General features: G+C 43.5%; 3 protein-coding genes across 7 annotated transcripts; 1 reads left to right on the top strand and 2 right to left on the bottom strand.

Moving 5' to 3' along the window:
• The first annotated feature begins 73,785 nt into the window (after positions 1-73,785).
• BMAL1 (basic helix-loop-helix ARNT like 1) lies at positions 73,786-174,853 on the top strand. The gene is given in 21 exon segments (XM_055317675.1): positions 73,786-73,908; positions 105,368-105,440; positions 141,210-141,338; positions 143,988-144,120; positions 144,791-144,943; positions 147,262-147,300; positions 147,616-147,657; positions 149,000-149,157; positions 150,786-150,865; positions 155,301-155,393; positions 156,793-156,910; positions 158,628-158,777; positions 161,251-161,497; positions 162,851-162,957; positions 164,279-164,429; positions 165,282-165,328; positions 165,331-165,369; positions 166,845-166,953; positions 169,553-169,646; positions 173,352-173,457; positions 174,183-174,853. Coding segments are annotated over 17 exon segments (1,881 nt in total). The 5' UTR covers positions 73,786-73,908; positions 105,368-105,440; positions 141,210-141,338; positions 143,988-144,120; positions 144,791-144,803; the 3' UTR covers positions 174,344-174,853.
• A 751-nt stretch (positions 174,854-175,604) lies between these two features.
• BTBD10 (BTB domain containing 10) lies at positions 175,605-252,205 on the bottom strand. Of its 5 annotated transcripts, none has more exons than XM_055317671.1 (9): positions 251,959-252,204; positions 228,332-228,489; positions 198,159-198,355; positions 195,263-195,548; positions 192,220-192,322; positions 190,448-190,568; positions 182,051-182,248; positions 179,431-179,541; positions 175,605-176,718 (listed from the first exon to the last, which is right to left on the bottom strand). In XM_055317671.1, exons 2-9 carry the CDS (start codon positions 228,430-228,432, stop codon positions 176,408-176,410), a joined length of 1,428 nt encoding a protein of 475 aa, XP_055173646.1. In that variant the 5' UTR covers positions 228,433-228,489; positions 251,959-252,204; the 3' UTR covers positions 175,605-176,407. The 5 variants fall into 5 exon arrangements, with proteins under 5 accessions (XP_055173646.1, XP_055173644.1, XP_055173645.1 ...); XM_055317669.1 differs by lacking the exon at positions 251,959-252,204 and adding an exon at positions 251,590-251,749; XM_055317670.1 differs by lacking the exon at positions 251,959-252,204 and adding an exon at positions 235,872-235,937.
• A 14,253-nt stretch (positions 252,206-266,458) lies between these two features.
• On the bottom strand, positions 266,459-266,941 carry PTH (parathyroid hormone). The gene is made up of 2 exons (XM_055318092.1): positions 266,839-266,941; positions 266,459-266,720 (listed from the first exon to the last, which is right to left on the bottom strand). The coding sequence occupies exons 1-2, from the start codon at positions 266,922-266,924 to the stop codon at positions 266,459-266,461; spliced, it is 348 nt and encodes a 115-aa protein (XP_055174067.1). The 5' UTR covers positions 266,925-266,941.
• Between the last annotated feature and the right edge of the window lie 21,417 nt (positions 266,942-288,358).

The raw sequence follows: 288,358 nt of genomic DNA, 5'->3' as shown, positions 1-288,358 counted from the left end.
AACAAAAGAGACAAGAATATGCAATGGGAAAAAGACAATCTCTTCGACAAATGGTGCTGGGAAAATTGGACAGCTACTTGCAAAAGAATGAAACAGACCACTTTCTTACAACATACACAAAAATTAACTCAAAATGGATTAAAGAACCAAATGTGAGACCTGAAACTATAAAAATCCTGGAAGAGAGCACAGGCAGCAATTTCTCTGACATGGGCTACAGCAACATTTTTCTAGATATGAGTCCTCAGGCAAGGGAAATAAAAGCAAAAATAAACTATTGGGACTTCATTAAAATAAAAGGCTTCTGCACGGTAAAGGAAACAACCAACCAAACTAAAAGACAACCTACTGAATAGGAAAAGATATTTGCAAATGACATATCTGATAAATGGTTAGTATCCAAAATATATAAAAAACTTCTACAACTCAACAGCCAAAAAAACCCAAATAATCCAATGTAAAAATGGCCAGATGACATGAACAGACATTTCTCCAGAGAAGATATGCATATGGCCAACAGACACATGTGAAGATGCTCAACATCACTCATCACCAGGGAAATGCAAACCTACACTGAGATATAACCCCACATCTGTCATAATAGCTAAAATCAAAAACATAAGAAACAACAAGTGTTGGGGAGGATGTAGAAATCCTCTTGCACTGTTGGTGGGAATGTAAACTGGTGCAGCCACTGTGGAAACTATGGATTTTCCTTGAAAAGCTAAAAATAGAACTATAATCCAGTAATTGCACTACTGGTTATTTACCAAAAAAAAAAAAAAAAAAAAAAAACCACACACACACAAAAACACTAATTTGAAAAGATTATATGCACCCTTGTGTTTATTGCAGCATTATTTACAATAGGCAAAATATGAGAGCAACCTAAGTGTCCATCAATAGATGAATGGATAAAGAGAATGTGATATATCTATATATATAATATATATCATATATATATATCATATAAAATGATTATATCATATGATATATATTTTATACATTATATATCATATAACATGATATATAATATAAATTTATGATATAAATTTATTGATGATATAAATATATCTTATGATATATATCATATTATATATATTTTATATATCATATAAAATGATATATATAATATAATGCCTATGCCTCAGTGACAGATGTATTCATTACGTAAAATGTGGGGGGCTCTTTGCTGCTACTTCTGTCCAATTCAGACACTGCGGTTACGGCAGTGTCTTCCCGGATCCTGGAGTCTCTTCCCAGTCTCAGCTTGGCGTTAGAAGAACTCCAGGCTCTCCAACTCCTCCCATTTTCCTTCTGGCCTATCCAGGTAACTAATCGAGCATAAAATCTAGGGCGATGAGGTGAGCAGAGAGTGGAAATCCGTTCCAGACGTGTAAATTAGGCTTCTTGGACTAGAAATTCTACTCATGGGAATTTATCCTGAGATTAAGCAACAGAAGCAAAAAAGATGTTCATTGAAGCAGTAAGCATACTAACAAAATAATTAGAACCTGCCTAAATATTCAGCCGTGGGGGAAAAGGTTAGTAAATTATGATCAATTCACTCAACTAAAGATTAGGAAGTAATTAAACATGACAATTAGGACGTCTGTGGAGCAAAATGGAAATTATATGAACTCACCGTTTAAGTGCAAAAAGCAGACGATAAACTGTGTTTTCACAATAGTACAATAGCTAGTAATACACGAAATTACGTAGGCCTGTGGATAAGACAAGCAGGAACAAGAAAATCAAAACAACTTGATTTGTTGGGATGTTTAAAATACAGGGGTGTTTTTTTTTTTGTTTCATTTCTATAACTGGTCTTACATTTATAATGAGCTTTATGCATAAAATTAAATGAAGCTTTTTCCCCAAATGATATTAGTACTGGGTTGGATGAGGTGATTATGAAATCATAGTAGTTCACAGAGCATTCGTTTCCTAGTCGATATGTGCATGTTTAAAACATGTTTCAAACTGATAGAAAGCATGAGGCTCTATCTTTGGGAGGAGGGACCTGCGGTTTCTGTTTTTACTTCCTGGAAATAAAGCACAGTTTTAGGTCATCGGGGCAGAAGCAAGGCTCGAGGATCACACATTTGTCTCAACTACCTCCGCGAGCCCTCGGTAATGCAGGAAAAATACAAAGTCCTGAGTTCTCAGTCCAGCCAGTAAGACTTTTCTAGCTAGCCACTTTCCACTGCTCAGGGATCTAGAAATACTTTTCTGGATATTTTAAGCGAAAGGGATTCAGTCCAGAGAATTGGATGCTTGCTGAACAGCCCAAGGGGGCTGAAGGAACCAAAGTCTGGAAAGCCATGGCTAGCTCCGAGACTTCCTTCTGGGTCTCAGAAGCAGGAAATCACGGCAGGCAGAGGAAGCCAGCAGGGATCCAGCTGGCTGCAGCCCCGGGGTCAGGGGTCCCCAGAGGCCAGCCTGGGCCTCCCAAATGCCTCACATCTGCGAAAGCCACACGCCTGATCCTACTGCCAGGGGAACAACACAATGGCCTCCACCTACCTTCCACATTCCAGATCTTGCGCAAGTACCTCTGGTGAGTGGAGTCTGACACAGAACCCTGGCAAGGGATTCTGGAATATTCTAGAGCCTAGGCTTCCAGCCCTCACAGAACAAGGTAGAGTAGCTAAAATGGGGAGTGGCGGTCAGCAGCCAATAGACCATCTAGCATAGCCGTCCTGGCAGTAGGAAGTGTGGAGGCCGAGAAAAATTAAGGCCATTCCACCTCAAGTTTAGCATTAGCACAAGTACAGCCATCTTAGGCCCCTGGGAATAAGAGCTGAACTTTACAGGAAAAACTGCAGATTGTCCTTGGCAGGGAATCCCTTATCAGAAAGACAATAAATCTCAGAATGCCCTCGGCAGAGAATCCCATATCAGATCTTAAGAAACTCCCCCACCCTTTCCCCCATATTGGAATGGAAAAAATTCCTCCACCCCTTCTGAAGATCCCCTAGACCAGCCCATAAAAAACCCAGTTGTAACCCACTTCAGAGTCCAAGCTCCTGCTCCGCTGTGTCGGGTATACTTGGACCCAAGCTTGAGCTTGTAAATAAACCCTCGTGTACTTGCATTGGTGTTGGCTCCTTGGTGGTTTCTCAGATTCGCAATCTTGGACACAACAGGAAGAGGTCGCCTCCAACCTCTCCAACCCAAGAGAGTGGTTCAGAGAAAGCTTTCTTGACCTTCAGGGCCTTAAAATAAAAGCCCTTTGCTTAGATCTCAGACAGGAAATAGGGTATGCCTTCCCATCTCCCACCCCTCCTATTAGTGCGGGGCTAAACTTATGGTCAGAATTTCCACAGCTGGGATCCCTGGGTGGCTCAGTGGTTTGGCTCCTGCCTTTGGCCCAGGGCATGATCCTAGAGTCATAGGATCGGGTCCCGCATTGGGCTCCCTGCGTGGAGCCTGCTTCTCCCTCTGCGTGTGTCTCTGCCTCTCTGTGTGTGTCTCATGAATAAATGAATAAAATCTTTAAAAAAAAATTTCCACAACTGATGGGTCTTCCCATGCAGAAAAGAGTGGAAAAGCAAGGTTTGGTCTGACCCATGATCTCTCAGACAGTTGAGAAATGCCACCCACAATGACGCCACTCCTGGCTTTGTATGAACAAGTGGTTATTCACTGGAATCTGCACTTTTCTGAAATCAGAGATGGGGTGGGGTGGGGTGGGGGTGTGTGTGTATCTGGTTAGTGAGTGCAGAGCCTGGATTGTGCTCGGTGATGGTGGCCACCGCCCCAGATCGTGCTCGTGTTTGATTCCCTTCTTAGAAATGCTCAGACGTGGGGCACCTGGGTGGCTCAGTGGTTGAGTATCTATCTGCCATTTGGCTCAAGTAGGGATACTGGAGTCCTGGGATTGAGTCCCACATCAGGCTTCTCCCTCCGCCTGTATCTCTGCCTCTGTTCTAATACAAGAATAAATACATAAAATCTTAAAAAAAAAAATGAGGGATGCCTGGGTGGCTCAGCAGTTGAGCTTCTGCCTTTGGCTGAGGGCACGATCCCTGGTCTGGGACCGGGTCCCGCATTGGGCTCCTTGCGGGAGGCCTGCTTCTCCCTCTGCCTATGTCTCTGCCTTTCTCCCTGTGTCTTTCATGAATAAATAAATAAAATCTAAAAAAAAAAAAAAAAGTGCTCAGACGCTTTGTCCATAAAAGGGAAGCAATACCACGATTGCTCATATTCCTGAGAGCTGACTTATACAAGGAAAAGGGCTAAGTATTTCACACGTGTTTTTATCTCATTAATTTTGGAAACAAGCTTAAGATCAGCGCTACCGTTAGACCCATTTGGGAAAATGGACACTTTCACAATTGGCCCACAATCCTACAGCCAGCAGCAGGAGAGCCACTGTGGAATTTCACCAAACTCCTTCTAGTTTGTGCAACAGGACTTTGGGTTTTCTTTGCGCCTTCCCCCCATACGTTTGTCTGACAGGGGGCTTTCCAAAGCATGAGACAATGTTCACTAACACTATTCACTAATACATTCAGGAAAACATTCATAATAGGTTATTTAGCAGGAAGATGCATTCTGTACATAGTGAGGGGGCAGGAGAAGGGCAGTTCCTCGGTTTATCTTATTCTGGACTAGGAGCTCCAGGAAGGAGACAAGAACTGAGCGTCCATCCAGCCGAGGTGAAATATGAGGATGATTGTGATAAACTTCATGCCCTTGAATCCATCCAGACTCAACAGAATTCGAAAGCGATTCCTCATGGGCTGGAAATACAGGTGTTAGGACATGAAGTCTGCTCAGCACAGTCCTTGGTGTCCCAAAGCCTTCCACTGGCTACGCAGGCACCACGGCGAGGGTGTCTGTGGCCCCGCTGTATTCCTATACTCCTGTCCCCACTCTGCCCACATGCACATGCAGATGTACTTTCTCAGCCTTGATGGGTGACCCCTCGGGGTGTCACGACTCCAGCAGGTGACATTCACACTCCAGTCCCTGGGCATGGCATCCCCGTGAGTCACGTAGTCCACAGACTGGCCCTTGCCAGGTGGGTTCATGCGGTGAGGCATCCCGATGGCTAGCCAGACCAGCAGCCACACACGGGCATCTGTCCTTCTCTGTCTGGGACAGTTCACCGTGGATGTGCCCATAAGCCCCCTGGAACTACACCCACGGAGCAGACAGTGCCATTCTAAGGAAGAGCCCTGCACCAGCGAGGAGAACTCTGTAGAGGAGTAGCTGGCTGATTCGATGTCCCAGGAGAAATGATGAAAGGCAACTTGGTACTCTCCTCCTAACCAGAGGTTTGGAAGAACAGAAAATTGCAGCCTCATCCTCAGGTACAGCTGGGACCCCACAGAAACCACATGTGTGGATGGCCCACGTCTTTTCCTCCCAGGTCAGTGACAGGCCAGCAGTGGCATTTGCTCCGCCTCACCTGAAAACTTGAGGCCTTTCTCTCACCCAAGGTCTAGAAGCTAACACATGCACCACCACCACCCCCTGCCCCCGAGGGGAAACAGCTTCGGAAAGGCAATCAGTGCTCTTCACGATGGAGACACCTCCTGGCTGCCTGGGGGTGACATTCAGATTCCTCCTGGGGCAAAATCAGTTCATTTCTGTGCTTACACAGCAGAGGTTAGGACAAGGGGCTCAGGCCTGGAGCCATGAGCATACAAGAAGGGGAGTGGGCAGGGGGGCTCCTAGGAGGCGCTGAGTTGTGCAGCGCAGGGCCAAGCCTGACCACCGCAGAGGCATGGGGTGCAGACACTTGTCTCTTGCACCTCTGTCGCCAGCGCACCCTGCAGCAGCCTGTGCCCCAGTCTGAACACACCACGCTCTCTCCCGCTTCCCCTTCTTATTCTCCGACTAAGTGCCTTTGCCCCCCTGTCTGCTGGCTCAGCTGCTTCGAGGTCCGAGGTCCGGGAAGGCTTTCCTGACACTGCCCCAGCCCAGCCCAGCCCCCCCGGGGAGGCCTTCCTGCTCATGTCCCTCGACACCATCCACAGACCCCATCACAGCTATCACATTGCTGTAATTATTTTAAATGCCTGTCTCCCCTGCTAATCCTCGAGCTCCCTGGGGCAAGGGCCGCGTTCTATTCATCTTTCCACCCTTTGCATGGAGCCTGACATAATAGGCGTTCAAAAAGTCAAGTGAATGAATTCAAGAAAAAAAATTTCCTTGGATTCAGCTGAAAAGGCAATTGCAGTAATTTGAATTGTGCAATTTCCATTGTGCCGTCTTTGAAAAACAGTTTCACTTTTCCTCCTACTACAGATGACTCATTCCTGGGGCAGATAACGCGTTTCTGAGGCACAGAACTTCACTACATCAAATCTTTTGAAAACCTGTTTATGACTGTTCTTAAAGACAAGAACATGATGAGCTTTTGTACTCCTTCACCTCGGTGCTGAGTGATGGAATACTAGAGATGTTTTGGAACTCCTTTGACTACTGCAAAGAGGACCGGGTGGGTGGATAAGAAAAACCACAACACCCACATTAGCTACATAGACTGGGTGCTTCACAAGCCGTAACGAATGGTGGGCATTTGGCTAAGTGATTGGTGTCCCTCAGCTCATGCCATCTGCATATAGGACCTGATGGGGTGGGCACTGACTCCTTTCAGATGAGGAAACTGAGGTTCAGAAAATGTGGGTAACTCACAGGTTTTGAACTCAGGTCCGACGCCAGCATGGTGCTGCTTACCAGTGACGCCCCTAGTCCTCCTAGACTGAGCAGAGAAGGCACACACTGAACTTAGACGCTGATTCGTGACAACACGGCACTCCTGCCCAGGCATCTCTGGGCACATGTGGCTTCAAGTGGACAGAGGTGAAGACAGACATCTGCCCCCCACAAAACTCACATGATAACTGACCAGTCCCATCCAACTGCCCCTCTCCGGCCACCCATACTTGGGGCATAAAGACCCCTTTCTGCAAGGAGCCAAGATTCTAGCTCGCTGCTTAATTACAATGTACTGCTCCTTGTCCCAGCAGTACCATGGCAACAAGTAGCATTGGCACAAGAATCGAAAGGGAGAAGGGTTGCCTAGCAACAGAGTAGTAGAAAGTGCTTTTGGATTCTGGAGGCCTGAGTTCTAGTTCTGGTTCTGACTCTCCGGGGCTCTGGACGAGACCCCCAACTCCTCTGAGCTTCGGTTCCTCATCATCTATAAAATGGGGACAAAACCAGCAGCATTAGAAGGCAGGAGCGAGGGCCCTGTAAAAAGCAGATCGCTCCATGCCTGTAGGATTATTGTCAGGATCACTATTTTAGGGAGCAAAACATGCGCATGGATTAAACCAGACGGAAAAATTTGAAGGGCTCGCTAGCTTCCATGACTTCCTTCAGCTACTCTAAAAGGAGTATACACGGGTAGAGCCTTTTTAAAAGGTCATTAAGTAACAGCAGATAAAAATGTAAGTGTAGTTACCCTTTGGCTCAGCAACTTCCCCCGAGGAAATCCCTGCACATGTCCGTAAAGAGAGATGTACAAGGTGAAAAACTGCAAACCACCTCAAATGACCACTAAACGGGGATATGGTAGATCCACACAGTGGAACACTGTGCAGGAGATAAAGGAATGAGCTCTAGGTCTTGAATCACCAACCTGGAGAGATGTCTAAAATATGATGTTTAGAGACCTGAAAGTAGCCATAGACACACACGAGTATCCATCCACAAATATACACGTAAAACAGCATCTCAAAAAGGCCTTAAACGGGGCAGCCCAGGTGGCTCAGCAGTTTAGCGCCTGCCTTTCGCCCAGGGCGTGATCCTGAAGGCCTGGGATCGAGTCCTGCATTGGGCTCCCTGCATCCCTGCATGGAGCCTGCTTCTCCCTCTGCCTGTGTCTCTGCCTCTGTGTCTGTGTCTCTCATGAATAAATAAATAAAATCTTAAAAAAAAAAGGCCTAAAAGGATCTCTAACGAACTGCTAATAGGAGTTATCAACTACTAGCTGCTCCCAGAACAGGCTGGAGATGCCTCAGCCTCCCCAATTTTGCAATTTGCTAGTTGTTGTTGTTGTCGTTTTTTAAAGATTTATTTATTTGAGAAAGAACATGACAGCAGGAGGGGCAGAGGGAGAGAGAGAGAGATCTCGAGCAGACTCTGCGGAGCCCAGCATGGGGCTTCATCTCCAGACTGGGCCAAGCCGAAACCAAGAGTCGGGGCCTTAACTGCCGGCTCCAGCTAGGCGTCCCTGCCACCTGGTCTGCCTGAGAGGTCCTCTTTCCCACCTGGGAGCCCCGGCCTGCCCTCGAGCGCAGGTAAAGCTCATCTCCTCTCTAAAGGCCTCAGGATTCCACGGATTCCACGGGGCACGTACTGTCTCCCTATGGTTCCTATGGTCTCTACCCTGGCATTAAAATACCCTGGCATTTTAATTATTCGTCTGCGTGCCTGACACTCCCTCTAGACTGTGACTTCCTTGGGGAGAAAAATCACATCTCAAGCACCCCTGTTACTGCAGGGCCCGCTCAGCACCTAACAGCATAACAGCAGGCTCACTTGAACAATTAACCTAAAACATTGCCAGAGGAGCTCTGAGCCCGTTTCCCCAAGGCACCCTCCAAGCCATGCCTTGGTGTCCATCCACACCCCCGAAGGTTGTGCTGTGGGAGGAGAGGAGAAAGTCAGGCTCCGGGGGAGAACTGGGTAGGAATCGCCTGGAACAAAAATCCGGAGGCCCGGACATCGGCAGGCCCTACCCTAACCTGGACAGCAGGTGGCGCAAGGGACCAAGATTTCTTCGACCACCTCGGCAGGAAGCCTGACAGGTAAGGTTTTGGAGACTCGGGGAAGGTGGGAGCATGTATCCTGAGCCTCTCTCTTTTCGCTGCCCCACTGTGGCACCAGACTTGAAGGCAGACATCAGTGGTCGCCTCTAGGATTTCAGCTCCTAGATATCTGGCCTTCCCACCTGTGGGTTCCAGCTTCTTCAAGCCACCCTCACGATGGCAGCTTTTGTTCTCTGCAAACCCTGTTCTGGGCTGGGGGGTGGGGGGAGGGATGAGCAGCATTTCCATTTCCACCAGGGGTTGCGAATACTGGTAAAACCCTTTGGAAGGGCTATTGGCAGTGCCCGTGAAAAGGACAACACAGCCTGGAGGAGGCAAGGAATAACTCAAGAGTTACTTAAAATATTACTCTGCAATTATGCATGGGATATTTAACATTATCTGAAGTTCCTTTTCTGGAGGCAATTCTTTTCGTGGTAGATAAGCAAATAAACAAGTGACCGCTGAATATAGTAAATGTTCAATTAATATCTTAATTAGGATAAGGCAGTTATTTCGGTAAATTCGGTAGTTACCATTATAATTTCACGGAGTGGATTTATTTATGGCAAATATAGACGCGCTGCAAGTACGTAATAGCTAGATGGGTTAATTGAATCCCATACTGTTGCTGAGGAGGGTGGTTATTTTGTTATTGTGCAACGTACATTTATTCCGTCAACAGACATTTATTAATCACTTAGTGTTTATGCAAAAATCCTGGTGGAGTGACTACCACATGCTAGGCCCTGTGTCAGGTGCTAGCAATAAAATATGTAACAAAGTCTCTGCCCTTGTGGAACTTTCAATCTAGTAACTGGGAAACAAATAAATTCAAATGTGGCAAGTGGTTATAGCTGCTATTGTAAAAGAATAAGGCTATAAAAATAGTGATTAAAGCTGTTATTTTAACTGGGTGCTCATGTTCTATATTATGTGCTAGAGATTTAATGTTGATCAACATCAGACATGATTCCTTTCCCCCACAAAACTTTAATGTCAGGACAGAGCCACTACTCATATAATGACACACACGTAACTGTCTATTGTTACTAGTGCCAGGAAGAAGTACACACTTGATGTTATGAAACTTTATTAAAGGGAAATGTGGCCTTTTTGGAGGTCAGGGGAGATTTTCCCCCAGGAAGTGATGCTTGCGCTAATGTGTGAAGTGTAAGAAGTTAACTAAGCCAAGGGCATGGAGAATGTTTCAGGCAAAGGGAATTGCTGGGCAAAGGCCCAGGGGCAAAGGTGAACAAGGGAGAATAAGGAGGGGAAAGAAGGCTAGAGGGAAAGAATAAATGAGGTGAGGGGAAAGATGAAAGGAAACCTGCAGGCCACATTCATGATTTTGTCATTGTCCTAAAAAGATGGGAAGTCATCATGGATTTTAAGCAGAGGATGACATAAGGTGACTATTTCACAAAGATGTCTATAGGTGCTCTGTGAAGATGACTGGAGAGACACAGAATAAATATGGGATAGCCCAGACTCTACCCATAGGCCCGGCACATGGCAATGCTGACTTGAACTAAGGTGTTGAGTTGGAGATGAAGAGCAGTAGATGGATTTGAGAAATTTTGACAAGAGAACAGAAATAGTCCTTGGTGATAAATTGCAGATAGCGTGTGTAAGATAAGGAGATGCCAGGAATGAGTCTTAGGTTTCTGGCTTGTACAACTAGATGGATGGTGCTGCTGCTCTCTAAGCCAGAGAACACCAAAAGGACCAGGCGTGTCAGGGAGACAAGGTTTGTCTTGGAGCCTGTTGAGGTCTAGTTGCCTTGGAGACTTCCACATGGAAATGCCAAGTCAAGGGGAACCTGGGTGACTGAGTGGTTGAGCATCTGCCTTTGGCTCAGGTCATGATCCCAGGGTCCTGGGATCCAGTCCCGTATCAGGCTCCCCAAAGGGAACCTGCTTCACCCTCTGCCTCTGCCTCTCTCCCTCTAGTCAAGAGTTGGTTCTCTGGGCCATGAATTCAGAGAAGAGGCTGAGGGTGGAGATAGAAACGTCCATGTTCTCCACAGAGAGCTGAAGCTGTGGGTAAGGATGCAATCACCTAGGAAGAGATCGTAGAGAGAGAAGGAGGGAGGGACATAGCACTTGACAGTGAGAATGGGAAGGGTAGGTCTGTGGAAGATACAGGGTAATCAGGGAAGAACCGAGGAGAATAGTTTGTCTTTAAAGCCGAGGGAAGGGTGTTTCCAGAAGGAGTGAATAGTCAACAGTGTCAGTCACTGCTGAGAGGACAAGTAAGATGAGACTGGGTAGATGTCCCTTGGATTTGATGACATGGGGGTCACTGGAGACCTAAACTGGAGCTGCTTTGGTGGCATGCAGGGCCAGCATCCTGCTTGGAATGGCTGTGGGGAGGGAGGGGAATAAGGATAATAGAGACAGTAAGTAGAGACAACTCTTTAGAGGAGCTTAGTAGTGTTGAATGAGCCCCCCCCGCCCCACCCCCACCCCCGCCACGGATACTGAAGTCAACCAGGTTGAAAGCAGAGATGGGACAGTAAAGAAAGGTGATGAGGCAGGTGCCCACATCTTCAGTGGATGAAGGGGATGATGGCAGTTAGGATGCGGTGGCAACGTGGCAGGGAATCCCGGGAGCAGGGTTGCTCAACAGCATGGCCCTTGTTCCCACAGCATTTGGGAACAAGGACAGCAACAGCACCTTCCACCCCTAGGACTGGGTGTGGAGGATGAACAACCATGACTGGAGAGGGGTACGAGGTGTGTGGTGTCCTTGGGGCGAGTCAGCCTGCGTAATGAGGGAATGGGAGGGAGCACTGGGAGAAAGAGAGGGAGATGTCCTGTGGTTTGCTGGTGGTGGAACAAGCAATTCCAGAGGGCTCAGTCATAGGAGTTAGAGGGTCAGGGGCCAGGTCAAAGGCAAGGAGGTCCAGGACATGGTAGAAAGACTGGAAACATCAGCAAAAGGATGACCAGATTACTTATACTTGGGTTACTGACAGTAAAAGGGGAACATGGAGGATTCTGTATCAAACACCTTTTTGAGGAGAGTGGGCACAAGGTCTATGGACGGTAGAGGGGGTGGTCTCTTACCCCCCAAAACTCTAGGAGCATCAAGCTAGGTGGGCTAACAGCCACAGCATTGCGGGCCACACACCGTGGTCAGAAGATGGACCTACAAGATAAAGAGAGCGCTCAAACCACTGGAGGAAATCAACCTCACCTCAGAGCTTATCATCTCACAAGTCACAGCTCATGCGTCTCTTAGCTTGCCGTCCTGCCAGGATGGCCTTGACTTGTCGGGTACCTGTCCTGTCCAGTAGTTTGAGATCTTCATTTTTTCCCTTTTAACATTACATCGAGTATTTTCTACGTTGTTCCATCTTGATCACAGTTAACCTTCAATCTGGTGGAAATAATTGTTGCTCTCGCCTCCAGATATTTTTTAGCATGAATATATAAAGCACCCTGCCCCCACACACGCCTGTGGCCACACACATGCATAAATGATAAATTGCACACGCAGACACGCACCCCTACATGTGCCACAGATTCGCCACAGCCCACTAACGTACCTCGAGATCTGTTGACCCTTTCTCTTTGTTCTTCTTTCACACTTGGAACAATTATCACCAAAGCTACGTGCAACCCCACCCCTTTCTCGTCTGTTCTGGAAAGCATGCAAGTGAGCAAAAATGACATTGTTATAAGAATAACCTTGAACCCACTCCAATTTATAACAAAAGCAGTTCCTTCGACAACTTTGGTGCTTTTACTATAAATAGTGCAAATTACTCGCTACATGGTTCAGGCCCGAGTGCAACACGCCAGCGAATCCTGCCACGGTTGTGGAGGGCTGCAGGCCTACTGGAGAAGACAGACACTAATTCAGGGTGACAGGAGCAGGCTAGCACCCCACAATGGGCTATGGAGAGCGCATGTCTTCTTGTAGGAAGTCGTGTTTGAGCTAGCGCTGGAAGGAGGTTCCCACTCAGAGCAGGAGGGGAGGATTTTCCAGGTAGGAGGAATAACACCAACAACACCTTAGAGGCCTAAATACTTGCTGCCCAGTTAGGGACTGCGACAGATTCTGCAGCATCTTAAATCTGGTGCCTAGAAGGAAACTGTAGAGCCATAGAAGGTTTATTGAGATATAATTGACAAAAAAATGGATATATTAAAGTTGTACAATGTGATGCTTTGCTACACTTGGGAAATGATCGCCACAATCAAGCTGGTTAGTATACCCATCTCCTCACAGAGTTACCTTTTTCTCTCCCTGTGGTGAGACTGCTCAAAATTGACCCTCTTAGGAAATATATATGGGATATATTTTATTCCATATATATGGAAATATATATATATATATATTCAAGTATAATATATGGAATCTAATCGTGGTCACCATGGTGTACATTAGATCCCCAGGACCTGTTCACCTTGTAACTGAAAGTTCATACTCTCTAACCAACATCGCCCTGCACTGCTCCCACCTTCTTTCTTCCCCCGCTCCCACCAAACCCCTGGCGACCACCATTCTACTCCGTGACTTCCACTCTTTCAGGTTCCACCTATCAGTGAGATCACACAGGATTTATCTTTCTGTGTCTGGCTTAGTTCACTTAGCATAATGTCCTCCAGGTCCACCTGTGTTGCCACAAATGACGGAATTCTCTTCTTTCTTAGGGCCAAATGATAATCCATTCTGGGTACATACCACATGTCCTTTTTCCATTCATCCTTTGATGGACATCTGGGTTGTTTCCATCTCTTGGCTGTTGTGGCTCATGAGCATGAGAGTACAGATATGTCTTCAGGAGACTGATTTCATTTCCTTTGGATGTATACCCAGACTGAAATTGCTGGATCATACGGCAGTTTTTAAACAGAAGATGATGCTATGTGAGTCCACCTTGGATTAGAAAGCTCTAGTAGAAAGATTGTTGGGGCGAGAGCATAGAGTGGAGAAGCTGGGTGCTGGGGTAGGAGAGCTAGGTGGGGAGGGCGGGGCAGTAGGGGGTGAAGGAGTAGGGGGTCACCAGGAGCAAACCTGGTGACTATTCTCTGCACTCCGAGCGTTCAAAGGCAAGTGCTGATCATCGGCTTTCTGCAGGATTGCTGTATCATCCGGGCTGGTCAAGCGGGTGACCGCGCCCTGTCTGCCATTTGCAGCTGTGTCATCATATTACCAAAAATCACCCCATGCCTGGGAAACAGGGTCATGCAGTCAGTGAGGTTTCCTCGTGTTGAGAGGGACTTGGGGAGGAGTTATACATATATTTTTGGGAATAATAAACAAAAACAATGTGAGGAATAGAGATTCCCCCAAAGGAGCCTCCTGTTCTGCTGCTTCATAAAATCCCATGGACTCCAGTTTGGATCTGTGCTCTGCCCTTCACCAGCTTTGTGACTTTGAGCAAATTACAAAACTTGGTTGACCCTAGTTTCTTCTCCTAGAAAGTGGATAATAACTCCTACCTTAGAGGACTGTGGGGAAGATTGATGCGATAAGACGTGAGGAGGCTCCTGCCGTCGTGCCTCAGCAAGCCTCCAGCATATCACGTCCCTGCCCACCTCCTCACCCAGCGTGGGCCTGCAAGGGTTAAGCACACAGCCCAGTAGCCACAACCAGGCGCAGAAAAACTTTGGGGCTTGGAGGAAGAAGCCAGCGGGTGTACTTCTAGGCAGAAAGGGAAGTAGAATGAGATGCTACCCATTAAAGCTGCCAAATTCCACTGGAATTATGTGGAGGACAAAGGAGATTAATTCAGTAAAATCTCTGGAGTGCTTCAAAGAAACCCTGTGTGTACAGTGAGTCCCCCTTCCAGAGCAGGGGCGGGGATGGCTGTGGGTGTGACAAGGAGTTTCTTAACAATGCTCTGGATTCCAGGCACCGGAGCTGCTTCCCTGCCGGGCACCAAGGGAAAGGAAGCTTGGACCCAGCTGGCTTCCTGCTACACTTGGGCTGCAGCCTGCAACTCTGGGTGTGGGGAGGCTCCCCAGGGCTGTGGCCCCTCTGGATCGAGTGACAGCCCGTGGCTGACTCACGGCCCCCGCCAGGAGGCTGGCAGCTAGCTAGGATAGCTGGGAGCAGACCGGCCGGCGGCCCAAGGGTGAGCTCATTAACCACAGGAATCGTGAGCAATGCCGTGTCACCGAGGCCCCCCGTGTCTGTGGGGCAGAGAGGCACCATCCCTGCGACTGCACCTTGCTCTCCTTGAAGACCACTGGCTCCGGGGTGGGGGCCAACGACCACTTGTCCCTGTGTCCCTGGGTGGTCCTGACATCCTGCCCTTTTACCTTCCATAAAGTCAATTCGTAAAATGGCTAATGACAGATGATGTCATTTTTGTGCCATGTGAGAAGTTCACATGACTGTGTTCATAAAGCAAAACTCGGTGCTCCATCAGACGCTGTGACCCTATTTAGGGTTTGGAAAATATGGTTACTTCGGTATGCTGAACTGAGGTCTTCCTGTCTGTGGTAGAAAAATCCACCAAGCATGGCTTGATTATCCTAAGGAAAGCACCTCCAGCAGGCCTGCGTTCCCTGCAGAAATGCTTGTCCCTTCCTTTTCTCTTTCTTTTTTCTTTTTCTTTCTTTCTTTTCTTTTTTTTTTTTTTTTTTTGGAAGGCAGACTGCCACATGCAGGGCCTCACTTGGATGTGTCTGGAGTCTTGGAAGCTTGACCCTACGTTCTCCTACACATGAACCTAGAGAGCTTGTTTGGAGGCTCTAGCAGGGAGCGCAGCTACTCATATACCCTTGACGGAAGAACAAAGAACCGTCCTCTACCGAGGAAGGTCATCCTCTTCAACAGAGTGCACAGCTTCAGGAGGGACTCCCGTGGAGCAGTGAGGGAGGAAGGGGACGCCTGCCGAGCCAGATCAGCCAAATCAGAATCAACCATGGCAATCAATGGGGTGACAGATGTCGCAGCCAGATTGCCTTCACGTCCCCTTACTAAGGCAGACAGCAACAGAGAAACCCGGAACACACACTCACACAATGTCTATAAAGCCAAATACCATCCTTCGGCAAAGAAGAAACCTACTCAAGTTCTCAGGCATCTTGTTGGTCAATTCGGGTCATTGGGTAATAGAGGAGATTTTTGGTGTCCCTTACAAACAACCAAATACCAAGAAATATTTCCCAAAAAAAGGTACCTCTTGTGTGTGGGTGATTTTAAGGAACCCACACTCATCACAATTTGCTATTCCAAGGAAGTGTGTCAGGACTTTGGGAGTAAATCAATCACTGGCTGATACTTGGGCTCCAGGAAGCTCTTTCTACTTTCAAGGATTTCCCCATCGGCGTGTGCTGTTTTGAAGTTTCACCTTTGCAAAACTTCCTTTGATTTAGAGGTTTTTACTCTCAGACTCCTCTTTCAAAATATTTACATAATATAATCTTTGCATTACCATTGAACCAAGCTCATGAGATAACTGATTGCTACACCTTGTTGGATTTATTTTCCTCTATTTCCTTCATGCTTTTCTTTCCTTTTTCCTCCTTTTGTTTCTTCTTCCAATCCTCCTTCCCTTCTTCCCTCCTTCCTCTATTTCAGCCATTTATTCCATAAATATCTAAGGAGCACATACCATGTGCTGGAAGGGACTATGGAACCGTATCTAAGAGTCTGGAGATGGGTCCAGGCCCTTTGCTTTCTTCCTCTGTGACTTAGACATGGCTTGAAACCCAGTTTCTGGAGCGCCTGGCTGTGGCTCAGTCAGAAGAGCATGTAACTTTTGATCTTGGGGTTGTGAGTTTGGGCCTCCCCTTTGGATGCAGAGTTTACTTAAAAATAAAAATTAAAAAATCTTAAAAAACAAAAACAATGGGTGTGGAGATGCGGCAACCAGGTAATGGGCATTAAGGAGGGCACTTGTAATGAGCACTGGGTGTTATATGCAAATGATGAATCACTAAGCTCTACCTCTGAAACTAATAATACACCATATGTTAATTAAATTGAATTTAAACTTAAAAATTTAAAAATTAAAAACAAAAACCCAGTTTGATCATCAGCCAGATGGGAATAATAATGAGACCTACCTTATTGTTGAGGGATTATATGACCTATTGCATGTAAAATACTTTGCTCCATGCCTGGTTCTTCTCAAATGTCCCCCAAATGTTATCATTGTTATGAAAATAATACAGAGTGTAGGCAGCGTGGTTCAACCACTCAGACTTAAATCCTAGCTACCAGCAATATGACCCTGGGTGAGTAGCTTCTCTGTGCCTTAGTCTCCTCATCTCTAAAATGGGGCAAATAATAGATACCTACTTCATAGAGTTTGAAAAGACTGCTTGAGACAACATTTTAAGGCCCCTAAAACAGTGTACTCAAAATATAATAATATATAATATTAATTAATATTGTTGCCACTATTGGAGATTCCAGAAATAAAAAAAAATGAGAAATAAGAGAGACACTCTAACAGGAAAGCCCAGGCATATGAATGAATAGTGAGGACATAGTGGGATTGGTAAAAAAGCAGAAGTTCACACACAGCACAAGACTAAGGTTGAACTTATGGAGAAAAGGATAAAGAAATGTCACCAAAGAGGTGCCCAAACGAGAAGTTAATGGGACACCAGCCTCTTTAGAAGCCACTTCATTTACTTTCCTCATCTTCTCAAATTTATTCATCAGTCTCATCTCAAGTCCGAGTACCTCCAGATTGTTTTCCAAGTTGTCTGTAATCCGGCCCAACTCTATTTGTTTTTTTGTTTTGTTTTGTTTTGTTTTGTTTGCAGATCCTGATATGACAGCCCGCCCTCCAGTTGAGAACATATTGTCCCTTGATCTGACCTTCGACCCTGCAGTTCCCATTTCTAGAATGCCCTCCCTCCGTCTTCCATCCAACCATGTATAAACCCTACTTGACCTTCAAAACCCGGCAAAACTCTACTTGCTCTTTGAGAACCAAACATTCGTTGGTGTGCTCTTCTCTGCCTCCTTTGCACTTTTCAGAGCCCTGACTCTGGCCTTGCCCCATCCGTCCACTGTATTTTCAGCCAGACTTCTCATCTGCCTTCCAGAGCCGACTCTCTATTCATGGGATTCCCATTTCTGACACCTTCTACCCTGCTCCTGCTCCTCAATTCCAATCAACCCCCAAGTCCCGCTCATTCCTCCTCCACAATAACGTCACACCAGCTGCTTCTGTTCCTGCCCAACGGCCAGCCCTCCCTCCTCACACCCTTCCAGATGCTTCTACTGGCCTCTAAGCTGAGTGCCTGACTCCTGGCTCCTATTCCCTATCTCTCCCGCACACTGTTGCCTCCACAGAGACTCAGGGTTGGGGGGGCAGGAAAGGAGGAAAGACCTAAATTTCACTGTCTACTCTTCAGAATTTTTCAAAGTTTGCCTCATGAGCACAGATTATGTATTCAAAAAGAATGAAAGAAATTTAAAAATAAATGAATAAATTGAAATTAAACCTAGGTCCCTCATCCATTTTGTCCCAATAGATTTGGCAACTCTTGGGACTCTCCCCAGCCTAGGATCCAGAGTCTCCTGGCTCTGCCATATAATGTTTTCCTTCTTATAGGGCACAGACAAGGTGGCTTCCTTAGCCGTCTCAGGAAGGTCTATGTGCTCTCCCCAGAGAAGGGCTGCAGGTAGGCTTTGAAAGAAGAGAACCAGTAATGAGAGCAAATCCTCTGTTGGAAGTCCCTCTTTGTTTAGAAATTCTGTTGGCTTGACTTTTAAGTTTTCGAGAAATAGGAAGAAATGTTTTCATCCCTATCCAGATAAGGCAAGAGAGCTGTGTCATTATGAGTTTGTGATTTCCACTCTTTACCAAGGAAGCCCTGCCAGGGCCGGGGTCCAAGCTGAGGGCAGGAAGCGTGGGTAAGGCTGGATGGTAGCTGGCATGGATCCTCATAGGAAATAAAGAGAGAGACCCTTTGACCCATCTGCTCCTTGATCTTCACATTCCTGTTTCTTTGTAATCCAAAGGCTCCTGAGAGACAGCCACAGCTTTGCAGATCCTAAGCATATCGACTAAAGCAGTGACATAATTATAATAAAACCTGTATGGTATTAAGCTCACAGTGACCAAACAGTGAGCGGTGCATCCCCGTTCCCCGGCGGAGTGCTGAGAAGCTTAATGGCACCCACAGGCAGTCCCCTGGTGCTGGCATGGGTCATAAGGGACCCCCTTCTGCTCCTGAGGCCCAGCTCTTCCCAGACCCCACCTCCAGCCACAGCAGAGCCCCAGGCTCACCTCTAACCCTAGAGCAATGTTCAAAATCCTGAGTCACGCTCCTGCCAAACTCAAGCAAGAGACAAAGAGAGTTGGAGGATGGAGAAATTGGAAAGGACAGAAAGGTCAGAGGCTGGACGTGGGTCCAGGAAAAGATCAGAGGGTCCATAAGAGAGTAATCTGAGCTGCAACCAGCGGGAAAATGTTCCTCTAGCAAGTGCACTCCCCTCTGCCCCCGGTCCTTTGTCCTTTCTTCTGGTCATTTGCAGTCAGTGGTTTATCTCCAGTCTTCTCCCCAAGTCGCCATCTGACATTTGCCAGTCCGGTCCCAGGTCAGAGACTTCAGCCAGTTACAAGCAATTATTCCTGCATCGAGGGAAACTTTGATCCAATTAATGGGTCATTCAAAAGGGCCCCTTGGCTTCTAAGCAAGGTTTTCTTTTCCCATTGCTGAATGCTTAAAATAATTTTTTTAAAAAACAAGTCCAAGGAGCAGCTCCCGTGGAAATGTGACTGAGTCGCAGAGGGCAGAGGGAGGGATGCCCTCCGCCCCGAGACCTCAGTGCTCATCACATATCCGGGAACAGGGAGGTCAATAGGCAAGGAGCCAGGTTTCTTCAAGGTTTCTGCCCACATCTGCTTTCCTAAGGCAAAAAATTTCAAATTAGTGTTTGTTTTCTTTCTCAATCAAGGGCTTTGCGTTTTTAAGTGAAGTGCCTTCTTCCAAGAGGAATTTTATAATCCAATTCAAGGGGATTTCAGTTCATGAAAGAGGATTAGGAGCCATTGGGTAGATGACAAGTGCCAGCATATTTCCTATCAAGAGCCTCTTAAGATTTTTTTTTTCCCCAGTCTGGGAGCTCTGCTCTCTTTGCTCTAAGAAGCTCAAAGAGACACATTAGAGACTTAGGTAGTTTCCTCTCCAGAGTACCCTGTCCTCTTTGCCTCATATCATTTAGAAAGTCCATCCTGCCTTTTTACACTTAGAGGGAACATAAAAATGTCTGGAAAATGAAGACCAAAATTATAACCAATCTTTGAGCCCCGGGGCAGAGGTTGTAAAATGAACAAGATCTGAATTTAATCTGTTCAGATTGCTGTGCCTCCACTGGGCCAGATACCTCATCCCAGAAAAGGGCGAGACGAGAACGTTCTTTCCCCCCTAAACAGCAGCAGTGTATGAGGCCTGCTTCTCCGGCAGGAGCTAGGGGACAGGGTACAAAGAGATAGCAGAGGGACCCAGGCAGCTAGAGCCGGTTCTTGGGGAGCCTCCCGCCCCAGCCTGGCTCTCCCCAAGGGCTGGGGCTCCCGTGGCATTCTTCTGTGAGAGCTGTCAGTTGGAGGGGAAGGGGGACCCCACAGCCCTTTCCAACCTCCCTCTGACTCACAGGACAAAAGAGGGCTAATCGTTTTTCTCCTGGATGAGCATACGGGCATTTCAGAAAGCCGCCTTTTGAATGGGAGAATTGGAACTCAGAGCCGGGAACGTCTGGGTCGCGATTCTTTCTCCTACCACTTTGTGGCATTCGCTCCTCCAGGCTCTCCACCTTCCACCTGTAACAGGAAAGAGGAATAATACCAATTTAACTGGCCATCATTGGGATGAAAGGAAATATGGGACAGGATAGAGCCAGACTCAACACATGTCTGCTAAATTGGAATCATCAGTGATGTTCAATGGACAGATTCAGGAATAACAAACCCGATTTGCACCATTCAGAGCTGCCTTTTATTTCACTTTATTCTAATGGTTTCTAACTCCTTTGTTCTAGGATCCCATCAGGCTTTCTGTGTCAGCCCTTCACCCCCACCCCGGACAGGCTCTGAGCTTAGGATGCTCAGGATAAAGTGCTCCTCCCTCCCGGTTCCCCGCCTGGAGCTCAGCTGCAAGCAGAACCTCTGTCTTCTTGTGCAGAAATCTGAAGCAAGCCACTCCCTCTCTCTGCCTGCAGCTGAGGTGGGAAATGTCCCAATGTTACCAGTGGAATGATTACATTTTTACTCACATGTTTTCCTCCCTGGTGTATCTCCACCAACGCTTTCTGAAAAGAACATTTTGAAAAAATGTTTTTCTGCTGTAATTCCCTTGCCTCGTCTTTCCTTCTCCCCTTTCTCTGTTTTTTTTTTTTTTTTTTTTTTTTTTTTTTTGTTGGTTGGTTGGTTGGTTGGTTGGTCGGGTTGGGTTGGGTTATTACTATAGTACAATGATAGTCCCAGTTACTAGAAGGGGTGTGAATGGGACATGCTTCCTCATCACCAGGACAAATACTTGAAGGAAAGACTGTTTTTCCCTTGTTTATTCTGGCACATTTACTGAACTATGACTCTCTTCCCGTTACTCTGCTCTGGAAAGGAAGGTGAATATGGTGCGGCCAGCTCCAAGGAGCCCAAAGGTTAGGGCGGGGGCTCCCTACCCTGGATTCAGAGGTAGGGGATGGATTCACAGTGTCCCTGACCATCTGAAATTATTGACAGTATTGTTATATGCAGGCACGTGGTAAATTTTTCAGGGGGAGAATCCACAGCCCTTAGCAGATCCTCAAAGGTATCCAGAATTTAAGAGAAGTGGGGGCGTGGAGGGGCAGCTAAGGACTGCTGATCCAGAAGGAGGTAGTGAGTGACATGTTGAATGGATCGTTAAGATGCAGTTTTGCAATTTCTTGCAATCTCCTTCGACTGACTGATTCTCTCTCCCCCCACATTCAATCTGTCAGGAAATCCTACTGGCTCTACCTTGAAAACATGTCATAAATCCATCCTTCCCACCACCGCCACTGCTGCCACCCTGGCCCCCGCCACAAAGGCCACCTGCGGTATTGCCTCAGACCTCGTCCCTACGGTCTATTCTCAACACAGAGGCCAGCCTGATGCTTTTAAAGAACAAAGCAGATTATGTCACTCCTCTGCACAAAATGCATCAAGCACTTTCTCTGCCCATGCAGAATAATTCCAAAACCCTTATTCTGTTCCCGAAGAACCAATATGCTCTGCTCCTATCTCTGCCCCTTCTCTGACCTTGGCTCTGACATGTTCCTTTTCATTCACTCCTCGTCAGCCTCCTTCCTTCCTGCTACTCCTCCTATATCCCTCATAAATGCCACAGGGCATTTGCATACCGTGTCCTCTGCCTACAACACGCCTCCCCCGGATGTCAGCTTGGCTTACTCCTCCACTTCATTCAAATCTCTGCTCAAAGGTCGCTTGACCAAAAATGTCTTTCATGACCAACCTAGCTCACACAGCACCCTGCTTTGTCTCAACCTTTATTTTCTTTTTCCTCTGACATTAAATTTTATGTTTATTTATATATTGGGCGCACGCACGCGCACACCCACACACAGTCACACAGAAAAGGATTTGAGCTCCTTGACAGCAAAGACTTTGTCGGACTCATCACTCCATCCCAGCCCCTTGCACAGTGCCTGGTGTATAGAAGCTGCTCAATAAACATTTGCTGATTGAATAAATGAATGAATTGTGCCTAAGTGCGGAGACAGCAAAGTAAGGCATCATGGCTTTGTCTACAGGACACTACAGAAACACATGCGAGAAGAATCCACTAAATCTGATTTGGGAAGGTGAAGGAGAGAAACTTGCCAGGTAGGAAGAGCTTGCAGAGCCGTTGTTACACAATACCGGTAGGTTAAAGGATGAGGCCCTGGAGCTGCAGCTCTGGAGAAGGGCGTATCAGGCCAGGGACGTTGCATGGCTAAAACCTTGAGGGAGGGTGTGGCAAAGCATGATGTGTTGGGAACTTTAAGTTGCTCGGTGTGCCTGGAATATTTGCCTAAGGAGGAAGTCAGGGAGTGATAGGAAATGAGGTAGAGCGATGGACAGACACCAGATCATCCTGGGTCTAACATGTCTTGCTGAAGCCTCTAGGTTTTATCCTGGAAGTGGTAGGGAGCCAACAGAAGACTTTCGGCACTGTGGGAACAAGCTTAGAGAAATGGCTCTGTGGGCAAGAGAGCCTGAGCTCAGGGAGCCCAGCAAGGCAGCCAAGCGAGACACAAGGAGGCCGGAGCAAAGAAGTGACAGTGGGCATGGAAACAAGGAATCAGAGCTAAAGAAGCAAGACTCTGTGACCCACTGCATTTGAAAAGTGAGGGAAAGGAGGGTCCAGGTAACTGTGTAAAGCCTCAGGTAGCAAACATATGGCCCTCGTGTCACCAGCCCCACTCCCATACCTATTGCAAGATGGCTACCCGTTGTGCCCCTTCCTCCTGGGACATGGCTTGACTTCAGAATCCTCCTCAACACAATGGACCAAACAGCCATTGCAGTGTTTGGAGTTGATAGTCAACTTCAAGTGTCTGTCGTTCCTAATATAATGTTTCTGATCTGAGTGACTCTGTGGTGCTGTCGTGAATTGAAATAGAAAGAGTGGGGGAAGGAGAAGGTTTTGACAGGTAAGATTTCAGTTAGATTTGGCCAGGTGGCTATCATGGGGATGGGGTCTAGATGGAGACCCTCAGCCAGGTGGAAGGCAGTGCAGAGGAGAGCTAAGCAGCCCTGCACGCATGCCAAACTCCACTGCCCTGCATCTCCTTCCTTAGCTCTGTCATCCTCCAATCTGAGGACTGAGACCACACACCTGTCAACCTCTAACAGGCCTCCAGCCTCCAGCCCACAGGCCACTCTTCGGGCTCCTTCTCTCCTCTCTAGCTTCATCATGGTTCCTTACCACCTCCCGGTTTAGGTTCCAGCCCCTCTCCATCATGTTATTCTTTCCCCCCTGGAACATTCTGGAACATTCTTCCACTTTGCTCCATTCCTCTAGCTTGGTCGAGTTAGTATTTATTCATCTTTCAACTGCCAGATTAGATGTTGCTTCCTCTAGGAAGCCTTCCCTGACGCCCACCTATGGCACTCTTGACTTTCACATCTTAGCATCGCTACAACCTGTGGTGTTGTGGTTGCCTGGTGATCTCTGTCTCCTCCAAAAACCGCCAAGAGCCTGTAAGCCCAAAAAGGCAGGGGCCATGCATCTCATGCTTCTGGGTACAGAATAATCATCTCTCTATATCTGTGATTTCCTCCTCATGTTCCCAAGCAAGTGCTAAGCCCAACGTTGAAGACTAGTGTCACCTCTCCACATGCAGCTATAGGCATGTCCCCATCCTCCTGCCTCCCCACCGCACACCTTCTGTCCCTCATGTCTCAGCCTGAGTTAAGGTGGAAGAAGATGAGAGTGTGGAGTGGGAGAGGATCCCAAACAGCCTCTGAGTCACCAAACTTAAGACGGCTGACACTCAGAGCTCCCTCTCTACCTCCCAAGGGGAATGAGAGTGGAGAGTGGATTGGCAGATGTTAGGTCTCTCAGATTTTATTTCCATGAATTGAGTAAATCTTTCACTCATTGATAAAGCAAAATTCACAGGATACAAAGTATGAAGCAGAGTTTGGGTTCTGATTCATTCCTTGGGAAAGATTTGTTTCTTACACTAGCCTTTCCAGATCTGAAATAATGGCATCTTCCATTTTATTCTTTCCAGTCTCGAAGGGGGCTACTGAATGAATAAATAACCAAGAACACAGTTTCTGGACCCTGCAGAGAACACTTCTCTCTAATCTCTGCCAGGCGGAATTTCACTATGAAGGGCTTGTTTGGGGAAAAAAAGATACGGGGACCTAGGGATACCAGTACCTAGTGCATTTGGGTGCTTGTTACATTTTAGCAAAAAATAGCATGGAAGATGCTGTTTTGGGCTGGGGAGGATATTTGGGGAAGAATTGGGGGAAGTAGGAGGGTACAGAGACAATGACACAGAGGGCAAACAAAAAGGAACTGGGTGGAGACTTATGAGTCACTGATATTAATGGGGGCCCTGAGAATCTAACTGATACTCACCTTTTGTATGCATATCTTGGGCTGGACATTCATTCAACAAACATTACCTGAACACCCACATTGTGCTGTGGACTGTGTCCGGTGTTGACAAGAGGTGGCAGTGGCATCTGTGGCTGGAGAGGCTTACTGTACAGGGTGAGCACAATACGCATTGCGGGGCCTCTGCTTAAAGAGCACAGATGTTGCAGTTGGAGAGATACAGGTTCAAAGCAAGGCTCTGCTACTTCATGACTATGGGGTTTTGAGCCAGTTGGCAATCCCGGTTTCCTAGTTCGTAAAATGGCAATGGTAATATTTATCACAGCATGCTGCTGTGCAGCATAAACAAGGGGATAGCACATAGGAGGACTTCCACAAATGCTTGCTTCTATTATTCATTCATTTTTCATTTAATAAATATTTATTGAGGACTTTATAACTTCCTACTATTATTCTGGTCCATACTCTTGCTTGCTCTCAAAATTCCATCATCATTTGTCTCCATTATTTCAACATCTCCTTGAAGAACGGAAAGGACAGAAGAACATTGGCAATTTAGAATAAAGCATATACTGATTTGTCTCAGTAGGCATTCTATCTGCCAAATAGTTTGATTTTTTCCCCCAAAAGGAGAAAATCTATCTCTCATTAAATCATTGGGCAGGGTGCCTTTTTCTTCAACTGACAGCTGATGTTACTGGCAGTGGTTCTGTGTGAGTGGCTGGCAGGTGACCACCGAAGGCGGCCATGGCAGTGGTTAGCACAGCCCTGACATGATCGGCCAGGCCGACTTGGCAGGCACCACCTGCTTGGAACCCTCTACTGCTGGCAGAGGCCACCAGGCCAGGCGAGATCAAACGTCCAGACAAGACTCAGGTTTGTCCCATTGTCACCCAAGGCCCAAAGATCCACAACACCAATCTGGCTTCATTGAAAAAGGATGCTCAGATGCTCAGGGACAACCATACACATGCTTCAACTATGTACACACACACACACTCTTTCTCTCTCTCATGCACACACACATACATACACACGCACAGAGTCAAAGCCAACATGGTTTTTTTTCTAAGTACAGACACTCTGCAAAGAACCTAGAGTGGATCCTGGCTTTAAAGAAAAAAAAAAAGATGATATAAAAAACATTCTGATATAATTTACCATTGGAACACTTGAATATAGGTAAAATGTTAGATGATATTAAATACTTAAGGTTAACCTGCTTACGTGCGCAGAGGGTATTGTGGGAGATTGGCCTCGATGGGAAGTGTAGACTGAAATCCTCAGAGATAAAGTGTCATGGAATCTAGAAATTCATTTCAAGAAGTATAGCAAGATAGCTAGATGATAGTTAGATTACAGATATAGATAGATAGGCATTCAGGTAAACCAACAGACAATGCAAATATGACACAGTGTTTATAATTATCGAATCCAACTCCAAGGTTTATTGGTCTATTCTTTCAGCTTGTCTTTATATTTGAAGATTTTCATAATAAGAAATAGGGTTAAAAAGAATCATAAGGAATTAGCTGCAAAAATACTGAAAAGCTGGAGGTTTTTTTTTTAAGATTTTATTTATTCATGAGAGACACAGAGAGGGAGGCAGAGACACAGGCAGAGGGAGAAGCAGACTCCCTGTGGAGAACCTGGTGCGGAACTCGATCCCAGGGCCCTGGGGTCCTGCCCTGAGCCGAAGGCAGACGCTCAACGGCCGGGCCACCCAGGCGTTCCAAAAGCTGGAGTTTCTCATCATCTTGATTCATGTACAGGTTATTAGCATGAGTATGGATAAGAAGTGCATAGAGAAACATTTTAGGGAGGGTACTTTGCAGACAATAGGGGAAGTAGAAGAGCCACATAAAACAATATGATGACCATCTTTAAAGAACATTATCCTATTCAGCTTCACCTCTTACATAGTCTCACTTAGGCTTTACAAATGGCCCAGTGAATGAAGTAGGTATTATTATGCTCTAGTTTTTATAGATAAGGGAAAGTGAAGCCAGTTACCTAAAGTCATGTGAGATGTGACAGTGCCAGGACAAAGCCCAGGACTTCTACTTTTAAACCTTGTGGTCTTTTTCACGACATCGCATATCTTACGGTAGGCTCTCCCGAAGTGGACCTTGAGACAGGGATTCCAGTACAATGGGTGTATTTGGGAGGTTCTGGAGTAGTAGGGGAGCAGGACAGTGGCATAGCAAGCAGAAGGGTGGCCCACAGGGAGTGCATTTGAGCCAGTGACCACTGCAGGCAACTGGAACTTAATTCCACAGGAAAAAAAAAAATCCAGGAGACAATAGAAAACACATGCTTCATAAAGATCCCACCAAAGGGGGGGGTGGGAGTTGGGATATTTATGCCCCAGTTACCAAGAATCCTTGCTTGATAGCCTCTCCCAGGAGTGTTCATTCTCTGGCACTTCCAGCCTGATGCTATTCTGGAAAAAAAAAAAAAGCCCTCAGACATGGAGACACAGAGTGGTTGGCCCATGCACCCTGCCTCAGACAGATTGGAGGAATGTAAATCACAGGCTGACAATGTCTGCTACTCGATGCTTTCAGGGAGCCCAGCGTCGGCTGATGCCTTCTCTTTACCAGCAAAGCAAAAGAAGAGAGATCATCCTAGACTCCAACACAGTCCTTACCAGCCCCTGTTTAGGGCGAGGTAGGATTTGACAGCACCATTCATTCAGATGGAGCCACATTCGGGAATCACACCCTAAGAGCAACAGCAGCAAGCTCTTGGCCCAAGGGGCGTGGCCATGCCAACACACAACTTGTGTGTGTGTGTGTGTGTGTGTGTGTACAGCATTGCTGGCTTTGAAGTTACTCCCAGCCATAGAAGACTAAGAATAAACCACTCGGAGAGAGAAGTTCAGCAGCTGTTTACTGGAGTGTAAAAGCAAATGAATGGGGCTCATCATACATTCAGACACCACATCAAGCCCCTCATTATGCTCACTTAGTGTTTGAGGACAACCCAGAGATGGGTAACAGGCTGGAATGAATATGGGACCCCGTGGCATGAACCAGCATCCCGTTCGCATTCATTATTCACACTGTACGCAGTGCTCTGAGCAACCAGACACATCCAACTGAAAATCGCTTACAAATGGGAAAATACTGGGCAACCGGGGCTTATTTAAAATCTGTTTTTAAGATTTTGCAGCCATGATAGCTCCAGTTACAGAACTCAAATATTTCACCCACGGTTCTGCAACCAGGCTGCTGTCATTTTTCCACGTTTCCTTCCAGAGCGATAGAAGGCTCTCAGGGAACGAAAGCATAAAGACAATACATGTTACATGAAGGCCAGAGAGAGGCAGGTCACCCAAAGGACACCGGGTGTCCGCCGGCTCTGGGCAAGAACTGGTCAGTCTGGGAAGTGCAGACAAGGGACGGGGGCAATAGCAGGCCCCAGCCGTGCTGAGCAGCGCCCTTTGAGGAGACACAGAGCCTTGTCAATGGATTTTGAGTGTTTCCAGTTCTGCAGGCAAAACCATGCCTGGGCTGAAATCAGGCTATCTTAGCTGGATACTACTAGCTACATCATTTCTCTGGTTCTTTTCTTCTGGTTCCACGTTTACAAAACAACCTTACGACTGACTCCTCGTAGATCTGCCACGCAAAGATCATGCTTCAAACCCACTGACTTTGGCTATTTCTGATCTTCAAAGTAACAATCTCTCAAAAGAAACCAGGAAAGTCACTTTTTTTTTTGCTAGCAATTATATAGGACTCACTCTGTGCCCAGCATTGTTGTGTGATGAAGAAATTTACCTAGATCTGCTCATTTTAATCTTCATGATGACTCTAGGAAAGAGGTATTACCCATTTTGCAGTTGCGTAAGAGGGAGTGTAATTTGCCTGATGACACATGGCCAGTAAAGAGGCAGAGGCAGAGTGTGAGCCCGGACAGCCAAGCATCAGAGCCTATGTTCCTAACCCCCATGCTGTGTTTCCTCTCTCGTTAGATTTTACTCATTTGTTTTTAGTGATTAAATATACACAAAATTTACCATCTTAACCCTTTCCGGGGTCCAGCTCGGTGGCATTAAGTACATTCCCATTGTTGTGCGACCATCTCCCCCATCCATCCAGCTCCAGAGCTTTACCATCCTTCCAACTAACACTGTATCTGTTCAACAGTAACTCTGCATTCTGTCTCTGCTCAGCCCCTGGTATCCTCTGCTCTTCTTTGTATTTCTATGATTTTGCCTATTCTAAGTACTTCATGTGAGTGGAATACTACAACTTTTGTCATTTTGTGTCTGTTTTATTTCACTTAGCATGTTTTCAGGCTTCATCCATGCTGTAGCATGAATCAGAATTCCATTCCTTCTTAAGGCTGAACATTATTCCATCACATGTGTAGACCACATATTGTTTGTTCATTCACCTATCAGTGGACATTTGGGTTATTTCTCTCATTAGGGTTTTTTTTTTAAAAGATTTTATTTATTTATTCATGAGACACACACAGAGAGAGGCAGAGACACAGGCAGAGGGAGAAGCAGGCTCCATGCAGGGAGCCCAATGTGGGGCTCCATCCCGGGACTCTGGAATCACACGCTGAGCTGGAGGCAGATGCTCACCCGCTGAGCCACCCAGGCATCCCTCTCATTAGGGTTTAATGCTCCCTGTGATTTAGTCCTATATCATGGCTTCTGCTTCTGCTTTGGCTCCCTCTGCCCTCTGCCTCTGGGAAGAGAAAGCATCACAATGCTGGGACAGCTATCTTTGTTCCACACCATATTTATATTTCTCTTAGTAAATCAGTACCTTGGCACTCTAGTGCCTACTTTAGGCTCTTGTTAATTGAGGGTAAGGACAGATCTTCAGGGCCTGACACCCCTGAGCATTGACAAGACTGAGTCTCCAGGTCTTGAAACTGAAGAGCCACCAAGCCCACACTGAGACAAAAAGATATATGGTTCCAGGTGCAGGGGTTCTCCATGACAAACCGGTATGTGTATGCTTTTGTGGGTATCCTTTTGTTTATATCATAATCGTTTCCAAAAGTGTGACATATTCTTTACATATTTTAGCTACTGTTTATTCACTGCTTATCATGTGTCGTGTACCATTCCGGGGGCTTTTGAAAAATTTTTGGCCTAATCTTGACAACAAGCCTGCAATAATAAATATTAGTACCCCCATTTAATAGATAAGAGAGGTTAAATAATTTGCCTGAGATCACACAGCTAGTACCAGATGGCTATATGCTACTCTATCAGGTAGCTGTACTGTAATTTAGTTAACTGTTGACTATTTTCATTGAGTAAAAGTGTCTGTTACTTTAAGTAACTTGGTACTTAAAGTTGTCCCTTCATCTTTGTACACACGGCTTTTACTTTCTTTGGTGCCTTAAGAAGTATTTCTAGAAGTACTATTCCTAAATCAAACAGTATGAATATTTTTGTGGGTCTTGATTGCTGAAATATTTTCCAAAAGGCTAACAAAGATGGCCATTCCTTGATTTTATGCCAAGGATCCAGCGTTGGTGAAATTGCGGAGCAGGGAGGCAACATTTGGGACCTCTCCATCTCTGCTCTCTAGCTTTTGTTTTTTGTTTTGTTTGTTTTGTTTTGAATCCAACATCCTCAGTCTGACCTTACAATTCTCAATCCTATGGCACCAAGTCCTCCTTTCCTCTGGTAATGTCTTATATCCCCAAGCCATTCTTTCTCCCGCCCCCTTCTTCTCCCTAACACCCACCCACCCTCACCTCCAACAAACCTCCTGTTATAGAGAAAGGAGCCTGTGGAGGAATTCACACCAGGCAATTAAGGAGTGATGACAACACCCAGTGGTAATTAGTAATTTGTTTTTAAGATATAGTGCCTAGGGAATTTGTTTTAAGGAATAATGGGACAGGTGTTCAGGATGGTATGTATGAGGATGTTCCTGGAGGTGTTGTTGACAACAGCAGCTGGTTAGGCAGCCTAAACATCCAACAACACTGGATTATTAAATAAATTCCGATAAGCCTTACAATAGAATACCATAGAACTGCTAAAAATGATGATGTAGATGTGCACCATTGACTCGCAATGGTGGTATTACGTGAGAGGGGGCAAAGTACAAAACATTTAGTATAATCATAATTTGGTAAAGGAAGTAAACACATATATACATGTCGATACATGTAAGTATGTGTGTATAAATGTGGGTATTACATATGTGTTTATATGCATAATATCATATCTATTATCAACCACCTGAAAAAACCCTGGAAGGATAGACACCAAAATGTTTTCTTTAGGAAAGTGGGAGTGAGGATAATTTTTTTTCCCTAAGCCTATTTTCTAATTAAGATGTCTTATTTATGTCATCTTTAAAAAAAAAAAGGTTTTGGGGGAGTTTCTTGGAGTTGGCACTGCCTTGGAGAGGATGAGCACGTAAGGGCATATTTCAAGTGGTGTATGAGGGAGAGAGGGTGCGGAGTGGGAGGTCGTCACAGGGTGGGGGCTGGAGGCTTGGGACCCTCTAATGCACAGCATTCATTTTGGTGACTCCATCTGCCCCTCAGCCTGGCCTCTCCTTAGCACGAACTGATGGAAGAAATGGTTCGCACTAATTCGCCCCTCTCTGAATGGCTATAAAAAGCAAGTCGATTTAGGATTCCATGAATCTCTACCTACTCTAACATATGCTGAACATTTCTGTTGTGTGCTTTTGTTAAAAATGCTTTTTAAATGAGCTTGTGCCCATATGCCCCAGGAACCTAAAATGTGGCTAGGTAGGCTGGTACAAGTCATGTTTCTTTAACTCACTTCCGTGGGTTTCTAATGAGCTCAGTTAACTACAGCAGGGTTGTGCAGTCCCTCAACCACTGTGCAAACCAGGGAATGATGGTCTTCTTCTATCTCCCCCAGACCCTTCTCCCCTGCCCCTCCCCACTGGAGAAGGAAAGGAGGAATGGTGGAGAAGCCTTGCGATGCTAATCAATTTACTAAGCACTTTGTTTTAAATATGGTTTAGGCTTCTGTTTTTTTGCTTTGGTTTGTTTGTTATTGCATATTCCAGCACATGCCAGCCATTGGTGCTGAGGGCATTTAGCATAGTATTAAGAACATAGGCCCAAGCTTAGATGGAGCTGAGTTTGAATCCCAGTCTGTAACTCACCAGCAGGGTGATCTCGGACAATTTCCTGAATTTATTCTGTCCTGTTTCCTCATCTATAAAATGGGAATAATAAAACCTATCTCAGGGGCACCTGGGTGGCTCAGTCAGTTGAGCATCTGCCTTTGGCTCAGGTCATGATCCTGGAGTCTTGGGATGGAGCCCCACAGCAGGCTCCCTGCTCAGTGGAGGGTCTGTTTCTCCCTCTCCCTCTGCCCCTCTCCTGCTTGTGCTCTCTCTCTCTCAAATAAATAAATAAATAAATAAATAAATAAATAAATAAATAAGATCTTAAAATAAAACAAAAAACAAAACCTATCTCACAGGGTCATTGAATAAGATAATGCCTGAGAGACACCTCTCATAGCCCCAGGCATATATTAAAAGCCCAGTAAATATTACTGCTCTTGCTCTAGTTACTGACATATCAACAAAGTATTGCACCATAGTGAAATGAGGGTGTGGTGGAAGAAGGTGAGGTTTTGCAGGAAGACATGCCAGGGACACTTACTCCAGACATTAGGGAGTCGGGGAACGCTTGTCAGAAAAAGTGACATCGATGTTAGGATCTGAGAAATTGGTGGGAGAAGTCAGATGAAAGGAACGGTCATGGGGATGAGAAAGGGCAAAGGTCACAGAAGTAAAAATGTTCAGACAGCAGCAAGTACACGCTCCTGAGCTTACATTCGTTGACATCCACGTGACAACCCTATGAAGCAGACATTACTGTCATCTCCATTTTATTAGGGAGAACAGAGGCACGGAGAGGTTACTTCATTTTCCCCCTTATCACCCAGCTAGTAAGTGATGGAGCCATTCTGCCTTAATATGAAGACACCCTCCAGCACCTCTCCATAGTAAGTATATCCCTGCAGCATCTGTGGGTGGTGGCCCCCATTCACGAATCTCCTTCATTTAAGAAGCGTGGACTGGATGAGCCTCTGAGGACACAAAGATGATTACAACATGACCACTGTCCTTAGAGAGCCCACCACCCGGCGAAGGAGGAAAACATCTTGATAAACCCTAATGCCTGACAGACTCTGACAAGTAATAAGTAAAAACTAAGAACGTCCTCAAGGACTTCAAGGGTTAACCTACTTGAGGGAGAGGCATGATCTTTAAGAGCTAGAAAATGGGCCAGAAGGAGCAGTCCATGTAGAATGACTGGACCAAGGCAAGGGGTTGCGTACACACATGGCGTGGAGTCAACCTGGAGGGACAGTGTTCTGACTGAAGACTGGGAAGAGATGAATGGAGGGGAACAACATGCTAGAAAGGCAGTGTGGGGCCACATCACAGAGGGTCATGGATGCCAGACTAAGGAGGTGGAAACTTTCTCCTGAAGCCAATGGGAGCCATTAAAGGTTGTTGAAGGAGCAGGGGACCTGATTTGTTCTGGATGTTAGGAAGCCTACAAACAGAGGCTTGGGCTAATGAATGGAATGTGGAGGGCAGTAGAGAAGATATTCCCAAGGTATAGTGGTTAGGACTCTGGGATGGGATATGGAAGTGAGAGAGAATGAGCTAAGGTGACCCTAGGCCTCTCTACTTCCTCTGCCTTGCAGCATGGCGCCTCAACTCTATGTTCCAGGGGTAGATGCTCAATAGGCCTTTGGAAATTCTGCTCTGGGTGCCAGGCAAGGGGGTCAGGCTAAGGGTGAATAGGAAAATGCCAAGCAAACCACAGTCCTCTCCCTGCCACCCACCTAGTCCACCGTGCCCAGGGCCCGTCATCTCGGCTTCTTACGCTCATCACTGTGGAACCGAGAGCAGGTGGAAAGGGATTCATAATTACTAATTTTTGTACCAGGAGCATTATTCCCTTTGCACTCCAGGACACATGGCAGCTTCCCAATAAATACTTTTTAATGGTTTGGTTAATTGGGTTATTGGTTGGTGGAAGGGTCTAACAAATAATTTTAGTAAACGCCTATGAATTTTTGAGGTTCCAGAATATTAGCCCACTTAATATTCTTGCCTTAAAAACAAGTTTCCCTAATTATCAAGATAATGGCATGAGAACACCCAGCTACTACTCTGAATATTCCGGGGCCACTAGATAAATAGATTAAATGATTTGCCTAAGACCATAAAGTGAGATAAAAGATACACCTTGTCCTAAATCCAGGTTAGTGGGCTGCACCCCCACATACTATTCATCCTCTAAACTGCTTCTCTGTGATCTCAATTCCCACCGAGGGGAGAAAAGTCATTAACAATGAGCACCCCTTCCCTAGAAAGACTATGGAAACATCTTTGAAGCAGAAATTCTTCTAAAGCTAACTTCTTAGCTCACTCAGTGGTTCTTCCATTCCAATTTTGTTGAAGAGGCACCCAAACAAGTTTTAAAACTGCCCCTTCTTGATTAAATTGAACAGCAGCCATCAATTCAATTCTAGATGCAATGATTTTTGGAGCCGGAGAGAAGCATCTCTCTACCACCTTTCGGAGCGCGTATGTCATGTCTCACTAAAAAGCAAATTCAGAGTCGGTAAGTCTGGTTCGGAGCCTGAGACTCTGCATTTCTAACAAGCTCCCAGGTGGTGCGCAAGCTATACCAGACTCAGAGCGAATCACAGATTAATCCCACATTCTCCTTAAAGCTTTGTTGGGAACCACAGAGGCAGCTGGGTGTTGGGGGAAAGGACAAAAGCTTGAGACCAGGACAAATTCGGTTGCGAATCTCAATTTCTCCATTCACTAGCTTCTCCGAATCTCACTTTCTTCCCTTCTCTCTCTTTTTTTTAAAATTAAATTTGACAACACGCACAACGAACGTAGTACGGTGCCTGCCGCAGGAATTGTTGAATGAATGGTAGCTGACGATATTGCTCTTGAAAAAAAGATCATCAGGAGGATAAGTCATCATTCTCCCATTGATGCCACTATGGAATTTTGAGGAAAGGAGTATGTGTGGTCACAGTGCGCCCACTATTATTTTTTTGAGCACCTGCTCCCAACATTCTGGAACTCCTCTATCCTCCCCATCCTAACAACGCCTTGCCCCGTGGCCTGCTGCTCAACAGCCCACGTTATCTCGACTTGCTCTAAAGCAGCAGTGTGTGCTGTCAAAGCCCCAAGTCCCGGAGGAAAGCGACCTAAATACTGCAGAGGAGAGAACAGAAGCCTGGGAGGAACAGGCACAGCTTCATGTGCCATCTCTCTCCTCGGTCCTTCCCCAAAGGCCTGCCCTGGACACGTCCCATGCCACCGTGATCTGGGGAAGGACAGGAACCACCCCTCAGCCATGCTTGCACTTTTGCCTTGTTCCCTCACCCCCAAGTCATCCAACGAAGACAAAGCCAAGTCACAGAACTGATCTGTGTGGTGTGTCCACTAGAACATCAGCTCCCTGAAGGCAAGAATTTTTGCTTATTTTCCCCACCGCTGTCTCACCAGCGCCTGGCAAAATGCCACACAGTAGGTGCTCAGTAAATAGCTTTGAAATGCATGAGTGAGTCTGCAGAGGCAGCTGTGATAAATGCAGGAGCATGTGATTTGGAAGCAGGGTGGTTTGCACCCCACCCTCCCCACTCTCAGCTGGCAGGTCGTGAGCGGGTGCCACTTTGAGCACATAGCTCATCAGGTTGAGCCTCGGTTTCTTCCCCTGTAGACCAAGAATAATGCCTACCCATCCAAGTAAATATTGGATATAGAAGCGGCTGACGCGTGGCACATGATCCGATGCTGGAAGCTGAGTATCCAGCCCTCCTCTGTATCATTTGATATTACCATACTTTTAAATCACACAAACATTTAAAAATAGATGAGATGCAGGGATCTTTTGGAAGGTCTCCAAGTTAGAAAAATAGCCTTTGTTCACTGGAGATTGAAATTATGCCTATATATGTATAGACACCTAAGAATGCATATGAATCTGACACTGACAAATGCGGAGCATGTGGAAATGCCAACCACTCTGTAATAAATCTGCTCTGGAGGAGGAGAGCGACGTTGGCTGGAGATTTTTATCCATTTGAAAATGTTACCATTCACCCAGGGAAAGCCAGAGAACGGCAGGGAGACGGTTGGATCCAAGTGCCCTGGCATTTCATTGCCCGCTGACGCCATCAATGAATTTAGAGGCCAGAGAGATGGCCACGTTGATTCATACAGTGCTGAATTAAGAAAATGGCATATTACAAAGAGAGAGAGAGCTGTCAAAGCCAAGGTTTCGGATATTTTTCTTTTGTCACAGACTGTTCCAGAATAAAGGTTGAGTGTGGAAATACCAGTGGTGTGGAACTCTGGTTACAAAGAACCCAAGTGCCCACTTCATGATAATAGCTTAATATCCACTTAGTGCTTTTCATGTGCCAAGCATTGGGCTAAGCACTCTACTTGGAAAACCTTATTGAATCCCCATAAAATCCCTGTGAGATGAAAGACCCTCCACCTCACAGATGAGCTGACTGAGTTGTAGAGGGTGAAGTGACTGGCCCAGGTCACATAGGCAAGGAGAGGCAGAATGAGGGTCCCAGCCCAGGTCCATGTGATAGCAGAGCCCATCGTGACCTCATTGGAAGGCTGAGGGGTGGGGCTGGGCTGGGCAGGAGGAGGCTGGAAGCCTGGGCTTGAGTTGTGAGCTCTACAGAGTGAAGAGTTTCAGAATCAGAGGAGGGTGATATCTGCCACTCAGTAGCTCCATGGTTTGGGACATGTTGCCCGCTTAGCCTTCCTCATCTGAAACAGGAGGGTTTTCATCATCATCATAATAGTAACAACTAATTTTATATTCTGTGTCAAACACCGTTCAAGTATTTGACCCACAGTATTTCTTGAAGAGCTCACAACAATGGTTATAAAGGAGATCCTATTATTCCCATTTCTCAGAAACAAACTAATAATGACGAGGCACAGGGCTCAGCATACAGTAAGTGCTCAATAAATGATGGTGATTTCCAGGGTGCAGCCCTGCCTTCCTGCTCGCCTTGCACAAGCTCTCCTTCAACCAGGACCACACCTCCGTGCCCATCTGCACCCGTGACCTCCTCCCCTCCCTTCCTTCTATCTGTGCCTCTCCCTCTGTGGAACCCACCTGCCCCGGAAAGTCAGAGATAACATTTTTGCCAACACTCCCTCTAGTGGTGGTCTTATACCACCCCCTCCTCCCCCAACTCTATTTTATTTTCTAGAATTATCAAAATTTAATTCCTTAGCATTTACACTGTAGAGGAAAGATTCCACCAATTGAGGAGCAAAATATACATGCTGACTATAAGATAAGGCTGATCATAAGAATTGGTTTGCAAACACTGAAAGCATTCAAAGAAAGTTTCAGGGACTACTACAAATAACAGATAACACCAAGAGCTTGCAGTATGCCAGACACCTTTCTGAGTGTGACTTTTTAAAAATCACTACAATCAGTCTAGAAATAGACACAATGATTGTCCCTACTTTAGAAGTGTGGTGACTGAGACAGACAGTGTAAATGACTTGCTCAAGGTCATAGTGTCAGAAGCTGGTGGAGCTGACACTGGAATTCAGTGCTCTGACTTCAGAGCCTGGACTCCAGGCCTTTGTCCTCAAAGTACCACGACTCCAGCAAGGCAGATTGGTTGGGTTCCCAACCTGTTTACAACATGCTGCTAAAACGAGAGGTTGCACTTCATGATCTCTGAGAATCACAGATCTTTAGGGAAATGGGTTCTCTTATTTAACCCTCTACCTATAGGATTAAGCTTATGACCTCTGATTTTACAGTTTTGGAAACAAAGATGCAGTTCTCCAAGAAAGTAGAAGGCAGAGCCAGAATTGTTTTCTCTGACCCTAAACTCATGCCCTCTCGCCAGAAGAGGCTGCCTCTCCAAGTTCAGGATCACGGCCATCTGTGCTTCCAGTCATCCGTTATCCAACCCATCCATTTCTGGAATCTTTTTGAATTCGGGATGAATCTGGATTCCATCCTGGAATCATTTTTGTGATTCCAGTCATCCTTCTTCATCTAACTCACACATTTCTTTCCGGACTCTACTTCTGAGCTAGGCATGTTAATGAAAACTGAAATCAAAATTTCTATATTTTTCTGCAGTAGCTGCAGTTTTATTTACTGGTTTCGAACTCTAGGAATCCATAGAAAAATGGTATGGTTTTAGGTCAGCTTTCAGGATAGCTCATAGGTCAAAGAAAAGAATGAACTATTAAAAATGTATTATTAAATGTGAACAATGGTCCTAGCATCCCATTGTCCAAATAATGTATTATTCAAAGGTTTGTGAATGACCTTTTTTTTTAAAGTAACTGAGCTCTTTTTTGAACATTAACATAAACAAAAGAGGCCAGTAATCTCAAAATCTAAATTCTATGTCAAAAAAATACTGAGGTTTATCAAGAATAAACTCATATGATAACTAGTATGTGGAATTTATGAGGATATACGGTTTATAAAAAAATATTAAAAATATCCAAGTATTTGTATTTTTGTATGAAAGATTCCCTCCCTGCCTTTTTTCTGTTTAGGAAAGTTTCTTTCTAGAAATAAATGTTGAATGCCTATTTAAAGGAAAAGAAAATTTAACAAAGAAACCAACCTTAAATCCCAGCATGCTAACACAACTATTTTAATGTTTGCACGTTCTCTTTCATCTGTGGTCTGCATTTAGACACATTTTAAATATCTACTGACCTAATATTTTATATTCTTAGATTTTTTTGTACTTAACAAAGCATAAACATTTTATATATTTCTATGTATTTATACAATTCCAGAGGCTGATGGACTATACTTCTCTAAACCATCCTCCTCACTAATGAATATTTTCTATATTCTGCTATTCTGGATCTGTGCTATCCGATAGGTAGCCACTGGCCACATGTGACTATTAAGCACTTGAAATGTGTCTAGTCTGGGTTGAGGTGTATTTTGAAGATAAAATATGCACAAGGGGCGCCTGCATGGCTCAATCAGTTAAGCATCTGTCTTTGTCTCAGGTCATGATCCCGGGGTTCCAGGGTCCTGCTCAGCGGGGAGTCTACTTCTCCCTCTGCCCCTCACCCCGCTCCTGCTCTCTCTCTGTCTCAGATAAAGAAATAAAAGCTTTAAAATATGCACCAGATTTCTAAGAAAAAGCACTGTAAATGTTTATATTGATTATTGATGCTGACATTTTATTATTTGGAAATATTAAGTTCAAGAAAGTAAATTATTAAAATTAATCTCACATTTAAAACAATCTTTGAATATAGTTCCTAGAAAATCTTATATTTTGTTGTTTTTTAGAGAGCAAGAGAACATGCAAGTGGTGTGGGCGGGTGAGGGGGTGAGGAGAGGGGCAGCGGGAGAGGGAGGGAGAGAATCCCAAGCAGGCTCCATGGCCAGAGTGGTGACTGACCTGGAGCTCGATCTCACGACCCTGAGATCACGATCTGAGCTGAAATCAAGAGTTGGTTGGGATGCCTGGGTGGCTCAGTGGTTGAGCATCTGCCTTCGGCTCGGGTCGTGATCCCAAGCTCCTGGGATCGAGTCCTGTATCAGGCTCCCCACAGGAAGGCTGCTTCTCCCTCTGCCTATGTCTCTGTGTCCCTCATGTATAAATAAACAAAATCTTTTAAAAAAAAAAAGAGTTGGACACTCAACCGCCTGAGTCACCCAGGTGCCCCGTTTCCTAGAAAATTTTAAATATGCGGTTTGTATTACACTTACATAGGACAGGGCTGGGCTGGATAACAGTTCAATGAACAACTGCCTTCATAGAGATTTCTGCTTCTCTTGAATTATTTCCCCAGTCTGCATGTCTGTGCGTGAGCTTATTAAACAGAAGTTGACTTTGTTCTGAGTTGAGCAAGTTATTATGCCTCTGGGGGCCTCAATTTCCTCACCTATGAAATGGAAATAGCACTATCTCCGAAGGCAGTTTTCAGGATTAAATGAACTTCTATATGTTAAGTACTTAGTAAATATTAAGAACTATAAAACTGTTACATATTATTCTGATGATAAAGATTATTTTAAACCATAATTCTTTGATTACTACTCAGGACAAACGTTTACCAGGATACATGCTTAGTATTTGGTTTTTGTTCTATGAAAATTTTTTCTTTGTGTCCTTGGGTTACTGTTCTATTGAGATCTTGGTCTCTTTCCTTAAAAATTTGCATATTTCTTCATACATGCATATCGTATGCTTCAATATTTAATCACTTTAAGACTTCTCTTTTTCAGTTTGTTGTCTACCTTTTAATTTCATGTCATGGTTTTAAATAAGTTTCACATTCAATACAGCCCTTGATTTTTAAAAATTTAATTCCTCCTTTCCTTCAAGACTGGTAAAGTTATCCTTCAGCAAGTGATATACTTTATCACTTATATATCCTTTTTTGTCTGTTGGCCCTTTATATATTTTGAGGTTGGTTAATTTGTTTAGATGCAGTTGGGTTTTAGTAAGGTTTTAGACTTGGACATGGCAGAGGAAACTCTTCCATTTGGGGTACGTGGAGACACTAGGAGCCTTCCCAGGATGTTATGGTGACTTCACTTCACTTCTGTGTTCAAATGGATCTGCGCTGAGCCCTTGCTGTGTGGAAATGTGCCTGCAGGTAAAATCAGGCAGCGCCGGGTTCAAATCCTCACTACTTACTAGCTGTGTGTTTGGAGGCAAATCACTTAACCATCTGGGAGCCTCATTCTGCATTACTGGAGATTAAATGCATATGAAAATGCTTAGCACAGAGCGGCCAAAAATCAAATTCAACTTTTAAATTCTTTATTTTAATGCAATATTCAAGATTATCTCATTTTTTTAGTGAGTCAGAAAAGGGAGTGGTTCTATATTAAACTTTTCCTTGTTAATCACATTTGGCTAGATGTACCAGAAATTAGCTACCCCATAAAAGATGACTAGGATATGCCTGCTGTCTGTTTAGGAGGACAAAGTGGTGGCTTTCCTTCTGTTACACTCTTTATATTAGGCTTTTACTTGCAGTTGCTCCTTAAAACAAACCTATGAGGAAGACAGTTTACTCTTTCCTCTCCCCTCCCTCCCCTCCTATGTCTTCCCCTTGTTCTCCTATGTCTTTCCCTCCCTCCCCTCCTACGCCTTCCCCCTCCCTACTCTCCCTTCTTTTTCCCTCCCCTGCCTTCCCTTCCCATCCCTTTTCTTGGACAAGAAAACTGGTGCCCAGGAAGGTTTAGTAACTTGCCCAGTGTGGCATAGCAGCAGCGTCTCTGACAAAGCAAAAGCAGTGTCCTGGTCCCATGCATTTGCCAATGCAAGTTGCACCCTCTAGGTATGCAACTGATTGAACTGGATAATTTCTGGTCCCTTCCAAACCAATTAACATAGTTATTAAGATCTCAGGTTTTGGATTCCAAGAGACCTGGCAGGGTCCATATCCCAACTCTACTACTTACAAGCTGTGTGACCTTGCGCTGGCCAATTAACCTCTCTCAACCTCAATGTTCTCATCTGTGGCATGAAGCTCATAATTTCCCTGGACTTACCAGGTTTCAGGGGGGCTGAAGAGAAATGGTTCAAGTAAAGCATGTAGCATAGCATCTAGCGGGTAGTAAGTGCTCAAAGCTAGTCAACCAAAAAAGGACACACTGAACAATGTCTAGAAGCAGTTGGGTTTGGAGGTCTCAAATTGGAGTTAGGGCATCCAAATGCTTGATCTATGAACTAGTATATAATATCATGGAGGCTTCTGGAAGTTTTCCAGTGCTGTGTTTTGGGCCTTGTTGGCATTTCAGACACACAGAGACATCCATGCCAACTCTGCGGGCAGGTGCCATGTTCTTTACCTGTCCCCATTCAAAAGGGCATGGTTGGATATAACATGAGAGGTGACAGGAACTTCCCAGAGACATACAGTGTTTAGTGTTAGTTTATCTGGCGCGGGCACTCCTGAGGGGCGGCTGCAAGGCACTTTAACTTGACTCTATCCTACTGTTGAACTGCACATTCACCAATGGCAATCTGCTGATCCTTTCCCGCTGTGCCCAAGGCTGCTTTTGCCTCTTTTGCCTCAGTGTACCCAAACTGCCTTTCTCATGGAACTTCTCAAACTGTGTTGCCCTCATCTTTACAGATGTCCCTGGCCTCCTGGGGGCACCACTGCTCTCACCAACTACCTTGAGCTCAGACCCCACCTTCTAGAGTGGGGAAGAAAGGAAGCCAACTCCAGCAGCTAGGACCATGAGGACCTTGTGGGAAGGCTGAGGAAAGGGTTGTATCACACACCACACAAAGGTAGATCTGAAGCCCGGGCTTTGAAAACTCATTTGCCTTGCAAGTTCTTTGCCCGAGGAGCTCACAGTCTCACCTCTCTCTTCGCAGACCACCAGCTCCTTTTTGGTGTCCTCAACAAGCCCGCAAAAACTTGAGAACTGGTTAACAAGTATTTCAACCACCACATCTGTCCTTCCCCAAATCATACCTCCAGCATCAAAGCCCCATCCCTGAGCATCTCAGCAGACTCTACCCAACAGATCTTGAGCCTTTCTGCAGGCCAGCATGCAGATTCTGTTAAGGAAATCGTGTTCTCTCAGTGATGACTCTTGATCTTCATGCTACCTCAAGCTTGCTTTACTGTGAGCTCTCTACTAAAAGCTGACATTTACCCCATGCTCACTATGCCAGACACTGCTCGAAGTGCTAGACAAGGACTTTTTCATTTGTTCTCATGACAAAACTGGATGATAAAGTCCATCATTACCCCAGAGATGAAAACCCAAGGTGGATTTAAGTTAGGTCACTTGCCTAAGATTACACAGCGAGTGAGAGACCTGGTTTTCAAACCCAGAGGGTTGGCTCCAAGGCCTGCACTCTTCAGCAATATTCCATGAGGGCAAAGTCTGGATTGTTCTCAGGTCCCAATCCCCAGCCCCGGAGACAAGGAAGCTCCTCACTATGAAGTGGTGTTGACTGTTGGCCAAGAAGGCAGATTTAGTGGGTCTTAGTTCCCCTCTTCTATTTCGGAATACTTATTCCCTTCCATTTCATCACTTAATTTGACTGAAAAAAAAAATCACATATGCAGTTGTCTATCATTCACTGGGCACTGTGCGCCTCAGAGTCCATGCCCTGGTGTGTCAAGGTCACTGCGGGCAAGCAAAACACAGTATCCAGTCAGGTATAAATCAACACGGAAAACACACTGAGAGGCACTGGAATACAGAGGTGACCGTGCAGATGAGGGGGTGGTTGGCTCTCTGGAGAGAGAAGCAAGAAGCGGTCCCTGGGAGGAACGAGAACTAGGCTGGATTGTGAAGGAGATGAGGATACAAAAGAAAATTAAGTCTAAGGTAGAAAGCTACAGTGTTATGGAAACCCGAGTTGGGCTGCTCAGCGACTGAGAGCCAATACTTGACACACCATTGTTGGCTGGAAAGGAAGGTTGCTTTGTTCAGGAGGCCAGCTACCTGGGGAGAGGGCAAACTGATGTGCAAAGACCATCTCTGAGATTCCAGGTGAAGGATCAAGCAGGGTTTTTGAAGGGGAAATTCAGAGTAGGAGCTGACGCACAGATTGATGAAAGGGGCAGGGCAACTTATGACTAGTCATGAGGAAAGGCGGAGCATGCACATTTAGCAAATATCATGTAACATACATCCCGTGTGTTCGCTTTGGGGTAGAGACAACACCAGAAAGAGGCAAAATTCAGCCCATGACATCAGGAGGTTATCTCAGGACAAGGGGAAGGGGCTATGGGCTAGCTCGGAGAGCCCGCATAAACTGGATGGGGCCCCGGGCTCTTACCCCAGGTAAGGAATGCAGGGTCTCGCTTGTTCCTCTGCTGGAACCCTATCAGTTGACCCCAAGTCCAGGCTTTTACAGAGACAGCCAGTGAGTTCATTAGTGGGGTCTGAAAAGACATAATAACTGATTAGGAGGAAATAGTTCCCTGAAAAACAAGCTTTAGATGTTCTGCTGGTTTAACCCTGTGGGGTGTGGTTTCAACACCATCGGCCCCCAGTCCTGTCCTGATAATTATACATATTGAGTGAAACAGGGAGACTCACCAGAAGGTGGAACTCAGGAGGGGCCAGGAGCAGCCTTGATTCCTAGCTAACAGCCTGACACACTCCCACCCACCCATCCCCACCCGGCGCCACGGACTCAGAGACGTATCTAAGCAAAGAGGAGCTGGGGTCCTTCTTTCCTTCTGGAGACAGAGCAGTCCGAAGACACCATTGGAGAATGGATGGCTCTGCAGACCCACAGCTGGCTGACCCTTTGGGAGGCTCTTAGAATGGTCCATAAGAGGAAAAGACAATGGTCTGGATTCAGGAGGGGAAAGCGAGTGTTTGAGGGTGTCTTAGTGAGGTGTGGAAGTTTGGGCATCGCGGATTCCACTCTTTTTTTGTTTTGGTGACAGCATTCTTGTTTAACCTCATTGATAGAGATTTTCTTGGTTAAATCTCTCAACTCTCTTGACTTGAGCCAAGACTCTTGATTTGCCAAACTGAGGAACTCGCCTCACGCTCTGGGTATATTACCTCCAGTCCAACCAGAAGTAATGAAGACAGCGTGGCCCACAAGTTATTTCTTTTCATCTATCTTTCCCCGGTCTCTTTCTCAGAAAGACAGAGTTCAGGAGCTGTGATCTCAGATTCACAATTCTGTGCGGAGATCTTAGAAAATGAAACTTGAGAAAACAGGGCACAGTGTGGTCATTTTCCAGCAGGACTGTCTTCACTGGACCATGTTCTCTGACCAGTTAATTATCTTCCACAAAGGCCGGGGATGCATGCAACTGACCATTGGGAAGCATTGGCAACACATGGGCATTGGGAGGGGATGGCATTGCTGTTTCTTTAAATTCTGATCATATATGACCACATAGATGGGAGGATGGAAGTTGTATCCGCAGCACCTGTGCAGCCCACTTATTGGTTGCCACTCAATAAATATTTGCCAGATGAATGAACGAATAAATGACGGGACGAACAGAAGTGAGACAGCTTGTACATGGCCAAATAAAGTTGAGCTTGCTTGAATTGTGTCCTTTCAAACTGCTCTCACCACATTGGGGAAATTGAGGCAGCTAAGCCAGTCCATTATTGGGTCCTCTTAAAGAGAGATTCAGATACTGGAGCCACAGGCTATAGCCCCAGAATCCGGTACCTGATAATGAGGATGTAAAAACTGAAGCTCTTAAAACTCCACATTTACAGATTGATCCTAGCAAAATAATCCCTTTTCAGAGTCGAGTCTTCTCTGGGCTTTCAGTTTCCCCCTAGGACAATCCACTGGAGTTACCATTCTGAAATAGAGATCTTGGTTGAAACTCCACCCTGATGGAAACAACAGCCCCTCACCTCTCCAGAAAAGGGGGACTGACACCCATTGAGAGCCTGACCTCTGCTATGACTGTGCCAGGAGTTTGCACTTTGCCTTGTTTCAGCCTAACAACACCCCTGCGAGGTGGGCATCGTGTCCCCATCTCATAAACATGGCTGCTGGGACTCAGAGGTAAGGTAACCTGATCTCGGTCACACAGCCAGTAAGTAATGGAACTTGGATTCAAAACCAGGTTTGACACACTCCAAACCGCCGGGTTGTTTCTGCTCATACTGCACAGCCAGGAATCTTTTCCACTGCACCACGCTGCCCAGAAGTCTCTGTAGAGCTACAGGCCCTTGATGAGCTGATGCCAGCCCACATGTCTGGCCTCCTCTCCCTCGCTCCACGCCCTCTCTCCCTGAGCTCTCGCCACAACCAGCCCACAAAGCATTTCAGGAGTGGCTGGTTTCTCCCAGGCCATACAACTTTTGCAGGGCCCTTGGTTTCTCTTGTCTGTATACCTTCCCCCTTTGTCTACCTGGCAAGCTCCTATTCATCCTTCAAGATCCAGCTCAAATAGCCCCTGTCTGTGAAAGTTTCTCTGATCACTCTCTCCCAGGAGGCAGTTGGGGGTCCCCTGCCCAGGGCCCCCATTGCCCTGCATGCCCACGTCCATCACCCAAGCAATTCTCTCACCTCTTCCTGTCTGGCATCCCTTTGGCCAGGATTCCACGTTTAAGAATACACTGCAGGCAGATTCCGTGTGCTGCCAACCCTCCAATGGGGCAGATGCCACCCCCTCTCTGTGGAAAACGCACACAGCTTTCCACACAATGAAATCAGGCAATTGTTTTAAAATGCAATCCTTCCCGGGTGGAATTAACCGTCAGGTGAGCTGTGGTTCTATCTGCAGAGCAGAATGTGAGTGTGTGGTGGCTTTTCCGGTTTTGCACAAGACACTACATTCATCTTTTTTCTTTTTATTATGACTAAGAGGAATCTATGAAATGTATGGGCTATGGAACCTTGACATTAAATTAGCCTCAGACTGTCCCTGCTCCTCCCACTCCTGTTCTATGAATAGTAGGCTGTGCAGAGAGCAGGACAAACGGATCAAAAGTGACACCACCTTACCGGAGAGACTGGAGCTCAGCATTATGGAATACTGGCTGCGGGCTTGTGATCCGCACACAAACCACTGCATCATTCAGCTTCCGCGGATCTCGTTCTCTTGGACAGAGTACTGCGCTGCCATCTGCACACCTGAGTGAGCTGGTCATGCAGATCCAAACGACGATTACCATCATAATCACAAACAGCTCTTGTTAATTAGCTTTCTACTTTCCAGGGAATTTTCATACCATAGGCTTTGTCCTGCTACCCTCACCCCGAGCTTGTGAACATACAGCTTTGTGGTTAAAAACAAGTTCTGGAATTGGACAGGTGTGGGTTTAAATCCTGACTCTCCACTTCCTACCTGGGTGACCCTGGGCAAGTCACTTGGCCTCTCTAAGCCATATAAGCCTCATGTATGTAAAATGAGGGTACGAAACACGTATCTCCTTGAATTGCGAGAACGAGTAGAACAGAAGAGCGAGGGGCCATTTATCTATCATCTTACTATCCCTGTTAGGCAGGGATAGAAACTGCCCAGGGTTGGTTACACAGCGAGTAAGTGGTAAAGCTGGGAGCTCAGATCTGTGTCTTTCAGATATAGCTCTCTCCAATGCGGCGCTGCGATACTGCACAGTGGTTCAGGGCACAAGCCACAAGGATTCAAATTCTGGCTCTGCTACTCACTAAGATTTGTGATCTTAGGCAACTGACTTGCCCTCTTCTCTGTGTCTCAGTCTCCCCACTTGAAAACTGGCCGAGATGGGTTTGCTGGGACCATTGAATGCGTTGCCGTATGTACAGCTCTTACCTTAGTACCCGAAATGCAGTAAATGCTCTGTAAACATTTGCTAGGAGGTTGACTTTCTTAATCTTCCAAATGTTGGGTCTGGCTGACTCTGATGACAAAAGTCGAGGTGAGTGATGGGGGATGTTTGGACAGTTGCTCTGGACATTCTGCTTTTCTTGGATACCTATCAGGCCCCTAAATCTCCTCTGGGATACACATTCCCAGTTACTTCAACTGCTCCTAATGACACTGTTGTAAAAACCTCAACCCATGCTTTGCATGCTTCGTCCTCTAGAGCAGGGTTTCTCAAGCTTGGCACCATTGGCTTTTGGTCTGGGTAATTCTTTGTTGCAGAGAATGGGGGGCTGTCCGGTGAAGCGTAGGATGTTTAGCAGAATCCTGGATTCTACCCACTAGATGTCAGTAGCATCCCCTCCCAGTGTGACAATCAAAACACGTCTCCAGACATTGCCAAATGTCTGCTGAAGGTCAGAATCACCGCTGGTTGTGAATTGCTGGTCTAGCACGTGGCCCCCAGAACTGACAAAATTCTCAGGCTAGAGTCTGGGAGCCGGTTGTGCAGCCCTGACCATCTCTCTTTTTTTTTTTTTTAAGATTTTATTTATTTATTCATGAGAGATACAGGCAGAGGGAGAAGCAGGCTCCATGCAGAGAGCCCAATACGGGACTCGATCCCAGGTCTCCAGGATCACGCCCTGGGCTGAAGGCAGCGCTAAACCACTGCACCACCCGGGCTGCCCCCTGACCACCTTTTAAGGCAGCTACAGATGACTTCAGCTCCTTTGACAGTCAGGTGGCCCCATTCTCTCACTCAACTTACTGCTAAGACCCCTGAGTCTTTCTCAGGGGTGCCTCTGCCTGTGCAGATGGATTTTTGGCCTTGAGTACATCTCCTCCTCGTATTAGAGACATGTATTATGACCCAGCCTGTCTAAGATTCCCAGGGAACACTACAAAAACCGCCCTCCCCCTCTTCCCCTGACCCAGAAGCAGCCACCCTCGTCTGTTCTCCATCCTGACTTGTCTGCAAGGCCTGGTTTGAATGCCACAACCTTAGGACAATCCCCTCCTCCTTCATAAAAACCCTTTCTCCCGTTCTGTCTCCACCATGCCTCGTTTGCATCCTATGGGCTGTTTCTCCCAAAAGATGATCAGCTCTTTGAGAGCAAGGGCTTACTCAGTGAATAGTACTTTTCCATTCATCAGCTCAGTGCAAAATCTATCCCAATGAATGTTCTTTGAATGGAGTTATATCCTGGCCTGCTCATAAACCCTCAACATCTCCCGGTGTCCTAAGACATTAACATTCAACAATCCTCCTTGGCATTCAACACCTTCCACACATTAGTCTCCAACAAGACTCCAAGATACATCCTCCAATGTAGTCAACACACTCTGCTTCCATCCAGGAACGAGTCTGTCTGATAGCCCACAAATAGCTACTTCCCTAACCCGAACCACCTACCTCATCTTCAAATCCTCGTCATCTTCTCTGGCATAGCTCAGCTCATATTTAACTGCTTCAAATCCATTTTGGAATGAGGCAGGAGATAAAACACAAACCCTGTTCTCTTAGCAGAGACTTTCCAAAGTCAGAATGCTGGAGGGATTGGTACAGGCAAACCACATAGGCATGGGTTCAGATCCCACATCTGTAGATTTTGTAATGGTGTGACTTCCAGAAAATCACTTCGTCTTGCTATCTCAGTCTCCTCATCCATATGGGGGGTATCATCATATTAGTGGTTAGGTATATCAGTAGCATAGGGTAGTGGGGAGGAGTGAGATAATGCAGGAAAGTGTTCAGCCTAGAGAGCCCAGCATGGGGCAAACACCCCAGAAACATCAGCTGTTATCAGCCCTTTCCTGACCAATCTATCTTCTATAGATGTCCCCTCTGAATCCCTATAGCCCACAGAGTGTATTACCTGAGGTGTCCCTCCATTATATACAGTCTTATATTATTCATTTGGTTGAACTTAGGACTTGGTTTTCTCTCCCAATAGATAGCTTAAATACTCAGGAGCCAGCATTCATTCATTTGACGAATGCCTGGTGTGTCTCCCCATGTGCATTGGACTGGGCAGTGTGGATGGAAAGTGCACTTGGACCCTGACCCCTGGAAACTTATAATTTCTTGAGAAAGATAAGATGTGTATAATAAAGAGTTATAACCATGGAGAGAGTGATTAGTGTCATTGGAAAAGTTTAAAAGTCCAAAAGCAAGAAGAATCCCCTTTGCCTCAACCATCAGGCAGGATTCAGGAAGTCTGAGTCTTACAGAGATGGGGGATGGTGAGAGAATGCTTTATGGGAAGATGGAATGGGTTGGGCCAAAGCATGGAGGTGGGAAGGCAAGAGGCTTCTCTGGGGAACTGAGTAGTGCAATGTGACTTGACTGTGGGCTATGTGAAAGGCAGTAGTGGGAGATAAGGTGGGAAGGCAGGAGGGGCCTTGCATACAAGGCTAAAGAAGTTGCACTACATTTGTATGGGGTGGGGAGCAACGAAAGGCTTGAGCAAAGGAAGCACTTGCTCAGATTTGTGCAACTGGAAGATAAATCCAGAAGGATACAGGAAGATCATTAATGCGAACCCAGTAATAATTCAGGTATGAGAGGGAGGGGATTAATTTAGGCAGTAGCTGTGGGAATGGGAGAAGGGGATGGATGTGAGCAAAACCCTGTGAGTGTGGCGAGGACGTGGATTACTAGGTGATCTTCACCTTGGCCCCACAGTCTATCCTTCATCTAGCACCAGAGGGATCCTCTGATCTTTATGATCACGTCACTCTTCTGAACAAAACTCTCTGAAGGCTTCTCACCTCACTTAGAATTCAATTCCAATCCCCTTTTCATACCTTTCAGCAGCCTTCAGTCTGTAAGTGCTGCTTCTCTGGCTTCATCTCTTTACTTTCAACCTGTCACTTGATGCATTCCAGCTACTGACCTTTTTGCTGCATCTCAAGCATGCTCCCACCTCTGGGCCTTTGCATTTGCTCTTTCCTCTGCCCAAATCGGCCTCCTCAAAGAGACCTTCTCTGATGAAAATAAACAGTATTTCCACCCCATCACTTTCTATGTGCTTTACTTTTATTATTAGCACTCGTCATTTACTGGCATTATAATATCCATTGATGTGTTTACTGTTGGCCTTCTTCATAGAACGCAAGTTTCACCAGTGGTCCCTGGTGTATCCTCGGAATAAATAAATGAGTAAATAAGAGGAGGGGGCAGTCAAGGAGAAACACATGTATCCAATCTGGGAAAATGGGGCTCCAGGGGGAACTGCTATTGATCAAGATGGAAAATACATAAGAAGGAAGGATTCTGGAAAGGAAAAAGAGGCCAGCTTCAACATTTACGTACATGGAACCAGCAAGACACCCTAGGATTACCCTAGTAATAACCCTAGTAATAGGGTAATTAGTAATACCTAATTCCTAGTAATACCTCCCAGGAGGTAGCTGGGAAAGGAACTAGAATTCAGGAGGGCGTCAGGATTCAAGAATAAGCCATAGAGAGGTGATTACTTAGCCATAAGACTGAATGAGCCAAGAGAAAGGCAGAGCACCAAAGACCCACCTATGAGGGGGATCCAAGGTGGGGGAACAAGCAGGGGAAGGGAGGTTGTCATAGCTGCCCATTGCCCTTGGGAGTAAATCTCAAGGCCTCTCCATGCATCCATAAGACCCTGCATGACCCGGTTCTTTGTTCATGATTTTGACCTTGTCCTCTGCTTTGCTGCCTGCACTCCAGCTATACTGGCCTTCTTTTAATTTCTTGAATTTGCCAAGCTCCTTCTATCCTCAGAGTCTCTCCAGTTTTCCTTTCTTTTCCTGAAAGTTACTCCTCCAAACTCTCCACAGCTCATGCAGCTAACACTTTTTTCATCCTAAAGGATTCAGCTTAAAAATCCCTTCCTCAAGTTGTCTCTCCCTGGCTTCCCCTTCCCATGGCTCCTCCATGTTATTTGCTTTTTTTTTTTTAAGATTTTATTTATTTATTTATTCATGAGAGACACACAGAGAGAGGCAGAGACATAGGGAGAGGGAGAAGCAGGCTCCATGCAGGGAGCCCCATGTGGGACTCGATCCCAGGTCTCCAGGATCATGCCCTGGGCTGACAGGAGGCGCCAAACCGCTGAGTCACCCAGGGATCCCTGTTACTTGCTTTTGTAACACTCTATAAATGTGTAAATGCACACAGACATACACATGCATGCACACATGTGCACACCTGCACAACAGGTGGCTGATACAGAGAATATATATGACTGTCTCATGTCTGTCCTCCTAAACCACACACTTCAGGTGCCAGAGGTCCATGATGATAACTGTGTTGTTCACCACTGTGTCCCCAACACCAAGATCAGGTGTAATACATAGCAGATGCTCAATAAAAACATGTTAAATGAATGAGCTGAAAGAGTAGCAAAAGACAGAGGAGGAAAAGCAAAAACATAGAATGGAATGAGGTCAAGATGGTGTTTTCAAGCAGAAGCATGGCATTGGCACTGTCCAGTGCTGCAGCTGAGTGTGGCAGGCTGAGACCAGGGAAAGCCAAGAATCAAGGGCCTCGATTCTCATGACTTTAAGAATCCAATTTAAATATGGCAGTGAGGACAGCCCTGGTGGCTTAGTGGTTTAGCACTGCCGTTAGCCCAGGGCATGATCCTGGAGACCCGGGATCGAGTCCCATGTCAGGCTCCCTGCATGGAGCCTGCTTCTCCCTCTGCCTGTGTCTCTGCCTCTCTCTCTTGCTGTGTCTCTCATGAAATAAAATAAAATCTTTAAAAAAATATGTTGAACCTCTATAACAAACAAAGGTTTATATGCATACTATTTTATTTATTTTTGTTTATTTATTTATTTATGAGAGAAAGAGAGAGTGAGATCAGAGGGAGGGGGCAAGGGGAAAGGAATATGTTAAACAGACTCCCCACTGAGTGTGGGGCCTGATGGCCTAATGTGGAACTCGATCTCATGACCCATGAGATCATGATCTGAGCTGAAATCAAGAGTTGGAAGCTTACTCAGCTGAGCCACCCAGGCACCCTTATATGCATACTCTTTAAAAAAGTATTTAAAAGTCAAGTAGTCATCAAATTCATGGAGCCAAAAAAGAGAAGGATGGTTGCCCCGGGGCTGGGGTTTGGGGGAAAGGGAGAATTTCATTTTGTAAGATGAAAAGAGCCCTGGAGCTAGACAGTGGTGATGGTTACACAACAAAATACATGTACTTAAAGCCGCTGAGCTAGACACTTAAAACTGGTTAAGGTGACAAATTTTATGCTGTGTGTATTTTGCTATAATTATTTTAAAGCCCACTAGAAATGAGTAAAAAATGAAATCGAACACTCTAATAGGCAAATGAGCAATGGATATAAACAATAGTGTACAGGTGAACGATACAGGGGTGATTAAAGTCTATTTAACTTCAAGGGTTGAGGACAGGAAAAATTTGACCAATATGAAAGGTAAAGTACAGTGATGATGTCTATTCATGGCTGTGAGGATTCAGACATTCTCATGCACCATGCATGGGAGGGTAACCGGGCCCTGCTTCTGTAGCAGACAGTCAGGCTCTAGCTATCAAAACACAAAATGGGAGCCCATTTGATGCAACAACTCCACTCTTAGGAATATATTCTAGAGAAATAACTACTCAAATGTGTAAGGAGATTTATCTCAGGACTGCTTGGAACTTACAAAGATAGGAAACACCTAAACAGTTGTGAAGAAACTGATTTTTTAAATGATAGTACAAGCACACAGAGGCCAGCAACCAGCCGTTGAAAAATCAAGATGGCTCTCTCTCTCTTCTAAGGTGGAAAGAAAAATAAAACACAGTGAAAAATGTCACAACACGGTATTATACGATCTACTTTTTACTTCTTAGAAGTACACAATGGTCCCTTTTTAAATTATTTAAAAGAAAAGATCTAATGTATGCTTGTAAATGCAGAGAAAAGAACTCAGTGGTGCCAAAGGTCAACTGGAAACGAAGGGAGAATTTCACTTTTAACTTTACAGGCCTCTATGATGTTTGCTCAAGGTTTTCTAAAAGTGCCCTCAAGTTTCTGTAATAGAAAAGAAACCATTTGGGGAAATGTGGAAGTAAGTCCCAAGTGTTTGGGGCAACCCAGAAACAAGAGTCACTAACAGCCCAGGAAGGGTGTCAGGACGGAGGGAGGGGACACACGAAAAGATGTTGGGAAGGGAGCAGGAATGTGTTAAGTGGAGAAGGTGATGAGGGAGGTTGACTCCTGGGAAGCAAGGTGGGGAGAGCAGGGGTGGGGGTGGGGGTCCAGGAAGCTGAGAGGACAGGGATAGGCAGTGAGTCCAGGAAACCAACCAACTCCCTCTGGTCCAAGTGGAACACTGGCTTAGACTGCCCTCATTCACCCAGAAGTACTTACTGAACCCCTACTCTGTAGGGGTTGGGGAGACATTAATAAATGTTGGGGATACACTAATAAATAAAACCACATGAGTCCTCTTCCCTTCAGGTTTTTCAGCCTAACAGGAGAGGTAGACATAAAATCATCACTGTCATCGTCGTCATCATCATTGGCAGGGGCTTTGAGGAAAATACCAACAATGTAGAAAGGGGGAGCACGGGGACATGGATTCTAGGCCCCTCTGAGGCAGCTCTGTTTAAGTTGACACCTGAAGGATGAAGGGACTTACTTAGTGAAGGTGCTTAGGGGTGGAGGGCAAAGCCTTCCTAGGCAGAGAGAACAGCACGTACAAACATTTAGGAGAGAAAAAGCTTGTTTTGCAATGAAAGCCAAGTGAGTGAGACTTTGCCACGATACCACAATGCGTCAGCCTCCTTTGGGATCCCTTTAGGGCACCTAGGCCTGCCAGGGACCCCCGCGCCCTCCTATAAACACCTCATCAGCTTTCTGCATTAAGTGACATTTAAGAATTTTTATTATACGTGAAACTCTGTACCATCAGCCTCCTTCACAGACTGTTAGGAATTTCTATCTCTGTGGGCTGTGAATGTGTGTGACAGGGGGAGACAGAGAGAGGGATCTGGAGTATAATATAAGTTTGCCATCTGTCCCTATCTTAAACAATTAAACACAGAAATCAGTGCACCCTGAAGCCACTACCCTCAAAAACTGAATACCATCAGTCTCGGGGTGCAAGCAAATGTTACTGAAGGTCAAACTGAAATTGCAAAGAGCTGTAAGGAAGAAAAGCATGGAGCCTCCCCACTGCTGGGCACAGCCTCTTTGGAATCGCTGGCCATTCTCTAAAAGCAAAGGGTAAAACAACTGCCATGTAAACGTCGTCTTGACCTGATTAGACACTTGATTTTTCGAGAGCCAAAGATGGAGCAGACACAGTGCCTGTGCTCAGGAGACTCCCAGTCTAGTGGGGAGGACAGTCAGGTGGCCCAATCCCACACCAGCTAATACCCCTGACACACCACCATGGGAGCCCTCCTTTGAGCAGAGGGGGTGCTGGGAGGGTGTGCTGGGCCAGAAGTAGCCAGCAGGAGGATGGCATTCCAGGTGGAAGGAGCCGGGCTACTGAGGAAACCAGAGCTGGGGTGGGATCAGGAAATAACTAGTAGGCCAGTGAGAGAGGGCCAGAGAGGGACTGCCAAGGAAGCCGGGTTGGGCAGGGAGTCAGGGGGTGAAGGGCCATGAGTGGTTATGAACCGTTTCTCTTTGTAGCTGGGGGGTGGGGGGAAGGTTCTCCCAGAGGTTTCTAGGAAGAGGGAGGTGATCTGGGTAGTGCTTGGGAAGATCACTGACCACTTGTGGAAGACGGAGACATCCCACCCCCACACCCCACACCCCAGCCTGGCCTCTTGGTTTAACGAGGGATGAAGAAAAACACCTGTCAGGCCTCGCTCTTCCTCCTGCACACCCACCCTGCTGCTTTTTCTAGAGATGACAGGAGTCAGGCCAAGGGGCCAGGTCCTCAGGAGGCCGTACCACTCTGCTGCTGCTGCTTCGGGACCAATATAATGATGCCTGTGGGCCTTTCGCAGGCTCAGGCAGGGCCAAGACCTGGCTTCAGCCCCTCTCCTAAGGGAGCAGAGAGGAGGCTTAGTTTTTCTATTCCCTGGAGAGAATCCGGCTTGGTGCTGGGTGATTTCCTAGGCTGAGCTTTCTCGATTAATTTATATTTCGATTCGGGGAAGCCTCTGTTCATTTAGGAGCTCTTTTTCTGGCTGCAGATCAACAATGGCAAACATGGACACTGGGAACAGGCCCAGAGGCCCAAAATGATTAATATCCTGTGTTGTGAAATGTCAAAACCCATGGCCAGCCAAAGCTTTTGGAGAGCCAGGAGGTGCAGTGTGATAGCAATCAGCCCCTAGAGTCATTTGAGGGGAAGATCCTATAATTCCATACACTAAGTCCACGAAATTGAATAAAGGATCTGAAGGCAAATCTCCTGGTGGACGTTCACTTTCAGGGAAATGCTCTGAGCTGGTTCGCAGAGCTCCAGTTCTCCAGAGCTTCTCCGGGGCAGCTCAGCCATCCCGGGTTTGGTGTCCTCTAGACCCCATCACTTTTGGGGGCTTTGGCCAATTGTAGCCTTGCCGCTCCACACTGTCACATATCAATTGCTTTGTTTATCTTATTGTCGGCCTGTTTTGGAAACATTCTCCTAGACTCCTGTCTGACTCATAGGTTAAGGAGCATGAGTAATTCTTCTGGAACTCACTTGGAATAGGAGGGAACCCTTCCCATTTGATTTCCGGTCCTTAAAAAAAAAAAAAGACAAGATAATTCACACAGGATGCTAATTAGTTTTCCTATTCAACAGTTAGCATGGCCATGCTTGGAAAACTGCCTTCTGTGCAGTGGGGTTTAGAAATTTGAACACCTCCAGCTTTTACTCAGAATTCTAAAATGACACCAGAATATTATCCTGTTGTGATTGGTTTTCCTGCTGAATTGTAGTTTTTATTACAGAGGAAACTCAAATGATCTCTCTTAATGAGACGTGAACATTAGAAATGAACAACCAGATTTCCCCCTCTGAGTTTTTCTTGCTCGGTCGTGGGTGTAGGTAACCTCTCCGTGTCCTCTTCCTGCTGTTCTTGGCCTGTCCTTCTAAGCAGTGATAAAAACTGGCTAAAGTTCTTTCACCCTCGGTGGGTGTGGCTCCTTTTGGAACCAGAACAGTTTGGCGTCCACTTCCTGTAGCAGAGATGGTAAGAAAGTGGCTCCATATCGCTGTGTCTCTATGCCAGCTTCCCAGGAGGCTAGCCCCTTCATAGGACACGGTATTTGAGAGCTTTTCAGCACTGCCAATATGAAGCTTTTCGGCATTTCTGGGGCAAAACCACAGGGAAAGCTCAAAGTCACACCTTAGGGGTAGGATTAAGGGGAGCTTTAACTTCCTATACTTTGTATAGCTTTGTATGACTTGAATTTTCCACAGGGAGTATGGAAAACACTAAGGAGAAAACAATCAAAGCCTTCCCATGTTTACTCAAAAAAAGGTCTCTTTATTCTTTTTTGTCCTAACAGCTATGTCACTTTGGGCAAGTTAATTACCCTCTCTGTCCCTCCCTACCTGGGAATTGAAGGTAATTATACACCTTTTAGAGTACTGTGGAGCATCAAAACATATAATAGATGTAAGTACTCATATTGAGTGCACAAAGTGACCGTCGGTAGCTTTACTAATATTGTTGTTGTTGATGATGATGCTCACTACCAATGCCCGAGACCCTCTGTCTCTGAAACATAGCCATTGAATGGTATAGACTGTAACTCTCACCATTTTGATGGGAGGTAGAGCATCATTTCCTAGTTAGAAGGACGTGCTATCAGGAAGACACTGAAAGGTAAATATAAATCCACAGGCTTCCCTACTTCTCCAATCCTTTCTCCTGAGAGCATCTGGAAAGGTCACTGTCTACTCCATACTTCCTCTAAGTGTATGTTAGTCTGGGCCACCCCCTGGCCTCCACCTCCATGAATCTTCCTGAAGGCTTCGACAGCACTTTTGAGTGAGGTCGAATTCCTTACTTGTCCTCCTGGCTGCTCCTGTCCCCACCAGTTCATGGAGCTCTGGTCCCAACCGGCCTTGCATGAACAGCCACCTCACCCCATCCCCCCCTTGCTGCTCTTGGCTTAGATGTCACCTCCACAAGAGGCCTTTCCTGGCCACCCCCTTTGAACATTATCTACGTAGTGCCCTATTTATGTTACGGTACTTATCATAAGCTACAATTAGTTTACTTGCTTGCTTGTTGGCTTTCTCTCTCTCCTAGAATGTAGGCACCAGGAAGGTAAAGACAATGCCTGGTCTGCCACATAGCAAGTGCTCACTACCTACTTGTGGAAAGAGGAAGAGGAGAGAGAGAAGGAAGGGACAAAGGCAAGGAGGGAGAAAGAGATAGACTACAAAGGAAGGGAGAGTAAAGTACTCACCTAGGTTCAAAGCCTAGGTGGTGCCAATGACAGAAACAGCAATTGTTTGGGAGGAAGCCTAGAGTTAGAGCATAAATGGGTGAATTCAGTTCAAACACACTGTGTTTAAAGTGAACACGGGACACCCAAAGGCCACATCCAGCAGATAGATAGGCCTAGTAGTGGAGCACCAGGCCGGGCCGGGGCTGGAGAGTCATGAAAACGTCACTGAAGCTCTCCAAAAGGAAGACGTCTCTAAGGGATAAGGAAGAGCTGAATGGAACCAGCCCAGTCAAGGCTCAGCAGACTCACGTCTCCTTTCAGCACAGCAAGGTGGCTGCAAGGGCTCCTTCAGCCAGGAAAAGATGAGAGATGGTATGATGCCTCGGCCAGTGGAGGGGAGGAGGGTTCTGAAGATGATCTGACATGGTACAGAATGCCTAGGAACCCATCGCTAACAGCTTCAAGCCTCTGCTTGGCTCTGTATCCTGAACAAATGTGTTGAGGTGATGATAATGATGCCTGGCAGAGTGGTTCATGGAGTTTGTATTTCTCACTGGGGCTTCCTTGGCTGCTGGTGGTGGGCTATAGAGGGGCCATGGAGAGGTGAAAGAGTACTGGCCCTGGGTTTGTACTACCCCCACCAGCTCTGTGCCTCTGGGAACATTGCCTCTCTGAAACATTAGTTTCTAGTCTTTCAGGTGAGGACAACAGCTCCTTTATGAGGTTGCCGGAAGTTATTGGAAAGCCTCTGAAAAGCCCCCAGTGCTGAGCAAATGCTAATTCTTTCTTTCCACAAACATTTTATTGAACATCTACTATGTGTCCAATGCTGGCCTAAGTACTGGACATACAAGGGTGAATGAAAGAGATGCATCACACTTCCCAGCTCTTTAGGGAACTCAGCTCAACTGTTCTAAAATACAGAGAGGACAGTAAGTGTGCAGCTGTGGTTCCCAAGCTCCAGCATGTATCAGAATTACCTGGAGCGCTTGTTAAACCTGATTGCTGGGCCTACTTGCAGAGCCTCTGATTTGGTAAATCTGGAGTGGGGTCTAGGAATTTGCATTTTTATAGTTTTTATTTAAATTTTATTAACACACAGTATAATATAAGTTTCAGGTGTACAATATAATGATTCTTCACTTACATACAACACCTGGTGCTCATCGCAAGCGCCCTTTATAATCCCCACCACCCTCCCCTCTCATAACCATCAGTTTATTCCTTATACTCTTCCTTATACTTAAGAGTCTATTTCTTGGTTTTCCTCTCTCTCTCTCTCTTTTTTTTTTTTTTTTTTGTCCCTTTGCTCATTTTTGTTTCTTAGGAATTTGCATTTCTAACAAATTCCCAGGTGCTACGACTGGGCCAGGAGCCCCACTTTGAGAATAACTGGAATAAACTATTAAGGAGGAACGGGAATAAGGTATAAAGAAGCATGATGTCTGAAGAATCTGATACCTCTTATTTATACAATAAGTTGTTCTTCTTGATGAGGAAAAACTGAGAGGTATTCCAGTTAAGTGCACCAAGTCCAGAGATTTCACAGGGACAGAGAGGCCTGAAGGCATAGGAATGTCACTTCCCAAATTCTGTAGCCCAGCTGCCTTTGAGCCTAGTCTGTCTCTTCTCTGCCTGCAAATTTCTCTGTGTCCTTCAAGCCTCTCTTAAGATCAAAGCCATTTTCTGACAACTTTCCTCACTTCCGCCAGCAGATTTTGATGATCCCACTCTCATGGCACTTCATATATTTCTATTAAGATGACTCTCCCATTGCACTATGCCATTGTTTATTGCCCTTGACAGGATAGACATCATGACTTTCTTGATAGATGGGGCTGTGTCTTTATCTTGGAATATTGTCTTTATCTTGGAATCTAAACACTTAAATGTTTGTTGTGTGACTGGATAAATGAATATGTGCATTGAGAATTCAAATGTATATGGTACCAGAAAAGAATAATCACAATTGATAGTGTGTATAGATAATGAGAGCTGGGAGCAAGTAGTTTCTCATCTGACAAAGATGGGTGCAGATCTTTGTTCTACTGTTGGCCATGTAATCTTGGGTAAGTTACTTAATCATTCTGGGTCTCTGTTTCATCACTGGTAAAGTGACAAATACCGTAGCACATATGTGAGGACTAAATCAAATAAAAATAAAACAAAATAAAAAAAAAACAAAAAAAAATAATATGTGCCAAATGTTTAGCATGGTGTTTAGTGCCTAAACAATATTAAACAAAATAAAATTCAAGAGTTAATCAAATAAAGCAAAAAGAACTGAAAAATAAAAATGGATTGGGCTGGGAAAAGCTGTCAGTTAAAGCTATTTAATGTTTACTTAATATTTTTGTTTAATTACTAAGCAGCAAGATACTACATTGTCTATCACTTAATATATGTCAAATCAACTTCAACAATTATTTTTCCAATATTAAATTTTTTTCATTTGTGTTCTTCTCAAGTCAGGGAGACTGAAGATGAAGGAAAAGTCATTTGACTTTAGGATGTCATTTAAAGAAATGGGTCTGGGGATCCCTGGGTGGCGCAGTGGTTTGGCGCCTGCCTTTGGCTCAGGGTGCGATCCTGGAGACCCGGGATCGAATCCCATATCGGGCTCCCGGTGCATGGAGCCTGCTTCTCCCTCTGCCTATGTCTCTGCCTCTCTCTCTCTCTCTGTGACTATCATGAATAAATAAATTAAAAAAAATTAAAAAAAAATTAAAGAAATGGGTCTGTAGGAAGACAAGGAAGGATTTTGAATGAATGACAGGAGGCCACAAATATAGACCACTTCTTTTAAGAAGTGTGTCAACAGGGATCCCTGGGTGGCGCAGTGGTTTAGCGCCTGCCTTTGGCCCAGGGCATGATCCTGGAGACCCAGGATCAAATCCCATGTCGGGCTCCCAGTGCATGGAGCCTGCTTCTCCCTCTGCCTGTGTCTCTGCCTCTCTCTCTCTCTCTCTGTGACTATCATAAATAAATAAAAATTTAAAAAAAAAGGATTTTAAGAAGTGTGTCAACAATCATGAGGGAGAAAGAATAGCAATTTTTTGTTGAACAATGTATCTATAGAAAGGAAATGTTTCCGTTGACATCTCTGTGTGTATACACACATTACATATATGTGTGTGTCTCTCTGTGTATATATGTGTGTGTGTGTATGTGTGTGTGTGTATATATATATAGGAAATGGTTTTAACACAAAGTACCAAGCATTCTTAAATCTGAAGTTCCAACAATTTTTCCTTTACATTCCGTGAAATAAATGTTTAACTACACACATAGCTCATTTTAATGTTTCATCACAAGAACAGTCCCTCTACCAATGGATTTCCAAGCATCTTCTTTAACCAGTACTTCAAATGTTTCTATGTTAAGGTTTGTAGCTGTTTTAAAGGGTAGATCATTTTACCAATGAGAGGAAAGCCACTGTTCAGTAAATCAGCTTCTAATGACCTGGGCAGCAGAGAGCAAGCAGGACTTGCTTGTTGTTGGCTGAGCTGGTCTCAAAAACAGTAATGCACAGGAAGTGGATGACAGCAATTTCCAAAGCACAGCAAAAGCCTCATTAATGCTGAACATGGAAATCACACTTCAGCTCAAAATTTGCTGAAACAGAAATAAAAACATATACAAGGCCCTTTGGGTCTTCATGTGTACAAGAAATATCAGTGATGTGCTATTCTATGGGGTTCTATGATAATCAGGTTTGACTGCTTGTTTTTCAAGGAGCTTTTATCTTCAGATTCGATTCTTGAGGCAAGCTCGTCTAGTGCAGTCTCCCCAGTGTGTTCAAGTGTGCACCAAGGACTTTCCTGCAAACAAAAACTTGGAGAGGGAAGCTTAAAAAAAAAAAAAAAAGCTTTCTGCATTGCAGTTAATGGCTTCTTACTGCTTGCTTTGCAGAAGATAAGCACAGTTTAGAAGCATGGTTAGTAACTGATCAAGAAAAAAATCAAAACGTTATTTATGTGTTTTGTTTTTAATAGTCTTTGTTTTGTTTTAGAGAAAATGTATTTTGCTAGTTCAGCCTGGTAGGCCCTTGGCAGAGTAAGAAACCAAATGGAGGGCAGCCCAGGTGGCTCAGAGGTTTAGCGCCGCCTTCAGCCCAGGGCGAGATCCTGAAGACCCGGGATTGAGTCCATTCTTCCTGCATGGAGCCTGCTTCCCCCTCTGCCTGTGTCTCTGCCTCTCTCTCACTCTGTGTGTCTCTCATGAATAAATAAATAAAATCTTAAAAAAGAAACCAAATGGAATATTTGTTTACCTTTCCAAAAGACTGTGGTGCCTAACATTTTAGAATTGGGTCTTATTCTCCAATCTCAATTAATCCAGTCATTTTGAAGATGATCCTTTGGAAGTCTGAAAATATTTCTAATAGGGAAAAAAATTCTTTGTGGTGATTGAGTTTCACACCAGCCTGGACTGCATTATTTTGGTGATGGAAAGAACACAGACATTGGAGCCAAAGAGACCTGAAGCCTGGATTGAAATCTAGGTTAGCTGCTTACCACTTTTGCAATGTTGGGCAAATAACTTTATCTCTCCAAGCCTCAGTGGCCTCATCCATCAAATGGGGGCAATGCTTAGATGCTGGGGTTGCTGCTGTGAGGACAGCATGTAGATTGAGGTTGGAGACTGGAGCTGGATGCCTAGTTTTGAACTCTTGCTCAGCCATTTGCTTGATGAGAACCTTGGACAAGTTACTTAACCTTGCTATTATTCATCAATTTCCTCACCTATAAAATGAAGATGAAATAAAAACTTAACTCTAGAGTTGTTGTATCAGTTGTGTTGGCTTACGTCAATATATAGAGACTATATAAAACCCTGCAAAAGTGTTAGTTACTGTTTTTTTTAAAGATTATATTTATTTATTATATATAGAAAGGGATAGCACAGAGAGAAAAGTAGACTACCCACTGAGTAGGGAGTCTGATGTGGGGCTCAATCCCAAGACCCTGAGATCATGACTCGAGTCAGAGGCAAATGCTTAACCAACTGAGCCACCCAGGTGCCCCAGTTACTGTTATTATCAGGTATGCTTCCTGTTTATTCTTTTAAAAAATGTATAGATATATAGTAGAATTACTTTCCTAAGAAATTGATTTGGTTCATGGTAATTTACCACTATATGTGGAAAAGAAATTTCATTCCCCAGAAGAGGCAAATGAAGTAATAAGAGAAAAGGAGTATTGTGTCTGGCCAAAACCACAATTTCAGACACACCAATCACTTTGTTATAGAAGAATGTCAAGAGTTACCTATTCTTTACCAGAAGGAAAACAAGCAACAAGTCTCTGCAAACAGACATAGCAAGTATTGTTTTGAGAAAATGGAAGGGAGATCTCAGACATGCTTGGGCAAGATTATCATACCACTGCCTTTTAATTACAATTACCATACTAAAAATAGTTGCATTGTACTTCATTCATTCATCATTGTCAAGGAGCCCCATTTGTGAAATATGAAAATATTTAATGCTTTGCAATTGAACACAGCTGGATGCTTAAAACCTGGGTTGAAGTATTAAATAGATTGAGAGTCGTAATGTATTTTCCCCTGGTTACAATGAAATCGTTATCAGATAAATCATTAAGTCCTAGGATTAGGCAGGGGTAGGGGAGGAAAGGTGATTTTAACAGGGAGGTTGCCAACTCTTTTAGCTTCACCTACCTGGAAAGGTTAACTCTTAAACGTTGTAATGAGCCAGGAATCATGGCCAGTTCTCCAAGATGCCAATGTGGCACCCATGATAGGGAAAGAGAGTGGAGGCATAAATGTGGTATGGGTTCCATGAATAGAGCTAGTCACCTTCCTTTTCTAAAACTTGCTTCCCCTAGGAAGCATGAAGTCTCTGAGACCATGGCCCCTGGAAAAAAAATGTAACTTGTTCTCTTGGGCCCAGACTGGGACCCTTGGATAAGGCAATGACTTAGTGTGGGGTGTGGGATTGTGGTTTTATAGTTTGGAGGTCCTGTAGCTCTTTTAAAAGGTCCATTAGTTCCTACACAACCAGAAAGAGGGCTTTAGGGTAGAGAATATCTGCAGATAAAAATAAATCTAAGCACCACTAATATGCTATAAGTTATTTTCAATTTCATCTTGGAACTGGAAATTCAAAATGTGACTCTTGTTACCTCCCAATTAGTTTATTGAGACAAAAGGAGGCTCCAAGACCTAAGAGTAGGTCACATTTGATCTTTCAGGGATCCCAGCTCAACCAGGGCAAGTTATCTCAAACGCTGTACAATTTGGATAACTGGTGACTTTAAGGAGAGAAAACCAGAACAACATGAAATGATGCCAGAGAAAACATGAAGTGTTCTGCAACACTTGGCTTTCCTGGTTTCCTTTTAAAATAATTTTTATTATTATAAACAACTTTGCAGAAAGTTTGTCCCATAAACTCTTCGATAAAATTATTAACATATCTCTATGGACACTTGCAAATTGATCCATATGTATACATCTTACTTACAAAATTTTACTCTGTATGTGATGGGGGTCTTTTCATATAGCATTATTTATAACATCATTTTCTTTGACTTTTTCTATGTACTTATGTTGTAACTTTGTACTTAACATTTTAAAGGATGGCATGATATCTTAGCCTGGTGATAAAACTATGTATTTTTTCAAAGGCAAATCAACTTCTTACTCCTTCTTGCTGGACTCTGACAAAAAATAAAAGGACACAACACACACACACACACACACACAAACCATTCCCCTTATAACTTTCAGAAAAGTTTGTTATTGTTTCTTCCTTTTTAAAAAATATTTATTTATTCATTTTAGAGAGAGTGAGGAAGAAAGTGCAGGGGTGCAGAGGGAGACAGAGAGAGAAACAGAATCCCAAGCAGACTCCCGCCTGAGTGTGGAGCCCGACGTGGGGCTCAATCCCATGACCCTGAGATCATGACCTGTGCCAGAATCAAGCGTCCAATGTTCAACCAACTGAACCACCCAGGAACCCCATGTTCTTGTTTCTTTTTATACTCCGTGAAATACTTGATTTGGGTGTATTGTCACCTCGTGGTTAGGTGATAAATCAACAATTTTAGTAGTGACAACTGTATAAATGGCTAACACGTGGCAGGAACAGTGTAATTGATTAAAGGGAAAAAAATGAAAAAAAATGTGTTTGTTCATCTGTTCCTGCATTATCATGTAATGAGTTTTACTGAAGTCCATGGCCACTCAGAGACCACAATGGCCCAATAAGGCTACACTGTGGAATCTCACCCACTCATTTATTCATTCAATCATTCTGCCAATCATTCTATTACACATCAACGGTATGTTAGAGATTCTTCTAGGTGTGGAAGAGAGAGTAGCAAAAATGCCCCTTCACTCACACACCTCATCACAGAGAACATACCGTAATTAAGTACATAACAAAATGTCAGGTAGTGGTAAGTATTATCAACAAAAGGTCAAGAAGGTAAAGGGGTAGAGAAGGACAGGGATGGGGTAAAATGGGGCAGCTGCTAGTTTTTATGTATTTTTGTACTGATAGCTAGTTGGCACAAACTGTTACATTAGTTTCAGGTGTACAACAGAGTGATTGGACAAGTTTATACCTTACACGAGACTCACCACAAAGGTAGGTGCCATCTGTCACCGTACAGCGCTGTTACGATACCATTGGCTATGTTTCCAAGGCTCTGCCTTTCTTCCCTGTGGCTCCTCATGCCATGACTGGAAGAAAGCTTCTATTTCAGAAAGGGTAGTCTGGGAAGTGTTCTTTGAAGTGGAGTGGGAATTTGGAGAGAGTGATTCCTGTGTCTTCGCTTGCCTATGGAAGGACACATGCGTATGCATGGAACAGGTACTTTTATGTCTCTTCATTGGTGTCTATTCATTCCTCCAAACAAGATTCATTTTTGTGAAGGTGCCGCTACTCTGATAGCTATCAGAGAGATGAGTGAACCACAGAGACATGGCATCTGGCTCATACAGTCTTTGGGAAGACAAGAAATTATCACAAGTGTGATAGTGCTTTGAGAGAGGAAATACAGAGTGCTTTTTATGACTGGGAGGTCAGGGAAAGCTTCCCTGAGGAAGTGACCTTTAAGCAGAGAAGCAGGTGTGAGCCAGCTTAATATGGACAAAGGCATCGAGAGTGAGAGAGATTTACAAGCCCTGGGGTCACTGTACAACTTTGCTTTGCTGATGACTTTCAACTTTGCCACCTACCCAATCTCTGAAGGTCTGAGAAGAAATAGCATTTGATTATATTTCCTTGCCTCTCTCTGGCAGAAATACAAATGCACAAAGAGATTATTCAGCAATAGGGATATAAAGGAAAAGACACAGCACAAGGGAAAAAATAATAATACAATCAAAACTCAATGACCCTATTTGTACTCAAGATTTGGATATCTTTATTAACAGTAAGTTTTATTGCAAATCAATCCTTTTGATAGCTGGAGTGCCCTTTGAAACGCAGAATTGGGGTAATAAATTTCATAAAGACCACTTATCAAGCTACAGTCATTTCCAGTTTTGTTTTTAATTGGACCGCGTATAAATTTTCTTGTGTCTTTAACATGTGATTTATGACTTAGGGAGAAAGAAGCAGCACCAAGAGGAGAAAACACAAAAACCATCAAGAAAAAAATATGTTTTATTCCCTGTCAATACTGGGTCATTCTTTGAAACCCAGTATGACGTAGGGTAGGAAAGCTGTGGGACCACCTCATAAGCCTTTAGTCTACCCAGAACTGTTTGGAATGAAGAACAATTAGAAATGAGAGTATTTCATAATGGTGTAGGATTCCTCCATGCAATGGAATATACCATAGCCATTTGGACATTATGTTGTAGAAGGGTGACTGGTACAGGGGAATATTCACAGTAGGTCAATTTTAGAAAGCAGGATGACAAAAAAAAATTTCAGCGTGATAAAACTTCAATCACAATATAATTACAAAGAACACTGGGCGAAGAGAATATATCAATATTTTAATAGGAGTTATATCTGCTTAATGAGATTATAGATTATTTTCTTCTTCATGCTTTTTTCTTCATGTGTTTTCCAATGTTTTGTCACAAACATGTATTAGTTTTGTAATCTGAATTTAAAAAAAGCAATGGATGTTTTGTCTTTTTCTTTTAATTGCAAAGAGAAAGGAAGGATTTTAGCAGCAATCATTCTTATAATACACACACATCCTTGATAGATGGGAGTGAAGTAAAGGACCCAGAAACAGGCTTTGTTGCTTGGGTTAGTGCTGGGGGATTATTGGCTTTTATTTAAAACAACAGCAACAACCAAAAAATCAAAGAGAAGGCCAAGGAAATAAGACAACTTTACAAGGAGTAACGCTTTAAGGAGAGTAATTCTTGGGGTACCTGGATGTTTCAGTTGGGTAAGTGACCAAATCTTGATTTTTTGGCTCAGGTCATGATCTCAGGGTTGTGAGACAGAGTCTTGTGCGGGACTCCGCACTGGGTGTGGAATCTGCTTAAGACTCTCTCTCTCCCTCTCCCTCTGTCCCTGCACAGCCCCCGCCCCCTGCCTGCCAAGGAAGAGTATTTCTTCTACGAATGACAGGTTTAAATAACGCCCTTAGAAGCATTGCTTATATCTCATTACCCAACCTCTGACCTTTTAACTGGAATGTAGATGGTGCCTTCTTTAACAGTGTGTTATGGACCTCTTTGCTGGTGTCCCTTTCTCTTGTTCATGGCATTTGTGTGTACGCATTTGTGTAATCCACTTTCATTTTTGTGGTCTCTGGATTTTGTGTTATGCTTAGAAAGATCTTTCAAGTTTGTAAAAATTGTACCCATATTTTCTTCCAGTGTTTTTATAGATTTCACTCTTTACATTTAAATCCTAAACAGTGGTAGGGTAGAGTGCAAATGATGTGTTTCCATATGGTTAGCTAGTTTAAATAGCATTTATGGAAAACTCCACATTTTTTTTTCAATAATTTAAAAGTTACCTTTATATTATATTCAATTTTCACATCTTTTGGGTCTGTTTCTAGATGCTATTCTTTTTCATTCATCTCTTGATCTATTTCTTTTTTTTTTTAAGGTTTCATTTATTTATTTGAGAGAGCACATGAGTGCATAAGTTGGGGGAGGGGCAGCGGGAGAGAAAGAAGCAGACTCCCCACTGAGCAGGGAGCCAGACACCCTGAGATCTTGACCTGAGCTGACGGCTGCTGCTTAACCAACTGAGCCACCCAGGTGTCCCTCTTGATCTGTTTCTAAACCAATACCAGACTATTCTAATGATAATGGTAGTATTCTTTGATAATATGTTAGGTCAAATCCCTCAATCCATCTCATTTTCTTTTTCAAAAGCATATTATATATATATATATATATATATATATTTAGTTAATACGTTTCTTAAGTGACTTAGCACTTCACTTTGCTTTACTAACTTGAAGGGATACACACACACATACACACACATGCACACACACACATTCAAACATACACACATATATATACTAAAATAATAATATATATAATATGCATGTAAATATATTATCCAGAGATTGAATTTTAGTGCTGCTCATTCTAGCAAAGCAGGGCAAAAATTATGCCAGTTTTTTGAAGACAGCATCTATTAATTCTTCAGGGTTTCTGTTGAGAACTGATGTGGTCCCTGGTGTTTTAGCTCCCTCTAGCAAACACCCCTCAGCCAAGTGGAAAGGCCCCTTTGACAGTTGAGCACCAAGATCCCTGGAATCTTGGTCATGTCTGCAAGCAAGATCTAGCCTAAAGCCTGATTACACGGTCTAGGACACATTCCAAATGAGGTATTACTGCTCCCCCATTCTGGGCTGCTATGACCATCCCATTCAAAAAAGAGCCAAGGAAGCTCTTTTTCAAAAGGAGCTGAAAGAGTGATAAACACCAGTCAGCCCACTGAGGCCTGATTTTTAGAAGTTCCATTTTCGTTTGCCCAGATAGTCAACCTGGGTTTAAAAAAAAAAAAAAAAAAGGCACACAGACACATATAAGCAAAAACCACTTTTGGTTGGGTTAGCTGCTGAGATAGATATGATTCTTTTCCTAATTTCTCCTTGAGTAACAAAAGTCTTCAAAAAGTGATCTGTACTCTCTGGCACCATGTTGTCTTCACTCATTTCTGTCCATGATTTCCCTCATTTCCTAGGGTAGATCTTGTGGGTCAAGATGCAGTGTTAGCAAAACAGCTTTTCTTTCTTTCTTTCTTTCTTTCTTTCTTTCTTTCTTTCTTTCTTTCTTTCTTTCTTTCTTTCTTTTCTCCTTCTTTCTCTTTCTTCTTTCTTTCCTCTTTCTTCTTTCTTTCTTTCTTTCTTTCTTTCTTTCTTTCTTTTCTTTCCTTCTTCTTCTTTAAAAAGATTATTTATTTATTTAGTCATGAGAGACACAGAGAGGCAGAGACACAGGCAGAGGGAGAAGCAGGCTCCCTGGAGGGAGCCCGATGTGGGACTCAATCCCAGGACCCCCGGATCATGACCTGAGCCAGAGGCAGATGCTCAATCGCTGAGCCACCCAGGTGTCCCGTAAAATAGCTTTCTTACGGTCGACCTCTTAGGTGTTCTACCCAAAACCTTTGTGCCAGTCATAAGTTTCCTTGATCTTCTAAACTTGTCTGCTGAGACTTTCTTCTGAAGTCTTCCAAACCCAGCTGTTGACTCACTTCTTTTGCTCTTCTTACTCTATTCTCTCCTGTTTTGATTCTTCTTTCACTTCAGTAGGCACCTTTTGGGGAATCTTGCTCAGTCCATGCCCCCACTTTGAGAATGACCTGTCTGAGCCTCTCCTGTTCTCCCTTTCTCAGCCAGTCGTTGAAAGCATTCACGAAGGGCCATGTACAAATGGGGTGGAGGGTGAAGAGTTATAAGGAAAGAGAATTATAAAGTGCACAGACAGAGGGAAGACAAGTCCAGAGGATGCATGACCCTGGAGAAGGTAGGTGAAGAGAATGAAGGAGGAGATGGGAACTGCTTCATGCCAACGGCACCTCAGTTCTGGTCCTTTCTAAGGGCTAGCTGTGCTTCACACCATGAAATATTCTTATCTCCTCCCAATGAACCTCCCCCTCTGGGCTTGAGTTTGTTGAAGAGGCTTCCGTTTCTTGCATTGCCTAAATGTGCGGTGACACCCTTATCCCTAAGGCATAGTTCTGGGCATTCTTTTCTCTATAAGAAACCCAAGCAACTCACCACCTTTGAATTGATGACTCCTAAATCTGTGTCTCTAAAATACAAAGTTTCTTCCTTTTCCAAAGGAATTGTCTAAAGGAAGAGGTGATTTGCTGAAGCAGTTAAGAGTGTGGGCTCTGGGTTCGGATTGCCTAATTAGCCTGGGATCTCAGGACCTTTCTGTGCTTCAGTTTTCCCATCTGTAAAATAGGAATAAGAAAAGAATCTACCTTATAGGGGTTTGAGAGAATTGAAGAGTTGATGCATATAAAGCTCTTAGAATAGCATTGACACATTGTAAACCTGTAGTAAATATTGTTATTTTTTTTAAATTTCTTTGTTATTAATGTTATTTTTAGCAACACATTCCTACCTGGCTTTCTACAGAAAAACACATTCATCTTAGGACTTCTCAGCTTCCTTCCAAAGAGAACACAACTACCTAACTTCCTGGTCCTATTACCGGCTCCTCCATTCAATCTCCAGTCCTGAAATTTGACTTCATGTCTGTTTGACTTTGGGGTCTGGATTTATTCCATTAGACTAGCAGTTCCCAAATAGGACTGCCTCTCAGATACCAAAGATTTTGAATCAGAATCTTCCAAATTAGGACTTGAGAATCTGTATTAAAACAAAACAAAACAAAACAAAACAAAAAAGACCTCCTTGGTTAATTCTAAGGGATCTGACCATTGGATCAGAGTTTGGGGAACTACTGTGGATTATACTATTTTATCCTCACTGGTTTTATCTGTAAAGTGGGTGCAGTAAATACCTCTTTCATAAATTGCTAACCTAGTGTGTATTGAATCTTTCCTGTGTGCCAGGTACTATGCTAAGGGTTTTCTATCTATTGTCTCATTTAACTCTCACAGCAATCTTGTGAAGTAGATACTAGATTAACCCCATATTACAGATGAGGAAACTAGTGTTGCTTGATAAAAGTCATCCAGTTAGCCAAGTGTGAAGAGTAAGCATCAACTGCTGGACTTAATGAGGATAGTATATTAGATAATGTATATCTAAAGCACATGGTACACAGTAGGTGCTCAATAAATGTTCCCTATCCCCTTCCTTTTATCTATATAATTTTATTCGTGCCCACTGAATTTTAGATTCAGGACAATACTTTGACCTTAACAGTGCCCAGAAAATTAAAAGCCAGTATTCTGGTAGGTAGAAAATAAAAGGAAAGTGAGTCCCAGTGGAAGATGGAGGTTGCTTGGGATCTCCAACAGAAAACAAACAGATAAACACAACTATAGCTACTTATGGGAGAACAGGGTCACTTGAGGAGAAACAGTAGCTGGGCCACTGAGGGTAGGAAAAGTCAGGGTGATAAACTTTAAAAGAGGAGGACCAAGGTATGAAGGTAGAACCATATCATCTCAGAGAGGCAGAGCCCTAGAAGGACACCTGTTCCAGGCCCCGTCCCACCACATGGTCATCCAATTCTTATGTAGACACTTTCTGTACAGGAGATTCAACTTATCAAGGCAGAGGAGGTTCTAGTAGTTAGAAAACTCTTCATATTGTTTCATTCTAGAGGTTCTACTACAGGTCCCCCTTCCACCCTTTAGGGCCTGAAGAATGAGCCTAATTCTCTTCTTTCAGAGCCCTTCACATGTATGAAGACAGTTATCTTATACTTCCTGGGGCAAAAGTCTTCTGCTTCCTTTAATCTTTCCTCATATGACATATTCCCAGCCTCTTGACTTCCCGGTCTCTCTCCTTGTGCCTGTTTTTACTTTTCTTTTGCCAGACCTTAACTGGAGACAATATGTGTGTGATGACCAACACTGGGTGGTACTGTAACACCCAACTTGCTTTCACATGTCAGACTTTTATCGACGCAGCCTAAGACAAGCATCCATTTATCTGGGCAGCCATACTGAGGACTCAGATTGCATTGTCTGCCCCCTAAGACCCATTAGGTTTGCTCTTATAAGCATCTGTTTAGATACCTCTGCTTTTCTGCATTTAGTTTCCCAGGGTGGGACTCCCCCCTCCACATTTATCCCTGGGAGAGCTAGCTCATTGCTCCCAGATTGCATTTGGCTGATGCTATGCAACGACACCTCTTCCCTTCCTAGTTTTGTGTCATCTAGAAATGTGAGGCAAATCCTCTGGGTTTTCATTCGGAGCACCGATAAAAGTCCTGAAGCCTAGGCCCTGCAGACAGCCGTCTGTCATTCTTTTTTTTTTTTAATAATTTATTTTTTATTGGTGTTCAATTTGCCAACATATAGAATAACACCCAGTGCTCATCCCATCAAGTGCCCCCCTCAGTGCCCGTCACCCAGTCCGTCTGTCATTCTTGATGGGAACTGGTATGGTATGAAGGTTTTGAAGTCAAATAAACTTGGGTTTGAATTCTGGTTCTGCCACCTACTGTGTGATATTGGACTAGCTGGTTAACACTTTGAGCTTCAGTTTCCTCATCTGTAACGTGGGGTTGTGAGGGGCAAGGGAGAAGGTGCAGGGAAAGCATTTAGCACGTGGATTCATTAGTCAGCGTCTGTAGGTTATGGTTACTTAACCTACTTAACCACTCATTCATCCAATTAATATACTAGACCCGGGCTAGTATATATACTACAATCAACTATATACTAGAACCCGGGCCTGTATTTCTTCATCTTGTCCGCGAATATCTTGTTAAGTGCATTGCTAGAAATGCCACTTAGGTAGAGTGGTTTCCTTAGGAGATCAGGGCGGGGACGAAGTAAACAGCAACCAGATCCCAGCTGCATATAAATTTAGGAAAAATAGTGAGCTACCAGAGAAGTCGGGTGACCTTGACAACAGTCAATATACCGGCCGCAGGCACGTACTGGGCAACCACTCCGTGCCTGGCAGCGAGCTGGGGACAGCAAGGATCTTCACAACTGAAAGGCAGTGTCTGGTGTTCAAGGAAAGAGGCTACAATTCCAGCGTCAGAGGGGCTGCTCTGGGTCATGGAGCTGAGAGCAGTGGTTTGCCCCCACTGGTTCTTGCATCAAGCACTTGGTTGGGTGCCAGGCCCCTGCCCCCGCACCCCCCCCACCCCCGTCCATCCCATCCCCCGGGGCGCCCGAGGGGCGCGGGGGGAGTGAGAGGGAGGCGGAGGAGAACGTCGCGGTCCCGTGCGGGGGCTTAACATCTGGAGGGTGGAGACGCCCGGCCGGAGGCCCTCTGCTAAGTGCTTAGGTGCAGAACCACGGCTCGCGTCTTCTCAGCACCCGCGACGGTCCTTGCGACGAGACCGTTCATTTTGTTGGCAGCCGTTCCCTTCCGTCTGCTCCCGGGCCAGCCTTCGGCCGCAGGGTCGCGGGCGCGGGGGCCGGGTCCGCCGCGCGGCGGGTGGAGCAGCAGCTGCGGGGGGGCGCGGGGCCGGGGGGCGCCTCTGCAGACCCCGAGGCCGCTCTCCCCCTGGACGCTGGCAAGCCCGGCTGCTCGGGGCCCGGCGCTCCAGTTCCCAAGACTGGTTTCCTAGAGGGAGTCGGAGGGAGGCGAGCGAGGAGACGCTGCTGGGTTTTTTTCTTTCTTTCTTTTTTTTTGGTTGTTGTCAGGGTGCCCGAGGGCAGGAGAGGGAGGAGGAGGGGCAGAGCGCGCGGGCCAGGGCCCCGGGCGGAGAGGGGCAGCCCAGGCGCCCGCGAGGAGCGCAGCGTCCGCGCCCGCAGCGGCCGCCCGAGCCCGAGCCCGAGCCCGAGCCCGAGCCGGAGCCCGAGCCCTAAGGGGCAGGGACGCGGCCGGGGCGAGGAAATCCGGGGGAGGCGCGCCGATTGGTGCGCTGGTCGGGGCGTGCGCTCCTGGGCGCCCCGTGATTGGTGGCGGGAAAGCAGCAGGTAGCCCGGCCCCCCGCCGCCACGCCATTGGCCGGCGGGCTCTCCGGCTGCCACGCCATTGGCCGGCGGGCTGCCCGGCTGCCACGCCATTGGCCGGCGGGCCGCGCAGCCGCGCGCCGATTGGCCGGGGCCGGCCGCCGGGCCCGGCTGCCTTCGGGCGCCCGGATTGGCTGGCGGGGAGAGGCAGGTATCCGGGCTCCGCGGCTCCTCCATTGGTGGGCGGGGAAGGGGGGTTGGGCGCCGCGATTGGTGGGCGGGGGGCCGGGCCTGGGCCGGCGGGGAGCGGATTGGTCGGAAAGTAGGTTAGTGGTGCGACATTTAGGGAAGGCAGAAAGTAGGTCAGGGACGGAGGTGCCTGTTTACCCGCGCCGGACTCACCGCCGCCGCCGCCGCGGGATCCGAGTGGGGGCGCGGACGCGGGCGCTCCCGCGAGCCTCGGTGAGTGTCGGGCTGGCGGCGGCCAGCGGCGCGGCCCCGCGCTCCCCGTCGGGGGCCGTTAGCACCCGGGCAGGCGCGGCGCCCCCGCCACCGCCCCGGGGCGCAGCCCGGCCGCCGGGGCGCCCTGCCCGACGTGCCCGCTGCCGGCCTTAAAGGGCCCGTGCCCGCTCCCTGCCCCCACCCGGCCGCGGGGAGGCTGCGCCCCTTAAAGGCGCCGCGCGCGGCCGCCCCCATCCTCTCCCGCGGGGGCCGGCGCTGCAGGGTAGGGCGGGCAGAGGTGCCGCAGGCGCCCTTAAAGGGACCGGGAGAGTGTCCGCGGGAGCGCCCACCTCCCCTCCGCGGGCATCGCTACCTGCCGGGGCGGGAGGAAGCCGCCAGCTGCCTCTTAAAGGGGCAGCTCCGCCCTTGGGGAGCAAGGATCCGGCTCAGGGCGCGTCTCAGGATGTATCCCCGGGAGCTGGGGTGGGGGGGCGGGGGGGGACCCCGAGTGGACCGTTCTTGACGGCTGCACCCCCAAGGGCGCTGGGCAAGCAGCGCCTCTCCTGCCCTCCTTCCTCGCCACCTCCTGCGCTTCCCTTTCCAGAGCCTGCGGGGCTGGGAGGGGGCGGGAGGGCGTCTCCGTCGGGCTCCGGGAGCGCGAGTCCGCTCGCCCCTTCGGCCCTGTCCCGCCGCGGGGCCCGGGCGCTGCCCTCCCCCCCGCCCCCCCCCCCGGGAATCTGGGGCCCCGGCTGGGGCGACCTCAGCCCGCGAACTTTCGTCCGGCCCGCGCCGCCCGTGTCCCCGGCGGCCCCGGGAGCATCCTCCGTGGGGCTCTGAGCAGGTGCCCGACGGCTCGGGGATGTCCCGCCCGGCGTCCAGGCGTGGGCCCGCCGCCCGCCCGCGGAGCCCTGGAGCCCCGGAGCCCCGCGGAGGGCGCAGCCAGCCCGGCCCCAGCGCGGGGCTTGACAGATGTCAGCAAAGGAGGGTTCCCGCCCGCGGTGGCTGCGGTGTGCCTGTGCCGGGCGATGGAAGTGCAAGAGTAGGAATTGGTGCCGACCTGGGGGCCTGAGTCAGCGACCCCCGGAGGGGTCTCGGGAGCCGGCGGCGCGGGGCGCGGGCAGGTGTCGGAGGGCGGGCGCGGGGGGGGGGGGAAGGGGCGCCCTGGACATTGGTCCCCCGGCGGACGGGGGACCAGGCTGACACCCTCCCTCCACGTCCCTATCCCCCTCTCCCTCCTCTGCTCGGCCCCTGGCCCCTCCCCGGCCCAGGAGCCTTGCTAGTCTCTGCTCCCTGCTTACAGAGCTACTCCCCAGCATGGAGTTATTGGCCAAGTCTTCTCACCTAGCTTCCAGAAATAAGATTCGGTATTTGCGAGGAAGCATGTCTTGACTGTAGCTGTATTTCCAGGGTCTTCGTTTTTTTTTTTTTTTTTTTTTTTAAGAATCCACAAACGCTGCCCATTAGATGATGCATCTCGGTTCCCACAAGGCTTGCCTGTCCTTCTGACATCTGCTGCTGTTCCCCCACTTTAATCTATTTTTATGTGACAACTATTATTTTAATTCTTCTGGTCCCATTGATATCAGGATCTGTCAATTTGGGTTGGTGGAGTTTTTAATTAATGTACTGGTTGAATCATGAGCTTAAAATAATCATTGCTGCTCCTGAGCAGTTTAGAATAATCTCATGCTCTTCGTGCTTGCAAGTAAAAGGAAAAAAAAAAAAAAGTCACTGCTGTTAAATTACATTTCCATATCAATGAAACTCCAAAAATATTTTTTTCAAACATAAATATTGAATTTTTTGGTCCATGATCTGTTACTGAGTTCACTTTATTGGTAAGTTTTTCAAAACAGTTTGTTGAAGCTATTTGGAAGGCTTTGGAATTGCCTATATCATCTGAAGCTGGATCTGTGGAGGTATTTCGTTTTGATGGTTAGATGTAGCCAGTGAAGAAGAATAATTTAAACTGTAGTTAAATGTACGCCTTTTTCCAACCCCTCAAGTTTAAAAAGAAGGCGAGAGAAAGGAACAAGCGGTGGAAGAGCACTAGCCTGAGAGTCGGAACATGCTGGTTCTGGCCCAGATTTGGGTTTTCACGGCTGTGCCACTTGGGGCAAGTCACTGAACCCCTCTGGGTTCTGTTTGCCTCAGATGGAAAGTAAGGCAGTTGAAATAGGTGATCTCAAAGGTACCTCCTGCCCTAGAGTTCTCTACATCTCTTAATATTTAATACGTTTGAGTTCAGGTTGGTATTTACCTCCAGAATATCTGAGCTGAAGTCCTATTTTCACAGGAAACTTAAACAGAACAACAGATGGGGTTTTAAAGAATCCATTTCGAATGATTTATAAAATGATGACTACTCGGGAGTTTGTCTGCCTTCTGCAGAAGAGGTTTGCATACCACATGGAAGAAAAGGAAGTGGCCGTGTTTTCAGATCTATCCTTCCACGCCAACAATCTCTGTGCAATTTATGTATTCCACGATGAACGAGCACTGTGGAAAGACTTGGCTATGTTAACAAAACTGCATGAGAATATATAAAAACTAAATATTTAATATCTCTCTTTGGTGTAAGAGTCGCTTTCCTTCTGTGAGCTTTCTTCTGTTTGCGATCGCAACATCAGCTCTGAGGGTGGTTAGAGAAAGTCAGTATCAAAGAATTTCTGCCCCTTAGGATGTTACAGTTACAGGATGATTTTAGTTAGCATCACGGTAGATACTTGCAGGGAAGTAAAAAATCCTCTCTAGACCTTGAGGTTTAGTGAAGAGCCCAGAAACACAGGCACGCCACCCTCTGCAGTCTTTTCTTTCCTCATTGCCACTTTGCCACTTTGTCCCAACAAAAGTACCCCAAACACCCACCCTGGCTTTTCTCCTCTTTCTCTCTCAAAACAGGACCTGCTCTGACTTGAGCTGTCAGCATCTCTTCCTTCTTGCTCAAAATGTCCTGCCCCCCCCTCCCCCACCCCATGTCTCCTCCTCTCTTTCCAGTTCAGAAAAAGCAACTGGATCTCTCTCTTCTGTTTCTTTTTCTTGGACCTTCACTTTGGGCGGGAGCCTGGACTCTGGTGCCAGGACTTAGGACTTGGGTTCTGATTAGACAAGTGCTTGACCCCTCTGCGCACAGGCTCCTCCCCTGCGGTGTAGCAACAGTGCCTGTCTCATGGAGTCTGCGTGAGGATCAAGGGAGATGGTGCATGTAAAATGCTTGGCACACAGGAAGCCCTCCCTCAGCGCCTGCTGCCACGCCCTCCCACCGCTGCCAGGGTCCTGCCCCCTGAATATCCTCCATGCTGTTTGTCCTCAGCCTCCTCACCAACCCCAGAAAAGCATTCATCTCAATTTAGTAGAGGAAGGACAGAAGGGGGGTGGGGAACAGCCCTTCTGTGGGCCTGTGATGCAGCAGGCAGCTTTCACTTGTCTGTACATGGTACCCCTGAATCTGGATGTCTGTCTCCCCTCTCCCTGCCCGGCAGCCTCTTGCAGGGCTGTGAACGTTCACCTCTTCCACTGTCTCATTTGCTCTGTCCCTCACTCCCACCCTCTGGCTGCTCTCTCTACAACCCTTCTCTGTCGTTCTCACAGATCTCAAAAACTTTTAAGTCTTGAATTCCAGGGGGCCTGTCCTTAATCCAGAATGGTTGTTCTGGGTCCCTCTGCAGCTGCTCCCCTACCTTTCATTCCATCCTTCTTGAAATTCCCTCTTCCTTCAGCCTTTGGGTCATGATGCTTTCTTGGTCCTCTCCCTGCACACCCTTAAAGGTGGGTGTTTGCCCTGCCCACTGCTCTTCATACTGTTCCTCTCACCCAGGGTCCCATTTTCAGTCCCGATCTGTCTCCTGCTTCAGCTGCTAGCAGGTTCATTGTACACATTAATGGCCCCTGGAGCCAGCATTTGTGATCTTGGAGTCATAGGCTGCATGCTACTTGCAAGTGCTGTCTCATTTCATCCTTGTAACGCCCTGGTGCCTGTACCCCTTCACCCCCAAGCTGTCCCAAGAGGCAGTCTGTTTGAGTGGTGAAAAGTGCAGATTGCACATCCTAACTCTTCCTTACCAGCTTTATGATTTGTGGTCAAGTTCCTTGCTTGCTAGGTCTTGGTCTCCTCAGTGATAAGCCTGGGATCGCTGGAGTCCTTACCTCAAAGAGTTGTGGTGTAGATTAAGTGAGTTAAAACTATTTAAAAATACATGAAGCTATTCATGGCACACAACAAGCATTCAGTGAGTGTTAGCTCTTGGTACTTCTCCTTCTTGCCTCTGCATATCCAGCCTGCCTGGCTGTGTGCACATTACTATCCAGTCAAACTGAGGGGCTATCTGTTCCCTGGACCAGCCCTTGGCCCACTCCATGTTCCAACTCTCTCATGCCAAAATCTTATTCTCTAAGACCCAGCTCAAAGCTTGGTCCTCCAGGAGCTATTTCTTCATTGTGTTTGTTTTCCTCCTCACACCTGGCAGCAGTGTCCCCAAGGCCTGGATTTAGCTTGAATTGGTAGGCACTGCTGCATGTGTTGGGCTGTCTCAGGGACTAACTCCCCTCCTTGCTCAGGCTAAGCACTTTGGGGGGGGGGGGGATTCGTCTTGATTTCCCCAAGTCGCCTTCAGGATGTGCTTGTCCAATCTCAATTAATGATCCTTTGAGGAGGAGATGAGGGGATGGGGTGCATCAGGGACATGCGTTGGACATGGCCAGGAGTAGTTAGATCTACAGGGAAGAGAGATTTGAGTTTGGGACTTAATGTGGTCAGAGGGATGAGATTGGATCAGCTTTAGTCATCTTTGCTTTAGGGGAACGTCGAGTGCTGGCATATGATGAGAAATGATTTTTACGTTAGTACATGCTGTCCTTTCAAACAGCGTAAACTCATGTTCATCCAGCCTGGTTAAAGAAGGGGATGGAGGTCTGCTGGATATCCTATTCTGGGTAATACGCTACCCATTGGATTTTGTATGTATACCAAGTAAAACATTTCCATCTATTTAGATCTTCAACTACTGTTTGAAATATGTGACCTGGGCAAATTAGTTAGCTGCTTATTACCTCATTTGCAAAATAGAAATAATAGTACTGATAGTATTAGTGGCTAACATTTTATTGAACACTTTCTGTGCGCCAAAGATGTTAGTCACCTTGTTTCTTAACATATTTAACCTTCCTAACAACCCCATGAGGTAGGTACATGATTATCTTTTTTTTTTTTTTTTTACAAGTGTAGTGGTTTTGGAAACTGCCCGAGGTCACTTAGCTAGTGTGGGGCGGGGCAGGATTTATGGCCAGAGGACTCCAGAGTCTGTTGGGCACCATCCTTGGGACCTGCTGGGGGGAGCCACCAGATGAAATGGTGCGTGTGCAGTGAGTGGCTAGTCCTGTGCCGGGAGGCAGTGATGGGTAACCAATCTTTTTTTTTTTTTTTTAAGATTTTGTTTATTTATTCATGAGAGACACACACACATAGAGAGGCAGATACACAGGCAGAGGGAGAAGCAGGATTCCTGCAGGGAGCCTGATGTGGGACTCAATCCCAGGACCCTGGGGTCACGCCCTTAGCCGAAGGCAGATGCTCAACCACTGAGCCACCAAGGCGCCCCGATTGGTAACTAGTCTTACTGTTGACAGATGTGGTTGTGCACCTTGTCTCCTGCAGGACTGAAGTCCTCTGCAACAGGAGTCGATGGCGGTTTCGATCTCACCCCAGTAGCAGTTCTGAGGGCTTGTGAACATTCTTCTCACATCCCTTTGTGCACTTCTGTCTCTCTTGCGTCTTCAAGCCTGTCTGTGGCATTGCTCTGACATGAGCCTTGTGTGGCTCTGCCAGCCGCTCCCCTGGCAGCTCCGGGCGTGAGATGAACTTCAGAATGGAGCCCGGTACCCCTTGCCCCCCTGTAGCCATCTGCAGAGCTCCTCGCTGGGGAGGAGACCTTTTCAAGAGTCTCTCACCTCCCTCCTCCTCTCCCCAGCTTCTTAACCCAAAGACAGGCATCAACAGCCTTGGTGTATATATATATTTTTAATGCCAGTTGTTTCCCGAATAGATTTAGATAGTAAGGGAAACATTGTCTTGTGTCAAGAACCTGTTACATAAAAATGTGTTATATAATGTTCAAATATATACTGCACAGTGGAATTAGATACCACTTTTTTTTTCCCCCAAAGAATAGAAAGATAATAAACACAGGCTATACTGAATGTAATTAATCTCGGATTTGGAAGGCCTGGAAAGACATGCTCTGCCCTCAGAGCTGTTGTTTGGAACCTCTGTTATCCTCCTTGAGCGCTCCAAGTGTAGGATGTATGGGAAGTTGACCTGAATCTGCCATGGAATGCTATTGTGAAATACTGTGGAAATTGTCTTTTTTGGGGGGTGATAAATTCCTTGACATCTTGCTTCCGTTTTCCTCATATCCAAGTAGAGGGAAGAAGCTCTTTTTGCCCCTCATACTTGGCCAGTGAGGTCATTTCTAACCAGGTTTCTGTTCTACCCTCTGCTTCCTTCCATTCTTCCCATACAACATGGTCAACTTTGCCTTCCAAAAACAGCTCTGTTGCCTGCAGCCTGTGGTTGACACCCCTGTGTTCAGTGCTCCAGAGTCTCCAGAGTCTGACCCTGTTCCCCCTCGCCTGCCCTGCTCTTCCATCCCCACCCCCATTCCCAGAATAAGCCCGGAGCCAGAGGTTCAGTGCTGCTCATCTCTGCCCTCCCCTGCCTGGGCCACCCATGCCATGCTCCTTTCTGCTGTCTGTTTTGCTTACATAACCCTCCTTGACCTGAGGGGCATGTCCTCTTTGTCTTAGCCTGCCTCCGATGTCACTTCTTTGTGCAGCCTTCTCTGGTGCCATTTGCCCCCTTTACATACATACTCTGTCTTTTTCACTTTTGATTGCCAGCCATTCATTCAGAAGCAGTGGGACTTCATAATTAGCAAATTATCACATTGTATCTGATCAGGATGGCCGGTTCTCTCATTTTTTAATCGTTTCACAAATAAATATCTTGTCATCACTTCCCATTCTCCAACTCTCCTCATTTACTCCTTCAGTGTAGTGTACTGGATGCCTACTGTGTGCACAGGATTGTTATAGTCTCTGAAGATACAGCAGTGAACAAAACCGAGTCCCAGCAAGAGACAGATAGTAAACGTTGAACACATTCACTTCTGGTAGTGGATAGATGTGTGGAAAGCAACCACACAGAGTAAAGCAATAGTGATGATGAATGGTGGGGGAGAGGTTGCTTTAGGTGGGTCCCCTGGGGAGGCCTTTCTTAAGAGGTGATATTTAAGCTTAGCTGCAGGAAGACGGGGGGGGGGGGGTGTCCCAGGAAGTGGGAACAGCAAGTGCAAAGGCCCTGAGGCTGCAAGTAGCTTGTTTTTGAGGAAAGTAGAGGCCTGTGTAACTGTATTATGAGTTCCTTGTGTACAGATACTTTATCCTCCCTGTGACCTGGGCCCAGTGCCAGAAGGTCCCTGCAAATATTCGCATACAGAATTGGAGCATTTGCCCTTAGTTATGTATTATAGAAATAGCAGTTAACTACATTCTGCAACCGAAAGGCTTTTAATAAAACTTTAGATTTCACATAAATTAACAGCTTGAAGGGTTTTCTCATAAATACACACCTAGCATGTACCATCAACTATTGCTGTTTCAGTTGTGTTTAGTGCAGAGCTTCAGCCCTCAGAATTCTATTTTACATGCACAACCATCTTAAAAACAGGTCTGTTCCCAAAGTTCACTTGTCAGGCAGTTGAAACCTGGGATAACTTTTTCTATAGAAACAGATGGTTTAGTTCCGAGGCGAGCCCACAAACACCATTTCCTGCTGACTGTGGTTGAAGCCATCCTGTTTAGTACTAAAGTATCCTCAGCATGAATTAAGTAAGCCTTCTGCAGCTGGACCCCCTCATCTAGATGGCATTATAGGTCATTTACTATTAGCATCAATGGGGCTCATCTCCTACTATTTTTCCAGTCTGCCAAAAAGTTTTATGAAAGGAATTCTTGCCTTTGTTGCCTTTGAGATTTATAAATGAGCCCATGGCGTGCAGAAGGGAGAGAGACCTGCCATGGGAGCTGGGAAAGCCTGGGGCCCAGTCTTGGCCTCCGACTTGCTGAATAACTTTGAGTAAGCTGCCCTCACTGAGCTTTGATTTCTCAGGTCCTTCTTGGTTAGAAGAGCCTGTTGACACACCACAATGGGAAAACATCCATATATTTCACTCTTTGCACCTGCCCCCAAATGGCTGCCTCCAATTTCTTCTTGAAGAAGTAGATGTACGCTAATAATGAGGAGCTCAAGAAGCTCTGGTGTATGCTACTCAGCAGTTGCGCACTCTGCTGCACCCTCAGTTTGATCTGCTATCTTTCTTAATGAGTGGAAAGAAATTTTGTCCTAGAACTTTGGGTCCAGATAAGACTCCTGTGTTCTTGGCCAACTTATCTTCCATATAATTATGTAAACTGGTTTTTCTTTTTAACTCTTGGGGATAAAAATGGTGACTATGGTTTGTTACTTATGAATTATACTTCTAAGTGCCCTTAGGGAATGAAACGAATTTGCAGGAGAGAGCAGAGCTGAAAGAGTGTGGGATCAAAAACAATTTTAAATGTTAAATGCAAAGCTATTTTCAGTATCCTGCTGGAGGAAAAAAAAAAATTTTTTTTTTTAAGGCTTTCGATGATAGAAGAGGTTTCTGCTCCAAAGGAGAAAGGAGTCTCAGGTTTGGCAGTGGTGAAAACTAGCTAATGACCACCCCTCCCTTCCTCCTTTCCTCTCCCTGCCTTTGGCTTTGGTGTCATGAGCCACATTTGCCATTTGAGAACTTTGCTGTTTAAAGGACTCTGGGATGCAGGGTGTTAGGGAGGAGTTAGAGCTCACATGGCTCAGGGCACAGGGTGCTTTTCTGCAGATTTCCCCACCAGATTTGAGCAAAGGAAGCCTCCTCAGGATTTAAACAGCATTTTCAGCATGGCCTCTGGTCAGCTGTGAATGAGATGTTTGATTATTGTTTTTTTTTTTTTTCTTCTTCTTTTCTTTTTTCCTTATGTGAAGGCACAGCAAGGAGTTGGGGGAAGAAATTTCTGCTGCATGTCACTTTGGAGCTGGAAGGTGGGATCATACCTGGCCTCCCTCCTTAGATGCTATACTAGGAGCAGAGAATGGTGTCTGTTTTGTTCTCGGCTGTATGTAATTCCAGCAACTAAGACAGTGTCTGCACAGAGTAGTTACTTAATAAATACTTACTAAATGAATGAATTCAGCCTGGGGAAACCTCAACTTTCCTTCCCTCTTTAACCCTCATGAGCTTGGTCTTGCCAGCATACTTTGGAGTTTAGGTTACCACATCCTTTTGACATCTGTGTTCTTCTTTTCTTCAGGTTGGCCAGACATCAGTATCTTTATTGATGATTGGGACTTAACTGGCCACAGTTGTCCCAGCCTGGCTGATGTTCATCTTTATGTTATCTTTAATTGGCCTCAAAGTGCCACAAATCAATAGCTGAGCTGCATCAACTAAAAGAAAACTTACTGTGTATTTCTTTGGGCATAAGTACTACACATTTATTCAGTCAACACATCTCTGAAGGGCCAGATGCCAGGCACTCAGGCTAAACCAAGAAGGAGAGCAGAGTTGTTATAGGGGCGCCTGGCTGGCTTAGTCAGTGGAACATATGACTCTTGATCTCAGATTTGCAGTTTCACCATGTTGGGTGTAGACATTACTGAAAAAATAAAATCTTTAAAAAAAATTTAAAAAGAAAGAGTTGTAGCCAAGGAGCCTGCAGTTTCATCTGTTGATAGAAGATAATCCAAGGCCATGTATAAAGCCAATGAAGTGGGCTAGACTATATGTAAGTACTACAGGAGTTCAGAGACCAAAGAGATCTTTTTGTGAGTTCTCATGGAGAGGAGGAGGCCTCATGGAAATGATCAAGATTAATGCAAACCTTTCAGATTCACAGACAAGGGTGGATAGCACAGGTATTTCCAGGGAGTGTATGGGTGGGAACATAGCACAATTAAAAGCACAGAAGTACGAATGACCAACCTCTATTCAGGAACAGAGACTTGCCTAGAATGGAGGGTTCTCCAACAGTGGTGAGATATTAAGTTTGGAAGATCAGTCAATGCCTAAACATGAAGCACATCATTTCGGATGATAGTAATTACTAGTATATAGAGAGTTCTTATGATGTCCTTAGCATTTCACACGTATTATCTGATTTAATGCCTGTTAAACCCCATGAAATGGTACTATTATTAGCATCATTTTAGAGATGAGGAACTTGAAGCACATAGGGGTCCAGTGACCTCCCTAAGGTCAATTTAGCTAAGAAGCTGAGGATGTAAGCTTAAAAACCAGGCCATGGAAGCTCTTGACCATTGGACCCTGCTATCTCTCAGTGTCCTCCACATGCAGGATTTGGATTTGGTTGGGGTGTTAGAGTCATGAGCTGGAAGTGGACAAGGCTCTGTTTAGCCTACTCCTTCATTTTGTAGGTTGAGAAACCCTGTGAGGCTAAGTGGCAAGTCAAAGTTTACCTGGTGAGGTAGAGACTGGTAAGCAGTGGAGGGAGAACCACTAAAGTTGATTTTACTGTGGTTATGATTACGATTTCAGTGATGTGAAATAATTATCCCTAAAGCTATGTGTTTCAGTTGTATCAGAGCAAAGAGGGGACTAGCTGCAGTAGAGACCTGTTAGGAGGCTGCTGGCTGAATCCAGACAGAGAGTTAGAGGGAGCCGGAGCTGGGAATTGTCAATTATGTTAATTGACATGGCTGTTTTCCCTCACCCTTTAGATTTCTAGAGTGCAGTGAACATCTGCCTGTGTGTCTTTCAAGTATGTGGAATCTGCAGTGTACTGTGACCGAGATGCCTCGGTTAATGAATTCTCCAGAAGCAAAGCACCATTATGAATGTTTAAAAACAAATACCCACATTTTCTGGAAAGAGCACGAGATGAGGAACCAGATAACTTGCATTCTAGACTGCTTCTGCTACTTAAGCACCAGGTAGCCTAAGTCAAATGACATAAACGTCTCAAACTGTGGCTGGTTCCTTATCTGTGGAACAGTCGTAACAATTCTTGTCCAATCCCTTAGAGTGTGGGTCTGATGCTGGAATGAGATAAGGAAAGAAGAAGGGTTTTGAAAGCTATAAAGTTGCTCCCTGGTTAAAGGGAGCCCTGTTGAGGTTTTCAGAGTGAAGGGGTGCTTGTGTTGCAGGGATAGCCTGGAGGGCATCGAAGGAAGTTTCCCCTGCCTCTAGGGCATGTTTAGGGATGTGGCGCTGTCCACCAGATGGGTGCTGACGGGCCTCACTTTGCTGAGTAGGGCCATATTTTAAAGGTGATGCTATATTTCACTCTTAGAGATGGGAAACCACAGCCTGGGCATGGCTGGAAAGGTTAGGCAGAGATACTCAAGTTAATCTGTTCTCTGCACACACCTTTCAGGATAGTGATGGGCATCTGTGAACCTGAAAAACAAGTGTCAGGATCTAGCCAGCTGGCCAGTTGGGTATGCTGGGATGTTTCACCTCTTCTGGGGCATGAGGCAGAAATCCAGAAGGACCTCAATTAGCCTAGGGGCTAAAGGGTGAGCCAGCGTGCCATCCAGGTAATACCTACTTCTAAAGCCTGTAGCAAAGTTTTGATTGGAGATGTGCCAAATCTTAATTTTTGTTAGTTTTGCAAGGTTTGTTTATTATTATTATTATTAATACCTAACCTTTGAGCATTTGCCATCTGCCAAGAACTGTGCAAAGTGCTTCTGTGTCTTTACCCATTTAATACAGTAGCCCTGTAGGGTGGATACTGTTAGTATCACTTTCTCCTTAGGGAGACTGAGACCCAGAGATGCTTCAGATAACATACAGGGGACAGAAAAGCTGTGATTCAAACCCAGGACTCCAGAGCCTACACTCTCAACACTACCATCTTCTTTCTACCTTTTCCTGGCACCCCACATGCTCCCTACCCTGGTTTTGAGGTTTCTGACATCACAGTGGATCTTTAGAAGGCATTTTTGGTTGATAAATGACACGTCACAAAGTGACCTCAGCTCACTTTAGCTCTCTCTTCTTCATAGTCCATGGCTGACCTCGAGCAGCTCTCACCAGCTGCTGACAGCCCACGAGCAAATGGATGTTAACACTGAATGCAGCAGATTGACCAACTCTTGCTGCCTAATGCATGTGGGAATTTTAAGGCAAGAAGAAGACAGTGCAAGGGATTGTTCTGGGTCAGTTTTTCAAAAAGTGGCCACCTACCTTGTAGTCTGCTCAGTGTTCATCATGATGCTTGTCAAAATCTCCCCACAAAAGTCTTTGCAAATGTCATGATTCTGATAATACTGCTTACCTCTGTGTGTGTGATTTGCAAAGTAGTTTTTACATGTGTTCTCTTGTTAGTCTTCACCACGGCCCCATGAGGAGAGGTTTTTGTAAAGACTCATTTTTCAGGCTGTGACATATCTGGAGAGTTTAAGCTACTGCCCTGGATCCCAAAGCTAGTCATCAGTGGCACAGCCAGGACTTACACACTGCTTTCCTGACTTTAACTTTTACTCTGTTCCCAAGATTCTCTTAGCTTTCTCTATTAAAGATCTTGTTAGGGCAGCCCGGGTGGCTCAGTGGCTTAGCGCCACCTTCAGTCCCTGGTGTGGTCCTGGAGACCTGGGATCGAGTCCCATGTCGGGCTCCCTGCATGGAGCCTGCTTCTCCCTCTGCCTGTGTCTCTGCCTCTCTCTCTCTCATGAATAAATAAATAAAATTTTTAAAAAAGATCTTGTTAAATAACCTGATTTACTGTATTCAAAAATCAGCAGGAATTATTAAATTGAAGTATTTTGTGCTATATACTGTTAGTGAATCAGAATAAATAAAAGATCATGTAGTTGGTTGTTGTGTTGGGTTTAATTGATTTGCACCTGCTTTGTATGGCATAGAATACACATACATCTTTTGTGGTATATTTTTGGTCCAACAGCCCTTCTAGCTTTAAAAGCCCAAAGGCTTTAGAGCACCTGGCTGGCTCAGTTGCTTAAGCATCTGCCTTTGTTTCATGTCATGGTCTCAGAGTCTGGGGATCGAGCCCCAAGTCGGGCTCTCTACTCAGTGAGGAGTCTGCTTCTCCCTCCCTCTCCCTCTGCTCCCCCTGCCATTCATGCTGCACATGCGTGCTCACTCTCCTTCTCTCTCTCTCTCTCTCAAATAAATTAAATAAAAAAAAAGTCCAAAAGCTTTAAGAGATGATTAAACATGAAATTTATGTCATGTCTTTTAAAAGTTGACCATCAAGTTCTTGGTTAGGAACACAAGCTCCTGCTATCACATTGTTTCCATGGGGAAATTAGCCTTGGCTCACATCATTTTACCTCTTGGTGCCTTTTCCAGGAATGGAGTGAACTGCTGTAGGACAGAGGACTGGTTCTGCTTGTCACTTAGACCTCTCTCCCGTCTTGTTATTACAGACAGGGGGCTGATTTGCTTCTCTGGGCTCTCTCAGTTTTTCCTGTGGTCTGTACATAAATCATCTTTGAGGTCCTGGTAGTTTTATTTTTTAGAAGTTTTCCCCGAAATAAACCTGGATGGAACACTTTTTTTTTTTTTATAAGTGTTTTGAATCTCCTCTTTAAAGTATTTAATTGGCGGTGAGGGGCTTTACTTGGAGAATGTAGAACTGCTGTCGCTCAAACCTTTTTAGTTGGGACACTGCAAGTTCCTGTATTAAAGAGATCCACAGACACAATGGCTGAAACTAGTCCATAGTAGGTAGTGGTTCAGGCCTTCAGTCTTCATCATGTGGCTTCCACTTGGTGGTTGAAGGGGGAAGCTTCTATTTTTACCATCTCCTGGGGGAAAAGAAGTGGGGACACATGTAGTCATTTTAAGGACAAGACCTGGCAGTAGCACATTCTTTTACCCTAGGGGCTAGAACTTAGTTATATGGCTACACTAACTGCAAAGGAGGCTGAGAAATATCTTTAGGTGGGAGATCACAAGTCCAACAAAATCTATTTTTAAGAGTGGAGAGGAGATTGAACATTAGGAGAAGCTTCCAGTGTGTTGCATCATGGTACCAATGGGAAGGATTCAATAGAGTTTTGAAGGTCTCTTGAGAGCCAGGAAGATGCCTAAGTCTGGGGTCAGAATCTAGGCAGGGACACAGAAATCAGGGAATATACAGCTGTGTGGAAGCCAAGGTGACTCATGGCTCAGAAACTAGGCAGCCAGGTTAGAACCAAGGTGCCGGAGGGGCTATGAATAATCCCAAAGACTTCAGTTGCCTATTAGAGGAAATTCATTGGTGTGAGTGATACAGTAGAAAGAGCACTGAGCTAGGAGTCAGAAGACCTAGGTTTGAGTCCAACCCCTCTGCCTTATCACACGGGCCAAAATACGTTGAAGAATGTTTGCTTTATTGTCTGCAATATGGGAATAACGTTGATGGCCTTTCCTGTCTCCCAGGCTGTGAGAGTAATGGAAGGGAAGATGCTCTGGAACCTGCAGCTCCATGGAAACTGGCAGAATGTCTGTGTTGCTCCCCTTTGTCCCCAGCACCTGGTATAAGGGCTGGCATGGACATTCATCCTTGTTGAATGAAGTGTGAAATGTGAGAGATAAAAAAGAAAATGCATTGTGCACAGATCTTAATCCTGGATGGTCTTTTCTGCTAGGCAGAGCGGTTCTTCTGCTCTCTACTGGCCAAAGTGTTGGGCCTATATGAACACCTAGGTACTCCACTGGGACATGGGCAGACATCAGGGCAGCTCCCAACCAGGTAGCTCAGGACACACAGTACATCTTTGGCAAGGCCGTTTGCTTACTCCACTGAATAGGTGACATGATATAAAAAAACCCAAGCTAGGACTTCCAGTTGGATGTCATGGTCCATGATTGTGAGCTAATCATTTTTAAATGCTCTGGTCTACCTGCAGATTAGAAGACGAAGCCTTCCCAAGGCTTGCTTCAAAATAGTAAGATGTAGGTATAAAATTCCCTTGTTGATTTGAAAAAAAGTAATTATGTGGCTTGTTCAAAACCATAAATGTCTACTGAAAATACAGTAGAGGTAAGAGATAAGATAAACTTGTGATTTCTATCCTTTGGGAGTTTCTGTGCTGGCTGGAGTGATTTTTTTTTTTTCTCTTGCTGGAGAAATAGGGGCTCAGTGGATAATCAAAAAAATTTTTAACTTTGATTCATTTTGTTATTTAATTTGTTTATTCACTAAGGGTGACCTTCTTTCTGAGAACGCAGTGGAGTATTTTTAAATGGACTTTAGTGGAAAAAGGCAGGAACTGAACTTACATTCACAGTATGGTCCTGACTCTGTTAAAGGCTCGTGCATAGAAGGAGGGAAAAAAAAGACCAGAATGTTAGCAGTGGTTCTCATGTTGTTGAACTTGAGGTGATTTTTATTCTCATCTCCTTCTCTGTGGTTTTCTGTTTTTCAAAGGTGGGGATGCATTACTCTTATAATCACAAACGGCTAGTTGAAAATGAGTCTCATAAATTAATACTCCCCAGCCAAATCAAGAATTTTTCTCTTTGCCAGCCTGGCCTGGGCTATGCGCTCTCATGTTCGCTCAGAGCTCGCCAGGTTATTTTCTGACAAGTTAAGGAATTTGTTAGAAGGAGGATGTTTCCCTTGTGGAAATCAACACAGAAAGCAATTGTTTGGTCATATGTCAGGAAAGATGTCCTGAGGAGCTCTGCGCCTGGAGTGTGACCAGCCTGTATTACAATCACTTGTGGAAATGAACTTTGCAATGTTCCCCTTCACCCTGGGACTATTTCACTTCATCATATACTCCTGGGTTCCTTGGGGATCCCCGACTCCACCATCCTGGGACTGGATGACCATGTCCTTTGTTCTCTCAGGCCCTGCCTTTTCCAGTGTCCTCTCTGCATGCTCCCCTCTGTCTGTTTGTGACTGCAGATTTGGTCGTGGCTTCTTTCCACCACCATGTCTATAGCCTGAAGAAAACTAGTCGGTGTCCTCTTCCCTGTCACAGCTGTCCCTTTGCCCTGGTCTTTGCTTAGGTGAGGGGCCTGAGTGTGCTCCTGGGACAGAATGAAGAGGAGGGGTCAGGACTGTAGGGAAAGGGTGGGGATCCTGAGCTGGCTGCACAACCTTGGAGAAGTCCCTGGGCCATCCACCTGGCAGGGCACGCTCTGGCACAGCTCCTGCAGACGACTGCCTGGTGTTTGAAGCCGTGCGTTGATCTGCTGAAGTCCTGTGTTGTGGCAGTCACCGTTCTAGATGCTGTCAGGGGGCCTAGTGATGAGCAAGGCACACCTGCCCTCTGCTGTCATGGAGCTTTCATTCTCGTTCAGAAAGAAATGGTTCACCGGGAAATAAATGAAGCTCATCACAGATTGTAAGAACGACATTAGAGATGGTTACATGTGCCCTTTTGTAGTGGAGCGGGAGGGCCGGGGTTTGGGATGATTCCAAGGCCTGGCTCCTATGCTGGGGTGCTTTCTGGTGGGGAAGGGAGAGATCGGGGAGGTCTCTCAGTAAAGCTGAGCTGCTGCTTGCATTCAGCCTGCCTGGGCCCGGTCTGGGCCTGCAGACCCATGGAGGGAGCTAAAGCTGAGGCATGAGCTTGGGACTGGCCCTCTTGGTCACATCCTTCTTTCTTTCTTTCTTTCTTTCTTTCTTTCTTTCTTTCTTTCTTTCTTTCTTTCTTTCTTTCTTTCTTTTTTTTTTAAAGATTTTATTTATTTATTCTTAAGAGACACAAACACACACACACACACACACACACACACACACAGAGAGAGAGAGAGAGAGAGGGCAGAGACCCAGGCAGAGAGAGAAGCAGGCTCCATGCAGGGAGCCCGACGCAGGACTCGTTCCCGGGACCCCAGGATCTCGCCCTGGGCCGAAGGCAGTGCTAAACCACTGAGCCACCTGGGCTGCCCTCATCCTTCTTTTCTGAAGAGTGATGAGCCAATTCGCCCAGAGAAGACCCCATTTGTGCCTGTTGCAGCCATGTCCAAGGCCGACCTGGTGTTTTCTCCCTCGTTTATAACTTCTAATGAGGACCAGCCTCTCCTGGTGCTGGTCCTCCTGGACGCTGGAGCGTCCCTCCAGCAGGATATTGAACTGTTCCTTTTACGGCTCGGGTTTTCTGTTTTGTTGTTGTTGTTGTTTTAGTTTTAATGAGCTCCTCTCTGCTGCCCCCTCCTCAACCACCCCCAGACCTCTTCCTGGTGGCTCAGAGTCCAGCCTCGTAAGTAGTGAGGCCATTTTACTGGGCCATTGCCTTTTCTGAAACTCTTGGTCACCAACACCCCACAGGGCCTTTGGGCATCACTGTCTGCTTGGCCTTCGACTGCCCAGAAGAGCTGGACTTTGGGTAGTTGCGAGTGATTTTCCTGAGCTCCCTTGTTGAGTCTTCTTTTCCATTATACTTCTCTGTCAGATTGGCCATTTGGCCTGCTCCATCTTTCTGAAAAACCAGGACGAGCAGGACCCTCACTCCTATGGAGCCTCCGCACCCTTCCTCCTACAGACCTTTAGTGACTGTGTTTTCTGACCTCTCTCCTCCCATCATCCTAGTCAAAGAACAAAGCCTTTGAAGCTTGCCTCACACTGGCTTGATGCAGGATGCGTAACTTCCAGGCCTGGGACTCACTTGGCTTCCAGAGCTCCCCTCACTGCTCTCCCACCCATGAGCTGTGATGTTTAACCAGAGACGAAGTCATTCACGCTGTGATCGTTTAACATTCCTACCAGGGCTGACAGGAAGGCTCTTTGTTACTAAATTAATTGTCTCGGGTGGTGGTGGTGAGGGGAGCTTGTTACTATTCTCATCCTTTTGGTGTTGTCACCATTCTTTTAAAAATATATCTGCATATTCGCGCGCGTGCGTGTGTGCCTGTGTGTGTGTGTGTGTGTTTACGTAGTTCTACATTTAGCAAAGGGCTTTGGAATGAGGGTGGCCCTCACAGGGCCTGGATTTAGACCCTGGGAGTGGTCACGATCCTTTGAGCAATATATCCTTTTGTCCCAACTATCAACCAGCTGAACTTTGTAAAGTTTTCTTTCGACCTTCATTTCACCTTCATTTCGTAGTTTTCCCCAGTTCCTGGGGTAGCTTTGGGGTTCACTGTTTGCAGATCCAGAGAAGAATGCAGTCATTTGGATCCACCCTTTAAAGACACAGACTCAGTGAGGAGAGCCTTCCGTGACCTGCCTAACGCCTGTGGCTCTGAGGCCTCTGGCATCTCTTACACATCGTCCTCACCTAGAATGTCGTTGGGAGCCTTGAGGCCTCAGGGCCAGGGCCCCTGTTCAGAGTGTGCCTGTTACTGTCGTTACGGCCTGGGCCGTCTGATGCAGGCCTCCTTTACTTGGCCGTAGCGTGGTGGAGTGTGTCCAGTTTGCTTTGGAATAAGCAATTGCATTTAAAACCAGTTTAATCCAAAAGTTGCCTCTTAGGTGGTCTGAATGGCTACCCTTCTCTCCCCGTGCGTTTCAACCGGCTCGTACAGCGGCCTGGCTTCCTCTGCCTGGCCACTCCTGGCTGGCGGGCCCCCCTGCACCCCTCAGCATGGCTCTGCCTCCCTCTGCGAGGGAGGGCAACGGGAAGGCATGCTTCTCCCTGGCCTGAAGCAGGACCAGGCTGCACAAGGCTGCCAGGATGAGGGAGCCGGCTCTTCATTCAGCGTTAATCGAGGGTCTCCTGTGCGTCTGGTATGATGGGAAGCCACTGGAGCATTGAAAGCAAGAAAATAACACGTGATTTATGTGTTTTAAAGGCTCTCCTGGCTGCCTGGGGGCTGAAATGGGAAGGGTAAGCATGGGGCCGGGGGAAGGGTTCAGAGGCAGTTGTTCTGGTCCAGGCAGCCAGGCTGGCTTGGCATCTGCGTGAGCAGACAGGGCACAGACTACACGGGCTGCCCTTGCCATTTGCCCTCAGGCCCCGGATCCCCTGGACCACGAGCCTGCCCTTCATAAGCGTGCCAGGCCCTGCTGAGCTCCTGCTCCGTGGCTGGTGGTGTTCACACCACCTGGAAGGTTCTCTTCCCCGGCTTCCCAGTCCTGCTGGTTCTGCCACTGTTTCACTCAGTGAAACAAGGCAGTGACCTTGGCTAAGTCACCAGATCTCTCTTGAGCCTCAATTTCTTCATCTCTGAAAGAGTGATCGTAGGACCACCTCACGGGATTGGGAGGGAAACACAGTATGCACTCGAGTGTGATCCCTGCAGGCCTCTGCGTTCCTTGGTGTCCTGCTTCCGACCTTGCCTCACTCTGTACGCTCTCTGCCCAGTGACCCTGTGAGGAGGGGGTCCAACCAAGTCGTGCTCTGGCCCAGAGCCCTCTCGACAGTAGCTTCCTGTCTCAGTCAAAGCAAAAACCAAATCCTCAGCAAGGCTCCCCGGTGCTTCTCTGACCCGGTCGCCCACCCTAGGGCCTGGTGGGTAACCAAACAGGCTGAGTTGTGCGTGCGGGTGGCGCCCGTCCTGAGTTATGCAGTGCACAACTCATGTGGCCGGACGCACTGATCCCGCCTGGCCCTCTCTTATTCCACTCCAGCCACATCAGAGACCTTGCTGTTCTGCAAACACGCCAGGCCTGTTTTGGGCTCAGGCTGTTTCCTCCGCTGGCTCCCTCTGCCTTGAGAGTTCTTTCCCCAGATATCCGTGTGTTGTGATCGCTCACCTTCTTCAGGTCTTTTCTCAAATGTCACTCTGTTTAACGTTGTACCATTCAGCCCACTGCCTCCCAGATGTTTCCCTCTTTCCCCTTTGATTTACTTTTCCTCTTGACTCCTATCCTCTAACATAGTCTACATTTTACTTAATTGGTTTATTGTCTCTTTTCTCAATAGAAGGTAAGCTGTGAGAGCAGAGACTAGTGCTTATTTCATTCACGGCTATACCTCAGTGCCTTTAAACAGTGCCTGGAAGTAGCAGGGTCTCACTAAGGAATGAGTGAATGAGTTTGCACTAAGGCAAGTGAAGGCTGCGGTGTAGTGCTTACCACGTCGGAAGCACCCAGCGAGTGCTGGCTGCTAGTGTTTTCATGGTTGGTGTCGATATCCTTCAGGGACCAGCCCACCCCTGGGTTGAATTGCATCATGGCCACCGCTGCTACCTGCTGCCCTTCCCTCTGTGCCCTCTCTGTCTGTGGCATTTGTCCTGCTGCGTTAGTGGGACTTGTCTCTCTCTTTTCTCTGTATGAGCCCAAAGTCCTGTGGGGCAAAGATGGGCTTGTTCAGATTTGTATCCTACGAACCCTGCACCCATGGGGTGGTATGTAGTAGGCGCTCAGGAAGTGTCTACTGCCGGCAGCCATGACAGGTGGAAAGGACTCTGCAGTCCCTTTCTGGGGTCCTGGTTCCAGCATCACTGCCTCATGATTGCACCCTCCTCCCAAGGGGCATCGAGAGAGTCTAACAACCACTCAGTGATGAAATCTTTCATAGTGTGTTTAGAACAAATTTGGGGGAGCAGAGGGCCTCTTGTGCGTAGTCCTTTGACGATGTCTGGGTGACTTGCTAGTTCTACATGTGAGAGTCTGGCCTTTTGGCTGTTCTGGCCCTAGGGAGACAGTGTGATTCAGTTTACACTCACTCCTTCAATGGGGACAATGTGAGCAGTGTATTTGGAAGAGGCAAGGGAGAAGCAGAGAAAGCTTGAGCTGATCCTTAGGGAATTTGGGGTGGAGAGGAGAACATGGCTTCTGGAGGGGATATAAGGAACAGGAGAGTAGCTTCTGCCCAGTCCAGGGAGAAGGGTAGGTGCTTTGGGAGGCATGAGTAGGTAGGTGATTTGGGCCGTTTGAGGGAGGATCTTCAATGCCAGGGCAATGAGTTTGGCCTCTTGTATTTGGCAGGAAGAGTCCAGAGTAGGGATTCTGATGGGATAAGTATAAGAACCAAGGGGTTCAGGGGGAGGTGGGGAGGAGCTTTGGAGTCATTTGTCTTCTATCCAGAGATAGTTGCCTTGTGAGGCCCACAGGTGGCATACCAGTGCCAGAGGCCATGCTGTTAGCGATCAGCATTGGCACCCACAGGGCAGCAGAACTTCAGCTGATACAACAAAGTGCAGGGGCCTGAGAACTTAGAAGTATGGCTTCAGCATGGACAATGTGCAGGAGCAGGCTGTTTCTCCTTGATTGGGACTGCTAGTGTCCCGGGGTCACTGGGATTTTCCTGCCCTGCTCTGGTTGGACTCACTAAATTATAAGCCACTGTTTCTCTGGAATCAGCCAGATTTCTACACTTTGTGCCAGGCCAATCAGCCTGACTCATCAGTCAGTTTGTGTACTGGGGTGCTCTTCAGTAGAGCTGCAGACCCAGAGACCGGTAAATGCAGATTCCAGTGTGAGCACAGCTCATCACTCTCTGTGGGGCCTTTGTCAAGATGCTCATTGTCTTGGGGGTTTGCTTTCTTTATCTGCCAGGTTAGTACCACGCCAAATCCCTGGGTTACAGGCTCAAGTTTCTTAAATCCCTCCCGCCTTGGGTCAAGATTAACCCTAGAGGCCTGGGTGGGGCCGAACCTGCAGGCGGCAGTCCTGGTGGCCACACTGTGGAGAGGACCAAGCTTCCCGTCATCTAGGGGTTTGAAAATTTTTCTCTTACTCAGGGAATGATTCATTGTGCAAAACTCGGCAGGGTTCTCTTCCCATTCCTCTTGCCTGCTTTGGGATGGAATTCCTGAAATGACCTTGGCTTCATGGAGTCTTTTCCATTTCCCGTTCTGCTCTCCTAAACATGGTCCCTCCCCTGTGCCCAGGAGCCTCATTCTCAGATGGCTCCTACCTTTCTCTCTGGCCTTGTTGCATGAGATTTCCTCTTAGCTCTCTTCTACCTTCCTTTGCATCTGACTTCAATCTCTGGGCCCCATCTGCCCAGCTGGGGCAACCTTGATGGCGTGACCATATATGCCTGCATGTTTGCACTCCCTTTACTCTTTAAGATTGTATCCTCAGGCCGTTCCGTGCGGCTCCCTAGTTTTTATCATGCCCATTTAAGATGGCTGCATAATATTCTTTCAAGGCAGTGCCTTCAAGAAGCCTTGAGTTTGTTATGGGGCATTTAGATTGCTTTTAATTTTTGTTCTTTCAGCTAATGCTACATTAGCCATCTTTGTGTTTTCCAGAATCATTTTATTAGGTTGGCATTTATCTAGCTAATGGCAATGGCCCAAGATCAAACAGAGAATCAGGATTTCTTTTTTTCAAGAAAAATGTTGTGAGGATATATTTAAAACTTACTTTGAATGCTAGGAATGTTTTTGTTGTATTTTCCGTGAACGAAGAAGCGGGGTAACAGCAACGTGAAATGAGACATAAATGAATGGCTGCATATTTACAAGTAATAAATGACTTATTTGTTCCTAAGTGTGGAGGTGAGCCAGTACATTTTCTTTCTTTTTTTTTTTTTCAGTACATTTTCTTAAGGACTAATTTATCTGCTCAAATTGAGGAATTCTGTATCCCTATAGCTTTGATGCTTTGATTAAAACAGTAGAATAAAATAGACAGTGATCTCTTCTTAACAATGTTCGTAAGAAATGCCCTAAAACAAGAAAAAGTAAATGGGATTTTTGAAAAACAAAAAAAACGGGTCTCCTTAAGCCAGAATGAGCCTGTCAGGAAGTGCTCTTAGCAGTGGAAGCAGGTTGCAAACTTGCTGAAAGGGTTTGGCTTTTTGTTTGGCCGCAAGGAAACAACCAGAATGAAACCGACAAAGCAGCGTCACTGACTTGGTTCCCAGCGCTCTTTTTAGCCTGGAATCCGTGTGGCTTCGGGGTGGTGAGGAAGGCTTCCTGTGCCCCGCTGCTCTGTTGTTGCCGTTTCAGTCTCCGGTTGATGATTACGTGGACCGTTTCAACCTCATCCAGCAAATGTCAGCTGAGTCTTTGCAGTGCATAAGGTTGCCGGGAATAAAAATTGGGGAAGGGGGCACCTGGGTGACTCAGCTGTTGAGCATCTACCTTTGGCTCAGGGTGTGATCCCAGGACCCTGGGATGGAGTACTGCCCGCATCGGGTTCCCCGCAGGGAGCCTGCTTCTTCTCCCTCTGCCTGTGTCTCTGCCTCTCTGTGTGTCACTCATGAATAAATAAAAAATAAAATCTCCAAAAAAAAAAAAAAAAAGGAGGGAAGAGAAAACCCAAGGCACCCTGTTTCTGAGGAGCTCATGAACTGGGAGTGGGAAGGATAAGACATGTCTAAAACTGATGATCCTTCAAGGGTGACTAAGAAGAGGGTCCTGGGGTGGGCAGCCCCATCCTGTTAGCAAAGGGGAGAATTCCATGTCCTGGGGAGGGGAGGGGGGATGGGGGGTGGTCAGGAAGGGTGTTACGCAGCCCTTCAAGGACTGGCTGAGTTGGGGACTGGACATTCCCGGCAAAGCTAAAAGGCTGACAGAGGAGATGGAAGGACATGGGGATATGTTTGGGGTTTGGCTGAAGCTGTGGTGTTTTTGGGTGTTTCAGATGCCAGGCATGGTTCTAAGCACTTCCTATATATTAACTCATGTAATCTCTACAGTGGCCCAAGTGAGGTACTATCACTGCTTCTGTTTTACAGATGAAGAAATAGACATAAAGTAGTTTATTGGCTGCCCAAGATCGTACTGCTGGAGAGCCAAGATGAGGCCCAGTTGATTTGGCTCCAGAATCTCTGCTTCTAACCACAAAGCTGTCTTGCCTCTGATAGAGGGGAAGAACGGACATTAGAACCAGAGGCTTGGAGTGCCAGGGATTAGGGGTACACAGGTAGAAGAGGGGCCAGAGTGGAGATAGAGGGACTGCAGGGGTAGGGGATGGGGGAGTTTGCTGAGAATCAAGAGGGGCCACAGGAAGAAAGAGCCTCAAGGAAGGGGTTTGTCAACAAGGCCCAGCACTGCAGAGTTCCAGGAGGTGAGCTGTAAGAGCAGGTCTGAGCCACGGAGACAGCCGGGAGGGCCTCTGGAGAGGGCATCCATGCTGCAGACTGCGAGGTGCTATTCATTCCGGATGATTCTGTGTTTTGAAGATGGTGAAGAAGGCACAGGCATTAGGTGTCATTGTCTGTGTCCTCGCTCGTGTCAGTAGAAAGAGGTGAGCATGAGAGAGGGGCAGGTGAGAGCTGGCACAGCTAATCTGGCAAACTTAGGGGCTTTTCTGCAGCCTAATGATTTTTGAAAGCTGTTGGCAATGCTGAGGCCCAAGTGTGACTCCCTTATCTGAATGCTGTAGCAATCGCTGTTTTTCCTGGAAAATTGGGCCCGTGTGGGCCCTGTGTGTGGTTTATTTGAGTTCCATTTTTATAGCCTTATTACCTTGTCCCCATGATGCAAGAGGCCTCTCTTTTCTTGAGCTTTGCTGTGAAAATTGTTTCTTAAAAGGCACAAAGTGATCTCTCATCATTTGGGTGGTGTTCTTTCCATAGTAGCACTTTTCTGCAGACTCTGCACACACTTTTCATCACCCCTGACACCAGTTGTCATGTTTTTCTGATCGTTGGCAATTTACTGAGAACTTTTAGGCAGCTCTTAAATCTCACTACCTAGGTGTTTGTCACGATTTCTCCCAGAAGAGTTTGTGCACGTACATATCCTTTCAACTCCTACCAATGGCCTTGCCAGGGCCTGACACCCAGTCCTGTCCTCTGGCCTTGAGTTGATAACAACAGCAATTAGCATTTATGGAACTGAGCTGTTACCAGGCCCTGTACTAAGGGATTCTCAATTATTCCCAGTCTCTGCAAATAAAATATTATTACTTCTCCCATTTTACAGATGAAGAAAATGAGTATTAAAGAGATAGAGTAGCTTGCCCCGGGTCACACACCTAATAAATGGCAGAGTTGGGCCTCACCCAACCTTGGAGCCTCAGGTACTTCATTCATACATTCATTTATTCATTCATTCAGTAACAAGTGATTGTCTACAACATGGCAAGCACTGTTCTAGACTCAGGGGATACAGCAAAGGAAACAAACAAAGAAAAAAGTAAGAATATCCTGCCTTCAGCTCACATTTAAAATTGGAGAGATGGAGAAAGAAATAATAAATAAAATGTACATTATCCAATATGATAATAAAGACTATGGTGAAAAATAAAATGAAGAGGTTGGCTAAGATGCATTGGGAGAATTTTACAGTAGCAAAAGAAGGTCTCATTTGGAAGGAGACCAAACTGTTAGGTTAAGTAGCGATCAAAGCCCCAAATCTCAGTATATCAACCCAAGGAAATTTTGTTTTTTAGTTTACAATAAAATTTTATTTCTTAGGAAGATTCCAGTGTGGCTGCTCCTTCCTTGTGGTTATAGAGGGACCCACCCTCCTTATATCCTATGACTCTGCCTTCTTCAAGGTGCTCAGATTGCTTCCCATAAAGCTGAAGATGAGTGAGAGAGAGGGTCTTGGGGGCAGTCTGGAAGAAACCAGCATCTCACCCACCCGTTGACCAGAACTCAGTCCTGTGTTAGCTCCTAAGTGCAAGGGAAGCTGTTGGGAACTATAGCCTAGCTGTGTGCCCCCAAGAAAAAGGAAATGGGTTCTTGTGAACTTGTAGCAGACTGTCTGCCATAGTGAGTGAAGTAAAGAAGTGAGTCATGTGTCTAACTGGGGGAGGAGCATTAGGGAATGGGAACAGCAGGGTAAAAGGTGGCCACGGTGGCTGGAGTACGAGGAGGAGAGTGGCCGAGAGTCAGGGCAGGGAAGTCACGGGGGCCTGGCCATTGGCATCATTATCAGGACGTGGCTGCACTGGGGGTGACAAGGCAGCCCAGGAACATTGCAGAGTCTTGAAAGAGGACTGATGTGATTTGAGTTACATCTTGAAAAGATCACTCTGGCTAATGTGTTGAAAATTGACTGTGGGAAGGGCAGTTTGAGTCTGGTGGGATGGTCCAGATGAGTGGCTGGATTAGCCAGCACCCGAGTGGTGGTTGGGAAATGGTAAGAAGTGGCCGGATTTGAGATCTGTCCTGGACGTGGAGCAACAGGTCTGCTGTGGGCTTGGTTGAGGGTTGTGGGACAAAGAGAGGAGTCAGGCTTCTTCTGAGCTTTTGGCTTTTGCCTAATGACTGTTAATCTCACTCTCCCAGCCCCCCACCCCCCACCCCAGAGAGGTAAGAAGAGGGGAAAGGTTTTGGGAAAAGAATACCTGAATGTTCTCTGGGCCCTGACCCATCTCACAGTAGGCTTTCCTCCTGCTTAGTGCTTTCTTTAGCACAGCCAGGCAATTCACAGTCTCTCTCTCTCTCTCTTTTTCTAAGGTTTATTTATTTTCGAGAGAGAGTGTGTGTATACAGGCAGGGGGGAGGGACAGAAGGAGAGGAAGGGAGAGAATCTCCAGCAGAGTCCTCGCTGAACACAGAGCCCCATGTGGGGCTCCTCCATCCCATCACCCTGAGGTCACCACCTAAGCTGAATCCACGAGTTGGCCGCTTAACAGACTGAGCCCCCAGGTGCCCCAAATCACATTCTAACTGAGCTTTCAGACAGAGGGACGGCACTTGTGGTCCTCCCAGCACAGAACCTGGAGGAGACAACATAAGCAGTGGTCCCACGTCACCATTTGGAGTCTTTGGCCCAAGCCTTGGGGCCACTTTGGACTGATGTGGAAGGGCCTGATGTTCCCCCCGGGTGGCTGAGAGATGCCTATAGAAGCCACTTCCAATCCCTGCTGCCTGCAATGTAAGAGCATATGTGTGTTTGGGAGTGAGAATGGAAACAGCTTCTCTGGTCCTTCCTTGGCAATCATGACCTGCCAAGGCAGAAGCTAGAACTTTTTAATAGGCAGTGATCGCAGTGGGAGCATAAATGGGGAGAAAATCTATCTTAAACAGAGCAGAGTGTGAGTCATGGCAACAGATGTTGCATGCCTACTAGGTGCTGGACACCGGCTAGGGATTTTGTTTTCACTGGAGAGCAAAACAGTACTGTTCCTTATTTCTCTTTGTTGTCCTTTGTGCTGCCCAGGACCTCTAGTACCGTGCTGAATATGATTGGTCAGAGTGGACATCATTGTCTGTTTCTAGTCTAGGGGAGAAGGCAGCCTTCTACCTTCAAGTGGATTGTTCACTGTAGGGATTTTTGTAGATGCCATGTGCACTTTGCCGGTATGGGTGGAGGTGAAATAGGGCTTTCTCTGGTGTTTGGCGATAATAGAGGGCTTACTATCTAAAAGTTTTCTGTCTTGCTAGAGGGCACAAGCTTTTGTTCAGGCTTTTTTAAAGTGTGTGTGTGTACGTGCGCATGTGCACCTTTTATACTTCTAGGTTGCTGGCTTCTTCAATTCCAAGTCTGGGATAGATGAAGTAAAGAAAGGAAAAAGAAAGAAAATGCTGGGAACTCACCATGGTGTCATTCCTCAAGTCCTGAGGTCTGCCTTCTTCACTCTGCCCTTTCAGACATTTCTTATGTTTGCTTTATACATAGTGTCCAGGAGTCTTACTTGCACTCCATCTTCTTGGAAGTGGAAGTGGTTGGCAGCAGCTAGAGAGTATAGGTTGGGGCCAGTTTGTGGGGGCCCTTAAAATCCCAGGGATTTGATTCAGTAGGTGGTTGGGGGCCTTGATGGTGGTGTGGAGGAATGGGATGGGGGAAGTGGCAGAGACATGGGAGGCTGTTGTCCAGGCCCAGGTCATAGATAATCCAGTCCTGTGCTGTGATGGTAGACATGGTGTGGAGAGGAAGGAGAGTCCACATGGCAACAAGGAAGTGCAAGGAGACTAGGTTGAGTGTGAGGCTTCTAGCTTGGACAACCAGCTAAGATTGGGAAGGCCTTGAGGTGTCCAAGTGCAATAGAGCGGGCATATTCCAGGCATTTTAGAGCACTTCTGGAAGACTGGACTAATGGTGCTGCCCTTCAGGGAAGGCTCCATAGAGCTCAAAATCTGGCTGCTATGTAAAATCCAAGGAGAATGTATTCTGGGCAGAAGAAGCAGTGTGGGGAAAAGACACGGGTATGGGTAATGCCGTGATGGGCCTGTCAAGACCCCCACTAGTTGATGCATAAGTGGGTAGTTATTGGTTCCATAACTGGGCAGGATGCTGTAGGAGTTCAAAAAGAAGAGGTTCTGGAATGGGAGCTGGTGCCACTAGGGGTCCATCTAGCTGCCTGTCTTCTGTTTTTGTATGTTGGCATCAGTGTTTCCTCCTGCAGACAGACTACCTCCCGGGGCACCACTGCTGACAGCCCCAGTTTAGCAGTTGCGGTGACATGGCTACATCTGTTTATCAGTTCTAGAGAAAGTCTCTGACTTGCTTAGGTTGGGTGTTGTGGTTATCCTTGGGGCCAATCACTGTTGCCAGGGAGTGGAATGCTCTAATCTGGGCTGGATCATTTGCCCACCCTTATTGGGGGTATTCTTGGTCTTTTTAAGAAGGTGGAAGAAAAGTGTCTATGGAAGATAAGAAAAAAAAAAAGAATATTCATCATGGCCTACTATAATATGTTTTGAAGAATTTATAGTACAGCAATGTAGGAACTCTTTGGAGAATTTTAAGCAGGGGACTTGATCAAATTTAGGTTTTATTAAAATCATTTCAGACACTGTGTCTGGGGGTTGTGGTTGGAAATAAGTAAGTGATTAGAGGTGGAGAGACTAGTTAGGAGGTTGTCGCTGGAGCTCCAAGGAGAGCGGATGAGACCTGAACTAATTTTTTTTTTTTTTAAGATTTATCCATTTATTCATGTCACACACACACACACACACACAGAGAGAGAGAGAGAGAGAGAGAGAGAGAGAGAGAGGCAGAGACACAGGCAGAGGGAGAAGTAGGCTCCCTGCAGAGAGCCCAATGTGGGACTCGATCTCAGATCCTGGGATCATCCTTGAGCCGAAGGCAGATGCCCAACTGCTGAGCCATCCAGGCATCCCAGCTGAGCTAATTAAAAGCCTTAGTTGTTTCATTTTGGACCTCGCCTCCAGCCACAGCCCTGGTAAAGAGGATGAGTGGGATAAAGTCTAGAGACAATCAGGCAACCAGGGCTTGATGACCAGCTGGAGGATGCAGGAAGAAGAGGGACTTAAGGAGGATCACCCCCCACCCCAACACTGCCACCAAGGGGGTAATAACTATCTCCTGAAAGGCTAGATTTATCTTTGGAAACTAGTTATTAAGTGGTGGCAGACTTGACATATCTTATTTGCTTCTTGAGAAATGTGAGTGTTGTTGGTTTTTTGTGGTTTCTTAACTGGAAAAAAAAGCTGATTGATTATATTTTTCTTCCTTCAAAATGTTTCCTTTCTTTACGAACTCAGCTAATAGGAGCTGCAGCCAGGACTGCTAGTTGAGAGATGGATGGTAGGAGGACCTTGACCTGAAGAGCTCTCCTCCCCACAAGCCTGCCCCTGGGCCTGCAGGTCTACTTTAGAAACATTCATCCCTTTGGTATTGCCCTTGCTAGGAAGGCTTTTCAGGATTTTAAGCAAAGAAATTACCTGTTCTGACTTATGTTGTGACCAATTCCCTCCTGAACCAGGACTAGACCATGGATGGAGGGAGGAGTGACACGAGGAGCCAAAGCGGGCATACCTGTTAGGAGGCCATTGCAATTATCTATGTTGGCAATGGTGGAGGGAGTGAGAATTGGCCATATTTTGAAGCACAAACCAATGTTGCAAGGATTGGACTATGGAGTAAGAGAGACGAGATGAGAATGACTCTAAACTTTTGGGCCTGGGTGACTGGAAGAGCATTGTCTTAAGCTGAGATGAGGACGGCTTGGAGGAGCAGGCCTGGGAGAAGGCCAGGGCTCCTCACTGGACATGTTCAGTTTGACACATTGAACGTGACTTACGCAGAGCTCCTGTCTACTTGGCATCTTACTTGAAGCAGGCAGTTGGATATATTCTACTAGCCTTTGAATTGAGAGGAGAGTTCCAGGCTTGGAGAGAAATCTGAGCATCCTCAGCATACAAATGACATATGAATCCCAGACACTAGGTGAGACCACCGGCGTGGGAGGCAAGGGTGACTGAGGGTATACAGAGAAGAGATGAGAACAAGGCCTGAGCCCTGGGGCCCTCTGACATTAAGAGGTGGGGAGATAAGGAAGAACCAGCAAAGGGAAAGAAAAGCTAATGAAGTGGGTGGAAAACCAAGAGTGCTAACCTGGAAGCCAAGTGAAAAGAGTCCTCAAACAAGAGGGAATGGTGTATGAGTATCAAAGACTGTGAGACAAGGTCCGAGACTTGCTCATTGGATCTGGCAACATGGAGGACTGACCAATGGCAGGCTTTTAGACCCAAGCTTAACCTTTCAAATAAGTCAGTTTCCTCCACAGAAGAATACAGTTATGCAAAACAGATCATTTAAGATTGAAATAACTCAAGGAAGATGAAGACCGTGCAGTGGGAGTCTAGTAGAAGGGGGACAGCACTTCTGGCTTTTGTGGGGAAGGTTGAGGTCACATTCATTCATGTCTTCATTCATCATTTATGCATTCCACAAAAACTTACTGGGTTTCAGAGACTTGTGGCGGGGAAGGGAGAGAGTGGAGTTCATTGTTTCATGGGTATAGAGTTTCAGTTTCGTGGAAAAGAGTTCTGGAGATGAATGGTGGTGACGGTTACACAACAGCATGAATGTACGTAATACCACTGAGCTGTATACCTGAAAATGGTTACGATAATAAATTTTATGTCATGTGCATTTTACCATCAGAGGAGAAAAAAACTTGATGGCCCCATCATGAACTTGATCTGGGATACAATGTTGGAAATGGATGGCATTTCAATAGGAAATAAGAGAAGAAGGGGAAAAACACATCCAGCTGGAGGGAATGCAGAGAGGGAAGGGACCTGCTATTAGCTGTGTTTGTCTGGGTTGTGAGGTCAGTGGGGGAGGCCATGTGAGCTGAGGCTGTGGACTCGGACTGAGCCGGTTGGTGCAGGCCTGGCAGCCTGCTCACGGAGTTGGGCTTGCTTTTTAGATTCTGGGAGCCTCTGAAGGCTCTCTGCCCAGGGGAGTGCCATTCCAAAGGTGTGCATTTAGCAGATTAATCTCATTAATCCTTCCTGTTAAACCATTGCTTATTAAAAGCAGTGGGATTGAGGCATGTATTTGTCTAGGGAAAATTGTGGCCTAGCAGAATTTTCAACATGTGTTAAGGAACTAAGTTATTTTTCTACCCATTTTACCAATACTTCTTGAGGACTGCCTAAATACAGTGTTCTTGGAATAAGAAAAGGGGTAACTTTAATAGGTCTCTTCTCTTGAAAAGCCTATACTCTAGTGACCCCCCCCCATTCCTAAATAAGAAATTATGTTCCCATGTGTAACGTGTTACCATAAATGTCTCACCAGAGTTCCATGGGAACTGAGAGGAGGAGGTGCCTGGCTTGCCGGGATTTGAAAGATGAGCAGGATTTTCTAGGCAAAGTAATAGCAATGGGCATCCTGAGAGGATGGTAAATCAAAACTTACTGGGCGTTGTAAATGTAAAGACCATGTGTAAGTATTCTGTCTTAAGGCTAAACTCTTATTTCGTTGGCTTTTAGGTGGTGCTGGTTAGAGTACACACTTTCGGATCCAAAGTTAAGTTTTCAAATGTGGAATCCTAGGCCTTCACTGGTAAGTTTGTTTGATGCCTTCTTACCAAATTATGCTATTGAGGATCAGTATTTGGAATGAATGGCAAGGAAGTTATCGCTGGCACAGCTCTGTGGAGGTTACGAAGCCTAGACTCTAGAGAAGCCGTAGTATAGGTGGAAAGGACCCACGAGAGAAGTAAACTTCACTGTTTCTGTGAAAGATGCAGAGAGGGAGGCCAGAAGAGGGACATCCAGGGGCAGAGGGGATGGACACAGCTGGCCTCATGGAGGGCTGGGGCTTTGACTGTGTTTTGTAGGAAAAATCCAGAGAGGAGTGAAATAAGCTTCTTGGGCTTGAGAAGTTGGGTGTAAGATACAAAGAAAGTGGGCTCAGCAGCAGACGCACAGGAGCAAGAGCGTCATCCAGAGGAGTCATGGCAAGAACTTTGGCAGGATATGATTATTTTAGACCAGGGTCAGCAAACTTTTCCTGTAAAGGGTCAGGTGGTAAATATTTTTGGCTTCATAGGCCATGTGGTCTCTGTCACAGCTACTCAGCTCTGCTGTTGTAGCATGAAAGCAGCCACAGATAATCCATGAATGAATGGGTGTGGCTGGATCCCAGAAAAGCTTTATTTACAAGAACAGGTGGTAGATAGGATTTGGTCTGTAGGCTCCAGTTTGCAGACTCCTTCTCTAGACCCTGAATGTCAGGCTAAGGCACTTGGACTTTGTCCTGGAGGCAGTGGCAAGCCATTGAGGTTATTTTGGGCAAAGAAGTGAAATGGCAAAAATGATATGCTGAGACCTTTCATCTGATAGCTAGACAAGGAGGCATGTTCCAAGGAGCCCCAATGCACGTGTGACATTGTGTGGTTAACAGTGGTTAATATGGGAGCAAAGGACCAAGAGAAGAGACATTGCAAAGGGTAAACCATAAGATTTATAGTCTTTTTAGACTTTAAAGACAGGAGCCAAAGAAAATGAAAGTTTGATAGTTCTCAGTGGTACCATCAACAAATGTGGAGACTGGAGACAGAGAGGGGTTGATGCTTGATGCATCTGGTTTTACACTAAATTTGGGATGACCATGGGTCAACCACAAGAAATGTCCAGGAGACAATTGGAAATGCAGGGCTGAAGCCTGAACTGAGAAGGTTTGGTCCCAGAGATGCCAAAGGGAAGCCACAGGATGAAATAAGTTCTCCCCAGGATGAACAGAGAGCTGTGCCTTGGGGAGTGTGCATAGCTCTGGGTGGAAGATGAAGGGAAGAGAACCCAAGGTGGAGGAGGGGAGAGTCCCATGAAGGGAAGAGAAGGACAGCAGAGACTATGGATAAGGGACTTGAAGGAAGGCTGCTGAATTGGTGACCAGTTGGTCACAGGAACGTGATGCCACAAGAGGAGTATAAGGATGAGGGCCCCAGGCCGCACAGGGATGGACATAAATGAGGGATCAAGAATCAGAAACATTAGTGAAATGGACCACTCAGAGAAAGTTTGGGTGGTAAAAGAAGGGAGATACACATGCAGTTTGGACATTTGCATGTCACAGTTACCTTTTCTTTGGCTTTGAGGCAGGCACAGCATGCTGCGACCAGTTCTCATTTCCTTCTCCAGAGCCAAGCTTTGTTTGGGGGTTTGTGTGTACATTGGGCTTGTGATTGTGTTCTTATGTTCCTTTTAAGGTGTGGTGCTCCTGGCTCTGCCACAACTTGTACCACGGAATCCAGCCCATGTCTGGACTCTTGCCATAAGACAAGATGTGATTTGTTGGGGAAATGGTTGCATTTGCCTAAATTGAGGGAGAAAAGAAGGTAGAGAGCAAGAAACTGAAATGAGGCTTCTTACTGCTGAATCTTCCCACATATGGGACTTCGAGATAATTCCTCAGGTCATCCAACCAGATGTCAATTTGTGCTCTGAGTATTTTCAGTATACATTCTTCAGTCTGAATTCTGCGTTGTTTTTGGCTTGATTTGTGTGAATATAGCTGTTTGAGATCTGCTCATAAAAGCAACAGGTATAACTGGTTAGGGCCACCATTTATTGAACCCTCACTATGTACCAGGCACGGTGCTGGGTGCTCTGTAGGTGTCATTTTATGTCATCTCTGCAACAACCTCCAACACGGGGAATTAGTATTCCCACTTCAGCAGTGAGGAAATCCTATCATAAAGAGGTTGAGTAACCTGCCCAAGGTCATAAGTGATTGGAACCTAGATCTGACCCCTGATTGATACTGCACCCTGTTTTCTCTCACCTAAGTCTGGGATATCTCCTCCTACGCATGTAGAAGGACTAGAGACAGATTGAGCTGTACAGGTTAAATATTCAGAGCCTCTAGCGGGTGTTTCTACTTTTTATGAGTCTGTTGAAAGGGTGGAGGAAGCGTGGGATCTCTCTGGAAGAAACAAGACCAAACCTCAAATACTTTAACTGTTTTCCCCAGGTAAAATTTTCCATTAGTTGGAGAAGGTGACAATCTTGGGTTTGGAAAGGAAATAGCACTGGAAGTCATGACCATCAGATCCCAGTCCTAGCACAATGGCAATTATCGTCTACTTTTTGTTGAAATATTTGGTATTTCTCTCTGCTTACCTCCAACTTTAAGCTCCAAGAGCAGGGTCCTATCTTGTCTTGTTTACCACCAGTCCCTCGGCTTCTAGCATGGTCTTACCATGGAGGATGTACTCAGTAAATATTCGTTGTTTCTAATGAGCTAGAAAGGTTTGGACAAGGTGCTTCACCTCTGTGTGCCAGGTGCTACTCTTGACACTGTGACTGTGGAGCTGACACAGGACAAATTCGCTGTCCTCATGAGGAAATTTCAGTAGGGGAGACAATAAATATGTGAGATGTATAATGTAAGGTCAGGCAGGCATGATAATGCTCTGAAGAAAAATAAAGTGAGGGAGGGGGGTGGAGGGTGATGGGGCCTAGTTTAATCAGGGTCATGGGGAAAGCCCCACCAAGGAATGAAGCCAGATGAAAGGGGTTGTTGGGGGCGAAGTCATACTAATTCTCTTTGGGGGCTCTACACACGTCAGCTGCACTGTCTACGCTTCTTCATTCTTTTGCTGGGCCACGGTTGCTAACAGCTAACTAAAGGCTCCCAGCAGTGCGGACGTCCTCTCTGGGTCCCGTGTCTGTGGCCCGCAGAGTGCTCCCTTCCCCTCCCTGGTAGGTACGCGGTTTCTTTACCCGGCCTGCCTCTCCTGGTTCTCCTCCAGCCTCAGAGACCTCGCCTCCGCAGCCTGCTTTGCCACTTCTCTTTCCTTTGTCCTTACCCTGAATACGCCTTTCCTTGGTCCCTTCTCATCCCCGCAAGGACTGTGCTTGGGTGAGCCCCTGCACTGCCCGCCTCCTCCCGGCAGTCACCCAGGAACTGCAGAGCCGGCCTAGGACCTGCTCCCAGTTGCTTCTGTCTCCCCATGTCTCCTGCCTTGCCTGCCCCTGCAGTCTCCTGCACAAGGCGTCCCTGGCTCTGTCCTTTCCCTCACCTGTCACGTTCTGTCAGTCACAGCGTCCTACTGAAGAGGACATCTTCTGATTTGTCCACTCCCTTCTCTTCCTTCCCCGCTCCTTCCCTTAGGACTCATCATTTGGATTTCTTTCAACAGCCTCCTAATTGGTCTTCCTGTGTCCATTTTTGTCCTGCCTCATTCCACCCCCACACTCCTTATCAGCATGATGTTTATAACTCCCGCATCTGATCATGGCTTTCTTCTGTTTAAAACTCCCCAAGGGCTCCTCGTTACTTTTGGGATAAATCCTAAGCCCCTTTGGCAGGCCTGTGGTCTTTCATGATCGGGCCTTTGGCCACATTCCTTGTTTCACTCTTTCCCTAACCTGGATTTCTAACTTCAGCCCAGCCTCCTGACAGCCATCACTGCTGGGCCCTCCTGGGAATGACCCACCCCCTGGTTCCCATTTCAGTGGCTCAGGACAGGTTTCCACTCTTCTGAACACTTTCCTTCCCACCCTGCTCCTCTCTGTGACCTGGACGTGACCTTCCTCCCGCCTTCCAGACTACCCTGCATTTCTCTCTCCCAAAGCACTTATCAGCATAACTGTTGATTTACTACTTGTTATGCTCAGTAAACCACACTCCTTAAGGGTGGGGACTGCACATGTGCGCATGTGCGGGCACACACACAAATGCACACACACTGTCTCTGGATTCTCGGTGCCAGAACAGCACACCTGGCTCAGGAAGTGTTTGTTGAAGGAATAGGGATGGTCAAGTCTGTTTGTGCAGCCAAATAACAGATTTATAATGTGATCAAATGTATTTGGAATTGAAGGTTCATTGGCCATTGCATTCGGCAGGGCCACCCCTCCCCTCAGGTTTGAGCGCATGATGCATTTGCTGTGGGTTTGGGTTTGTGGCGACCTGTCGTGTCTCCTGGCATACTGAGGCCTCAGGAATGTTAACTGCCCTATAGTCTTTGCCCTGGACTTTAAAAAAAAAACAAAGCTCCTGTTGTTGATGGAATAGGAATAGCAATTCAAAATGAAAAAGAATCCATTGGGATGCCTGGGTGGCTCAGTGGTTGAGCGTCTGCCTTCAGCTCAGGGCGTGATCCTGGAGTCCCAGGATCAAGTCCCACATCGGGCTTCCTGCATGGAGCCTGCTTCTCCCCTGCCTGTGTCTCTGCCTCCCTCTCTCTCTGTGTATCTCTCATGAATAAATAAATGAAATCTTTAAAAAAAAAAAGAGTCTATCAAGGAATTCTCAGGAGTCAGGTCTACCCAGCTACATCCTGGGTGAGTCCCACACTTCCTACATTAGCCAAAATAATGATTCTTGCTAAGTGCTGACGGCTTTTCTCCCCCATTCTCCCCTAGCTGAGAATGCTCTTCTGGGTAGGGGATGAGGACAGCTAGTGGTCCTTTGTGGAGATGCCCAAGGGCTTCTTTACCTGCCTTGGAACCTCGAGTCCTGGGTGAACACTGTGAGGTGGCAGACAGGAAGGGGCTCTGACCCAAGAGGCCAGGGCGGTGTCTGTAGCCCCCACGGGAGCTGGCACCATGCACCTGGGCAGTCACCAGTATATGTGCTCATGTTTCCCTTTGGGGCCGTGAGCTCAATGCTTGTTGCACCTTCTCCATTTCCTAGTTCTGCTGCAGAGCTGGGAAACTGTCCTGAGAATGCAGTTTTTTCAGGGGGCCTCACAGTAATCTGGGAAGGCTTCCTAGAGGAAGGAGCCATTCTTAACCACAGAGGTGTCCTGTAGGCCAGCGTGCTCCAGGAGGCACCCAGAGCTGCTGTTCTCGCCTAGAAAGACTTAGGATGCTGCTCTCCCTTTCAGGAACGTTTCCAGAAGCTGTTCCTGCTGCATGGGTGTATTTGCCTTCTGGCTTGCCTCCTCTGTGCCCATTACCCCTGACTTGCCTCCTCCTGGGAGGTCTCCCCCAACCTCCCTGATAGAGACCTGGGTCCTACCATCACCATCACCATTAAGGCATAAAACGTGGGAATCCCTGGGTGGCTCAGAGGTTTAGCATCTGCCTTCAGCCCAGGGTGTGATCCTGGAGTCCTGGGATCAAGTACCACGTCAGGCTCCCTGCATGGAGCCTGCTTCTCCCTCTGCCTGTGTCTCCGCATCTCTCATGAATAAATAAATATATATATATTTTTTAAAAGGCATAAAATGTGCCTGGGCCCCCTGTCGGCATGTTTTGGCCTCTACCCTCCTCTGTTTCTGTGTCGGAGCCGCTGCTGCGCGGAGGAGGCACCTGGGCCTCCGCAGGGTCCCTTCCTCTCAGACCCTGAGGCCCAGTGCCTTGGTCCCTCTCTCCGGCTTGCAGCCCCCCTTGCCCTCGCAGGCAAGCGGACCCCTTTCCTCCCCCAGCGTGGAGCCAGCACCTTCCTCCGCTCCTCTGGGCCTGCACGCACTCTGAGCACGGCTATGCGCACCAAGGGCTGTCGTGACCTGTGTGCCTGCTGCCTTGGTCCTTGCGGAGCCCCTGGGGACCGGCCGCAGTGTGGCATCTATGGCAGGGCAGCACCTTGCAGAGTCAGGCTGAGGGACCCACAGAAGCAGGTGAGGGAGGACAGAAGCCGCTACCTTAGGAGCAGCTGCTCCACGGTGCACGTTTGCATGTGTGTGCTGGGCCGGCGAGCGTATGTGCGTAAAGGGGTGTGTGTGCTCTTGCTCCGTGTTTTTATTCGCGTAATTTATCCCGTGCACATTAGAGACCGTGTCTCCCTCTCTCAGGGGGTCTGATGTGGGGCCTTGCATAAGCAACATTTCATAGCCACTAGCTACATAACTATTTCCCCCGCTCCCAAGCTGCAGGCACCTCCCCTGCCACCCCCCGACCCCCCCTTGGTACCTCAGTGACCATTTCACAGGGCTGTTGTGACCATCAGCACCGCTTCCCAGACCCCATTCAGAAAGCAGTACCCTGCAAGCCCCATCTACACCCCAGCAGGCTGGGCTACCCAGCTTAGGTTAGGCTGGCAGCAGGGAGGCCAGTCCCCCAGGGGCACCTCACCGGGCCTCCGGGGCCCTCCGGGGCTGGCTGGCTGAGCTCCGAGTGACTCACCTTGGTTTTGAGTGGGAAAAATAAAAATTAAAAAAAAAATGGCTTCTGACCAAGTGGGGAAAGTGGGCATGGGGGAGGAGCAGCGGGAGGACGTTGGCCACACCTTAGCTAAATTTGCCAGCAGCAAACTGACTTGGGCTGAAAGCACAGACTCCACCTTGGAAGGGGACTGGCGTGCTGGCCCCAGGCCCTGGGGGCAGACCCAATTCTGAATGTCAGCTCTGTGCCTGCTAGTGGTATGACTCGGACCACCCACCCAAGTTCTGCAGGCCTCGGTTCCCTCACCTGTAAAATGGGGTGGTGAGGATGGTCACCCCCTCCATGAGGTTCTTGTGAGGGTGAAATGAAAATGTACTCAGCCCTGGCACGTGGAAGCCGCCACGGCTCTGTGCTCTGTTACTGTGGTTCCCTGCCTCCTGCCATCCTTCTGAAAATAAAATTGAACAAAAATTACCCATTAAGAAAATGTGGATGTATTTGGTTCTTTAAGAGTCTTGTCTTTAATAACAACCGTGAGAGGACTTGAGACAGGATACAAGGTCTACAGTGCAGTAAAGGCCCCGAGGAGTGAGATAGGATATAAGAAAGGCACTTTGTGGATTGCAGATTACATGCAGATACTGTTAGTAGCACAAATATATCTTATTGTTTGGGCTTTGGGGAAAAAAACGACTGAGCACAATTTTATGATACGTCTACATTCCGGGTTGTTTTTGGTTTTCGTTTCGGAGGGAGATGTGTTAGGCCTTTCCTGGAATCTTGCCCAGAGCCTGTGTGACCCACACTGGTGCTGCCGGGTGCCAAATGCCTGAGTAGCATCCGGCACTGAGGAGCATTTCTGTGCTTGCTGTTGTTATTTTAAATGTCTTATGATGAACGGTTAATACGTAGTAGTGGAGTAAGTTCTTGTCGATTCATTGATAGCAAATTGTGGAAATTCGCTCTGGATCATGGGAAATCCTCACTCTCGAGGGTTTTATGCCTGGTAGAGGCGAGTCAATTTCAACAATTTCTTCCCGTTTTGTTAGGGACCACTACCCTTGTTTGTCAAGTACGTAGGAATATATTCTTAGTATCAACTGCTTGACTCTCATCCCATATTATTTCCCTGCCTCCTGCCGTCCTCCTGAAAATAAAATTGAACAAAAATTACCCATTAAGAAAATGTAGATACTTTCAGGCAGAGGTTGAAAACTTGACTCACGGGCCACATCTGGCCTGCAGATGTATTTGGTTCAGCGCTCACAATATTCTAAAACTACAGTTAGTGGCTAGCATCTGAAAGGTGGTAGATGGTATCTAGAAATCTGGATTTCTGGCTCTGCATGAGAACCTGCAGGTCTGACAGCATTGGGTCCATCTTCCCTCATGGCAGTGCTGAAGAGTGGCGGTCCTGGGGGGACCTGTCCCTCCTGCCCAGCTGTTGCACCTTTACAGGGCCCACAGGTAACTGAGCGGGCAGTCTCTGCTAAATGAAACTGGCACCTCTCAGACACTGCATCAATTTAGAGTTCTCTTCATGAGCAACTTTGCCCATAGATGGGAAGGTCATTTCACCCCATAAGTTGACATTTTTATGAGAATCCAAGTGGCGATAGTGTTTCATTGAGGCTCTTTTGGATTTAGGAGAGTCACCTTCTCTCCTCCCCATGGAATTTCCTCATTAGCAGTTGTTAAGAACTCTTCAGCAAGGCTTACTAAGTCAACATAAAATGTTGGACAATGCAGGATATAAATTTTGATTGCCCCTATTTAAGCAAGGTTGAAGACGAGTGAACTTGAATTCAGCAAGTTATGATGTTGTAAATTTGAACAAGGCACTTAGTCCTTTTTATTAGCCATCTTGTTGAAATAGTTGTAATTTGGCAGATTTCTTTTGCAAATTGGAGAGGGTCTGAGATCTCAGTCCCGGAGATCATCCCCATCTGTGATCTCTTGGGCAAGCCCTGGACTGGTGGCCACATACGGAGACGGAGATGGGAGAGGAGGTGTCACATCCCGTGGTGGTCACTTTAAGAGATGCCTTGCAAATACTGAAATTTTAAAAATCATTATTTTGTGACTTTTCAGATCTAGTTTTTGCTTTTGGCATCATGAAAGAGTATATGCTTGTAACAAATTCAGACAACACTGAAGTGCATTCACTAAAGGAAGAAAGTCCTCATGACTTCCCCACCTCCAACCTTCTCCAAAGATAGGCACTTTTGAGACTTTGTTGGGTACAGTCCTGGACCTTTTAACTTGCTTGTGTACCTCCTCCCTCCTTTGCCCTTATCCCCAATATACTCATTTTTACTTTTGTTTTGTAAAAATGAAATTTCTCTATTCGTTCTGTCCTGTGACTTTCCTTTCAATGGCCAACTGTCAATAATTATGGTCGTCTTTTCAAGTTGATATGTACAGGTAAATGTACAAAAATAATATGACCGCTGTTTTCCATGGTATGGATACATTTCAAGTTTATTTAATCATTCCTGTACTGTTGGACACCCAGGTCTCAATCTTTTGCCATTGCAACCACTGCTGCTGTAGCCATTGTGCATGCTTATGAACTTTTACATGAGATTTTCTGTGGTATAGATAGCAAGAAGCGGGACTTATGGCTTAAATATTTTACACTTAAAATTTGAATCCATATTGCCTAATTGCCCTCCCAAAAGGCTGTACCAACTCATGCTCCTCCCAAGAGTATCCAATTATGGCTTTAATAATCTAGCTTTTTTTTGTCTAAACACATATAAGGAAAGTAAACTTTAAAAAGTCATACATATGACATCAAAATGACACATTTGTCTTAGTATATAGGTTTAATTAAATGACTGTTATATTTTGATTTTGGTGATGATTATCATCGTATGTGATGACAAAACTGTTTCTCAACTGTTGTAGCCAATTTAATTATTAAATACTTATTTAAAAGGGCCCCTGGGTGGCTCAATGAGTTAAGCATCTGTCTTTGGCTCAGGTGTCAGGGTCCTGGAATCGAGCCCCATATCTGGCTCCCTGCTCAGTGGGGAGTGAGTCTCTCTCTCCCTCTGCTCCTCCTCACTGCTCATTCTCTCTCTCTCTCTTTCTCTTGCAAATAAAATATCTTTAAAAAATAATAAAACTTAGTTAAGGATTGTAGTTGTGCCAGGTAGCCTTTGGAAGACTAACAGCCAAATCACAGCTTCCTTTTCCAGGACTCTATCAGGGCTGCTTGTATTTTTCCCTAGAGCCCTCAGTATAGAAGCTGGGTCTGCATTCAAATGAGCTGCAGCAGGTAGTGCCAAGCCTTAGGCCCAGGAGACTTGGGGAGGGGGAGGCAGCAGGTGAGGTAGTGAGGGACCTGAGGTCCCCAGCACCCCTCACCCCTTCTTTACATCTGAACACCTTTTTACATGGGCAGATTCTTCCCACATGTATTATCTCATAGCATCCCTCCCTATAACCTCTCTGGAAAGCAGGCATTCCCCTCTTCCCCTATTTATATCTCGGGACACTTAGGCCCAAAGAAGATCTGACGTATTGAGTGTTGCACAGCTGGTAAGGAAGGAACAGTGCCTTGGACACAGGTCTTCTGACTCCAAATGCAGTGGAGTCAGACCTCTGTGAGGCTGAGACATAGCTTTTTACCTACAGCACATCATGCAAGTTTCCTTTACTGAGCTGGAGGTAGAGAAAGGAAAAGGAAGTGACATTCCCAGACTTCCTGTGGTCACTTATGTCCACAGCCTTCTCCTAGGAGTGCTAATGCTGATAGTTGTGTTCTCGAAGGTTTCCCCAGCAATTGGGAAAGATCTGTGAATTCTCGACCAGGGGATTTAACTGTTCACATTGCAGTTGAGAACCACTGACCCAGAATGTGTATTCTTCCCCTTAGACAGGATGGGTCGGGGAGATGGTCGACTTACCACCTGCTAACTGCAGGTGAAATTTTGAATTCCGTCTTCTCTGGAGGCTTCTTCTCTGCCTCTCTGACCTGGTGTCTGGCTTTTGCTAACAGGTTACGATGTGTTGGCCAGAGCTCCTTAACTCTAACCTCACTGATGAGCCTGCAGGGAGATTCGATGACCAGACCACTCATCCTTCCAGGATGCCCTCAGCTTCATTAGACCCATGCAGGTGGGCTGGTCTAGTGAAAACAGGGGATCCAGGATCAAAACCTGGTCTCATCACTTTCACTAGTGGTATGAAACTTTGGCTGTTGACCTGACCTCCCTGAGCCTCAGCAATACATGAATTAAGATCTAAAAGGTGGCCCCTCAAATGTTCAGCACAGAATGCACACTTATAAATGTGAGTCCTGGTTCATTTTCTTGCTATAGAGAGAAGGGTCTCCTCCGGGGATGCTCCAGGCTGTTGGCTGCTGGCTGGGGATCCTGGGGTCAGAGGAAGGCCACCAAGGTGAATCATGCACAATGTGTCCTCTCAGGAGCTCCCTATTCAGTAGGGGAAGCCCAACAAGCAGAGACGATGTAACGTGTATGTTGCTAAGAATCAATTAATAGAGCAGAGATTAGTTAACCTGGAGTGAAGTAGAAGAAGTCCTCGAGCCAGTAGGGTATTGCAGATTGAATAGGAGCTGGATGGAGAAGATGAGGCTGTAGGTAATGAACAGCACACTCTATTCATTAGCAATCAAGTCACATTATTTTGTGACTATGTTAATTTCATTGACCCTTACCAACGCACTGATATATTCAGTTTCATCCTCTCTCTTTTCCTTTTTCCTCTCATTCTGCCATACTTTCTCCCCACCCTGCCTGAAGATATTCAGCCCCTCAGAATTTCTCAAAAAGAATTTCTCGGTGCCTTGGCAAACCCTCAGAGGATTGATGCTAGCTGCTTCACTCTGCTAAGTTTTTACAAGAGCTCTGGTGTAGCTACCTTTTTCCATCCTTTTTTTTTTCCTACAGTATGAGTAAGCTCTTTTGCTTTCTCAGCAATGAAAAGAGTATCAGCCATTTGATGCTTACTGCGTCACTTCTGTATACCAGGGGCATGTGTCATCCCAGTTAGTGGCCAGAACCAACTTTGTGAAAACAGGGACTCTTCTTTACCGATGAAGAAAAGGAGGCTTAGGGAGGTTAATATGCTGATTATTCCACTAGTCGGGGAGTCACGGTTCACCTCCGGGCCTCTTTCCTCGTGGCCTCCACTGCTTTGTTCAGTGTCTTACACACAGTAAGTGGGCAGCAAATGTTTGTCCAAAGGAATGAGAGAGCTGCCACACGGTGGTCTGTTCACGTCCCACAGCTGGTCATGTAACCCTACTGATGTGGGGACAGCGCTCCTCACTTAGCGTCTCACCTGTCCGTGAGGTCCCAGAATCACGCAGCGGGAATCACTGATACAAAACACGATTTCCCATCCCCCTCGCTGTTACCTCTAGGGCACCTGTAAGCAGAGAGATTAGACTGTTAAAACTCTGGCTCTGGCTCTGGCTCTGCGCTGCGAGACATGGGTGACAGGTGCCGCGCCCCCAGAGCCCGGCCCAGGAGTCGGGGGCTGGGATTCCAGCCTCCGTTCTGCTGGGGACTCCTCAGTGGCCATGGGCGCATCACAGCCCCTCTCCAGAGTTTCATTTCCTCGGCACGCTCTGGGGCTTAGGGGGTCCCTAAGGATCCCGGCAGCCCTGTGACCTGGTATGACAGGGGGAGGCTGGGGCATGTGCTGGAAGGAACGCAGGCATTGCTTTCGGGAAGACCTGAGTGTGGCTCCCAGCTCCTGTACAGCCGAGCTCTGTGACCTTGGGCGGATCACCCAATGTCTCTGATACCCATCTATTTCTGTAAAAGTAGGACCTGCTTCCAGGCTCACTCTCAGGAGTGCAGGAGGCCACGTAGACTAGGGCGGTTTCCTTCCTTCTGTCTCGGACTCCTCAGTGCTTTGGTTTGGGACTCGCTGGGTGTTTCTGCAGGGAGACCCGAGACACGTTTCTCAGGTATGGTGTTCAGTACACCGTGCGACATCCTGAGATACTCAGCTCTTAGATTTCTTTTTTTTTTTTTAAGATTTTTATTTATTTATTCATGAGAGACACAGAGAGAGGCAGAGACACAGGCATAGGGAGAAGCAGGCTCCACGCAGGGAGTCCAACGTGGGACTCGATCCCAGGACCCTGGGATCACGCCCTGAGCTGAAGGCAGACACTCAACCACTGAGCCACCCAGGTGCCCCAGCTCTTAGATTTCTTGAGGCTCTTTTGTATCGTTAAGAAACTCCTCGAAGGTGGATACCATTCTACCGCTAGCGCTGCAGGGGCAATACCTATTTCCCCCTTTACCCCTCACAGACAGCGGCTGCCGTGTGTGTCAGTTGGCACGCATGTCGTTTCTTTTGGGCCTCTTTACAGAGAGGGCATCTCTGTTCATTTAGCAAATGTTTGCCGTGCCCTGGCCTTATGGTAGGAGGTGGGGTGCAGGGAGGAATAGTCTTCTGGTCACTGCCCTCAAGATGCTCATGAGGAGGAAAGGTGCAAATAGAGGTGACAATAGAGGCTATTGGGGCATGTGACAGGGCACCGCAGGGGAAGGGAGGGCTGAGGGGCTCTCCCCTAGGCACTCAGGAGGGGCCTTTAAACAAGAGGTGCCTCTTGAGCAAGTCTCAAGAGACGAGTAGGAGCCTACACTGCAGAAGTGAGGAGAGAGCATTCTAGGCAGGAGGAGCCACAGAGCAGCAGCCAGAGCCTGGAGGAGGTGACGCCTGGGTGGCTGTCCGGAGGTGGAGGACCCAGTGGTCATTGGTACAATGAAGACCTTGGACCTTTCTCCTGAGCCCCAACCCACATACCCACTGCCCACTCAGCATCCCCACTCTGACGTTTAATGGGCATCCTAGACCTAAGATAACTAAATACAAGTCTTGATATTTTTCTCTTGAAAAGAAAAAAAGGAAAACATATAACCCTGCTCCTCCCCCCTCTTCCCCATCTTATGAGGCAGAACCATTTCCCTGGTTACGCAGGCCCAACATGTAGGCATCATCGTCTTGCTCCTTCCCTGGCGTCTCACGTCGTCTGCTTGCAGTTCATGACAGCTGTTCCCTCGGAGTGTATCTTGAAAGCCACCACATCTCCCTACCCTCGTCCAGATGTCCCCCCATCTCACAGCCGGTCTCCGTTTCTGCTCCGTCCCCACTGCTGTCAGTCTTCCACAGAAACAGGCAGAGTGACCTTTTAAAAGTAAATCAGATCGTGTCATTTCCCTGCCAAAAGTCTCCGATGGCTTCCCAGCATCCTTGGAATAGAATTTGAACTGCTTTCCATGGCCTGCCAGCCCCTCCTGCTTCTCTGGTCTCATCTCCTAGTACTCTTTGCTTTGCTCCCTCCATCCCAGCCACTGTATCTTTCTTGCTGTTCCTTTTTCTCGCCTCAGGGCCTTTGCACTTACTGTTCTCTACCTGAATCAGTCTTCCCCTACATCCCTGCCCGGCTGACCTTCATTCCATTCTGGTGTCTGTTCAAATAAGATGGGGCGCAAAGAGGAATAGACATCTAGTCACTGTGTGCAAGGACTCGAAATGCACTGTCCTCCTTACCCTATCACTCGGTCCTCTTACTTTGCTTTGTCTCCACTAGCACTCATCACTAGCTGACTTCATACGATCTATTTATTTGTCTTCTTTACTGCTTGGCTTACCCTACTAGAATGTAAATCCATGAGGACGGCTGCTTGCCTCACCTGTCTCATTCACCACTCTATCTCCAGGACCTAAAACAGAGCCTGGCACCCGGGAGGTGAATATCACACATTCGATTGGCGAGGAAAAGAATGAATGAATTAATGCAAGTTAAGACTTTGGCGTTTATTCCGTAGGCAGTGCAAATCTAGTAGACATCTTTCAGGAGGTGAGTGACGTGGTCAGCACTTTTATTTTAGAAAGCCAGCTGGTGGCAATGTGGGGGCTGGACTGTAGGAGGAGGCAGCAGAACTAGTTAGAAGCAGTTAAAATGGTCCAGGAAATTGATGCTGAGTCCTGTGTAGGGCCGCGGGCATGGCGGGGAGGGGACCGATGACAGGGTGTGTGTCTTTGGTTCCTATCGGGATAACTCGGTGGAGCACTTCCTCTATTAGAAATGCAGGGGCTAAGCGGCTCTGGGGGGGGGGGTTGGGGGGGGGCGGCAGGCTGGCAATCCTGCGTGACATTTTTTTTCCCCAGGCAAATGTCAGCTCTGGGATGCACATTCTCTGCAGTGCTGATGGCTCTCGGAGGAGTGACTCTGCAGAGTAGGAGTGCGGTCAGGGTGGTGGCATCAGTGAGGCTCATGCTTCCTCCTGCACACGGGCCCTTTTCTGCTCTTGCACACTACAGGCCACACTAGGTCTTTGGTTCTTTCTTGCAGTGGGTACATTTCCTCCTGTTTAACTTCCAAGGAGACTTGCTCTAACAAATTCTCTCCTTTTTTTAGAATGCCCCTCCTCTGCCTGTGTTCCGGATGGGGTTTACCAGTACCTTGGGGGTTCGGCGTCTCCCTTACCACAAACACACACAGGGACTCTTCTCCCTGGGGCAGCGGAGAGTCGGCTTGTCAGTGGGCATACATCCGTAGCCCAGGAATAGCCATGCTGTTTGGTACCGCCTCTTGAAAACTTTCTTTTGGAACTTGAATTATTCCTTCTTCCAGAAGTCCCCAATCCTCTCCAACTTTCAAAGGGGAGCCTTTCATCACTGAGCGAATACATGCCTGTCCGTCTTGCCGAGGTGTCCCCTCTTTGTTCCTAACTGAGATGATGCCATCCCAGGCTCTTAAGCCGTGGTCCAAAGTTCCTAATCCTGTTTGTCGAGCCCCGTGAAGTGAAATGCTGTACCATCTGTACAGCCAGATGCCCACCTCCCACCCTCCGTCTCTCTTCCAAAGGTCCAGATGCCATTCCATTCCATTACATTAATAGCTACACTATAGAGTTCCTGGGTGCCAGGTACTGTGCTAAACACTTCACATGCTTTCTGTCTCACCCTTCCCACCCTGCCAGGGTGAGTATTATTAACCTTTTTACAGATGAGGAAGCTGAGACTTGGCAGTGCAGTGGAGCTTAGGCGTGAAGAGCATGGGCTTAGAGTCTAACAGACTCAGATTTGAATCCCCACTAACTGTGGACCTTGGGCATGCTATGTAACCTTTTTAACCTTCGTTTCCCCACATCTAGAAAACACAGATAATCTAGAGAGGGGTCAGGGGCTCCTGGGTAGCTCAGTGGTTGAGCGTCTGCCTTTGGCTCAGGTCATGATCCTGGGGTCCCGGGATTGAGTCCCTCATCAGGCTCCTTGCAAGGAGGCTGCCTCTCCCTCTGCCTGTGCCTCTGCTTCTCTCTGTGTGTGACTCTCATGAATAAATAAATAAAATCTTCAAAAAAAAATCTAGTGACACAAAAATCATGTGTCACTGTGAAAAGTAGACGTGTTATTTCACAAGCATGTAAGCATTTGCCTGCTATATGCTAGGCTTTGTGCCATCAGAAGGTAATAGCTTATCGTAGATAATCTGTGTCTCATTGTCATGGTCGTCACCATTGTCGTCATCATCCCACCATGACCACCATCGTCATCATCCCTGTCTCAAGGCTACGTGACTAGTACGCGGATGGGGTCAGGAATGAATGTAGCCCTGCCTGGCTGCCAGGCCCTTGTCCTGTCTCCTGTCCCATGCTGTTGCTTCCAAGTTCATATTCCCTAAGACTTTGTGTCCATTGCTCTCTTGGTCTTTTCTGGTTGTGCCTGGGCCCTGGGCTCAAGCTAAAGCTCAGCCATTCCTCAGTCCCTTCCAGAAAATGACTTCATTTCAGTCACTCACTTGAGCAGTCCCAGTAGCTGGGCCGTTCAGGCAAGAGCTTAGACAATTTTCCCTGATTGTCCATGTCATCTTGTCTGCTCTGCAAGCCAGGGGGGCTTCCCATGTCATTGCTTATGTCATAGGATTGTCCCAAGAAAACAGGAGTGGCAGCAGAAGGGGCTTATGGGTGTCCCTACCTTAAGGGGTCACAGATCACTTTGTGACTCTGGTGACTCACGGAGCCTCTCTCCAAAAAATGTATATGACAGTTTCTCACAAGACCAACCTTATTCATGAGACATTTGCCCTGAAGCCCACTCAGGAATTCTAGCTGAGAAATTCAGATCCTGGGATCCCTGGGTGGCTCAGCAGTTTAGCGCCTGCCTTCGGCCCAGGGCCTGATCCTGGAGACCCGAGATTAAGTCCCACATCAGGCTCCCTGCATGGAACCTGCTTCTCCCTCTGCCTGTGTCTCTGCCTCTCTCTCTCTCTCTCTCTCTCTCTCTCTCTGTCATGAATAAATAAATAAAATCTTTAAAAAAAAAAAAAGAAATTCAGATCCAAAAGGTTATTAGCTCTTCTGTTGTCCTATCACCCCTCGTTCACAATCAGGAAGGGCTCTCTGTTTCTGTAGGATGCTTGTATTCACAGGCTGTTAGGCCATCCTGGTAGCATTTGGGAAAGCCTGTTTTATTGATACTACTTGCCCTTTTCATTTCTTTCCCGTTTTTGAGAAGTGTATCTACACACTAGAATTAGCTGGCCATTTTGACGAGACTGACCTGCTGGTTTGTACATCAATTCAAGCCGTACGTAGCCTGCATCGAGTAGACAGCCTGGGGAGGAGTTTTTGGCCCCAAATATCAGACTAACAGGAACTTTATTGTGATATACAGATTATAAAGGTGCATCTGCCTACCTTCAGCATGGTTCAGTGTTCGAAATTCAGGGAAATATAAATCTCTACTTTTCAATACGATTTTTGAAATTTCAGTCTTTCAAAGTATGCTTCCTTTCCTTTTTATGTTTTTATTCCAATTTTCAAGGCACGAGTATGGGGGAAGGCACATGCCAAGCACTCTACAATACAATCTTATAACTTGCTCGTAGGCCTCTGCTTGGAAACTTTGCAGCAAATTATGGAATAAGTGATAGGAGTCATGGGTGCCACTGCCAACAGCTCCCCCTCCCCAACCTGGCCTTCAGAGCTCCACAGAAAGACAGGAATGAACCTTCCATAATGGGGGCCCCAGGACCCTTCCTCCCACTCTGGTTGTGGGGTTGTGGTGCCGATGCCCTCTGCAGATAGAAGGGGGGCTGATGTTTGGGGACATAGGAACCAAATCTGTCATGTATTAGATCATTTGACGTAAAGCTCTTTCTGATACGTAGTTTTTCCGCTAAAGTTTTTCTCCTTTGCTTTTTCTAAATTATAAAAGCAACAGATGCTCACTTCAAAGCCAGGATTAGAACTTTTCACGCCTGGTTTGGAATTCCAGCTCCATGAACTCATTAGATGTGCAGCCCTGGGAAAAACATGCACCCTCTCTGAGCCTCGATTTTCTCATTGTTACAGAAGAGGTAATGATTTCACCTCATCAGATTGCTGTGAGCATCGAGGGTGCATAGGCTGCTCTTCCAGAGGCTAGGTGTGGATTCGTTTACTCAGTGAATATTGAGCACCTATGAGCCAGTGACCATTCTAGTTGCTCTGGAAATACTCAAGAACAAGACTCTCCTGATGCTCACGTTCTAATCTGAGGAGACACAAAGAAAGGAGACCATTTCAGACATTAAGAAATGAGAACCCACAGGTGGTGGGTGAGTCACAGTAAGGGCCATTTTATTTTATTAATATTATTTTTTTTTTTGAAGATTGATTTTAGAGGAGGAGAAAGGCAGAGGGAGAGAGAGAATCTCCAACAGACTCTCTGCTGAGCGTGCAGCCTGGTGTGGGGAGCTCCATCTCACAGCTCTGAGATCTGAGATCACAGCCTGAGCCAAAATCAAGAGTCAGGGATCCCTGGGTGGTGCAGCGGTTTAGCACCTGCCTTTGGTCCAGGGCGCGATCCTGGAGACCCGGGATCGAATCCCACGTCGGGCTCCCGGTGCATGGAGCCTGCTTCTCCCTCTGCCTGTGTCTCTGCCTCTCTCTCTCTCTCTGTGCGACTATCATAAATTAAAATAAAAAAAAATTAAAAAAAAAACAAAAAACAAAATCAAGAGTCAGACGCTTAACCGACTGAGCCCCACATGCTCACCCAGAGGAGCCCTCTCTGATGAGACTTCATGCTTTGTGACCCCACCCCCAAGTCCCAGGCTTTCCGGCATTGAACATCCTGCCCCTTTAAGGATAGGCCTCAGTTTTGAGTTTGGAAAATCTGACCACAGAGCACATACCCGTTCTCTTTGGGGTGGCATTTGTTCTCTAAGTGGCTCGGCATTCAGAGCGCGAGCTTCTGGGGCTGGAACTGTAGCACAGGGCCTTGTGCTCACCCAGTGGAGCTGACACTGAAGAAGGAGGGTGATTAGTTTCTAGCCGGAGCCCATTTTGCTCCAGTGCCGCTTTGAGCATTCCGGTTTCTAAGGAACTGGAAGTGATTTCTCTCTCAGTGAGACTGTGGCACACGGCAATCGCCTGATCCTCTGCACGCAGTGTTTTAAGGGCTGGCTGGGGCCACACGGCCGCCGCCGGGCAGTCTCCACTTGTGCGGTGGCATTTGAACCACCGTGCAGTCAGCCTGACACCCGATACCGGATACCGACCGCATCATCCCTGTCCCTGTCCCTCCCGGGGTGGAATAGTGATTCTTAAAGGACCATCTCAGTCTGCTCCATTGAACAAGAGGGGCCCGAACTGATTAGCGAGGAAAGCTGCTGAGCAGAAGGGCAGGCTGCCTGTGACTCACCTGTCATGTTCAGAGCTGACCTACTTTTATTTGACCTTGATTTGCTCGGTGCAGCTAAAGACACTGTTGTGAAGGCACTTCTGCCACCTGATTTAAGTCCAACATGTGACAGCCCAGATCTTCGATGCACACATGACCCGGGCAGAGAGACGGACAGACAGGTGGTTCGTTTTTCATCTACCTCTGAATTGTAATTCGATCACAAGGAAAGGGCTTAATTTCAAGAAAATGGAACAATTATTTCAGACTAGATATGGTGCCAAAGCAGCAGGCCTTCCTCCTTGCTGCCGGGCGGCTTAATCAGGAGATGGCCTAGATGGCCGCCTTTCAAGTGGGTCCTTGCAGTAGCTTGGCAACTGGCAGAGGGTCATAATTGGAAGAATTTGGCTCTGAGTGTCTGTGGGTGTTTACAGTGCACTATAGGGCAGGGCTTCTTTTATTTATAGAATATTGTGAGCAACAAGCAGCAGAAGGCTGAAAAGCCACTAAATCTCGATTTATTTTTAACAAATTCCATTTTTCCCCTCATCCCAGAAGGAGAACTGAGTTATTAAAAAACAGTAAAAAATACATCATCGCAGAGCATGCCATATCTAATTATGGGGTTGCCAGCGTCGGCCTGCAGCCACATTTTAAGGGCTTTGTAAATCAGCCATCCATTCAATCTGTGAACTTATATGACTCCTATTCTTCATTTAGATGTAGAGCGAAATTATTGGCAAGTGAGTGCTGATCAGAAAAAGTTCTACACTGTCTAAATTAGGAGATGGTATGTACAAATATAGAAGAGTGTGCTTATGTTCTCAAAGGGAGATAAAATCACTCCTCATTGTCCATTCTCCTTAGCTATACAAGCACACATCCCCTAGCACTCGGTATCCGCGTGAGGGAGTTCACTCCTCGCAATGGTGGATCTGGGCCACTCCTGCGGTATCTCGCTCAGTGATTATTACCCACATCATCACAAAAGGCACAAATCCAGTGCTTTTTTGGCCTGCGTTCTCGGAGCGTCTCCGAGCTGGACAAGACTTCAGGGATCCTCTAGCTCAAGTACATCCCTGTCCAGGTGGGGAGGCTGAGGCCCAGAGAGGGGAGTAGCTTTCCTAGGGCCCCGCAGCAAGTCATGGCACAGCGGGGCTGGGGCTGGGCTGGGGCTCCCTGCTTTTCCCTAACAGTGTCCTCTCTATGCCAGGCTCAGAGCCAGGGAACCAGACAGATCTGATTTCTATCCTGCAGGGCTCACAGTCTTAGACAGACATGAAGACAGTCCAGGGGCCACCATATGCTGAAGTAGACAGGGTTGTGTGAGTACAATAGCCGGCTAGACGAGTGGAGGGCATGGTGAGGCGGGATTTGGGAATCTGTATATTGGGACACTAAGGCAGAGGTAAAATCAGCTGCTCTCTGACCCACTTGGAAGAGTGTTAGGGATGCCATAGGGACCTTATGGTGTCCCTAACTCGTCCCTTTCTAAGGGAAGTAGGTGCAGCCGTTTGCTGAGTATCAAGGGAAGAGAATTAGGGTGGTGTGGTGGTGCCGGGAAAGGTAGGTATGACACTTTGGGAGGAGCCCTGAAAGTGGACCATTGAGGAGATTTCATGCAAATACCGCAGGGAGTGCAAGGCTGGGGCACAGGCCAGGGACAGGTGGTCCGGAGTGCTGCAGAAGGCTCTGCCCCGGGCTGGGATGGCAGGCGGGCCGCACGAGCACAGTTCTTCCCAGTCCTCGGGCTCCCAGGTACTGCTCCTGGTGGCTTCTTTCCGACCCTACCAAACCTTCTTTGTGCAGCACTCTGGGCGCCTAATATCCATGGACTCGAGCTGGCAGGTGAGCCGGAAACCTGTCCCTGTCTTGCCCTGGGCTACTGGCCCTGCTCAGTGTCTGGCTAGAGTGCACCCTGGGGGTTAGTTCTCTTTTTGTGGCTGGGAGGAGGCAGAGGGCATGAGAGAAACCTTTATGAGGAAGGATGGACTGTGGAAGCTTCTGGAAAAGTCACCTCTTGGCAGTGCTGGAGGCCAGTGGTTTTAGAGGATGTGAGTAGGCCAGGAGCGGGGGGGCGGGGGGGGTGCCCGGGGCCTAAATTAAGGCTGTAGTAGTCAGCCTGGAGAGGAGCGAGCAGGGAGGAGAGATGACAGGGAGGAAGCAGCAGTGGGGGTTAGCTGCAGACAGCCGGCCAACCAGGGGGTGGGGGACAGCGCCCTGCTGGGACAGGAGCCCACCAGGCAGAGGAGGCTCATGGCAGGGAGAGAGGAATGAGGGCCGTTCTGGGCAGACCAGGGGCTCGGGGGCCTGAGTTACTCAGGCTGGGGCCTGTGGAGGATCGAGTACCTTCTCTCTGAGAGGAGACTATCTTCCTGCTCAGTAAGTCCCTAACCACTCCAGACACGGATTCTCAGAAATATCTGCAGACATTTCCAGGAGGTGCAAAGAATTGAAGTCAGTACATAGGATGTCTCCGGTGTCATCTTCGTAAATTGTTTTTCCTTAATCTTTTGATGCCTCCAGCTGCTGACCTGCTTTTGAGTCCTCAGAGCTGGGAACATATGAATTAGCAGTAACAACCGTATGGGAAATACCTGGGAAATAGCTGATGAGCTTTAGTCTTAGCATCTTCAATTTTTTTCTTGGATTTCTGTCAGAGTTTTTATACAGTCTGATAATCTTTCCATGACAAAATGGTTTCTACTTTTAAAAATATATTTTGTTTAAGTTTTAGAGTTGACAAAGCTGATAATATTTCATGATGGAGGATACTTCCTGAATCAGTTTTCAACGAGCAGATCAGCCCCGTCCTCTCTCGTTCCCGGCTCCTGGCCATTCCCCTGTGTCCCAGCATCTCCTTCTGTGTGGGGTCTGCCCGGAGCACCAAGTACACCCAGGTCAGGGGGTTGTGTCGGTACAAGTTTCAGTGGGGAAGAACACTGAAACCTTGCCAGAGAGATGGCTGGGAAGCTGCCTGTGACCTGGACCAACAACCCCGCTCGTCTTCCTGCCCCCCAGACCTTGCTGATGACTTGTATCCTGTGCCCCAAATAACAGTGGCTTTGGTCATTGATGCGGTCTTTAAATTCTCTGAGAAAACATTGATAGCTTGTTGGCACAGCTCTGTCATCTTACTCTTTCTCGAAATTACTTTGCTAGGCACCCAGCAGGTGCTTGGGAAACGCTTTGAATTCCATGGAGCCATTGCTGGTCATAGCCACCACCACCACCACCCCTGCTGCTGTGCTGAGAATGAAGTGAAAGTCCTGAAGGTTGTGTGCATTGAGATAGTCCAAAGTCTTCTCCTCCTTCCTTCAGGCTGATTGGCCACACCCTGGCTATCAGCACTTGCTTGTTATCAGAGTGATAGAATGGTCCAGTGGGAAGGGCCATCAGAGATCATTTCCCCTGGTCATTCTCCTGTGCAGGAAAACCCCATGTGTACTGTCCGTGACAGGCAGGCAGGTCCCTAGCCCCCCAGGGACCCACGCACCAGGTGTCCTGCTCCCTGTTTGTGGATATGTCTGCCTGTCCAAAAATCCTTCTTTATTCCAATCCAGATCTGCCACTTGGCACCGTTTCCTCATTGACCTAGGTCAGCCCTTTGTAGCAACACAGAACAAAGGTCCGCGGGCACAGCTGGGTTCTACTTTTGAGGTTCGGACGTAGCGCTCATGGACCCCTTCCTCTCCCCTTGCCAACCCCTTATCTCCCTTGCTAGGGTTTGTGTCCTCTAGGGCCGTCCACCACTCTTGCTCAGATGTGACAGTCAATGTTAATTTCAGTGGTAGGGCAACGCGAGGGCACACTGTGTGCCAGGCACTGTTCTAAGCTCTTAGGTCGATGTCTTTATTACTGCCTACAGCCACTCTGTGAGGTGGGGACCGTCAGTATCCTCCTTTTGCTAATGGGGAAACCGAGGAACAGAGATTAGATCTTGTCCAGAGTCAGGCAAGTAAGTGGCAGAGCAGAGATGTGGATGCATTAGAGACTGGGGCTGGCCCTCCTTTGACTTATTTTGCAAAAAAATCATTTGACCAGAGCCCGAGGTGAACCCTTTTCTGCGAAACCTCCTCAGAGATTGCTTGCGCACACTGGACTGCGGGGCAGAGGCCTGTGCACTGTCATCAACAAATGGGTTCATCAAGCTCTGCTGGGCCCTGTGGGGTGCATTTAGATCAGGGTGACAAATATGGGCTGTGTGTATTTTCTTTTCCTGAATATGAAGTCTGATGCAACGGGTTCCTTGTTTAAAGGGCTTAGTCATGGTTTTGTGGCCAGAAAGCTGAAAGAGAAAGGTGCCTGAGGACTGCCAGATGGGACCACCTCTTCCAGTACCTGATCCAGTTGTCAGTCGTAACTGATGGGTTGGAGGGGCACGATGCCCACCTGCCCTCCACAGCTGGATGGTAAGGTGCCAAATACGCATTGGTTTGCAATGCATAAATCAGGAAGGGTTTTGCAAGGTGCAGGAGAGGGAGGGGGTCGCAGCCGGTCTGGCCTGGGTGGGAGAACTGGGCCCTGCCCCTTGCCAGCTGTGTAACTAGGTGCCGGTCACTTGCGGTCTTGGTTTCCTCTTCTGTAAGGTGGAAATAACACTGTCTTCTTAGAGGGATGATTTGGAGCTTAATTAAGCAGAGGCAGACATGTCGTGAAGCTGCAGTGACTGTTCTGGAGCGTTCCCCACACCTGACACCTCAAGGTTTGGTGATCAAGCCCTCGTTTACTGCCTGGCCTTTCCTGCCTTTGCCGTGTGAGCTCCAGCCCCTTGGCTGCCTGCCACCCTGTGGAGTGTGGGGCGGACGGCGGAGGCCTGGGCCTTCCGGGGCGGAGAAGTCCCTGCGGTCACGTTGGGTGTCCTGGCCTGACCCCTGGCAGGTCAGGCTGGCCTCTCCCGGGAGCATATGACTTCATCAAGAGTTGGCTTCCTGTGCTCAGGAACCCCAGGGCACCGGCCACACACCGGCTCAACCACAAGGGCCGAGAAGCTGGGGTTGAACCATCTTTCTTTTTGCTCATTGCTTCTCAGACAGCCTACACCCTAGGTACTATTTCCTAAAGATTTAAGTAGCAAAGTGAGGGGACCCCAAGGTATGGGCCCCAAGACCTGGAGGGAAAGCAGCTTGAACCAATAGAAAAAAGACTGGAGAGAATCAAATTCTGTTGTTACCAAAAATGGGGCCCTGAGCAAGGACCTAACCTCCTGAAATGTGGTGTCCATGTCTGAAAATTGGGGCTGGAACTAACCCCTGAGGCTAGGAGGATTAGATGAGATACGTGTGAGCCTGACAAAAGGCACCTGGCACCGTGTCTAGCAATGAATATATATGGATATTTGAATCCTCTCCTTTCTCCTTTCCTGTCTACCCCTTCTCCTTATCTAGTCCTGACTGCTGTCGCTTCCCTATATGGCTTTGGGTAGATATCTTAACCTCTTTACCCCTTTTCTTTGTAAAAAAAGAGAGTTGAACCAGCTGCCGGGACTGAATGGGTACGTGGCGCCCCCTATAGGACACCTTGGGAACGTGCAGGGCGATTTGGCTGTCCGGGTGCGGAGGCCGGGGCTGTGGAGGGGGAAGCAGATTTGCTAGGTGTAACCTATGGAGAACAAAGGAGTGTCTGACATCCTGCACAACCTCCTGACGTCCAGTGGGCATTCACGTAGCTGGAACTCTGTTTACAATGATCTGAGCCTGGAATCGGACTCCCACTTTAAACATAAACACACATAATTTTTGCATGTTTTTAATATATACTAAATTTTCCAGGAACACAGCTACCAAATATATGAGGTTTACGTGTTCGTTATAAATAGGCCCCGGCACCTCATTATATCTTTCACCATGTCTTCTGAGTAGCTGAACCCGATATTTGCATATTGACTCCATACGTAGTATCTTATTTTAACTAACCTTTCTTTCTCCTTTGTATTATAGTTAGGGTATCATGTTGCTTGCTTTTGAAATTATAAATGTTGGTAGGCTATATTATTTACAAATTTCAAGAGGGTGAAAAGAATGTTAAAAATATTTGTATTGAATCTTTGAAAGCATGAGAGAGGGAGCGTGCATGCATGTGTGTGTGTACTAGCTTATAAATTAGCTGGAGAAACCTTAGAATACATCTGAAATGACAAGAAATGGCTTCTTTGAACAAGTTGAAGGGAGACGCAGGCAAATGCAAGAGGATTGGTTAAATATATGTACATATATATACATATTTTTTAATTTTAGAAAGGACAGGTAACAACTAAAGGGAACCAGAGGTATGCAACAAAGGAATGAGGTCAGAATATACTACAAGGTTCCACTGAGCCTAGGATTTGCTTAATCACAGTAAATATAAAAGCCGAATATTCATCTAACCCAAGTAATTATGTAACTTTATTGGCTGAATGGTAGGGTAGGTTCTTACGTGTGTCTGTAATGACAGAGGTAATGGAAGAGAGGTACATTTTCCTCTTCCATGGTGAGAAGTGAATAGATCCTAGTTGAAACTGGAATATCGTTGAGTGGTACCATAAGCTGTTGTTCAGAAAAGTGGGGGCGCTTTCCGTAACTGGTTGCCTCTGGAAACAGGCAAGAGAATGGGCAGGAGAACCTGTGGACAGATATTTTTCCAATAGCTTTGTAGAACTTCATGAGTCTTTAAATAGGTCCTGGGGGGAAAAAAAGAGCTTCGTAAAAAAATAAAAATTAAATTAAAAAAATGGTTTCCTTTCCCTTAAAATGTCCTTTTACATAAGAATATGTAATAGAAGTCAGAATTTTTAATTGCATCCTTTGTTAGAGAAATAAGGTGTTTTGATGTTGCCCCCATCCGTCTTAGAAAATATGTATATCTTAAGGAGTCTGAAACATGGTTTTCGTCATCTTTCTTCATCTCTGCCATTTGTTTTTTTTTCCACCTCTCCCACCTGCACAAACATTTTTTTAAACATCCATGTGTAGATTTTTAGAGAAAGGAGAACCAGCCAGCAGCCTCCCTCCTCTTTACTGTGTTGTTTTACGGCCTCTGCATGAATTAATTGTGTGAATTTTGTGAATTACCTCTTCCTATTCTTTAGATAGTTTTCCACTGAGGTATTTGTCTTTTTATCTATTCATAGGAGGTTTTTCTCTTGTTTCATTTAACTAAGAAAGGATAATAGGCCTTCACCTGTCACAGAGCTTTCGGGTCAGACTGACCTGGGTTTGAATCCTGGCTTTCTCACTCATGAGCTAAGAATTTCAGGCAATTTACTTAACATCTCTGAAAATTAGTTACTTCTTTGGAAATAACATGAAACAACACTGACTGGCACAAAATCAAGGCCCAGCGTGTGGTTTCAGCTGCCATAGCTTTTGCATTGTTGCTTTTGTTGTGATCCTTGCACTGAATATTTTCTCCAAAACAGTACCTCAAGAACGAACTCATGCGCTTTCAGATCCTTGGACATGGAACGCTCCCTTGCTGTAACCAAAGCTCAGAGAAATGAAACTGAAATCACTGAAATAATTGTTTTATTCCTTGCGTAGGAATGAAAGAAAACAAGTTGATTCCGTTTTAGCTAAAAGAGGAACTTGCGGGGTCACTCCTGGGGTCAGGATACACACTCCGAGCAACGTCTGAGATCTGGAGCACTGGAGGAAGGCCTTGAGATTCATCGCAAGGTTAAATCGTCCTCCTCCACCAGTGCTCACCAGGACGGCATGCGGACGAGTGCATTTCAGAAAGGTTTCCAGTTGTTGCGAGTTGAAACAGAAGGGACCATCTGTTAAACACACCAGCCAGTCCCCCAGCACTCGGGTCGATTCACGCACGGCCTTGCTGTGTGTTTTGACGCCCTTGTGTTGTGGGAGGGAGTGGCGTGGGCACACACTGGCCCCGCCCGATTTCTCCTACTTGGGACAGAGCTTTCACTTTTCTCTTTCGAGTCCCCAAAGACACAAAGCACATGTGGGAGCCCAGCTCTTGAGTTGGACACGTTGGGGGTGGGTCCCTGTTCCGCCTCCTGGCTGTGCGATCTCAGACAAGTTGCTGTACTTCTCCGAGCCTCAGTGCCATCTTATACACGGTGTTGTTAATGATGCCGTTCCTGAAAGACCGTTATGAGAACCAAATCAGCCTCGTCCGGGCTAGCAGCATCCTCAGCAGGATTGATACCCAGGAACTGAGTCCCTGCGGGCAGCGGGGACACAGTGCACAGCCGTGCAGTCTGTGCCGAAACTTAGATGCCTTGTGTGCCTCTTGCTCAGCAGGTCCTGACCAACAGCCCTTGGCCTCTAGGTGGACACATGGGCATGCAGCCTGACAAGCGGAGCTCAGGTTGGGCTGCCACCCCCAGGTGTCCCCGTAGCTGGAGCCCTTTGTGCATGTTGCCCCTCATGCCAGAAGAAAATCAGAAGTCCAGTTAGCTGCTCCTCCAGAGATGCCAGGAACTGAGGGCGACTCCTCACCCCGCCTGGCCGCTCAGCCCCCAGCCCTCTTATGTGCTCCTGGTTTCCTGCACTCCCCGGCCAGGACCCAGCTGTGTGTCTTCCCCAGACTATTGTAGTCCTCTCCTCACTGGCCTCCCCACAGCACACTTGTGCATGCATGTGCACACTCACACACACTTGCACATGTGTGCACACACATGCTCATATGCATATATGTGCATGCACAGGCGCGCTCTGACACATACATGTGCAAGCTCACGTGCAGGTGTGCACACCCAACACGTGCATTTGTACACACACAGAGACCCCACTGCCCCACATGTGCCCACACACACAGGTCCTCCTCCTCACAATCTTTTCTCAACCCCACAGACAGACAACCCCAAGTGGGAGCCTGTCACCCCCTATTTCGCTCACAGTCAAAGCCAGGCCCCATGTGGTCCGTGCCCATCCTGGCCCAGGGCTGGTAGCCCTCAACTCCTTCCTCACCTTTGCGTGGGCCCTTCCTGGCCTAGGGTGCTCCTCCCTCCAACCCTCACCTCCCCAAACCTGACTGCCTCCACCCCCTGCCCCGATGCTGACGTCTCTCCCCAGCACTCACCATGTCCCAGCATCACTTACTTATTTGTCTCCTTTGCTTGCCGTCCTCGCCAGAATGTATACCAGATGAGGACAAGGATCTTTGTGTCTTCACCCATGGGCCTGTTGTGGAGAACGGTGCCTGGCACTTGGATGCCCTCAGCAAATATTTGTTGAAAGAGTGATGAATGATTGTGGACTCACACACTAACAGTGTCTTCATTATTACAACATTGTCCTCGATCGAAATTTGACTGCCACATGCAATTTGTGCTGGAAAGTTACTCAGACTCCCAACTCTCTCCCCATACCAATGACCTGGCGTGTATGGGTGCTCGGGAAATTGCTTTGCATGGGTTGCTTTAGGGCCTCGGGCCCCTGGTAGCCATCTGAGGCCTCTGTACCTGTCAGCAAAACCTTTTGCAGGTGGGCCACAGGGGGACATCGATCTCCTGTCCCCCGGCACTTCTGGGGTGTCGCTGTTTCACCCCAGGGCTCCCCCCAGGGGGTGGGCAGCCCAGCTCTGGGCACAGCTGTCAGCTCAGCTGTGGTGTCCGTCTCCGTAGGGAAATTAATCACTGTCCTGTGCTTTCTCGGTCTCACCTTCCCGGGCAGCTGCAAAGTCCTGTTCTCACACATGGACTTCAGTGCCTCAGAATCCTATTCCCAGCTCTCTGTAGGAGGAGCTATTTCTCTGTATTTCCGTTTCATTGAAGTGAAATGAAGGGGCTGGGCCCCTGAAATGCCACTCAGCTTGCCAGTTGTTAGGAGTCCTCAGCGCTTCCTGCTGCAGAATGCTGGCCTCTGGGTTGATCTCTGGCCCCCTTCCCCGCGCCACCCCAGGTCCCTCACTCTGGCCTTTCCCCAGCCCCCCTCAGTGACACCCTGGTGGTCCCCAGAGGCCCTCCCTGCCCCGGGCTGGGCCCCCTCGACGGTAACTTTCTCTGTGTCCACCAAGCCTGTGTACTCGGCTCTTACCATTTCTTCTTTTTTAAAAAAAAATTATTATTTTTTATTGGATTTTGATTTGCCAGCATATAGCATATCACCCAGTGCTCATCCTGTCAAGTGCCCCCCTCAGTGCCCGTCACCCAGTCACCCCCACCCCCCGCCCTCCTCCCCTTCCCTTACCCCTCGTTCGTTTCCCAGAGTTAGGAGTCTCTCATGTTCTGTCTCCCTTTCTGATATTTCCCACTCATTTTTCTCCTTTCCCCTTTATTCCCTTTCACTATTTTCTATATTCCCCAAATGAATGAGACCATATTAATGTTTGTCCTTCTCCGATTGACTTACTTCACTCAGCATAATACTCTCCAGTTCCATCCACGTTGAAGCAAATGGTGGGTATTTGTCATTTCTAATGGTTGAGTAATATTCCATTGTATACATAAACCACATCTTCTGTATCCATTCATCTTTCGATGGGCACCGAGGCTTCTTCCACAGTTTGGCTATTGTGGACATGGCTGCTATAAACATCGGGGTGCAGGTGTCCCGGCGTTTCACTGCATCTGTATCTTTGGGGTAAATCCCTAGCAGTGCCATTTCTGAGCTCCTCATTTCAAACTTTCCGTTCTGAGTGTGCCGCCTTTGACATCAAAGCTGACCTTTCCACAGCCTTCTACCCTCCTCCCACCAGCGTGAGGTCATCCATCTCAGTGAGCACAGTTAACCTGCGAGCATTCAGAGATGCAGCTCATTCGTCCTGTGAGGAGGCAGGCTCCTCCCCGGCAGGTGAGAGACAGCAGCTCCCAGGGGCCGGGGAGCTGGCCCAGGATGCACGCCTCGTCCGTGGCACCGCTGGGATTTGAACCCAGGCTGTCTGGGTCCAGATACCCTGCGCTGACCACTGCCCTGTCCTGCCGTTTCGTATGCCCATCATCCACACCTCCACCTGCCCCGTGCCAGGGGGAGAATCGCAGCTCTCCCCCAGCTCCTGCCTGTGGAGGGGCTGGGGACCCCACAGGCCTGGCCCACCAGCTCTGTCTTCTTCCCGTTTCCCCTCCACCTTGCCCCCATTCTCCAAGGAGGCAGCTCCCTTTTCTTCTCGGAGTCCCAGCCCTCCTGGGGCCCACCCCTGCTGCCCTGCCTTACCTCGCGTGTGCCTCCATCCACAGTCCCAACCTGAGACTCAAGGCGCCTTTGGGCCGCCCCATCTTTGACCGTGCTCTCCCTCACGCCAGCAGCCTGCATTTGACCATGAAATAACAGCAGTGCATGCTTTTGTCTCCTTTAGAACAAGATGCAGATGTTTTCCAGAACTTTCTTCAACTTCAGGCAGTAAGTTTTTTGGTGGCGAATGTTCTTCCCCTAAGTCTTTAGGGCCAGGCTCTCTTACTCTGTACCTTAAAAAATGAAGAAGAAAGGTTCTCCTTCCTATACTTCAATGATAGACTTGGCCAAGGTCTAAGCCCGTGTCTCTATTACATTCATTCAACAAACACCTGCTAAGCACTGTGCTGCGCTAGCTGCATGCTCGGTGCCGAGCCTCTCAACGACATCTCCGAACCCCTCTAACACCCTCCGCAGCCCCCCAGAGCCCGGAATTCCGTAGACTCTCCTCCATCGGTGGTATCGGAGATCTTTTCTACAAGAACGAGCCTGGTTTGCGTTCACGAAATGCTGAAGGATTTACAAATCCTGCCCCTGCGAGATCCTCTGAGCCGGCCCTCCAAACCCTGAGCTTCCAAACACAGCCTCCTTGCTCTGTGTTTGATTTCGGGGCTCCCAAGCCTCTAGAGCTACCAGTAGGACCGGGTCCCCAAGTACCACAAACAGGCTCTCGGGCCCCTGACAGCCACGGCAAGCGCTTCTCTCCCTGGCTCAGGACAGACTTCCGACCACCCCATGCACCGGGCAAGCACCTGCGGCATTCCTGGTTCTCTCTCCTCCCCTTACCCCCACCACACACACCAGCTGATCAATTATTTTCACCTCCTGTCCGCCCCTGTGCCTCACCTGTGCTTCACGGCCAAGAGAAGGGCCGCCTTCCTCAAGTCACTTGGCTGCCACCTGCTGGAAATTTGTCAGAATGGCCCTACAAACCTCGGCCGCCTGGCCGAAGCCGAGGCGCATCCTGGGCTTGTGCAACGTGCTGCACATGCAGCCGCAAGCGTGGCCCTGCCTGTCTCTTTACTTAGACCCTGTCTCTCCAGCTAGACTGAGGGAGTCTTGAACGTTAGGACTGCTCCTTCCTCCATGTGTCCCCAGTGCCCCAGAGGCTAGAGAGAGGCTTGCTGAATGATCCTGAGGCAGACACCTGCTACCTTGGTGCAGACATCAGGTCTCCCCAGGCGAACATTCTCTAAATGGCATCTGTTGCATACAGCAGGGCAGCCGAACTCCCCACAGGCTGTCAGAGTGACCGTGGGGGGTCCGGGGGGACTTGCAGCGAGACAGAGCCCTTCTAGCATCTGGCCTCGGACCACCAGCACCTGGACAGACCAGAGCGACCCCTCATCCATTCCCTCCGTAAGCCTGGAGCCGCCACCAGCAGCGGGCCACCTGCCATGGCTCTCAGGGCTGAGGCCTGCAGCACGTCTGTGCCCCCAGCGGCCCGCGAAGGCTGTGGGATGCAGCCATGGCCACGCAGGAGCCCTTCCTGGGGAGCTCGGGGCTTTGGGGGGAGCAGATCGGTAAGCAGCCAGCAGACAGGGCGATCAAGGATGCCGATTTCCCCTTCATGGACATGCACCATCAAAAGCCACCACCCCAGGGCCATCTGGGGCTTCGCAAGTTGGTCTGCACAGGACTCCGTCAGCTGTCCCAGCTGAGGGTAGGGACAGGAGGGGGGCAGGTAGGGGAGGGCTCCTCATCCCCCTCCTGCCTTCCTGGGGGGCTGGGGAGGGCCCGAGGCAGGACTGGCAGCGGTGTGGCAGGCAGAAGGGACCAGTGTGGAGCCAGACACGTCGGGTTCCCGTGCCCACTCGCTGTGTCATCTACGGCCACGCAGCTTTGCCTCCTCAGCACTTCCCTGGAAAACTGGGATAGTGATCACAGTAGGTTATTGTGAAGATAAACTGGGCCAGGGTGAACATATCCCCTTTCCCTCCGCCTCCGGGCCTCCATCTGCGCTTCCTCCGTCCAGCCGGTGGGGGTCAGCTTAGGGCGACGGATAGAGCCAGCGGCAGGAGCCAGGGGACCACCGTCCCGTCTGTCTGGGACTAAGGGGTTGTCTGGGGGTTCCCGTGCAGAAGTGGGAAGGTCCTAGGCGACGAGGGCCGGTCACCCTGCTGACACACACGCTCTCCACCTCCGCGCCTGCAGCAGGAAGGGTTGCTTCTTCCTCCCGCTGGTGCTGCTCATCCATCCGGGACCTTGGCGAAAGGAGCCTCCAGCCGGGAAATTGCCAGTCTTGGCACAAAGGAACTCACGGTAAAAGTTCTGTTCCAAAGTCGAGGCTGTCGCTCAGGCCCACAGGCATCGGTCCAAGGAAGTCATCAGGCCGGGCCAGCCCCGGGGGGCGTCCTGCAGACTTGTCCTTGCAGGGACACCACCAGTTTGAACCGGGGTGCAGGGAGGAGAGAAAGCAGAGAGAGACACCCGTCTGCGATCGGTGGTCTTCTATGTGGTCACCCTCCAGTAGATGACACGTGTGCGTTTCTCGTGGCTGCTCAGCCTCACCCCGCCCTGCTCAGAGGGGCAGCTGTGTGTGCTTTGGGTGACATCCGCAGCCTTCTCAGCTGCAGGGGCAGCCCGGGCTGGGACTTATCTCCTAGCCCCGCCACCGCGATCTTCTCTGTGAGCCCCTGAGATCCTTCTCCCTGAACTCCGAGGAGCGCAAGGGGACTATGGAGGCACCGAGGGTACCACCAAGTCCTCCCCGGGCACACTGCATGAGTCCCTTCGTGCTTTGCTTCCTCTGACATCCAGGGAGCCTCCCCCTCCTTTGGAAGCCTCCAGCTCCGAAGTGGGCACACCTGTGGCCCCCGATTCCAGGCCCACAGGCCAGGCTCTCCCAGGAGCATCTTCACTGTGTCACTCGGATGGCAGCACCAGGGCTGGCCCTGAGCTCCCCTTGGCAAGGACGACTCTCCCAGTTCCCTGTGGCCTCTTGGAGCCCCTCCCCGGGCTCAGTTCTCTTTGGGAAGTAGCTCAGAAAGAGAGGGGTTTTTGTTGTTTTTCTTTTGTTGTTTCATTGTCTTACGTCTAAGAACACCGTCTTGGAGAGAAAACAGTTTTCCAGAAATACTTGTCACCGCTGATTCAGCTCCCTTACTTTGTCCAAGCATTTAAGAAAGGCCTTCTGATTTTTATTAAAAAGATTTTACGGGGATTCCTGGGTGGCTCAGTGGTTTAGCGCCGCCTTCAGCCCAGGGCGTGATCCTGGAGGCCCGAGATCGAGTCCTGCGTTGGGGCTCCCTGCATGGAGCCTGCTTCTCCCTCTGCCTATGTCTCTACCTCCCTCTGTGTGTGTGTGTGTGTCTCTCATGAATAAATAAATAAAATCTTTAATTAAAAAATATTTTACTTATTTATTTGAGAGAGCATGAGTGAGGGGGAGGGGCAGAGGGAGAAGCAGGCTCCGCGCTGAGCAGGGAGCCCAGAGCCCGGCAAGGCCTTCTGATTTTTTTTTTTTTAAGAGTTTATTTATTCATGAAAGACACAGAGAGAGGCAGAGACACAGGCAGAGGGAGAAGCAGGCTCCACGCTGAGCAGGGAGCCCGATGTGGGACTTGATCCTGGGACCCCGGGAATCACATGCTGAGCTGAAGGCAGATGCCTAACCGCTGAGCCACCCAGGTGCCCCAAGGCCTTCTGATTTTTGTTTTGTAAGATAGAGTGCCAGGATTTATGTTAGCATTCATTATGTCTATAAAGTAAACTTGAGTATTGGGACAATTGGTCCAAATAATAAATTTTACATGGCGTCTGGCACTGAGAGCCTTCCTCTAAATTTTGGAGCCATGGGAGAGAGAGGGTGAGGGGTGTAGTGGGAGCACCCTAGTAGTGAAATCATGGGGCGGGGGCAGAGGGCCACAGGTGCCAAGAGAAGGCTCAGAGCGGCACGGGGAGAGCCGGAAGGCTTCTCTGAGGAGCTGCCACGTGGGGGCACTTGAAAGGAAAGCAGGAGTTCACCAGGTGCCCAGTGGGTAAAGGGAGCCACACCTGCAAACGGCGTGGGCATAGTTGAGGCCACGTGTGCTTGAGAACTTACGTTTCCCGGTGGCCCAGAGCCTTGGGGAGCAGATGGCGCGGCAGGGTGCAAGCGGGCCAGCCTACCGTGGAGGCTTGGTGTGTCCTGGCAGGGAGCTTCTGGAAGGCTCAGGGCAGAGAAGTAAAGCCCTTGGAGTGTTTAAGTGAGGGGGTGTCCTGTGTGTGACCAGAGCAGCCTGGATGGAGTCGGTGGCCAGGGGACAGAGGGCCGGTGGGGGAGGGGAGGAGAGGGCGCCCGCGTGGGCCCTGGATTGCCCGGGTGGGTGCCGGGTGGGTGCCGGAGAGGAGCGTGGGGCGAGTGTGGGGAGGCCGGCCGAGGCGGGGCTGCCGGTGAGCTCTCGGGCAGCTCGGCCCGGGGACCTGGGGGCCGGGCTCCCAGGCCGTGTCCACACTGGCTCCCGGAGGCAGACCGCAGGGGGAGGGCGTCGGGAGGACGTCCATTCGAAGGCCTCGCAGTGGGGAAGCCGCAGGCCCACCGAGGCCGCGGGAAGCAGCCGGCGGCCGGCGAAGCCCCGGGACCTTTGCTTCAGGGAGGGTGACGGCGGGCTGGCTGGCTGCCGTCTGGAGCGGAGCCGGGAGGTGACCCTGTCCTGCGCGGGCGGGGACGGGCCGCAGGCCGCGCGCGACTCGGAGCCTTCTCACCGCCCACCGTGCCCGCAGCTCGGGGTGCCCGGGGTGCCCAGAGCTTCCAGGCCCTTCTCTCCAAAGGCCTCACTTGCTCTCGGGTGCCGTGTGCGTGCGTGTGGCGGCTTAGGGTCCACTGTCCCGGGGCCCCGCGCCTCCGCCGGGTCACCTTGCCTGCTGTCCCCCACCCCGTCTCTCTCTGCCTCGTCCTCTCCTGTAGGCGAAGGCCAGAGGATCTGCCTCCCAGAGTTGTGTGCGGGCCCAAGGCTGTGAAGCAGTAGGGACCTGCAGTAGGGACGGTGCCTGACACCCAGCACTCCCTCAAGCGGGCGCTATTATTTTTATTGCCTGACCCAGGAGGAGAAATGAAAAGTCCAGTTGTCTTCTGTCCCTTAAGGCCGCATCCAAGGATCCACGTCTAGTCCTTTAAAAAGCAGTGTCTTGGGATCCCCGGGTGGCTCAGTGGTTGAGCATCTGCCTTCAGCCCAGGGTGTGGCCCTGGAGTCCCGGGATCGAGTCCCACGTCGGGCTCCCTGCATGGAGCCTGCTTCTCCCTCTGCCTGTGACTCTGCCTCTCTCTCTTTCTGTGTCTCTCATGAATGAATAAATAAAATCTTTTAAAATAAGTAAATTAAATAAAAAAGCAGCATCTTCCACAGAGAAGCCCTCCCGCGAGCTCCTCCACGTGTTGGCAGGTTAGCTGAGCGGGCGCCGGCGGTGAGAACGTGAGCCACCAGCCTGGCCGCCTCGAGCGGAGCCAGTGGGTTGTGTGGTGTATCTTCCCCCAAGTGACCTGTGTGGGTTTTCTTTCCTTGTGGGCCCCGCTGTAGGTTTCTGGAAGAAGTTGACTGCCTGAAAGGAAACTACAAAACATGAGACTCGCTTTGAGGTGACCAATAAGTCCCGTGGCCCCTTGCTCCGCCCAGGGTGAATCTGAGCTTTAAGAACTGTAACTTCAGGTAATAAAATCACACCCCCAAGTCCCCTCCCCCTGCCCTCCACACCTGATATCGTTGGCGGCTTCCATGGTAGTTCTTTCAGAAAGTGTGGTTTCTCCCAGCAGTCCTGAAGCTTGGGGTAGTCCACCTCCTGCAACTGTCTGGCTGCTCGAAAAGAGGGAGTGGGGGCTAGAGGTAGCACCCCCGTGTCTGCTGGCAGCCCAAAGGCTCACCGAGACCCCGAGGATTGGGCTCTGTACTCCTGATATCTGTGAAAACAGCTCCTAGCAGCACCTGTCAGGGCTTTCAATGTGATTACATGATTATAGAACGCTCCTCAAAGAATCCACTGGAATAACCTGGAAATTTCTGAAAATGAAAAGTCTGAAGAGGAAGCGGGTTTGTTCTACCTAATAGTGGAAATGTATTATGAGGCCACAATAACAAATAGTGTGGTACTGGATTGGAAGTGACTAGATCCAAGGACCAGAAGAGGAAGTCTACAAATAGACAATAAATCCATAAAGGTGGCATTTCAGATGATTGGTAAATGGTGTCGGTACAGTTACCTGTCCACTGAAGGGCAATAGGTAGGTACCTCCAACCGTAGGTAGTGTACCAGAAGTAATTTCCAGATGGATTAAGAGCTAAGCAAATCATAAAAATATTAGTAAAGAGGATATTTATAATTTAGGGTGCAAAAAGGCTTTGAAAAAACATGTCACTTCTAGTATCACCTATAAAAACTAAGCAAAGTTAAAAGGCAAAAAGGGGGTGGGTATTTATGACATCTGTGACAAACAAGGAATGAATATCCCAAATATACGAACTTACATATTCATTATATTCATTCAACACCTATTTGTTAGGTACTTACCATATGCTAGAAAGTGTTCTAGGCCACTAAGGTGCAAGTAGTGAACTGAACAAAATGCCCGCTCTTTGATGCTCCTAGTCTAATGGTCTAATGGAGAGGAAGCTAGTAAATAAAGAAGTAGATTATTGCTAGGGGCTATGGGAAAAAAATGAAGCCAGGTGGAGGTGGTTAGGGATGATTGGTCCTGGTGGGGTGTTGTAGTATAAGGATATTCAGAGAAGCTTCACTGCTGAAGTGACATTTGAGCAGAAATACAAAGGAGCAAGGAGAGAAGTGGGAGCTGATGGGATTTTCTAACAGGTTGGGTGCAGGTTGTAAAAGGAAGCAAGGAGTCAGGATGACTTCTAGGTGTGGGGCCCGAGCATTCAGATGTGAGCATCACCAAGGGGCTTAGCTCAGGGAGAACCAGGGGGTTTGGTTTGGACGTTTCAGTTGGAGGCCTCTTGGCCGTGTAAGTTTGGAATTCAAGAGCAGTCCAGGCTGGAGGGATAAATTTGGGGGTTCTCATAGCATAGATCATATCTGAAGCAGCAAAATTAGACCTCTTGGGGAGTGGGTATAGGCCGAGGAAGTCCAAGGACATCTGCAGGACCCTCATGTAGAGGTGAGGGAGGAGGAAGTACCCACAAAAGAGACCCGCAAGGAATGAGTGGCCACTGAAATAGAAGGGGACAATGAGGAGGTGGCCTCTCTGGAGCTGAGAGACAGCGAGGAGGGACAGATCAGCTCTAGCAGATGTCGGGATGGGGCAGGTATGGAGGTTGGAGAACCAGCTACCAGACCTAGCAATGACAATGACGAGCCCACTGGGGCACCTAACAGGGCTGTTCTATTGGAATGATGGGGACAAAAGCCCAATTTGTGTTGCTTTATAGCAAGGAAGAGGAAAAGAACTGGAAACAGAGAAATGGGGGTACTGGCTAGAAGGGAATAGAGTTCAGAAAAGCGTGTGTGTTTTCCCCAAGATGAGAGTTGTTGTCCATGTTTATCCAAACCAGAGTGACCCAGTAGGGTGGGGAAAGTGGATGGTGCAGGGTGTGTGGCAGGGAGAGAATCCTGGGGCAATGATCTGCCCTAGTGAGAGGGGGTGGGCCAGTGGATGCGCTCCCTTTTCTCCATGAAGTAGAAAGCAAAGTATCTGCTAGAGGGAGGATGGGGAGCTGTTGGAAGCTTGAGGAGAAAAGAGAGGGTATGACGTGCTTGGTGGCAGATGGGGGAATCCACGGAGCAGGGGAGCCAAGGAGCAGCGGGCAGCACTGGCATTGGAGGTGTGCGAGGCGGTGGATGGGAAGGGAGAGCAGCCGGTTCACCGTGTGCTTCTCTGCCACCAGGTTCCGGTGCCCAGGTGAACATGAGTTAGGAGGCCCATCCATACTGGAGAAAACGTGGTAGGAAAACAGGACATGAGTGGGCAGAAAGGAAACCAGACACATGTCTATAAACATAGGGACACCATCCGTAATCATTTAAAAATGCAAGTAAAAACCAATGGGGTTTTGTTTTTTCCTTCAGATTGACAGGAGCTCTTGCTGGGGATAGAAATTATTGGAGCTTTTCAGCAGCACAGTGTTCCAGAATGTACCAAGACATATTATGTGTGTTCCCTTTTGTCCTGCTTTTAGACATTTAGACGGAGAGATAATAGCTCAAGTGCCTGGAGTTAGAACACAAAGATGCTCCCTCTGGCTGTGGTTGTGAAAGTGAAAAGTTGGCGCACACCTAACCTGGTGCACTCGTCTGTGGGTGGAACAGATCGCGGGCAAATGAGCTCACAGCCCCCTCTTGCTTTGCAGATGAAGAAACTTGAGCCCGGGGAGAGGGAGTGACCGCCCCAGTCACCTGGTGTGGAGCTGGGACCCCCGTGTGGGTGGGCAGTGCACGGCCCCTCCCTCTTCGACTTGGTTTGGAGTTGGAGTCCCTTGCAAGGTACTCATCAGCCTCTTTTTTGGGCCGACTTACCCCACGCTTATAAAATGTGGGTTCTCAAAATGTTTTGCAAATTTGTCTGCACTATCTTTGTGTCGTCATGCAGGTTTTCCTTGCAGGGAATGCTGGGGGCAAAGGCTGGTCAGGGCAGTCAGGACAGACTTTGCCCGGCCCCGTGATAGACGGGGGACCATATCTTCCCCAGCTCCCAAGAGAGACTCATGGCCGGAGAAAGGATATTTTCTGCTTTCCAATGACTTTTACAAGAGTTGTAACAAAAACACAAAGATAACGAGTGAATCGTGTTTATTTTATTGATTGCAAGAAAATAAAATGAGAGCTGTCAGAGGATATCTGGTCCCCTCATGGGAGGAGCACTGGGCTCCAAGCCCGTAGAGCCTTGGGTTCTGGAATCGTTCTTGCATGCCCTAGCATGGGCACCCAGGAGAAGCCACCCAGTTGCTCTGAACTTTGTGTCTTCATCAGAGCTATGAGCAGCTCAACCTCCGTTCTCTATGCTAACTCCTAAAGCACATCCTGTTCTCGCCAGTCTGCGGTATCCCTACTCCTGCTGCTGGGTGGGAGCCGTGTTGGCGCAACAGCCCAGTACCCCGCTCTCCACCACGTTAGAAGGGCGCCTAGAAATCACCTCTGTGCCTCCTTGTGCCAGTTGCAGACCTCCAATGGCTGACCAGAGAATGGACATTTCTTCGACAATCAGTGACTTCATGTCCCCAGGCCCCACCGACCTCCTCTCCAGCCCCCTCGGCACCAGTGGCATGGATTGCAACCGGAAGCGGAAAGGCAGCTCCACCGACTACCAGTAAGGCCTTCTGGGCTCCTCTTCCTCTGCCTGAACTTGGTGCCCACTCCTGGCACACTGAAGGGCTGGCTCCTGTTCCTCCTGGAAGAAGGGGTCCTCTTTGTGGAAAGGGCTGGAAATGAAAGCTACAAGTCTAGGCGGCCATACAGTGGGGTCTATTGTTGTTGTTGTTTTTATCTTCCCACTGGATTGCAAGCAGGATGGAGCCTCCAGCACTGCTGAGGCACCCACATCCCCCCTCCTGTCCCCAAATTGTCCCACATGAGGGGAAAAGGAAGAGCCCTAAAGCCAAGGTCTACCTTTTACCGTTTCCTTTGTCCTCCTTGGCTCCCTTGAGCCAGCTGGCTTAGCCCAGTGCAAATTTATCCTGGGTGTAACCTCATGGTTGCAAAGAGAACTTTGCCTGAAGGCCTCTCTGAGGAAGACCTCGGTTGCTTAATTGTTTGTGGCAGGTGTGAGTGCAGGTCCTCTCCGAAAGCACCGTAGGAGCATTGACACCACCCTGAAACATTACTCCAATTACTATGTACCTGTTATATTAAATAGTATTTTTGTTTCTTTTTAGACTTGATGACTTTTCTTTTGAGTAAGTAAATTTTCCCACTTACAGTCCACTCTTGTATATCTGTACACACACCTGGGGGATAGGGCGCTGCGGAGAACCTTCTAAGGCACGTTTTGTTTTGTTGAGGCAACTGTGTGCAATCTTATCCCGACGTCCACTTGAGAGGTTTTCTTTTGTTTAATGAGGGAAAAATCTCCAAGGAGGTGTCTCCCCACAGCAGATGTCCTTTCTGCTGAAGTTCACAGGTCGAATTTGGGGAGCACAGTGACCGAAGGTCAGATGCCCACTAGGAGATGCTATGATTAATGTGTAAGTGACCCCAGATGATTGAGCAGGCGACTCCCAGGGGATGGAGAGTGGGTGTGAGGCCTGAGAGGGTTCTTCTGGACCAGTCCATCCCCCACAGGGAGGCCAGGAGGTTTTCCACAGACCTCTTCTCTTGAGCAAGTTCTCGTGGAGTCACCGGTGCACCGGTGCCTTCTAAGACCTCTGCGATCTAAACCTGTGGTCCCCTGTTGGTCCCCACCCAAGACCTCCAGGTTTCCCTCATGGACCCCTTGCAAATCTTCTGTGATTTGTGGAGACCATATTAAGCACCCTTAGCCCCCTTCCCGGTCATCTTAATGTGCTGAATGCATCTGATCTGTCAGGCAGAGCTCTCTTCACCTGAGATGATGATCCGGGCCTTGGTGAGCAGATACGAGCCAAGACAGAAGGGGAGGGAGAGCTTTCATTTTCCCCTGTGGCCTGAATGGTTTCTCTTCTGTGCTTTAGGACTAGCTGGAGAAGCTCTCTGCCTGTGAGGCAGCCAAGGGCTCCTGGTTGGGAACCACTGTCCCAGAATGCCCATGATGTGATTTAGTGCTCCTGAGAAAAGTGGCTTTTGCCCTTGAGGCTCCATTGCTTGAAGGGCCATGTCCCTCTGTTCTTCCCAGACAAAAAAGGAGAGGCTCAGGTGCTAGTCAGGGCCCTCCTGCTGATAAACTTAGGGGCTGGAGAAGGGTGTGGGCTGACCCCAGGGAGATTTGGAACCCCCATCTTGGAGGATTCTAGTCTGTTTTCTGTTGAACCATAAAGTGCCATGAAACTGGGACCTCTGGAATCTATAAAAGGGGGGTAGATCCCTGCCGTGACCCCAAGACGCTCTGCAGCCCGACAGGGTTCCATGCCCCTTGGCCCCACTTGTGCCCTGGATCCCAGCTCCTTAGGCCGAGGAGGTTCCCACCTGGCTGAGAACCAGAACACTGGGTATCAGTGCCTTTGAGAAGCTGCCTCAGGACTCCTCTCAGTGCTTCTCTGTGGGTACATTCGCCTCCCCACCCCCGCCCCCCACCAAATATGCACATGTATATTTGAGGCTTGGTATGTTCTGCAGATGAATAAACTCCATTTATCCAGAATGATGGGAAGAATGAGGTATTCTAGTTATTTGGATACTCTGATTAAGAATGTCCATAAATGCTGTGTATTCCCGATCTTCAGAATATGGCCTAAAATATTACCATGCAAGCTCTGTGGATGACCATACGTAGCTTTTGTTTGGTCATCCAGAAACCCGGTCCTAGTTTCATAGTAGGTGCAAGCTGTGTGTGTCTGACGATCCTGTGTCGATAATCAGTACCGTGGCCATTTGAACATTCTGACTATTTGGTTTCTGGATAAATGAGAGCCTTCCGTGTTGTAAGAAGCTGCTTCGTATGTCTTGATTCACAAAAACTCACGTTCTCTCTTGTTTTTTTTTTTTTTTTTTCAGAGAAAGCATGGACACAGACAAAGACGACCCTCATGGAAGGTACCATGAACCCAGTCGTGACCTTCATCCTGCTAGCGGTTTTCCTTGCATAATTACGTGTTCTGTTAGTTGGCGCAGATCTCACCCATGTCCTTGACTGGGGATAAGAGGGAGGCTGTGAGCCGGGGAGTTCAAGATGGTCACCCCTGGCCCCCGGCGTAGCTAACAGCAGGAGCCCTTGTGTGTTGAGAGAGAGGACAGGGATTAAGCTGGGAAATGAATGAAACTGGGAGGAAAAGAGAGCTGTATAACTTTGCCATTAGTCTCCTAGGGATCGTGTTTTATCTTTTCCTTTTTTTCTTTCTTCCCTTCCAGGTTAGACTACACAGAGCACCAAGGAAGGATCAAAAATGCAAGGTAAGGGCGGGCCTGTCTCTAAACCGTCCTGGCTCTGGGTGTTGAGAGCACGGCTGAGGTGGCTCTGTGTCTGGTCCCTGCTGGGCTGAGCATCCTTTCGGGGATGGGGAAGGTGTTGAGGGCCTTCGCTTGAGGTGGCCGCCTGCCCTTTGTCCCCTCCACACTGGGGTGGCCTTCACTCTTGGCTGTCTAAGCCCATTAAACCTGAAGGGGCCCTTGGAGTAGCAGGAAGTCCTTCACGGCTGAAGCTTTTCCCCAGCTGTCTTCAGCAGGTTGCTGCTTCCTGACTCGAGGGCCCCCAGAGGAGACCTGGCTCAGTGACTCCGTTCTTGGGCTGGGCCTCCCCTCTCAAAGTGGCCCTCCCTGCACTGCGAGGCCGGACATGGGGGCTCCTTTGAGTAGATTCTCTGACTCGGTCCTTCCTGCCTCCAGCCACACGTGCTGCCCCCATCCACGTGGGTCTTCCACGCTCCTGCCATTAGCTCTAGGGTCCTCTGAGGCTGTCATGCCATAGAATTTCACTGACCTGAGACTCCTGGCTTCCCCCTCCTGCACAGCCTAGCCTTGGTGGGGGGTCCTGCTTGGTGGCTCTGTTGCTATGGCAGCAAACTGCGTTTCCAAGGGTGATGTACCTCCATAGGGACAATCACAGTGGCAGGTACAAAGTAGTCGGGGAGAGTGCGTACCTGTGGAAGCACCCTCCTGCCTTGCTGCGTGGCCACGCCGGGGAGGGAAGAGTAGAACATTCTTCAGAGGAAGCTCATTTTTCAGAGGAAACTCTCGGGGACAGATGCAGCATCTGCTGTATCTTGGTGGGGTCACGGTTGGTCCAAAGATGGCAGCATTGGTTACCTAGTGACTCAGTCAGTGAGTCTCTGACAGGTGCACCGCGGGCTCCTCACAACCTCAGAGACCACTTCGGGATCACAGGATCCCCCCAGTGGCCATTCCAGAAGCTTCACTCTTTGCAGACCCCACCTCCCTTCTCTTTCCTTTCATGCTTACCTTAAAATGCAACCTCATAGAGGCTGAGAGGAAAAGAAATGAGAAATTAGCCATCCGGTTTGCTCTGAGCAGACAGTTTTGGTGGTTTTTTTTTGTTTTTGTTTTGTCCTATTTCTCCTTCATGCTAAGTATGAGGGAGGCCTACAAAACCCCAGTAGTGACCCCTGGCAGGGAGGCCACTATTTTGGTGACTAGTCAAAAAGTCTAGTTCAAAACCTGGTGCACGCTGTAAAGGTGGCCTGTCGGGGAAATGTCAAAACCAGTTACGGCTTATTTTTGTCGTTTCCCTGAGGCTCGGCCTCATTTTATAGAAATCGTTTTTCCCCTTGTTGTGCAGGGAAGCTCACAGTCAGATTGAGAAGAGGCGTCGGGATAAAATGAACAGTTTCATTGACGAGTTGGCTTCCCTGGTGCCCACGTGCAACGCCATGTCCAGGAAGTTAGATAAACTTACCGTGCTGAGGATGGCCGTTCAGCACATGAAGACGTTACGAGGTGAGACCTCGGACTTCATCTTCTTTGTGACCTTGTCCACACATGTTGCCTCCCTCGCCTCAGTTGTGCCTGAGTCCCCAGTACAGTGTGTGTCAGTTGACAAATGTGCAGCGTTGAGCAACAGGCCTAGTGCCACGTGGGGTGATCACTGAGCTTACATGGGGTCCGGTTGGGGTTTTGCAGCTGTTCCTCCCCCCGCCCAGGGGGTAGAGGCTGCGATGCGTGCCCGTGTCTGCACGTGCCTGTGATCCTCGGGCACCGTGTGTAGCTGAGGGGGGCCACACATCTTGCATGTAGGGGGGCCTGGGCCCCGGCCATCAGAAGGACGAGTGCACCTAGGGATGCTGGGGGGGTCCCTTCCTGTCTTTCAGAGGAAAATTCACCATGGCTCCTTTAAGGAGTGAGTCACTGGCTGATGGTTCTTGGTGCATTTTGCTGTCAGGGATGAACACTGATGGTATTTTCATGTTCCTGGAACATTCCCAAACCAGATAGAGTCTTCACGAGGGAGGCAGCGTCTTCCTTCCTCTCTGAGCGCGGGGCGGGCGAGCACGTGGGGCAGGAAGGTGGAAGTGGCGCTCCGGTGGGGCCTCGGACCCTCGGAGGGAACTGGAAAGTGGGTGCTCAGTCCGCTTCAGACCTCTGACCCGCGTGCTACAAGGATTGTGTCTTCGTGTTTCCACAAAGCCACCAGGAGGGCAGAGTCGCCGGTTTTGTCTGACTTGCGATCCCCCATTCAGACCTGTCTGCGTCGTGTCCACTAGAATTTCCTCTTAGTGAAGGTGATAGAGATTAGGTTACTACAAGCTAACTTTTTTATTAAGTTGGAAGGAAACGAGTGACACATCTCGAGTCATAAAAAGCAGGGATGTGGCTCAGCCTGTGCCTGGTTAGTTGATGTGAAAGTCCCAGGCACATCTGTCACCCTCCTTCCCCGTGTGCTGTGAATCATGGACCTTTTCTGTTTTATTTCTTCACTGTTCTGTTTTTGCGGATTCCAGGTCATTTGCTGCTGGCATTTTTCTCTTACTGTTCTCCGATGCGATGCCAGACTGACGCCTTTTAAGCATCTTGTCCCCTCTCAGCCCGAGGACCCAGAGCTGTAGTCACTTAAGTGATACATTTCTCTGGGTTGCCAAGCTCATTTGCCTCGCCCGATGAAGAAGCACTCCCACCAGATGCCTTCTACAATGTATTTATTTACTCAGGGCCCGGCAGCCTGGATGATTTCCCAGGAAGGCTCAGCGTGACGATTTGAGGGACTGCTGGTCAACCTATTTAATGTCAATCTTGGGGGGAGGGAATCCTCCCAGGACCCTCTGCCGCTTGGCTTCCGGAGCTGCCTTCTCTCTTTGAAGCAGATTTTTCCTTCTGTCTGTTACCTCTTGGCTCCCCTCCAGTGGCCAGAGCAAACTCGTTAGGTCCCCTGTGGACAACAGTGTTGTTTTTCCAATGGCTTCTGTCCGAAGCCCGATCTAGCCCTGTCTCTGTTAAGGAAAAAGAAAATAAGATTGAAGTTCCAGGTGGCAGGGGCCAGGCCGCATCTGGAAGGGTGGAGGCGGCGAAGTGGAATGAGACGTTACCTGAATAGAAAGTGGACCAACTCTTTCTCTCTTCTTCTCCCTAAGGTGCCACCAATCCATACACAGAAGCAAATTATAAGCCGACTTTCCTGTCAGATGATGAATTGAAACACCTCATTCTCAGGGTATGTCGCATTTACGAGCTTGTTTTGTACACACTTTTATGAATTTCTGGGTGAGGTACCAGCCTGTGGGAATTTGATGTCTAACCTTTGGACCTTCTGAGGCCCCTCGTCTTTTGGGTCTCCACCTCTGTCTGTCTGTCTGGACAGTCTTCACATTCTTTCCCTGAGGTCTTCCTCCTCCCCTTCCACGCTTGCTTAGACAAAAATGGAAGGCCCAGGCTACTGTGGTTTTTAAATAGAAGGAGGCAGGATTTTGTTAAAAATAGGTAGTGAAGAATCCCATTCCTGCATGAAGGCTTTAGAAAAGGATGGACATCGATAATTGAGCATTTGTCATCTTCTCACTTAACTGCTGGCGCAAAAACATCCACATCTACCCTTCCACCAAAACCCCATCAAAGCAACAAAGCTTCCAAAGACTCCTCTTGCCAAGGAGGAAAAGAAATGGGGGACGCAAGGCTCTCTCCCCTCCTGGCCGTAGCGCTCACTTCATCTTGCTCCTCTCTGCGGAGAGGCCATCGAGGTGGCGCCATGCAAACTTGGCTTCCGTGTGGGATTGGGTCTGCCTCTGGGTAGAGTGAGATCAACTTGGAAATCGAAGGGAAAGAAACAGGATTCAGAAACCTGTCCTCTTGCAAACTATAAAAAGAAAAACAGAAAAACCTAACTGAAGGGAACTATACCAGCCTCCTTCCCCCCACAGCCAGGGTGGACCTTGCTTGCTAAGCCCCTACAGTATCTGGGCACCTCTCTTTGAGCAGACATTTGCCAGGCCTTGGGACAGAGCCCACTCTGTTGTCACCCTGACTTTCAGCTCTGCCTGGCTTCCGGTCCTCTGTACGTCTGGCCTGTGTGCTCACTCCAGCATTCTCTACCCATCCCTGCCTGGCGTGTTATCTTAATTGCAAAGCTTTCAGCTGCAAGGAACAGATGACCTGATGAACAAATGGGGTTTTGTTTCCCAAATATAGCTGGTCCTGGGGTAAGCCATGAGGGGCTGGTGGCTCCGTGAGGGCGGCCAGAACCAGGCTCTTCCTGTCTTCGAGAACAGTCCTGCTGAGCTAGTGTACAGCTTGCTTCCTCAGTGTAGCCACGCTAGCCAGACACAAGGGGCAGCACAGTGTCTAGCCCAGCTGTCCCTCTTCTCAAGAAAAGCTGTGCCTTCCTGAAAGCCCGATTGTAGATGTCAGCTTCTCCAGAAGATGTTACCTGATGACCCCTAGCTTCAGGGCAAGGATTTAGATTTTTCCCACCATCATAGTAGAGGCAGGCGAGGGTCTCCCATCAGCATTTGCCACACACACTTTCCAGAGCCACAGCCATTTGCTAGATTTTCCTCCAGAAGTGGCTCTCACCACCTAGTACAGAGCTTCAGCTGTGGTCTGGTTGGCCTGGGATTGAATGGGCCTGGTGCCTTCCTTGCCACAGAAGTCATCCTATTAGTGCCACGTTTTGGGCCACTGTGATACCATCCCTCCCATTCCTGTACATGGATTATTGTTAGGTCAGGTTTTTTCCATCCTGTATAGGTGCACTTCGGTTTTTTGAACTTCTGTTTCTACCAAAGTCTGTCTATTGGGTGGCCCTATGTTCCAGGTGGTCATTAGTGATCCTTCGAAGCTGCTTGCGATGGGTAGATCCCACAGGCAGGCCTGGTGCGTCTTTCGTTTTTGAGACTTAGTTCTGTATGCACGGCCCTTGGAAAATCCAAGTCCACAATAAACACGGTGGGGGCGGGGGGGGGGGCGTCCCAGCAAGTTTGAGATGGTCCTTGGGCTACCTCCCCCAGGGCACAGTTACTCTGACGCAGCTCTGCACTGCCCCCTCCATCCTCCTTTCATAAGGCTGGCCCGGTCCTCAGGGGGGACCTGCTGCAGTTAAGCTACTAACTGTGTTGGCAGCAGCTCTGGAGAAACCACCAGGGCTGGCTTCATGGGCACGCACCCTATGCAGCCACACGGGGCCCAGCGCTTGTTTTAATGTTCTGCTCTTGCTGTCTGGAAGATCCTGATTTTTGAACCAGGGCCTCTGCATATCCATTCTGCACTGGGCCCCGCAATCCCGGGCAGGGCCTGATTGCCGTACTGCTGATTGGATGTCTTTAGGGAAAAAAAAATGAATGTGTGCGTATACACAAATGGGTTTGGTTTTGAACACCTATAAAGTGTACGAAGCCCGTGTTCTCTATAGGTTTCTCTCTGTATGTATCTTTATAGATCCACATGTAATATATAAAGATCTCCCTTTGCAACGGCAAATGCTTAATAACTTGCTCTCTACTTTTCTGAATTTCCTGTCACATGCCCACACTTGCCAGGGTATGGACCAAGGATTTTCATGCCGTTTAAGCTAAATACTTCATCTCAGTCTTGCCTTTCCTGTGCTTCTGCATCCTGCAGCATCAGTGGTGCTGGGTCTCCCCCGATGAAACATCTCTGACCCCTACCCCAACCCCGGCACCTGCCCGTGGCCATGAGGCACCATCTAATCCCTTACCATTCTGGGAGCCCACTTCCCAGAACTTTCCTGCACAGACGGCGGGGGCCGCTCAGGTGGTGTTGGAGGGGTGGGCAGCGGGAACTGGACTTGTACTTTTCCTCACCAGTGCAGGTCTGACTTCTCCACCAAGAGCTTTCAAATGGCTTCGGCAAGTGGCATGTCAGGGCCAGCCTGAGTGCTCCACCTCCCATGTTCGGAAAACTAGGCAGGCGCCCCCAGAGCTTCGGCCTGCCTCCCCCGCTAACCCTGTCCTCCCCCGCCAACCCTGTCCTCCCCCGCCGGTGAGCCCACGGCACCCCACCCATCTCCACTTGTGAGGCGGCCCCTAGGCCCTGGCTCCTTCACCTGGTGGCGTTTATCTGCCCGGGGGAAACAGAGTCAGGATGTTTGGAGCCTTCCCTGTAGGCTGACAGGAGCTCACTCTCTCGCCCTGGATGGGTTGCAACCCACTTTGTTCCCGTCAGGGGTTCAGCATTCCCTCCAGGATGTCGCAGGCACCTCTTCCGAGTCACCTACCTTTTGTGCTGCTTCCCTGCACCAACGAAAGCCTCAAGACACTTCTCGTGTTAGATGTGAGACCGTCTGCAAGGCGGTGCGCAAGTTATTAATACCCTATTTTTTGACAGAACGAGGCTTCCAGCAGATGGTGCTTGGAAAGTCTCTTCCTCTCCACTGTCCTCCCCTGCCCTGTGCCAGCTTAGGGGGCCAGCTTAGGGAGCGAGCGGCCCCAGCTCCCTTCTGGCTGAGGGGCCTGGCACCTTCTCAGCGGCAGTGGTTCCCCTCCTACTGCTTTCCTGTCTGCACAGGTGCCTGTGCCATTATTTTGCCTCTGGCACACGAATTCATTTCTTAGTTCTTTGAATTAAATTACATCCCCAGAGGCCCCTCTGTGGAAAAGGGAATTGGGTTTCTCTAGATTTTTCCAAAGAACAGACCGAGGACTGGTGAATAAAGCAAGATTAGAACTGTGTTTGCTGAGCCTGAAAGCAAGCACGTGACCGAGCGTGGAGCACCCTCCGCATCCCTGGGAGGCCCCCAGCTGGAGCCGAGCGGTTGTCCATCCTCAGAGCTCTGGGTGTAGGGTTCACGTGCACCTAGACCCCACGAGCTGCAGCCCTCAGACTCTGCAGCTTTGGTATTTATCCGTTTCAGTCTAACAAATAGCATCCTGTCTCCGTATCTGCCTTTCCTGGGACTTGAGATGTTTTACCTGCATTTAAAGTGAAGGAGAAGGAAAGAGAATGGAGGGGAAAGTTTCGCTTTGCTTTGCTTGCCTCACTTAGGATGTAAGCAGCCCAGCCCCGGATCCAGAAATGATCTTTGAGAGCAGTAGTTCTCCATCCTGTGTACATTAGAATCATTTGGGGTGGGGGTGAGAACGATACTCCTGACCCAGCCCCACCCCAGGCCATCAGCACGAAAACAGCAGCAGCACAGACACACAAGGCGCCGCTCCAGCTGTTGAGAACCATCGGAGGGAGCGCTCCGTAAGTGGCAGTGTTCAGGCTGAGGGCCAGGGTGGCCGGGATATCGGGAGGGGGTTTTGATGGAAGGGCTCCTTTCAATCTCAGGTTCTATGATTCTACATAGTTACAAGTAACAAAATAAAACAGGACTTCTCCAGACCTTGATACACTCCAAGGAAAATTCTTAAAATGAATTCAGTGTTGTAACTGAAATTGCTTCCGTGGGACCGTCCCCCGTATGACGACGACGACGATGATGATCCGTATGTCCATACCTGCCTTTGAGAGAATCTTCTTCTTCTCATGAGGCATTCCTTTTGAGCGTCCTGGGCTCAGGATGCTTGTGAAACTCAATGAGTACAGTTTTGTGCTTTGGATACTTAGCAGACAAATCCTTAGTTGCTATCAGAGTGATTACAAACCGTGTTTCCTAAAGTGCGGTAAATTGATTATCCATTTCTCCTGATTAGGCAGCAGATGGATTTTTGTTTGTCGTAGGATGTGACCGAGGGAAGATACTCTTCGTCTCAGAGTCTGTCTTCAAGATCCTCAACTACAGCCAGGTATTATTGCTTATGCTTCTGTTGGTGGTGGGCAGCCTCACGGCTGCCAGAAAGGTCACCCCACTTTTTAGAAGAATTATAATATACAAGCCACACATAAAAGGCTTATATTATAACTCCCCCCCACACACACACCCAATGCTTCTTCCAGAAAATTTGTAATTTCTTAACAGAGAAGTAAATTTAAATCTAGAAAAAAAATCTTTTTTTTTAAGTTTTATGTATTTTTTTAGAGAGAGAGAATGCATGGCAGGAAGGGGCAGAGGGAAAGAGAATCTTAAGCAGCCTGCACTCAGTGCCGAGCCCGATATGGGGCTCAGTCTCATGACCCTGGGATCATGACCTGAGCCAAAATCAAAAGTCGGACTCTTAACCGACTGAGCCACCCGGGTGCCCCTAGAAAGAAATCTTTTTAGTATGTGTTCTATGCTTCCCTCACTGGAAGGTTTGACTGTGATCTCATCAACAGCTTTATACTTTCTTATTGCCGCACAGTGAATATCCCACAGCTAGAGAGAGCGGAGGAGGCACGAGGCAAGGGGCTACCTGACCAGGAAAGGCAGATGATAACCAGAGAATGAAACAATGGGGATCCACCCATACTGTGTTTGTGATGACGTATCCCTTTTTCATTCTATTGAATCTCGGCTCCTTCTAAAAATAAAAAAAAATGAGTGTAATAATACCTTTTATGATTGTTCATAGGATGCAGTAAGATAAGCATGCCCACAAGCTTCTAGAGCAAAGTTTTTTAAGCAGAGACACTCTGTCCCTAGCATTCTTATTCACGTATCCACCCATCCATCCACCTATTCACTCATTCCTTCACCTGCTGGTGTTTGCATGGGAAGCTGGTAGGTAGGCAGCAGAATTGAAGAATCCAAAGGATAGTTGTGTGAACTAGAATGAATGTAAGTTGGATGTATCCAGAGTGTCTTGCTCTTCTTGGTCTTGGGGAAAAGTTACGAAGGCGTTTCTTTTTTTCCCTGCTGCCACACAAGGCCGTGGAGGCACACGGTGTGACACAACAACACGAGGGCCCAGTGGGGCTAGAGTCCCCGCCCACACCCTGTGTTCCTAGCAGAGCATTTGTGGCATCCAGAACAAATAACAGGGAACACGTACAGCTGAAAGACTCCTGCCTTCGAGGAGCATGAACTATTTATAGAAGTATAAATATACGCCCTTCCCCCTCCTGTGTCATGGACACCAAAGTCCCGATGCCTCACTGCCTGTCCTGTGTGTCCCTAGGCACAGCGATTGGACAGGTGTACGTGTTCACACTGGACATATTTGAAATTCCCATGCCTAGAAATACAAACTAAAAGGCAGAGCACCTGTTGGCTAAGTTGTATCCCACGTGCTGTTGACGTGTGGTTTTCACGCTTCCTCCCCACAGAACGATCTGATTGGTCAGAGTCTGTTTGACTACCTGCACCCTAAAGATATCGCCAAAGTGAAGGAGCAGCTCTCCTCCTCGGACACGGCGCCCCGGGAGCGGCTCATAGATGCAAAAAGTGAGTCCAGGAGCAGGCTGCGGCTGCTTCCTCGGGGCCCGTCCGCACGGCTGAGCGAGGACTGCAGCGTGTGCCGATGCGCTCAGCCCCCGGCCTCCCTCCTCTCTGCCCCTTAACTGGGTCACACGTGCTCTCCTGGGCTCAATGCAGTTATCCACCTACCTTCCTATTTGTTTTGCTTTACGTAATGTCCAAATCCACAGGGAGGAAAAACAGCTATTTTGATTCTTTCTGGGTTTTAGACTCCCCACCCCCCAGAATCTATAAATTCCCAGTTGTGTGCTCCTGAGTTTAAAGGGCTCACACCAGTTTGATTCCACCACCCCCCTCCGGAAAAATTCCCTCTATTTACTCGAGTTACACTCATGCACCTCCTAAGATAAAAGTAAGAAAACTTGAAATATAAATTGGAAGTTTCTTTGGCCAAAGTGGTTCCTCATTAGTTGGGGCCCCCTCCTGGCTTCACGTCCCCCACCCCCACCCTGCTTCCCTCACCCGTGCCCCCCCATCCCTCCTGCGTGAGGCCCTGTAGCTTTCCCCCATCAGTCCCGGGGGAGCCTGTGTGCTCCGGCAGTTAGGAGCATGGAGTCTGGAGTCTGGTTGCCAGGCTCACTTCCTGGCTCTACCATTTGTCAGCTGTGACCTTTGACCTTGAGCAAGTTACTTAACCTCTCTGTGCCTCCGTTTCCTTATCTACAAAATAGTAGCGGTTTCGTGGGGTGGTTGCGAGGATTAACTATATCGCTATACATAAAGCACGTGGGGCAGCTCCTGGCACACAGTGGGCACGGGGTCAGTGCCACGAGCTCACGGGCCAGTGTGGTCACGGCCCAAGTTTCCTGCTTGCACGTTCCCCCATGTCAGCCCCCAGAGGGAAATGTCCCCAGAGAGACCTCCTTTAAACCATCCTTTTCATTAAGGCACTCCTCTTCCGAAAACTTCAGCGTGGCCCCTGGTCCCTGTTGCCTTTTCTAGTCTGGCCCTGGCAATTTTTGGTAGTGACATGAAGAGAAAAAGGAGGTGAGGTTTGGTCCTTGCCTTTAAGGCTTGTGCCATACAGTCGAGGAGACCTGGGGCCAGCACCCCGCGTGATAGGTACCTCCATAGAAATAGTGCCAAGCAGAGAGAACAGAGGACTCGTTCTCATGTGGACACGAGGACAGGCATCCCCGAGGAGGTGACGGCTGGGGTGGGTCTGAAAGGAGGAGTCGGGGTGGGTGCACCAGGTGACAAAGAGAGGAACAGAGCCGGGGGCGGGGGGGGGAAGGATCTCGGGATGGAGACGCATCCCCGCTGTGTGCTAGGGCGAAAAGGATCGGGGAGGGGGCCGTGTGTATTCCAGGGAGGCTCACCCGGGAGGCCCTGTGGGAGGTAGGTTGGAGGGGTGACGTCCAGGAGCAGCCCCGGCGGTGGCCCCCCCTCTGGCTTCTCCCACGGTGGGCGCTCGTTATCCCCGGACAGTCTGCAGACCAGTAGCCAGTGTTCGCAGCAGGATCGCAGGCCCGCTCCTACCGGTAGCTGCTTTCTAGGAGATCTGGAAACCTTTCCAGATTGACAGCCCGCTCACCCGCGATGCGTCTTTCACGGCGTCAGTGAGGAGGAATGGTCAGTATGAGGCAGTGAGGCAGGAAAGAGGAGGCTTTCTTCAAGGTCACTCTCCCCCTCCTGACAGACAGTACTACTCTCAGTTTATCACATTCTGTGTATTGATTTGCAGCTGGACTTCCAGTTAAAACAGATAAAACCCCTGGGCCATCTCGATTATGTTCTGGAGCACGACGTTCTTTCTTCTGTAGGATGAAGTGTAACAGGCCTTCAGTAAAGGTGGAAGACAAGGACTTCCCCTCTACCTGTTCAAAGAAAAAAGGTAACCGTTTCACTTCTTCACGATCTTCTTGTAGGGCCACCGGGGCGGCCTGGGTCGCGAGCTCGCGGTCGTGGGGTCGAGCCGCGCATGGGGCTCTACGTCCAGGGTGGAGTCTGCTTCAGATCCCCTCTCCCTCCCACGCTGTCTCTTCTCTCTTGCTGTCAAGAAAATAAATAAAATCTTTAAAAATAAAATAAGAAAATCCTGATACAGGCGAGGCTGGCTTGGTGCACGGGAGCGCTCAGCACGGTATTGGCTCAGCGGTCCCCTGCAGGTCCCAGGACTGCAGTCCCGGGGGCCATTGTCCCCTACAGAGTAGGGCCGTTGGGGAGCAGGGGAGATTGGAAAGCCCCGACGGTTGTCACAGTGACAGAGACTCGTGGGAAAGCTTCCTCCATTTAAATTTTGTTTCCATGTGGTTGAGAAGGAACACCCTGAGCCACGATGCCAGCCGCTTCCGAGCATCCCACTCGCCTGCTGAAATTACTCTTGCCGCATCCACCAATGACTTCCATGTTGCTGAACACAATGGACACTTATTTTTCTTCCATCTTAAAGTATTTTTTTCCCCTAGGATTCCATGAAACCTCCTACTTCTCGTCTCCCCCATCCTCTGCCACTCTAGGCCTCCTCCCCACCTCCTTTTGCTGGCTCCTCATCTGTCCTGCACCACCTTTCTATCTACACGTGATCCGTAGGCCATGTCTTCTCCCTTGGTTTGCGGTGCCACTTCCATGCCGGTGGCTTCCAAGTTTCTATTTCTGGCCCAGGTTTTTCTTTTGAGCTGCAGATCCATAAGTCGGCTTCTTAAATCTATCTGCTCAGCCGTCTCAAGGGCACCTCAAACCTGATCTGTGCGGAAGTGACCACCGAGCTCCTCCCTGATGTAAATGGCACCACAGCACCTGGCTGCACATCCTGGGAGCTGGAGAGGTGCCCTCAGCCCGCTTCACTCCTCCCTCTTCCAGTCCGCTCAGGTGCAAAGTCCTGCCACCATGAACCCCCTACAGAAGTTATCCGACTGCGCTTATCCACCTCCCCGTTGACCGATCACTCAGACCCGGGCTACCCTCCGCTCTCACCACGGCCGGTGGAGTAGGCTCCTCACACTTGCCTTCTCTCCACACAGCAGCCAGAATGATCTTTTTAAAGCAAACCTGTCTATTGGTTCCCTACTTAAAACCCTATAGTGTTTCCCATTGCTCTTGGAGAAAAGTCAGGAGTCCTTAACGCGACCGCGACCGCCCCCACTCCACATGTTCAGCTGTGGCGACTTCCTTTCGATGCCTCCTCCCCCTTTCTGCCGTGGTCTCCAACTGGAACGCCTGCCCCCCACGCCTGTCCGTCGGCTCCCTTCAGCCAGCTGGCTGGCCTTCTCCTTTAGAGCCTGGCATCGGGGTCAGGCCACCCCGGGCCCTCCTGTAGCCCCTGCAGGTGCCCTTGCTAGCACTTTCTTGCAGTTGCACTGTGCACTCATTCATACGCTTGAGTCTGTGTGCTCCGTGCGGCACGTCCGATTGGTCTTCCGGTGACTACCCCGGACCTGATGCTCAGTGAGCGCCCCGTAAGGATGTGCTCGTTGTTGAACTCCACAGCTGTTCTGCACGGAATGTGTCCAGGTGAAATCCTTCTCCCTCTTCTCTAAGGCAGACTCCATGTCCTCTCTTCTCCGAGTCCCTGAGCAGCAGCAAACATTCAATCCAAGAAAGGTGGAGTCCCCTTCGTTTTCTTTCTTCATACCAAATGTTTTGATATTCCCGCCAGACCTCACGAGTTCTCAGGAACCTCCCGGCCTCCTCGTCCTCCCTGCGGGGCCAGAGCACATCCTCACCACCTCTTGCTGTGTCCTTGTCTTACTCTGTGTGCTCCTTGCTCTTCCGGTTTACCTATCGCTCTGCTCCTAGGGTATCCAAACCACCATTTCCTTTGCTGTTTCTCCACTTAAATACCTTCAGAAGCTCTCCATTTCTTGTCTGATAAACACGTATTTGTTAGCAAACAGTCTAAGACCCCAATAATCTGCCCCCAACTCACCGTTCCAGCTCCACCTCCAGCCCCTCCCTTTCCACTTCAACCACACCGAGCTCTCTATTGTTTCTTGTACGGGGATGGGACGTGCCTCTGTGCTTTGTACCTTCTCAACCTTCGTACATCCTAGTCCCTTAGCCAGTGCTCATCCTTCTTGATCACCTCCTACGTGGTTTTCCTGGGCGGCTCTCCTCTCCCCAGGTAGATTGAGTGACTCCTTCCTTGGTATATGCGATGGCCTTGGCATAACCGGTCGTGCTCCACACGTAGGCCCCAGGATGATAGCTGTCTGCTTCTAAATCTTCCTCTCTTGCCAGTTCTCCCTTCCAGAGAGTAGAGCTTTGTTCACTTTTTGACTCCCTTCCCACATCCCGGCCCACCACAGGCTGCCCATGCCTGCTTGCCCAGAGCCGTCCTGTCACTGACCATGGACTTTGCTTTCTAGCAGATCGAAAGAGCTTCTGCACCATCCACAGCACAGGGTACCTGAAGAGCTGGCCACCCACAAAGATGGGGCTGGACGAGGACAGCGAACCAGACAACGAGGGCTGTAACCTCAGCTGCCTTGTCACCATTGGACGCCTGCATTCTCACGTGGTCCCACAGCCGGTGAACGGGGACATCAGGGTGAAATCCATGGAATATGTGTCTCGGCATGCGATAGATGGGAAGTTTGTTTTTGTAGACCAGAGGTAAGAGTCTGCGAACTACCCTTGAACAATAATGGTACAAGATTTTCACCTCTGAGTAAAGCAGAGAAGGCTGGGCCATCAGCTGGCTTCCCTGAGGGTAAAGAGAGAAGGAAGCGATGGGGATCTCTGCTAAAAAATGAGACCCATCCGAATGTCATCATAAACAGAGATTTTTCTCTCTAATGCTCTTTGGCGTGTAGCGACAGTTAAGGAGACATCGTCACGGTCGGAGGTCCATGGCCAGGGGAGAAATGATAGGCCTGGGATGCTGTCTGAGGGCGGGTGGAAGGTTCAGGACCACAGCTGAGATCAGAATTCTGGACTGTGGGGCTTGGAAAGATGATCTAGTCCTGAGCTGTCTGGTACAGTGGACGTTGGCTATAGCAATCTCACACGGCTATTCAAGTTTTTTTTTTTAAGATTTTATTTATTTACTCATGAGAGATACAGAGAGAGAGAGAGAGAGAGAGAGGCAGAGACATAGGCAGAGGGAGAAGCAGGCTCCATGCAGGGAGCCCGACATGGGACTCGATCCCGGGTCTCCAGGATCAGGCCCTGGGCTGAAGGCGGTGCCAAACCGCTGAGCCACCCGGGCTGCCCGGCTATTCAAGTTTTAATTGAAACTACACTCAGAGGTGTCCGGCTCCCTAGGCACACTGCAGGTGCTCAGCTACATGAGGCTGAGGGCACAGGCCTAGCACATCGCCACTACAGAAAGCTCCATCAGCAACACTGACCTAGTCCAGTCTCACTCTTAATAGATGAGGAACTGGGGCCCCCCCGATGACTGGCCCCCTCCCATTCACAGCTGAGCGGTACTAGACCTGAGCCAAGAACCCAGATGTCCCAAGTTTGCCACTGCTCTCTGCTGTCTCCTTGAGAATATTCACCGGCTGATTATTTTTCTGGCTATTAGAAATAATCACTACATACTAGAAAAAGACACCACCATTTTCCAGGGCTCTTGTGTCCCCTGCCACTGGAGCTTCTGATGTTTGATCATCCTGATTAAAAAAAAAATGTAGTGAGATAGAGAAGGTTTGCCCTGGGGTTTGGAATTCTATCACATTTTTGGCTAATATGGTTACATTTTAAGCCTCCTTTGTTGGAAAACAGCCCCTTTGAAAGGCTTCTTTCCTTTCTTTTCCCTCTGCTTTTATAGTGTTGGTTAAGTTCAGTTGCACCAAAAAAAATATATAAATATATATATTTTATGAATATATATATATTCATATCCACCTAGTAAGCCCTCTGGAAGGCCATCCAGGGTGGACCTTGTTCTCATCAGCTCTGGCGGGGTTCATCCACTGAGCAGAAACCATCTCAATAACTTTTTTTTTTTTAATATTCTAGGGCAACAGCTATTTTGGCATATTTACCACAAGAACTTCTAGGCACATCATGTTATGAGTACTTTCACCAAGACGACATAGGACAACTTGCAGAATGTCACAGGCCAGGTAAGCTGGGCTGTACGAAAGGTTTTAAGGTCAGGGTGTCCCCCTGCTTCAAAACTAGTCCGCATAAACGTTCCAGAGAAATCTGGTTTACCAGACCCCCTGGTGACGTGGGGGTCAGCCAGCCCAGAGGTCTCGAAGCCAACATCTCTGAGGTGACGAGGCTGGTGTTCCCAGGCCCTGTTTATCCCCTCAAGGAGAACCCACCTCGGCCTGCCTAGCATTTTTCTGTACTTAGGACAGTGCAGTTTCTGGAAAGTCTCTCTTGTTCAGAGGATTTACAGGAACGCTGTAAAGATTTAGCTCAAACAAATCTGATTCTCTTTTCCATAAAAACCCGCAGTGCCTTCTGTATTTTCCCTTGACTTTTGGCACCGGCACAGACTAGCCTCCTGGGAGGGACCAGTACTGACCCCTTCCCTCTGTGTCCCGTTGGTTCACCTCAGACCTGCACTTCCAAAGAGGCCCCTTGTTGTACCTCCACTGCCACAGCCCTGACTCAGGCCCTTGTGCCCAACCCATAATTGTGATCGACTCCTAGCAGGCCTCCCTGCTCCCTTCTGCCCCCAGCCCCTTCCATGTTTCATACTTGTCCCATTTATGCCCCAACAGGTTGAGCTCGATAATGTCACATCCCTGCCTGAACCTATGGCCTTTAGACTCCAGGCCTTTGACCAGTGTTCAAGGCCCTCCTCAGCTTCACCCCCACCAGGCCCTGCCACTTGTGGGGCACTGCTGAGTCCTTCCCTCCCTCCCTCCGACACACTTGTAACCCTCCTTCCTCTGCGTAGCCGCTCCTCATTCCTGTCCTGAGGGCAGGGGTCATGCACCGCCCCCCTCCATCCCCAGTGCCTGCCTGGCACATGAAAGGCGCTTGTTCCATGTTCGTCATATAAAATAATGAGATGTGACTAGGTGAGTGACGTCCCGGGCTTCAGATGTCCTAAAAGTGCTGCCCTGCCCTCTGGCTTTGTGATGGGGAAGGAACAGGGGCCCTTTGGACGCTTGTGGCTCCCTTCACAGCGGGTCCCGGCCACGCGTCTGAATTGCAGTTGTTCCCTGGCGCCTGCAGTTCCTACGCTGAACAACAGCGGGAGATTCACGGATGAATCGAAAGGCTGCGAGTCAAGGCCTCAGAAGCAGCCCAGCCCGAGCGCCCGCCCCCGTGGCGCAGCGTGAGCAGCGCGGCAGGCCCGGGCGCCTCCGTCGCAGAGCACGAGCCCCTTGAAGGGTGGCGGCAGCGGGGCCCCGGCACACGTAGGGTTTGCTTAGTTCACTGCGTTGGTCTCAGGAAGCAAGATTCACGGTTTCTTTGCATTTTCAGTTTTACAGACGAGAGAAAAGATCACGACTAATTGCCAGAAGTTTAAAGTCAAAGATGGTTCTTTCATCACGCTCCGGAGTCGATGGTTCCGTCCCATGAACCCTTGGACCGAGGAAGCAGAGTACATCGTGTCAACCGACACTGCCGTCTTGTAAGTGTCTCCCCGCCCGGGAAGCTCTCTGGCGTCCAGGACGAAGGCCCGGCTCCTTACCCGGGAAGGCGGGCGCAGGCGGCAGCCAGTGGCGCACCCTCTAAGGCGACCCTGCCCAGATCCTGGGAGGCCTCGGGGTGGGCAGAGGCCAAAGGGGCCGGTAACCAAGAACACGCTTCGACGCGCACGCCGTGCAGGCCCCCGGCTCGGGGAATTGCCCCGGGAGCAGCAACCGTTCCTTCCCGATACGGCAGTAGCTTTTGGTGCCCGAAGGCCCTGCACGCTGGGCGCCTGGGTGCTGCCGTGCAGGGGCCGACAGCCCAGGGGCGCTCGCCCGGGTGCCGCCTCATACTGGCCTTGGCTCAGGGCCCCCGTGCCCGCCAGGCTGGCCGCCCGAGCGCTGGCAGCCCGAAGCCCGCCTCAGAGGCCGCCACCTGCCAGGCGAGCAGGGAAGGCCCCTCTTGGGCAAGGACTGCTCCCCGCATCTCCTTCCCCATGGTGTCCAGACCCCCACCTGTGGCCAGAGCGGAGTGAGGGGCCAGGGCTAGGTCCCTGCAGACTGGCAGGAGAGGAGGCCCCGTAGCGATGGCAGTGGGCGGCTGCAGTCACCTTCTCTGCCGGACTCTGTCCCCTACAAACCAGGAAGGCCCAGGCAGGCAATGAGGCCAAAGGCCGGGATGCTGTCCACCGTGTTCTCGAACAGCGAGGAGACCTGCTGAGCCACTCAGGCAGACACTTCACTTTCTGGCCTGTCCAGGTCCAGAGTGGACACTGGACACCTTGGCCAAGGTGAAAGGTGCACGGTTCTGAGCAGGCCTGACTCATGTTTCCTTATTGCTGGGATGTTCACAGAGCCAACGTCCTGGAAGGCGGGGACCCAACCTTCCCGCAGCTCACAGCGTCCCCCACAGCATGGACAGCATGCTGCCCTCTGGAGAAGGTAACTATGTACGGCAGGGGCATCGGGGCTTGCCCATGAGAAGCTGCTCGTGGCCAGTGTACCCCCGCCCCAACTATTTGGTGTCCCCAGCCCCCATATTTTATGGAAGGGAGGCTTCAAGGAGATGAGCCCTAACGACGTCCTCTCACTTTCTCTGTGGAGCCTGGAATACTGAGAGCTCGTTCCAAGGTTACTGGGACCTTGGAAGCCCTTGAAATAGGAAACTCGTTGCTCCTCTTGGGCTTTCCTCCGTGTTGCCCAGTGCTGGGATGTTGTGCTTTTTGGTACTGTCACTGGCTCCTGGGGGGAGGAGGGTGTCTGTCAGCGGGGCTCCCTCTGGGCTTGGCCCTGGCCTCTGCACCTGACGTACCCTTCCACGGCACCACCTCTGCTTGCATGGCTTCCTTCAGTCCCCTCCTCTCCACCACTGACTCTTACCTCTGATCTCTCTGTCTCTGGAGCCATAGGTCTGTCTCTCCAACTGCCTCCTGGACAGAGCCACCTGGAGTCTCAAAAGCACCTGAAATTTAGCCTCTCCAAACCGATTCTCTGCACTCCTTCATCTGGTTGGTTAAGCCAGAAACCTTGACTCTTCCTTCTTGCCTGTTCTGAGCACGAGATCCTGTCCCTTCTGCCCCTCTTAGACTTCTCCATCTCCCTCCCATCTGTCGCCCGGATTGTTGCAGAGAATTGTTTAATCGTAGTCTTACTCCCCCACCCAACCCCTTTCCTCCGCTGTAGTTCACGCTCCACGCAGTGGACTTCCCAGTAACCCTAAGTGCCTTTCTGTGCGAAGTGTTTGGCGGCACGCCTTATCTCTGGATCCTGTCTAAATCCATTAGTATGGCATCCAGGACCTTTCATCCAGGTACCTCCTCCAGTTTCATCTGTCACTCTTTCGTCGTCGTTCATGATGAAGTTCTTGGAGTAGTCTCCCAAGTTGTGTCCTCCCTCAGTGCTCTTGCGCATATTGGTTGCTGTGCATGGAACGCCTTGCCCTCCCTACCTCTCTGCCCAGCTAATTTCTACTCCTCTCTCAAGACTCAGCTCAGTGTTAAACTTGCCCGGGAAGCTGTACCTGGGCCTGGAGGAGTTGGGTGCCTTGTACTTACCTGTCAAACTTACCACACTTTGTTCCAGCCATTGTTCATCTCGTCTCCCTGTTAGACTGTGAGCTCCTTGGGGGCAGAGCTGCCGACTTACCTCTGGGACCCTGGCTTGCTGTACCGCGGTAGTCGGTAAATGGATGTTGAGCGCGTGAGGGGAACCAGAGCCCTTGCTTTGGCCTCTGATCCTGGACGCAAACTTGAGCCTTCTGCTGGAATGACTTTTCCTGACAAGCTGCAGCTCTGCTGTCCCTTAGGGCATAACCCTAAGGTTAAACTTCAAGTGGATCACAAGATGAACTGGTTTTAACTCACAATAGCATTTCTTCCTTGGTTCCCCTTTCCCACTCTCAGATTCCTTTGTTGTAGGTGGCCCAAAGAGGACCCACCCCACTGTTCCAGGGATTCCAGGGGGAACCAGGGCTGGGGCAGGCAAAATAGGTCGAATGATTGCTGAAGAAATCATGGAGATCCACAGGCAAGTAACACCTTCTGGTTGCTCCCTTAAACCAGTGGTTCTCAACCCAGGGCATTTTGCCCCCCCAAGAGATGTTTTGTAATACCTGGAGATATTTTTGGTTGTCATAACTGGGTAGGACGTTGCTGCTAAATACCCAGTGGATAGAGACCAGGGATGCTGCTTGCTAAACATCCTGTAGGACACAGGACAGCCTTCCTGCCATCTCCTTCTACCCGAAACAAAGAATTTTCCAGTCCCAAATGTCAATGGTGCCGAGATTGAGAAATCTGGCCTTAAAGAGTGAAACCCAAACAGGCCAGAGTTAAAGGGAATTCTTTGGGGACTCAATATTCTCATTACTTAATTATGACTCAAGGGGCTCATGAGGATGGATGAACACTGCAACATTACAGGACTGCGACATTACAGGAGTGGCGACAGTCCGTGATCTGGGCCTCAACACGACGTTAGCTGCTTCTAGTCAAAGCTGCCTGGCTTCGATAAGAGCCCACGCAGAATCTCTCTTGAGAGGGCTTCTTTTCCATATTTAAGTAGTTTACTGGAGTTTGAGTTCCGGGCTCCTACTTGGCTGTGCTTAAGAGATTCACTTAACTTCCTGGTCTCTGTTGAATTAAGCCATAGAAGGCAGGTAATAACGATCTCCCAAGAATTGCTTTAGGAGTATGAGAGGTCTCAGGAATGTTCCTAGGGTAGAAACTGACATACGGTGAGTGCTCAGAGATTAATTACATCTGAGTCTTTAAGAGTAGTGATTAAGAGGGAAGCAGTTATACATTCAACTGAATTTGGGGAATGGAGAGGGTGGTAACCAGGTCCTTAGGGGAATGCACACTTAATGGAACATAACAGGAAAAGGGATAAACTATTCCCTGCTGCCACTGGATTGATTCTCTCAGAATTGGTTCTCAGGAGAGCTGAAAGCCGTTTTTCTAGATGGCTCTTATCCCGGGGGGCAGGACAGCTCTGCTCCAGCGCTTGGGAATAATGGATATGATCCCTTGGGTCTACTTCAGGAAGATGTTGGGGCAGTGTGCAGTGAGAATCAGATTCTTACTGGCCACTACCTACATATTCTGTGCTTTGCCTGAAACCATCCAAGAACAGTGTAAAGCAGTCCTGGACCTCAAGGATCTTAAAATCTTTTGAGAAGTGTATTGTTTCTTTATGATAATAGTAAAAAGGAAGAGTGCATGAGCTGAAGCAAGGATGGGAGATTGCTAAGAATCCTAATAAATAATGCTGAGAAGTTTAGACTGGAAAAAAAAATTAAGACCCCATTCATTGTAGGATGCTGAGCAGATGTCCAGAATGTGCTAACAAGCATTATGGAAGCTGGACTGGAATAGAAGAGATGAAGGTGAACATGCTTAATAACCCAGGAATGAGGCCCATTCCTCAGTGATGAAAAATCAGTAATTTAAGGACAAGAAATCAAAGATGGAATAACAATGAAAAGGCAATCCCAAAATGGGGAACCCGGGGAAATAGTGGCTTCATAGACCTAAGTAGGGGAAGATGGGAGACATTCAGCAATTTTTCAGTAAGTGGTTCGTACCCATCTGTGTGCTAAGAGTACATGGCGTATAGCTGTAGTCTGCCGGTGAGGAGCTTCTGCTCTGGGACAGAGAAAGCTTATCCACTCCCAAGTCTACGGAACTAGGCAACACAGGCCAATGGCCGGAGGACTGCTGAGCCGTTGAGAGCAGGGTGCCTGGGTAACCCAGGAAGTTGCATTCATCTCTGTAGAAGCTAAGGGCCTGGTGGTGACACAGCTGCCACCATACTCCAGCTTCACTGCCAGGCCATGGCTTCTTTCCTGAGCTCCTTCAGCCTGATGAGCATGTGTGGGGGTTTACAGTTCTAAGACTTTCTCTGCTAATCTACTATAGTGAGAAACGTGCCAACTGAGAGGGCCTGGACCCATTTTTCATCGCCTTTAAAAGGCAGTAGGGACAGCTGCTCTACTACTACTACTACTATTACTGCTACTATTACTGCTATTACTACTTACTGTTCCTACTACTGCAAGGCTACTTTCCAGGTGTGGGTTAGCCACCCTGGCACCTTCTACTTCCTAAGAGTATTCACTAGCTAAAAAGTATTTGTAGGGAAAAGGAAAAATCACTTGCTGTGCCTTCTAGTTCATGGTATTAAAGATAGACGTTGAATTTCTAAAGTCCCGTCCAACTCTGAGATCTGGATTCTACAAGAAATGAAACTGCCCACTTACTTGAAACTCAGCAATCTGAAATCCAAACCCTAAACCAAGGGCTTTGTCAGTGAGATGCTGGACTCCGGGGTCTGCACTCTAGATCCGGTGCCTGTAGAATAAATACAGCTTCTCGCCTGTATTTGTAAATGTAATTTCACTGGAACAGAGCTACCCCCATCAGTTTCCATATGGTCTATGGCTGCTTTCAAGCTACAACGGCAGAACCGAGCAGTTGTGACCAAGACTGTACGGCCTACAGAGCCTAGGTAGTTCCTGTTTGGCCCTTCACAGACAAAGCTGGCCAATCCCCGTTCTAGTTCTTACCCTACCCCTCACACACCACTGAAGGAAAGAAATTTAACTAACTCCTCTTTTCTCTGACAGAATAAGAGGGTCATCACCTTCCAGTTGTGGCTCCAGCCCATTAAATATCACAAGTACACCTCCCCCTGATGCCTCTTCTCCAGGAGGCAAGAAGGTAAGGCTGATGACTCTTAGACTAAGGCCCTTCTTAATCCAGAGAGTCTCTTGCCCAAGTTCTGAAATGCTGGGGTCGGGAGTATATAATTACCACTGTGGTTGCTGAAACAAGTTGGACCCTCTTCCTTTTAAGTTAATGCATCTGTGTGAGTTTGGGTATAAAGCTTACTGGTGGAGCTGGAGAGGCTTGCCGACGTCCTTAGATGATTTATTCCATGTGAATGGAGGAAGGTAGAAAGGATGTTCTAAGGAATGGAGGGAACAATTCAAGAGCTCCCATGAAGGAAGGATTAGTGAGTACGTCACGTAAAAAACTGCCAAGAATTTTCTGCCAAGAATTTTCAAGGGAGAAAATATTAGTCTCTAGTGCAGGCACTGGAAGCCGTGATACTAGCAGGAGCACGCGGGTGCTTTGGAGGGCAAGCCACGCCTTCACAGCTGCAGAATGCATGGGGCTCTGCTGCCTGGGTTTCCCAGGACGTGTCAGCACTGGGTACAGGTACTGTGTCGGTCACCAGCCCTCATGAAGAGTTGGCTGGAAGATTATGCCGTCAGTAGGCTTAGAGGCCAGTCATGTGTTTTCATCTTTGCCAGAGAATTTACAAGTGTAGGGCCGTATTAGTTGTAAATCCTAAATCTGTAGTGCCTGATGTTTTTTGTTTTCTTTTTTTTTTTTTTTTGTAATGCCTGATGTTAATTTAGGTTAGGATGACCCAAGGGCCAGCATCTTTGGACATAGTCTTCTTTCCCTTAGCTCCCAAACCATAGAGAGAGAGAAAAAAATATTAGCAATTTATATAGACAGGACTCCTAGAACACAAATTATACCAAAAGCAGGACATGGGTTTTCAAAACTGCATTTCTCTGAGGCTCAGGTTACCAGGAGTTGCGGTGCTGCCAGGTAAGATGGGGCAAGGATGGCTGGTGAGTAGAGAGGGTAAGGTCAGCTTCTACTAGGGCAGCTCTATTTTTACATATGAATTTTCTGTAAAAATTTCTATTTGAAAATAAGTTTTGATTCCACCTCCCCTCCCCCACCAAAAGTTAGAAAGTCAATAAATTAATGTGTAAGAGTGGTCCATGAAAGACCTGGGCTTGAAGCCTGGCTTTGCCATGTGCTAGCTGTGTGACCCTGTAGAATTATTTAGCCCTAGTTGTTGTTTTATAAAAGGGCTACTAAAGGTTAGGACACTCAGCATCTTTGCACATTAAGTCCTGTTATGAGGTAATATATGTGAAAGTGCCTGGTCTTTGGTAAGGACTCAGAAGATAGCACTAAGAGATAAAGCCTAGGCTTGGTACATCCCCAGTCCCTGCTTGCAGGTTTTGCTCTTAGGTCTGTTCTCCTGTTTCATCCCTAGGTCCTTCTTCCATACTGGACCCACCATCTCCTTGGGGTGGTCTCCCCTTCTCTACTTCTCAGCTCTACTTTTAGGCACTTGACTTCCTTGTATTACCAAGAATCCCAAAACTACTCTGTTTTGAAAGGGTATCACTCCAGTAGAATGCTTAAATATTACTCCGAGAACTTCTCTATATATTTTCTAATCTTAGCCTCACAACTTTGTGACAAAATCTAAGCTCCCAAATATTAAATGCTGGGCTAATCATTTAAAAGTACAGTCCCAAACTTAAGGTCGGGTCTCTTGACTTTTGATTCTTTCCACACCAGCAATTTCAGAGCTCTAATGTACTCCACACACAAAGTCCCAAGTATTTTTGAGGCATTTATGAGAAATTTTTTTCTTTGGGCTTATAAAAATGGGTCTGAGAGAAGAAATTCTGAATATATTCTGAGTCCTCAGCAACAGGACTTGTAAAAGTAGCTTAAACAAGATGGGAGTTTGATAGCAGCCATGAGACTAAAGGTGGCCCCATGCTTCCAGCCCTTCCCAGTCACTTTCAAATTGGGCAGATCCAAAAATGAGCCATTTAGCTTGACAGTTATTTCATTCAGAGTCAAGCTAAAAAAGTGAGGCTCTAAGTGAACCTAGGTCCCAGGAGAGTCTGGACATCCAGGGGTACTACGGCAGGTTCAGCTAAAGCAGCAGTTCCCTGATGTTGAGAGGGGAAGATCCTTTCAGGGGTCTGCAAGGTCAAAAATCTTTTCATAATATAAAACTTTTTTTTTTTTTTCACTGCGTTGATACATGAACTGCTAGTGCAAAAGCAGTGTTGGGTAAAACTGCTGGTGCTTTTGCGAAAATCACGGCAGTGGCACCGAACTGTACTAGTAGTCACTGTATTCTTCAACACCATACGCTCACAATAAAAAAAAAAAAAACCCACAAATTTTCAAGCCAGTTTCACTTAATAATGTCCTTAATAAGCAATAAAAACATTCTATAAAATCCTTGAGTAAATCTTAACACTGTTAAAAAATGGAAGTATGAGTAAAGCGCTTACACTGCATACTGAAGTTCAATGGTTGTCTCAAGGAAAAGCACTTGCCAGGCTGTTAGGAGCTAAATGAACTGCTTTTGTCAAAGGACACCATTTTTATTATTGCAAACTGTGGTTATTCGGACTTGGGTATTTACCGTATATTTTCTTGAAAATGAATGAACTGGTGAGTTCAAGGAAGACAGCTTGACAGTATTTGTTGCCCATGAGAAAATTATAGCTTTCAAGCAAAAATTAGAATTTTTGGAAAACTTGGATTTGCTACTTTGAACTCAACAGCTTCCCAAAACTTAAAGGGTGTTTCTGATGATAGAGGTAATATTAACAATGGAGATGTTTTGAAATGTGTCAACAGTTAGATCTGCTTCACTCAGCCAATATTTTCCAAATGACAAATGCAAGATACTTCAAAATCATGCAAAGGTATACCAATGGATTTTTATATAGTAGAGTGCAGGGATTTCATTGATATGGTTTGATGCCACATTGCACTTAATCTTTAAGAAATTTCCACTTGTTGAGTTTTGATGTAATATCAAAGAATACCAAAGTTATTTGAAAAGGCTATTAAGATGAACCTTTCCCAACTACATATGTGACTTCCCTCATATACTTCAAACATCTAAACAGACTGAAGAAAATGAGAATCCAGTTAAATCCTATTAAGGCAGACATTGGATTTGGGGGGAAAAAAAGTAAAACAATGATACTTTTTTGCTCTTTTAGAAAAGCTATTTTTCATTAAAATGCTATTTATGTTAACATGTAGTCGGTTTATTAGATTTTAGAAATTTATTAGTTTTCAAATATAAAAAATACTGATATAGTGTATGTGAACAAAAGTTCTTTGGAGTTCTCAATTCTCAGTGTCAAGGTTTCCCTACCAAAAAGCTAGACTGCGGAAATAAATTTGTAATGCCACCTACTGGCAAGACCTGAAATCACTGCCTCTTCTGAAATCTAATCAGCTCACCGAGGTAACTGAGTCCTTGGCCTTAATCATGTGAATAATGTGATCCAAGGTAATCAAATGCTCTAGGGATTTCATTCGGCCTTTAAAGTTGTCTGTTTGGGCTGAGTCATAGAGAAAATAATTTGGGGAGATTGGGGAGAGGTTTTTTTTTTTTTTTTTTCCCCACTGTGACCATTCCTAACAATTTGTTTGAAATCATCCAATGGGAAACTGAGCACATCCCCCCCCCCACCTTTCTCTTTTCAACATGCTTCATTTTCTTGACGATCTCGAGCACAGTACTGAATGAAATTGTTGATGATATGAAAACTTCTCTTTTGTTTGTAGATTTTAAATGGAGGGACTCCAGACATTCCTTCCAGTGGCCTACTACCAGGGCAGGCTCAGGAAAATCCAGGTTATCCGTACTCTTCTGATAGTTCCTCTATTCTCGGTAAGTAGCATTACTACTCCTTTCCACTGCAATGAGCTTGCATGATATCTGGCCTAAGGTCAGTTTTAAGAACTGAATGAATAAAATAAGCTAGTGCTAGATAAATGATAAGCAAATTTTTAACCTTTAGTTTTTAACTCTTTAGTTCAAAGTTGAGTTTAATGGTCGAGTTCTGGTGAGGGGCTCCAAGATTTGTCCCTGGAACTCAAAGGAGCAGCTTAGACTCAGGCTTTTCCCTCCATGTGGGCCATCAGCTCTTCAGTGGGAGGGCTGATGAAGGAAGGTTCAGAAATAAAGCCTGGAAGGATGATCAGTAAGTGTTTCAGCAGGTATTAAAAGTGGTAAAGAGTTTGCTTCTCCCGTGTCACCCATCTTCTCTGTCATTCTGGATGGTTTGCTTTCTCTTCATCCCTACATTCCCATTTGTCTTTCCTTCTGCATCTCCCTCCCTAGAACTGGTTATGTCAAAATATTAAGATGAGGTCAACTCAAATACTTTCAATCTTTATTGCATTTTAAGCACTTGTTTCTAAAAAGTTGGTTCTTCTCTCTGAAACACACTAAAGGAAATATATTACGGCAATGCAGCCCCAAAGCAGTCTCTCCCGTCATTCCCACCGTACTGTTAAGTACAACATTCTTATTAAAAGTGTGCTTGGGAACTGCTTATGAAAGTTAAACATGCTTTGGTATTAGGACTGACCAGTCTTTTTCTCCTCCCACAGGTGAGAACCCTCACATAGGCATAGACATGATAGAAAACGACCAAGGCTCAAGTAGTCCCAGTAATGATGAAGCAGCAATGGCTGTCATTATGAGTCTCTTGGAAGCAGATGCTGGGCTGGGTGGTCCTGTTGACTTTAGCGACTTGCCATGGCCGCTGTAAACGCTACGTGTTGCTTTGGCAACAGCTACAGTATCAAAGTGCATTACTGGTGGAGTTTTACAGTCTGTGAAGCTTACTGGATAAGGAGAGAACAGCTTTTATGTACTGTCTTCATAAAAGCCATCTCAGAGCCATTGATACAAGTCAATCTTACTATGTGTAACTTCAGACAAAGTGGAACTAAGCCTGCTCCAGTGTTTCCTCATCATTGATTATTGGGCTAGCTGTGGATAGCTTGCATTAATTGTATATTTTGGATTCTGTTTGTGTTGAATTTTTTAATCATCGTGCACAGAAGCATCATTGGTAGCTTTTATATGCAAATGGTCCTTTCAGATGTATGGTGTTTTTACACTACAAAGAAGTCCCCCATGTGGATATTTCTTATACTAATTGTATCATAAAGCCGTTTATTCTTCCTTGTAAGAATCCTTTACTATAAATATGGGTTAAAGTATAATGTATTAGACAGTTAAATATTTTTAATAAATGTTTCCCTTGTTCTATAAATACTGTTCACATTTCAAATAGAAAAAAAATTCCTGTGTGCTACAGGGCTGGATCAATTTTCTACAGTGGCTGTTAAAGGACAAGCCATGCCAAGGACATTTACAGTGCCTTTCTGGCCTTCAGTAACAGTTCCAGGACTCACATAATTTCCCTGTTAATAGCTTAGCTGTACTGTTAGAATAGTTAATCTCCAAATTATTGCAATTTTATGTGAGTATGCTGATATTACTGCTTAAACACAAATTTCAAATCCTAGGACATTCATTTTAAGATTAATTGTAACAAATGGGCTTCTTGCCTACAACTCCCACTCTGCTCATGGTTGTATGGCTTCACACATTAAGTGAGCCCTGACCCAAAGCACCTAAGTATTTCTACTTCCTGCTTGAGTTGGACCACAGGGTATTTTTTTTTTTTAAAGCATCTGCACAAATAGTTTGCTAAGAACAGCATAGTATAATGAACAAAGCACTGAACCAGTGTAAGAAATTGACTCTGAAATTTAAGGTTACCCTATAACCATAGTAATGGCATTTCACTCTTCTTAGGTTTGACTAGAAAATGTTTTTTTCAGTCAACCTTTGCTGTGGATTTAGTAAGGCATCTAAGTGCTTCATTACACGTAAACTAAATCGGGAGTTCTGTGAGCTACCAGGTGGTTTCTAGTTTCACTGATACCAATAAGACAGGAAATCCATTAATTATGAGACTACGGACCTGGTCAAGGTGGTTATAAAGCTGATCAGAAACATTAGAACAATGGAATTTTATTGATGAAAAACTTGAGTTTACAATCATTTAGTAAATGAAGAGCAAACACTTCATTTTCCTATCCCATAACTCTTGAGAAAAAAAATTAGTAAATAAATATCTGAACAGATTAAGGGTAAGGCAGACTGGATAATAAACCACCTCTGATGTTCACACTTCCTGCATGTGACTCACTCTAAAAGGACAAAAACAGCACTGGAGAGAAATAAGATATGGGCATTAGATCTCCTCCTAATCAATCAAATAAGCCCAATGATAAATACTCCTTTTTTGCCCATCATGGGCAGCAAACTATACACATTTTACTGAAGGAATACTTTGATAGAAGCACTTATTTCAGTTATATTGTGCATCACAACTATAAAAATGGCTTGAACAGTTCCATTTAACCACCATTTATAAAGTGCACCTATATAATATCCTACATTTTACCTGGGGTGTGATGAATATCAATATAAGCTGAAAATACCCCAGCTGCCAATCTTTACCACTTCTGAAAATATCTAGATGTGTGAAAAAGGACTGTCCCCCATACAAAGAACCAATTTCACAAACCTACTGGTAAACAAATACATTTATATAACTGGAACCTCAGGATGCTAGAGTTGTACTCATTTTAAAAACCATTCAGCTACCTTTGGACTTTAAAAAAGCCTACACTGCAATATCCTAAACATGGTCATGTGCATCTCATGATGAAGAGAGCGGCCTTGCAGTGCAGAATGAGGAGAGTGCAGCGTCACCGTGACGAGTAGCATGCTATGGTTTCAAGGAACATCAGCATCACAGCATCGGATTCTGTGCATCAGGATTGAGGCCGTTGTTGCCAGAAGGGGGATGGATGGGGAGGATATCCAGCTCATCCACCTGCGGAGTTGGGTGCAGGACCACCAGCTGGTCCTGGGGAATGTCTGCGGCAGCTGCTGCAAGATTGGTGATAGATTTACTCTTCACACATTGAAAGTCTACATGCCGACTCTTTCCTTCTTCATTCTCCCAAGACATTCGAATAAAGGGTCTTTGGACATAGTTGTAAATCACTTCTGGGCAGCCTCCAGGCCTTTTCTTTACTTTTTCTTTGTAGGTAGGATAACCTGGAGGACAGAAAAGTTTTAAAAACTGAGGTGCACACATACACAAGCATGCACACACTTCTCACCCAAACTTCCCACCCAAGTGGGAGAAGTCCCATAAACTTCTCACCCAAGTTAGCCTAAAGAAGGCTTTTCTGCTGTAGTTCCTGAACAAACAGAAATTAAGACAAAGAAAGGAAATCAATAATCCATCTCTCGTCACCAGTTCAACAGCCAGAAACCGGAATCCTACTGATGCAATTCACACAAGCTTCCACCATCCTCTCAGCCGCTCAACATACCAACCCAGTAAAATATTCAAGTAAAAGCATGGAGGGGGGATAAGTCCTGAACAGAATGGTTCATAGTCTCGTGCATTGGACTCTACCTGTATACCCTTAATATCCCTGAACCCTCCCCTTCACGGGATCATCTCGCCTCAAGGGCTGCAATTTGTTGCCACATTAGCCTTCTAATTTCCTTAAACCTAAATCTCATCTTTATATTGCTTTGGGTTTTTTTCTTTCCTTTTTTTTTGTTAACATATAAAGAGCTATAGAGTTCTCCAGCTTCACTAGTTCTAGGTATACTTTTGCACCTAGATCAACAAAGCCAATATTTTAAGCCCCATGTCATTTTAACACTACTCCCAACAACCAAGCAGTTCATCCAGAGTGGCAATTCAAAGGAGCTTCCCCTGATTAATTATACCTTCCTCTTCTTGGATAATTACTGAAAAGTAACAATTAGTGAAGACAATGCTAATATGGGAAAAGTTTCAGTCATTTACCAGTAAGGCAATTTCTCCAGACATAACTCCTTAAAACTATTATTATAAGTCCCTTCCCTCCTTCCTACTTGCAAGAATTGCTAGTTTAGACCAGGGATTGGCAAACATTTTCTTTAAAGGGCCAGATAGTAAATATTTCAAGTTTATTTCAGCTTCTCTTGCAACTACTCAACTATGCCACTGTAAAGTAAAATCAGCCACAGAAAAATGTAAATGAATGAGCATGTCCATGTTTCAATAAAACTCTGGGCAATGGAGGGGATAAGAGGCAATGGGCTAGATTTGGCTCATGGGCCACAGACTATAGGAGAATCAGAAAAAAACTAGAAAGACCTCACACATCAGGGACTCAATTACTGCATAAAGGAAGTACGTTGGCATCACTGGTGGCTAGTATATTTAGCTACATATGTAAGTAATATGGCTCAGGTGAGGGGGCTCGGGCAAGCAGAGCTAAAAATCTTCTAAAGACTCTTTGTAGAATGTCTTTTTTGTTTCGTACTTCCAGTCAATTACCAGGGCAACACTTGAGTTCAGAAAGGTCTCCAGCTCTATTCCCTTGTCCTTGATTTCTCTTGGACTATTAGTCTTTAAAATTCCCATCTCATCATAGTCCAATTTGTCCTCCACAGAGAATCCTCACTCTGATACAAGTATAATCCTATTACATCCTTGCTTAAAAACTACCAACTACCAAAAAATTTCCTCTTGCTTCAAGGGAAAGTCCAAAGTCCTTCACATAGTATATAAGGCTTTTTTTTTTTTTTTTTACAAGCAGGCTCCAACCTACTTGTCACCGGGCTTCAGCTCAAATATCTCTGCCTGAGAGAAGCCTTCCTCATCCTCCCAATCTATAGTAGCTTCCAGGTGTCTTCTCTCTAGCTCTGAAATCAAACAGCTAAATCCCACTACTTACAAAATGACAGAAGACAATGGTGAAGCTAAAGTGTCAGCAATTCCACGATGTTCTTAAGCCCAAAGTCTCCTCCCCTTCCTGCAAAATCCTATTTCTGGTCATTCTTTCTCATATGTCTCAGCAGTCCATTACTGCGATCTCCAACAGCTCAACTGGTCATTGATCAACACCATGATCTTCATGATCAGCATCACAAACATATACTGAGAAATTACTATGTGCCAGGCTCTGTTTTAAGTTTTTCATTCTGTCATCATAACAACCCTATAAAGTACTTTAATGCTCCCATTTTAGATGAGGAAACTGAGGCACAGAGAAGTTAAGTGCCCTGGCCAAGGTCATACAACTATTAAGTCATAGGATTTGAACACAAGTAATGTGGCTCCAGAACCTTTAATCTTTACACTATGCCACATTATGCCGAGGGAGATATTTTGTTCTTAGTAAAAGGGCACTTTAAAAGAAGTATCTGACATGGCATCTGGAAAAATCCATTTAAATCATAAAGTAAAAAAAAAAAAATCTAAAAATGTTTGCATTTAACAAGATGAAATAAGTTTGAAATCTGTATTTAATGTGAAAATAAGTTAACTATTATCATATCTTAAGAACCAGGAAGCTACTAACATGTTTTTACATGCATTTTCAGATAGTAGTTTTAAGTTCTGTTGAGCTTTGAGGAACACCAATGATCTCTGATGGGCACAAGGCTTTGCCCATCTTTTGGAAAGGTATACACATGTACCAGGCAAGAATGCATAGGGATGATGAAATATGGCAGAAAAGACAAACTCACTTTTTCTTACTATTAGGGAATCTTATGGAATAAATAATAATCTTTAATGGCTTTCTATCTTTTCAGATAAAGGAAGCTCATTTTTGTTATTTTTGGTGTACTGCATGAGCATTCAATCATCATTTGAGTTTTTCTCAAAGTATGTATTTCTCAAGCTATATTCTAAATGGGATTCAATTTTAACCTTGTTTTTTTTTTTAAAGAAAATAGAAAATAATGAAAATGTCTTACCTTCTATTCCCAATCTAATCTTCTTAAGACCTCTCTCCTTCAAAACTGATTTGGCCACATCTCTGTTTTCAATGTACTTGAAAAATCTATATAATTTTGTGCTATAAATAACTGGAAACAAAAAGACAAAAATACTTTCTTATTAAAATCAAAGTACTTAGAGATGAACTTAAAATTATCTTGATCATCAAAGGGGCCTGACAACTCTAAAAGCCCAAATAATGGATGCAGTGATGCGAAAAGGATGACTAGCCAACATGACAGGATAATTCAGTACAGTTAATGTATAAGCAAATGTCTACTTAAGTTGAAACAAACAAAAAAAAAAGCTTTAATAACCAATCAGGTAACCCAATCCATAGGAAGAATGTCCTTCTGAAAGATATATCATATACAAACTTATTGCAATAGAATCTGCCCCACTTTCTTCAAATAAGAGAACCAAAAGATGGTAATATCACATCGTTATCGAGCAGGCAAAGTAAAGGACTTTGCTATGATGCCTACAAGGCCTCGTCTGGAAGAGAAAAAACTGCCTTGTCACAGAGTACAAAATGGATACATCTTATATTTCATGGATTGAGCAACTATTAATAATTCCCCCAAAAGGCAAAGACCCTCCCCACAAACTGTTTTCAATTCAGGCGAACAGCCCCATTTAATACTGATGTTAAAAATGGCAGATTCGAGCATGTTCTGCCCAGGTTAGTCTGTTTAGAGCAAACTGGCTTTGTAAAGGACAGACATTCCACTGACAACATGTTGAGTCTTCCAAATGTGCTGGGAACTTCAGGGAGTTAGACTGATGGACCTTCCTCGCCTTCTCTCTTTCAGGTGGAGTTATCTCCCTTAAAAGGTGAACTGCAAAGGTTTTTTCAAAAAAAGAAAAACACACTCACAAACCAAACATGCTGGTTTAAGAGCCAATAAAAGGAAAATACGTATACAGATGCTACTCATGGGATAAATTTGTGATTTACATCCTTAAGATTACTGATATTTTTAAGATAAAGATTTGCTGACATCTCAGAATGGATGGTGTCATAAAGCCACAGGTAGGAAGATCAGACTGTAGAGGCTGTGTCTCCTCAAATGAATCTTCTTTAGGTTGAAACATCTTGGCACAAAATGAAATATATTTAGACAAATTATGTAAAAATGTTTTCAGTCCTTTTTAAGCTTCAAAGCTTAAGATGAAAAACAAGAAAACAAAGAACACTGACACGGAAAATGGAACAACTGAAAAGGAAAAGCTGGGTCTACCAGAATTCCTCTATCGCTATAATTTCTGTGTTCTACAGCAGGCTCTACTCTCCTGGAGGTCAAACTTTTTGAAAACTAAAATATAATTTATTTTGGTTTATTCATTCATTTTTCTTAACAGAAAATAATGTATATTTATTTTAATTTTTGTTAGCCTTTCATTTTTCCTGTGTTTTGTTTGACTTTTTATTCCACATATTATGACAGAAACTACTGTCAGCAAAGAAGATAGGAATGAGGAAATACACAAAAATGTCTGTTATTACAACTGTCCAGAGAAGAATCACAACACTCATTAAGTGTATCATGCAAAGGAAACATCTCAATGTAAATTCTAAAAAGTGCTATCATAACTTAGGTTAAAATAATCTTTTCAAAATCTTTAGAAGTCGAAAGGAATACCCCTTGGAGTCTGCTTTGTTTTGATTTTAGATAGGGATAAGTAAAATGAAAAAATCAGAGATTAAAGCATTCTGGTAACTTTCTATATTCCTGTTATTTTTTACTTAAGCCCTCATCTTCACCAAGTCAACACAGGCTGGCATACAGAACAAGATGCTGGACTATTTTGCCTAGTTACTCAAATCATTCTTTTAACTCTATCTTCTCAAATCTATAAAACAGCTCAAAAATACTATACAGGGTTCATCAAGAAAAATATAAATTTTCTGACAAAACTCAAAAAATCAAAAGGCTCCAATCAGAAAAAATTTGAAAGTGTAGTAAGGAAAGTCATCGTTGTTCAAGATAAGCTGTTTTGGTCAGAAATACATATAGTTCCACAAAACGTTCTGAAGGGTCATTATATCCTCCAGGAACACATATGATACTAAAAAGGAACATCTTAGAACATCAAGTCACCCTAGAAATCAATGCGTTGAAGCTTCTCATTTTACATACAAATAATAATTCATCTTAAAAAAAAAAAACAGCTGATTTTTTAACAATCTATTTACTCCAGGATCTACTTCCCTAGAAGGCTTCTTTCTAAATGCAAAGAAAAAAAATCTATCAAGATCCAGATACTCAACAAAGAACAAACCATTTCTGTGCATGACAGGGGTGGGCATATTTTTTCTGTAAAGGGCCAGAGTAAATACTTTTTGGGCTTTGCGAGCCATGCGGTCTCCGTTGCAACTACTCAACTCTGCCATTGTAGCGCAAAAGCAGCCATAGACAATACATAAAAGTTTATTTATAAAAACAGGCAATAGGCTGGATTTTGATCCACAGCTCGTAGTTTACTGACTCCTGGCGTAGGTAAGAGTTCAATGTACTTTATAAAAACTGTCCTTTGATCGGTATTAGATAAAGAATCTGTGATGATTTAAGAGAGAAAACATGCCACAGTACTTACTTTGTGAATACTCTTCTCCCATCTGTGGGGGATATTCTTCATCCCAATCAACCACATCATCATCTGTAAGCACTACTATGTGGCATTCTCGTTCCCCACTCTGGGCACTAGCTACCATGAGAGGCAGGATCATTTCTTCCAGATAAAATTCAAACTGTCTACGAGCACCATCATTTGATAACTCATGCATTAGGGCACCTGAAATGAATCCAACAAAAAATATCTTGATTTTTCTGATGACTGATGAGTAAAAGAGCAGAAGCAACACACACACACAAAATATTAAAATTAGTTCAGCATCTACTCTGCAGCCCTACAGACAAAATACAGTGGTTATTCTATAGTCAACAAAACTTTTCCTAGGAAGAGATTTTACAGAAACGAATCTTATAGAAAGAAGGGCAAATTAAAAGCATCTAACATAAGCTCCTTCATTTTATACTTTAGGAAGTGACCTACCTAAGGTTACAAAATTAATTTGCAAAATCAGAATTGAGTCCCCACCCCCAATTTAGCCCAGCGTAGTGTTTTTATTATTTCATGTTGTCTTCCATCAATATATGCAATTATATCTTAAAAGTATATCTTAAGGATGTTTTCAGATCGTCCACTGAACTAAAATAGCTCTCATAATTCCTTCTCCTATGTTTTCTTTCTCAAAAAATTATTCACAAACAACATTAATATTTCAGTGTAGAAAAAAGAAGTGAATTGGCTTTGGGATAAGGTAGGCAAAAGGCCAAGCAAAATATAGGATGGTGCAGGACTTATGTAGCAGACCTGACCCTAGAATTCAGAGGGGTAAAAGATAATTTCACATCACCCTCCTTAAGTATAAACATAGTGAGTAACTTCAATTGCCCAAAAAGAGGGCCACAAAAATCACTTGCACTGATCTAATTTTTTTTCCTATGACAATGGCAATGTCCTATCTCCTAAAGCACTACTAGTTCAGGAACTACGAGGAGAGTTAGAGCAAGTTCAGAACTACGAGGAGAGTTAGAGCAGAAACTACAACTCAATCTAAGCTATAGTCTCCCAAGGGAGAGTCTTTTCCCCCTAAAACATCACTAATTATATAATAATTATTAATAATATATAGTGATATATGTGATTAAGTAATTAATATATGTTATAATTTCACCATGCCTCTCTCTAGGCTGGCTAATTCCAGTTTTTAAAAAAGATTTTATTTATTCATACGACACACACAGAGAGATAGGTAAAGACACAAGCAGAGGGAGAAGTAGGCCCCCTGCAGGGAGCCCGATGCGGGACTTGATCCCGGGACCCCAGGATCATGCCCTGAGCTGAAAGCAGACTGTTCAACCACTGAGCCACCCAGGCATTCCTAATTCCCACTGATTTCTTTTTAATTTCATTTATTGCTGAACTCCTAGATATATCAACATAGTCTTTTTCCTTTAACTTTTGAACCAATTCCAATCTGGCTTCCATACTCAGTATTCCTCAAAACTTCTCTCAATATAGCCTCCTTTATCAGATTGTTAAAAATAATGAGTATGTTTTGATCCTGTTCTTATCTGACCTCCTGGCTGAATCTCTCACAGGGACCACCACCTTCTTCTTAAAACCCTCTCTTCCTTAAGAATCTCTGATGCCACTATCCCTAGTTTTCTTTCTCCTCTGGATGTTCTTCTTCAATCATCTTTGCCAAATTTTTCTCCTCTAGCTGTTCATTAAATATTCATGTTTCTCAAGACAATTTTTCCTTCTCTTACCTTATGCTGATAATTCCCAAATTTATTCTAATTCTTGTCTTCTATATTCTAGATGCCTTATATTCAACTGCCTTCTGGAAATCTCCATTGGGATGCTACGTCACAGGCACCTTCAAACTCAATATACTAAAAGTTGATTTAATCATATGTGCCTTTCCCTGCAGTGTTTCTCAAATCAGTAAATGGCATCATCATCATCATTTCTCAGAATCATCTTAGAAAAGTACAAGGCATATAGTAGGAACTTAAATATTTGTAGAATAAATAAAAGTGAATCCTCGATTCCTCTTTCATCTTTTAATTCAATCATTCCCCCAGCCCTATCAAGTCCACCTCTTAAATGCATCTTGAATTGTGTCATTTTCTTCTCTGGGAGATGCTATCCAAAGATAACTGCAAAATCTCTTATACCATATGCTTTTCTACAATGGGACCTTGACATCTCCTCCCTGGAGATGGAGTCTAATTCCTCTTCCTTTAACCTAAGCTGGTCATACTGACATGCTTGTAACCAGGGCAGCATGGCAGAGGTGAGAATGCATGTTTTGCCTTGGTCCTGGGTAACATTCTCTCTCCAAGTGCTTACCTGCTGAACTCAGTCTCCAGACTTAGAGAAGCCCAAGATGCACACAGAGGCCACATGTAGGTTCTCTGTTTGACAGTCCTAGCTGAACTCAGCCCTTAAATCATCCCAGTGAAAGCAGAAGACATATGAGTAAAGAATCCTACAGCTTTCTGCATCATCTCAACTCTTCAATTATTCATGAGCTCTCAGATATTTGAAGCAGACACAAGCCACCTCTGCTATACCTTGTCTGAATTCTTGACCCACAGAATAAAAATACTTCATGCTAAGTTTGGAATGCTTTATTACACAGCAATACTTAACTAGAACACATTCCATCCCCAAAGCCCCCAAGTCCAAGTCATCCTTAATTCTCACCCAAACTACTATAAAACCTAATTACATTCCCCCAGCATTTACTTTTGCCCCTGTGTAATTCATCTTCCCCAAGCAGCCAAATCATACAACTCCACTAGTTTAACTCTCTCAAGGCTTATACTATCCAAATCCTCAACTTGGTCCATAAAGACTTGTTACATGAAAAGGGAGATTATAGATCAATGTGTAGAGTCCCCTAAAAAATATTTTCTTTAAATACTACACATAAATACATATCCTACATAAATCCTATATATGTATATATGTATGTGGGGGGGTGTATATCCTGCATATAAATTTACTCTGGCCCATATTTCTCTCCTGAACTTTAAACTTGTATACCCAATGCCACACTAACCATTTCCACTTGGATTTCTAGTAAGTATTTCAAACTTAACATGTCCCAAATCAAGCTTCTAAATTTCTGCTCCCCGTGAAGTCTCCCCCATCTCACTTAAAGGCAAGTTCACATTTCCATTTAATTAAGTCCTCTTCTCTTTCCCCCATCCCATAATTCAATCAACAAGCAAATCCTGACAACTCTACTATCCAATATATCCAGAATTTGATCACCTCCCAGTGCTTCTCCTCTGATTTAAGCTACCACTCTCTCTCACTTGAATTATGGCAATAGCTTCCTAATTATCTCTTTGCTTTTAGCTTAATCCCCTCACTGCAATCCAGTTCTAATACAATAGCCAAGAGTAATTCTTTTATTTTTCTTATTTTTAAGATTTCATTCATTTACTCATGAGAGATACACAGAGAGAGACGCAGAGACACAAACAGAGGGAGAAGCAGACGCCATGCAGGGAGCCTGATGTGGGACTTGATCCCTGGACCCCAGGATCACGACCTGAGCCGAAGGCAGACACTCAACCTGAGCCCCCCAGGCGCCCCAGAGTAATTCTTTTAAAACATAGTCAGATCAGGACTACAGCACTGCACAACTCCATACTGAATTCTGTGTGAACAGAATTCAACCTGGCAATCTTACAGATCACATCACTCCTCTGTTCAAAACCCTCCAATGGCTTCCCATGTCATTCAGAGTGAAAGCCAAGATAAAGGTCTTACATGACTTAGATCCCTTTCTACCCTCATCTCCTACTGAGGACACTCAAATTTACTTCACTCCAACTCTTTGCTGCTCTCAGACATGCCAGGCAAGCTACCCCAAACCTTATACTCATTGTTAACCTCTGCTTGAAATTAAATTTTCCTCTCCAGTTAAGGCTTCTCTCTGGCTACTCTATGTCCTTTCCTTATGTCCCCCCTCTTCAGCACTGATTACTGACATACCATATGTTATTTGTTAACCTGGTTTGTCCATCTTCCCCAAAAGAGTGTAAGTTCCATTAGAACACTAAGTTTTGCCTGGTTTGTTCATGTGTATCCCCAGAACTGGAGCAGACTGGTAGAGAATTAAGTCATCAGATATTTATTCAGTTAATAAATTTTGTTTTCTCCCTACTTGTCTGGCCTTATTTCTCATCATTCACACTCCTCCCTCCACTCTAGCCATACTTCCCTTCTTTCAGTTCCTTAAGCATGTCATATTCCAACCTCACAGCCTCTGTAAATACCTTTGCTGCTGCCTGGTAAGGTCAGTGTCTTATCCCCCTTGCTATTGCTCTAGGTCTCAGCTTTAACGTCACTTGGATAATGATTTTCCACAGCCCCTTTACCATACACTTCTAATAGCATCTCATTTCTTCACCGCATTTTTCATTACTTGTCGAATGCCTATCTTCCCCACTAGACTGCAGACACCATAAAGGCAGGGATAAGGTCTAATTCATTACTATATTTACTATATGCATGGAACTAACAAAAAGTCTGAATAAGAGAGGGGGATTATAAGTTAAATAGGAAACTAGAAACACATAGCTGATATTAAGAATTAGAGATAAAATAATTGAAATCCACAGTGTATAGGTAGTGTCTGAAGCCACAATGATGAATGCCATCACTTAGAGTAAATGTATAGATTCTGTGAGAGAGAGTGGGTAGCTTAAGACAGAATACTTAGGACATTCAAGAAATCAAGGATCAGGGAGCAAGTGAGAGAAAGATAAAGCCTAAAAGAAGAATATCAAAAAGCCAAAAGAAGAATCAAGAAGAAAGAAGTGACTTAACAGTGACACCTAAAGAAAATGCCTTTAAAGACAGGGATCCTAGAATTACCAATAAATTTTTAAACACTGTTCAAATATTCTAGCCAACTTACTAAGGCAAAAATATATATGTAAAGTGTTATTTAAAACACAAAGTTGAGGGCAGCCCGGGTGGCTCAGCGGTTTCGCACCACCTTCAGTCCAGGGTATGATCCTGGAGACCCGGGATCAAGTCCCACGTTGGGCTCCCTGCATGGAGCCTGCTTCTCCCTCTCCCTGTGTCTCTGCCTCTCTCTCTCTGTCTCTCATGAATAAATAAAATAAAAATCTAAAAAAAAAAAAAAAAAAAAAACCACAAAGTTGAAAAGGTATAGATAGTTCCTATCCTCCAGTTCAAACTGGTTTGATGCTACAAACTAAAAAATAAAGAGACAGCGAGAGAGAGAACACACAAGTGACTCCTGTTATTTCAGTGTCTCTACATTTCAGTGACTTCACAGGCAGGATCTGCCTCTGATCACCCTTTCTCAATAGCTTGGAAACCATTAAACAAGTTGTTACTAAAGGGTATTTAGTAATACAGCTATTCACTTGGAAATATTACAAAATAGCATGTATAATATGATATTTGAATATTTTTAAAATTTACATTTCCTAATATTGCTCTTTTTAAAAAAACAAACTCTTATTTAATACTATGTGTCAAGCACTATTCGTTTAATCTCCACAACAACCCTGTGAAATAAGTATTATTGTCTCCATTTTAAAGATGAGGGAATTAGGGTAGCCCTGGTGGCGCAGCGGTTTAGCGCCACCTGCAGCCCGGGGTGTGATCCTGGAGACCGGGGATCAAGTCCCACATCGGGCTTCCTGCATGGAGCCTGCTTCTCCTTCTGTGTCTCTGCCTCTCTCTCGCTCTCTCTGAATGAATAAATAAATAAATCTTTAAAAAAAATAAATAAACGTACTAAGTCTTTAAAAAAAAAAAAGATGAGGGAATTAAAACAAGGTTTTAAGTAACATGCCCAAGAAACAAACCCATGACTCTATCCAATAAACATTCAGTACTTGTATGATTTCAGGTTAAGGTACAGACACAGACATCTTAGTGTAATGTGCCATTCCAATACTCAGTAAAGGCACGTATTAGCAGGTAAACAATTCAGTTTTGGATCCAGGTCTACACCCACAGTATCCTTTTAATTTTTTTGTTTTAAAGATTTTATTTATTTATCCATGAGAGACACAGAGAGAGGCACAGACTGAGGCAGAGGGAGAAGCAGGCTCCCTGTGGAGAGCCTGATGTGGGACTCAATCCCCAGACTCCGGGATCACACCCTGAGCCAAAGGCAGACAGACGCTCAACCGCTGGGCCACCCAAGCATCCCTCCTTTAATGTTTTTACAAGGCCATTTTGTCTTCTCAAATTCTATGTAGTTTTGTTTTTAATAAAGTCTATGAGAATCTCTGTATTTTTAAAAATATGTATTACAAGTATTCTAGAAACATTTACAAGTAATTATTTAAAAGCCAAAAGTCTAGAAAAACATTATACATACTTTACATAAAGACTCTCACCTTTAGTTCCATAACAAATAAATGAGACTTACTAATAATGACACGGTCTATGTCCAAAGGATTACAAAACCAAATCCACATCATTTTTTTTACCTGATAGTCCCCAAAATAGAATATCTAATTATATGAAATGAAATTAAAATGGTCCCCAAGAATTAAAAAAAAAAACCCACAAAACTTGAACTCAAGGATCTACAATCAGAATAATTAATGCTCATAGTTTAATAAAGATATTTTTTAAGATGTGAAAAAACAAACTTTGTTCAAGTTTACTTATGTATGCTCTATTTGACTTTAAACTTTTAAATATCATTTATAGATACTCAGAGGTGGAGCAGCCACTTTATCCCACCTATATTGATATCTTTATGAAGACTCTACGGAATGTTTAGCAACAATAAAGTGGTACTTAAGGGAAGACTTAATAAGACTACACATTTTAGCTCTTAAATAAACATGAAGAAAACAGCTCTATTTAAGTATACAGTAGGTGCCTTAAAATTTTAAATAAAATTTCCCATTCATAAAGCACCTCAGAGAGTTAAGCATCTGCCTTCGGCTTAGGTCATGGTCATGAGGTCCTGGGGTTGAGCCCTGTATCAGGTTCCCTACTAAGGAGCTTCTTCTCCCTCTCCTGCTCCCTTGCTTGTGCTAATAAATAAAATTGTTTTTAAAAAATAATTAAAAATTTCCCATTAACAGTTTCTAACAAACTAATCTCTGAGAAGGCATGCCAAGCTACTGTTGAGTTGAGGTTAATAAAGTAAAGTAACTGTAAGCCCATGATTAACAAAAGACTATAACCATGCGTAGAAAGCTTTTAAAATGACTTCTCACCACATATAGGAAAAAATATAAGAACATGGGTTTGGGTTAAAAAACTTCCATGATGTGGCCCACCTGTTTATTCTCATGTCCTTATGTCCTGCTCTGCTCAGGACAGTCTCTGCTCCAACTAGGTTCTTTCCAAAGTATATTTTTTCATCTTTATTCCAAAAATCTCAGCTGTTAGAATCACCTCATTACTCTACTCTTTCTAAATCACTATTTATTCTTTACTACCTGCCTCCTCTGAACTCTTCCCCAATCCCTCTAGCCTACAATGACCTCTCCTGAACTTCTCCAACTACTTAACATCCAAGTTAACATTTGAAAATTCTCTTATTCTGACATCTGTGTATAATCATCTTTCTTTCCTCAGGCATGGCAAAATGGTGAGAGGGATGGGTGATGAGGAACAGGTTGGTGAGGGGAAAACACTGATCAAAAAGTTAGGATTTCCAAAGTTCTAGACTCTGCTCTGAGGCTGTTTGAGGTTCATAAACAAAGTCACTTAACCCTTTGTACAAATAAGGGTTAGATGTTCAATCTAAGATCTTTAATGACAAATACTGTTTTTGAGAATTATTTGTATCTTCCATAGTGGCTTTGGATATTACTTTACATCAGAAGTACAAGAAAATTACAAATTTTTGGTTGATGTGATCTCAGAAGTGAAACCAAACACCATTCTTGACCAAAACCAGGGCTCCCAAGCTGGAAGATAAAGATGCAACAAATGACAGAGACGCGGTCAAGGAGGAAATCTGGGAGAATCTATCAAAAAATACATACATACATATATAAACAATTTTTTTTTAATTTTGGAAAATTGCACATGGAACTTATAAAGATCTCTGTAGAGGGACCCCTGGGTGGCTCAGCAGTTGAGCATCTATGTTCGGCTCAGGTGGTGATCCCGGGGTCCTCAAATGGAGTCCCACATCGGGCTCCCTGCAGGGAGTCTGCTTCTCCCTCTGCCTATGTCTCTGCCTCTCTGTGTGTCTCTCAAGAATAAACAAAATCTTTAAAAAAAAAAAAAAAAAAAAGGATCTCTGTAGACTTCCACAAACCATTCTCACAATGCTTTATAATTCAATTAAATATTTGATGTCTACATAAATATCAGTCTTTTAGGCTTTTCATTCCAATATAATGTAACTCTACAAAGCACTCATACCCAAAACATCATACTTACTGAGATCTCTACATTTAATAGTACTATATTCAAAAGAAATACAAAGGTAGTCGCATGCTTCTCTCAATTCAGGAATAGATATGCCATCAGGACAACGGATTATTCCTGTTTTGTAGTAATCCTATAAAAAAAAAAAAGGAAAAAATTCGTAAGTCTAGAGCACAAGGTGGCCAAAACCTTACTATTAAGGTTAAGCTGGTAGCATTTTCAAAAACAGTGGAGCTCTGAGATTTCTGAACTGTGGACTTCTAAAGTTAGATGAGACCTTAGTTCACCTAACCACTTTTTCATTTTACTAATAAGAAAACTTTGGCTCAAATAGGTTCACTGACTTACCCAGTCATATAATTAGTTAATAGCAAAGGAAAGATTAGAATCCAGATCTTCTCATTACTGATATATTCCTTCTATCATGCCAATTCATATGTATTTTCCCTTCTACAAGTTATTTTTCTATATAACTACCATCAAATTTTAAAACTTTTTTCAGGGTGCCTGGGTGGCTCAGTTGTTAAGTGTTTGCCTTTGATTCAGGTCATGATCCCAGGGTCCTGGGATGGAGTCCTATACTGGGCTCCTTGCTCAGCTGGGAGTCTGCTTCACCCTTCTCCCTCTCCTTCTGCCTGCCGCTCCCCTGTGCTGTCAAATAAACAAAATCTTAAAAACAAAACATTCTTAAGAAAGTTAAGTAATACATTCTAAGGTACCTTAAACATTACCTCAAGAATTAAGGAAAATTTATGGTTCTTGGTAAAGAACTTCAAAGTCATATCCAACCATTAAAATATGCAAACAGAACACACAATCAGATATTCTTCTTCCAACTAGTATTCTTTGGTGTATCCCATATTATGAACAATTAATAGTGCTTATTTCCAAAATCTACTTGAAAAATTATTAAGGGCTAGCCTGAAAATTACAGCTGGGTCACAAAAATTTTTTTTTTCTTGTCAACTCCATTGGGTTGGTTAAATGAAGTATGGCTAGCTGAAAAACCATTCCTTCCCTCTCCTCACAAAATAAGATCTGCCTCAAGCTTCTTGATGTTCAGAGCCACAGTAACACAATAAAGTTGCTATGCCAATAGAAGCAAGACATCTCAGAACTTTCCAAGTACTAACAACCCAATCAAGATCAACTTCTATTCCTATCTTGTACCTCAGGATCCGCCCCCCTACCCGCTTCCTCAAAATTATTTAAGGAATAATTTTAACAATATTTTCAGACAGTGGCATAAAATGTCACACACTATAAATCAAATCTTTGTCACCGATTTGAAATTACAAGTAGGAACTCGATAATACTAATTCAAATATTCCTCAAAATAAAAGGTTAAAAACCTCAAAAAAAGATTTTTTTTTCAAAAAAAGATTTAAAAGATGCTAACAAATACATTTCAGAGATGACTTTTAAATGTTAACTGTCCACATTGCCAGTTATGTGCAATAAAATATTAGAGTTGAAGTAACCACATTTATTCTCAGCAAAAAAGACTCAACTTATTTAAGAGAACTAGGGAAGGAAGAGTAACACGACTCCAGAACTATTACCACTAAATCCTTTGAAAGAACTGCCTATTTATGCCTAAGAGATGAATCATCCCCCAACCTATATTTGTATCTGTATGTACTAAAATAAAAATGAATAAAATGGTAATTAAAAAAAACAATATTCTGCATAGAGATATTCAAACAGAATTCTGCTTTCAATCAACTACCTACTGAAAAGGGGCTCTAAGATTAAGTCAATGCAGGTAAGAAATAAGCACTCACCAGAATAGCTCGAAACACGGTGGAGCCAATTCCCTCTGCCACTTCATACTCTCCCTTCTCATTGGGACGCGTAAAGTTATGTTCTCTGCCAGATCCAAACATCCTATGATATTAGTAAACAATTCAGAAATATAACAGGATACTTCCTTTGAAGTGAAAACTTATCTCATGGACAAAAGTAAAAAGGAATTACAATATATCAGTAAATTAGTTAAAAAATTCTTATCAGCAATTTATTCAGCAAATGTAATAAATGAAGGAATATTAAAGATACTTCCTTTCTAATGGGAGGGAACAGTAATATAGATTCCCTACAAGCAAACAAAATCAGCTAATAAAATTCAGAAGCTAAAGAACATTTTTAGTCTTTTTTTTTTTTTTTTAATTTTACCCATTCATTCATGAAAGACACATAGGGAGAGAGGTCGACACAGGCTGAGGGAGAAGCAGACTCCATGTGGGGAGCCTGATGTGGAACTTGATCCAGGATCACGCCCTGGGCGGAAGGCAATCGCTCAACTGCTGAGCCACCCAGGCAGGCATCCCTTTAGCCCTTTCTTCTCAGGGGAGGGGGAATGGGGAATCAATCAATCCAGGGGAAAAGGTGATTTTTATTCTAATCTTAATAAGAAAAAAAAAAAAAAGGAAAAGGGAAGCCATGTTAACTGTGCCTCTTTCTTAAAACTGCTGCCTTCACTGCAAAGTTAATGCTATAGTGCAGCACACACAGTAAAGGAGTGTGTATCTTTTTAGATAGGCAGATTAGGTTATTTCATTTTTCACGATTTAAACTATTAAGTGGGGATGCCTGGGTGGCTCAGTGATCCTGGGGTCCTGGGATGGAGTCCCACATTGGGCTCCCTGTGGGGAGCCTACTTCTCTCTCTGCCTGTGTCTCTGACTCTGTGTGTCTCTCATGAATAAATTTAAAAAAAATCTTTAAAAATAAACTATAAGTGTAAGAAACAGCACTCAAAATTCTTACACCTGCATCCTAAAACTGAAAAACAAGCAATCAAATGCTTAAGTAAAGAGGAATGAGGAAGTTAAGAGATGAATCAAAAGTTTAAACAAATGAGTAAAAAGTCTTTAATATTAATTTTTACATAAGAAAATACAGATTTGGGGGCACCTGAGTGGCTTAGTCAGTTAAGCATCTGTCTTTCACTCAGGTCATGATCCCAGGGTCCTGGGATCGAGTATCACATAAGGCTCCCTGTTCACCAGGGAATCAATCTGCTTCTCCCTCTCCCTCTGATGCTCTCCCTGCATGTTCTCTAATAAAATCCTTAAAAAAAAAAAAGAGAAAGAAAAGAAAAGAGAAAAGAAAGAAAGGAAGGAAGAAAAGAAAGAAAGAAAGAAAGAAAGAAAGAAAGAAAGAAAGAAAGAAAGAAAGAAAGAAAGAAAGAAAGAAACAGATTTCTATTTTTTCAAGTAATGTTCTTGGCCCTTTAATAGTAACCATTTTGAAAAGAGACAAGTTACAGAATAGGTTCTTCAAAATCAAAAAAGTTTAATGCATTACGTTCAAGACAACTTAAAAATTGTGGTTAAAGCAAGCTGAATCTCAGAATTAAATGATACCATCATTCCTAAGTATTCTACTCAACAATTTCCCAATTTAAATGGTTTTTCTTAAAAAAAAAAAAAGGTTTTTCTTTTGTTGGTAACACAGAAATCTATAAAGAACAAAGCTTTTTTTTATTTCAAAGTTTCCAAAAGAATATCAACTACTTTTTACAGTTCCCATGAATATTAATTTTCATCCCCAAAGATATGCTTTACTCAACTGGCATGAAAAGATGATTTCACTGATTTAAAAAAAAAAAAAAAAGGTGGGGGGATGACAGTCTTTCAGGAACCAAATGTCATGCAATTTTCTCAAATACCTGAAATTTTTTGATAAAATACGGAGAGTGCTAGGCTTATCAATATGGATATATACAAACACAAATCTTTTGGGCTTTGTTTTGTTTTCCTTTTAAAGAAAACATAGCCTAACAAATGAAGCAAAATTTCAAATATCAACTTTTTAACTGTGTTTCTTTAAAATTTAGATAAAAATTAGAAGTATTAATAATGTCAAGTCCTCCTCCTGACACCTTCCATCAATAATCTTCCTCTGTGCTACTAAAAATACATAAAAGCCATACTTACTTGTTTGCCTCGGATGTAAAGTCTAACAGCTAATGTTCAAAGGAATACTTATTCAAAATGTTATGCTGTTTATGTAAGCTTTTATTCTGTATGTAGAAATACTGAGTAATCACAAGTGTACACACAGGCATCCAAAAAAGTTACTCATATGCAATGTAGGGAAAAAAAATCACAATTTTGTTTTTACATCCTATAAACTTCTATTTCATTCTATGCTCTATTTTATATTAAGAGTGAACCAAAAAAGATAATTTTACATTGAAAAGGTATTTGATCCTAGTTCTGAACACGCTGAAAAATCAAGTCTATATTGCCTGTATCATTCTTAAGACTGCAGCTCCCACAACTATAAACTTTACATTAACATTTACTCTGGACCAGCAGAAATTAGAAGATGACTACAAGTATCTCTCCTTCATTCTATTAACTACTTGTTAAGAACATTCCTTTTTTAAAGTATCTATGTCAAACTAACAACTCTGCTGACTTTTCAGCTAACCAAACTTTTTTCTTTAAACAATACTGCTATATTCGGTGGTTGAATTTAGGAGCCCCCAAGTGAAGAAAGCATATTATTACTGCTATATTCACCTTGTTAGATACAATTTAAGGTTTCAACCTGTGGAGATCATTTAGGACCCTATCTTCATTAACTAATATATTTGTTTTTCCTGCTGGTACAGCAAAGATTGTTAGAAATAAAACCAAGTTCAAGATCTGGCTCTACCATTTTATGGCTGTATTAACTTGAACAAGTTATATTTAACCTCCAAAGTTCAGTGCACCTGTAAAACAGGAATACTACAATCCAACAAAGAGTTACTCTAAAACTTAAATAATGTGCAAGTGCTTTAGAATTTAATGCAAAGAACTGCAATTATACAAACCTGCCCAACATTGTATTTGGCTGTGCAGTAAAAATGGATGGGTCTACAACGAATCTAGTATTATCCACTATTAGCGTTACTCGTTCCGACGTTCTTACATTCCGAGCTCCTTCTTTTGCATTTTCATATACAAACACCATCTCTCCAGATGTCTTACAGCTACCATCAGAACTTGACTGACTACTGTTTCTGCTGCTGTTCCCAGCACTGCTACTGGAACCATTTGGAGATGCCTTTTGAGGACGAGGACTGCTTGGACGAGAGGAACTGTGATCTTTTTCTCGTTCTGAAATTAATATGTTAAAGTTATGCAAATTTTCCTTTTAAAAAATTCAAGATCCATATATAACTTTTTAAAATTCCGATGTAGAAAAGTTGTTTCAAATTATAGCATTTCTGGGTGCCTGAGTCGCTCAGTCAGTTAAGCATCTGCCTTCATTCGGGTCATGATCTTATTAGGGTCCCAGGACAGAGCCCCATTTCAGGCTCTCTGCTCAGAAAGCCTGCTTCTCCCTCTTCCTCTGCCCTTCTCTCTGCCCCACCCCTTGTACTCTCTCCCTCTCAAAGAAATAAAAATAAATAAATCACAGCACTTCTGCTTTTTGATTTCAAAGTAACATTTTCACAGAACACCATAGATATTATTTCCCAGGAATAAGACCTAGAAGTCAAAAGGTTTTCTAAATTAATTTTTGTACATTTTTAAAAAGATGTATAACTAATGCTTAAACAGACTAATATCAAAATTAAATTTTGTTATTACTCTATTTAAAAATATATGAAACCCAAGGAACAGAATAGTCTTACAAGTCAAGTAAGCACTGAGTTAGTAAAAGATTAATAAAAATGCCAACTTTAACTGTCCTAAATACTAGAAGTATTAGTAATACCCTGAGAACACAAAAGTACAAACTTTGGACTCTCACTATGTTAATGAGGCCATCCCTAAACTAGTAATTTATCTCACAAAAGCAAGATCCCAAAGGAAGAAAAAATGGTCACTAAGGACACAAGGAATATTTATTCTTTCAAATGACATTTTATTTACTTATTTTGAGAGAGAGCAAGAGAGAGAGAGTACAAGCAAGGGGAGCAGCAAAGGGAGAGGCAGACGCAGGATGAGGGAGAGGGAGAAGCAGGTTTATTTATTTGAGAGAGGGAGAGAAAAGAGAGGAGAGAGAGAGAGAGAGAGAGAGAGAGAGAGAGAGAGAGAGAGGCATGAGTGGCAGGAGGAAAGGGAGAGAGGGAGAAGCAGGCTTCTTGATGAGCAGAGACCGGATGTGGGGCTTGATCCCAGGACCCTGAGATCAGGACCTGAGCTGAAGGCAAACACTTAACTGACTGAGCCACCCAGGTGCCCCCAAATGATTTTTAATGTCTACCAAATACAACGGCTTCAACAGCTGATGATATACTGCTTTCTTTTCAATCTCACTTTTGTTGGAATAAAAGCACTGTCACAAATTCTAGAGGATCATATAATTACTATATATAATTTTAATTAGGTAGGAAATATTGTTAAAATTCAGAAGATTTTTTTTTTGGCTGTTCCAATATTCTACAAAGGGAGAATTAAAACTAAGATTCTGTGATAAGTTCCCTTTAGAGGCTAGATAGCTACACTTTAAAGGTGACCTAAAAATGTACCTCCTCTCATCAGATTCATCAGCTTCTGCCAAATTCCTCCATGACTCAGGCTACTCAGAACACTCTGTACAGCTTTACTGATTATATAATTAGGTTTGCTATATCTCCAGAGATATTCTGACACCTCCATTTTATTGCCTGTTTCCAGAATGCTGGTAGCATCCCAAAAGCAAAATCTGCTGAATTAATAAAATCATTTATTATATCTTCCTATTCTCTTCCCAGGGACTGAACTTAGCATATAACAAACTGTCAATTCCTATTTGTATTCACATGGCTTTTTGGCTAATCAGTACTAGTTTGACGTTGAGGACTTACTTAAAAACTGACAACTTCTCTGTATAATTAAGCCCTAAGATGAATTATTTTGATGTATAACAATCAAAAACAACTTCAAATAAAATATTAAATTTGCCCCTTCTCCAAGAGCAAATGAAATTGAACAAGGTCACATTGCTTATGTACCACTGCTTCAGACTGGTACTTTTCAGTCAAACAATTTACTTACTTGAAATATAATAATGTTCATTTATAATAAATCAGTGGGAAGGAAGAAAAAGACCTGAGCTACTTGCCAAGAAAACAACACCTCACACCTTCCTTTTTATCTTCTATTTCTTAAATTAAAAATATTGTCAAAACTCAAAATAAATTACATGGTTATGCTAGCTTTCACTTCCTTTTCTAGCACAATTAACCAAGAATTCCGATCAATAGTTTACTACAAATTTTAAAAAATAAACTGCTTATGTATCACATAAGATAAAAATCATTTTGAAAGATTTAGGGGCTACTGAGTGGCTCAGCTGGTGAAGTGTCTGCCTTATGCTCAGGTCAAGATCCCAGAGTCCCAGGATGGAGCCCCACACTGGGAACCCTGCTCAGTGGGGAGCCTGCTTCTTCCTCTCCCTCTCTCTCTGCCACTCAATGTTCTCTCTCTCAAATAAATATTTTGAGAAATTACAAAATAAAAAATAAAAAGATTTTTAAAATCTCGTGTCACAGTTTTAAAGGCTTCTCAAATTCTTTTATGAAACTGTCCTAGAACCTTAAAAAATTCACTAACTTTCATTTAATAAGTTAATTTTTTATAGCAAGAATGAAGCTAAGCTAAAATAGAAGCAACTGAATAGAAGTAAGAAGTTAATTCTATTCTGAAGTACTAGGCAAAATTCACAGTCATTACTGTTTTCAAAAGGTAATTGCATGCTTTTAAAAACTGTCAGGAAGATTAGCTGATTTTACATACCAACATGGTGCTGTCGTGTTGGAGAAGTAACATTTCTAATACAAGGAGTGAGCTGAGATTCTGTTCTTTCATGCGATGAATCTCGTGATCTGTCACTTGACCTTCGTCTGTCTCTTGATCGTTCATGTCCCCCGCTAGCACCATGAAGACTCATTTTGGTGTGGTCAACAATTCCTTTAGCAACACGTGAGGGGGTGCTGGTAAGTCAGAAGAGAAAATTAACCATAAAAGTAGAACATGAGATCACAAATGCTTTAAAGAAAAACATAATTACCTATTTTGAAATTTAAGAATCAAATGCTACTTTACAATTCTGAGTAATTACCTTAAACGTGTAGGTTTTACAAATGCTAGAACACAGTATCTTTAAAGATCACCTAATCTAACTCTTTAAGAACGAGAAAACTAAAGCCCAGAAATGTTAATTAACTTTTGTTAGTAGTAGTATAGCAGTAGTAGTAGTAGAGACCACTCAGATCTCCTAAATATTTTTCAAATGTTTTGCTCTCTTTGATAGGGGTACAGGGAGGGAGGCAGAGAGAAAGAACATGAGCTTCCAGAACTTTTAAAAAATGAGCTATGAGGCAAAGTAACTGGTCTACTTGCCAAATAAAATAAGTCTTCATGTTTAATCAACTCATTTTGACTGAACTCCTTTCAAATTTTTTGAAAAAAATATTTTTTGAAAAGTATTTCTCTAAAAAGCTTAACTAATCGTGCTGTGTAAAGTTACAGACTTTAAAATTTTAAAACCTCTTATATAAATTTGCTCAGAAGTGAATAACTGAGAATGATGATTAACTAGTCTAGTTGACAGAATTAAGACACAATTGTTTATAAAGTCATATATATATATGTACTATATGTACAATGCAATAGAGAAGCTCCCTCAAGGAATTTCTATGCATCAGTATCAGTAATACATGTGCATTAGTAAATGCATGAATATGTAGAAACAATTCAAGTTATCCTAAATTTCAAATATAAAACGGCTAAATAGGTCTCAAATACATAACTGATAATAAATGAGCCATAGATAATAAATGCTTTAAGATCTCAGAGAAGGGATCCCTGGGTGGTGCAGTGGTTTGGCGCCTGCCTTTGGCCCAGGGCGCGATCCTGGAGACCAGGGATCGATTCCCACATCGGGCTCCCGGTGCATGGAGCCTGCTTCTCCCCCTGCTTGTTGTCTCTGCCTCTCTCTCTCTCTCTGTGACTATCATAAATTAAAAAAAAAAAAAAAAAAAAAGATCTCAGAGAAGAAGACATCACTGTAGACTCTCGAATTAATCAATGATGAACCAAGTGCTGCCAAACAGATAAGGTTTTAATAATCAAAATACATTGCAGGTAGGAAAACTGACAGGAACAAAAATGAGAGCGCCAGACCTAATACATTTGGAAATTTACCATCTTAGCATATACCATGGTGCATGGTTTAAAAATACTGAAGTGTTTTTTATAAGTAGAAACAGAAGAAACTTCAAGGCTTTAGAAAAATACAGAAATACATATTGTACTTTAGTACTTAATTGTTCAACAAGTTGAATATTACTTAACATTTTGGAACCTTAGTTTTACCTCATCTGTAAAATAAAGGTTCCATTTACTTTGTAAGGTTAATGAGGATTAAACCAAGATGTATGCTAATCGACAAAGTACCCAGCAGTACAGAATCACCCACTAAATCCTAGTTTATTTAGTTATGACAGATGAACATATTAAAGTTCAATTAGAAGACTGCTCAGAGTCACACAGTATTTAGTGGATATGCTAATAACACTGTAGGTAAAGACTCCTGATTCATTCCAGTGCCCCCTCCATCACTGAAACCCACACTAGTTAAAAATTAAATCTTCTTGATTCAATTTTAAATTCCATTGTGCTTCTGGGTCAATTCCTCTGTTGGCTTATTATCTACAATTCTTTGTTATTCTAATGTTTCCTTTCATTATGAAAATCAGTCATCACCTCATTATAATGGGACTACAAAGGTAAAAAGATAAGCCTGAGTTACTTCCAGAGATATAAAGGCAAGGATAACTTTGTATTTACCCTATGAGTTACTTCCAGAGAAATAAAGGCAATCTATTAACCTTTATCACCTATTTGTCTTTCGTGAACCTACAGAGAAAAAAAAATTTTACTCCCACCTTCTTTCTAACGAAAAAGATCTGAACAGGATTACATCCTTGGAACACAATTTTTTTCTTCAAATAGAAAAGATCCTACTCCATTTATGTTAAAATCATCAGAGAAGAAACAACAGAATTTCTGGTTTGTGTCCTAAAAGTAGGAAAAAGAAGGCAATCTACACCAATAGAAAAAGGATTACATTATATATTGAAAAACATAACTCCTCCAATTATTCTAGCTCTAAAGTTTTAAATGAGCTTAAATATGAGTCTGTTAATCTAATGGACAAGGTATAAACACAACTACAACTAAGACATATGCAAGACAAATGTTCGGTTTGAGTAAGGGCCAAGGAGACTGATTAATTGAAATAATGTTTCCACTGGACATTTTATTGAAGAAACCTCCCCCCCTTGTAAGTAGGGCCAGCCCTAACCAGAGGCAGCCCATCCAGGCGTCTTCCTGAAATTTTAGCAACTAAAAGCATTCTGTTTACAATAAGAAAACCATTTCCCCCCCAACACCCTGATTGGAATGTCCCTGAATAGGTTCATGTTGACCCTCCCCGAAATCAACCTGGATGCCGTGCGACTCCCGCGGTTCTTTTGTCTTTAGGCAGTTTCCTTCCTTTTGCCTTTTAAAAGATACCTGTAATTGCTAATCGGGGCTCTTTTCCTCCTCGGAGGCGGAGAGCCCGTTTGCGCAAACGTTCAATAAACCCTCTTGCTAATTGCATCTGCCTGTCTGGGGTCTGGGTCTCTGGGGCGTCCACCGGGCCACGTTGGCACCCGTGAGCCAGGGTCCAACATTATAACTGAAACATTAAATACTTCCAAGCATTCATTCTGCTAAAATATTAGCTTCAGTTCTAAACTGTTTAGATTTTAAATAAATGCATTCTTCCATTCTTTCTTTTCATTCCCAAATGGAATACACGTTGAAACAGACCTTCAAAATCAGATGTCATGGAAGACTAATTACGTCCTACTTTATTTAATTAAATTTTAGATCAGAAAAGTAATCTAAGGGCAAAAAATAATACGTGTAAAAGAAAATGAGGACAAGCAAGTTCAGTGGAGGTAAGTCTGCTTCATTTAAAAGAGTTGGGTATCCATGAACTGACGACAGGTAAGAAGATGGCGATTACATCAGCCCCAACATCTATTTCTAGTCAAGAAAGAGTAACAAGGACTGAATTTTCTTTCCTATCTGGAAACAAACAAACAAACACGGCAAAATACATAAAACAGCGGTTTGCAAGACACAGTAAGAAAGAGAGTGAACCCTAAAAGATGAAAAACAAATGAGATAAATCCAACAATTGCTCCAAATTACTATCTTAAGAGAGTTTCCAGAGTAAACAGGGAGGTGAAACACAAGCAGAGAACCTAGTAGACTCAGGTAAGGATACGGAACTCAAGAGCTTGGGAACAATAGGTGGCTAGAGTTCTTAAGAAAGAGTACTAGAGGGATCCCTGGGTGGCGCAGCGGTTTAGCGCCTGCCTTTGGCCCAGGGCGCAATCCTGGAGACCCGGGATCGAATCCTACATTGGGCTCCCGGTGCATGGAGCCTGCTTCTCCCTCTGCCTGTGTCTCTGCCTCTCTCTCTCATTCTGTGTGACTATCATAAATAAAAAAAATAAAAAATTAAAAAAAAAAAAGAAAGAAAGAGTACTAGAGAGGGGAGAGCAGAACAAAGAGAAATCCTCAGAGATCTGCAGTCTTTGTGGAATACCGAGCTGAGTACCAATCAGCAAACACCTAATGCTGGGTAAAGAACCAATTTAAAGGATTAGAAAATACAGTCACCAGGACTCATAAAGGGCCTATTTCCCTTAGGCAGGCCGGAAAACCTCATTCATAGAGTAGTGGAAGAATCTAGAGGGTCTTAGCTTTGAAATGGAAATTAGACCTAGACTGGGTACTGAGGTAGTCACATTTAACAAATCTTAACAGCAAGACCTAAAAGAATCAAACTGTTTCCACATAACTAAATTGAATCCTAAAACAAAGCTCAAGAATATTTACAGAAAAGCAAAAAAAATTCCAGTACCCAAAGTAAAATTCACAATGTATGGCATCCAATAAAAAATTACGAGGCATGTAAGTAGAAAAACATAACTTGTAAGAGAAAAAACTCAATCAAAATCAACTTGGAACTGACATGTCTCAGAAACAAAGACATTAAAACAGTTATTATAATCATATTCCTGCAAAAGGTTATGTAGAAATAAAGAAGATAAAGACGCAGAGCAAACTTCCAGACATAAAAATGATATCTAAGATGAAAAATAGACTGAATGGAATTAATGGAAGATTAAACATTATAGAAGAAAATTGTGAATTTGAAGACACAGCAAGAAGAAATATACAAAATAAATATAGTATTCGCTATAAAAAAATAAATGGAGCATGAGTGAGCTGCAGGTCAATTTCAAATGCCCTAATATAAGTATAAATGGAGTCCATAAAAGAAGGTAGAGAAAATTTAAAAATATTTTAATCACATCTTGAAACGTAATAAGAACTATAACGTTGCACATGTAACACACACAACAAATCCTAAACACATTTTGAGAAAAAAATAAAACACAAAACAAATTTTAAAAACCCTGAGAACCTATATTTGTTATGTCTAGTATAAACACCCTTCAAAATGAAGAAACCTCCCCCCTTGTAAGCAGGGCCAGCCCTAATCCAGAGGCAGCCCATCCAGGCGTCTTCCTGAAATTTTAGCAACTAAAAGCATTCTGTTTACAATAAGAAAACCATTCCCCCACACACACACACACCCTGATTGGAATGTCCCTGAATAGGTTCATGTTGACCCTCCCCGAAATCAACCTGGATGCCGTGCGACTCCCGCGGTTCTTTTGTCTTTAGGCAGTTTCTTTCCTTTTGCCTTTTAAAAGATACCTGTAATTGCTAATTGGGGCTCTTTTCCTCCTCGGAGGCGGAGAGCCCGTTTGCGCAAACGTTCAATAAACCCTCTTGCTAATTGCATCTGCCTGTCTGGGGTCTGGGTCTCTGGGGCGTCCACCGGGCCACGTTGGCACCCGTGAGCCAGGGTCCAACAAAAAATAAAGGGGGAAATGCATTTTCAGACACACACACAAAGATGAATGAATTCATCATGAGCAGACCTGCACTACAAGAGTTATAGGAAGGCCTTCAGTCAGAAGAAAAAACCCAACATAGTAAAAAATTTGTAGAATGGCATGACATTACAACAGTAGTTTGGGGGGCAAATTATGGCATTAAATGCCTATGTTAGAAAAAGAAAGTTCTAAAAAAAAAAAGTTACTTCAGTTTTCACCTTAAGAAACTAAACAAAGACTAAATTAAACCCAAAGTGGAAAAAATTAGTACCAAAGACCAAAGTAAAAATCAAAATAGAAAAAGAATGGGGGGGGGGGAAATCAATGAAAACAAAACCTAGTTCCTTTGAAAAAAAAACCAATTAAATTTATAAACCTACAGCCAAACTGGGGGGAAAAATTGAAAAGATACAAATTCCAATATCAGAAATGAAAACGTTGGCATCACTACAAAGGTCACCTACATTAAAAAGAGTAATAGAAGAGTATCATAAACAACTTTATATAAGTTCATTAACTCAGAAAAACTGAACAAATTCCAAGCTACCAAAACTTAAGAAGAAACAGATAAAGTAAATAGCTCTATTTTTCTTTTAAAGATTTTTATTTATTTGAGAGAGTAAGAGAGCACATAGTCAAACCCAAGGCTCCATCCCAAGACCACAAGATCAATACCTGAGCGGAAGTCAGATGCCTAACTGACCTAGCAACCCAGGCACCCCTGAATAGATCTATTTCTATTAAAGAAATTGAATTTGTAGTTAAGAATTTTCCCTCTAAGAAAACTCCAGGCCCACATGGGTTTACTAATTTAGTCCACCAAGTACATAAGAGACATATAATACCAATTCTACATAAACTACTTGAAGAAAATTGAAGAAAACATGGGATGCCTGGGGTGGCTCAGTGGTTGATTGTCTGACTTTGGCTCAGGGTGTGATCCTGTGGTCCTGGGATTGAGTCCTGCATCAGGCGCACAGGGAGCCTGCTTCTCCCTCTGCCTATGTCTCTGCCTGTCTGTGGGTCTCTCATGAATAAAAAAATCTTAAAAAAAAGAAAATTGAAGAAAACATTTTTCTATGAGGCCAGCATTACCCAAGTACCAAAACCAAAGACTTTATAATTACAGATATCTCTCAGAATATGCATATTTTAAACAAAATTTTCATCAAATAGAGCAGTATATAAAAATGTCAATATAGCATGATCTAATGAGATTTACCCTAAAAATGCAAGATTATATGTCAATTATACTTCAATAAAAAACACTTTTTGCTCAATCAATATTCATATTAACAAATTAATGAAAAAATTGTATCTCAATATACATACAAAATACATTTGGCAAAATACAAAATCTATTCAGAATTTTTTTAAAAAATAAAAAAGCAGGAAAGTAGGAATACAATGGAATTTCACCAACTAGATGAAAGATAGCTCTAGAAAACCTACAACCAACATCATACTTAGTGGTTAAAGACCAACGCTTTCCACCTAAGATCAAGAACAATACAAGGATGTCCACTCTCACCACCACTTTTATTCACTAATGAACTAAATTAAAGAATCTAGCCAAAATAATGTATCAAGAAAAAGATCTAGACGTATCCAGATTGAAAAAGAAGTAAAAGCATCCTTATCTGAAGATAATACAATCACTGATTGTAGACTCTAGTACAAAAAGTTACTAGAACTAATGAGTTAAACAAGATTAGCGAATATAAGATAAATATTCAAAGTCAACTCTATTTCCATTTACAGTTGATCTTTCAAAAACACAGGAGTTGAGGAATCAACCCCTGCATAGTCGAAAATCTGCACGTAACTTTTGACTCCCCCAAAACTTAACTATAATAGCCTACTGTTCCCAGAAGCCTAACCTATAAGCAGCTGATTAAAACATATTCATGTTATATGTATTATACACCGTATTCTGACAATAAAGTTAGAGAAAAGAAAATGTTAAGAAAATCATAAAAAGGGATCCCTGGGTGGCGCAGCAGTTTAGTGCCTGCCTTTGGCCCAGGGCGCGATCCTGGAGATCCGGGATCGAATCCCACGTCGGGCTCCTGGTGCATGGAGCCTGCTTCTCCCTCTGCCTGTGTCTCTGCCTCTCTCTCTCTCACTGTGTGCCTATCATAAGTAAATAAAAATTAAAAAAAAAAAAAGAAAATCATAAAAAACAGAAAATACATTACAGTACTCTATGTATTTTTGGAAAAAAATCCACATATAAGCAGTCCCATGCAGTTCAGACTTTTCTGTTAAGGATCAACTATACCAGGAACAAAAAAAATCAGATATTAACATTTTAAAGCACCATTTACAATAGCACCAAAATCTGAAAAATATAAGAATAAATCTGACAAAAGATGTGGAAGATTTGCATGCTAAAAACTGCAAAACATTGCTGAGAGTAATTTAAAAAAAACGAAATAGAAAAATTTACCGTGTTCACAAACAATTCATTGTTATTAAGGTAGCAATTCTCCCCAAGTTGATCTATAGATAAAATATAACTCCAGGGGCACCCAGGTGGCTCAGCCAGATGAGCAACTGACTGGCTCAGGGCATGATTTTGGGGTTCTAGGGTTGGCCCCACTTGGGGCTCCACCATCAGTGCAGAGTCTGCTTGTCCCTCTACACACCCCCGGCCTGTGTTCACACTCTCACTTTCTCTCTCATAAAATAAATAAAATCTCGGGACCCTTGGGTGGCTCAGCAGTTGAGTGTCTGCCTTCAGCTCAGGGAGTGATCCCAGAGGCCCAGCATGGAGTCCCAACATCGTGTTCATTGCGTGAAGTCTGCTTCTCCCTCTGTCTATCTATGTCTCTGCCACTCTCTCTGTCTCGCATGAAAAAATAAAATCATTATAATAAATAAAATATTTTTTAAAAACCCACAATATAAGCCCAATAAAAAACTTGGTGGTTTCTTAGTCAAAAGAAACTGGTTCTAAAATTCATATAGAAGTGGCAAGAACTTAGAATAGCCTACATAACTTTAAAAAAAAAAAAAACAGATATGGAACATTAACACAACCTAATTTCAAGGCTTATTATAAAGATACAGGAATGAACACAGTGCATTACGGGTGTAATGACAGACAACAAGATCAACGAACCAGAAAAGGGCCTACATATTCATTTCCAACAAGGGTTCAAAGTCAATTTAAAAGTCTTTTCATAAAATAGTGCTGAAACAAACAAATATACAATGCATACTACACCTCCAGCATCTGGGTAGGAAGGTGTTGCAGGCAAGAGGAGAAGAGTTTGTGTTGTACAAAAGTGAAATCAAAGGGGATCACAATCCTAAATCTAAAACCTAAAATTATACAAGTTTGAGGGGGAAAAAAAGCAGAAATTATTAAAAAAATAAATAGATGAAAAATAAATAGATGAAAAAATAAATAAATAAATAAATAAATAAATAAGTAAGTAAGTAAGTAAGTAAGTAAGTAGATGAGGGGCACCTGAGTGGCTCAGTAGGTTAAGCAGCCAACTTTATTTCAGCTCAGGTCATGATCTTCGGGTTGTGAAACAAAGCCCCACAGTGGGCTCCACACTGGGTGTAGAGCCTGTTTAAGATTCTCTCTCTTTCTCTCTCTGCTAAGAATAAGTAAATAAATAAATAAACTGATGAATTGGAGCTACATCAAAATTTAAAAATTTTGCTCTTCAAAAAACACTGTTAGAGTGAAATCACATATCTGATAAAGAACATGTATCTAAAATATAAAGCACTCTCATTGTGTAAAAAATCTGAGATATACAGATGAAAAAAATAAGTACATGAAAAGAAGCTGAACATCATCACTCATTAAGGAAATGCAAATTAAAAGCACAACTTAACACCATTTCACATCTATTTGAATGGCTAAATAAAAAGAATGCTATATATCAAGTGTTGATGAATACCTGTATAAAATGACACTGTCACAGACTCCTGATGGTAATGTAAAATGGTACCATAACTTTAAAAACTGTTTTGGGAAACAGTTTGAAAGTTTCTTAGAAGTTAAATATATACTATCCATATGACCAGCCATTCCATCTGACCTATTTACTCAAAAGAAATAAAAGCATATCTCTGCAAAAAAGATACAAACACTGTTAGTTGCTTTATTGTGTAACAGCCCAAACTAGAAACAACCTAAATGTTTATGAACTGGATAAATAATTTGTGCTGTATGCATACAATAAAAAAGGACACATTTATACCAAGTTCTAGGAAACACAAACTACTGATTAGTGTCAGAAAATATACTGGTGCTTGTATGAGCACAGATATGGGGACTGAATGAGGCAGAAGGAAAGAGTTAGAAAGGACCCCAAGGAGAAGTCTTTGAAAAGGCCACAACTAGAAGAACATTATCAAAGAAAGTTTCATAGTTAAAAGCAAACATATAATAAAAGTAGTAGATTAATCACTTATAAATTTAGTATGGAAGTTGAAACACAAAAGTAGTAAAATCAATCATAGTCACAAAACTCAAGTCAAGGGATATACAAAATAAAAAGATGTAAATATGACATCACATACCTAAAATGTGGAGGAAGGATAAAAATCTAGTGCTTTTAGAACATGTTCGAACTTAAGTGACCATCAACTTAATATAAACTTCTATACACGTAAAATGTTATATGAACCTAATGGTAACCATAAACCAAAAACCTATAATAGATGCACAAAAAATAAAAAGAAAAGAATCTAAGCATAACACCTAAGAAAACCATCAAACCATGATGAAAGAGAACAAGAAACAGAGAACTACAAAAACAACCAGAAAACAATGAACAAAAAAGGCAATAAGTACATACCTATCAATAATTACTTTAAATATAAATGGAGTAATGATTCTGATCAAAAGACACTCATGATTGAATGGATAAAAAAACAAGACCCATTATATACTGCCTACAAGAGACTCACTTCAAACCTAAACACATGTACAGATTAAAAGTGAAAAACATACCATGCAAACAGAAGTGGGGAAAAAAAAACCCACGGTGGCATTATTTATATCAAATAAAAGATTTTAAAACACTGTAGCAAAAAGTAATAAAGTAAAATAAGAGTACAATAGAAGAGAACAGAATAACAGACTGTAGCAAGAGAAAAAGAAGGGCACTTCAAAATGATAAAGGGATCAGTAACAGGAGGGTGTAACAATTCTAAATATCCATGCACCCAACATAGGAGCAACTAAATGCATAAAACAATTATTAACAGACATAAAGGGAGAAATTGAAAATAATACAATAATAGGGGACTTTAATGCCCCACTTACATCAATATAGATAATCCAGACAGAAAATCAACAAGGAAACAGTGACTGAATGACACATTAGACCAGACGGACAAACATTCCATCCAAAACCAGCAACATACAGATTTTTTTCGAGTACACATGGAACATTCTACAAGACAAATCATGTTAGGCCACAAAACAAGTCTCCATAAATTTAAGAAGACTGAAATATTAAGCATCTTTTCCAACCACAAGGGTATGAGACTAGAAATCAATCACAAAAAAGAATCCAGAAAAAAACACAAATACACGGAGGGTAAACAACATGCTACTAGACAATGAATAGGTCAACCAAGAAAACAAAGAAGAAATTAAAAAATACATGGAGACAAATGAAAATGAAAACACAACAGCCCATATCTTTGGGACACAAGAAAGGCAGTTCTAAGGGAGAAGTTTATAGCATCAGAGGCCTACTTCAAGAAACAAGAAAAATATCAAGTAAGCAACTCAAGAGCTAGAAAAAGAACAACCAAAGCCCCAAACTAGCAGGAGGGAAATAATAAAGATTAGAGCAGAAATAAATAAAATAGAGGATTAAAAAACAGTAAGGAAGATCAATGAAATCAGGAGCTGACTCCCTAAAAAGATAAACATTCATAAGCCTTTAGTCAGATTCACCAAGAAAAATACAGAAAGGCTGAAATAAATAAAATCAGAAATGAAGGAAAAATAACCAACACCACAGAAATACAAAGAAATATAAAAGATTATGAAAAAGTGTATGCCAATAAATTTGGACAACCTAGGAGAAACGGATAATTTCCTAGAAACATATTACCTTTCAAAACTCTGAAGAAATAGAAAAGCTAAACAAATCAATTACTAGTAATGAAATTGAATCAGTAATCAAAAAATCCCCAACAAAGAACAGTGCAAGACCAGATGGCTTACAAGGTGAATTCTACCAAACATGAAGAGCTAATTTGTATTCTTCTCAAACTATTCCAAAAAATAGAAGAGAAAGAAAAACTGGCAAATTTATTCTACAAGACCAGCATTATCCTGATACCAAAACCAGACAAAAATACTGCAGAAAAAGAAAACTACAGGCCAAGATCTCTGATAAATATAGATGCAAAAAATTCTCAACAAAATATTAACAAACTGAATTCAGCAAAACATTAAAAAGGTAATTTACCACAATCAAGTAAAGTTTACCAGGTGGAAGGTGGTTCAATATTTGCAAATCAATCAATGTGATACGTTACATTAACAAAAGAAAGGATAAAAACCATATAATCATCTCAGAGAAAGCATTTGACAAACTACAACATCCATTCAGGATAAAAACTCTCAACAAAGCAGGTTTAGAGGGAGCGAACTTCAACATAATAAAAGCCATGTGAAAAACCCTTAGTTAACATCATATTTAATGGTAAAAAACTGAGAGCCTGGTGAGCCTCGATGGTTAAGTTCGGTTAAGTATCTGCCTCTGGCTCAGGTCTTGATCTCAGGGTCCTGGGATGAAGCCCCACATTGGGTTCTTCACTCAGCAAGGAGTCTGCTTCTCCCTCTCACTCTCCCTCTATGGTCTCTCTCCCTCTCAAATAAATACAATCTTTAAAGAACAACAACTGAGAGCTTGTCCTCTAAGATCAGGAATAAGGATATCCATTCTGAACACTTTTATTCAACATAGTACTGGAAATCCTAGCTGCAACAGTCACACAAGAAAAAAAAAATTCAAAGGCATCCAAATTGGTAAAGAAAAAAAATAATAAAAAATAATAATTAAAAAAAGAAGTAAACTCATTATTTGTAGGTGACAAGATAGTATATAAAGAAACCCTAAAGACTCAACCAAAAAACTATTAGAACTGATAAATGAAATCAATAAAGTTGCAGGACACAAATCAGTATCAGAAATCTGTTCCATTTCTATACACTAATAACACAAAGCTGCAAAAAGAGAAATTAACAATCCCATTTACAATTGCACCAAAAAGAATAAAATACCTAAGAATAAACTTAATCAAAGAACTAAAAGATCTATACTCTAAGAACTGTAAAACACTGATGAGAGAAATTGAAAGCGACACAAATGGAAAGACATTCCATGCTCATGGATTGGAAGAATACCATTAAAATGTCCATACTACCAAAAACAATTTACAACTTCAATGGAATCCCTATCAAAATACCAATACCATTTTTCATAGAAGCAGAACAAATAATACTAAAATTTGTACGGAACAACAAAAAACTCTAAATAGCCAAAGCAATCTTGAAAAAGAATAAGCTGCAAGTATCACAATCCCAGATTTCAAGATACACTACAAAGCTATATATATATATATATATATATCAAAACCATGTGGTACAGCCACAAAGACAGACATAAAGACCAATGGAACAGAATTGAGTGCCCAGAAACATGTTCATGCTTATATGGTTAATTGATCTACAACAAAGGAGGCAAGAATATACAATGGGGAAAAGACAGTCTCTTCAATAACTGGTACAGAGAAAACTGAACAGCTACCTGCAAAAGAATAAAAAATGGAACCATTTACTTACACCATACACAAAAATAAAAATAAAAATGTGAGACGGTGGGCTGCCCAGTTGGCTCAGCGGTTTAGCGCTGCCTTCAGTCCAGGGCGTGATCCTGGAGACCCAGGATCGAGTCCCACATCAGGCTCCCTGCATGGAGCCTGCTTCTCCCTCTGCCTGTCTTTCTGAGCCTCTCTCTCTCTCTCTGTCTCTCTCATGAGCAAATATATAAAATCTTTAAAAGAAAAAATGTGAGAAGGATTAATACTCCTAAAAGAAGACATAGGCAGTAATTTCTTGGACATTGGACCTCAGCAACATATTTATGAATATGCCTCCTCAGGTAAGGGAAACAGAAGTAGAATTAAACTATTTGAAATACACCAAAATAAAAAGCTTTTGTACAGCAAAGGAAACCATCAATAAAACAAAAAGGCAACCTACTGAATGGGGGAAGATACTTACAAATGATATATCTGATAAGGCATTAATATCCAAAATATATGAAGACAACTCAATACCAAAAAAAAACCCAAATAATGTGATTAAAAAATAGGCAGAAGTAGACATTTTTCCAAAGACATTCAGATGATCAACAGACACATGAAAAGATGCTTAACATCACTAATCATCAGAGAAATGCAAATCAAAACCACAATGAGATATCACCTTGCACCAGTCATAATGGCTAAAATCAAAAAGTTGAGAAATAACAAGCGTTGTTGAAAATGTGGAGAAAAAGGAACCCTCCTGCACAGTTGTTGGGAATGTAAGTTGGTTCAGCCACTGTGGAAAACAGTGGTGGATGTTCCTCAAAAGAATTAAAACACTAATTCAAAAAGATATACGTACTCCTATGTTTACTGCAGCATCATTTACAAAAGCCAAGATATGGAAGCAACCCAAATATCCAATGATACATGAATGGATAAAGAAAATGTAGTACATACTATAACAGAATATCTTGTTTTTAAGATTTTATTTATTTATTCATGAGAGACATGAATACATAAATTATTTATTGACAGAGAGAGAGAGAGAGAGGGGGGGGCAGAGACACAGGCAGAGGGAGAAGCAGGCTCCATGCAGGGAGCCCGTCGTGGGACTCGATCCCGGGTCTCTAGGATCACGCCCCGGGCCAAAGGCGGCGCCAAACCGCTGAGCCACCCAGGTTTCCTATAACAGAATATATCTATAGAAAAGCCCGGGTGGCTCTGCCTCTTTCTCTGTGTCTCTCATGAATTAAATCTTAAATATTTATATAAACATTATATGTACCTGGAGCACTGAATATATAGAATTGTTGAATCAATATGTTTACACTTGAAACTAACATATGTTAATTATACTTCAATTAAAAAAAAGAAAGGGGGATGCCTGGGTGGCTCAGTGGTTGTCTGCCTTTGGCTCAGTATGTGGTCCCCGGGTCCCAGGGTCCCAGCGTCCCAGGATCGAGTCCCACGTCAGGCTCCCCACACAGAGCATGCTTCTCCCTCTGCCTGTGTCTCTGCCTCTCTCTTGAGTGTGTCTCCCATGAATAAATAAATAAAATCTTTAAAAATAATAATAATAATTAAAATTAAAGACCTCAGGGGAACTTTTGGATGTGATGAATATGTTCATCTCCTGATTGCACTGAAGTTTCATAAGTGGGTACCTATATCAAAATTTACCAAATTCTACACCAGAACTGGCCCCTTGGCTGAAACATGGCTTGGTTAAGGCTATTCTCCCAGGAAGTTTCTAGTTAATCATTTCAGTAACACTTATAAAAGTCATGCCTTTCTTCTAATAAATTCTGAATTCTCTTTCACTAACCAACATAGATTCTTGCATTCCCTCTTATAATATTGTTCATGTCCTCATGAAACCAAAAGCATTCCTTCAATAAGATTCAAAACAACTACCATCCCCAACTGATCACCACTTGAAAACCTCACAGATTTATTTATTACCCAATAGTTCTTACAATCACAAATTTCATTAGTAAGAAAGATCACTCACAGCACCTCTAGTTATGTAAATAAACCACAAATCCTATCACCAAATCAAAACATTTCCATTTCTAAATCTTGCAACTTTACAAGCTAATAATGCTATTTATCTTACACCAATTTTTCACTTTAAAACCACGCTTTGAAGCATGAGGTCAATCAACTGCTTTAATGAGATTTAAATACTTAAATCTTACTAAAATGTTCACCCTCAAAAGCAAGTATCTATTTATATCAAATTTCAGAATATTCATTTTGTATGAATTTCTGCTTATTACCCTGCCACCTAATTTGTTTAAAATTTCCAATTATGGCAACAGATTCCAATGGCAGGCAAGTTCCTAAGGACTGAAGAGAATTTTAAGAGTCTCCTTCATTTTGTTCAATGAAACTAAAAAACTCCTGTAGGGGGAAAAATAGTAAAGTAATACGTATAGAATTGAAAAGCCCACCAGTATTGCAAAGTATATAACAAAAACCATGCCACTCTGAAAGGATAAATAAACTGTGTATATCAGGGAATGTAGTACTCCAAAATTAAAAAAGAATTACTGACATGTACAATATGAATGGATACAAGGTTATTATATGAAATGAAGAAACCCAAACCCAAAAGTTTACACACTGATTACATTTACTTAATATTTTCAAAATGACAAAATTTTGATAGTGATGGAGAACAAATCAGGGGTTGCCAGAGGTTAACAATGGGAGGAAATGATGTGCCTCTAGAGACAGCATGAGGGAGTCTGCTTGTGGTGATGGCAACATTCTGTATCCTGATTGTGGAGGCAGTTACACTAATCTATACGTTTGATAAAATATTACAGAATATACACCAGAAAAAAGAAGGTCATATAAAAACCAATGTCTGCAGTTTATGTATTGTATATTGTACCAATGTCAATTTCCTTGTTTGCTAATGTGCTACACTTATGTGAGATGTTATTAAGGGAAGCTGGGTGAAGAGAACCAACGAAATCACTGGATAATATTTGCAATTTCTTGTCAATCTAAAACTGTTTCACAAGAAGAAGTTTAATAAACGTAACAAAAAAGGCAATAGACAATGCAGAGACAAAAAAAGCAAAACTACAATTAATAAACTCTGATTTGAAGAGATATTATTTCCTTAACACAAGGAGAGGGATACTGTTAAGAGAGAGACAGAGAATGAGAGTTCTCAGAAATTCAAAACACAAGAGCAGAAGCTTTTAAAGGTTACAGAGGTTACCGAAAGATTAAATTGGGAATAAAAGAAAGACAAAGAATAGAAAATAAGAAAGGGTGAGGAAATTAGAGAACTGATGAATGTAGCTCAACATTCAAATGATTATGTTCAGAGAGAACAGAGAAAATGGAAGGAAATTATACATGAAAAATTTCCAGAAGTAACTATTAGTAAGCACTGCTGCTATCCAACAGACACTAGTTGTAACAAATACACAAAAGTAAAATACCTACAAAGTTAATCGTATTCACTTATATGTGGCACCCTTATGTAGAATACAAATGGTACCATATGTGGTAGCACTTTCCTAATTTGAGGAATTATATTACATATCTTTAAACAGTTCCAGCAACTATCATAACCTGGTGCACCTTATTAACATCTGTTGAATTTAGCTGAAGTTTTGAGGTATATATAGTATCTAAGCATTTTCTCCTTGAGTTTATTCCTTGTCAAACACTACCGTGTGTGTGTGCGCGCGCGCGTACACATACTGAGATACAGAGCTTTTTCTGTATCTCAGAAAAGTTGTTTTCAACATTTAATCAAGGTTTTAACATTTACTTTTTCTTTAACATGAGGTAAGCATCCTTGTAAATTGCATTACATGTTCCTATCCATTAGTCTGTCCTTAAAAAAAAAAAAAAGCAGTATTTTGGGGCACCTGGGTGGCTCAGCAGTTGAGCATCTACCTCTGCTCATGTCGTAATCCTGGGGTCCTGGGATGGCTGTCCTGGATCAGGTCCTGGATCAAGTCCCACATGAGGTTCCCCACAGGGAGTCTGTTTCTCCCTCTACATATGTCTCCGCTTCTCTGTCTCTCTCATGAATAAATAAAATCTTAAACAATTTTAAATCATATTTTTATTTTGGGGAAAATTAAGCTGTTTTCATTACTGTAACAAGTATAATCTTATGTTTTAGCATTCTTAACTAAGCCTTTTAATTTATTTCATATTAATATATTGTTAAACGCTTAATTTGCATATGCTTTTATAAGCATTTTTAAGGTGTTAAGAGATGCAAAACCATGGCTCATGGGCCAAATGCTACCCATTACTTACTTGATTTTGTAAATAAAGTTTTATTAAAACACGACTACATCCATTCATTTATACATGGTTTACGGCCGTTTTCACTCTATATGGCAAAAGTGAGTGACTGCAACAGACTGTGTAGTCCACAGAGCCAAAAATATTTACTATTCAACCTCTTATAGAAAATGTTTCCCATTCCTATGTTAAATGTCAGTAACTGGGATGATAGAAGAAATGCTATCAAACTTCTAAATCTACCTTCAACAGATTTAATGCAAACTTCTCTCATCTTTCCCCTTTTTTGTCCATTAGCCTTTATATAAGCTTTTTGTTCTGTTTAATACATGATCAGTTCCCCAAGGAACAAAGGCTAATTACTGAAAAGGGCAGCTCTCAAATGAGGACTGAACTATGCTCTCAAAAGTCAACTGTAAGTATGTGGTTTGATCCATTTTTTCCACAGAAATATTTTAAATGATACTTAAATCCCAGATTTCCCCACTAAAGACAACCACAGCAAGAAATATAGCCCAAAAGTAGCCTTAATACTAGTCCTAACCTGTCTCTCTTCTTAAAAATCCCATTGTCAGACATGTCAGCAACTCTAGTAAGGCAGAAGCAAGGAAGTTCCACAGAAAAAAGAACTGTTGTACACTGTTCGTGGGAATGAAAATTGGTGCAGCCACTGTGGAAAACAGTATGAAGGTTCCTCAAAAATTAAAAATAGAATTATCCTATTATCCAGTAATTCCACTGCTGGGTATTTACCCAAAGAAAATACAAAAAGATAAATGCACCCCTATGTTTACCAAAGTATTATTTATGATAGCCAAGATAATAGAAGCAACCCAAGCATCCACTGATAGGTGAATAGATAAAGATGCGGTGTATATAGATATACACATACATACATACAATGGATATAAAAAAGAATGAAATCCTGCCATTTGCAACACCAAGGATGGACCTAGAGGGTATAATGTAAGTGAAATAAGTCATTCAGAGAAAGTCAAATACCATATGATTTCACTCATGTGTGGAATTTAAGAAACAAAGATAAAAAAAGAGACACCCCCCCCCAAAAAAAACCCACTCTTAAATACAGAGAACAAACTGGTAGTTGTCAGGGGGGGAGGTGGGTAGGGAGAATGGGAGAAATCGATAAAGGAGAGTATCATGACATGCAATGAGGTATCTACAGAATTGTTGAACCATTAGATTGTACACCTGAAACTAATATAACATTATATGTTAGTAATACCTGAATTTTAATAAAAGAAAGTTTGTATACTGTTGCATGACCATTCTAAGAGCATCTTCTCTGTGAAGTCAAATGAACACCTAGATACTAAAAATTCTGGAAGAAAATACCCTTTAAGGGCAAAGCTTTAACATTTTACTAATAAAGTTTTCCAACTGATAAAAACTAATTTCATGCAAACAGCAAAGGAATTTGAAAATTTTTTGACTTTCAAAATGTCTATTACTTTTTTCCTGGCTTTTGAACTTTTTTTTTTAAGAATTATTTATTTATTTATGATAGACACAGAGAGAGAGAGAGAGAGAGAGAGGGAGGCAGAGTGTGTCACAGGCAGAGGGAGAAGCAGGCTCCATGCCTACATTAAATATTATATGCTGATAAGTGCTATGAGGAAAAAATGAAGCAGATAAAGAGGACAGAGACTCATTTTGAAGTACATGTTTCTATCTTACACAGAGTGGTCAAGGTGGGACTGTCTGAGAAGAGGTCTGAGTAAAGATCTAAGGAAGAGAGAAACAGAACTTTGAGAACAATATAAGGGTGTAAAGACACTATGGCAAGAGTAATTTTTAACTTTTTCAAGGCATTCAAGAAGGCCAGGATAGCAGAAGCATGGAAAGCAAGGACGATGTTAAAAGATGAGCTCAGGGGCACCTGGGTGGTGCAGTCAGTTAAGCATCTCACTCTTGGTTTTGGCTCAAGTTGTGATCTCCAGTTGTGGGATCAAGCCATACATCAGGCTCTGTACTCTGCATTCAGTGAGGAGTCTGCTTATCCTTCTCCCACTGCCCCTCCCCCTTGCTCACACACCCTCCCTCCCTCTCTCTCTCTCAAATAAACAAACACATCTTAAAAAAAAAAAAAAAAGATGAGGTCAGAGAAATAAAACTAGGAACAGATTATGAAGGGTCTCAAAAAAATGTTTAAAGGGTTTTTGCAGGGCACCTGGGTGGCTCAGTCAATTAAATGTGTGCCTTTGGCTCAGGTCATGATCTCTAGGTTTTGGGATGAAGCCCCAGGTCAGGCTCCCTGATCAATGGGGAGTCTGCTACTCCATCTCCCTTCCTCTGCCCCTTCTTCTCACTCATGTGTACTCTCACCTTCTCTTAAATAAATAAAATCTTTTTTTAAACTTTAAAAAATAAATAGGTTTTGTTTTTGATCTGCAGGATATGGGTACCAGTGAAGTGTAAGTTACACAATCTAACTTCTGTTAGATCAAGTAAAAAAAAAAAGAAAAAAGATCAAGTAGACAATGGAAGAAAGGATGCAAATGTAGAATCAAATGATCAATTTACAGGCTACTGCTAATAATTCAGGTGAGAGCTAGAAGTGACTTGGACCAGGGCCGTAGCAGGGCACATGGCAAAGAGTGGACTAGACTATACATTTTGAATAATAAGACTTTGAAATTTCAGAGATTAAATGTACAAGGTGAGAGAGAGAAGTCGAGGATGATTGATTTTTGGTCTGAGCAACCAGAATAATCGAAGTTCCAATTATTGTATGACAATGATGAGTGGGAAGATTAAGTATGGAAAGTGTAGGTACATCAAGACATGTTAAAGAGAGGTTTATTCAACATCCAAATGCAGATATCAAATAAGGAGTCAGACACGTAAGTCTAAAGTTGAAGGGAAAGGTTCGGGTTAGAGATAAAAATTTGGGAATTGGAAACCACTAATACTTAGGAGTGACATTAAGCAACTCCCTACCATAGAAAATTTTTTAAAATAGTTTTAAAATAGAGCTAACCACTAGGACCACCTGGGTGGTCCATTCTATTCAATGTCAGGACTCTTGATTTCAGCTCAGGTCATGATCTCAGGGCCATGGGATCAAGCCCCAAGTCAGGCAGCACGGAGTCTGCTTGGAATTCTCTCTCCCACCCTCCCCCCTCTACTCCACACACACTCTAATAATGAATAAATCTTTTGAAAAAATAGGTATATAGTTAACCACTATTAATATCTCTCCCTTTCCCCTTCTAGCCCCCATATTCTCTAAAATAGTAACTCTTTCAAAATATACGCAAAATAAGTCAATCAGAGAAAGACAATTATCATGAAAACAGAGGATCATAGGGGAAGAGGGTGAAAAAACAAAACAAGATGAAGGAGGCCATGTGATGTAACGAGCATAGGGTGTTACATAAGACTGATGAATAACTGACCTCTACTTCTGAAACTAGTAATACATTATATGTCAATTAATCAAATTTAAATATATATACACATACATGTAGCTAAGCACTATTAAAAATTGCACAGATCTAAATTAATGGTCAGATATATTTTGTATCTACTGAATAGTCAATAGTCATTCATTCAAATGTTTACTGGGTACTTCGTGCAAGTTGCTATTCATGATTATATTATATTCATGATTATATTATATATGCTATTCATTGATAATATAACGCATGTATAATCACATACATTTAAAAGTGCTTCAAAAAATTTTAATTATTTTTAAAAACCTTTTGGAGCATCTGTCCTACTTATTACTAAAGGGGGACAAATAAACCAGTGGGAAAAAAGGTATGAAATACAAATACAAGATTTTAATTTTAATTTTAGATGTGTCCAGTTATCAGTATTTTAACAAATCAGTTTCACAAAACATGTTTCTAGAAATAAATTATGGCAATTCCACAATTACTTGTACTTCTAAATGGTCTTGTAAAAACACAAACTGAACTTATTCCATTAAATTCCCTCCTCTATCCTCATACTAAAACTTAAAAGCAATAAAACAATTAAAATTAAAAATCTAAACTACTCTGTGAAACTAAATTAGATTGATAAAATTAAAGAATGAAAGAATTTGCATCAGAGGCCACACTTTATAACTGGTCATTCAATACACTTGAGTATCTTGAGAAATACCCACAGAAACATAGAATCTAAGTTTAAGAAAACCCTTTTAGAAAATGTAATCCAAATACCTCTCCAATTTCTGAGTCTCATTAACCAGGTCCCCATGAATTGGCTGACTTACTGCTTTTAATGACAGGAAAGGGTAACCTGGTTTTTCTTTTTAGCAATTTTGTTCAATCTTTGGAAAGCTCTGAATCTTCTACAATTTTTCTTATCATTAAAGCTTAATTAAACCTTGTCATTGGAGCAGCCCAGGTGGTTCAGCGGTTTAGCGCCACCTTCAGCCCAAGGCCTGATCCCAGAGACCCGGGATCCAATCCCAGGTCAGGCTCCCTGCACAGAGCCTGCTTCTCCCTCTGCCTGTGTTCTGCCTCTCTCTCTCTCTCTCTCTCTCTCTCTCTCTCTCTGTCTCTCATGAATAAATAAATAAAATCTTTAAAAAATAAAAAAATAAACCTTGTCATCAGACCCTACCTAGTTCAGGGTTTTAGATCAGTTAATTATTTATTGCAGGGAGCTGTATTGTAGAATGTTTAGTAGCACCCCTGGCCTCCACCCACTAGACAGTAGAACTCCCTCCTCCCGGTTGTTAACAACCAAAAATGTCCTCAGACATTGCCAAAGCCCAATGAAGGGCAAAATCATGCCACTAGTTGAAAACCACTGTCCTGCTAGAACAAATAACAATAATAATAACAACACTAAGATCTGAGCATTTAATACATGCCAGGTATAATTCTGAGCACTTTACATATATTTTCATTTAATCTTCAAAACCATCCCCAGTTGAGAAAATGGAAGCTTAAAGGCTAAGGAATTCGCCTAAAATCAGATAGCAAATTAAATGGCAGGTCTGAGATGTGAACTAAACAGTTCAACTTCAGAGCTCATGCTTTCAATCTCAAACAAGTCTGACTCAAACTAAGTCTAGTGTCATTTCCAAAGGGTAACTCTTCACATATCTAAATATGTATTATAATGAAATTCCTTAATATCAGAGCTGTCCCCAAGACCTCAAATCAGTTCCTTAAGCTTATATGGTTTCCAATTTCTTCACATCCTTCCTTTGAATATACATAGAACTAAAAAAACAATAATATTCTGGTGTACAATAGAGTGGCTCTAGCCTTCTTTTCCATCAATTATGATTTTTTTTTCTTTTTAGCAGGGAGGGTGGGAGAGAAAATGGAATGATAAATGCCATATTGTACTCTTGTATCAAATTTCCTGCCAAAAAACACCACCAGGTCTTTTCCATGTGTGATGTTGTAAAGCCATGCTAACAATGTATATTAGTGTTTTTCAGGCCTTATGTATACTCCAAAAAAATTCATTTAAATTTAGTCCAACAATACAAACTCAGATCATTTTGGATCATTTCGTTTATTATTTCCTATACTTTTTTCAGTGTCCCCTATAAATTTGATAATTTGCCTTCTCCAGATGTGCAATGAGGCAAAGCAAAGAACAAAGCCACCTTTCAAGATCAATAATCTTTGGGTAGGGTCATTCAAAATCAAAACTGTGCTGATTAACACAAACAATTCATTTTTCCTTCATCATATACCCAAGAATATAAAAAAAGACTTTACCAAAAACTAAGCTTAAGTTCAAATACATTATAGTGCTACTAGTCTACTAAGTATATCAGAAAATTGCTCTGACAATCTATTTTTAGCAAACCCATTCAGGATCATTTTTAACCTATTTTTCTTCAAGTTAGTCATAAACTACCCTTTTCATTTTTTGTTGTAAGATCCACTTTTCTCAAAATCAGACCTAGAATCCCCCATCTTTTATTCCACTGGTATTCTCCTAAAACCTTTAGAAATCATAAATAATACATTAACTTTAAAATTTTTCAGGCAACTCCTTTTATAAATATAAGATGTTTCAACTGGCCTAGAAAACTCATTTAACTAGATACATTCTTCATCTTCTATCTCTATCTTGATTTTTATGTCCTCCTTCGCAATGTCCACTTTGTTGTAATTATTGGTGGTAGTAATTTGCTCTTCCTTTTTAACAAAGAAGCTTATAAATAAGAGCTGAGGAATTTTTTTCTTCCTTCCTTGTCAGGCATTATTATTACACTTTCCTTAATTACCTTTTTAAATGTAATATAAGAAACTCTTTTGGTTGATCTTAGCAATATTTAAAAGTCTCATTAGCTCATCTGAGCTCTTGTTTTCCTAATTGTCATAAACATTTATTTTCTATACTTTATTATGGCAACCTTAGCTATTTGCTTGCTTTTAAAAGTAGTGCATATCTTTAAAGGGTTAATTGTGTAGTCACACTAAGGATCTTTCTCTGCCCGAAAAATATCAAAATTACATTTTTACTTAACTCCCTAAGACATTTTTCCTTTTTTAGAGAAACTTACCCAGTGGAATCATGCTGATCTTCTCTCCAATCAAAAATCAGGAAAACTCAAATTGGCAAATTACAAAATATATACACACAAAACACTATGCAGTTCTTAAGAATTATGCTATAAAAGACTACTTTTTGACATAGGGGATGTTCATGACTAATTGTAAAAAAAAAATGAGTTATATAACAGTACATATAGTAGTAATACTCCAAAACCAGTTTTAAATATACGTGATTTTATATTTTTATACATACACAAAAAATAGGTTATATGCTAAAATATTTAAGCTATAATCAAAAGAAAAATACTTTAATATTTTTGTTTTCTTTTACGTGCTTTCCATATTTATCAAATTCATGTAATGAATATGTATCACTTTTACAAACACAGGCATTATTCTTTTTTAAAAAATCAAAACCAGAAAAAATATTCTATAAAGTATAAGACAAAAAGGTCTAGCTTAAGATTTCTGCTTTTATGACTCTATTTCTAAAACAAGCTTAGAAAAACATTTTTGAACACCAAACCACAAAATAAAATTAAAAAAATCCAATACAACATACCACAAGATACCTTAATCATATAAATAAGTTGTGACAATCATCAAGATGACCATTCTAACTCCTAGAAATTAAATGGGGGAAATCACAAGAACTTCCTCTCATTTCAAGGAAAAGCTGTTATGAACTATTTAAAAATATTAAAAATAAAATAATTTAAAAATGTATATTCTCCCAAATTCCTACAAAATAAAGGGTCAGTAGGACAGGAATGATAAAGACAAAAGAAAACAATCAAAGTGTTTAATATTGAGCTAAAAATTCCAAATAAAGTAAGCAATGTCACTTGTCAAGATTTAAAATCTCAAAGCAAAAACAGTTATCTTTATTTAGAAATTCTGTCTGACTGAAAATCAATTTGTGATAATCCAAAAACTTATCTGATTTACTCTCTGGTTCAATGGCAGCATCTAGATCATCTATTCAGTCTACATTCTAAGAGACTAAGAAAAAAGTCATTTTTAACCAATTAAAATTTATCAAATATATTCAGTTCTGTAAAATACTACTACATAAGTGGTTCCACTAATCACTAATTCATTCAAAAGTAAAAAATACATTTACTCTCTTCTTTAGGAAATTATTTCAACTATTTCATTTGTCTATCTTGAATTAAATTTTCAAATATATTGAAAATATTTTAAATTAGTCTTTCCTTAAATTTTTTGATATTCATAAAAAACAATACCAAACATTCAAGTTACATGAAGATTCTAAGACTTTAAACAAGATAAAAAACAAAGCATCAAACCCATGAAAACAATAAAAACACACTCCATTTCTTTTAAATAATTTGCCATTAAGAAGAAGACAATTAAAATATATGATCTTTTTCATCCAGAGAAGTAAATGATCATAATGAAACAAAGGCCAAACATATCTTTCTCAATCTCTCTCATATTCATAGATGTATAGAATTACAGCCCAGTGATATCTTGTAATAAATGAATACACACCTTACTTTAGTATATGCCAAGGTAGACACACAGAAACAAGAAAAAAATTCTGAAATCAGAGTATAAAGGGACTCTGCTTTTTCAAACAATGCAGCACTGAAAGCCAGGTCAGCATCCTTGGGCATTACTAGGAAACTTTAGCACATCTGATATTTCCATCATCTTCAAGAATCCTCTGAACAATCAGAAAATTTCCCAGTCTCCCCCTACCTCCCCTGTCCAGAGACTTCCTCTAGCTTTCCTCCCTCTACTGTGTAATAATGCTATTGCGGTTATTTAGGCTGTAAATGTTCAGATACAACCCCCTCTATATATTAATTCAGTTCATTTTCTCACAGACACTGACTCAGCCGTGGGTTGTGCAGCACTGACGTTTCTAACCAAACAGCATCGTGTGAGCTGTGATCATCCCATTTCTCCATCTCTGTGCAGCGATTGGATAGTGTAATTGATAGACAAGCTGAAGAAAACTCAGGAGATGAGGGCTTAGTGATATGTAGCTATGTTGCCAAATGCCATCTGTAATGCTAATTCTAGCTGTGCCAGCTTGCCAGGTTTTAGAAAACTAGGATGCAGCTAACTTTCTTTTTTCCTTTTGATGTTTTATTGTACACCCGTTCTGGACAGTAAAGCTTCTCTTTAAAATCAAAGAAAAAATATTGTACTTAAGAATCCACTCAAGAACTGTTTTTTAAAGCAACCAAACTTTTCTATTTCTAAACTATTGCTGGAACTACCAAGTGACTTAAAAAGGAAACTGTAAAGCTCAATCTTCACGCAGTCTCAGAAGAAAGGAGCATGCGTACTTGTATGTGGGAATGAAACCTTGCGACAAAGTCTGATATTGAATGTATGATGCGTTTATCTTTAGTAACCTGAGCAGACTGCAGATCTGAGTTTTAAATAATTGTATTCAACCCAATTCAAGTATTCAAGAGCTTTTAGGCATATTGTCAATCTAGCCATTGTAATGTCACTTGTACAGAAAAGGTGCTTTCTTTTTCCTTTTTAAATATCAAAAACTGGGATCCCTGGGTGGCGCAGCGGTTTGGCGCCTGCCTTTGGCCCAGGGCTCGATCCTGGAGACCCGGGATCGAATCCCACATCGGGCTCCCGGTGCATGGAGCCTGCTTCTCCCTCTGCCTGTGTCTCTGCCTCTCTCTCTCTCTCTCTCTGTGACTATCATAAATAAATAAAAAAAATTTAAAAAATTAAATATCAAAAACTCTTATAATTTATAATTTAAAGAAAGTTGTTTCAATTCAGACCAAACACACTTCAACATACTTAACCTCTCAGCAAGCTACAAACTTCTCCATACAAGTATTAACTATAGAACTACTCAGAAAGAAACAAAGTTCAGTAATTTTTTAACTAATTTATTTGTATGCACTTGCTTTTAAGCCACAGGCACCCTGAAGTCCATCTTTGTTGAAATTAGCTTGTCTTGTCTTTTATATACATACCAAATCTACATTAAAAAAAATTCAGAAAAGAAAGTACCTTAAAGTTTATTAGATGGAAATGAACTCATAAGGCAATACCCACCAAGCCCTCAAATCTCAACGGTAAGCATACATATATAGTAATTATTATTACTTTTAGAATTCAAGAAATTTATTTTTATCCCTGAAGGTAAGGAAAAGTACAAGAAAAAAATTAAAAACCTGGAAAATTAAAAACCTGGAAAACGCAATTCCCAAATATGAATAGAGCAAAATATAAATTTACATAACAATTTTCAAAAATTATGCACAAAAACTGAGTCAATAAAGTATGCTTATTTCTTTACTGCTAAAGATTAAATGTTTGTATCCCCCAAAACTCAAATATTGAAATGTATTCCTCCGATGTAATAGTATTTGAAAGTGAGGAGGTAATTAGGTCTTGAGGGCAAAGCCTTCATAAATTGGATTAGTACTTTATAAAAAAGACCCCAGAGAGATCCCTAATCCCTTCCACCATGTGAAAACACAGCAAAGAGACAGTCATCTGAACCAGGAAGTGAGTCCTTTCCAGATATCAAATGTGTCAGTACCCTGAACTTGGGACTTTCTAGCCTCCAGAACCACATGAAATAAATTTGTTTATAAGCTGCCCAATCTATGGTATTTCGTTATAGCAGCCAAAACAGATGGAGACATTTTCTTTTTATAAACTTAAATCCCCAACTCTGTTTGAGGTGGCAATGTGCCCACCTACATTTCTTAGCCTCTATGATCCAGAGAAGACCATATAACATAGTTCTAGCCAATGATTTATAAGCAGATGCCTGCTGGAAATTTCTGAGAAATTTAATTCCCTAATATAAATGAAACCCCTTTCTTAATGTCCCTTCTCCCTTCTACCTCATTCTTCTCTGGAAGGTAGACATGATGCCTGGAGCTATAGTAAGCCATCTTGTGATCACGAGAGAAAGCCAAGAAAATCAGAGATTTTTTGATACTAACATCTTTAAGCCACTAAATCCACATCAGGCATTCATTGCCGATTTGTGAATTTACATACAAGAAAAATAAACCTCTAACTTAAGCCAGTGTTTAATCTGGCCTTCTATTGCTCAAATAGCCCTAAATAAAATACACAAGATAAAAAAAAAAAAAAAGGATGAGAGAAGGGTAGAAGCACAGATAAAACACAACTGGCCAAGAGTTGATATAACTTGAAGCTGAGAGATAGGTACAGAGAGGTTTATTATACCTGTTTTCTCTACTTTATATGTATTTAAAATGTACCATAAGTTACTGAAAATCTTAACAAAAAGAATGAGAAACTTGTTTATAAATTTTAGGTTTGCCATTGAGAAGTTGGGTGGTCTTGGGCAAATTTATTAACCTCATTTTTTTTTTTCATTTGTCAATGGGACTCTAATACTATTCATAGACCTCCACCTTCAAATCTAGTCAAAGTTATCTCCAGAAAGTCCCTGGCATGAATACCTGTCATCTATCTAATCATTCAAGGATTAGTTCAAGTTTCATTTTCATCTACTCAAGTTGATACTGATTCCTTCTTTGAACTCTAATTTTACGACAACTCACTACCAGTTTGGTGCCCTGCTGTCCTCTAATTGTTCCCTATGTGGTATTAAAGCATTCCATGATGGTACACCAACAAATTTCTGAATCTCTCCTAAAATGAGTGCAGTACCTCAACAATACTTGTTAATTGTTAGTTTTTAAAACTTCCCAATTATTTTAATATCAACTTAAAAAAAAACTTTTGGAGGGCAAATTGTAAATATTTTTAAAGTATCATCAGTGCATAAGAACAAGAGGTCTCTAAAAATAAGCTATTTTCCCTTAGGCAGAATTTCCATAAATGGGGTTAAATAAGCTCAAAGGATTTCACAGTCTTTACACTAAAAACAAATAATGTATTGATATTTATTTTCTATTTCTCTTTAATATTTTTTACTTAACCAATATTGCTGCAGTCTACCTAAGGAGAGCACCAAAAAGTTACTGATGCTATAAATATCAAGAAGAGCTATGTTTGTTATTTTTGAAATAAGAGGAATGAAAAAGTACTATTAGTTTTTATAAATTTTCTTCATTGTATGCATTTACCTTTTATAAAGCAAACAACAGCTTATTTTCACCTTGTCATCCCTTCATATGTAATGCAGTACTGTACATTAGCAGAAAAGTATTAAGAACTAGGAAGAATAACATACAGTTCATCTGGAAAAATGCATACAACATAGCAGATAAAATTATCCTACACTTACACAGATAAAATTCTTTAATCTCAAAGACAAATTATCCATATAATAAAGCAGGATGGAAAAAAAGTACTAAAGCACCAGCTGAAGCACACATACATACCCACACACCCAAAAAATGAAATAAACCAAAACCACTCATACCATTGGTGTGCACTTATAAATGAATACATCAGCTTAAGTTTTTCCTCACCACATTAAAAGTCCACAATAAAGATAGACATCTTGTCAGGAAATTTAAAAAGTACCAGTTACTCATATTTTCTAGGTATGGTATATAGTTTAAAAGTACCTGGAAAAGTACTTTATTTCTTTAAAATTACAAAAAGGATTTCAGTACCACATGTTTTTATTTTTTTAAGAAAAATGGTAACAGTTATCAATGAATAGGAGCATTTTACATTCAAGTGAGTTAAATGTTTGATAATATCCCCTAAGTAAATATTTATAAAGTACAATGCTCTATGAAAACATGCTTACATACCTGTAGTATGTGAGGTTTATGAGCTGTCAATTAACACCTTAAAATATTAAATCATAAAGTGTCCTAAATGAGGGTTTCCTCATTAAGTCACACAGTACAAAATGAAAGCTTTACATACAATATACAAATGGGCAGAAATTTTTTAGACTAATTTCATTTAATGCATCGAACTTTAAATGAACCAGAAGAGTCACTGCAGATTGATTTTCCCTTTAGTATCAAGATGACAACACAGTATGACATAGTTTATAAAGTACTATGTATAATCTATACACACAATGTATTTAGAACACAAAATAAATTACGATTAGAGAGTTTTAAATACAAAGAACTAATCTGTCTTGCCAGAGTTCAGAGTCAAATTAATTATAGCATTTATTACTAAGGTTGACGAAGGAGATTTTAACATTACTGAGAAACAAAAATTCAAATAAATACAAATATAAGATTAAAAAGGAAGAAATGTTTCTGTAAAAGTTTTTTTAAGGAGAAATGCAAATATTCATTATTTTTTGTAAACCAGCCCCTATCCTGACAGGACTTGCCACAACCAGATGGAGTTTGATTCTTTATAAAAGTCTATCTTATCAGAGCTTTGATATATGAAATACATATTTTCTACCTACCTTGAATGTTTATAAAGTTTACGAGGTCTACTATGCAATTTCCGATCCCAATTCTCTGGATCACTGGAGTTACTGTCATAAGGATGAGGCCGTCCTGCCATCCCACTTCAAGCTTCCTCACACTACTGCTCTGAAAGCACATATGTAGCACCCATAACCTACATAAAAGAGTAGTGTTGACCTTTAAATCTATTCCACGCAGAATAAAATAGTCAAGAATTTTACATACTTTCTGAGTTACTGTGACATATTTTTAAAGTGATGAACAGGATTATAAAATACTAGACATACAAAATGCCACAAATGAGATTAATATAAACACCAGAAGTCTTTTTAGGTACTTTTCATTTGACTCTCCTATTAAATCTGCTACCCCCTATGCAACAGTTTAATAGTATGCTATTTACATTTAGTAAATATTCTTAATTGCCATCTGGATACCTCATGTTTCCAAATACTAATATCAAACTAAAAAAGGCAAAACAATTCCAGAGAATTATTATTTCAGACAGAATTTCACCTGCAATACATTTCTTAATTACTAAAAGTTTTAAGAGGCTTAATAAAGCATCTAGTATAATCAAATAATAAAGTTGTTATTTCTGTAACCAAGTTAAAAGACCCTGAATAGAAACTTAGTGTGGGCTCAAAAATAAAAGAATATAACATCATGTTTCCTTACATTGTAATCACCACAAAAATATTGTATTGATAGGATTCATATATTTCATGCCTTGTCCTATGAGACTTGTGACTGTTATTTCTACTACTCTCTTAAAATTATAAGAAAACTAACTTAACAATAGCTTTACAGAATACCTGAACTAAGTATTTTGAAGTATATTTCACTATCCAATTTAATCCTCACAATCATTTTATAATCCCCATAACAGAAAACAATCTCAGTAGTTCAGTTACTTTGCAAAAGGTTACAATGTTGGTAAATGGCAGGATTATAAAGAACAATGAGAATTTATAATACAAAATGAAGTGTTGATCTTGAAAAATGCTCAGGCTGGAATATTTTATTTGGAAACAGTAGGTCAAATTTGACTTTTAGAGACTGCAAATACCAAAAGAAAAACCAAATAAGGTGAAACAATTAGAACAAAGTTCTATAATTTGGACCAGGGCCCAGGTTTCCTGACCCATTCCTGTATGCTTTCTATACACTTTTCCAAAATGCATTCGATAGAGGGAAAGGAGGAGGGAGTTGTGCATAAAAGTCAAAAGGAATCCAGAACTGGGAAAATACTATACCTTACTGAGTTTCATAAAAAATTCCAGTAAGATCTCACAAAAAATGCTGAAGGTAAACTTATTAAAACTGTGAGTCTATCTCAGAGCTCATAGAAAATAAATACTCCCATAAAAAATAAAAAGTAAAATAAATATTTCCATTTTAGAGAAATTGTTTTGCTATAATTTTCTTCATGGTTAATTAGTACTTTCTTTCCAAAAACAATTGAAAACCTTCAATAAGTGAGCACTTTAATAAATATGTAGGCAAATCAATGATCTATCAAAATAACAGAAAAGGGAGTACCTGACTGGATTAATTGGAAGAGTATGAGACTCTTGATCTTGGGGTCAGGAGTTCGAGCCGCACACTGGGTATAGAGATTACTTAAGTAAACTTTTAAAAAAATAATAGAAAGGGGAAGGGGGAAAATTGTAAAATGGCTAATTCAAATTGCTCGGTAAATGCCAGTTTATTTGCTGAATGCTCCTGGAAAAGGAGACCTGTTTAAGGATCACCAAGTAATTAAAAAAAAAAAAAATCAATCAGATATCAGATGAACATAAAAACTATAAAATTATTTTGAAAACAAAAAAATCTCAATGTCACTTCAGTTTTTTTTTAATTTATTTATGATAGTCCCAGAGAGAGAGAGAGAGAGAGAGAGAGAGGGGCAGAGACACAGGCAGAGGGAGAAGTCACTTCAGTTTTTAATTATAAAAATAAAAATGTACTTACTAAAAAAGAAATTATTTAAAACTTCAACTTGATATTATATCTAGTTATGTGTACTGAAGAGATGAGGCAAAGGAGAAGGATGAGAACAAACAAATAGGAGATAAAGAAGAAAGTAGAAAAAAGTGGTCAAAAAAAAAGTGGTCACAGCGCAAGTGAGACACAAAAGGTAAAAAGAGTATTAAGAAAAGTTGATAAAAAGTTAAAAAAGAACGATGTAGAAAGGCTTAGTAGGTTGTGTAGAATAGATTTGGAGCATTTTTTTTTCTTTATGTCATCCAGCAAGCTATTTCAGGCATTAACATTTCTTTACAAGAGCATTTTATCTCCTCCTAACCCTTAACTAAAAGACATACCCCTCTGAATATCCAAAGATGTCCACTGAAAGAAGAAGGATCCTAAACCATAGGAGGAAGTGACTACAAAAATACAATCACAAAAAATGCATAAGGTAAATTCAGATCCACATTTTCCAGCATTTTATAATGGGTAGCATGTATCTAGCAGAATGGAAATACCAATATGTCTTACTAATCAATCCTAATAAGCATGTATTTTACAGCTAGACACAAGAAAGTAAAGACTTTCAGATGAAAGCTATCAAAAAGGTCAACTGGAAAATCATATTTACAATTGTCAATAAAACTTGGGTATCACCATGTGAAAGATTTCTCCCCAGTCCTTACTCCCAATAGTCAGGGCTACAAACATGCTAAAAACAAGTGAAATTCAAGTTGAGTTATCTAGAAAAAAAAATGTCTGTGTTTGCCTATATGTGCTCCTGAAGTTTCAAATGTTATCAATAAGCTACAGATAAAACTACAAATAGATAAAAGGCAAACAACACACACTATATACTATTTTGAAATGTCCAATAATCTTTCTTAATCTCTGCACCATAGTTGGTGACATTTTATTTCATTCATTCATTCATTCATTCAAGCACTTATGGAACACCAAATACAATACACTGAGGTATTTATAAAATGCTAAAGCAAGTTGGGCATTGTCCTGTGCTCCAAAACTCACCTTAGTAAGGGAAAAAAGCCTCAGTTAAAGGCTCCATCTACCACTTACTCCTGTGTCTCTCTCCTACCTGAATAGTTCTTGCACTATTACCCCAACTCTTCATGTCTATCAAAGCTTGGGTGTTCTTTAGGATTTCATTGTCATCTGCTGGGTCCAGGGAGACAGCAGACAAAAAAACACCATGAGGACCAAACCTTTGATAACACTGGGTTTTATATACTACCTATACTGTTTTTATTATCTCTGAGTTCTTCAATATCTCAAATTCAACAATGCCAGGCTCTATCTTGGCCTTCCATATCAGCTAGGGTCATCTCTACTAAGTCAGGAAACCTGAAGTCATCTTTGACTTCTCATTTCCCAACATCGTCTACTTCAAAACTTTCTTTTGATTCCTCTTCTCCCTTTTTATTGGTAAGGCTGCTGCCTTCATTAAAACCTTAACATCTATCTGGTTGACCTCTATACCAAACCAATCAGTCCATACTTTCTCCACTGTAATCAAAATTATCTTTCTAAAAAGGTCTAATGGCTCTCCGCTTCCTGATCTAAACTCCTTACCATAAAAAGTCCCTTTAAAATATGACTCTTGGGGTGCCTGAGTGGCTCAGTCAGTTAAGCTTGGTCTTGACCCTTCAGCTTGGGTCATGATCCTGCGGCCCAGTGTTGGGCTCACTGCTCAGTAGGAAGTCTGCTTCTCCCTTTCCCTCTGCCACTCTCTCTGTTTGTGTGTGTGCGTGCTCATGCACTCTCTCTCTTTCTCAAATAAACAAATAAATAATCTTAAAAAAATAAAATATGAGTCTTGGCTCCCCAATGTCTAATTCATATAAGGCAAACTAACTTACTGTACAGATCTTGTAATCATCAAAAAAAATAATTACTGGACTACTGGAAACAAAGTTCTTAGAAAATAGGTTACAGTTCATTGCTATTTTAAGGCATGACGAAAATAATCCAAATTATAAATAATTTAGAAATAATCTGTAGAGGCTGGAACAACTGGGCCTTTTGGCTAAGGACATGCATTCAGGAGACTGCCAAAAGTCAGCCAGGAAAAAGGCAATTGATTACTTCTATTTTCTTGGATATTACCATCTAAAAAGAGGTGGGTTGGGGAACAGAATCTTCAGGACTACAATAAATAAAGAGGTGGCTCTTGGGATACTATTTCCAGATAGTATTAATTAATGGCAACCATCCATAGAAGGGTTTAAAAAAAAAAAAAGGATAGTACATGGAAACTATATATTCTGTCTTTACTATGTATCAATGAGTTAGGAAGTTTAATTTTCTATTTAAAGGTCGCAACAACCTAATACAGTCCTGTTGCACACGTCTAACAGAAAGCCCATGTTCTTTCCAACGTACCAAGCTAGGTACACAGAAATTCATTGGTTTGTTCCTATTGCCAGCACTTTTTTTTTTAATTTTAGCCATCTTGTGGCTTTATCCATCCTATTGAGATCTCACTCTAAATAAGGTCATTATATGAGAACTTTTCTAATAATGCTAATTATTAGAAAAAATATGAAATTTAAAAAAAATGAAATTGTTTTTCTCTCTCAAACTTTGCAAACAAAGTAATTGAAGTGTGGTGATTACTAACTAGAGAGAAGACCCCTGATAAGTAAGAGGGAAAACAATGAACAAAATCACATAGTGATGCCAGGGCTAGGAGTCAAGGACTGCTTCAGCTGCACAGAAAGCCAAATATCCAGAAGATATTTTAACTACATCAAGAAGTGGAGAGGCTGGAGAGAGTGAATACTGCTACAGATGATTGTGAAAGAAAAAGAAGAGGTGGAAGCAACTTTTGAAAAGAAACCACATGCAAAGGCAGCCAAGTGAAATGATCATGTGAGCCCCTTGCAGATAACAACAATTTATATCTGGATAAAATATTTTTTAAACTACTGTTTAAAAGCACTGGCACGGAACACCTGGGTGGTTCAGTGGTTGAGCGTCTGCCTTTGGCTCAGAGAGTGATCTTGGAGTCCTGGGGTTGAGTCCCAGATCAGGCTCCTTGCATGGAGCCTGCTTCTCCCTCTGCCTGTGTCTCTGCCTCTCTCTCCATGTCTCTCACAAATAAATAAATAAATAAATAAATAAATAAATAAATAAATAAATAAATAAATAAATAAATAAATAAATTCTAAAAATAAAAATAAAATAAAAAATAATAATAAAAGCACTGGCAAATGTCTTAAAGCACAAAGTAGTGGAAGAGTGTATTCTGAAACGGAATCGAATTGTGAGTTTAGATGGAAGTTTTTATGCTGAGTGCCCTCCCATCCTCTACAAATATGGTGAAGGAAATCAGAGAGCCATACAGCTCAAACTAGTAGGGAAAAGACTTCAGAGCTGGAAGTACAGCTGGAAATTTAAGTCATACATACTGGGAATGAAAGAACCACACAGAGGTATTGACCCAAAATCTCCACATAAGGTCTGCTTAGCTAAATTACACATGTATGAAAGGAAAACCCCAGGTAGCCTCTGCAGTAGACTACAGAGGAATTTACCCTTGAAAGCTACAGGGCATAAAATCTAGGAGTTTGATGCTTTCTAAACTGAGTACGTTCCCCAATCATACACAGCCCTAGCAGCAGAAAGCTGAAGGCCTTACTGGCTTCAGGTGTCAGAGGACAGAAACCACCAGAGACAGAGGAACTAGTAATTAAGAGGGAACACCCAGAAGTGGAGGAACCACAGAGAGGGTGAGCTCCAAAATCTGAATGTAATGTCAGCCCAAATATCTGGCTAACCACCAAATTACACAGGAGGGGGAAAACTCTCCTCCACCCACTCCCCAAGAGACCAAACTAAAAAACAAGAAGCTGAAAGAACTGAGCACAGACTTCAGTGGGTACACACTGCTTGGGAAACAATGTTTGCAGACTGAGACCAGGCAAGTTAATGGACCACTAGAACAATAACAACAACAAAAAACAATGAATGCTCATAAGAGCATTACAATGCCCTGGTTTAAAAAAAAAAAAAAAAAAAAAAAACTATGAGATACAGGGACACCTGGGTGGTTCAGTGGTTAAGTGTCCCAGGCTCCTGGGATTGAATGCCACATCAGGTTCCCTTGGCACTCTGCCTATGTCTCTGCCTCTGAGTCTCTTATGAATAAATAAAATCTTAAAAAAAAAATTTATGATATGCAAAAAAAAAAAAAAAGTAAAAAGGCAATCAATAGAAAGTGACTCCAAATAGGCCCAGATGTAGATTTAGCAAATGATGACTTCATATATTATATGTAAGCAATTAAGGGAATATATTCAAAGAACTAAAATAAGAAGGTAGTTTTAATGAGTAGCAGAAAGGGAATCTCAATAGAAAGGTGAAAACTATCAAAAAATGAAAAAATTCAGCTCTAGCTGAAAAGGACAATAACTTAAATGAAAACTTCAATTAAATGGGCACAACAGCAGACAAAATGAGAAAATAAAAAAGAAAACTTGATGAGTCAGGAAACCTTATATAACATAGCACGGCCTGCCTGGGTGGCTCAGTGGTTGAGCATCTGCCTTCGGCTCAGGGCGTGATCTCAGGATCCGGGATCAAGTCCCATGTCAGGTTCCTTGCAGGAAGCCTGCTTCTCCCTCTGCCTGTGTCTCCACCACTCTCTCTATGTCTCTCATGAATAAATAAATTCTTTAAAAAATAATAATAACATAGTGCTGGGCACATTGCTTTCTCTAGCAGACTACTAAATGCAAAATTTGTATAATATTTCATGAACTCATTCATGACTTTCTATTTGCCTCTTGAGATCACAGAAGACAATGAGAATTCCTAGATAGTTGCTCAAGATTTACTGAGTACCTATAATGTGCTAGACGGCTGGAATAAAAAGATAAATATGGTATCATTCATGTCCTGGTGCCAAAAAAAAAAAAAAAAAAAAAAAAAACCTCAAAACAATCACAGGAGCAGGGGATATATGAATGATTAGGGATAGTATTTCTACACATTTTGAATTTTCTTAATTTCTCCAGGAATTGATCCTTCCTATTCTACTTAACACCAAAAATATCTTAGATGGGGGTACCTAGCATCCATCTCTTGGTTTCAGCTCAGGTCATGATCTCAGGGTTGTGAGATCAAGCCCCTCGTAGGGCTGCAAGTGTGCTTAAGACTCTGTCTCTCCCTCTCCCTTTGCCCCTCTTTCTCTTTTTTCTAATAAGAAAAAAATCCTTAGACTATGCAGGGTCATCAAAGAGCTATGTACTTTGGACACAATTGCTGATAAGTTTTAGAAGCTAAGTCAAAATCTTAGGTGATTCCTATAGTGCTTAAATGAAAATAATTATTTCACTGTTAGCTTAAAAGTAAATTTTAATGTATGGAAAAAACAATCATCCTAGTTTCTAACCTCTGCAAAAATTCCTTCGGTTATTTTTATCATGATATTCTTGCCATATCCAAGCTTAAAATTTTTCTCTTTTGGAGAGAAAAACCTCCTTGCTACATAACAAATTACCACAAACCCAATGGCTTAAAAAAAAAAAAAAAACAATGGCTTACAACACATATTTTCTCAGTTTCTGTTGGTCAGGAATCTGGCATAGTTTAGCTCGGTCCTCTGCAAGGCCACAATGAAGGTGTCAACCGTGACTAGATCTTCATATGGAGGCTCCACTAGAGAAGGATGCACTTCCAAGTTTACGGAGATTGTAATAATTTACTTCCTCACGGTTGCAGGATGCAAAACTAATTATGGAGATATAGCAAACATGCTAGCAAAATGAAGTTCTATGCAATGTAATTAGGGAACATCTCGTTATCTTTAACATATTCTTTTGGTTAAAAGGAAATCACAAATTCTGCTCAGGCACAAGGGCAGATTACACAAAGGAATGAACACCAGCAAGTGGTGGAATGAACACCAGCAAGTACATTCTATGTATTACACTAAAACCTTAAGATCTGCTCAACCCTGGTTCTAATAATACATAGCACAATACTAATACAGACATACACACAAAATGCATACATCTCTTTTCTCTCTTTGATTTCACAGATTTGTCACAGCAAAAACCTAGAACCAACCTAAATGTCCATCAAAAACAAATTGGTTAAGGGCACCCGGGGGGCTCAGTCAGTTAAGTGTTCAACTCTTGGTTTTAGCTCAGCTCATGATCTCATGGGTGGTAATATCCAGCCCAGTGCTCAGCAGGAGGCCTGCTTGCAGATTCTCCCCTCTGCCTCTCCCCACACACTCTCCCAGGAAAAAAAAAAAAAAAATTAAAGAAACTCCAGGGCAGCCCCAGTGGCACAGCGGTTTAGCGCCGCCTGCGGCCCGGGGCATGATCCTGGAGAGCCTGGATCGAGTCCCAGGTTGGGCTCTCTACATGGGGCCTGCTTCTCCCTCTGCCTGTGTCTCTGCCTCTTTCTCTCTTCTCTGTCTCTATGAATAAATAAAATCTTTAAAAAAAAAAATTAAAAGAAAAAAAACTCCAAAAAACTTGGTTAAAAATCTGCACAATATCACACAATCAGTAAAAATGAGATAGATAATATGCACACTAATAAGGAAAATGTTCCAAGATATAGTTACACTAAAAAGCAAGGTACAGATGTGTGTTATGTATTCCAATATTTTTTTAAAATATATACACAAATGGGACACCTGGCTGGCTTAGTTGGTAGAGCATGCAACTCTTAAACTTGAGGTGTGAGTTCAAGCCCCATGTTGGCCATAGAGCTTACTTTAAAATATAAATAAAATGAGGGATGCCTGGGTGGCTCAGTGGTTGAGCATCTGCCTTCGGCTCAGGGTGTGATCCTGGAGTCCCGGAATCAAGTCCCGCATCGGGCTCCCTGCATGGAGCCTGCTTCTCTCTCTGCCTATGTCTCTGCCTCTGTCTCTCATTAATAAATAAATAAAATCTTTTAAAAAAATAAATAAAATGAAATAGATATGCAAACGTTCATGTGTGCATATGTTTTTAAAATGGCTATAAATACCACATAAAACTTATAACTGGTTGCCTCTGCAGAAAGGCCGGAATGAGAGACTTTTCATTGTATTCCTTATACTATTTGAATATAACACATGCTGTCTGCATAATGATAATAATGGAGGGGGGAACTACAATAAAGTATTTGGAAGTAGCACTGTTACAGAAATTTTCTTCCCTATTTAATTTTACTGCTTAAGTGTAGTTTTTTGTTTCTTACTGCTTATGAATACATATTGTAGAAGAGAAAAAAATATATTTTTCCTCTACTGTTCTAAGTTCTCAGCTGGGACCCCTGTAACAAAAGATTAACAGAAGAAAAGCAAACAAATTTATTTAATAAGGTTTTACATGACCTGGGAGCTTTCATAAGGAAATGAAAACCTGAAGAAATGATTAAACCTGAGTGTTCTTTTTTATTATTTGATGAAGAGTAGAAAGTTGTGGAAAGATGTAACAGGACAAAGAGTATGAGCTGAGTATAGCAAACTAAGGGAAACTCAATAGCAAGACTTGTTCCTCAGATTCCTCTCTGTCCCTTATCTTCAGAGCTAAGGATGCTCCTTCCCTCGGGGTAAAGGGAGGACACCTCTCCTGAGGGTTTTTGACCTGCTTCAGAAGCAAGTCAGAAGGGATCCCTGGGTGGCGCAGTGGTTTAGCGCCTGCCTTTGGCCCAGGGCGCGATCCTGGAGACCTGGGATCAAATCCCACATCCGGCTCCCGGTGCATGGAGCCTGCTTCTCCCTCTGCCTGTGTCTCTGCCTCTCTCTCTCTCTCTGTGACTATCATAAATAAATAAAAATTAAAAAAAAAATAAAAAAGAAAATTAAAAAAAAAAAAAAAGAAGTCAGAAAGTCCATGCTGTATATGCTGATTCTCAAATTCCTTCAGCTTAAAGTATTCAATATGCCAAGGTGCCATATACTCAGGTAGCATGTCCTAAACACCATTATGCATTGGTAGAAGTTTCTTGCTACATGTCTCCCATTAAACTGTAAGATCCTTGAAGACAAGAACAAAGTATGATTCACATTTATGTTCCCACAGCTTAGTATAACTTATATGTAAGCTTTTACAAAATGTTTTAATTAAATTTAAGATGAAAGAAACTGAAAGGCATTTCATTTAACACAATCCACTAGGAGAGAAGTCCAAATTGTGAAGAAATCCAATTGTGAAGATTGTCTTAAAAAAGAATAGTATCATATAATTATATCCATGTTTTAGTTATGGTAAAGAGCACCAGTTATGTGAACCCCACCCTCAAAAGTGCAAAAATTATAGCAATTCAATTTCAAATACCTGCTAATACCTGCTATTAGGAAATATACACTAAGAAAGTGGAGTTAAAAGAGGGAAAGTATAAGAAACATCCTTGAAAACATTTTTAAGGCACCTGAGTGGCTCAGTCAGTTAAGCCTCTGCCTTGGCTCAGGTCATGATGGATCTCAGGGTCCTAGGAACAAGCCCCATATCCGGGTCCTACTCTGGGGAGTTTGCTTCTCCCCCCTCTCCGTGTTCTCCCTGCTTGTGCACGCTCTCTCGCTCTCTAATAAATAAATAAATCTTTAAAAAACTTTTTAAAATATTATCAAATGACCCTTAAATTTCCCCAAAATATTCCTCAAAGCTACCTGTCAATTTCACAGAAGCTCTTTCAATTGTCAAGGCTTGTCGTTTTCTGATTGGCTGAAGTTAAAGTAAGGCAAGTAAATAAAACTGAGAACTTTATTCAGGATATTTTTATACTAGATTATATCTGACAAAATTTTGTGTAACTAGTTCCATGACATCAAATATAACTGATTTATGTTTTCATTCAAAATCCATTAAGTACTGAGCACATCTTGAGGCATTTTGCTAGAGATAACTCAGAGATTTAATAAGATTGCATGGAATTCTCATTAAAAGTTTAAAGGTACAGTATCTAAAGGGCTTCCTTATCTAATCCAACAAAATATAAGACTTCCAAAGTCAACTCACATTCAGCCCTTGTTTTTTATAGAAGTGACCCAGAGATAAAATCTCTGAGGTAACTAACTTTACAATTTTTACAGAATTTCTATTCAAATTTGCTGACTTATTATTCAAGACATTAACACTTTAAGAAATGTTTCATTTGTTTTTCCTCATCTTAAACAGATCAATGTTTGAAAATCTTTCCATATCTTACCCATTTTCTAATTAGCTGCATTACATGGATAGCACTGTAAAGCACTAGATGCTGTTTACTGTACCAAATTCTTAAAACTTACTAAAGACATGATTTTTTTAATATTCTAAAGAAATCTTAAGTTTTCGTTTTCTGTACCTACGTCCCTTTTTCCTTTTCTTCTTTGACCAAATAATACTGCCTTCAAAACTGGAAACATCTTAATTGAAACAAATCACCTTGGCATAAAATTTAATATAGGCAAATCTCCAGTAGCTGATGAAGTGCCTAAATCAAAGGAGATTACATTCAACTCCTAAGAACCAGCATCCTTAAACAAAGTCAGACTCTTAAACAATGTTTTCTTTTTTCCTCCATGACCCCTTTAAACAGAATTTTAAACAATTTTTTTCCTCTGTGAGACTTTTAAAATAAGTTACATATTTTCCTCAAATAAGCTTTAGTTATGTGCTGTTCCATTTTGCCCGTTCATTATTCCCATTACTTTCTTATTCCTTTCAAATTTTTGCTTGTTTATCTGCCATCAACTCAATAGGCTAGAAAAGGCCCTAAGTATGATTCAAGTTGTAGACTGCAGTGCTATCCAAAAGAACTTTGTATTATAATGAAAATGTTTTATTTCTGCACTATTCAAAAAGCAGCCACTATCCATATGTGGCTAAACATCTGGAATATTCTGCAACTGAAGAAATTCTTAATTTTCCATTTTATTTACTCTAAATTTAAAGACCAGTATGTGTCTTTTAACTACCATACATGCCAGCACAGTAAGAGGCAAAATTCAGCACCTTCCCCCTGAAAAAAAAATGTTATTTTTCCTCTAAATGCTTCAATTTAAGGAATCTAAAATTTGCCTTGAGACAAAATACTTGCACACATACATATACACTGTGTCTTAATATTACAGGTAGTGTTCAACTTTAATAAAGTAAAAATTATTTTCTTATATTCAGAGATTAAGGCTCATTTCAAAAACTAAAAGTCGGTTGTACTGGTATATGAATAGACAAACCAAAAGAACAGGATAAAACATCCAGAAATAGATGGAAATAACAAAACTTAAAAAATACCTTTTACTATATAAAGAACTCTTTAAAAAGAGAAACAAAAAAGACAGATTCTCCCTCCAAAATAGAGGATACACAGAAGACATGGGAAATTCTCACAAAAATAAAGGCAAATAGGGCAGCCCGGGTTGCCCAGTGGTTTAGCGCCGCCTTCAGCCCAGGGCCTGATCCTGGAGACCCGAGATCGAGTCCCACATCGGGCTCCCTGCATGGAGCCTGCTTCTCCCTCTGCCTGTGTCTCTGCCACGCTCTCTATCTCTCTCTGTCTCTCATTAATAAATAAAATCTTTAAAAAAAATTTTCTAAAAAAAATTAAAAATACATAAGTAAAGGCAAATATCCTTAAACCTATGAAAGTATGTTCAATCTACCTCATAAGAGAAATCAAAGAATATACCCCCAATTTTGACCATATATTCTACTGGTGAGACTGGAGAAACAGATATTCTCTGCATTCTCATACACTGCTAATGAAAAACAAAATGATATAACCCCCTTGGAAAGGAATTTTACAATATCTAAATTATACAAATGTTTACCAGCCCCACTTCTAAGAATCTATCCAGAAGATACAACTCCACAAATACTAATCAAAATATTCAAAGTATTCACAGTAGCCTTGTATGTAATTGCTAAAGACTGGAAACAATCTGAATGTGCATCAACAAAGGCTAAATGAATAAAATGTGGTACATCTACACAATAAAAAATAAGGGAGGGGCACCTGGGTGGCTCAGTTGGTTAAGCTCTTTATTTTGGCTGAGGTCATGAAATTGAGCCCTGCCTCATTGGTGGTGCCTGCTTAAGATTCTTTCTCTTTCCCTCTCCCTCTGCCACCCCTCACTTGCCTGTGCACACTACCTTTAAAAAAAACAAAAAAAACAATAAGGGAGATCCCCATGTATAATTACAGATCAGTATCCAAGATATATTGTTACATAGGGGAAAAAAAACAAGAACAAGTAATACAGTTACCTTTTGTGAATAAATTAAATAAATATAAACATATATAAATACAAATATAGACATATTTGTTTATTTTTGCAAAAAGAATTCTAATAAGATAAATAAGGCACTAATAAAAATAGTTACCTACAGGAGCAGGATGGAAATGAAGTGAAAGCAATACAGCTGCAAACAACACTTTTGAGTATCCATTTTATATAGTTTTGATACTTGAATCATGTATTTATATATTCTAAATAAATAACTAAAAAGCCTATAACTACCATGTTCTAAACTGCACGATTTAGTGTTTCTTTGGTTTTATTTAAATAAACAGTAGGTGTACATTATAAATGTAATTGCAGATTTATAGCAATAAGGAGGACCGCCATGTCACTCAAATTCATTCACCTCTTCTTATTTAATACCTCCATCTAGAATAGTAATGACCAAAACATATCAAAATGAAGAAAATGGTGAAGCCATCCTCCTTTGGGAAGTTTACCAGACTGGCGGTAGATTAAATACATTTCAGCATTAAATGAACTCCAAAACATTTAGTGAGATTTTTCTTTTTCTTTTTTTTTCTTTAAAGATTTATTTATTTATTTATTCAGAGAGAGCGAGAGAGAGGCAGAGACACAGGCAGAGGGAGAAGCAGGCTCCATGCAGGAAGCCCGACGTGGGACTCGATCCCGGGTCTCCAGGATCACACCCCGGCTGCAGGCAGCGCTAAACCGCTGTGCCACCCGGGCTGCCCATTTAGTGAGATTTTTCAAGTAGGATTGAGGTACAGGGTCTTCTAGATGCACCTAATTCAGGGAATCTTGAGTATTAAGTTGGAATTTCATATATATTATCTATACTAATCGACATATCAATCCTATAAGACACAAGAGGTATCTTTTTTAAACAATGAGAAATTGGCTTAAACTTAAAGAGATTATGTTATTTGCCTAATGTCATATAACTAATAAATAAACCAAGACACAGATACACATCTCTGTAGTCAAAATCAATTTTTTTTCCACCACACTATACTGTCTCTCAAATTTAATACACAACTCAAGATGCTATTATACCAGAAAATAAAAGTGCCAGTTGTAGCATTTCAAATCAGTAAGAAATACATAGGTGGATTATAGACAGATTCAAGGTTAGACAGGTTCTACGTAAATTAACTGCTTAACTATTTGAGTAGAACATCCCCTCCTGGGATGCCAGGGTGGCTCAGTGGTTGAGCATCTGCCTTCGGCTCAGGGCCTGATTCTGGAGACCCAGGATCGAGTCCCACATCGGGCTCCCTGCATGGAGCCTGCTTCTCCCTCTGCCTCTGCCTCAACTCTGTGTGTCTTTCATGAATAAATAAATAAAATATTAAAAAAAAAAGAACATCCTCTCCCTCTTCATGTTCTTTCTCCCAAATTCCACATTAAAAATTCCATAGTACAACATAAAACCATAAAAAAAAAAAAAAAAAAAAAAAAGGACAGCCCAGGTGGCTCAGCGGTTTAGCGCCGCCTTTAGCCCAGGGCCTGATTCTGGATACTGGGGATCAAGTCTCACATCAGACTCCCTGCATGGAGCTTGCCTCTCCCTCTGCCTGTGTCTCTGCCTCTCTCTCTCTCTGCATCTCTCATGAATAAATAAAATCTTAAAACAAAACAAAACAAAAATCAAGGAGAAAATTTAAATTTAAGTGAATACTTATCTGGCTCTCAGAGGAAAGAAAGAATTTCTAAGCCTCAAATCAAAGAAAACACCATCAAGCCAAAGACTGCTAGTTTGAGAAACAGGAATGTGCTGCCAGCCAATTTATGCTAATATTCTCAACAAAAACTAGTGAAAATTTCATCAGGGATTAGAATTAGAACTACACACACGCTTCAAGAAGCATCAGGTTAGGGACACCTGGGTGGCTCAGCGGATGGGCCTCTGCCTTTGGGTCAGGTCACGATCCCAGGGTCCTGGGATCTAGTCCTACATTGGGCTCCCCTCAAGCAGCCTGCTTCTCCCTCTGCCTGTCTCTGCCTCTCTCTGTGTCTCTCATGAATGAATAAATAAAATCTTAAAAAAAAAAGCATTAGGTTAGACTATATAAAAATTCAAATAAAATAACAATGAAAAACTACAAAAAGTTTTACAAAACAAATTAAAGAATTAAAACCTCAAATATATAATATTTACATATCCATATTAAAATATATGAACACTACAAGCAAAGTTCATGGACTAGCAATTTATAAAGAGGATATGAGTGGCTAAAAAAGAGGAAAAGAAAAAATATTCAATCTCACTAGTAATATAAAAAAGCCAAGTTAAATCTGAGATGTTTAACCTATCAAATTGTCAAAGGTTTGTTGGTTGGTTTTAATGATAATCAGTGATGGCTGAAGTATAGAGAAAATGGCTACTCAAGTTTGTGGGAACATAAACTGTAAAACTCACAGGGTATCATATCACACACAAGAATCCCTAATTTTAAAAATTTTATCCTAACAAATAGTTTATCAGAGCATTTATGATGATAGAAGGAAAGGGAGAGAAAAGAGGAGGAAGGAAATGTTAATTTTTAAATCTATGCATCTGTTATTCAAATTTTCTTTTAATTTTCTCAAAATAAAAATTTTAAGTCACTACAAACAGAACGATCCCAATTGTATATGTGTGTGTGTGTGTGTGTGAGAGAGAGGAGAGAGAGAGAGAGAGAGAGAGAGAGAGAGAGAGAAAGAGAATGGATAGGGGGTCCGGAGAGAGACAGGGGAGGGAGGGGATGGAAGCAATTATCATTGGGCCATGGTATTACAGTGTCATTTTCTTCCTTGTTCTTTGCTAAATGTCTCAAATCGCATGCATTATACTTTTATAGCTGAAAAGAAATTACTCCAAAAAATACACCTTTATAAGTAATTTTCAAAGTACTCACTGTAAAACCATTTCAAAACCAACAAGTGTTCAAGACTACTGTTAAATATCATTCACTGATGAATGATAAATGAAAGCAATGATGGAAGACATCACTTTTCTTCTAAAATATGACACTTTCTCCTTTCTTATTGTTTTGAGTTCAAATAACTTAACAGCTATATACATATACATGTATATAAATGCATATATACTGTCATATCAGTATTACATACCTACTACATAAATACACAAAATGGAAATGAAAAAGGGATTAAGTAAAAAATATATAAATGGAAGTTCTATTTATTCTTTCAAATGGCACAACAAATAAGTTTTCCATACACTCCCAGAAGTACATGTGGCCCACTAAGGGGATGGCTGATATAAACCACTCAGAATCAGGAGACTTACAGATCTGTATTCTAGTCTCAGCTTTCCCCACTACCAGCCAGTAACTTCTATTGAAATCAGAAAGAGGGTTAATTTGCTCTTCCAAAAATTACTCGTGATTTAAAGTACTTTGAGTATTACGGTTTTAGAACTTCCACTACTTTCTAATAACTCGACATTCTTTTTCAAAAGAGAAACTCAAGCAATTTGAAATACCCCATTAGAAAGAAACAACAGTGCTCCACAGTTACCATCTTACAGGAACTTTTTAAGAAAACTCTAAATTAACAAATGAGAACCAAAAGGACAGAGCACACTGTATTGTTTGCTCTCTAGGTGTAAGGAAAATCAAATTCAATCTTGCATTGCATAAAGCACACTGCCCTGAATGAAATAATTAAGCACTATTTGTACAACCATTCAAGAATTAAGAAAATTATATTTTGTTGCACAATTTTTCACCTGAGATCTCAGATTCAGATTCTGAGGTATCTGAACTTTAAAGCTTATTTTTAAGGTGAGATTTAATGTAGTCCACAAATAAAAAACATAGGATAATTTTCTACTCACCTGCTATAGTAGCAACAGTCGTAGAAACAAAAGGGGAATAATACAAATTAATAAAAATAATTTTATATTTAGAGTAACAGTATCCCAATAGATTACTTTTTTTTTTTTAAAGAGTTTATTTATTTATTCATGAGAGACACAGAGAGAGAGAAGCAGAGAGGCAGAGACACAGGCAGAGGGAGAAGCAGATTCCATGCAGGGAGCCCGACGTGGGACTTGATCCCGGGTCTCGATCCCGGGTCTCCAGGATCACACCCCGGGCAGAAGGCGACGCTAAACCACTGAGCCACCCAGGCGTCCCAAGAGGACTTTTAAAGTGTAAAAATCATCTCCCCATTCAATGTATTCTCTCCCCTTTTTGCCACTATTCCACTTGGCGTTCAAATAACATTGAATACCAGCTATCGGTCAATGGACACCAACAAGAAAAGCAAGAAAAAGAGCTTTCTATCGTTCAGTGTTGACCAGAATAAAGAAAAAGAAAAAAAAATTAGTAATTCCTAGTGGAAGAGTCATATGGCAAGGCTGTAACAGCCATTGGAACTTGTTTTCCTCCAAGAGATGGCCAGATATACAAGCAAATTTGCCTGAATGATCTGTTTCAAGATCACAGGCTATTTTCTGAGCATATAAACACAGAACAAAGTGCTAACAAGTGATATTCACTTTACTATTTACATCGCACGTTTACATATTTTATTTCATTCTTAAACTCCTGACATTTGTGCTCTCTCTACATTTTCCATGTGAGGAAACAAAGGCTTATAGAGGTTAAGTAACCTCATAGAGCTAACAATTGGCTTTAAATCCAGGTCTACGGACGCCTGGGTGGCTCAGTGGCTGAGCGTTTGCCTTTAGCCCAGGGCATGTAATCAAGTCCCGCATCGGGCTCCCTGCATGGAGCCTGCTTCTCCTTCTGTCTGTGTCTCTGCCTCTCTGGGTCTCTCATGAATAAATAAGTAAAAGATTTTTAATAAATAAATAAATAAATAGATAGATAGATAGATAGATAAATAAATAAATCCAAATCTAAATGATCCCAAATAAGGTATTACAAGCAGAAATATTTGCAATTTAAAATGACCCCAGTAAAGTGTTATTCATACCTTCTAATCAATTACTTCAATCAATGATTCGGTATGAGACTCTCATCCCCAACCAAATACCAAACGTTAATTTCAATTTGTGACCAAAAATATTAATAGAGAACTCATTTCAGTATAAAGATAAAAATAAGTACCAGGCACCAGATATTTTACATTTCAAACAGAAAAATAGAAACTAGCAATTAAGGACAAAGAAAGATGCTTTCACTGGCAAAGATATCTTTTAGCAGCATCTTACTCATCTTTAGCAATCTACTGTGACATAAGATCACATACTCCACCTAAAATCTTTCTTCTTCTATGTTCGAGTTTGTACTATTTCAAGTACTCAACTCACTGTATTGCCATCACCCACAACTAACATTTACAAACCTCTTAATCCTCTCCCAGTGAGGATATCTCTGAATTCTGATTGCCTTCCATCTCTGTGCTCTAGATTGCTACCTGCTTAGCAAGGAATTGTGTTTCAAGGATGCCAAAGTAAACCAGAGCAAGCCAGAGTAGAAATGCAACATTAGCTTATACTCTAATAAACATTCTATCCAAAAGGAGAAAAAAATTCTTAAATAATTCTTCCTTTATTAATCTATAACTACCTCTTCCTCCCTCACTGTGGGTTCATTACCACAAAGAAGCAAAATACAGGAGTCAGACAAATAAAGATAAAAATACGGCTAAAACCAGTGGCCAAAAAAAAGCTTCCTAATACTTCAAAGGTAAATTAAACTTACTTAGGAGCACCTGGGTGGCTCAGTAGGTTAAGCGTCTGCCTTTGGCTCAGGCCATGATCTCCAGGTCCTTGGATGGAGCCTCAAGTTGGGCTTCCTACTCAGTGGGGAGTCTGCTTCTCTCTCTCTCTCTCCCTCTGCCTCTGCCCCTCCCCACTGCTCATTCTCTATCAAATAAATAAAATCTTTAAAAAACAAATAAACGTACTTAGATTTGTAAATATTCCTTTTCCTTTCCCTCATAGGCCCAGCTTGCTCAGATAAATCCACCATACAAACAGAGAATGTATATCCTAAGAACTGGGAGTTCCAAAAACAGAACCAGGAGGCCCTGAGCAAAAACATTCAACCCTTTCTCTTAGATTCACCTAATGCTTTCTTCGGAAGGAATTTCAGAGGGTAAAAAAAAGGGGGAAAGCTACTTCCAAGAACTACTTTACAAATCATGATAGAAACATGGGGAGGGAAAAATGATGTTTGCCCCTTCAATAAACATAATCTCCACAAGTATACAACAGATTCTTTCGAATGTTTTACACTCTTAACAGCAACACCTCAAAAACATAATACAGATCTCCTGTTTCACTCCCCATACTAGAGAGAGAAGGGATTGGATGAAGAGAGATTATACTAGTTTGACCTGAGGAGACTGGGTTAAAAGGAAGAAAATCAAACTAGCAAAGAGGTCCTCTTGAAAAACCAGTATTCTCTGTAGTCTTTGTAAGAGTTGCAGTAAATTTAGCTGTAAAAAATAGAGCTCTTTGTAAAATTAGACAATAGATGAAAAGGTACTTGACAATTTTATCTTCCTCTTCAAAGCCCTCTCCCTCACCGAGTCTCCTCTCTCACCCTTACCCCCTTCAAAGACCTCCATCTTGCCTTCAATATGCCTAAGGTCTCTTTCTTGATCTGACCTCTAAACTTCCGTTCCCCTCAGTCCAACTAAATATGAATCAGATTATGTGATTAAAGTATTTCCCACTAATGGGTAAATGTGCTTTAATCCATGGGGTTTAATTCTACAAATATCACTAAGCTCTATCATGTGTAATGCACTGTTTAGTCAGTTACTATTCTTACAAGAAAAAGTAGCTAATGCGAATCAATTTTTTAATGTACAATGTAAAGAAGAGGAACTTGAGTGCCTGCTTCACATCATACTCTCCTCATCCCATTTCTTACTACCCTTATATACCTTCCCCTCACCCCATCTGCCAGGAACAGAACTCAAGAAACTAATATTACTTCCAGTAAAAGTCAATGAGAACACAATGTGGGATGGCAGAGCAACCAATAAACATTCAGAACTATAGATGAGTTACAGAGGGTTTCCTGAATTTCACTTACTAATTACAAGTAAAATAAGGGCCCTCAGTAAATCAACTCCCATACAAGATACCTATAAATCAACTTTACACAGAACCTTACTTATTAAACCATAAATACTGAGAAGCTGCTTCTGCGGTTGTTTCCATAATTAAAACATTTTTTTAAAGTACCAATTCCATTTGTACTCCAAGGCTATTAAATTTAACTATTAAATTTTTCTACTATTTTCAGTTAGACTTGACATTATTCTCAATTCCTCCTATGTTTCAAATTTCAAACTAATTGGCATATTTGCTTTAAATCTTTTTTTTCCAGTTGTAAAATTTATTTATTATTTTTGACCTATAACAGGGGTCCCAAACTGGAAAACAAGATACAACTGACAGGTTTGGGTTTGGTTGGGCCACATTAAGTTACTTTTAAGCAGCTGTCAATATTTTTAACAAGCAAGAGACTTCAAGCAAAAATCTAATTTCCTGTGTTCTATTAAGAAAGCTGAAAACTCTGGGACACCTGGGTGGCCCTGCGGTTGAGCGTCTGACTTCGGCTCAGGTCATGATCCCGGGGTCCTGGGAAGGAGTCTCGCATCGGGCTCCCCACAGGGAGCCTGCTTCTCCCTCTGCCTGTGTTTCTGCCTCTCTGTGTCTCTCATGAGTAAATAAATAAAATCTTAAAAAAAGAAAAAAGAAAGAAAAGAATAAAGCTGAAAACTGGACCCACATTCATGTATAGCACTCATCAGCTGGACCTGATAACTGGATGGCCGTCTAAGATGAAGCATAAACTCTCTAGAGCAATTCACTCATTTTCATCTGCCTGGTGAAGAAACCTCCCCCCTTGTAAGTAGGGCCAGCCCTAACCCAGAGGCAGCCCATCCAGTCTTCTTCCTGAAATTTTAGCAACTAAAAGCATTCTGTTTACAATAAGAAAACCGTTTCCCCCACACACACCCTGATTGGAATGTCCCTGAATAGGTTCATGTTGACCCTCCCCGAAATCAACCTGGAGGCCATGCGACTCCCGCGGTTCTTTTGTCTTTAGGCAGTTTCTTTCCTTTTGCCTTTTAAAAGATACCTGTAATTGCTAATCGGGGCTCTTTTCCTCCTCGGAGGCGGAGAGCCCGTTTGCGCAAACGTTCAATAAACCCTCTTGTTAATTGCATCTGCCTGTCTGGGGTCTGGGTCTCTGGGGCGTCCGCCGGGCCACGCTGGCACCCGTGAGCCAGGGTCCAACACCTGGTACTTGAAGGCATGCGAGTTTGCTATTCATAACCTATTTCTATAAAAGGTGCATATTTTCCAGCTCACTCTCACACTTCACCACGTCATGTAAACGTAAAAAAAAAACCCACAAAGCAGATCTTGCTGGTTTGCAACTTGATAGTCAATAAGAAAAAAATTTTCACAAGGCATAGAAGAGTAAGAAAGAAAAAAAAATTCAGACTGATACAAGGGTGGCATAAAGGTAAAAAGCCCATCTGAAACCTTTTCTGGAAGGTAAAAAAAAAAAAAAAAAAAAGGGAAGGAACTCAAAACACTGTTGAGACACTGAAAGCCTTCCTGATTGAGCACTGTTACCATCCTCCATGCTTCAGATTCTCCCCTTACTTTCTCCTTATATATATGGAACAAGAGTGGACAGGTCACAAACTCTGAGAAATGCCACGGAAATTTATAAAACACATTTACAGGGCAGCCCGGGTGGCTCAGAGGTTGAGAGCCTGCCTTCAGCCCAGGGCGTGACCCTGGAGACCCGAGATCTGAGTCCCACGTTGGGCTCCCTGCATGGAGCCTGCTTCTCCCTCTGCCTGTGTCTCTGCCTCTCTGTGTTTGTGTGTGTGTCTCATGAATAAATAAATAAAACCTTTTAAAAAAAAATAACCACTTTAAAAAAAAATAAAACACATTTACACCTTCAAAAATTATTCTCATGCACTTTTTAACCCTTACCCACCATCAAATCCTTTCCGCTTTCCGCTTTTACATTCAAACAACTGCAGTACTCATTTTCAAGGCTTGGACCTCAGTCCTGGATGGCCTCCCCCAGCACAGAAACTTTTTTTTTTTGGGGGGGGGAGGGGGGCTTATAGTTGCATTCATTCCTCATTAGACCTCTTTTCCCAATCTCTACAGTCTATTTCATTCGAAATGTATCCTTAACCTCGTCTCTAAAAACTCCTGGGTCAAATGTGGGTGTTGAGTGGGGGGTGGTGGGTGGGGGTGGGATGCCTAATTGTCCAAATAAAAATCAATACACCGGGCTGTTTGAGATGAAATAAAAAGCACGAAGGCTCTTAAGGATGAAGACATTTTCAAATAACCTGCACGTGCTAAGTGCACAAAGAGACAAGCGAGGCTCCAGCTACACAGCAAGCGCGGACTAGTGACTTTTCATCACCGACTCTGAATTCTGACAAGTACTGTGCGAAGTCTGTGAGCCCCAGGGATGGGTCTCCTTGCCCCACGCTAACAAGCCACCAAAGGACGTCTGGTCTCCCTGCACCCCGGGGGGGGGGGGGAAGGAGGTGTTAGGGAACTTGCACCTGAGGGAGAAAATAAAAAACGGGCAGCTTTCGTGCGCAGCGTTGGGGAAACAAAGCTCTGCCGTACGTGACGCTGGGACAGCCTGGAACCGCACGCGGCACCTGAGGGGAGTCTCGCTCCCCGGCACCCGAGGGGCACTACCCGCCGCTCCATCCCCTATTGTGAGGCGCCCCCCTCAGGACGTCGCCGCGAGGGCCCCGCGGTGACAGCAAAGGGGGCGGGGCACGGGGCCGCTGGGCTCGGGGAAGGAGGGATGAGGACGGTACCGCCTTCGCCCCGGGGGAAAGGCCGCGGGACGCCCAGCCCAGGCGCGGCGCCCCGGGAGCCCGAGTCCCGTCCTCGCCTCTCCACGCGGCTGGCGGCGGCCGGAGCGCGGAGCCGCCCCCCGGGGCTCGTCGCCGGAGCCGGGACGCCCCGACCGCCGCCACAGCCGCCCTCCGCCCCCTTCCTCCGCCGCCCGGCCAAGCCCAGCCTCCGGCGCCGCCCCCACCGACTTCCCCAGCTGAGTCCAGTCACCCTCGAACCTGAGGTCCCTCCTGAGTGTCCACGGAGGCCCGAGGCGAAGGCGGCGACCGGGACACCTCCGCTCCCCTCTCGACCGGAGCCCTCGGGAGGCGTGTGTGGTGCGGCCGCTCGGGCGGCGGCGGCGGCCAGCAGAGCCGCCCGGGCAGGTTACAGGCCGGCTCCTAAACCTCTTCTCGCGAGAGCCCGGAGGCCGAAGAGGCGAGGCCCGCCGAGCTCTCGCGAGAATGGCGGGGCTCCACGCCCGGGAGTGGGCGGGGCGCCGAGGGCGTGGGCGTCGTGCGGGCGGCGGCGGGGGGCGCCGGGGTCGCCGAGGGTCCGCCCGGCGCGGAAGGGGATGCTCGAGCCTCGGGGGCCGCGAGCCGACCTACCCGCAAACCTTTGAATCCCACGCGTTTCCTCCCACTTCCTGCCACCGTTAGGAAAACGGACCGCGCCGGCAGCCCGGGGTGAGAGCAACAGCCCGGGGACCCCCGGGCGCTCCGGGAGGACGCTTCCCCGCGCTGGGCAGGCGCCGAGGTCGGCTCCGCGGGCCCGCGCAGGGCGGTCGTCCCGAGGCGCGCCGGCCGCGGCGGTTTGTTTTTAAATGCCGGCTTGGCGGGAACCGGGGTGGCCGCGGGAGCTCCCGCAGCTGCGCCGCCCCGCCCGCGTCGGGAGCAGCCCGGGTCGCACGGGGCTCCCGTGGGCGGAAGGTCGCCCGGCCACGGGTGGTCCGACCTCACCGAGCCTGCCAGGTGTCAGCCGCCGGACGAGCCCCCGCGGCGGAGGTTAGAGACCCGCCCGCCCCGGGAACCCTCGGGGCCGGGAGCGGAGCCGCGGGAGCCCCGCCGCAGCTCTGCCCGCCGCGTGGAGGCTCAGTCCGAGCCGGACCTCGGGCACGGGTAAGAGCCGTGGGAGGGGGTGTTGCAAGCACAGGAAGCGAAAAGAGGACCTGGTTTGGGTAATTCGGAATGAAAACAGATCTCGCGGAAAGAACTTGGTTGAAACACTTGCAATCAGGGATCCATCCCTGGGTGGCTCAGCGGTTGAGCGGCCGCCTTCCGGCCCGGGGCATGACCCTGGAGACCCGGGATCGAGGCCCGCATCGGGCTCCCTGCGTGGAGCCTGCTTCTTCCTCTGCCTGTCTCTCTCTCTCTCTCTCTCTCTCTCTCTCTCTCTCTCTGTGTGTGTGTGTGTCTCATAAATAAATAAAATCTTAAAAAGAAAAACTTGCAATCATTGTTTCGGAAGAGGAAGAAGAAGAAAAAAAAAAACTCCCAGTCTCCCACGTGTTCGATAACCTAAGTGTTTTCCAAACCCATGTTTATGCTAAGGAGAGGAGTCTTGTTGCACAATACAGGATAGTGACTATCCTCTTCCTCATCTAAGGACGCTCACGTATCACACACGTAAGGGAGACAGGTTTTTGACCTAGTATGCCAAAGTATTATTGCCAACCCTCTGCCAAGTTGGAAATTCCCAATAATCTTTGAGGATTTCTAAAAAGAGGGATCTAACAGAACTTTTGTAATATGAGGACTCTGAGGGAGAAACTTCAGAAGAGCCCCCAGGCAACAAAACAACAAAAAGTCACCAATCTTGATTTAGTATCAAAATTTTCTTGTGCAAGCTAAGATCAAGGGAGGTAATTCTGTAGTCCAAGTTAGGTTTAGAGAGGTCTGTCACACAGGAATCGTTCTGGTGGTCTGTAGAGTTCCCACCAATCTCCCTTAGATACACTGTTTTCATAGTTATTATATATACTTATGTCTGCAATAGTTTCATTTGGCTCACCCTATCCTCCCTACAAATAAGCCCAACACTTACTAGGAAAATAAAAAGTAGTTGTAACCTTGCCATGGGCCTGTTGGGTGCTCTGCTTATCATAATTCACAAGTTCTAGTCCCAGTTCCAGAAAATCTCCAGGAAACATTGCAAGAATTAGGCCAGCAAAGATTTTAGATGAAATATGGAAACTTTGTTCCATAATGGAATCAAAACATTTTACCCTGCTTTGACAGGCCTCTAGTTCATTTCATTGTTATTGGAGGAAGGAAAGAAGGAAGGTAAGGGGAAGAAGCGAGGAAGTCTAAAAATCTAATAAAGCAATCACCACCATTTGCTTTTAAAAAGTTAGCCTATCAAATATTAATTTGGGGAGCACTGGCAGCATCTACATGTCTAGAAGGTAATGCCAGCTGCCTGTACAATCATTTGTAAATGTTAGCTGACTGAATGAGGTAAGGTTCAGACCCCAATGAAAATCTTCTACAATTTCAATCACAATAGGTACCAAAAAGATTACAAATAAAAAGAAATTTTATACAGAGGCAATGAACAAATAAGTTCCTTTGGTTGTATTATTGCACCCTGTAACTTGCTAAGACAGTTTCACAGCAGAGAATAAGATAGACTTCTAGTTGAATGCTTGCTCAACAAATTAATGATAAGCCACAGACCCAGAATCCCTATTTAACTTTAAAGCCTGGGATTTCTTTGTAACTATAGGTTTGAGCACTGTCATCTAATGGCTGGGACAGGAAAATCACATTAACACAAAGAATTCTATCCTTATGCATCAAACATATTTATAGATTAAGACACTGTGTAAGAATACTAGGGGAGATATGGGCATTATTAATATGGAAGTTCTACTGACTTAAATGAGATGTGTAAGTAACAAAGGGAAAGCAAGCCAGGTCATAAGGAGGTAGAGATAATGTGTTGTGCGAAGTCAGCGATAGGAAAGATTACTTCTAACTGAAGAGATGAAAGTGCAGGAAAGGGGGAAGATAGATGTTTGATCTGGGTCGTTGTGGGATAGATAGAATCCATGCACGAAGAGATAGTAGTAAAGGATATTCTTTTTTTTTTTTTTTTTAAGTAAGCTCATTGCCCAAGGGGCTCAAACTCATAACCCAGAGATTACGCACAAGTTCTGCTGACTGAGCCAGCCAGGTGCCCCAGGAAAGGACAACCATATGGAGAGATCAACAAAGGCATATAAATGGCTCAGCTGTGTATCTTGTAGGGGCAACAATGATCCATTCAAAAGAATGAATAGGAAGTTTGTTTTTTGTTTGTTTTTTAACACCAAGAAAAAGATTTAAACTACAGAAACAAGGGTTATAATGCATAATATTCACTAGCAAAAAGATAACACCATATTGTAAGTACTTACAAAGTTACAAACCATTTGCCTCAACATTTTCTGTATTTTAAGCTCATACATGAAGATGATCAGAGTTGCCATTTTAGGAAGAGGGGAGGAAAAAAAAATGTGTACTTATCAGCTAAGTGTGGCCACTGTATGCTCCGTTTATGCATATGCAAGGCTGGGTGACTGGAAATGCCATTGGAGGATGTAAGAAAAGTATAATGGGGGATCCCTGGGTGGCGCAGCGGTTTGGCGCCTGCCTTTGGCCCAGGGCGCGATCCTGGAGACCCGGGATCGAATCCCACGTCAGGCTCCCCGTGTATGGAGCCTGCTTTTCCTTCTGCCTGTGTCTCTGCCTCTCTCTCCCTCACTGTGTGCCTATTATAAATAAATAAAAACAAAAAACAAAAAAAAAAGAAAAGTATAATGGAATTGGAACACAAGGGTCTGAGATGTTAGGTTAAAGTAGGGGTCTGCAAAGTATTTTGTAACTTGTTAGCTTGCAATAGGGTAAAATCTCAAAACTTTCACAGCTTTCGACAAATCCTGTTAGGCTTTTTTTAGTACAGATTGACATGGTGATCAAAAAAATTACATAGAAATGCAAAAGTCGGGCAGCCCTGGTGGCTCAGCGGTTGAGTGCCGCCTTCAGCCCAGGGTGTGATCTTGGAGACCCGGGATTGAGTCCCATGTCGGGCTCCCTGCATGGAGACTTCTTCTCTCTCTCTATCTCATGAATAAATAAATAAAAACTTTAAGAAAAAGAAAAGAAATGCAAAAGTCTTATAATATGAATTAAGAGAGCACAGGTATGCTCACTCCAATAAATAAATAAATAAATAAATAAATAAATAAATAAATAAAGCCTTTAAAAAGAAATCCTAGACATGATACCAAAAGATGCCATTTAAAAAAATTGACAAATTTAATTATTAAATTTAAAATGATAAATTTAATCAGTAAAATTTAAAACTTCTTGAGTTTCAAAAGACAGCATTAAAAGAATGAAAAGATAAACCACAGACTGAAAGGCAATGTTTGAAATCATATAAAGGACTTGTATCCGTAATAATAAAGAACTCTTAACAACTCAGTAAGACAATCCAATTAAAAAATAGCAAAAGACTTACATAGACATTTTAATGAAGATGTACAAATGGCTAATACACACAGGAAAAGGTGCTCAGTGTCTTTAGTCATTAAGTAAATGTACATTAAAACCACAGTGGTGGGATCCCTGGGTGGCGCAGCAGTTTGGCGCCTGTCTTTGGCCCAGGGCACGATCCTGGAGACCCGGGATCGAGTCCCACGTCGGGCTCCCGGTGCATGGGGCCTGCTTCTCCCTCTGCCTGTGTCTCTGCCTCTCTCTCTCTCTCTCTCACTGTATGACTATCATTAATTAATTAATTAATTAATTAATAATTTAAAAAAATTTTAAAAAAATAAAACCACAGTGGTTTAAGATACCACCACATGCCTACTAGAATGGCTATTAATAAAACATCAGACAATGACAAATGTAGACAAAGATCGGGATAAACTTGAACCTTCCTACATTGCCAATGTGAACATAAAATATTACAACCATTTTGGATAACAATAGTTATTTTTTAAATTTAAATATAAACTTAACTATACTAATCAGCAACTCCACTCCTAAGAATCTACCTAAGAGAAATGAAAAAGTCTGTCCGCAAAAAACGTGTGTGTTGTTCATAGCAGCATTATCCATAGTAGCCAAAAACTAAAAATAATCAATTGATGAATAGATAAATGTGATATATTCATACAATGGAGTACTCTTCAGCAATAAAATAGAATGACATACTGATACATGTTACAACATAGATAAATCTCAAAAACAGGATGCCAAGTGAAAAGAAGTCAGACGCAAGAGACTACATATTGCATACTTTCATTTAGATGAAATGTCTAGAAAAGGTAAATGTATAAAGACAGGAAAGCTGATCCATGATTGTAAGGGCTAGAGTGAGAACAAAGGACCAACTGCAAATGGCTCAAGGAAATGTACTGAAGTGATGGTAACCTTCTAAAATGGGATGGGTAGGGATGCCTGGGTGGCCCAGCGGTTGAGTGCCCTGGGCTCAGGGCGTGATCCCAGAGTTCGGGGGATCGAGTTCCACATCAGGATCCCTGTGAGGAGCCTGCTTCTCCCTCTCCCTATGTCTCTGCCTTCTCTCTGTGTCTCTCATGAATAAATAAATAAAATCTTTAAAAAAATGGGATGGGTAGATAGTTGTACAATTCTATAAATACTAAATATCACTGCATACAATAGATAAACGTTACGTAGAATATACCTCAATAAAGATGTAAAAAGGAAAAAGGCCATTAATGCTATGGGATTGGATACTTCAGTTAATTCTTTGGATCTCATATTTTTGGTAATCACCCTGTCTTAGTTTGCCTTCTAAAACTTCTAGACTTCTGAAACTCATATGATTTAGTGGCAAAAAATATATAATCAAATTTAAAAATGGGCAAAGGACTTGAACAGATATTTCTCAAAAGGAAACCTACCTGGGGCACCCGGGTGGTGCAGTCAGTTAAGCATCTGACTGTTGGTTTGGCTCAGGTCATGATCTCAGGGTTGTGAGATTGAGCCCCAAATTAAGCTCCAAGCTCACAAGGTCTGCTTGAGATTCTCTCTCCTTCTCCCTCTACCCCTCCCCCTAACTAACACATGCTTTCTCTCTCTCAAATAAAGAAATAAATCTTAAAAAAAAAAAGAGAGAGAGAGACCTACCTTAGCATATATGGCTTACAGGTATGTGAAAAGGTGCTCAACATCATTAATCCACAGGGGAGTGAATGAAAATCAAAATCATAATGAGATGTCACCTCATACCTGTTAGAATAACTGTTATCAAAAAGGCAAAAGATAACAAGTGTTGGTGAGGGTGTGGAGAAAAGGGAACCCTGGTAAACTGTTGATGAGAATGGAAATTGTTACAACCACTATGGAAAATAGTACAAAGATTCCTCAAAAAATTAAAATAGAACTACCATACGATTGAGCAATCTGCACTTCTAGGTATCTATTCAAAACAAATGAAGTCAGGATCTTGAAGAGATACCTGCACTCCACGTTTAGTGAAGCATTTTCACAACAGCCAAGATATGGAAACAACCTAAATATCCATCAACAGATAAATAGATAAAGAAAATATTACATATGCACATACATATACACCCAATAGAATATTATATAGCCTTTTAAAAGAAGGAAATCCTGCCATTGTGACAACATGGATATAGCTATATGTTTATATTTCATGTCTATATCTATAGATCTATCCATACCTATATATCTATCTATAGATATCTATAGGAGGAGGAGAAGACATACAGATATATCCATATAAGGATATACAGGATAAGATATAGATAGATAGATAGATAGATAGATAGATAGATAGATAGATAGATAGACATATAAATGTATCCATACAAGGGATTCCATAGGTATGGAATTGTGTCAGAGATGTCTAGCTTGCCACCAAAAACCTGTGCTTTCCTAGTATACAGTTATTACTGAAAAGTACCTACCTAGTCAGAAACTACATTTTCCAACTGCCTTGTTCCACTCCATTTTACAATATTAGGTGTAGTTATGTAACTATGTTATAGTCAATGGAATGTGAAGAGATAATGTCATGTTTCCAGGCCGGCTGGTAAAAATGTTCCACATGACACTCCTACCTTTTTTACTTCCAACTAACTGGAGACAACCCCATATTAACCATGGTAGAAATTGAGGCCCTAGCCACTCTGTTGACCTGTTAACCTGTCTAATGATATTCCCATGTTATATGAATAAGAAATAAACTTCAATTTAAGTGTTTATACATTTGGGATCTATTTGCTACAGCAATTTGCTCACCATAACTAATTCTTTTTTTTTAAAAAAAGATTTTATTTATTTATTCATAGACACAGAGAGACAGAGGCAGAGACACAGGCAGCAGGAGAAGCAGGCTCCATGCAGGGAGCCTGACGTGGGACTCAGATCCCGGGTCTCCAGGATCACACCCCAGGCTGCAGGCGGCGCCAAACCGCTGCGCCACCAGGGCTGTCCCCATAACTAATTCTGAAATGACTTACGTTTAAATGACATGCTGACTAGCAAAAACCTAGAACTGTGGAACAGGGGCTTAGCCATAGTAGATGGTAAGAAAATAGATATCATAGGTTGGAAAGAGAGAATCCATATTATGCAACAGCATGCATTTGAAAAAATATTAGAGTATGTATCTAATCAAAGGATCTTTCTGTAAAGAAAAGTAAGGAAATAATGATGAATGTATAAGTAAGGAGGTGAAGATCAAAGGGGATGTGATTAGGAAGAGTTTATAAGGAATTTCCAGGGTATTGGCAATATTCTGTTTTATAATCTAAGTAATGTATAATAAGTATTTTTTTCTTAAAAATCTACATGTGTGTTTTACATATGATTCTGAATGTACAATAAATTTTGCTATTTTAAAAAGTAAAAACACCAATATCAAGTAGATTTTTTTCCCTAGGCATGCAAAAATATCACATTAAAGGGCTAAGATTACATATTTTGGGGACACAGTATTTTATAAAATTTAAAACCCTTTTGTAATTTCAGAAGAACTCTTAGAAGTAAATAAAGAAGGGAATGCCATCAGTTTGTTAAAGACCATTCTCTTGTTGAGAAATTACAGACACTCCCACTAAGGTCAAATATAACATGGGGGGCCTGAGTGCTTCAGTTGGTTAAGTTTCTGACTTTGGTTTCTGGCTCTGGTCATGATGTCACACACAGAGCCTCATGTCAGGCTCTGCGCTCAGCTGGGAGTCAGCTTCTCTCCTTTCCCCTCTACTCTTCCCCTTGAGTGTGCTCTCTCTCTCTAAAATAAATAAATAAATCTTAAAAAAAAGAATACAATAAGGACATCTAATATAATTATTCATTAGCATGGTATTAGAGGGACTGGATTAATACAGTAAGAAATGAAAAAGAAAAAGAGTAATTAGATGAAGAAGAGAAATAAAAGTGTTATTTATTACTTGAAATTATATGATCATCTGCATAGAATCAAATATAATCAAGAGACAAACCATTAGAATTAATCAGACAGTTCAGGAGGGTTGTTGGATATAAGATAAAATTATAAAAATGAATAATATTCCTCTAAACCAAAAATAATCAACTAGAAAATGTATTGAAAACATAGACCTTTCAAACTTTTTTTTTTAAAGATTTTATTTATTCATGAGAGACACAGACAGAGAGGCAGAGACACCAGCAGAGGGAGAAGCAGACTCCCCATGGGGAGCCTGATGTGGGACTTGACCCCAGGACCTTGGGATCACGACCTGAGCCAAAAGCAGATGCTCAACCACTGAGCCACCTAGGTGTCCCAACAGAGATATTGTTCATGATAGCTATAAAACTATATAGTACTTAGCAATTAACAAAGATGTAAAAGATTTTATCAGAGATAAAATCTAGATTCTATTTAAATCATAAAAAGAGGCGCAGCAATTTAGCACTGCCTGCAGCCCGGGGTTTGATCCTGGGGACCCTGGATCGAGTCCCATGTCAGGCTCCCTGCATGGAGCCTGCTTCTCCCTCTGCCTGTGCCTGTGCCTCTCTCTCTGTCTCTGTCTCTATGAATAAATAAATAAATTTTTTTTAAAAAAAAGAGATCAGACTAGATGAAGAACTTTACTATATTGAAGATAGGATGATATAATAGAGATAAGTATTCTTCCTAAAATTAATGTATAATTTTAGTATGATCCCAAAGTTGGAGCTGTTTTGTTTTGTTTTTAGAAAAGAACTCAACAAGTTTGTGAAATTTGTATAGCAGAATATGGGTCTTTTTTTTTTTTTTTAAGATTTTATGTATTTACTCGTGAGAGATACAGAGAGAGAGGCGGAGACTCAGGCAGAGGGAAAAGCAGGCTCCCCACCAGGAGCCCAATGTGGGACTTGATCCCAGATCCTGGGATCATGCCCTGAGCCGAAGGCAGATGCTCACCTACTGAGCCATCGAGGTGTCCCAGACTATGGGTCTTTAAAGAAGGATGACTGTGTGTGTGTATCTTATATTGCAAGAACAAACAACCCATCAATAGAATAGGATAAACAGAGCTCAAAAATAAACCTATGTTGATGACATCAACAAGATGGGTGGAATAGAAAGTAGTCAGGCCTCATCCTTTCACAGAAACACTGATTTAACCATAATATACAGAGCAAAATATCTTTATGAGAAGTCTAGAATCCAGTTTAGAAGTTCCAATACCCCAGAGAAGCACAAAACCAAGAACGTCCAGGTTGAAATGGGGCCATGATAAACTCAGAAAAGAATCAACATGTCCCATCAACATGCCCCATGTTCCAAGATGCCTATTTGACATTCTACAAACAGCACTTCCGCTTCACCTGCTTCAGGTATTAGGAAAAGGAGAATCAGGACAACCTCTTCACTTGTCCCCAGTATCTTGACATCTCTTGGATCCAGAGAATCCAGACTAACATGGACCTGGGGAAAATGGTGGAAAGTAGGATGCCTATGATAAACACATGGTGCTGAATGCTGAGTTTCTCTGTGACTATGATTATGGTTCTAGCCACAGCCAATGACTTCCTCACATTCTCTTAATGATCTGTGGAACATGGAAGGTGCATAGATCCAGATGAGACCACCGGAGAGTGCCAAAACATTCATCTCTGCTGTTTGTGTCTTGAGGTCCTCCTGCTTCACCTCTGGCTGCCACTATTGGGAGGTAGAAGTTGGAGACACACTGGAATGGACTGTGGGTGTTTACAGGGAATCTGTATATCATGAAGGACCTTTCCTGGTATCCCCAGGTCTGGGGTTCTGGGTTGTGAGCCTCGAGCAAGGATATGAAGTCACTGTCAGCACAGAAACTGAGACCAGCCTCCACATGAACCCAAACTGTGGGGATTTTCCTGAACTCTAACCTGAAAGCCATTTCATCTTTCAATGCCACTTAGAGTTTCCATGTATGCACCTTCATAAATATATCGACTTTAGAACCTCTTTATCCAACTTTTCTGCCCTGGGATCCTAAGAAACTGTGAGAACGTACAACCCATGAAGATCCGTGCCAAGGAAGCTACAGATGTTGTAATCTGGCCATAATCCTCCCAAGGAGGCGTGACCTCTGTCCAAAAAGAAGAGGATATAGAATGAAACTGATAGATCATACACTCCTGTGCTCTTGATAGTACCAAGAGTTTATACGGTTGAGAAAACTATCCAATTTGTTTTACTGAAAAGGACGCTTTATGATAAAAATTGCAAAAATAAATCATTGATTTTAAAACCTGACTATTCTAAATATTGGGCTTTGCTTGGGATGAAGCTGAACTAGATCCAACAGGCCCACAGTTTAAGGGCAGGCTGTTTCTTCCTCCAGCATGTCCTGGGGCCACCTCCATGAACTGCTGCTTCAAAATGGAACCAAGAACTTGTTTCTGTAGAGTTCTGGATAGCCTGGGTTGGATACTCACAGGCCCAAATCCTGAAGACTTGGGAAGGAAAGTTTCCTGTGCATGGGTCATATGGGGAGGAGAACGATAGGGCTAGGGACACTCAGAGGGACACAACACCCAAGTTGTTAAGGTATGAGAGAAAGTCAGGGAAGAGTGACTTGTGGGCCGCCATCTGAGACTGACCTTCAGGGATTGAAAGTTGATTCAAAGAGCACAGTAAAGAAATTTTTCACTCCTTAAAGGTAATAAACAAACAAACAAACCTATGTTTACATGGGAACTTAAGATATGATTTTTAAAATTATCTATAGGGACGCCTGGGTGGCTCAGTCTGTTGAGCACCTATCTTCGGCTCAGGTTATGATCCCAGTCCTGGGATTTAGTCCTACATCATGCTTCCTGCTCCATGGGGAACCTACTTCTCCCTCTCCCTCTGCTGCTGCCCCTGCTTGTGCTCTGTCAAATAAATAAATAAATAAATAATCTACAGAGCTATGGGGAAATTTAAAAACTGTTTTACAGATGATACTTGGAACACTATCTATCTATCTATATTTATTTATTTATTAAAGATTTTATTTATTTATTCATGAGAGACACAGAGAGAGAGAGGTAGAGACAGAAGCAAGCTTCCTATAGGGAGCCTGATGCAGGACTGGATCCTAGGACCCAGGATCATGACCCAAGCCAAAGGTGGATGCTCAACCACTGAGCCACCCAGGTGCCTCACTATCTATATTTAAAAATAATAAAGTTCCAACATAACATTTTGTCACATGCAAAATTAGACTCCAGAACAATAAACACTTAAAAGTGAAAGGTAAAACTCTAAAGCAGATGTAAGAGATAACTTGTGACCTGAGATTGGAGAAAGACTTCTTCAATAAGACTCCAAAACACAAACAGGAAGGTGAAAAATTGATGTATTTGTGTCCATTAAAATTAAGCATAGAGTTAGTAAATACATGATAATTTTTGTGATATTTATTTATTTTAAAAGTTATTTATTTATTTATTTATTTATTTATTTATTTATTTATTTGAGACATAGAGAGGCAGAGGGAGAAGCAGGCTCCCTCAGGGGAGCCTGATGTGGGACTCGATCCCAGGACCCCAGGATCACGGTCTGAACCAAAGGCAGATGCCCAACCACTGAGCCACCCAGGTGTGACATTTAAAACCAACAAGGAATTTGTATTAGAATGTGCAAAGAACTCAAAATTGAGAGGACCAGAAAACCAATTAAAAATTGGCAAAGGAAAAAAAATTGGCAAAGGATATACAAAAATATTCACAGACAGGGAAGCCTAAGTGGCCAACATGTAGAAAGAAGTTCAATCTCACTAGTAATCAGAAATAGGCAAATTAAAGCAATAAATTACTACTTACCATCAATGTGACAAAACCTTATAAATGCATATTCTTCCAATTGTTAGGTGGAAACAGAAATGCCTCATTCTTCTGATGGGAATAAATACTGTACATGTGATTCACAAGAGTCTTGAGAAGCTTGTTTGTATTTCAGGATTCTACCCCTGGGTAAATATCCCAAGGAAATTCTCACACAGTTCCATCAGGGGACATATTCAAGAATACTCATTGAGGGGGTGCCTGGGGGGTTCAGTTGGTTAAGCAACTGACTTGATCTCAGCTCAGGTCTTAATCCCAAGGCTGTGAGTTTGAGCCCCACATCAGGCTCCACACTAGGTGTGGAGCCTACCTAAAAAAAAAAAAAAAAAAAAAAAAAAAAAAAAGAAGACTGATTGAGGCTTGACACTACCAAGGAACTGGAGGCACCTTCTAGTGCTTATTCTTGTATTAGATAGTAGTCTGGAAAGCTAAAAACTGCATTCCCAAGACACCTCTGCAGCTAAGTTCTACAAGAGATTTAGATTCAGCCAATCATATGCACTCTATGAGATTGGGCAGGCCTAAGTAAGGTGATTCTGTTACTTCTCCCTTTGTGCTGGCAAGTACTGTTGTGGAGGGGTTTGATTTTATTGTGCTCGTGTTAGCAGATTCCAGCAACAAGGAACACTAGATGTCAAGAAGGAAAGTGCTTGCCATCTGTTTTGCTGGATTGCTCTTAGCAGGTACAGTTTGTTTCTGGAACAGCAGTAGGAAGCAGCTGCCTCCTGATCAGGGCAGTCTCAGGATAGTATCAGTCAGCTGCTGATATTAGAAGAGAACAACTCTCTTGGTGACTGTGAATTTTTCCTCCAGGTTTAACAGAATCTGTTTTCATCAGCATTCTCAATGATTTTGTAATGAATCCCCTTCTATTTATTTATTTATTTATTTATTTATTTATTATTTATTTATTTTTTAAATTTATGATAGTCACACACACAGAGAGAGAGAGAGAGAGAGAGAGAGAGAGAGAGACAGAGACAGAGACACAGGCAGAGGGAGAAGCAGGCTCCATGCACCGGGAGGCTGACGTGGGACTCGATCCCGGGTCTCCAGGATCACGCCCTGGGCCAAAGGCAGGCGCCAAACCGCTGCGCCACCCAGGGATCCCAATCCCCTTCTATTTAAACTAACTGAGGTAGGTTCTGTTCTCTGCATTTAAACCAAAGCCTGATTGATTCCACCAGGATGCCCGACATTTGTTAATAGTCCTCTACATTTTGCAAAATTTACTTGCTATTTCAGTCCCCTCTCAATTACTCCCTACATCAAGAAGATCTGTTACCTTCTCTGGGTATCATTGTGTTTTGCATTTCACATGTGATATTGTAAGTACTTGCTTCCATCTCTGTCTTCCTCATTAGAACACGGACACTTTGAGGCCAGGATGGGATCCTAATCCTCAGTGACACAAGGCATATTTTAGTTTTTTAAAAACACTTTTTAAAGTATATTTATTTTTATTAGTAATCTGTACACCCAATGTAGTGCTTAAACTCATAACCCCGAGATCAAGAGTCACGTGCTCTACTGACTGAGCCAGCCAGGGGTCCATACAAGGCACATTTTATTTTATTTTATTTTATTTTATTTATTTTTTTAAAGAATTTCTTTTTCTTTTAAGATTTTATTTATTTATTCATGAGAGATACAGAGAGAGAAAGAGAGAGAGAAACAGAGACAGAGACACAGGCAGAGGGAGAAGCAGGCTCCATTGCAGGGAGCCTGACGTGAGACTGGATCCCTGGTCTCCAGGATCACGCCCTGTATTGAAGGCGGCATTAAACCACTGAGCCACCTGGGCTGCCTACAAGGCACATTTTAATTGTACATGTAGACACTGTATTGGAAAGCACACAATATAGAACATTCCTGTCGTCATAGAAGGTTCTATTGCACGGCATTGACCTGAATAGAACAGGGCTCTGTATGTAACACTTCTCAAGTATTGTGTACTTTTATTTCATGGTGCTTATCAAAAATAATAATTAATGTCTATCTATCCTACTAAATCATAGGCCCCATCAAGATGGAACTGTGTCTGTTTTGCTTACCAGTGTATGTCTAGTGTCTAATACACTAGTACATGAAAATAATGGACACCAATTTGATATTTGTCAAATGATGAATGAATGAATGAATGAAGTTATATTCTAATAAATATAAAAATTCTGTTCTTTGCAATTTCGGATCCAGACTAGTATATAGACAAATGCCTTTTCAAGTTTCAGACCTCTTTCTGCCTTTCCTTGCTGAGCATTTCCTTTCATTCCCTGAAATGAAGATAAAAATAATATCCAGCTAGTGAGGATTTGGGGACCTGGTACTTTGGAAATATTTAAAGAATGATATTCCAAAATATGGTAATGTGAGACACATGATTAAAAAAAATCTTACATTATTCTTCCTACTCAAGATCAATTTAACCATTATGATATTACTCATAATCCCAGAAAGCATTCTTATAACAAGTGAGGAATACTTGACTTCATTTATTTAAAATTATGATCATTAAATTTTTATTTTGCATCATAAGATGGGAGAGAGGTTAAAAAGTGCAATTTTATTCTTTTATAAATTATGCAAAAACATACTTTAAAAAGAATAAACAATAGAAATAGAACAATTAAAAGAGCTCTTAAATGAATTAAACTAGAATCAAAATAATCAATTAAAATTTCAGCTATCATGGCTAGCAATGGATTAGATGTAAATTTTCGCATTTATTAATCTTAAGAGCTTGAAAATGTTAGCAGCATGTAATGTTGTTGCCCTATGCTGTCTACAGCAGTGCTCTGATGTATTGTCACTGGGATTTAGCTTTAGTTAATACATCCACATCAGCTTTGTCGGCTTCTCCAAGACTTTTTTGATGGCTCTCAACTAGGACATTGTCTTCCTTTTTTAGGGGCCTCTGGGAACTACCATCTCTGTGAGCTATTGGAGCTCCAAGGGCAACAAAGTTGTGTACATCCTGGAGCTTCTTCCGCAGCCATTCCACCCTCTCCATGGAGCTCAGATGTTTGCCCAGGTTATGCATAAACTGTATTTCACTCACAGATCTCTTCCTGGAGGGAATAGAAACAGGGAGGACCACTCCATTAACTCTCTTCTTCCCAATCATAAAGCCAACCTTAAAATCCAATTCCCATGCCCTCACCATGCAGAACAGGGTACCATACTTACTTAAGAGGTTTCCCATCTGATTTTGCAAGAAAACAAATTGCAAACATGACAATCATTACTTTAACCATGTCTTTTGCAGACATCATCTTCACTGAAAGGAAAAACAAAATGAAAATACTTAAAGAAAATATTTAAAGATATTTTTAATATGCTAAACTGTACAATTAAATTTATAGTAGTTACCATTACAACCACACAACTACACAGAATGTTACAACAACTAATTGAATTGGTTGTCACAAAAGACTTGTAAAATCAGCCTTTTGGGACACCTGGGTGGCTCAGCAGTTGAGTGTCTGCCTTTGGCTCAGGGTGTGATCCTGGAGTCCCAGGATCGAGTCCCACATTGGGCCCTCTCCTTCTGCCTGTGTCTCTGCCTCTCTCTGTGTCTCTCATGAAGGAATAAATAAAAGCTTTAAAAAAAATCAACCTCTTTTATTTAGTATATTATATATATTATTATATTATTATATATTCATAATATATTATATATTAATAATATATACTAGTATATATTATATGTATGTATATATATTATATATGTATATGTATATATTATATATGTATATGTATATTATATGTATGTATATGTATATTATATATTCATAATTATTATTACATATTCATAATATATTATATATTAATAATATATACTAGTGTATATATTACTGTGTATATATATTAATATATACACATAATTTGCCTTAGAAATTAGTTTTACTTTCTTAAGCAACTTTTTGAGTTGTTTTTTTTTTTAAAGATTTTGTTTATGCATATCAGAGAGAGAGAGAGAGGCAGAGACACAGGCAGAGGGAGAAGCAAGCTCCATGCTGGGAGCTGATGTGGGACTCAATCCCGGGACTCCAGGATCACGCCCTGGGCCAAAGGCAGGTGCCAAACCGCTGAGCCACCCAAGGATCCCCAACTTTTTGAATTTTGTACAAATTTTAATATATGAATTTTAAGCCACATGAGGAATGAAGAGGCTTACTTTTTAGAATTTCCTTCCACAATTTATGTTGGTTCTGATTAAGTGCTTATACTTTGCTTGAAAATGGTTAATTCTCTTAGCCAGGTAAATTACTAATGCTGTTTATTTACTTAGCAAATTTCTTTTTTTCACAAGTCAACTTCATTTCAGGCCCTGCAATAATAACCATAAATACCAACTCAATAGGCTCTGATATACAGATTTTTAATGAATTAATGCACATTTCTCCTATCATTAAAAAGAATAAAAGAATGTGTTGAAGTATTTTAAAATCACCTAATTAATTGCTTGTTTACGGATTTAGAGCCTTGGCTCCATATGGAACGCTTGTTTATCTTACTTGACTTATTTTATTAACAGTCTTGTTTGAGTATAATTGTTAGCACTTTTCTCTTTTGCTCATAATGCTTTCATCTCAGAATAGAATAGTCTTACCTTAATCTGCATTTCAGTAATTGCAAAGCCTATTATTACAGTAGTGCTTTTTCTTAATGCTTCATGTTCTCCATTTTAACACACAGAATGACTGTGTACTCACATTTTAAAGGGAAGCAGCACCACTTAGAAGTCACATAAGAAACATTATAATCTACTACATTTTTTTCCCACTCTGCAATATAAAGCTACTGATGAAGAAACAGATGAAGATGCTTCGATGTTGGATTATGTCAGGAAGAGGCACTGTAGCTGGAGGAGAGAAGCATTGGTATTTAGTCCTAGCTTTGTCAGAGTTAGCCAGTGACTTAAGACATCTCTCCTTGGCTTCCTTGTTCTTAGTAGAGAGAAGAGCTTCTTATAAGAATGCCATGAAAAAGCAAAAAAGCAGTTGTAAAACACCCTTAACATTCATGTAGTTTTCAGAATAGCAAATTTGGAAAGGCTTTATGTAAAGGGAATAAACATTCAGCAGTAAAACTGAATTTCACCAACTATAATATATAGATTTGAGTTTTACATGAGTCATAAAACAGTCTGGATAAGGATATTCTGCAGGAAAAATGAATTTTAACACAACTTAATAAATTTGTACTGGTATTTAAATTAGAATTACTCATTCATCACTAAGCTGTTTTTTTTTAATTTCAGTAAGAGACCATTAGAGCTTATCATGCACAATTTTAATTATTTTTTTGTGTAATTTCAGATGAATCTAGAAAAAGCAAGGCATTTCAAAAGACTTGAATCACCAAAACTAATGATTTAAGGGCAGTGGAGCAGCATAAATTCCTTTTGTATTGTGGCATTTTATATTAAACAGCATTCAAACTCTCCCTTAATAATTTACCTTGAACAAACAGCATGATACTTGTAGAAAAGAGTACACATTATATAATTATTCAATTATGAAAAACATCTCAAATGCAATTTAAAAGAGAAACTAAAGATTACTCACCATACAATGTCTTGTGACAAGATCTTTCAGGTGTATCGGCAGCTGATGCTTTTTCGAAGTTGAGTAAACTTGTGAAAGCTGATGAATTTGACTGTAGACTCTCAAGTGTGACTTTTATATATAGGTCTTCCACTTACCAAGAGAAGCTTTTCTATTGTCATAGATGATGTCACTCCCAATTTTCTGGTTTGTAACTATAGGCTCAAAGTCACACACACACACCCTCAATGGGCGGTGCCCATTCCTCTTAAATTTTAAATAATTGGATATTAGAAGGAAAACAGTGTGGACCTCGGAAAAGAGTTTATGCAAAGATGTCTAACAAATACTGAATTGTAATTCTGAGTGGATTAATGAATTTAAATTATAAGAAAGACTGATTTCAAAGATATATGGCAAAGTTATTTGAAAGTAAAATCTGAAAATAAGTGCATTGGTCATAACTACACTATTGGTATAATTACTGTGGGGATTATAAATAATCACATTATGTTATTCCTACTTTATAAGCCATTTTCAGTCAAACCATATTACTCCTGGTCATCTTTCCAAAAAAGTAGACATAGTGCTTTTCTTAAAGGAAGTGTTAAAAGTATTTTGAGAAAATGCTTTTTGTATGTAATTAATTCTAAGGCTTTAGACTGAAATTCATTTAACTTAAATTTCATTTATGCATTTTAATTTGCAGGAAAACACTTGCTAAGCACTATCTGCCAGACTTTATGTGTATTATCCCATGATATCTTCACAGCCATCCTTTAAATAGTTATTAGCCCAACTTTCACATGAGGAAACTAAGGATTGGAAAGTGGAGAAGATGGAATTCAATCAAAGTCTTTATAACTCCGGAGCCATTCTGATTCTTACCATCTTAGTTTCTCCCTAGAAAAGTAGCTCTTCTTTGCATTCCAGTCTTTACAAGCCTTTACCAGCCTCTTTGCCCAGGGGTTGGGTCTTGACTTTCAGGTTCCCCTGATGATAATTAAGAACCTGCTCTAAAATTTAGCAAAGGCATAGTACTGCCACCTGTCAGACTTCAAATATTGCTATAGCCTGCTCCAGTTCAAAACCCCTTGAATGCCCTGGATGCATCCAGGATTCATTTAGGCAGCTTGCTTCCAACTAAATTCCAGCATTGGATTAGTTTTCTTAGCTCTGGTCCTATCCAGAATTCATGTAATTCCTTTTCATTTTTTTTAAAGATTTATTTCTTTTTATTTGAGAGTACACAAGTGATGGGGAGGAGCAGAGGGAGAAGCAGACCCCCTGCTGCACAGGGAGCTTGACTCAGGGTTCAATCTTAGGCCTCTGAGACCATGACCTGAGCTGAAGCAGATGCTCAACTGACTGAGACACCCAGGTGTTCCATTATCCCCTTTCCTGCTAACCATTGCCAAGATTCGATTCTACATCAAGTACAAGCCAGGCCAGGTTTTGACAGTACCTGTACAGAGTCTAGAATGAGCGATATGTATTGGTCATGCTCTTGGAAATACTACTCCCTGGGCAAATCTCACCTGGAGTGTATGTCCAGAATGCATTTTAGAGGTGCATTAGACAAACTATAAGATGACTGGAGGATATGAACTAGATTGCTGAAAATACTGGATAAAATGACATATGAGAAGCAGTTGAATGAAAACTGGAGAAGCTAGAAAAGACTTGGGATGATGATAAAATAGCTGCTTTTAATTTTTGATGAAGTGATCACAAAGAATAGATATTTACTGTGGTTGAAAGAAGGACTGAGTTTAACGATTAAAGATTACAAGAAGGCAGACTTAAGCTGAACTTGGACATTTTAATTATTAAAATAAGGAATGAAGGAGCACCTAGGTGGCTCAGCGGGTTAAATAAACATCTGGCTCTTGATCTCCGCTCAGGTCTTGCTGTCAGGGTCATGAGTTCAAGCCCTGCAATTGAGCTTCAGGTTGGTTGTAGAGCCCACTTAAAAAAATAAAGTAGGGAATCAAGTACCTTCTTAAGTAATGAATTTCCCCATCACTGCAAATGTGAGTAGCAGCTACATGAGCATTTGTCAGTATAGAGATTCATACATAGTGGAGGGTTGAACTAAGAAACCAAGAGATTCCTTTTGACTGTAAAAAATCTATCATTTTGGTCTTTTTGAAAACCTCTTCTGATGTGAAGCCTACACGTGATGTTTGTGTACCATTTTTTGGTTATATACTGTTGAGAGGAAGGAGAATTAGAAATGTGAATGATTTTTATAAACACACTTTCATTGTTATTATAATGCCATGTTTAGCATTTTAATTTGTAGATCTTTCCCACTTCTTTGAGTAAGTTTGACATAATTGACAGCTTTCCAGGAATAAAGCAATTAGTGCTTTTACTGTGTTCCTCCTACTGCAAGTAAGTAAGAGTAAATCGTCCTATTAAGACAACCACAGCATTAAACTAGTTTTTCAGACAACCAAAGCAAACATTTTAAACAATGTTCACTTGTTCAAAAAATGCATTGAGTATCTACCATCAGCCAAGAGCTATGTTAAGCACTAGATAATTGAGACATGATCTCTGCCCTCAAGTTTAACACACAATTATAATATAATGTTATAGGTGTTATAACAGAGATATGAAGAAAGGCATATGAGGAAGTGACTGAATTTCCACAGAGCTGTTGGAAGATATTTCACTGAGAAGCTGAAATGCTCTCTGGGAAGGTTGAGTTTTCCACGAGAGGTGGAAAAAAAAAACAGAGGGAACAACATGCACAGAGGCACGGAGGCAACAAAGACTGAATATATGCTAGTTGTAGAGCAGAGATGAGCCACAATCCTAGGGAAGGAGCTTGCGTGCAATCTGTGGAAGGCATTTGTGTGTACAAGAACAAGTTTTATCTTGGAGTCTTTCTAAATTCATGCATGCTAGTAATATTTTTATGTCTCTCAGATTTTTTAAAGGACTTTTTGACCTTCCCACAGAGAAGAGATAAAGCTGCCAAGACTTGGCACATTGTTTATCTGAATCATCAGGGTCTGGGACTGCAGTCATTAGATAGAAGGACATCATTTAAGAAGTAAGAGGGCTAGGGGCTATGTGGGCACGCGAGGCTAATGTCACATTGACAGAAAAGCTGACCACAGCTCCTTGCTTTGAAAAGCTCAGCCTTTCTTGGCACTCTCAAGTTCTCTGAAACTAGGATCAGACCACCTACTGTATTCCTCACATTAGGGAAAGATAAAAGGGCCATGTGTTTCCTGTTGCATGATGGGACGTTTAATTTTAGACTGATACTTTTTTCTTCTGTTTGCACAATAGGAATTAGTATGGCTTTGGGGACTTAGCAGGGCTAAGGAAACTTCCAAGGTTAGGAAATCCAGCTACAGTTCCCCTGATTCCAGACAGATTAGATGATGTCCGAATAGGTGATTTACTCTTTTGCTTAAAGCTCCTCTAGAGATATTGAACTACTGAGTTCTCTTTAAATTTTTTTTATTATTGAAGTGGACATACAGTGTTATATGAGTTTCAGGTGCCTAACAGAGTGATTTGACAATTCTATTCATTATGCAATGCTCACCACAGTAAGTATGATCACCATCTGTCACCATACACCATTATTAGAATATTATTGCCTATACTCTTTATGCTTTACTTTTCATCTCCATGATCTATTTATTTTAGAAAGCTTATATTTTTTTTAAAGATTTATTTACTGGGGAATCTGGGTGGCTCAGAGGTTGAGCATCTGCCTTTGGTTCTGGTAGTGATCCTGGGGTCCTGGGATCAAGTCCCACATTGGGCTCCCCACAGGGGGTCTGCTTCTCCCTCTGCCTATGTCTCTGCCTCTCTCTCTCTGTCTCTCATGAATAAAATATTAAAAAACAAGATTTATTTATTTATTTATTTATTGAGAGAGAGTGTGCGTGTGAGTGCAGGGGGGAGGAGCAGAGGGAGATGGAGAGAGAGAATCTTAAGCAGATTCCCACAGAGCATGGAGCCCGACAAGGGGCTGGATCTTATGACACTGAGATCATGACCTGAGTTGAAACCAAAAGTTGGACAGTTAACTGACTGTGCCACCCAGGTGCCCCAGAAGTTTGGGGAACTTATTTCTTAATCCAATTTCATTTATTTCATCCATCTCCCATCCCTCTAGCAACTATCAGTTTGTTTTCTGTATTTATGAGTCTGTTTCTGTTTGTTTATATTTTGTTTTTTAGATTCCACACATAAGTGAAATTATGTGGTATTTGTCTTTCTCTGACATTTCTCTTGGTATAATATCCTCTAGGTCCATCCATGTTGTCCTAAATATAGTAAGATATCATTCTCTTTTATGGCCAAGTAATATTCCATTGTGTGTGTGTGTGTGTGTGTGTGTGTATACAACATCTTCTTTATCCATCTATCGATAGACAATTAGGTTGCTTCCATATCATGGCTACTGTAAATACTGCTGCAATAAACATAGAGGTGCAAATATCTTTTTGAATTAGTGTTTTCATTTCTTTAAATATCCAGTAGTAAAATTACTGGATCATGTGATATTTCTATTTTTACTTTTTTGAGGAACTTCCATACTATTTTCCACAATGGTTGCACCAAGTTAAATTCCCACCAACAGTGTATGAGGGTTTCCTTTTCTCCACATCCTCACCAACACTTGCTTTCTTTTTTTTTAAAGATTTTATTTATTTATTCATGAGAGACACAGAGAGAGGCAGAGACACAGGCAGAGAAAGCTGCAGACTTCCTGTGGGAAGCCCGATGCAGGATTTGATTCCAGGACCCGGGATCATGACCCGAGCTAAAGGCAGACACTCAAGCACTGAGCCACCCAGGTGCCCCACCAACATTTATTACTTGTTTTTGATTTTAGCATTCTGACTAGTGGGAGGTAATATCTCATTGTGGTTTTGATTTGCATGATGTTGAGTGATGTGAGCATCTTTTCATGTGTCTCCTGGCCATCTGGATGTCTTCTTTGGAAAACTGTCTATTCAGGTCCTTTGCCCATTTTTAATTTGATTATTTGTTTTTTTGGTGTTCAGCTGTAAGTTCTTTATATATTTTGGGTATTAACTCCTCATCAGATGTATCATTTGCAGATATCTTCTCCCTTTCAGTAGCTTGCCTTTTTGTTATGTTGATGGTTTCTTTTGTCATGCAAAAGCTTTTAATTTTGGTGTAGTCCCAAAAGTTTATTTCTACTTTTGCTTCCATTGCCTGAGGAGACATATCCAGAGATATGTTGCTAAGGTCACTGCCTATTTTTTCTTTCAGTTTCATGGCTTCAGATCTCATATTTAGGTCTTTTTTTTTTTTTTTTAAGATACAGCATCTTCACTTTTCAGATCCCAATTTCCACATCTCAAAGTAGAATACTGCCTTCCCTCCTTTGAGTTATGAACTTTCAGATATGACCTAACATGTGAAAGTGCTTTGCATACAACTGGCACTCAAAAAATGCATGTTGAAACTAAATCTGAAGGGAAATTGTTCTTGCCCTGAGGATCTGCTTCACTCCAGGAGTCCCCAGTAATAAACACGGAGAGTATTGAGCAGCTGGGCCCAATCTGCTCTCTGTCTCTAAGATCTGCCAGCCCAGTCCCCTGAAGTGCAAAGAATTCTGAGCAGTAGGCAGTAGGCAGCTATGATGTTCATAAAATCTATTCTGAATCTGCTAATTTCACAAGATTGTACAATTAAAACTAAGACTAATCATATCTTTGCATTATTGGTAATAAAATGTGCTGAATGTGATTGGAGAGTGGATTCCTACACAAATTAATAAACTGACAGGTGGCCTCAGAAGCTACATTCTTCTCATACCCACTAGCAGCACCGTGCAGTGGAAATGCTCAGGACCTGAGTATGGAAGATGAGGGCAAAGATTGTAGCTCTGGCACCTATTAGTTGCATAACCCTAGATAAGTTGTTTTTATTACAAAGCCTTAATTTCCACATGAAAATAAATATAAACTATCCCTATATGGTTACTATGAAGATCATACAGAGCAATGTATATCCATGCACTCTGCCTACTGCATACAGTCTTGATTAAAACTGTAATTAACAATAATAACGTTGTTTTCACAAATCCTTTTAAAGTGATGTAATTCCAATTTGGAACTTTCTGTGTCCTTTCTAAGCTGATGCAGGGCATTTCAAACATCACAGAGCTAGCTGCTCTAAATGCTACACCTAGAATGCTATAAACTTCATCTTTCAACAGTGGAGAGAATCTTCAGTATTGTCTAACTAAACAAACTGTCCAGAAAAATGCTCAAATGGTGCAAAGAGAGGCATGAAGATGAGATTCTATATTCTCCCTGCAGGGAAATTCTCCAGATGTCTAGGGCACAAATAAAGTATTAAAAAAGTTACTACGAAACTTAATTCCAAACATACTCATGTAGTTGGTTAGTTTATGAAATCAACTAGAAGGAAGATCACAATGGAAAGAGCAGTAGATGTGGAGTCAAAAGACCTGAGTTCAGATCTTGGCATTACTAGGGCCACCAGATCCAGTAAATAAAACCATAAGGCATCAGTCAATAATAACATATTGTATGGTTAAAATATTATTAAGGGGATTGATCGCATGTTAAATGTTCTTTACACAATTAAAAAAAGGAATTTTTGAAAAAGATTTTATTTATTCATGAGTGACAGAGAGAGAGAGAGAGAGAGAGAGAGAGGCAGAGACATAGGCAGAGGGAGAAGCAGACTCCATGCAGAGAGCCTGATGTGGGACTCGATCCCGGGACTCCAAGATCATGCCCTGGGCCAAAGGCAGGCACTAAACTGCTGAGCCATACAGGGATCCCCCAAAAAAGGAATTTTTAAAATACCACCAGGCACCCAGTTAGATTTGAACGATTTCTAATTACCTATGCATATGTACACTGAGATAAAAGAAGTGTATGGGACATACTTATGCTAAAAAATTATTTGTGTTTATCCAAAATAAATTAGAAGTATTTAAATTACATACCCTTTTATTTATATTTCCTTGAGTATTGACTTTTTCTTACTTTTTCCTGTTTTGCAGAATTCTTTTTTTTTTTTTAAGATTTTATTTATTTATCCATGAGAGACACAGGGAGGGAGAGAGGCAGAGACACAGGCAGAGGGAGAAGCAGGCTCCTCGCAGGGACCCCGACATGGGACTCCATCCCAGGTCTCCAGGATCACACCCTGGGCTGAAGGCAGCACTAAATCGTTGAGCCACCCGGGCTGCCCCTGTTTTGCAGAATTCTTGAATAAAGTTTCTTGCAGTTATAATTTATGCTCAAAATACATTGTAACATGGCTTCTAAATCCAAATTATTTTGTTCTTTCCTACCTTAAACATACAGTAAAGAGAAAACATGCTCTACATTATCATATGTGCTGATATCCTAAACATGTACTGAAATAAACTCAACAACTCTGAGAACTGCTCTTCAATTTGATTTATTGAGGCATATAATACCATCCATCTTTCATGGCAGGAAACTGCTTTTCTACTCTTCAGGATTACATTTCATCTCTTGATCAGTGGCTTTTAAAATTGCTGTCCACTGACAAAAAAAAAAACAAAACAAACAAACAAACAAACAAAAACAACCAAAAAACATTGTCTTCAGTTATAACTTCCTTCTTCATTCTCTACATACACTGATTTCATATGTTCCCATGCTAGATGAGTTTTTAGGAATATCTGTGTAAGACAATTCAATTTTAGCAATGGAGCACTTTATAACAGTTTGCTCTTTTTTAAAAAAAGATTTTATTTATTTATCCACGAGAGACAGAGAGAGAAAAAGAGAGGCAGAGACATAGCCAGAAGCAGGCTCCCTGCAAGTAGCCCAATGTGAGACTCAATCCCAGAATCCTTGGGATCACGCCCTGAGCCGAAGGCAGATGCTCAACCTCTGAGCCACCCAGGTGTCCCAAGAGTTTGCTCTTTTTTCAATTTGCATAATCTTACTGTCAAAAAAATATTGACAACCACAAACAAGAAATAAGTAGGCTTCGCTCAATAGAGTATTTAAAAAGTTAAGCATTGGAGGAAACTTTTCTTCCAAAAGTACAATTTCAACACATTAAGTAAATGAGGATTCTCTTTGTTAAAGAGAGTCAGTGGTTTTTTAAATGTGGGAGAATTAAATACATGCCAACAGAATCAAAAGTAATTTAATCATTTAGTTTGAACAGAATAAATACTGAAGGTTAGGTGGTCATTTCTGTCCCAATTATGGTCCTGGGACTTGCTGTCCATTTAGCAGAAGCTGTGGATAGAGGTAACTTTCCTTAAAAGGAGCTCTGGACAAAGCAGGCAATAACATACAACTCTGTTTTATAGAATCCACTTGTGTATCAAAGTATTTGTTTTAAATAATTTGGGAGAAGGAGCATAACTACTCCCTCTTTAAGTGTAGAGTAGCTTCTTCCAAAGAATACAGGATAGAAAAGGGGAAAAGGAGTAACTTTATAGTAGGGAAACCTGAAGAACACTACCTATGATGAAGGTCAACATTAACAGCGTAAGTCACATTGATAGAATTTACCCTTAATATTATGTGATGAAAATGCCATTTTACCTCTGTGATATTGCTCCCAAAAATCCATATCCCCAGTCTAATCATGAGAAAAACATGAGGCAAATTCTAATTGAGGGGAATCCTACAATACACCTGACGAGCATTCCTCAAAACTGTCAAGTCATCAAAACAAGAAAAGTCTGAGAAACTGTCACAGCCCAGAGGAGCCTAATGAGACATTATGACTAAATGTAATGTAGTGTCCTGGGTGGGATCCTGGATCAGAAAAAAGGAGGTTAGACAAAAACTACGGAAAAAATAATAGGCCATGGTCTTTAGTTAATTAAAATGTACTGATGTTGGCTTATTAATTATAACAAATTACCATACTAATGTAACATGTTAATACCATGTGTGTGGGCGGGGGGGAATAGTAGAACTCTCTGTGCTGTCTGCTTAGATTTTCTGTAAATCTAAGACTTTTAAAAAATGAAGTCCACCATTAAAAAAATTCAAGGAGATACTAGCAGGATAAATTAGTGTAACTGTCAGCGAAAAAAAAATGCTTATGAGTTGAATTGAGAATTAGACTACTTAATAGCAAAATTCAGAGCAAAAGAATTTTTTTAAAGATTTTATTTATTCAACACACACATACACACACACAGAGGCAGAGACACAGGCAGAGGGAGAAGCAGGCTCCTTAAGGGGAACCTGATGTGGGACTTAATCCTAGGACCCCAGGATCACAACCTGAGCCAAAGGCAGACACTCAACCACTGAGCCACCCAGGTGTCCTGAGAGTGAAAGATTTTTAAAAATCATCTGTCACTTTCCAGAGCTCTTTACACTATACTTGTCTTATTTGGTTCTCACAGTATCTGAGGTAAATATTGTTCCTTTCTTTAAGTGAAGCTTAGACTTACAAAGTTACTGGTTCAAGTTTATTCAACTAGTGAGGGGACATAGCCAGAATTTACATCTGTGTCTCTTTCATCCATGGCTTTATCCTCGATGTCATATTACAGAGAATAAAGGTCAAAAGAATGTAAGCAGGAGGTGGGAGGATGGTTAAATAGGTGATGGGGAATAAGGAGTGCATTATTGGGAGGAGCACTGAGTGTTGTATGGAAGTACTGAATCACGAAATTGTACACCTGAAACTAATATTACACTGTATGTTAACTAACTGGAAAGTAAATAAACACTTAAAAAAAATGAAAGCAGGGAATTCAACCCAAAACATATCTGTTAAGGTCAAGGCCCTGTGTTGGAAGATTATAGAGATTACAGAGAAGGTCAGTCACAGACACTGACCTTATAAGGTGTGACTGAGGAATATAACACTCTAGTTGGGAAGACAGAAAAATATGATTAATACTTGGTCCACTGGAGTGGAGAGGCAGATGTCGCTGTTTAACCTGTACACAACCTTATTCCTGTGGGTGCTAAGAAATTTCAAGGTCAGACTCCTACACTTCTATGCAATCACTGCAGATTAAAAGATTATTTTTTACCTGAGGGAGAACTGAAGGATTGTCATCTTGGTTTCTTTTCTGGTATAAATAAGATGACATACATAAATGATAAAGAGGACAATCTTCTATATAATATAAAGGTCTCGGGATCCCTGGGTGGTGCAGCGGTTTGGCGCCTGCCTTTGGCCCAGGGCGCGATCCTGGAGACCCAGGATCGAATCCCACATCGGGCTGCCGGTGCATGGAGCCTGCTTCTCCCTCTGCCTATGTCTCTGCGTCTCTCTCTCTCTCTCTCTCTCTGTGACTATCATAAATAAAAAAAAAAATAATATAAAGGTCTCTGCCTATAGTTTTTTAGCTGTAACTGTTTTCCTTGCCACTAAATAGCTTAGTTGACACTCTGATTCAGCTTGGATTCAGCAAAAGACTCCTATCTTTCATTAATCAGATTGCAATAATATTTTAATAGTTATAGAGCTCCTACTAGATGGCAGGAACTAGTCTAAGTGCTTTATACACATTATCTCTTTAATCTTTACAACAATCCTAAAGTGAGACTTTTTAACCTGTGTTCTGCAACTGAGAAATCTGAAACATAAATAAGTTTAAACTTGTCCAGGGTTACCCAACTATAATGACAGAGGCACAATTTGAACAGAAGAAGATGATCCCATAACCATCTTATAATAATTACGGTATATCGCCCATCTATTCACCCCTCCAACACACACATAGAGACATACACTAAAACAGTATATTAAAGTGTGTTTACTATACTATATACTATAATTTATATGTGAGGAAATGTAGTTTCTCTAACTTCTAAAATTATTTTGATCTTCTCAAGCTTCCCAAGAGCTAATTAGCAGGGGCGTAAAAATGCTCAGTTTCATTTAGTTTAAAAATGGGCTCAATTATGCACCATCAGCAAGTGGGATTTATTTCTGGAATGCATAGATGGTTCAACATGCAAAAATCAATGTACTCTACCACATTTACAGAATAAAAAGAAAAAAAATACATGATGATCTCAAGTGGTGCAGAAAAAGCATTTAACAAAATTCAATATCCTTTCATGATAAAAACACTCAACAAACTAGGATTAAAAGGAAACCACCTCAGGGTGCCTGGGTGGTACAGTCCATTGGGCAACTGATTCTTGGTTTCAGCTCAGGTGGGGCTCTTAGGGTTGTGGGATCAAGCCCTGCACCCAGCTCCAAGCTGGATGTGGAGTCTGCTTGGGATTCTCTCTCCCTCTCCCTCTGCCCCTCTGGCTTGTGATCTCTCTCTCTTAAATAAATAAATAAAAATCTTCAAAAAAAAAAAAAAAAAGGAAAGAAAGGAAAGCACCTCAACATAATAAAAGCCATATATGAAAAACCCACAGCTGACATCATACTCAATAATGAAAGACTGAAAGCTTTTACTTTAAGATGAGAAACAAAACAAGGATGTTCACTTTCATCATTCCTATTCAACATAGTACTGAAAGTCCTAGTCAGAGCCATTAGGCAAACAAAAGAAATAAAGGCAGCATAATCAGACTGACAACATAATTAGACAGACAATGTAATCATGTTTGTAGAAAACTATAAAGATCACACACACACACATACAAAAACACATACAGTTAGAATTAATAGATTCAACATTGCAAGATACACAATCAACACACAAAAACCAGTTGCACTTATTTACACTCACAATGAACAATCCAAAAAGGAAATTAATAAAACAATTTCATTTACAATAGCATTAAAAAAATAAAATATGTAAGAATAAACTTAACCATGAAAGTGAAAGACTTGCATAGTGATAAGTCTACAAACAATGATGAAATTAAAGACACCAATAAATAGCAAGACATCCCATGGTAATGGATTGGAAGACTTAATATTGTTAAGATGTCAATAGTACCCAAAGCAATCTACAGATTCGATGCAATTCATACCGAAAGTTCAGTGATTTTTTTGCAGAAACTGTGCAGAAGAGCTTGGTTCTTGTCCCATGGAGTTGAAGAATGGACCTCACAGACAAAGGAGAGTGAGTAAAGTGAGAGAAGTTTATTAAGCAAAGATACAGAGAAAGCTGTAAGAAGCGAGAGGGGTCCCTACAGGGTTGCCACTGGAGGATCTTTTTGGCTGGCCTTTTTATAGAAAACCTGACTAGGGAGCTTATGGACTTGAGATTTCTTGTGCTGTCTTGAGTGAATGACATATGACTATTTTGAGTCTCAGTGATTACTTGGTAGCCATCAAAGGAAGATACTCCCTAGTATTTTGGAGCCAGGGGGCCAGATTTACTTCCTTATCTCTGTTTTTGTTGCAATCTCAGTGTCCTTGAGATTTATGGGAGCCTGACCTTGGAGTCTTTTGGTGTCCTTGGGATTTATGGGATCCTAGAGATTTGTGGGAGCCTGACTCTAGGCTTTTCCCTTATCTTTCCCTTCCTAGCCCCATTTGTCCCTAATTCAATAGAAAAATCCTTCTAAAATTCATATGGACTCTCAACGGATCTTGAATAGCCAAAATAATTTTGAAAAAGAACACAGTTGCAAAACAATGCTTTTTTATTTCAAAGCTTACTACAGAGCTATGGTAATCAACACTGTGGTTATTGGTATAATAACAGATATGAAGACCAATGGAATAGACTAGAGGACACAGAAATAAATCCTTCCATACATGGGCAAATGACTTTTGACAAGGGTACCAAGACAATTCAATGGGTGAAATGACAGTCTTTTCAACAAATGGTATTGGGAAAACTGGACATCCACATGCAAAAACCTGGAAGCTGGATCCTTACCTTATACTATATATAAACATTAACTCAAAATGGATCAAATATCTAAACATAAAAGCTAAAACTTCTAGAATTCTTAGAAAACATAAGGGAAAGCTTCATGACATTGGATTTGGCAATGATTTCTTGAATATGACAACAAAAGCATCTAGGAGTAGGACAGAGAGGGTGGAAAGAAAATTTTCTCAGAGGAGGTAACATTTTAGCTGGGTCTAGAGCAAGGAATTACATTACTTAACTGTTTTACGTGTATATTTTGTAACTACAGCTAGATCAAAAGCAATTCATGGAGGGTAGCCTGAAAGAATCATAGTTTCAGATTGAAAAGGATCATTAGAGATTATTTAAACCAATATCTTCTGGAGCCCTGGGTGGCTCAGTGGTTGAGTGCTTACCTTCAGCCCAGGGCGTGATCCTGGAGTCCCAGGATGGAGTCCCACATAAGGCTCCCTGCATGGGCCTGCTTCTCTCTTTCTGCCTGTGTCACTGTCTCTCTCCCTCCCTGTGTCTCTCATGAATAAATAAATAAAATCTTAAAAAAAAATAACCCAGTATCTTCACAGTACTGCTATAGACTGAATGTCTTCAACAAATTCATATATTGAGACCTATTTCCCAATGCAGTGGTGTTTGGAGGTGGGGCTTTTGGGAGGTAATTAGGGTATGAAGGTGGAGCCCTCCACAAATCAGATTAGTGCCTCTAGAAGGGGCACCAGAAATATCCCTTACCCCTTTCTGACATGCGGGGACATAGATAGAAGACAGCCATCTATGAGTCAGGAAGCTAGTTCAGAAATCAATTTCTGCTGTTTGTACGCCATCCAGTCTATGATAGTTTGTTCCTGCAGCCTCAACAGACTAACACGCTAACAAAGAAACTGGGGCTCTGAGAGGGGGAAATAACTTGCTTGAAGTTCTTTTTTTCATTCTCTTCACAATTCTTTTTTTTTTTTTTCATTCTCAGTCATAGACTTAAGAGGTCTACATCTCCTCAGATTGGACATATGAAATGATTTTTTTTAATACCAAAATGAAGACTTGGTGCCCCCTTCCCACTTGACTGAAGAAAGTGTTCTCACCTAATAGGCTTTCTTGCCTTGGTGGTTTTTAACATCAAAGAAGTCTGTGTTCCACAAATCCAACCCGATGGAATATGCTACCTAGTTAAGCTAATGGTCTTAGAATATTGCTTTTCTGTCCATAAGCAGGATTATTCATTTTCCTGCCTGTCACATGCTGCAGTGTGGGGATTATCACCCATTCTTGAACACATGCTGCCATCATTCATCTGGCATGGGCAGTAAGAGAAGGAAATAAGCCCTTCCTTTAATTGAAAATGAACAGAAAGCAGAACAGAGAATCCAGTGTATGCCTGTTGCTGGGTGTAGCTGCTCAGAGTCTTCAGACCTAGCTTCAGACTCATCTGGTCAGGGTCCTAGAAGGATTCCGCATGGCTAGCTACTGTTCCACCACCATCTGGTCAATGCCATTTTATCTCTCATGAAAGAGAAGCCCTTGAGCATCTCGCTTGCCATGAAGTTGAAGTTCTACCTACCATGAAGCATTTCAGGCCCATCACCCTAATCCTCATTTTCTATTCCAGAATCAACATCTTTCTGGCTGGCAGGAAGATTGGGAGTAGAAATATATACCTAATTCAGGAGAAACCCCTTCTACTATAGAGGTTGTAGTACAGAATGGCCTACAAAAGTTCAGTCTCATTAGATCCAAAATATGTCAATATCAGCACCGTTTCATTATTCCTTCAAATTATCTGTAGACACTGACAGACTGGTCCAGCCCAGTCTAGTTCCTTCCTCTCTATTGTTTTCTCCATTTCCAGATAATATTTGGAACTTCACATTTTGGTACATTTTTCAGATTTCCAGATCTCTGGGAGGAAAAACTCTTATTTCCACAATGGCAAACAATAAACAATTCAATCAAAGAAAAGAATAATTTTCCCTAAATAAGTACAAATTCTGCAGAGTAGCACTGCCAAAACACATCAAAATTACATAATCGAAAAGAAAACTGAGCTCCTTCATGCAAAACATTTGCTTTCATGTCATTTCCATTTTCTCAAAAAGGAATAGATGGATATTTGGAATGTATGTATATTTCAAACACTTCAAGTAGTTTCCTTCAAATCAAATAAGGTCTTCCTTAAAGGCAAACAGGGCAAAACAAGTCTCCCATTTTTACAAAAAAAAAAAAAAAAAAAAGAGAGAGAGAACTGCTTAAAACTTGAAAATTACACTCACCTGACTTCTATCCAGCAGTTTTTAAAAAGTCTTAGGGCTCAAAAAAAAAATCTTGAGTAAATGAATAAATAGAAGGATTAAACTGACTAACTCAAATGTTTATTGAATTCCTGTTATACGCAAGCACTTAATTAGATAACGAGTATACCACTGGAAAATAAAACTGTACCTTACCTTCCTGGAATTTCAGCCTAGTGGAGAAGGCAGGCAATAAATAAATGAACACTTAAATGTAAATTGGGATAAGCATCAAGGATAAACTGGACTAGTTCTCTCTTGATAGAGAATAAAGGTGTATGGTGAGGGGTATGTCTTTCCTTAAGGTAGTCTCCATACCCAATGTGGGGCTTGCATTCATGACCCTGACTTAGACTCTCATGCTCCACTAACTGAGCCAGCCAATTGCCCCAGTGATAACCTCTTAATTTTTTTTAAAGATTTATTTGTTTATTTGTTTTGAGAGAGAGAGAAAGAGAGAGAGAGAGAGAGAGAGAACGAGTGGAGGAAGGGGCAGAGGGAGAAGAGACAGAGGAAACAATCTCAAGCAGATTCCCCACTGAGTGTGGAGCCTGACACAATGAGACCCGTGAGATCATGACCTGAGCCAAAATCCAGAGTCAGACACTTAACCAACTGAATCACCCAGGTGCCCCAGGGATACCCTCTTTAGATAAAATGTCAGAGAGGACTTCTTTAAGGCTGAATCATCTAAGTCTAGATTGAAAATTGAGATGGAGTCAGATGTGGTAAGTCAGATGGCTAAGAGCCATGTGTGAGAAGGCTCTCCCCCTGCAGTATCTGCAGAACTGAAGACAGGCCAACTATGGTGCAGTTTAAAGATGGGGAAAAGAAAGAGAAGGGTGTGTTAATTCATGTAGGTCTTAACAGAATGCTGTCAGGGGTCTGGATTTTATGCAATTGAGGGAGCCAGACAGGATTTTAAATAGGGCTGGGGTGGGGATTGGACAGAGATGTGACTAAGTTCAAAATTTCAAACGATTACTCAGCTTGCGGTGTAGTCAATGGATAGGAAGTATGCAATGAATAGGATCTGAGAGATCACTTAGGAGGCTCTTGCAGGTGAGAGATGAGGGTGATTCGTGGCTGGGATGGTGATATGGAGATTTGATCTATAGGTGCAATCCCCTACAGAAGTGGTCTAGCGGAAAAGAGGTAAAAATCAAGGATGCCTGACTACTTGCTGCTCTTGTGTGAGGTACTTAAATAAAGTCTTCAGTCTTTGAGTTTATATGCTATTGGGCTGATCTTTAGTGATATTGAATATGACCAAGAGCACATTTAAAAACCTGCAATTTCTCTGGCAGCTATCCCAAAACCACACAAAATGAAATGTGCATCCCTCACCCTTACAGGTCATTACATTGATCCTATTTGGCAGCGGGCCTATGTTCTTAGCTTGCTGGCACCAAAGTTTGAATAAATGAATTCTCTGTATCTTTTGCATCGCATCACTTAGCACTCTATTAACACACAGCTGCTGATTAACGAATTAAATGTTGAACTGAACTGAGAAAAATGAGTTATCCTCGGAGTTAGCAGGTCTACCTTTCGAAAGCAGTTTCAGATTTTGGGAAGAGGCAAAAAGTCATTAGGAGCCAGATAAAAGAATAGCTCTACTTAATGGCAAGATGTGGCCATAAAGTAGTGGGTGATTTTCTTGCATGGTTCCTAACCTGAAAAGATAACTCCCAGAGAGCAGCCTCAAACCCCTGAAACCACACACCAAGCCACACATTTACTCTCTCCTTGAGCACTTACAATACTTAAGGTAGCATCTGGGCACTGGATATACAAAGTCACATAAAATATGGAAACCCTGAGGAGAGTGAGGTGACCCCTTCTATGTAAGGCTCCCACAGAAATCTGTTCTTCCTCTACCAAAGCATGTGTCTCACCGCATTAGTTTTTTTGTGTGTCTTGTGCTAAGCAAGGCCCATGTGCTGCATGAGCACAGAGGCATGGGTATTTTTTTCCTTCACCATTGTCTCTCTTGCCTGCCCCTAGCAGTTCCTGGTACCTGCTGGAGTGGGTGCTTGTGTTTGCCTACCCATCATCTTCCCCCTTCTTAAATAAAGGAACCCTCTTTCCTATGAAGCATCCACCCCATATTTTTCACTTGACTCTGACCTCATGTGTATCGCAAAAGAGCTGCACACACCAGAGTTCTCCCTGAAGCTTTTCAGTTAAGAGATTTAAGGGGAAGATTCTCCTCTGGGGTTGGCCAAGCTGCAAATGAGTCTTGGCAGCCACCATGCCAGCCACATGGATGCTGCTGGTGCTTCACCCAGATCTCCTTCATCAGGGAGACTCAAACAATCCATCCTTATCCCACAACCCTTGACTGACTGGCAAGGGGGTGCAAAACCAGATCCCTTGCCTGAGGGTGGGGTATAAACTCTGGTGTGATTTAAGCTTCATATTTCCCATGGGAAAAGGCTAAAACTAGTTTCCAGCTGAGACTCTGTTCTTGCTTAGCTTTCTTCCCCTGGTTCCCACATATACCTTTTCCTGAAAGCATTCCCTCAATAAATCACTTTCCTAAGAATCCTATCTCAGACTCTATTTGTAGGGAACCCAAGCTAAACAGCCTGTATATAAGAAAGATGAAAACTAATAATCACATTTGAATTCCTGGATCTTACCATGTTTTTCCTTGTAGTTTTACTTAGGTGAGCTGATTTGTTTAAACTATTTGGATCTGAGAGTCTGTCAGTTGCATCTAAAAGAGTCCTGACATTTAGCAGCATTCTATAAATGTTTGTTGACTAAGTATATTGAATTATAAATTGGGTAAAATGGAAAATATACTTAATTTCCATTAAGGATGGAATGGTGAGGGGATAGCTCTTTCTTTAAGGTAGGTGAGGATGAAAACATGGTGAGCTAGTTTATTTAAACTACTAGGATTGGGTTTCTGTCATTTCCATTTTAAAGAGTCCTGACATTCAGCAGACATTCTATAAATATTTGTTGAATAAATATATTGAATTAATAAGCAGCATGAAATGGAAATATAGATGATGATGCAATAAACTGCATTGAGTGTTTTGAGAAATGGTAATTTGCATTAATCACAGTCTATAAATATAAATAATAAATCAGCAGGAAGGTGAGTAGTGGAGACATTCTAGGCCTAAGGAACTTTTGTAACAACAAAGATTTGGCAATGTGGAAGTAAAAGGTGTTTGGGAAAAGATTTGTCCTACACGGGTAGAGCACAAGAATGAAAAAAAAACAAACCTACTTATTTTGTTGAAGCAGCAAGTCTATGAGATTGTATGGAGGGAAAGCAGATCATCACTGGTGTGTATTACCAAGCTTACGGGCTAATGCTGACAGGTGGGCTCCAAAAGAAGGTACAAGATGTACAAACAACATTCTGATATTTTTGGGATGTAACAGCAAAGGGATTGCAGCAAATGTAATCATGCTGTGGCTGTTAGTCATGGTCACATGCAATCAGGGTAAAGATCTGCTGAGACCCATTGATTGTGAGGTGTGTTCTTCACCCACATGGCAGGTCAGTATACACATGTCAGTCTCCTTGGTGTTATTTTGTTCTGATTTATTTCACCTGAGTGGTTCAAAAACTGGCCTGTACAGCAAAATAAATACATTTATTTTGATCATGCTAAGTCATCATCAAAGCTGCTGGTTTTTTTTTCAGAAAACAATAAGTACTGAAAGTAGAGTATTTCATATTGATTGCTCATCATAATGCCTACTCTCACTATGTCTAATATGAACTTCCATTTACATAGCCAGATGTTTTTATGTGAGTTATTCTATATAATCTTCACAACTTTCCAACAAAGTACAAAGTTTAAACTGCCATAGTCACCAGACTTTAAACCATGCCTTCTCTCTTCAAGTTCACACCTCTTTCTAATACCTGAAAATAGTCTCATGGTGATTCCTATGGATATTCAATAAATATTTGCTAATTTGAGTTGAAATAGCACAGTTGGTTCTTGGGTTTTATTCCTCTGTGCTCCTCAGGATAATGGCCTCCTTTGTCTTCCACCTCCTCAGTGCCCAGAAGACCAGACTTCTGGTAGTAGGCCCTCTTC

The sequence above is a fragment of the Nyctereutes procyonoides genome, unplaced genomic scaffold, assembly GCF_905146905.1.
Source record: "Nyctereutes procyonoides isolate TBG_1078 unplaced genomic scaffold, NYPRO_anot_genome, whole genome shotgun sequence".
NCBI lineage: Eukaryota > Metazoa > Chordata > Mammalia > Carnivora > Canidae > Nyctereutes > Nyctereutes procyonoides.
Note: the sequence above shows the minus strand (reverse complement) of the source record. Positions and strands in the feature narration are given on the sequence as shown.

Excerpts from the sequence above, each read along its gene's own strand:
- BTBD10 (XM_055317671.1), bottom strand. The coding sequence starts at position 228,432 with ATGGCAGGACGGCCTCATCCTTATGACAGTAACTCCAGTGATCCAGAG. Across the intron at positions 198,356-228,331 it reads AAACTTTATAAACATTCAAG|CACCCCCTCACGTGTTGCTA; the intron begins GTAGGTAGAAAA and ends CTGACTTACCAG. Across the intron at positions 182,249-190,447 it reads TATTAAATGTAGAGATCTCA|GTGCCCTAATGCATGAGTTA; the intron begins GTAAGTATGATG and ends GATTCATTTCAG.
- PTH (XM_055318092.1), bottom strand. The coding sequence starts at position 266,924 with ATGATGTCTGCAAAAGACATGGTTAAAGTAATGATTGTCATGTTTGCA. Across the intron at positions 266,721-266,838 it reads TCAGATGGGAAACCTCTTAA|GAAGAGATCTGTGAGTGAAA; the intron begins GTAAGTATGGTA and ends TATTCCCTCCAG.